General features: G+C 41.0%; 2 protein-coding genes across 3 annotated transcripts; both read left to right on the forward strand.

Annotated features, from left to right (window-relative positions):
* The first annotated feature begins 2,819 nt into the window (after nt 1–2,819).
* Nucleotides 2,820–184,697, forward strand: afap1l1a (actin filament associated protein 1-like 1a). 2 transcript variants are annotated; one of them, XM_069898821.1, is made up of 21 exons: nt 2,820–2,882; nt 3,001–3,347; nt 86,777–86,905; nt 90,226–90,309; nt 98,473–98,567; nt 100,209–100,320; nt 103,848–103,946; nt 112,417–112,628; nt 114,594–114,773; nt 117,270–117,353; nt 119,056–119,149; nt 121,378–121,527; nt 136,636–136,847; nt 145,137–145,282; nt 145,809–145,890; nt 159,306–159,417; nt 162,705–162,869; nt 172,699–172,752; nt 176,981–177,171; nt 181,649–181,762; nt 182,474–184,697. In XM_069898821.1, exons 2-21 carry the CDS (start codon nt 3,332–3,334, stop codon nt 182,498–182,500), a joined length of 2,358 nt encoding a protein of 785 aa, XP_069754922.1. In that variant the 5' UTR covers nt 2,820–2,882; nt 3,001–3,331; the 3' UTR covers nt 182,501–184,697. The 2 variants fall into 2 exon arrangements, with proteins under 2 accessions (XP_069754922.1, XP_069754923.1); XM_069898822.1 differs by lacking the exon at nt 2,820–2,882 and having other exon boundaries at nt 2,960–3,347.
* A 43,879-nt stretch (nt 184,698–228,576) lies between these two features.
* Nucleotides 228,577–239,176, forward strand: LOC138743435 (grpE protein homolog 2, mitochondrial-like). The gene is made up of 4 exons (XM_069898824.1): nt 228,577–228,717; nt 231,729–231,924; nt 236,632–236,713; nt 237,512–239,176. Exons 1-4 carry the CDS (start codon nt 228,644–228,646, stop codon nt 237,889–237,891), a joined length of 732 nt encoding a protein of 243 aa, XP_069754925.1. The 5' UTR covers nt 228,577–228,643; the 3' UTR covers nt 237,892–239,176.
* The last annotated feature ends 2,041 nt before the right edge of the window (nt 239,177–241,217 follow it).

Genomic DNA, 241,217 nt, shown 5'->3' on the forward strand with positions numbered 1-241,217 from the left:
CCATTTACTCAACATTTGGAAGAAGATTCATGTAGAAAGGAAAAAAACAAATTACCAACCACCAAAATTATTGACACAAAATCAACTAATCCCTTTCACAATAGACAATCTTTCCTGAGAGAATGGGAGAGAAAAGGAATTAAAAGAATAGAAAATAGTTTTTTGGGAAATAATTTATTATCATTTGGAATGCAAAGTACATAAAACAATATGGAATAACTCACGGTACAATGTTTGCATACCACCAACTGAAAACCTACTTAAAGGACAAATTGGGAAGCAGACTGAGATTACCAGAAGGAAGCAGCTTTGAATATGTGATTACAGACACAATGATAATTAAAAGATTTATAACAAACATGTACATCAAGCTGCAAAAGAAAGAAAATGATGGAATAAGCTATAAACCCAAACAAAAGTGGGAACAACATAAAGATAAAAAATGAAATAAGGGAAAAGTTATGCTCCGGAACTATGAGAAATATAATAAACACGAGGTTATGCATGATAGAATATAATTGGTTACACAGGCTATATATCACGCCCCAAAAGTTAAATAAATGGGATCCAACAGTATTAGATTGATGTTTTGCTGGAAGAAGGAAACGGGAACAACAGTATATGCAATTTGGGCATGTGAGAAAGTGAAAAAGTTTTGGGAAGATCTAAATCAGGTATTAAATAAAATCACAAAAAGCAACATATCAAAAAATCCAGAGATCTTTCTTCTAAGTAATATGAGAAGTAAAGAATTAGGCCTCAAACTGGACAAAGTGCAAAAAAGATTTATTATGATAGCCTTAGCTGTAGCAAAAAAAATGTATAATGTCAACTTGGAAATCAGAAGAGAGCCTGAGAGTACAGCAATGGTACATGGAAATGAATAAATGTATTCCATTGGAAAAAAATAACATATAATGTAAAAAATAAAGTCACATTATTTGAACAAATTTGGGAACCGTACATGGAACATAACAGAGAGGGCTAGCCTCGGACCTCCACCCCCTAAAATTATAGAGGGAGAAGAAGACAAAATGAACTGACCCACTGGGTAAAAGTAGATGACACAATTTTCTTGTTTATTTTCATTGTGTGATGACATTGTTTAATGGGTTTATTGTATTGTATATGTTGAACGTTTAATGGGTTTGGAGGGAGGTGGGAAGGAGGGAGGGAAGGGAGAGGGAAAAAAGGGGAGAAATGACACTGTGTATATTCAAGAGGGAAATGTTTGTGTGTATTTTGATTAATATGGTTCATAGTGTGAAAAATAAAAAAAATTAAAAATATATATTTTTTTGCCGCTAATAGTGGCAGCAACCTCCTTTGAAGAAGACCGCAGAGCCCACCTCACTGACAAAAGGCAAAGGAGGAAAAACCCAACACCCAACCCCAACCCACCAATTTTCCCCTGCAACCGCTGCAACCGTGTCTGCCTGTCCCGCATCGGACTTGTCAGTCACCAACGAGCCTGCAGCAGACGTGGACTTTTTACCCCCTCCATAAATCTTCGTCCGCGAAGCCAAGCCAAAGAAGAAAAAAAGAAAGAAGAAATAGTGGATTATCATTCCTGTTGAGAATCAGTTGCAGAATGGCCTTACTGTTAACATTGTTCTTCTGGAAGGATTGTTAACCGCTTTTAGGTGTTCCGAGGAAGATTATGCGCCTGCAGGCGCGACTAGCGGAGTTCAACTGGCACATTTAGGTGGCTACAGAATGGACAGCTTTCTAGCACTTAAACGTGCCAGCTGACTGCTAGCTGTCTCTCAGCGAAAGCCGGCTACTCTAATCAGTGGCCTAGTCCCGCCCACACTGCCTTGACGTTATTTACAGCACATCAAGGCATGCTGACAAACAACTCAGGCATGACTTGACTCTCGTTGCCAGTCTCCCCCCCCCCCCACCCCCACCGCTCAGCTGACTCCTACTGCCGGTCTCTCCCCCCTCTTTTGCCTGATTCCAACTGCCGGTTTCTCTCCCCCCCCGCTCACCTGACTACCGGTCTCTCACTCCTCGCTCACCTGATTCCCGCTGCTGGCCTTCCCGTCGCCTGACTCCCGCTGCCGGTCTCTCCCCCCCACTCGCCTGATTCCCACTGCCAGTCTCCTGCCCGCCTGTCTCCCGCTGCCGGTCTCTTCTCCCCACCGCTTGCCCAACTCACCATTCGAATCAGGATTCAATGGCTGACGACGTCACCGCGATGTCATCAGTACGCCCTCTGGCAGCCCAACCGCTTTCAGCCGCAACAGACGATACTCAAAGCAGGATATTATACCTCCTGGAGAAGGGTTAGGTAAGTAGACCTCCTGGCCGGCTTTTCCAGTTTCAGATGGCCACCTGACAGCCGCACAGGAGTATAATGTACGCCTTTACAGTAGGGTACTGTGGCCATCTGAAAACTGCTATTGGGTGAACAGGGGTCACAGGCAGCCATCAACTTGGAAAGGGAGGTTTGGGTAGGGGACTATTCACACTCGCTCAGATAGGCATGGCACTGCCCAGTCCAATACATCCATCATTGGTCCTCTGACTCCATTAAATCAATTAAATTTTACAGCAAGGAAAACAGGCCATTTTGGCCCACGAACCTGTGCTGTCCAATTGAGCTACCCCGCGGACACGGGGAAGAGCGTACACACAGACAGTGCCGGATTCGAACCCAGGTCCCAGCAACTGGTGCTGTCACAGCGTCGCACTAACCGTGCCGCCCCTTTCTCTGACAGTCCATGGAGCAGCATCACACACCCCGGTCCCTTCATCGGCTCCTCCATATACTGCAACTGCTTTGACTCCATCATTTTTCTGGTTGTCGTGTCTGGGTCAGTCTGAACAGAGTCCGGATGCGAGACGGCGAACAGGGCAAAACTCGGCATTCAGCCCAGGTGTAAACTGCAATAAATCCCTTATTGCAAATTCAGAATCTTTGTAATTTCCAATTTGGTGGCAGTGGAGAAAGTGGAATGTTAATGCAATTCCTTTTTTTTTGGTTCTTTAATACAGCTTCCAGAATTTGTCAAACAATGAAGGGGGAGAGAGAAATACGCCCAATCTGAAACAAAAAGTAAATCCCCCCAGAAGTCACAACTTAATTATGAGTTGCAGTGGTCAGAAGCTGTCCATTTGATGGGTAGAGGGCGCTAGGACCCTGGGCGGCTGATTCTCTCCAACCGTGACAACTTGGGAGACCAGAGAAAGTTCAGGAGGATGCTGGCTGTCCTGGAGTCTGAGCAAGCGGGTGTCCCTGGTAGGACAGGCTCGGCGCGGCTCTGTGCTCTGCCCTTGTAACTCTGCCGTGTCTACGGGCTCTTTCGTCTGTGACCGTAAACGAACCATGGAGAAAAGCAGTGGTAAGTTTAACTTTTCAGAACTCGCGTTTTGTCACAGTTGCTGGATCTACAGTAACGTGAAGCCTTTAACTTTAATTCAAAGCACATGTGCACCATTTGTAACTAATTGCCTTTCAGTGTTACTGAAACTGCAGTGATTTCGTGGAAGAGAAGTTGGCTCTGTTATTTGTCTTCCCCAACCTACTAACCGTGTGCACCTGGATATGGGGCGTGTGTGCAGTTTCGTCCCAACATCTTACTCCGATTCTTTCTACATCGGATGTATAGCATGGAAATCAATTTGATTCCAGCTGCAAAAAGGCCAGGTTAACACCTGGGTTACATCTGAAATCTATTCCTCTCGCATCCTCTCCCGAGACTTATTTTTTAGATTAAAGTCAATGATGTATAATTTTTTTGTTTAAAAATCATCCCCCTCTGGTCTCCTTGCAGATTATCTTGATTCTATACCCGGTTCCTGCAAACTAAAATGGAAATAATAAAGTCCAGAAAGTGCATTCGGTGCGCATTTAATGACTGATGTATGGTTTGCAGAGCAGCACTGTGTTCTGCCTTTCCCACATGCCATGTTGCAATTCGTTGACGAACCAAAGCCCCCTCTGTTAACTTGGCCTGGAAAGTCATTTGGGGTAGATCTGACACATTGAGGTCTCATTGCAGTGACAAGTACTGTTAACTTGGCCTGGAAAGTCATTTGGGGTAGATCTGACACATTGAGGTCTCATTGCAGTGACAAGTACTTCAACTCTGGTGGGATATCACTGCGGTTGTCTTGCCCTCGCTGATCTCTTCCTTGCTGACCTGACCGACCCCCCCCCCCCCCCCCAGGTGCGATAGCAGCGCATCTCCGGCCAGCTGGACCTGCTCCCATTTGCAAAGGGTTTGCCCACCCACCCAGCTGTTCCGGTGGAACAAGCATGTGTGCATTCTCATTAAATTAAATCATGCCGTTTGCTTTTTTGGCTTCTTCTGAATTTTTCAGAGCCTCAGAAAAATATCCTCAGCAGAATTTCAGAGATCAAACCTAACACTATCAATGTCAGATTGTTTTAATTCATTGCAGATGAGCCCAACGTTTCTTATTCATCCCAAATTGCTTGTGCATCTGACAACTGGGCTTGGGGGGTGGGGGGTCACACATCTAATAGAACAACTAAGGATGGGTACTATGGTAGCATTTAAGGGGCTTTAGATGGGCAAGTGAATGTGCAGGGGTGGAAGGGTGTGGATCATGTGCAAATGGAAGCGATTTTGTTGAATTTGATATCTGGTGTAGTGCAGGCATTGTGGGCTGAAGGGCCTGTTCCTCCTCTGTTTTATAGCGTTTTTTTATAAATCCCTTTCCTGGAGGATATTAATGGATCAAATGGGTCTTTACAATACACTAGTAGTTTTGTGTCATCCTAAATGCTAACTAGTTTTTGTGATCGATTTTGTATTATGAATTAATTTAAATTCCATCGCTGCTGTAATGGGTTTTTCATTTTGTTACTCCAGTGACTTGATTGCTGCACCGGTGCCTTGCCCTAAGGCTCCAAGAGTAAAAATTCATGATGGTCATTTTGAGAACATCAATGAATGCAGAGGAAATGCTGGAAGTAGGCTCTTGTGGTGACCTTTTGCAAGAAAATGTATGCAACTAGAGCAAAAATGAAGATCAGGCTGTTATGTTGGGCAAAGAAAGGCATCTGGAAGAAATGGGTTCCACCATACCTTCTGCTGGGGAAGTAACTAACAATGCACAGAGATGATGGAGCTTTGCCAAGAAAATGCAACTCCTCATTGTACTGGATTGAGCCCCACCTTAAATGTTACATTCATTTGTACTCACCTAATAGTCAAACCATTTTTGATGCAGAGTAAAGCAAAAATGCTAACATCTCATTCAAGAAATATCTAAATATCAAAGTTCCTTAAAAATATGACCTATTGAGCCTTGAAAAGGGGTACATAAAATGGGATCCTATAAAGCATTTAAAAATAACAATAAAACATTAATTTAATTGAACAGCTGTCTGAATTAATTGATAAGAAAAATCTAGAAATTGTCAATAAACAATGAAATTTTTGGTACAGATCAGTTATGTCTCAGGTGTTTTGGAATTTTTTTTTAAACTTTGTCTTCTTGCCTCTATCATAACACAATATGTTGACTGGAAGCTTCCTGAAGAAGCAATCATAATGGATTCTCAGAAATATTAACTGTATTTAGGAGAAATAATTGCATTGAAACTTGTGGGTTTTTTTTATTTTTTGGCTTATCATTCAATATTTCTAGCTGTCAGTTGATACAACCTTGCCATGAAATATGCTGTATTTTTTATCTGCATAACATCGAGGAGGATGAATCAGTAATGTAGGTGAGCATGTCAACAATTATGTTCTCAATGTACCTGACTCAGTTCAGAGCTAGCTTTGGTTTCCTTGACAGCTTTGCCTGAAACCTTTGAGCAGGAAAGAACATCATTTGCTGGCTATGGATTTCTTTGATGGACAGTTCTATAGCCAAGAGTCTCAGGTTCCTAGTTTATATTGATGAGTAATTCAAGTGTCAGATTATTATGTGTTTGAATCTTACAGCTGGCAAGTTGCGGTCTGGAGTTGTCTTTCCTTGAGCTTGATGTGGGTGAGTGAGATGGGGTGGAGGGTGTGTTTGCATTTTTCTCCTGTAACTGTGACAGGAGATTGGCAGGAAATCTGCATTAACAGCAAAAACAGCTGTTAATTTCTCCAGGGATACCAAAGACCTACTACCATGCATACAGCAGGAGATCAGGAAATTGATTTGGAGCTTCAAACCATTTATCTTTAATATGCGTCAACGTGAGCGATGCTTTTGTTTTAAGTCTGATTTAACTGTTGAATAGGAAAATAAATGGCTTCTATTATTTAGTCATAATCATAGCACAGAAACTGGATTTTCAGTCCACATTAACTATTGAGCACAATTCCTACACTTTCTTTCCACATTTGGGGCAATTTACAGTGAGAATTAACCACCAACCTGCACAATTTTGGGTCGTGGGAGGAAACCAAAACATCCATGTGTTCGCAGTGAGAATGTACAAATTCCAACCAGAAGGCACCAGGGATCAGGATTAAACCGAAAACCCCTGCCTTCCAGCTGTATTACTATGCCACTTTGTGTACGTAGAGGTGGTATTAATGGTGGTGCTTTGAGAACAGGCTGGAAGAATGAAAGGAAAATACAGTACAGTAATGGATTTTGATCTGTTTTGAAATGACCATTGCTCGAAGATAAATTTTGGAATCCTTTAATGTCGTTATTAATGATGTACTTAATGGGTCATTGAATGGATCAATCAACATCTAGAGTAGAAATGGTCAGTGTTTTTGGATTAAGATTATTTATTGAGGTATGGGTTCTGGCCTGAAATGTTGATTGACCATATTTACCCCGGTTGCTACCTGGCAGGTTGAGTTCCTCCAGCTTCTCATTGTTTGCTCAAGATGGCCCTGAATTTGGAAGTTTGGCTCATGACCAGTAAAATGATATTTAATTTGATATTATGCACTGTCTATGGGTAGGACAAATCCAGAACAATGCATACCCTACATTATCAAAGGCATGGATAAAGGTACCGTGAAACAACACGCAGAATGAATTGAGGGTACACATTGTACATTTTATACGACAAAATCAGAATTTATTGTCACGAGCAAGTCATGAAATTCAGTGTTTGCTGCAGCATCATATTATAACCATCTTGCAACATTATTATAAATTTTAAAAATTAAAATAATAGTGACTTTAGGCTCCTGTACCTTTTTCCCGATGGTAGCAGAGTGAAGAGGGCATGGCATGGGGGGGGTGGGGGGTCATTGAGGATAGAGGCTGCTTTTTTTTAAGACACCACCTCGTGTAGATGTCCTCGATGAAGTGAACTCTGGTGCCTGTGATGTTGCAGGCTGAGTTGGCAAACCTCTGTAGTTTATTGTTGTCCTGAGAGTTGGCGTCTCCAAACCAGGTAGTGATGCAACCAGCCAGAATGCTCTCCATGGTACACTTTTTAAAGATTACGAGAGTTTTTGGTGGCATACCAAATCTCCTCAGACCCCTCACAAAGTATAGCCACTGGCGAGCATTTTTTTTTTGTGATTGCATCAATGAGGAGGCTCCAGGACAGATCCTTCTGAGATGTTGACACCAGGAATTTGAAGTTCTTGTCCCTCTCCACTACTGAGCCCTCAATGAGGACTGGGTTGTGTTCTTTTGACTTCCTCCTGAAGTTCACAATCATCTTGGTTTTGCTGATGTTGAGCACAAGATTGTTGTCATTACACCATTCAACGAGTTGATCTATCTCCCTCCTATACACTTCCTCATTGCCACTTGTGATTCTGCTGAGTGCTGACAACTGTAGTAAAACACAGAATTCTGTGGACACCATGGTTGAAGTAAAAACGCACAATGCTTTTGAGACTCAGCAGGTCAAACAGTGTCCTTTATGTAGAGATGCATAACTGATGTTTCGGGCTTGGGCTGACAACTTTGGTGTCATTGGCAAACTTGTAGATGGCATTGGAATTGTGCCTGGCCACACAGTTATGGGTGTATAATGAGTAGAGCAATGGGCTAAGCACACATTCTTGGGGTGCGCCTGTGTTGATGATTAGTGAGGAGGAGACGTTGTTTCCAATTTGTACTGACTGTGGTCTTCAAATGAGAAAGTCAAGGATCCAGTTGTAAAGGGCGGTACAGAGGCCTAGAGTTTGTAGCTTCTTGACCAGCACTGAGGGAATAATGACGTACTTGTACCTGTTCAATATCTGAGTCAGACCTCGCTCAGAATGTGATGTCTTGTTTTAGGCTAATTACACAATGGATGATGTTGGGTCTATGGGAGAGAAACAGAGGAGGGTAGCCAGTCTAATTTCCAGTACAAACATCTTGCCAATCACAAGATGTTAGGAGTTTAGTTGTATATGTGGAAGGTGTCCATTTTGGGATGCTCTCATTTGTGCACAGCCTTCCTGATAATCGACTAAAAACATGAGGTTATTTGTGAATGTGTTTGCCTGTGACACTATAGATATGTGCATATGTACCTGGTAGTTATTGGGTTGATAAAGTTGAATAAACTATTTTCCTTTTGAAAATGTTCTGATTGGTGATCCCTGATCTCCTGCTAACCTGTTCCCAATTTAAATTGTGTTAGACCATGATTAGGTTGAATCTTGGAGCTGAAACTGTTCCCAATGAATTGTGGATCTCTAGGACAATGGTGATTTCCAAAGCTCCCAGTTGCATGCCATTTCAATTTCCCTTCCCATGCCCACACTGCTCTGTTGGTTCTCTGCCTTCTCCACTGATGGCTGGGGTGAAGCCCAATGCCTATCAGAGATACAACACCTTATATTCTGCCTGGGTATTTTCCAATCCATTGGTTTGAACATTGATGATCTGAAATTGGACAATTCAATATGACTTCAGTTAGAACCATAGAAAGCTGCAGCGCAGAAAACAGGCCATTTGGCCCTTCCATTTGGTGCTGACCATAATTCCACTAGTCCTATTGTCCTGCTCCCATTCTATAACCCTCCAGAGCTCTCCCATCCATGTATCTAACCAATCTATTCTTAAAACGATTGACCCCACATTCACCACGTCAGATGGCAGCTCCCACCACTCTCTTAATATTCCCCCTAAACCTTTCCCCTTTCAGCTTAAAACTATGACCTCCCATATTTATCTTCCCCAATCTAAGTGGAAAAAGCTGACTTGTATCCATTCTGTCTATACCTCTCATAATCTTCAAAACCTCTATCAAATCTTCCCTCATTCTTCTTTGCTCCAAGGAATAAAGTCCTAACCTGTTTAATCTTTCCCTGTAACTCAACTCCTAAAGATCTGCCATGTTATTGATATCCTTCCTGTTCTTCTCTTTCCTAGTGGTACAAAAATACCCTATGACCACACTTAGCAACAGTTGTTGTAAGACTGCGGCTGCAAAGAGGTAAAATGTTTACAAACAAATTTTAAAAAGTTTTATTTTCCCTTTTAAAGGACCCCTTGAATAAATTTGTACAACCTTCATAATTTATTATCAATGAACTAACAGCTGCAGCTTTTGAAATGAACAATCTTTCTGCCAAAATTCAACATAATCCTCGTATTTTGTCTTCCCTCCAACCCTATCGCCCAATAACCTGTCTTATCCCTCTCTCCCTCTTGGTTCCATTCACTTACTACCCACGCATTTTTCCAAACAGATCCCATCCCCCATCTGTTTCCATCTGCCTTCGCCTCTTCCCTTAATGGTTCACATTATCACCTTTCTCACATCAGATTTCAGCCCTGGTAGCACTGTGCTCTTGTTCATCACCCTGTTGCCCGTGGTTTTACCTCCCCCCTCCCCGGCCCCCCTGTTGCCCATGTTTTCCTCCCCTGGCCCTCCTGTCACCCATGTTTTCCCCCCACCTCCCCTGGCCCTCCTGTCACCGATGTATTCTCCCCCTCCCCTGGCCTGCCTGTCATCTTCTAGCTCCTGTTTCTTCCTTCCCCTCTATACTGACTACCTTCCCCTCCATTTTTTAGGGTACTGTCCTTGAATGTCAACTATTCCTTTCCCTGCACAGATGCTGCTCAACCACTGAGTTGCTTCAGCATTGTTTTTGCTTCACATTCCAGCATCCAGTCTTTTGTCTGTGGAACAGACCTTTATGGTCAATCCCTATTCACTGAATTCCTTCAAATAAGAACTGCAAGAAACTTGGGATCAGGGGTACAGTATTTAACAGTTGTGTTGTAGAGGAATTTGTCAGTTTCTCTAGATTTATCTTGTTTTATCCTCTCTTGGGAGATCATAAAGTTTCTGGTGGATGTAAATAATTGTGATGTCCAACAACGTGGAGCAGATTGGATAGGGTAGGAAGAAATTCATCAGTGTTACAAATTTGTACACTATAACTAAGAATAAAAATGTACAGTTTTTGTTCTGCTCCATTAGTATGCCTGCCACATATGAATATAAACACTGTTAGGTTCAAATCTGTGATTTATTCTGGTTCAAAAAAATCTTTTCAATCTAATTTCCAAGGAAAGGGAAAACAGTCTCCAGCCTACTAAGGGAGCTCTGAAACCGTGCACATGATGAGTCAATGAGGGATGAATAAAGCAGTGGTCTTCAAACTTTTTCTTTCCACCCACAGACCACCTTAAGCAGTCCCTTACTAATCACAGAGCACCAATGGCACAGGGACGCGAGTGGAAAGAAAAAGGTTGAGAACGGTTGTATTGTGGTAACTCCACATCTGTAGACTACTACAACAGCTCTGTGAAAACTCTTCAAGGGATATCTACCCTGAAAACGTTTGCCCTTGCTCTCCAAAGGGAGCTCTGTGCGATTCACTCTCTCACTGCTCCCCATCTGTAAGCCCTGCTGCTCTCAAGCTCTATGACCGTGTACTCACCCAGACTCAGAATCAGAATTTATTGTCATGAACAAGTCATGAAATTCGGTGTTTTGTGGCAGCGTCACAGTGTAAACATTCATATTATAACCATCTTACATTACTATATATATTTTTTAAAAAGTTAAAATATTAGTGCATGAAAAGTAAGGCAGTGTCTATGGTTCATTGATTATTCAGCTATTGAATGACAGTGGGGAAGAAGCTGTCTTGTGCCATTGAGTGAGCATCTTTAGACTTCTGTTCCTTTTCATCAAATGGTAGCAGAGTGAAGAGGGCATGGCTTGATTCCACAGCCATGATGGTGTCTGCAGTGAATGTTGATTTGCTTAGAGTTCTACAGCACAGTAGCGAGCCCACTGACCCAACTCAATCAAGCTGTCTATTTGTTAGTCCCATTTGGCTTCATGTGACCCCTATCACTCTAAACCAGAGGTGTCAAACTCAAATTCACGGAGGGCCAAAATTAAAAACTTGGACTAAGTCGAGGGCCGAATTAAATATTTATTGAAAATTTTCAACAACATCTGCATGTTTTCTCTTCTTTCAACATATGTAATGTTAAACTTTTTCTTATTAAAATAAATGTTTAATAATAATTTTGGATAAACTCTTTCATTGTCATTGTCACTGGCCCATTTCCTTTGGAGCTCTGAAACCGTGCACATGACGAGTCAATGAGGGATGAATAAAGCAGAGGTCTTCAAACTTTTTCTTTCCACCCACAGACCACCTTAAGCAGTCCCTTACTAATCACAGAGCACCAATGGCACAGGGACGCGAGTGGAAAGAAAAAGGTTGAGAACGGTTGTATTGTGGTAACTCCACATCTGATTATGTTAATTGTTAGGCAAGTGGTCAGAGAAGGACCCCCCCACCCCAAGAAAGGCTTAAATCACAGGAACAAAATAAGCTTCCGTCTCACTGCTCCCAATCTTACACACAGTCCTGATGTGGAATGTGGGGTCGCAGTTCCACGTTCACCCGAGTTCAGGTGCTGTCTGTGTGGAGTTTGTACGCTCTCCCCTTGTCTTGGACCAACAGGTCGGTCGCCTGACGAAGGCACCCGAACCCCCCGTTGAAACGCCGCCGTCCGGGGCGGTGGAGGAATTGGCTGAGAAGAGCGCGTTGCTCCAACCCCCCTCCCATGGTTGGAGAGGGATTAAAATGCGATCTCACGGCGCCGGGCTCGTCTCCAACAAAAGGAGCGGGAGGCAGGGTACGCCGCGCACGGAGCGAGGGGGAAGGCATCGCCAACGAGACGTTCGGTCCGGCGCCGCCGCTGAAGCGCAGACCCAGCGAGGATGGTCCCCAACTCCAACCGCATCTGTGTGTCCGGGAGCCGGGCGGGCTGAGTGCGGCGCTCCGATCCCCGGGATTCGGGACTCTGAGATCCCTCCATACTTCCTGCGTCTTCATTTTCACCTTCAGTGTGCATGCGCTATACTGGCGCGGCGGCCAGCGGGCCAACTCTAATATATATTTAATATGATCTTGCGGGCCAAATATAATTATATCGCGGGCCAAATTTGGCCCGCGGGCCAGAGTTTGACATGTGTGCTCTAAACCTTATGATCATGTACCCGTCAAAACTCGTTTTAAACAGAATTACACCCACTTTTACTATTTCCTCTGGCAGGTCCTTCTGCATACCTCCAACGTTCTGTCTCAAGAAGTTGCCCATTGGGTTCCTGTTTAAATATTTTCCATCTCACCTTCACCTCTGTTTTTGTTTTATTTTCCCTCTCAGGAGGATGTCTGACTATTTGCCTTGTGCCTTCCATGATGCATTAGATACTTCTTTAAGGTCATCCCTTAGCCTGGGGGGGAATAAGTCCCAGCCTCCTTTATATAACTTAAGTGCTCTAGTCCTGATAACATCCTCATTCATCTTTTCTTCCCCCCCCCCCCCACCCTCCCCTTTCCAGCTTAATGACATGCTTCCTGTAGCTTGGTGACCAGACTGCACATAATGCCTCAAGTGTGGTTTTGCCACCAATGTCTTGTACAATTGTAACATGGCATCACATCTACAGTTACTAAACTGTCTAGAATGAAATCTCTTTTCAAAAGTAAATAATGGAGACAAAAAAAAATCTGAAATTATTACATTAGGCATTCAAAGTTATTATGCAAGGATTATGTGAATGGGCTGTTTGTTCTTGAACCAAACAGCGACTGGGTCACGAAGAAATACATTTGTGTCCATCTTGTCTGTGTCTGCTGTTACCCAAAATAATGAACAAAAATTCCAAGAAAACTACTCAGTGGTTTAATAGTATCTGTGGAAAGGGAGATAGTGAAGATTTCAAAACCATGACCTTCCATCTGTTCTGATGCAAGGTCATTGATGTAAAGCATCATCTATGTTCCTCTCTTTAAATATGCTGAATCCTTTGAGCATTTTCTACTTTTTAAAAAATGTTAAGATTTGCATCAATTGCTGTATTTTTTGTTCTTTGCCTAAACTAATTGCGTTGCCTCATATGTATGGTTTATCAGTTTGCAGGATACAAGTTGATGGCAAGGTCAGCATTCACTGTCCATCCCAAGTTGCGCCTGAAGGTGCAGGCAAATGACCTGCTTGATTCCATTGTAGCCTTTATGGTAAAGAGCTCCAGTGATGGCTGTATGTTTCCAGGTCAGGAAAGAATTTCAATTAGAGATCAATTCGCAGGTTGTGGCATTCCCTTGGAACTTCTCCCCTTTAAATCAAATGGTCGAGTGGTGCTTTGGAAGAAGTCTTTTGTGTCACTGCAGTGCAATTCATCAATGGTACACAGAACAGCCATGGTGTTGTGTATTTGAAGAAGAAAACATTTAGTATGGGAAAATGTGGTAACAATCCAGTGGTCCTTCATGCCCTGAATAATGTCAAACATTGATTATTAATGGAGATGATCATTTCCAGGCTGCGATTAGCCCACACCAGAAAAATGTCCAGGTCAGGCTGTCTGTGGCCATATACGACTTCAATATCTGAAGAGTTATGTATGAAATTGAATATTTAAGTCATCACTGAGCATCTCTGCTTGTGATCTTATGAAGTAAAAAAAAAAGGTGGCACTCGTAGAGGTACTGTAATGGCACCTCTGCTGCTGGACTGGACCTAAGAGAGTGGGGAGCAAAGATGAGCCACAAGGTCCTACCACCTGGTCCTCCGATCCATACAGCTTTTCAATGGCCCGTGTAGAACCCAACTGTTTTAATATATCCCACAACTGTGGGGCCTGTACAAGTGGCCCAGCAGCTGAAGGACTCACACAGGCAGTGGGCTGCAGGTGACTTGCAGTTGAAAGACCCAGTGAAACACGAAAGTCTGCAGATGCTGTGATTGTAGTCAAAACACAGAAAAGCTGGAGGAACTCAGCCGGAATAGCAGCAGTCACAGGAGGTAAAGAGATATTATCGGCATTTTGAGAAGACACTGGCTGTGAGCTGCTGGAGACTGGCTCACAGAAACCAGGTACTTGAACTGCGATTTGAGAGGGAAAGACTGGCTCCCAAAGAGTCTCGGGTACTGGCGGTTTTCTGATCGTATCAGAGAATTGGATCTGGAATTTGGGTCGCTGATGGTCTGAACTGGAATCTGTGTGGCTGCGGGAGCCCGAGAGGGGAATGTATGGACATGGTGTCTCTGAAAGGACTCTTGCTTCCCTTTCTCCTATCACTGGGAGTGATGGGCAAGGCTCATGGCAACTCTTAAGGCAGACACAAGTTGAAGAATCTCATGTATACTACATTTTTAATATTACGACAATAAAAGGTACCTCAAACCTTGTTAAGTATGAAGTAGCTGATTATAACCTATCTAGAAGCTTCTTTGATGTGACTTCATAATGGGGAGATCAATGACTGGAGGAAAAGAAATGGCCGAAAACAAAGGAGAGGAAAGACAATTGGGTATTATATCTTCTGAGAATGCAATCTCAACGTGTCAAAAGCAAATGTTGTTCTTTAGCCCAAGGATGAAGTGACTTGAAACAAATGTAAACTCAAAGAATAACTAACTTTGAAAACTGATCCAAGATAATGAAGTATAACATTTATGAGTTGGTTTTGTTTGTGGGTCACTTTCTAACAGCAACTTCCTTTTCAGTGTAAAATCCCTGAGATCCTCGTACAAAGGATATGAATCTAGTGAATGAATTGTGTGCATCTTCTGCTCTTCCTGCTGTCACTTATCTAACTCTTCCACCTATTGTGTTGTGCCATGGCAGGTAGGAAAACTTCCATGGAGAAATCTCCATACTCGGTTATAAATGGAATAAGTATTTGTAATGGTATGTATTGTGTTTTTTTTTTTACGTATTGGTTATGCAAATATGGCTGGTCACTCGTTTAATTTTCCCTCTTTTTCTGGAACCTCTTCTTGCATTGGAAAAAAGAATGAGACAAGAAATTGCACAGGTGCCATGTGGCCAACACCGTGGTTCTCAGACAAATTTTGAAGTTTCTCTGCTCCTTGTTTTCCAGTTCATGCTTCCAAAATGCCAGAAGGGTATACTACTGGTGGTTCAGACAAATTAATAGTTACTGCTGGTCATCCCAATGCTGTGAGATTAGCTGAATATCACCCAAAAATATCCAGGTCTTTTTTTTCCTATGTGGCATCACGAGTCTGGCCCTAATGCCTTGCTCAAGTCAGATGGTAATTATGTAGACCTACACTACTATTGGATTAATTAATGTAGCTGTTGCACAGTTGCAAGGTTAGCAGGGCTGTTAAACCACTTCTGGATAATTTCAACTTGGTCTGTTGTATTCAATATTTGTGATGTGGCCTCGTCTACATCAGCATGGCCAAGAATGTATCAGATAACTATTTTGTAGAGCACCTGTGCTTTTTCTGCATCTGCCATGTTTAGGTTCTGGTGGCAAATCATCTAAAGTCTTGTCTGGTTCCCACACTGACCTGTCAGTCCTTTGCCTTCTCCAAGGCTAATCACAAATTGGAAGAACCTCATTCTCTGCTTGGATAGCCCACAGCTCAATGATAGGAATGTTCAATTTTCCAATTTCAGTTAACCCATGCCCCTGGGTTTCTATCCCAATCCACCCAGAGTCTCTCCCTTTGTTTGGCTTTCTCGTCCCTCTCTTTTCCCTCCCCTATTACTCAGACTCACCCAAAAGAAAATCTAGTTCCATCTGGCCATCATCCATATACCTCCTCTACCTGGATTTCTTTAGATCAGCTTTCATAGCTTTTCCCCCACCTGCTTCCATCTGCCCATCATATTCCCCTGACCTGTTTATACCTGTAACCTACCAGTCCCACCTCACCCCTCCCTCTTACTTCTATATACCAACTGTTTTGCCCTCTACACTCTGTCCCATCGACTGCTCCTTTCCTCTTCCAGTGGATGCTACTAGACCCATCAAATTATTTCAGCAGTTTACTTTCTGGCTGCCTCCTCTAGGTTAAGGAGATAGAAGTCATTCCCTCCAAAATGTTTACAGAAGCATGTAGGTTTTGTCCCTCAAATGCCCGCTTTGAAGAAGAACCAAGCAATACCTACTAGAATTCCTGAAACTGCTGAGGACCCTGTGATATCTGTTTCTGAGAGCAACATCAGAACATTATTCAAGAGGATGAACCCTCTCAAGGCATCAGGCCCTGACGGCGTACCTGGCAAGGTACTGAAAATCTGCACCAACCAACTCGCCAGAGTGTTCACTGACATCTTCAGCCTTTCATTACTGCAGTTAGAGGTTCCCACTAGCTTCAAAAGGGCATCAATTATCCCGGTACCCAAGAAGAGTAGCGTGGGCTGCCTCAATGACTATCGCCCAGTAGCACTAACTTCTACTGTGATGAAATGCTTTGAGAGGCTGGTCATGGCCAGAATTAACATGTACCTAAGCAAAGATCTGGACCCAGTGTAATTTGGCTATATCCACAATTGCTCCAAGGCAGATGCAATACCGCTGGCTTTCCACCCAGCTCTGGATCACCTCGAAAACAGCAATTCATACATATGACCCTCTTCATCGACAACAGCTCAACCTTCAATATCATTATTCCCTCGATGCTGATCAAGAAGCTACAAACTCCATGAAACTGTTCAAATTCCAAATCCAATTTGTAATGATCCCAGTGGCCAGGAAATGCATAATGGTTACCTGGTAATCTGACTCTCATTTGGGGGGTATTGTGTGCTGTCATACGTAAATGCAAAGCTGTGTTTCCTTGGAGAAAATTGCCTTTAACTTGAGGAAAAAATGTAACATTTTTCAAAAAGTTTGGCAACTATATTTAAATTTCATAGGAGCACAGTTATAGTGTGGCTCTCCATATCTTGCCACCATGCATTCCCTGTCTATCCTTTTACTGAGGGAGGGGTGGGGTGGGGTGGAGGAGGTCCATTCCATCGCAATCAAGTAAAGTCAAGAAAAATGTAACAGCCTAGGTGCCGGCGCCAGGCTGACAAATCCCTGATGTGCTCCTATTGCTTGGATGCAACAGTGAATTTTGTATATAATGGCTAACTGTAATTTGTGATTGATTACTGGAAATTGAGTGAGAAAATTTATAAATAAAATAGTCAAAAAAAAGCTACAAACTCTAGGCCTTTGTACCCCCTCTGCAACTGGATCCTTGACTTTGGCAGTCACTCTGAATTAGAAGCAACTTCTCACCCTCTCTGATCATCCACGCAGGTGCACCCCAAGGATATGTGCTTAGCCCACTGCTCTACTCATGTCTGTGTGACCAAACACCATTCCAATGCCATCTACAAGTTTGCTGATGACATAACAGTATCGGCAGAATCACAAACGGCAATGAGGAGAGAAATAGATCCGCTCAATGAATGGTTTAACAACAAAAACTTTGCACTCAATGTGACATCATAGGGACCAGACTTCACTCCATCGAGGACCTCTACATGAGGTGATGTCTTTCTTTTTAAAAAGTAGCCTCTATCCACAAAGAACCCCATGCCCTCTTCACTCTGCTACCATTGGAGCCTGAAAATGAGCACTCAGCAGATCAAGGACAACTTCTTTCCCCGCTGTCATCAGATTCCTGAATGATCAATGAACCAAAGACACTGCCTTACTTTTCATGCACTTATTATTATTCTTTTCTTTTTATAGTAACATCATAAGGTGGTTATCATATGAAGGTTTCCACTATGACACTGCAGCAAAACATTGAATTTCATGACTTGTTCGTGACAATAAATCCTGATTCAAATTTGAAAGCATTACTGTAGTAATCACATTAATACTCATTTGATCTTACTGTAACACCCTATCCTCAGAGATTCCAACCTAGTTCCAATTAAGTTCAACATAGACTTCCAGAATACCCTCTCTATCTTTTAATGGATTGGATTGCAGCATTCCAAAATCAACATATTCAATCGTTTCAGGTGAGCAGAAAGTTATTCCACTGTTTCCATTTCTGCTCCCTCTGGAGCTATAGTTTCTTTCAGTTTTTATTATTCACTGCAATGTTTTTGGCAAGTAATTCTCCTATCTTTTATGGACCTTTCCTCTTGTTCTTTGCTTGCACCATTTTCATCTGACTGACTGGCACATTGAATGCTTCTAGCATTTATTTGTTTGTGGGTGTTCCATAGTACCTCATTATGTTTTTTTTAAAGCAAAAATGGGACAATTAACTTGGGGTGGTAGGTGTGTATTTGTTGATTTTTGTATACGTGATCTGATGGCACAAATTGCATCTCACCACATGAGGCAGGAAGTGGCCAAGACAGCAATAGCACAGGAATGATTGCTTCTATTGTGGGATGTTCATTTAAAGCATAAGCATTTTGGAGAGCATGCAAGCATTCTTAGTACAGCAAAATTATTAATCAGTGCCATATATGTAAAGGACTAGAAGCTCAACTGATTGTGATGTTGGAAAATGCAAATTTGCTTTATCTTAGTAAATCAAGCCCGTGATCACGTGAGTAGAGTTTGCAGAAAGAAAAAATGGAGAACAAAGAAGCACTTTGACCTAAGGAATACAAAGCTATATTGTGTGTAACTGGATAATGACCCAAATCCCTAAAATTATTATGGATTCAGTTGAAGAATTCAAGGAAACTATCTTGCATGGAGCAGATTTTTGCTTGTGTGAATAGTCTCAGGTTGATACTTTTCCATCATGTACTTGAGAAAATATTGAAGGAGATGAAGGGTGACCTGATAGAGGTACATAAAATTATAAGAGGCATTGGTAGGGTAGATAGTGGGTTTTCTTTTCCCCCTTGTGGTAGAGATAACAAAAAGAAGGCATAGGTTTGAGGAAGGAGTTGTAAAGGGGGGTTTGAGGGACAGGTTTTTCGCAGATACAGTGAGTGGTTGCTATCTGGAACACACTATGAGATGAAGTGATGAAGTCAGATACAATAGATGCAATCACTGCATTTAAGAGTGATTTAGACATGAACTTAAATAGGCAAGTCATAGGATGCAGGCCTAATGGGATTAGTTGTGGATAGGCACAAAGGAGGTGGGAAACTGAAAAGTGTTTTTGCTCTGTGCATTATTTTGACTCTGTGGCCAAATTACTGCTTGTTTTTGTCTTTATTTGAAACATTATTAATGTAATACTTGAGTAATTGTGGAATGACTTGCAATAATTTGACAAGCTTTTCGCAAGTTGTTAAAGGGCCTTTAAGAAATTGAAATGAACAGAGCAGACGAGCAAAGGTTTTAAAACTGAGAAGGGTTTTATTGAACTGGATTTTCTGTAAATTTAGGAAGAAGGCTGGATTTTGCCAAGGTGTGCAGAACGCTGACATTTTGCTTCATTCTGTATGTTTATGAATGCAGAATGCAGCCCTTTTCCTTTATTCTGGCTAACTGCTCAACCTGAAATGTCAGGCCTTGTTTGTTTGTAGTTAATTTGGCTGAGCTTACAGGTGACACTGAATTAGGAGGATAGAAAGCCTGTGGATGGAAATGGGAGGTTGAAAAGGAACATCAACAGATAAAATGCATGGTTGAAAATTGTAGGAGGTGACCAGCATGAAAGCAGGTGTGGGGTCACCCACTTCCCACCACTACAGGAGGGTTGTTTGTTTTCAAAATAGTGAAAGGCCAGAGGCTACAAAATAGTAAGAGTATCAAGGAATCTTATCGAATTCAAAGTTGTATTAGTTGGAATGCAGCACAGATGGACCACCTCGGCGTTAAGGGTTGCATTGCAAATGTCAGGTTTTGTTCCCCTAAATAAAGCTGAGTAAGAGGTGATCTGGTCAAAATGATAAAGCATTAAAACAATCCCTTTGATTGAACTTGGTGAGGCTATTTCCTCTGAGACAGAAAAATGGGACAGTGTGTCATCATCTTCAAACAGAAGCTCATTAAGGAATGGAAGATGACTGTTTTGCATAGCTTGATTGGAAGTTTAGATTGCCTTAGTCCAAAAGGACAGAGGATGTGAGAACATCAGAGGTTATCAAGGCTAAAGTAAATAGATTTGTTGTTGGGGTAGGGTATCAACCAGGAATATGAAACAGAACTATCCTTATTGGTCATGATTGAATTGAAAACCAGGCCAAGCCTGACTTGAACCTTTCCTGCTTGCAGTTTTCTTTTTCCCAATCTATGTGGATCACACTGCAGCAATTAACAATCATTAATGTTGTTCTGCAATTACTGATGGAGATTTTAACCAGCAGTTTGAGTTGATTCTACATTTTGACTTTGAGGAAACCTCCTCCTTCCTCCATCTGGTGCTTTTTCTATGTCAGTAATCCTTAATTTCTTATTCTGTAACATGTGCTACAGACCATATTTGGTGCTCCTAAAACAACATGTTGTTTGTAGCTGAAATACCTAATATTTTCTGAAACACAGAGGTACATTAGAGGCTTATTAAGCAATATATTCATTACAAATTCTTGCTAAAGCACTTGAAAGTCTAGAGTCATGAATCTCCTCCTCTTGCTTTATCCGTGACCTTGCTTTGGGTGCTATCCCTTTAAGAATTATGTGCACAAGGACATGAAACCTTCTTTAATATAGATGGAAGACCCAGCAGATGTGGGTGTGACCGAATATTGAATTGCTTCCTTTGCGAGGATCCAGAGCACAGCAACTTCCCCAGGATTCTTTACAGAAGCATCTGTGTCGTGAGATTGACATCATCTCGGTTCCTTCCTCACAGTGCACGTATGTGCATATTTTCCTTCTCAAGATGCGGGTGAAGGACAGGCCTTGGGATCATTTGGTTTGCTAAATATGTGCTTCCTGTTCTGCGGAAGCAGGACCTGCATTGTCACGTCAGCTTCAGAATGAGAACCAATGCATCATTAGGCAAACTAATAGTGACTCCAGTGTGTCATTTCATCTATGAAGGACAAAATGTGTGAGACGAAGAAAGGGGAAAGGTAGTAACTTCACCAGTTTAACGTGATGTGTGTCACTCTCTGGTGTAATTTTTTGGAAAGCAAAATACATACAAATTGATCCCATTTGGTTGCCTAGGAGACCTAATTTACACATGGCTGTTTCTACATTACCAGATTGTCATGCCATGATAAAAATAATAATTTTACAGACAATGATTCTGCTGGTTTGATAAGTACTAGAATTTGGAGATAAAACGAGATGAGAAGGATAAAGATTAGGGGGGAAAAAAAATCACTGAAAGATCATTCCATTTTCAGCCATTCAATATTATGCAGCAATGAATTTTAATACTACAGATTGTGAACAGAATTAATGGATTTCATTAAACAATTTGTTCTTGATGCCAAGTTATGTTAAAAATGTACACACTTCTGTAATAAGTCTGCTTTCGCGAATTTAAGTTGTGGAATAGGCAGACAATAAATTCAAATGTATCTTAATCACCTGTAGCAGGATATTTCACAACAAGAGAAGGAAGAAATATTGAACATGTAACATGATTTATATTGGAATAGTATCAAACCTGCTGAAGAAAAGTCTTGCTTCATTTCAGATAAAATTCCGAGCCATCAGTAAATACCTCAACTGCAGACCCAACTGCTGCCCTTCCTCTACTGCCAGAACTTGCCCTCCCCCTCAATAACTACTCCTTTGACTCCTCTCACTTTCTCCTGGTCAAAGGGGTAGCCATGGATATCTGCATGGGCCCCAGCCATGCTTGCCTTTTTATTGGCAAAATGGAGCAATCGATGCTGCAAGCATACTCAGGCAAGGCTCCTCAACTCTTCCTCTGCTTCATTGATTCACGCACCCATGATGAACTGGGTGACTCTTCACTTCACTGCCAACTTCCTCCCCAACCACAAATTCATTTGGTCCATCTCTAGCAACACTCTCACTTGACTCGATCTCTGTTTCCATCCTGGGAGACCAACTTTTGACAGATATTTTCTACAGACTCACCACCTACCTTGACTACCCTTCTTCACATTTTATCCCCTGTGAGGATTCTATGCTCTTCTCACATTTTCTCCATTGCATCTGCTCCCAGGATGATGTCTTCCATGCAAAATCATGCGAGATGCCCTCTTTCTTCCAGAAACATTGTTTCCCCTCTACTACCATCAACTCAGCCCTCACCCACATATCCTTAATTACTTGCACATCTGCTTTTCCCAGCTCTACCCCCACGTGCATCAATGGCAGGATTCCCCTTCCACAGGGACCAGCCTGTCTGTAACTCCATCGTCCACTCTTCCTTTGCAACTAATTGCCCTCTTGGCATCTACACCATGACCACGGGAGAGTCCAGACTTCCTCCCTCGCCATCATTCGGAGCCACAAACAGTCCTTCCAAGTGAAGTAACACTTCATTTGTGGATTGGCAGGGGTCATCTACTGCATCCAATGCTCTATTTGTGGTCTCCTCTTCATTGGAGAGACTAGACACAGACTTGGAGATCGCCTCATTGGCAATTTTCACTCTATTTGCTACAATAGTATGGATCTCCCATTTCAGTTCCCATGCTGACATGTCTGTCCACAGTCTTGTGCACTGCAAACTGAGACCACCCACAAATTGGAGGAACAACACCTCCTATTTTGTCTGGGCACCCTCCAATCTGATGGCATTAACATTGACCTCCAATTTCTGTTAATGCTGCCCTCATCCCTGTCGTTCCCTATGTCCTCCAACTCTCATCCTCCTATCCATGTCGAATTATTGCCTGTGATCCTCCCCCTGCTCTTTCTTCCCTCCTCCCCCAGCCTTTTCATTCAAGCACCTACCTGCTTTTTGCTTGTCGCTTGACCTTGGGCTTGGCCCGAAATGTTAGATAATGTTAACTCCTACCTCCTATGGATGCTGTGAGACTTGCTGAGCTCCTCCAGCATGTTTGTGCTTTTACGTCAGTGAATATGTTTTATTACTCCATACATTTTAAAATCAAACCACAAACCAGACTGTAAGCAAGCACTGCAGTGGAAATGGAGGAGGTGCCTCCACAGATACTGCAGTACATGTTAAAGAATGCTAGAAGGCAATGTGTTGTGCAATAGATTGGGCCAGGAACAGGCCCTTCAGCCCACCATGACCATAATCACATCTGCCCAGACGTGGTCAATATTCCTCTTTTCCTTTCCTCTTCATGTATCTAAATCCTGCTGAAACCTTGGCCATTGTATTTGCTTCAACTGCCTTCCCTGTCTGCATGTTCCTCACAAATCTCCCTTAAACACCACCCCCCCCCCCCCTCACCTTAAAGAGACCCTCCAGTATGTGAAATTTCCACCCAGGTCCAAAGACTCTAACCTGTCTATATCTCAGCCTCCAATGCCTCAGTGAATACAATCCAAGCTTGTCTAGCTTCTCCATGCAGCTAATGTTCCCAATGCAAGCAATATCCTGGGAAATCTCTTCTGCAGCCTCTCAAAACCTTTCTACTTCTGGTCACATGGTGACCAGAACTATGCACATTATTCCAAATGTGGCCAAATTGAAGTTGTTTTTATTGTTGCAACATAACTTCCTGTCTTTTGTATTCAATGTCCCAACTGATAAAGGCAAGCATACCTTCTTCTTTCTTTACCACCCTATCCACTTGTATTGCCACCTTAGGGAGCTATGGACTTGCACCCCAAGATCCTCCAGTATAATCAAGAATCCAAAGGATCCTTCACTTGCTATTTGACTTGACAAAATGCAATATCTTTCATGGCTGGATTATACATGCTTGCCATTTTTCCAGATAAATTTCCAACTGATCTTTATCTTGCCATATCCTTCGAAAAATTTCCTCACTATCCATTTCTATCAGTTTTCATGGTTGATGATCAATTACTCAAGATTTCTCAACTGAGTATGCTTCAGCAAACTTGATGGCAACAGACTGAAATCCAAAAGGCAAAGGTGGAATTGGATTAATTGAATCCGTGAATTTTGAAACCATGACTTTTTAAAAGGAGAGACAAAATTGGCTGATAACTAAGCAGAGGTTGCAGATTCCATTTTATCTGAACAAAAAATTGTAGGAGGTCTAAATGTGTGTTTCTTTACAATCAAATTTTACAAGAGTTTTTATTTGGGAACTTTAAAGAGTTGTTTGTTGAAATTATTTCTCCCTGGTGGATCAAAAAGATTCTACAATTTGATTCCTAAATAATTAATCTTTTTGAAGAATATCTGGATTTCAGGCTCTCTGAATTTCAGGAATAATCCGAACACAAATTTGAACCCTTGGAACAACTGGGCCGTCTTGAACCCATTGCTTCTCTCCCACTCAATTCCACTGGATGCTGATTGCCAAGTAACACTGTTGACAAAACATAGAAAGAGTGATACTTTTGTTTTGTAAACTAGCTCCCAAAGGGATCTAAGTTTGCAAAAAAAAATCTCAAGAGTAGTTACAATATTGCATGAGAATGTTCAAAATTCTCTTTTCCCGCCACCACCCCAAAAAAAAATGAATGATGGTGGTCCTGGCGCTGTTTTCTTAAGTCTGTAATTCTAATCAATTCAATGGGTTTTCTGGAAAATGTTTTTCCTTGGAGAAATTTATGTTCAAATAATTCAAAAACAGATAAATGCATTTACAGCACAACTCTGATTATCCGAAATGGTCGGGACCGGGCCTATGTCGGATAAACAGATTTTTTTTGGACTAATGTTCTTTTTTTTAACAAAACAGCCCAGTAGCAACAGAATATCACTTGTAACAGTGTTTAAACAACAGCAGACAACAAGGGAAGGCTTTTTAAGCATTAAAATAATGTTTAGTTTTCACCAAAAAAATGCTAGCCACCGCTGATCACCGACACCTCCCCACCAAGGTCCATGCTGCTGCCGGCAGCCCAAGATCCCCAGTCAGTTTGGCTCTGGAAAAAAATTTTGGATAAATGAAGTTTTTTGGAGAATCCATTTTCGGATCATCAAAACTGTTCTTATCATGCACAAATAGATTCTGACTTCAGTACAAATGTCATGCACATCTATTGAACAAGAAGTTTTCATTTTAACTCTCTGCTGATATAAAAACAGTTGTGATGTAATTCTGAACCCTATGGATTTTATCATGAAATTAAAGTTTAATGGTCTGTAGAGCTCGTCGAAAGAACCAAAGACTTGTTGATCTAAACCAAGGTTTTTATTAGCAAAAGACAGGAGCTCTTCACAGGTGGCCGACCAGTCCGGAATGATCCGACCTCGCTAGGGACACAACCCTTTAAGGCCCAGACAATAGGCGTGGCTTAGCTCTCAGCCAATCGCTGTAAGCACAGTCTAGATACTGTAACTATATACACTATATACATTGGTGATAGATCTGTACTATCACATGGTCATTTCCTGTCTTTTAGAGTCAAATAGCTGAAAGATGATGTCAACCATTTTAAATTGCATCAGACCAAACTTTCATTTCCAATTTGCATTTTCTTTGATCTTCATTTCAAATTCCACAAATCTGTGGTGAGATAATTGAAGAATCTTTCCTGAAGATTCATAATTAGCATTATTATAAATAAGCAGGTATGCAACCAGAATCAGAATCTATTGTCCTGAAATACATTGTTTTGTGGTAGCATTTTAGATGGTCACATTATGACCATCTTACAACATTACATTTTTTTTTTAAGTTTTAAAATGCACGGAAAGTAAAACGGTGATTTTTGGTTGATTCATGAATCTGATGGCACCAACTAAACTTGACTGTTTCTCCATAAACTGCAGTCTCCTAAGGGGGCCATAGCCCAATAAAGGTTGAGAATGGCTGGTGTGGACTGCACTCAAGAAAAGATAAATATACAAAAGTGAGAAATGCAAACAAAGAAAAATATTTAAACAAACTGGGCAAATACAGAAAAACATTTCAGTAATAAATAATGTGCCAAGTAAGAGTTCTTGAATGAGTCTCTGAGATTTTACTTGAACAAAAATATACAATGATTGGGTGATCCTTATTTTTAAACAGTTTGCAGCTCTGTTCATTACTTCTATAATACTTGGAATTATGCAATGCCAGTAATTTTAGTCATCCATAGCATTTCTAAAAATATATTTATAGTGTTTCTATCTTTAGTTTTTGTAGCCTATGTCTGCATTAGTGTTTCTGTTAATAGCTCACTCAAAAACTTGGTATCCTGCTTGTTGCGTAAGACTTTCTAAAATCTGAACTGTGAGGTTCTCGGTTGTCCTGAATATTATAACATTATAACTATTGTATCAATTGGATTTATTATTATTCCTTATTATAACAACACCATTACCTTTATGAAATTGTCTGATTCTCTGAGACCAGATTCGCTTAATTTTCCATAAATTGTTCTCTGCTCTTCAGCCTTGATTTTTCCTCTTTAGGGTTGTAAATTTACCCTGGCTTGATCCTCTACTCTAATTTTTCACATCACTTTGAATCCCTGTGGTATGATAATACTGCAAAGAGAAGATTTGTTACAGACTTGATAATAATTTTGATAGGCATTGGGGAGAAATGTTGAAAATGAGCAAAGTTCGCACATTTCCTCGAAGCTGTGCTTTATCATGAACCACTGAAGAAACATGACACTTTCATTTCCCATTCATGGCCCTTTGAGGAAGAATCCCCAGTTAGTACTGAATTACATGAATTTTTCTACAATGGTTTCATCTTCTGGGAACTGGGATGCGATTGTCCAAACTTATTGATAACAGAACAGCCATCAAAGTAAAATTTTTAAGTTAGCCATGTGGGGATTCACCCTTGAAGCTTGGGAGTGAAATAATTGTACTTTGATTGTTACAACAACTGGCTCCTTCACAGTTTGAAGATGTAGGAAATTTGCATTCATCATGTGATGTCCCTCCATATTTATAGATTTATTGAGAAATGATAACCAGATGACATGTGGAGAAGTCTTGCTAATTCTGATGTCGTATTTCATGGGTTGAAGGAACTTTTTGTGTGGAAATTGGAATAGCTTTTCTGGAGGCAATATGAACTCATTGTAGCAATTTAGTAATGGGGAGACCAATGCCAAATCACAACCTCTAGTTTCAAAACTAAATTTCTGGATATCATTTTGAAATTGCCTCAAAACAGGCAAAAAAAAAAGCAAAGAAAATCTAGTATATATAAGGAGCTGCATAAAATATTTAAATCCTGAAGACTAATAACTTGAATATGCATGAAATTGCCTGATCTCGGGACTAGTCAGTACTTGGAGGGGAGACTACGTAGGAACACCAGGTGCTGTGGGTTTCTGTGAGGGGCACTGGACAAAGTGGCGACTCTAGGTTTGACTTGCAGTGGACAAAAGTTAAAGAATTTCAGGTTGCATTCCAAATGTAGTATTATGTGACAATAATGGAACCATTACCTTTAATCGATGTGCTCTATAGAATACACCATACTACGTGCCCTATTGCAATTCTTTAATCAAACTAACAGATGATAGTAATGTAGTTTACTTGAGTATTCAAAAGTAGTTCAGTAAATAGGGGAAATTTAGTCTTTTGGAATAGGTGATATATTCACTGAATTTGATTTGGCTTTACACAAGAAACAAAGAGAAGGTGATGAATAGGTATCTTGGAGAAGCACTGATCTGTGATACAGTATTAATTTCTTCCACTTGGAACAGGTGCCTGCTGCTGGAATTCCATATCCTTCTTGCCAGGGAGAAAATCTCGAAACAGAAGATAAAAATAATGTTGAAACTCTGCCAAAACTATTAAAATGAAATTGATCAAGCATCAGAGTGCATCAGTGTGGTGCCTGTGGTCCACCCGATGTACAGTCAATCCATCATTAGACAGACTTTTATCTGGAAACTTAATGATGAAGCTCTATTGGCAAGTTCACTTTCTTTACAAGGACGGAATCCTACCTCTATTGTTATACCTGTTGTTGCAGAGGGCCATGGGAATTTTTTTTTTAAAACAAGCCATGTCTGCTGCACAGTAGCAGCTACAATTACGTCTGGGCCTTTTGGCAATGAAATACTCATTAAATGTGCATCACAACAGTCCTCAGTTCTGAAAAGGAGACAGATACCACTGTGTGTACAGTTACAGCTTGTATTTGTGCAATCTGCAAACACAAGTTCACTATTGTCTTACAACCCACAGGCTGAATAAATGAGGGGCAGCACAGAGTTTAGAGAAGGAATGTTCAGCAAGCTATAATCTTTGTTTGACGAAATGCTTCACTAATGATATCATAGATCTAAACTGGCCATTTTTGAGTAATGTACTGGATGTATGTGGAAAGTATTTATTGGAAGACTAAGGAGATCTTTGTTTTGATCTACCCGTGCCCGAAGTTGGAACTAACTTTCAAAGTCAAAAATCAAAGAAACTTTGTACAAGCTGGTCAGATATTGCTAATGGATGATTTCACATCCTCTGTCTGTTCTGTCTAATGGTTAATATTGGTCCAGTGGAATCTATCTTGTTTGTAGAGGGAGTATTCGGGTTTTCCAGATCCATCTTCTAAATTTTCAATACTAGAGCTTGGTTTGTAAAGAATAAAATTGTCCATTAGTGATGCCCCTGAAGCCTTTACCAGATAACCCAGAAAAGGGATAAAAACTGCCACGACTGGTTGTGAAATAATCACCACGCTACTTTTATTCCTGAAAAGCTGTAGCTACGGATATTGCACAATGCCAGGTACTTCATTACATTCAGTATAAAAATGTCTTAGCGGGATGTAATATTTACTCTCTGTGCAAACACTTCATTAATCTGTAGACCCAATAAGTGTTTTGGAATGTTGCTTCAGCAGAAGGCAGTTCAATTATATGTCAAGCAAACCACAACAATGATTTTCATCTATGTAGAAACTTGATCATTATAATGTAGGATCAAGGTTATCAAACATAAATTGGCTCTCCACTGTGTTAGGTGGGAGAAGAACACAAGTTTCATGAAAGAGAGAACATTTAAGGTGAAAACTGAGTTTTTTTTTTAAATGTAAAGTTTTATAAAGGAATTCCAGAAACTTTTCACCGAAAGTGAAAGACTCAGGAAGCACAAGGGATCTGATTTTTTTTTTAAGTTCCATTCTTCTCCATTTTGTGCTGTTCCCTGGTAATTTCACGAGTGTCTTTTACTTGGAATTTACTGGTAAATCTTGTACATGTCCGAATTAAATTACCAAAATGCTTTTAAACATATTAACAAATCATGTTCATTAATTTTTTTCACCTAAGTTCGGTGTCCACTTGGTACTGTGTAATGAGTACTCTCTAGGTAACTTAGCAGTACCCCTGTATTTATATATTCGTTGGGTGGGTGTGGACCAGAGTTGATGAAAATCCAATGTTTTTGAAAAGGGCAGCATATTAAGTAAATTTAATTGTATTAATATTATAAACCACGTGTGCAAGTAATTTTAAAAAATGACGACAGAATGTCAGTATCCATTCAATGTGAGTGGGATAAGTAAAAAATAATTTGCTATAAATATGCATGGTGAAATGGTGTAATGAATTATGGTCTGATTGACTTCCCAAGGATGTTTATCAAAAATACTCCAGATCTTTCAAGAGAATACAAGTAAAGGAAGAATGATCCTTGAAACTTTGGCTGAATTTCTGTTGGTACATGATAACATTTGTCTGTAAGCAACTCTAGTGGAGTAGAGCAGCCCAGGCAATGCAATTAGATTTGGCTATAAATCTCATGACCTTGAAATCTAAACCCAGCTGAACATCAAAGCTTGGATCCCCTTGGGTGGAAAGGCGAATCTACATCAAAGCAATTAAGTTACTGAGCAGGTGAATCTCAGTTTAGCCTCCAGTTTCATACGTAATATAACTAATCCCAAGGGGTCATGGCATAATGATGCTATTTCTTTGTACAGTGGTTCAAATAAAACCGGGTGCTTTATTTCTGACTTGGGAGGGGGGGCGGTGAAATGTTCTAGTGTAGTCTAAGACTGTTAAAATGTCTAATTTCATGTTATTGTGGTAACTATACACTCTTCCTTCCAAGGAATAGCATGTCCACATCAGGGTTATTTGTGGGTGATCGTGCAGGCAGATGTTTGCCTGGAGCCACTCAAGGTAGAGGTAGCCATTGCCGGAATCTAAGCAGATTTCCATCTTGAGTTACAGAGCAATTTGACATGTCCATTTAAAATTGTATTAAACAGAAATTACCAACAAATAATTATGACATTTATATACTTCCCACTTTTTAATCCATAAAAAAAGCATTTGTGGTGTTCCTACTTTCTGTAAAGTTATTAAATTGCCTCGCCAATGCACAAAAATCATAAATGACAGAAATGCTAATGGTTCCAACCTGTGGAATGGTTCCAACCTGTGGAATGGTTCCAACCTGTGGAATAGTTCCAACCTGTGGAATGGTTCCAACCTGTGGAATGGTTCCAACCTGTGGAATGGTTCCAACCTGTGGAATGGTTCCAACCTGTGGAATGGTTCCAACCTGTGGAATGGTTCCAACCTGTGGAATGGTTCCATCCTGTGGAATAGTTCCATTGTCTCCTATTCTTCCAGAATCTGCAGTTTCTTGCTTTTCAATGCATTCCTGTTGTGAGTGACTGTAAGGGACTTTATCTTCCAACTGGGCACCTTCCAACCAGATAGCATTAATCAACTTCTCCAGTTTCAATGAACACCCCAGCCCTTCTTTCCCCTTTCTCCTTTCTCCCAGTTCTGTCTCCTCTCCTGTTCCCTTTTCCCTCTGTCTCTTTTCACAGAGCTAAAATGAATTCTCACTTCTCCCCTTATCACATTCAATTGACACCTTTTGCTGGTCTGGACTCCTTCCCCTGCACGTCTTTATTCTGCTGCCTTCCTGTTCTTTGCTTATTCCTTGAAGGGCTCAGGCCCAAAATGCCAGTAATATACCTCCTACCAACACTATGACTCCGCTAAGTTCCTCCAGGATTTTTGTGTTTTGGTTTTTACTACAAGCACAGCATCTGCAGACTTTCGTGTTTCACCAGGTTCGGTATTAGAAACTCAGCTGCTTTTTATTAATCTAGTTATTCTTCAAGTATGAGTGGAGATAGCTGGGCGGTCTGTTCAATTATAAAGGTTGATCAGATTCTTGGCAAAAGCCCACACAAAGGGAGTTTCTAACAATTTTAGTGATGCAATACTGATTACTGTAAATCTTGACCGATTCCAATCCATTGAAACTCTCCAGCTGCTGAGATTGATCCTGCAATCTTCAGATTGATAAAGCTCATTGAAGCATGTTGTTAAATGGACTTTGTTAAATAAGTCATACCATTTCCTTTTTTTAATAGAATAATTGTTGGCCTGAAATTCGAGCAAAACGGCTACTGGTTCTGCATGGAACTGCCAGCATTAGCACCATGACGGTAAACAAATTTAGGACTTCTGCACTGTTGTACACAAACGTGGATGCCCTGAACTTCTACACAGCTGATGGCTACTGGGCCTGCGGTAGCACAAATTCTTTATAGTTTTGCAGCTGTTAATCGGGGAAAATCTGCCTGTTGAATCTGTGCCAGGCTGCAAAAGAGAGATTTTAGATAACTGGACAACCTTGCAATGATTGAGTTTCTGCTTTGTTCAATGTTATTTAACTTTTTTAAAAATTTATTGTTCATTGTATTCTGATGCTCTGAAGATTATTCATGAGGCATGTTAAGCCTAGAGCATAGTGAAAAGATTTTTGAATGTTTGTAAAGTAAAAGATATTGAATTATTTGACAGAATTAACATTCTGTTCTGCTTGGGTGTGTGGCTTTATCAGATGTCAGAATATTTTGGTGGAATTTGCAATATAATCAGATACACCTGTAAGGAATCTGGTGGTGGTAGTGGTTGTGGTGAGGGTGGTGTGTGGTGCCTGTTGCAGGTAGCAGCATGCTTGGAAAAATTAGCAAGCAATGATTTCAGGTGGATTACTTCTCTGAATAAATTCCAGGCCTAAGCCTAGCGATGTCAGCTCCTGTCTATTCAGGAAAATTGAGCCCCTGAGAAACCAGGGGTGCATTCTATCTGTGGAGCCACATGATGTGGCCAAAGGCCTAAATGAATACTTTACATCTGTATTCACCCAAGGAGAAGAATAATGTGGAAGAGAATGAGTTCTGGGAGAGTTATGTGATTAATCTGGTGCAGGCCAGTCTTAAAAAGGGTGTTGTTAGCTATAATGCTAGATACAAAGAGCCTGATCAATAAAAAATCCAGAGTTAAAAATTTGCTCCAATTTTAAGACAAAAAAAAGTTCTTTTAAGAGTGGTTGTGTTTAATGCATACAAAATGGCCAATTCTGGATCAAAGTGCTATTTTATAGAAGGTGCAAAATTAAATCCTACTGTTCAATTTCAATGAATTAAGTGAAAGCTCATGTGCTGCAACATTGCATCCTTGAAGTTTTCTATTTCATTAATTTCTACAATGCAATTTCTGAAGGGAGTTCCAACATAATTGATGTAATTGACAGCAAGGTTATTAATATTGTCAGACTCCCACCAGCAAACCCCCATTTGGGGATAAAAATGTAATTAAAATGCAATAATTCAAGCTGGAATAATTTGGGGATGGAGGAAGCAACTGCAAATGTAGGTGGGCTGAGTATTCTGCAGCTGTGCTGTGTAGTCCCACCCACTAGAATGTCTAATCTCTCCCAGTGAGAAGTGATGACAACTCTAACTGCAATTCACACATGATCAACACCCACACTGGCTTCATTGAGCAAAGGCAGGTTAGCACTATACCAAATTATGTCCAAAAAAAGTTCTTCTGTTCAAACAAAACAACCCTGGACATTAGTTTGAGAAGATTTAGAAAAATTCTTCAAAAACTCCTGGAAGTTTTTTTTAAACTAGAACTTTCAATCCTTTAAACACTTTTATTTTTCTCTCTAAATCCTTTGCAGACCATTCTTAAATCTTGTCCTACACCGGCCCACAATTTCTATTGATCCTAGTGTAATTAAGGACCACTTCTATACAAGCAGAGTATCAAGGTATTCTCTTCTGCTAAGTTGACAAACTTACCAGCAGCCTAATGTCACAATGCCTCTACAGTCTGAGACACTTGAGATAGATGAGGCATTGGTGGAGCTGGTTGAACTGTGATCTCACAGCTCTAGTGACCTGGGATTGATGATGACCACCGACTGTGTGTGTGTGTGTGTGTGTGTGTGTGTGTGTGTGTGTGTGTGTGTGTGTGTGTGTGTGTGTGTGTGTGTGTGTGTGTGTGTGTGTGTGTGTGTGTGTGTGTGTGTGTGTGTGTGTGTGTGTGTGTGTGTGTGTGTGTGTGTGTGTGTGTGTGTGTGTGGTTTGCATGTTGTTCTTGGATGGGTTTTCACTGCATGCTGATGTTTCCTCTCGCATCTTGAGATATTGCAGGCTGCTAGTCTATATAGATCAATATATAGTGTCTCTAATGTGCATGTGATTTTACAATGGGGGAAGACAGCAGAGTTGATGGGCATGATTTGGAAAATAAAATTCAAGTAGTGTGAGTAGATGGGCGAAGACTTGATGGGCATATTTCTATGCTTTTTTTTTCATAACACAACCACTAAATAACTGCATTCACTCCAGTTCCATTGGAGAAACAGGATGAAGAAATAAAGAACATGCATTGGAAGTTGGCTCCAATCCACCACAACCTAAGAAATCGATTCCTTTTAATGTTATTGTTGTTTACAGTGCATAGGTGTCTTGATTAACTTGATCAATATAAATTAAGATGATGGATAAATGAATATAATGGAAATGTCATTAGGATTATTTTATAATCTTGGTAGATTGGACGAATATCTCGGGAAGCAACTTCATTAATTCACTCATTTCCTTCACTCCAGCATATCTTTAAAGCCTGTCCCAACAAATGGAACACAGAAGAGCATAATCCTTTTGTAAAATGCGCCTAGTGTACAAGAATAAACAACTGCATTCATGAAGAATTGAAATTGCACAAAGATTAAAGTCAAATAGCTGTCTGAGGCAAAGCTTTCAACAATGTTCTCAACTGGAAAATATAATAATTTTTATAACTTGTGTAGTTAAACCATCTTCATAAATAATAAGTAGATCGACTATAAATTGAATCTCTTTGTTAAGCAATTGTAAGAATGTAATTTTGGATTGTAATTGATGTGATTGTACTATCCTTTTTTGAAAAGTAACATTGATCAGTTACTGAAGACCTAAACCAGGAGCAGGCAATCTGTTAGCATGTGTGGGCTGGATGGTGTGTCAGTGATTGAATGGTGGGTTGCACTGATGCTACCCTAAGTTAATTAGATAAATAAATGAATGGAATGAATATGCTGATGAATTTCAGGTCAGGGAAGGTATCTTCAAATCCAGAAATTCACCAAAAATCACGAGTTCGTCATTAAAATGACACAATAGGAAAAAAAAGTCAAAAAGGAGAAATATTGGTCACAATGAAAACAAAATAACTAACCCCAAAACAGACAGCAGTGAGAGGGGAAGAATGTCACAGAGAGAGCATGAGTCACATACAGAGAGGAAGTGGCCGAGAGAGGAAGTGGCCGAGAGAGGAAGTGGCCGAGAGAGGAAGTGGCCGAGAGAGGAAGTGGCCGAGAGAGGAAGTGGCCGAGAGAGGAAGTGGCCGAGAGAGGAAGTGGCCGAGAGAGGAAGTGGCCGAGAGAGGAAGTGGCCGAGAGAGGAAGTGGCCGAGAGAGGAAGTGGCCGAGAGAGGAAGTGGCCGAGAGAGGAAGTGGCCGAGAGAGGAAGTGGCCGAGAGAGGAAGTGGCCGAGAGAGGAAGTGGCCGAGAGAGGAAGTGGCCGAGAGAGGAAGTGGCCGAGAGAGGAAGTGGCCGAGAGAGGAAGTGGCCGAGAGAGGAAGTGGCCGAGAGAGGAAGTGGCCGAGAGAGGAAGTGGCCGAGAGAGGAAGTGGCCGAGAGAGGAAGTGGCCGAGAGAGGAAGTGGCCGAGAGAGGAAGTGGCCGAGAGAGGAAGTGGCCGAGAGAGGAAGTGGCCGAGAGAGGAAGTGGCCGAGAGAGGAAGTGGCCGAGAGAGGAAGTGGCCGAGAGAGGAAGTGGCCGAGAGAGGAAGTGGCCGAGAGAGGGATTTACTCACAGATGGGGGGGAGTCCTACCCAGGGAGAGGAAGTGCAACACTCTGAGAGGGAGTCCAACACACATGGTGTTTTATATGCACACACATGGAAAAAGTCTCACATACAGAAATGGCAGGGAGGAGGTGGGGGGAAGAGAGAGGGGTATACTACACACACAAGTTGAAAGGGCGTTACAGAAAAAGGTTGTGTTGCAAAGAGAGAGGTGGATTCTCACAGACATGGTCTCTCACAGAAGAGATGGCTCTCACGCAGAGGTGAAGGCTCTCACAGAAAGCGGGATAATACACTGTGGGGGTAGCCATGCACAGAGTGGGAACCTCCAACACGGAGAGCATGGGAGGCACTCACTGAGGTGGAGCTTGCACGGGGGGTGGGGGGGAGTGCAGCTGCACACCAGGCCAGATCCATCGTAGGTTACCCACCCCTACCTAAGCAATCCTCAGAAAAATACAGCAGGCTTTGGACAAAACTGTTTGTTCAGCAACTAATCCCTCGTTTTTCACTACAGATTTATTAAATGCTAAACTCTTGGGGATGAATTGAGGTTGTGAAGTATGCTATCTAAGCATAAATTCATTTCCCTCTAAGTGGTTTTGGTTCTGGGGGCTTTCAATGTTTGATGATAAGACACCATTTACTTAAAGTCCATTGAAATACAAAAGCTTGGGGGTGGGAGAGAAGGATTGGTGAGGGTGTGATTTGTTGATCTTCCTGCCAGAGGAAGTGCCCAGCAATTCACTGCAATGCAGAGAAATAATGAAAAAGGAAAATTCATTTCAGCCAGACATTTTCCTTCTGCATAGTTCTGAATTTTAACAAATGTGAATAATTTAAAATCCACTGGCTTCTGTGAACTTGGATCCAATCAATTAGATTAACTGGCCTAGCTTTTACAGTGGCATGTGTCAAATAGGACATTAGTAACTAGAAATTGGCCCACAGTTTCTGCAGATTTGTTTGACATGAGTGAACCAACTTGATTGGCCTTGTTGACAGATGAAGATGTGCTGTCAAAGAAGCATTCAAAGCTTCGAAAATACCCTAATATTAAATGTACCGGTGTGTGGGGGGGGGTGGGGGGGGAATTTAAATGCACAAAAACATTGAAGTACAAGTAGTTAACTCGTATGAATTTTAAGAGTCGAGCACGACCTTTGAACCTTCTCTGCCACTGAGTAAGATAATAGCTGATCTAATAGTAACATTTAGCCTGCATTCATGTCAACTTTTCATCCCCTTGCTTACCAATGTCCATCAGAAGTTCGTGCATTCTCCTTGTCACAGTGAGGGGTTCCTCCGAGTTCTCAGGTTTCCTCCCATGCTCCAAAAGGGTTATGAAGTTTACGCATCCCCGTGATTCCTGATGGTCCTCTCCTGTCCATATCCAAGGATCCATCTGGGCTGCCCTCAGGAGAGTAAATCCGAGGAAAGCATCTGGACCAGAGGGAGTACCAGGCCAAGTATTACAAATCTGTGCTGATCCACTTACAAGCCTTCAACATCTCACTCTGCCAGGTTGTGGTAGCCACCTGTTTGAATCATTATCAGCTCCCAAGAAGAGTGCCTGCGTAAATGACGATCGACCAGTAGCACCTACATCAACAGCGATCAAGTGTTTTGAAAGGCTGGTATTGAAGCATATCAGCTCGTGGCTGAGTGGCGACCTAGATTTATTCCAATTTGCTTATTGTAGCAACAGGTTTACGGCAGATGCCATCTCACTGGCTCTACACAAAGCTCTGGAAGACCTGAACAGCATAGATGGGTACATCAGGATGCTCTTTATCAATTACAGTTTGACATTTAACACTGTTATCCCCCATCTTCTCCCCCCGACCCCCCCCCCCCAATCTCTGTGGATTGCTACCTTGTTGTGGTGGAGAACCTTGTGTGGTCCTGAGATCCCAAAGTGATGCTCCTAGTAGGGCAGTAAGGTCGAAGGTGAGGTCCTTGACAAAGAGCCATCTAGTCAAGACCTCAACAGTGGAACAAGCAGATGAAGTTGCTCTGAACTAGATGGCTGGAAGGCTGCATTAAGTCCATCAGCTCCAATCATTGTGGTTTTCATACCATTGGAACTAGTGGGTTAATTTGTGAAGTAGCATCTACTTCTTCTAGCGCATGTTAAATAAATGCATGTACAGGCATCTTCGCTCTGTATAAAATGGAATGAAGGCCATCATCCTTGATTACGAGGGATAGCCATAATTGACTGAACCCCCTCCCCAAAAGAAATAACTGGTCAGCAAACTCCCAAGACCTGGGACTCAGCGCGCCACTATGTAATTAGATTCTAGATGTCCTTGCTCCAGACCACAATTAGTGAGGATTGGTAAGAATACCTCCTCAGTCAGTACCAGAGCACCACAGAGATGTGCTCTTAGCCCTTTGCTCTACTCGCTTTACAGCTATAACTCAGTAGGACAATAACACTATCTACAAATTCACTGATGATAACATGGTAGTGGGTTGTATAAAAACTGGGGATGAGTCATCATACGGGAGGGAGATTGAAAACTTGTCTGAATGTTGCACCTTGTACTCAATGTCACCAAAGTCAAGGAGATTATTATTGACTTCATTGTGTACAATCCAGCGATCATTGGGGGATGAGAGGGTGAGCATATTTTAGTTGGGATTCACTAACTTGGAGGATATTTCCGGAGCTAACACATGAATATCATTGTGAAAAAGCACGTCAGTGCCTCCACTTCCTCAGGAGTTTTCAGAGGTTTGGTATGACATCGGAAACTCTGGCAAATTTCCACGGATCTGTGGTGGAAAGTGTGCTGTCTGGCTGCATCATGATCTGGTAATGAGGACATCATTACCCCTAAGTGTAAAGCCCTGCAAAAGCCCAGGACATCACAGGCAGAACCTCCCCACCATCAAGGACATCTACGAGGAACACTGCCATTGCAGAGCAGCAGCAATTTTCAAGGATCCACACCACCCAGCACATGCTCTGTTCTCTCTGCTGCCAAAGGGAAAGAGGTCTAGGTGCCACAAGACTCTCATGCCACCAGGTTCAGGAACAGTTGCTACCCCTCCACCATCAGACTTTACAACAACAAACTCAATCAGGAATTTATTTAAGGACTCTTGCATTTCATTGTTTTACTTTCCTCTCTGTCTTGCACAGTCCATTTGTTTACATTTCTTTGTTTGTTTAGATGTTCATTGTGTAGTTTTTTTTGCACAACCAATAAGTGGTAATTTTGCCTCACCCAAAGGAAAAAGAATCTCAGGGTTGTATGTGATATCACGTATGTACTCTGACAATAAATATGAAATCTAATATTCTGAACAGCAGGGCAGGCTCAAGGTGTTCATGTGAGTTAATTTAAATGCATGTAATTGTTTTGAATGCTTTTATGGTGTGCGTTTAAAATTTACCTCCTCCTGCATTATAACTGTTCAAAAACTTTTCCTCAGTAAAGTTCAAAATGGTCCTAACACCTAAGAGAGAAAATTTTCATCTCATCTGCCTTAAATATCAGTCTAACATTATTTTTAAATTGTAACTTGGAGTTGAGATTCTCCCACAAAGAAAATCTCTGCATCTGCTCTGTTAAGATCTTGTTTCAATAGAGTTCCCTCTTGTATATTTCAGAGGATACAAACCCATTCCTCATCAGACAACTCATCCATTAAATAATGTGTAATAAACTCTGAACTGTTTCCACGCATTACAGTCCTTCTCTAAATAAGGAAACTAACATTGTACACCATGTTCAATATAATTGAAGCATCACCTCCTTTCTTTTGCATTCATTTCCCACAGCGATAAATGATAACATCCTGTTTGCTCTTCTAATTATATATTGCATCCCTATGCCAGCCTTCTGCAAATTTTGTGCAAGGACAGGTCCAAGATCTGCAGTTACTTGGCAGAATGATGTGTGCACCATTCCCTATTTCACAGCTTCAAGGAACCAAATTCAATGCTGACTTTGAGTGCTATCTGCATGGAGTTTGCATGTTTCCTCTTTGACCATGTGATGATCTCCATGTTCCCTCCTGCCTCTCAAAGATGTTCTGGTAGGTTAACTGACCACTAAGTTGCTGCTGCTGTGTTGGTGAGCGGTAGGATCTGTAGAGAATGGATGAGATTATTGGGAGAATAAGGTGTGATGGACATGGATACCAGATTGAAAGGCCCGTTTCTGTGTTGTATATTCAACTTAACTAAAATTATTTTTTTTCAAAGGTTCCTTTTATTGTCCAGTAATGATGCATTAAAAATAGAATATACATGATATACCTCTATATATACTTCCACCAAATAAAAAGATAAGAAATCTCTGCCCCCCAAAAATAAGAAACTAAATAAAAATAGAAAGATATCTCTTAGATCTATCATCCAAACTAGAAGAATCTATTTTTCTTTACCAGGTCCAGGGAGCATCAGTATGAATTCCATAAATACAAAATAAGTTAAAATTACAACATTATGTTGTCAGATTATATTATATCTCATCATCACTGTACTTTATTTTACAATAGGGAATCGCATATTAATCATTATATTTCATCATCATCTTTATATTAAACATCTAAAAACCATTTCACAAATATAGGCTCATTTTTTCAGATATTTACAAATTAGACGTTTTGTTTGATCTCCAATTTCTGATTTTCCTTGAATCACTGAGGTGAATGTTCGTGATACCTGTTTTGAATTATAACCTCCTCATAAAAGCTGAATATGTCTTATCTGTGACAAAGTGGTTAACTTAAGACAAGCCTCATTAATTAAAATCAAGAATGCCTGGGAGCAGGATTTGAACCTTTTGGTCTCCAATCTGGTTTGGGATACTACTTTTAATTTGATTAACACTACTTTCTTTTGTACATGACCTTATTTTCTTCAATTTAAAATGGTCCATAGAGCACGTATGTCTAAAGTTAAGCTGTCCCATTTTTATTCGGCTACAAATCCTTTATTCAAGATTCAATTTATTATCACAGTAATAAAGTAGTGTCACATTACATGAAATTTCTTTTTGCCTGCTGCAAAGCAGACAGATTTGTCACTGACATAAGCACCTTTATATGACAGATGTCAAACAGGTGATGCCTCTTTAGTTCATATGTTCTGGACGTGCCGTAGCTTAGAAAAAGTTTTGGAAGGATGTTTTTCAAACATTGTAGGTGATTTTAAATTTAAAATTGGATCCTTGTCCTTTAATTGCTCTTTTTGGAATATCTCAAGATGTGACTTCCGCTTAGAACTGAATTTTACCTTTTATTTCGTTGATAGAATGGAAGGATAATGCCCCATCTACACATGCAGAGTGGCTAAATGATACTATATCTTGCTTAAAGTTAGAGAAAAATAGATATGCTAGCAAGGATTCAAATATCAAATTCCAAAAGGCATGGGGCTCGTTTATGGACTACTTTCATAAGAATTAGTGTTGTTCAGAATTTTTGGTGCTGCATTGTCCTACTCCAGGAATGTGTTACTTGATTCATACATGTCAATTTTCAACCTTACTTAGAGAAACGGGTTTGGCATTTTTAAATCTTTCTTTCTTTCCTTTGTTTTTTTTTTGTTGTTATGCTTTATTTCATCATTCAGAATGTGCTCTGGATTCCTTAATTTTGATCAAATTTGAAATCTTTTTTTCTAATTTTGTTGTATAATTTATTATTTAAATATCAAAAAAATATATTTTAAAAAGGAAAATGTAAAACATTTTTCATGAATTTTTAGTACTTTGGAAATACTTAGTTTCAGGTTGTAAAGCAATGAGAGCCTTGTTGAATCTCGTAGAACACTGTTTTTCCAGTGCAATGGTGCATGAAGCTAATGTTATTGGTTTCAGCAGGCAATTGCCCATTAATGTTTTGCAAGTTTTTGCATTACCTGTATATAGCACACCATATGTCTGCAGTCCCACAGTTACTCGACTATTTTATTCAGGCACCTGCTTAATGAAAGGCTCAAAATGTTAATTCTATATCTTTGCATCCTATGGATGCTAAGAGACCTGCTGAGTTTCTCCAGCACTTTTCCTGTTTTAAGTACACATGAGTTTGTGTTGTCACAGGAGGTTGAAAACATCAGAAATTCCTAAATGTGAATTTTGATTTTTTGAATAGCACAGTTTTAGAGGAAATGAGGTCAGTAGGCACTTTTACACAGATGCTGAAGAGCAGAAATTTCAGGAAATTTTCTGCTTCAGTAACAGAGTAAAAATGTCGAGACAATTTATTATGTAAATTTCACCCCGTAATTTTTCCACTAGGACCCCTACAAATTTTTACAGAGTGTCTGCAATGTAAAATAACTGCAGCCACTCTGTAAGAAACCGGCCCAACACGATGGAGGTAGCCCCTACACGATGGAGCTAGCCCCTACACGATGGAGCTAGCCCCTACACGATGGAGCTAGCCCCTACACGATGGAGCTAGCCCCTACACGATGGAGCTAGCCCCTACACGATGGAGCTAGCCCCTACACGATGGAGCTAGCCCCTACACGATGGAGCTAGCCCCTACACGATGGAGCTAGCCCCTACACGATGGAGCTAGCCCCTACACGATGGAGCTAGCCCCTACACGATGGAGCTAGCCCCTACACGATGGAGCTAGCCCCTACACGATGGAGCTAGCCCCTACACGATGGAGCTAGCCCCTACACGATGGAGCTAGCCCCTACACGATGGAGCTAGCCCCTACACGATGGAGCTAGCCCCTACACGATGGAGCTAGCCCCTACACGATGGAGCTAGCCCCTACACGATGGAGCTAGCCCCTACACGATGGAGCTAGCTCCTACACGATGGAGCTAGCCCCTACACGATGGAGCTAGCCCCTACACGATGGAGCTAGCCCCTACACGATGGAGCTAGCCCCTACACGATGGAGCTAGCCCCTACACGATGGAGCTAGCCCCTACACGATGGAGCTAGCCCCTACACGATGGAGCTAGCCCCTACACGATGGAGCTAGCCCCTACACGATGGAGCTAGCCCCTACACGATGGAGCTAGCCCCTACACGATGGAGCTAGCCCCTACACGATGGAGCTAGCCCCTACACGATGGAGCTAGCCCCTACACGATGGAGCTAGCCCCTACACGATGGAGCTAGCCCCTACACGATGGAGCTAGCCCCTACACGATGGAGCTAGCCCCTACACGATGGAGCTAGCCCAATCTAATTCAATTTCCTTGTGTTTCCTTAGAGCATTCATAAATTTGACCTCAGCAAGAAAACGGTGCGATTTTATTTTTTTAACATCATGAATATTAACGATAGGAGCCCCTCTCATGCTACTAGAATGAATGCCTGATAAATAAAATCATGAAATCTAACCACAATTACAACATAATAATGAAAACTTTATGATGAATGCCAAATTATGAAATGTATAATAATCACTGGTAAGAATTATCCTGCACTATTCTTGCACGTTCATATTGCAAATGATTTTGAAGCCATTTACTCTGCAGTGGTTTATGTATTATTGTTAACTACCCCACACGGGCCACTAAATCAGCAAGTTGAAAGTACAGAGGCAGCCTATTTTGCTCCATAACCTCTGATGATTGCAACTTTTTTTAAAGTTTTTATAGATTTCTGCCTTTGTAAAAAGTGAAAGAACATTACTAATATTCACTTCAATCAAAAGAGCAAACTAAAAGCATGAAACTTTTGGGCTAAATTCTACGACTGTTTCCATATAAAAAAAAATGCTCAAAATTATGAGCATAAGTGTATGAATGATATGTTCATAAATGTGCACTACTGTACGAAAGTTGAAAGAATGTATTTCATAGGTGCCTGGAATCAACAAAATTAGGTGGTTCCAATTGGTCCCTCATCCATTTGAGGTTGACTCCTTCAGTACTGCAACAACACAGCTGGGCTGACAATTTTACATGATCTCTTTTATTTTTAAATCTTGCATTGTTCATCAGTGACAATATTAAAGTAGTGCATTCAAGGTTCTTTTATTGTCATGTAATATTACACAAATTGCATTTAGTCTGTTGAAGGGCAAAGATTCACTATCAGCAGAAATTGCCTGGCACCCCATACTGTAAGAGAAAGAAAAGCAAACGGGAGCCCCTTCAGAGTCACCTGAGTGTCCATGCTTTCGCCTGCAGTTCTCCCATAGCTTCTGCAGCCATGCAGACTTCAGTCCAAACCATTGGCAACCTGAGCTCCAAATCCAAACCTATGACACGATCATGAAGCCTTCAGCATCCAAGGCCCTTTGGGAAACCCTCCTGCCCTCCACTCCACGACCTAGTACCCCATAGCAAATTCTTCTCTTTCTTTGGCTTGGCTTCGCGGACAAAGATTTATGGAGGGGGTAAAAGTCCATGTCAGCTGCAGGCTCGATTGTGGCTGACAAGTCCGATGCAGGACAGGCAGACACGGTTGCAGGGGAAAATTGGTTGGTTGGGGTTGGATGTTGGGTTTTTCCTCCTTTGTCTTTTGTCAGTGAGGTGGGCTCTGCGGTCTTCTTCAAAGGAGGTTGCTGCCCGCCGAACTGTGAGACGCCAAGATGCACGGTTTGAGGCGATATCAGCCCACTGGCTGTGGTCAATGTGGCAGGCACCAAGAGATTTCTTTAGGCAGTCCTTGTACCTCTTCTTTGGTGCACCTCTGTCACGGTGGCCAGTGGAGAGCTCGCCATATATCACGATCTTGGGAAGGCGATGGTCCTCCATTCTGGAGACGTGACCTACCCAGCGCAGCTGGATCTTCAGCAGCGTGGACTCGATGCTGTCAGCCTCTGCCATCTCGAGTACTTCGATGTTAAGGATGAAGTCGCTCCAATGAATTTTGAGGATGGAGCGGAGACAACGCTGGTGGAAGTGTTCTAGGAGCCGTAGGTGATGCCGGTAGAGGACCCATGATTCGGAGCCGAACAGGAGTGTGGGTATGACAACGGCTCTGTATACGCTAATCTTTGTGAGGTTTTTCAGTTGGTTGTTTTTCCAGACTCTTTTGTGTAGACTTCCAAAGGCGCTATTTGCCTTGGAGAGTCTGTTGTCTATCTCGTTGTTGATCCTTGCATCTGATGAAATGGTGCAACCGAGATAGGTAAACTGGTTGACCGTTTTGAGTTTTGTGTGCCCAATGGAGATGTGGGGGGGCTGGTAGTCATGGTGGGGAGCTGGCTGATGGAGGACCTCCGTTTTCTTCAGGCTGACTTCCAAGCCAAACATTTTGGCAGTTTCCGCAAAACAGGACGTCAAGCGCTGAAGAGCTGGCTCTGAATGGGCAACTAAAGCGGCATCGTCTGCAAAGAGTAGTTCACGGACAAGTTTCTCTTGTGTCTTGGTGTGAGCTTGCAGGCGCCTCAGATCGAAGAGACTGCCATCCGTGCGGTACCGGATGTAAACAGCGTCTTCATTGTTGAGGTCTTTCATGGCTTGGTTCAGCATCATGCTGAAGAAGATTGAAAAGAGGGTTGGTGCGAGAACACAGCCTTGCTTCACACCATTGTTAATGGAGAAGGGTTCAGAGAGCTCATTGCTGTATCTGATCCGACCTTGTTGGTTTTCGTGCAGTTGGATAATCATGTTGAGGAACTTTGGGGGGCATCCGATGCGCTCTAGTATTTGCCAAAGCCCTTTCCTGCTCACGGTGTCGAAGGCTTTGGTGAGGTCAACAAAGGTGATGTAGAGTCCTTTGTTTTGTTCTCTGCACTTTTCTTGGAGCTGTCTGAGGGCAAAGACCATGTCAGTAGTTCCTCTCTTTGCGCAAAAGCCGCACTGTGATTCTAGGAGAATATTCTCGGCGACACTAGGTATTATTCTATTTAGGAGAATCCTAGCGAAGATTTTGCCTGCAATGGAGAGCAGCGTGATTCCCCTGTAGTTTGAGCAGTCTGATTTCTCACCTTTGTTTTTGTACAGGGTGATGATGATGGCATCACGAAGGTCCTGAGGCAGTTTTCCTTGGTCCCAACAAAGCTTGAAAAACTCATGCAGTTTGACATGCAGAGTTTTGCCGCCAGCCTTCCAGACCTCTGGGGGGATTCCATCCATACCTGCTGCTTTGCCACTTTTCAGTTTTTCAATTGCCTTATATGTCTCATCCTGGGTGAGGACCTCATCCAGCTCTAGCCTTAGGGGCTGTTGAGGGAGCTGGAGCAGGGCGGAATCTTGGATTTTTGATTTTTTGATTTTCTGTGTGTTATTTGTTGACTGAGGCAGGCGGAGGCCCCGGTCCGGGCAGAAAGTTGGTGGCGGCGGGTCCGGGCACAGGGAAAGCAGCAGCGGCCCCGGCCCCGGTCCGGGCAGAGGGTAGGTGGCGGCGGCCCCGATCCGGACAGGAGCAAGGGGGAGACGGCGGCCCCGGCCTTGGTCGAGTGAGGCAGGCGGAGGCCCTGGTCCAGGCAGAAAGTTGGAGGCGGCAGCCCGGTCCGGGCACAGGGAGAGCAGCGGCGGCCCCGGCCCCGGTCCGGGCAGAGGGTAGGCGGCGGCGGCTCCGGCCCCGGTCCGGGCAGAGGGTAGGCGGCGGCGGCCCCAATCCGGGCAGGAGCAAGGGGGAGACGACGGCCCCGGCCTCGGTCGAGTGAGGCAGGCGGAGGCCCCGGTCCATAGCAAATTAATCTCAGTGCATTTAGTGTTCCTGTGTTCCTTTATTATCATTCCTCTAATCTAGCCTAATATTCTGTCATGATTTCTGAATCATTTACTAACACTGGAAGTGAATTCAGTGGCTGACCAATGTTTCTCCTGCCCACTGTTCTAAATGTGTTACTGTGAATTCTAACTCCCTGGTCATCTCTTTTTGACTGGTCCATGACTGAAACTATCTAATTTCATAACCCTTCATAATTTTCCATATTTTATTTTAATACAGTGAAGAAATTAACCTGTGCCTGTGAAGTTGAATTAATTAGTTGGTTTGTGTTGGTCACTGAACATTTTGCCTCCTGTTCAATTTGGTTGAGGTGTTGCAAATGGAAGATCTTTTGTTTGTGTGCTCTGCCAATGTAGAACACACAATGGAAATTGAAAGTTCAGGACGGCCTGAATTCAGAAAGCCATACTTGGAAGGAATAGAGTAATTCAACTTAAAGTGGGAGTGTGAGGATCTCAGGAATAATCATTAGGAAAGTGGGTGAGGGGGAGTCTGGTTAACAGGTCCAGTAGATTGTTTGATGAGGGCAAGCCATTTGAGGGGAGATGGGCCTCCTTCTTAAATCAGGTGAATTATTTTTAAGTTGGAAAAGTATGTTTTTAATTTGAAGGACATGAACTACATTTGTGGCCTTGTTCCTTGAGCACATCCTCTGCTACGTAAGCTGCTTGTACATTGAAGCTTTTTTCACAAATATGGTATGTTTTGCCAGCTCAACAATATGCTCAAAGGATTCATTGTTTGCCTTTTATGGGTGTAAAACCTATCAGTGCATAAACATCAAATTGGTTGTTCTCTGTGATTTACCGTTCCACTTCATGACGAACTCCTTTTTTCAACAAAGCTGACACATTAGGTGCCACTGCCTTAAATAGTCAGGCCTCTGATGCTTCACCATTTTAATGAAGGACATGTTTGGATTGTTTGTGTCAATATTAAAAAAAACTAATGTTAAATAAATCCCTCATTATATTGCCCAGATCAGTGGTTTTCAAATTGCACCCCCCCCCACCCCCCACTGAACTCACATTCCACCTTTAACAATCCCTAGCTTTAAGTGCTCTGTGATTAGTAAGGGATTGCTTGAGGCGGTATGTGAGTGGAAAGAAAAAAAATTGAAAACCACTGTTTTAATCGTACCTAATTGACTTGTTATGTGCACAGATTCATAACTCCAAAAGTAAAGGGCCAATGACAATTTTTCTCGAGCAAAATATTTCAGAAACAGTTGGGTCTAGAGAAGTGGTTCTCAACCTTCCCTTCCCATTAGGGATTGCTTAAGGTAGAATGTGAGTTGGGGGGCAACCTGAAAGCCACTGTCCCAGATGATTCATTTGAATTTGTGGGGTTTTTTTAATTGACCAGAGGATTTGGTATTATTTTTTAAAAATCTGCCACTGATACTAGCATGTAAAATATTATTTCATAGAGAGATGGGTTCTCTTTATGCATGAAGTCATCTGCACAAGGTTATCTTTTAAAATGCTCATGTCACAAAAGTAGTATTGGACAGAGCTTTGAAGATAACCTCCCAGCTAACAAGATCTATAGGGTTTAGACTCTTGGAGTGCACTGAGGTCTTCCATGTTTAGCACTTGGTTTCTCTACCTTGATGAACAGGATCAATTTGAGAATGACTGGGAAATCCAAGCTAATTAACCATAAATGCAGGGTGATCCTGAATTGTATCTCTTCTGCCTCCAGTGATAAATATGTAACTGTCAGACCTGAATCCTTCAGTTGGATGATTATCCCTTATTTAGTGATTCCAGGAGATAGGCCATTTAAATTAAACTATTCTGTAAGCAAATTCTGAGCTTAACTCTGATATAAGTGTATTACTACCAATACATCTTTTATCATTTTTTTTAAATTCCAAGTTCTGTTTGCACATTTCCCTCATCCAATCCCACTTTATGATCCAGTCTTACTCCAAATGATCAGTTATTGAACAATTGTCAATTATATTCTTTCCTCATAAAGCACAGGGGCAACTTTCATTGATGTTGCGATCTTCATGGAGAGCATTTGGGTATGCAACCTTTAATGGACTGTGGTGATATGTAATTACACCACTAGGTCACCAGAGGTCATCCCAGTGACCTTGTATATTAAGCAGTCCAGAGCTACAGTCTAGCCTTCCAGGTTCATCCTGCAGAGAGACAAGACCTCTTAGTGTACATATTAGTTTATTAAAGCTGTCTTATACTTGCACTGCTGGTGTGATTATTGTCAGTACAATTTAATAAACTAATATGTACACTAAGAAGTCTTGTCTCTCTGCAAGACGAACCTGGAAGGCTAGACTGTAGCTCTGGATTGCTTTATATACAAGGTCACCAAGATGATCCCTGGTGACCTAGTGGTGTAATTACATATCACCACAGACTGAATGAGAAAGAGTAGGAAATTTGTAAGAAGGATTTTGATCAATTGACGTTAATACTCCATTCCTGTGTGACTGGCACTCCCACTTGACTCGACTTTGAGGCTGATGCTGCAGATCACTCACAAATGCTGAAGGCATGTACATATGGCTGTCAGTGGAGAAGTGCCAGAAGATGGAGTTGCAGAGGACAGAGTGAGAGGAATAAATTCTTGTGGTTGTGAGATGAGAAGAAGCCAATCCACAAATGGGTTTGGACATGAGGGATTGACACTAGTTGGACCTTATCTCTCAGGATACTCTGAAGCTTCTGTTGGTTTAGCTACACTATTGCATTCTAGATACTTTCTGAATTTCTTTGCTAATAACCAAAGCAAAAAGTTGCTAAATTCTATGATATAAAAATCTTAAGACCTTATGAGTGAGCTGCATCAGTATTCCAATTAAAATGTGTTAATCAAATGTAAAATTTAAATGCGACTGAATATCAGTACATCTCCAATCAGTTAACGTGAAGTTTTAGATCAATAGTAAGTGTACGTTTTGATTTTTTAGCTCTGTTCTCCGAGAAATAAACACCAGTTGTGTTTGGTCCTGGTCTGATGGTTTTCAATCATGTTCTGCACTTAATGCAAATACTCAAAAAAATTTTTTTTAGGAAGTACTGCCTTCAGAATGAAGCTTTTCATAGTTTGTCACTTTTGGCCGACTGGGTTCTTGTGCATGATTGAGAAAGGTTTCGAATCCTAGGATGTTTATAAGGAATAAAATAGAAAGTGGAAGAAGCGTGTGCCTTCCTGCAGCAAACGTCAAGGTATAAAATAATAAAATACAAAATTAGCACTGTATTTCCTGTTGTTTCCTCAAGCAGACAAAATACTTTAATTTTGCTGCAAATTGTGATTTTTTTGGCACGGGAAGGATCTGGCTAAAAACGATGCTTACAAGGGGGAAATAAGTCTATTATATTTCTGCATTATGCTTTGGAACTAGTTGATCAGTAGAAAGCTGCAGTTGTGAACGGATATTAGAAATTTGTTGTGTTCAGTTTCCCAACCATTAATTTAATGGTCCCCACGAGGACTGCAAAATCAAAGAAAATCCCTTCTCTGCTTTGCATCTCAAAAAAAATTCTAAAATCTCATTCTAGTCATAGAATTGTACAGCATGGGAACAGGCCATTTGGCCAATTGCTTCTATGCCACCATCATATAAATTTGTACTAAACCCAGATGACTGAATTAATTCCATAAATCTCCATGCCCTGCTCATTGCAGTTCTTGCCTCCATCAGAGCTTCTCTCTCTCTCTCTCTCTTGCTATCACATGTCATCATTTTATATACTTTCATCATGTCACCTCTTGATCTCCACTCCAAGAAAAAAGACCTGCCTACCCAATCTCTCCGGATAATTCAAGCACTCCAATCCAAGGTAACATCCTTGTGAATTTTGTCCATTATCATGGTTAACATTGGTAACCTCTCGACCAATACGCAGACACTTCAATTATTTTGAAGAAAGCTGCAACTATTCAAATAGATTCTATATGTAAAGTGTCAAGCAAAAGCTGTTAAGACTTCTAAGTGGATTTTAAAATACTAAGATACATATGGAATTGCTTTATCCATTATTTCTTTGCATTTATACAATGCCTGAGATGTAATTCCATTCATTGCATCAGAGGCTCTAGATGTCATGAAGATTCTATTCTGTTGTTGAATCATTCCATCCACTATTCAAACATGCAAGTTGAAGTACAAAATTTTTATCTGTGTTGAACTAACCAAATGAGAAGCTATTAGTGTTCATTCCAATTTGTACCTTTCTCCTGAGCTCTTCCGATTTTGTTTTCTGAAAGTATTACGTTTACTGTTGTACATTTTCTCCTAAAACTAATGGTCCATTCTATGCATGTGAAGTAGGGTTAACAGATTATTTCTTCATGTAGAGAAGACAACATTATCTGACCCAATATAGTGATGAAGAGAGTGAATTATCACCTGGTTTTCATTTCATTTACTAATTCCGAGGTTTATAATTTCATTTGCGTTGAGGGAGGTAAATCTGGAAAATTCCTGTTCTCTTGTTATTTTGTGATAGAACCAACATCAGTTCCTATCCCAACAACAGTTGCTAACTACACGTGTTTTGTATATGCATCTCTTCTTGTAGAGAATGGGTCATGTTACCTACAATATGGTGCAGATTATTCCCTCTGTTGCATTTTTTAAATAAATAAATAAATACTTAGTTTGGCTAATAAAGATGTTCCACTGGTGGAAATATGTTGCCTGAAACTCCTGCTTAAAAAGCCAGCTCTTCCACCACTGTCATTCCGATTGGGCTCTGATGCTGAACTCAGTGCTGAGGCATCTACCTGCTGAACCCACGTCTGTCACCGTTCCCAGAGTCCGGTCTTTTCACTGAAAAAGAATGCCTGCAATGGAAGTAGGAAAGTTATTGGCAATGTAGACCTTTTAATTTAATTGAGTTAATTCAAAATAATTGATTATTTTTGTATTGTAATCGTGTTATTTTAAAATGTTTAAACATTGTTCAAACATTTAATTTATTGTGTTCTCATTTTTTTTATAGCTTTTGATTCTTTTCAAATCTTTTGTGAATGTCAAATTTAAATTTAAACATACAGCACAGTAAAAAGCAGTGTTCTCTCTAAAAGCTGTGTGTGCGTGAGCACAAATGGTGCGCATGCATAAAGGAAATCGGTGAACACATTTGCGCGCATATGCACATGCACACGGTCTGTTTTGTTCGAACATGCAAGTGCATAGCTTAGAGGAACCATTTTCAGCCCACGAGCCCATCCCACCAAAATGACCTATAATCTCTGGTACTTTTTGAATGGTGGATGGAAACCAGAGCACCAAGAGGAAACCCACAGGAACAGGTGGTACTGGGTTCGAACCAAGATCGTTGGTGCTGGTACTACTGTGCTAATTGTCCTGTACCTTTGGAATGCATTGATTTGGTTTGGGATCAGGCTTTGCCATCTGTCAACACCCTGCATTACTCAGGGCTTTGCTAACTGGTCTTCAGCCAGATTCAGAGGTCGTTTGTGCCAAGAAACCCACTGAACAAAATGGCCAGCTTAGTAGGAAGGCAAATGGAGAACTCGACAGTGGACAGCTCTATAGAAGTTCTGCGTCTCTGAAGAGCAGGCAAAACATAAACTTCAGAGGTTTCGTTAGAATACCTTTTACTAAATAATTGGATATTTAATTATGATGATTTAAATGGTTTTCATGTAGCATACGCAAGCACACCAAAGCCTTGGAAAATTAGACTGATTTATTGCTGTGGCCGTCACGCTTATATAGGCCCCTGGTGCTGATGTCAGGGCCACATGTCATCGGAGCATCGGCCTCGGATTGGCTGGCATTCCTGCCAGAGTTCCCCATCTTCCTGCTGTGCGGTGGTCACCCCCAGGTCCACGCAGTTTCCGTGTTCGTCAGCCATTTTGTGGGCTGGTCCGTGTCTCCATGAGTGGGCCGCTACATTCAATATTTTTGGTTGTAGAGTGTTGAAATGACCATTATCAGTGTCATCTAGGCTGTAAGTGGATTCATACATTTTTCTTCAATCAAACTGTTCATATATTCATGGTTATGTACTAATGGCTAGTGTGAAATTTCCTATCCAAAACAATGAACAGTATAAAATAAAATATTTGGATCCAAAGATGTACATGAAGATAAAATTTATCAAGATTATGACTAATCTATCTCTGCTTCACATCCCTGTGTCATTCCCATGTCGATCACATCAGAAAATCTGTTGTTCCCTGTTTTGATTGAAGGCTGTTTTTGCATCATTTGCACTCTGAGGTAGAGAATTCCAAATACTTCCAGCCCCATTCAGTATTGAATACATATGAATATCAGAGGATTGTCCATTTTATCACTGGGGCAAAGGGATGATAGAAGGCATGAACCAAACCACCCAGGAGGCGCAAGGAAGTCTGAACTATTTCACCAAGCATCAGTGAAAGGGAGTTGGTAGATTAATTAATTATTAAATTTATTCTGCAAGTGAAGGGAGGTTGTGTTAAATCCACATTACAAAAATAAACTTTAAAATGGAGCCCTCTTTTTTTCTAAAATGTTATGGTAATTTAACCAACCAATTTTCCCCTGCAACCGCTGCAACCATGTCTGCCTGTCCCGCATCGAACTTGTCAGCCACAAACGAGCCTGCAGCTGACGTGGACATTTACCCCCTCCATAAATCTTCGTCCGCGAAGCCAAGCCAAAGAGAAAGAAAGGTGCTAAGTGTAGGATCATCCGAATGATGCAGTGTATTATTAACCAGACTCCCCATTAATTGCATCTGATTCCAACACAGTGTTCTGATAGTCATTACCTTAGGAATATCTTATGGATTCTCACAGATGCATCTACTTGGCTTTGAAGGTTTTTCCAAAAGGAAGTTCTCCTTCCTATGTTACGTCAACGGAAATGCTACAAAGGGATTAGAAAAAAAACCAGAGAAAAATTAACTTTCTGCAATGGCTGGTACAAATAGATTTGGAATTATAAAATACTGTGCTGTGTAACATTATTGCCAATGTTACTGTTTGAGTTTTTTTTGTGATCTTTCCTACATCAGGATAAACTGGAAGATATCAGACTTCAATGGATAGTTTGTTATCCTGACTTTGATCAATTTTTAAAGCATACAGCTAATTAAATGTTTACAAATCTGAGTTCATTGAACTTTGTGGACATATTCCCAAAATAAACCAGTCTGTTTTTAAAGGAATGGGCATAGCTTGCAAAATTGGTTGTTGATCAATAATAATATATCTTGCTAACAGACAACAATTTGCTCTCGTCATTGAACGCAAAGGCCTTGAGTTGTTTGTCGAGGTTAAACCTGCCTTTTGGCAGTTCTTGCCACGTTTTCACATTTATTTTGGGGAAAGGCAGTGAATAATTAACTGTGCTGAGTTGAAAATGGAATTTAACACAAATAAATAATTGTTGCTCCAACTGAATTGTGAGAAATTAAACTAACAATGTAGAATTTAGGCTTGTTTTTCACAGTTGCTTTGCGCCATGGCTAAGCTAGTGTTAAAGAAGTACTTTCCAAAGTAAAAATAAACTCTCTGTATTCTAAGCACCTTATCTCCTTGAAAGTGTAGTTTATCTACACAGTGTACACTTGTACTGTAAGTGGAAGTACAGAGAGCGGCACAAAATGAAAGAGAGACATAACTGCAATCACGAAACTCAATATCCTTTGACAATGTTAATTCTGTGAATGGAACTGAGAAATGAAAAAAGTTGATATTTCTTAGAAACATTTGTGTGTAAAATACCTAAATGCAGGACATGGTGTTAATTATATAACACGAGTGAGCAAACTGTTGAAATATTAGTTCGATCTCTGCATTGCATTTTGAACTTCTCCCAAACTGTGCTACGCATTGGAAAGACGAGTTCCTGACAAGGTCATGTGTCAAGGACTCCACAATGTGTTTTGGACCAGTTGTGGCTCCAGTCACTCTGAATTGTGTCCTAAATTTGGCTCCCATATTTTTCTCTTTAAAACGTAAACCAGACAATATCATGAATGGTGGAACCATTTAATGGGAGGTTCAGGAGTTACTAATCGAAACAGACAACAGGAAAGCAGTCTCAATTGAAAGCTTAATGTTACTGAACATTTTTCTTTTCCACTCATTCTGGTGTATGCAAGTAATTAAGTGTCAGTGAACAATGAGGATATTTCAGATTCTGTCAAACCTTCCCATTCTCCCAGAAACTAGGGCTTAATCCCCAATACTTATTGCTCAGTAAATTTTTCTGCAGAGATTATATCAATCTTTTCTTAATGTTTCCCATTCTTTTGCTCTAATTGTTGATTTGTTAAATTCTTAACTAAACCTGAAAGACAACATTTTTAGGGTTTTGGACAATCTGAGGGCCTCTCAAAGAACCATTAAAGAAAGAACAGGCTGGATGACCTTCCACAGAGGCAGGTTCTGATTTATTTTGAGCCAAATGCTACTAAGGTTGAATTCCACCAATACCTACCAACCTCCAGTTTTCTTCATCCTTCCTGGACTGTGGAGTAGGCACTAATTTCAACTCTCCACTAAAAGGAGCTTTAACAATGATTTTTCCTGACAATTCCAACTCTTGAATCAAAATGATCAATGTGTTAATTCACTTATGATCTCTGTGGGACTGTCTTTTTCAGGAGAAAAAACCTAATAGTTTGATAAATAGCATGGTTTATTTTAAATGGTTAATATTTTAAATTTCTCCTAATTTGAATCCTGATTTCAGAATTAATAAAATAGAATTCTCCACATCCTTGGAGTGGAACATGCTTATTGCAGAACTTCATTATTCTGCAGATGACCACAGAAATGTTAAATAAAAACATTTGCTATGAATGAGTCTTGATACCTCTGATCAAGGCCAAGACCCTGGGATACAGTTCCTTTAAACTAGCTATTTGGGTGCTCCGCTGCCAAATGAATGTGAATACAGGATGAAAAGGAAACAGAAGGTACTAAAGATACAGCAACATCCAAGGTTTACAGGAAAGGCCATCTGTGAACGAGCAATGAAATGTTAAACAATTTGAAAGTGTTGCAAATCCAATCCATTCACAGAATATGGAACAGCACAGACTATATTATGAACTTCTTAAGCTGTGTTTAAATTTTGATTTTAACAGTACAGAGAAATTGAAATAATAGACATTGTAAGTAAACCTTGATAGAAATGCATTAAAATTATTTAACCTTCTGAATTTGCTGTGAATTTGGACAGGAACATACATTTCACTTTGACCACAGGGTGTTTTTGAAAGGAAATAAATTCCCGATGCAGGACGTGCAACTTGATTGATTGTAAAAGATGAAAATTAACCCTTCTTATTCCAAATTAGAGACACAGGAGTTCTACAGAAGCAGGCCCTTCGGCCTAGTTTGTCCATGCTGACCAAGCTAGTCATGTTTGCCTATGTTCGGCCCTTCTAAAACTTTCCTCTCCGTCTATGTCAAAATACCATGTACATCAAATGTTACAATTGTCCCTTCCTCCATTTTCTGTGCTAGCTTGTTACATGAACCCACCATCCTCTTTTTGAAGAAGACATTCCTTGGGCCCCTTTCAAATCTTCCCCTCCTACCTTAAATCTATGCCCTCTAGTTTTAGATTTCCCTACCTTGGGAAAAGGATTGACTATTATTCGATGCCTCTCAGCAGTTTATAAACCTTTATAATGTCCCCTCTTATCCTCCTGGGATCAATGTCCTCCCTAATCTAGCCATATAATTCAAGCCTTCTAATAACAGTCTTGTGAAACTTTTCTGGGCCTTTTCCAGCTTAATGAATCTTTCTCTGAGGTGACCAGAACACAATATTTCCAAGCACAGTCTCACCAACAGCTTGTACAATTCTATCACGATATCCCTGCTCTTTTACTTAATGCCTTGATTGATGAAGGCAAGCTTGCCAAACACCACTTTCTCTACTCTATCTAACTGTGTTGCCATTTTTATGGAAAAAATATCTGTATCCCTCTCTGTTCCACATCCCTCTCCATTCACTGTGAAAGTCCTGCCCTGGTTTAACCTCCTGAAGTGCAATACTGTACCTCACACCTATCTGAGGTAAATTCCATTTCTTGGCCCACTTTCCCAGTTCCTCTAGATCCTGTTAAAATCTTATAAAATGCCTTTAAAAAATACAAAATGAAATTAAAATACCTGCTAATATCTCAAATTAAAGTTCTGAGTGCTTTATTTTAACCCTCATCCTTTTATTATGGATAAAGATTTGGCCAATAATTTCCCATATTATGGAATACAGAGAAATAACTCATTGCTTTAGATATGTATGGAGCACAAAGCCTCCAATAAATTATTTTAGATTTTCTCCACTGAAAGATTTTTTTCCCCCATTTTCCCTCAATCATGCCATCTGGCACAAACATTCTGTTCACACCTTGCCTAAGAAACTTGATCACCTAGATTTTTAATAATCCATTCAACAATGGAGAACTGCACAACTAAGACCAATTCTGTAATTGTCCTACATCCTGTACCCTTTTGAAATTGGAGGATAGTAATTGGTTTCAAGAATTATGGGTGTCTTCTTGTATCATTTGGTTCAGAACTAGGATAATTTTACTGTCCGAAAGTGCTTCTGGTTATTTTTTTTATGAGAGTCAATGCAGTGTACTATTACTTTGTAGCTGTCGACATGTGTCATTTTGTTTAATGCTCCCTCCTCCTGTGATGATGTATTTCTCATTCATCTCACCAAGGTCCATCGTTGGCAAGATCTCCACAAACTAGTTTGGGAAGGGGGTGGGAATCAGAATGTGAGTGCAGAGATTAGGATAGAAAGATAAAAGCATGATACTATGCACTCTGAGTTAGTAAGGATGGACAAGCAGAGGGCAAAACATAAAGATAGCCAGTTAGATATGTGTCTATTTCAATGCTAGGAGTATTAGGAATAAAGGGGATGAACTTGGAGCATGGCTCAGTACATGGAACGACAATGTTGTGGCCATTACTGAAACCTGGCTGGAGGAAGGGCAAAATTGGGTGATGCAGGTACCTGGGTTTAAGTGTTTTTAAAAAGAATAGGATGGGAAGTAGAAAAGGTGGGGGGTGTTGGGGGGAAGGAGGAAGGGAAAGAGTAGTATGGTATCATAGCTATTCAAAGGAAGTATGCTGCAGATGGAGTGTCCACTGAATCTGTGTGGGTGAAAGTCATAAAGAGTAAGGGAGCTATCTACCACTGTGCTGGATGTAGTCTATAGGCCCCCAAATAGCCCTCGAGACACCGAGGAGCAGATAAGCAGGCAGATTTTGGAATGGTGCGGGAAATTCAGGGTTGTAGTTATGTGTGATTTCAACTTCCCTAATATTGACTGGCACCTACTGACTGCAAGAGGGACAGATGGGGCTGAATTTGTCAGGAGTGTTCAAGGAAGATTCCTGACATAGTATGTGGACTGGCCGACTAGAGGAGAGACCAGCCTGGATCTGGTTCTGGGGGATGAACCTGGTCAGGTGGCAGGCTTTTCCGTAGGGGAGCATTTTGGTGAGAGTGACCAAAACTCCCTTAGCTTCAACATGGCTATGGAAAAGAATATGAACAGTCAAACTGGGGTAAGTGCTTAACTGGGGAAAGGCCAATTATGAAGGGATGAAGCAGGAACTAGTGAGGATAAATTGGAAACAGATGTTTAAGGGTGAAAGCACAGAAATAATGTGGAGGAAGTTTAGGGGCCACTTGTGCAGGATTCAAGATAGGTTTGTTCCACTGGGACAAAGAAATGATGGTAGGAAAAGGGATCCGTGGCTGACGAAACAGGTCAGGCATCTAATCAAGAGGAAGAAGGAAGCATACAATAGATTTAGGAAGGCCTCATGACAAGTATATGGTAGCCAGGAACGTGCTTAAAAAGGGACTTAGGAGAGCTGGAAGGGGGCATGAGAAGTCCTTTGCATGTAGAATTAAGGAGAATCCCAAGGCATGGAATACATATCTGAAGAGCAGAAGGATGGTGAGAATGAAGGTTGGGCTGCTAAAGGATAAGGAAAGCAATGTGCCTGAAGGCAAAGGAGGTTGGGGAGGTCTTAAATTAATATTTTGCGTCAGTGTTCACAAGAGATAAAGACCTTGATCACTGTTTATGCTGGATAGTGTGGAGATTAAGAAAGCAGATGTGTTGGACCTTCTTTAAAAACCAAGATTGATAAGTCCCCGCGGCTGAATGCGATATATCCCAGGCTGCTGTGGGAAGTGAGGGAAGTGATGGCTGGGGTAGCAGCTATGACCTTTGTATCCTTTTTGACTGCAGGGGAGGTGCCAGATGATTGGAGAATGGCAAATGTAGTCCTCTTGGGTTTTTTTTTAAAGTAATAGAACCCTGGGAATTATAGACTGGTGAGTCTTGTGTCAATGGTGTGCAAACATGTGGAGAAGAGTTTTAAGGATACGATCTATGAGATTTTGGAGGTACAATCTACGCAAGGATAGTCAGCATGGTTTTGTGAAGGAAAAATCATGCTTCACATGTCAAATTGAGTTTTTTGAGGAGGTAACAGAGAAATTGATGAAGGTAGGGCAATAGATATGGTCTATGTGGATTTTAGCAAAGGATTTGACAAATTCCCCCACAAGAGACTCATCCAAAAAGTCAGGAGTCATGGGATCATTGGAACTTTGGCTGTTTGGATAAAAAGTTGGCTTGTAGGAAAAAAGCAGAGAGTAGTAGTGGAAGGAAAATATTCTGCCTGGAGGACAGTGACTAGTGGAATGCTGCAAGGATCTCTCTGGGACCCCTGCTCTTTGTGATTTTTTTTAAAATAAATGATTTGGATGAAGAGGCAGAAGATTAGGTCAGTAAGTTTGTGGATGACACAAAGTTTGGAGGAGTTGTGGATGGAGCAGAAGGCTGTCAAAGGTTACAAGAGGTTATAGATAGGATGCAGAGTTGGGCAGAAAAGTGGCAGATGGATTTCAATCTGTATAAGTGTGAGGTGATGCACTATGACAGGACTAACCAGATGGCTGAGAACAGGGTTAATGGTTGATTGCTTAAAAGTGTGGATAAATAGTGGAACCTTGGGGTCCAAATCCATGCATCCTTCAAGGACACTGCACAGGATTGTTAAGAAAGCATATAGGATGCTGGGATTCATTAATGGGGAGTTGAATTCAGGAGTAGAGAGGTCATGTTACAATTTTGGTAAGACCACACTTAGAGTATTGTGTTCAGTTCTGGTCACCTCATTATAGGAAGGATGTGGAAACCCTGGAGAGGGTGCAGAGGAGATTTACCAGGAAGTTGCCTGGATTGGGAAATAGTCTTGTAAGGCAAGGTTAGCAGAGCTGGGACTTTTCTCTTTGGAGCATATAAAGATGAGAGGAGACTTGATAGAGGTCTACAAGATTATGAAAAGCACAGATAGGGTGGTCAGCCAGCACCTGTTTCCTAGGGCAGGATCAGCAAACACCAAAGGGCATATGTACAAAATGAAGGAAGGGAAGTTTATGGGAGACATCAGGGGTAAGTTTGCCTTTCTGGGGATGGTGAAGGCTGAAACATTGGGGGCATTTAAGAGACTCTTAGACAGACACATGGATGAAAGGAAAATAGAGGATTATTGGGTAGGGAGGTTATAGTATTTTTTTTGGAAGGAATATATGGGTTGGAACAACATCGAGGGCCGAAGAGCCTGCTGTATTGTTCTGTGTTCTAATCCTACATGAACCACATTGGTCCCACTCTACTGTTCCACTGAATAAAGCTTTCTTTCTCATTATGAGCAGAGTTGCCATAGGAGAACCTTAGGAGCTGTCAGAATTGATTTTGAGAACCAGCTCATGTTCCTGTCACAATAAGATCAAATCAGGGGGGAAAAAAACATATTTTTCTACCAGCTCACATTTCTGTGATGAAATGATGTATATTTGCCTTCTTGAGTATAGAATTGCCAGGAAATTTAACTGTAGGGCACAAGGTTTTTTTTTGTGACCTCAATGACTACATTTTAATGGAGGTAAATTGTGAATAAAAATTGGGTGGACATTAGCTTTATGCAACCCATACATTTTATTTTGAGTTCCTTTGTGCATTCTATGCATCATACATGAAGAACCAGGTCATTATTATAGAACTGTACAACACAACAGACCCTTCAGCCCAACTACTCCATGCTGGCCAAGTTAACATTCTGAGTTTGTCCCATTCACCAGCATTTGATCTGTATCCTTCTAAGCCCTTAATCATATATTGCTCCAAATATCTTTGGAATATTCTAATTGTACCTGTTTTATAGCTTCCTCTAGCTTCTTGTTCCAGATAAAGACTGTGCTCTGATTTATATCCAATAATGTACAAAGCATTTTTGATGGACACTTCACAACTTTCCTTCACTTGATCCATAGCCAAGACCAGCAGAATCAGGCTACCAGCTCTCCTCTAACCTGTGATTCACTTCACCAACCACTCCACAGTAAAGCTGACACCGTGTCAGGTGTGACTCTGCAGATGCTGAATAAATTCTACCACAAATCTTTTGGAGCCTGCACGTTAATTAAAATAACTTGGCATGAATATTGCAAGCCAATTTTCGATGGCGTCTTGGTGCTTAGCAGGTCACGTATAGACTTTTAAATTCAGAACATGGGTTGTCAATTAATCACTTTTACAAAGGAATTTATTCATTCACAGAAAAATGGTCATGTTGGGACCCTTTATCAAACCGAAACACTGACCATTTCTCTCCATGGATGTCGCCTGACCTGTTGATTCTCACCAGTTTCTCTTTATCCTCTGAAGATTCCAGCATCTGCAAGAAAATCTGCAGATTCTGATTGTAGTGCAGAACACAAAAAATTCTGGAGAAACTCAGCAGATCGTACAGCATCTAGAGGAAGCAAAAACTTGATAGAGGTCTACAAGACTATGAGAGGCATAGATAGTGTGGACAGCCAGCACCTGTTTCCCAGGGCAAGATCAGTAAACACCAGAGGACATGCGAACAAGGTTAAGAGAGGGAAGTTTAGGGGAGACATTAGGAGTAAGTTTTTAAACACAGCGTTGTGATTGACTAGAATGCCTTGCTGGGGATGGTGGTGGGGGCTGAAACATTGGGGGCATTTAAGAGACTCTTAGACATACACATGGATGAAAGAAAAATAGAGGGTTATGGGGTTGGGAGGGCTTAGTACTTTTCTTAAGGGAGGGTTGAATGGCCTGTGCTGTGTTGTTTTATGTTCTATTAGCTCAAGAATTTCACCTTCCGGTAATTAGCTGGAGGAAATAATGGCTCATGTCAAATCCAAATGCTGAAAAGGATGTCAAATAGCACAAAGATTTTTTTTTAAGTGGTCACTTAAAGTGGACAGCTGAGGTACATATGTGGAAGCATCTTGCATGTCTGGATATTCTATCAACCTGGAAGAGTGTGCATTGAAGAATGTGGCTGAAAACAGACCCTCAAGGGCTCTTGAAGTGTGGGTGTGGAGCAGGAGAGAAAGTCTTGTTTCTCGATGTGATCTACCATCCTCTAGATCAGCCATTGTCTCCCTTTGTTTTGGTTATGCTCTCATTAGGACAGTTCAAGTTGATGGACCCCTTCCCTGTGAAGCAGTCGAGTTGTTTTCTTCCTTACTTTGGATGATACGAAAGGAGGTGGAGGAGCAGATATTGCTAAGGAAATGGGGTGGCTGTAAACAGACTTGCACCAATTTAGGAGAATGGGCAGAGAAGTGGCAAATTAAATACATTGTTGGAAAGTGTTCGGCTGTGCACCTGGGTAGAAAAAATAAACAGGCAGACTTTTTTAAATGGGGTGAAAATTGAAACTACCTGCACGCAAAGGGACCTGGGAGTTCACATGCAGGGTAGTCTGAAGGTTAACTTGCATGTCGAGTCGGTGGTGGAGAAGGCAAATGCAATCTGGCATTCATTACAAAGGAATAGACTTTAAAAGGCACTGGTGAGACCTCACAGCATTATGAGCAATTTTGGGCTCCTCATTTAATAAAGGAAGTGCTGATGTTGGAGGGGGTTCAGCAGAGGAAGGTTCCCAGAATGAAGGAGTTATCATATGAAGAGCATTTGACAGCTTTTGGCCTGTACTTGGTGGAATTTAGGAGAATTAAGAGGGATCTCATTGGAACATTTCCAATATGGAAAGGCATGGACAGAGTAGATGTAGAAAGTTTCCGGTGGTGGGAGAGTCTAGGACAAGAGTGCACAACTTCAGGCTTAGAACAGAGATGTGGAGGAATTTCTTCAGTCAGGGAGTGGTAAATCTGTGGAATTTGTTGACACTGGCAGTTGTGGAGGCCAAGTCATTAAGGCAGAGATTAACAGATTTTTGACTAGCCAGGGCATCAAAGGTTATGGGGAGGCCAGGTTGTGGGAAAAATGGATCAGCTCATGATTAAATGGCAGGGCAGACTTGATGGGCTGAATGGCCTATTTCTGCTCTTGTGTCCTATGGTCTTCTGGGCACAGGCACCAGTATCTCGGGCTCAGAATCTGTTGTCGCGGGATTTAAAATAAAAACACCATCGGCTCTTTTAAAAGCTGCTTAAAGCCTGGCTGGGGTCGTAAGTAGTTGGACTGGGCAGTGAAACCCTCGCAGGGTTACTGTATCTCTGCAGCCCTGCTCTCCTTTAGTCCACACCAGCGGCCCTGCTGCCTTTGCAGCAGTTCCAGCAAGGCCATAATGTTTTTGATGGTTAAAAAAAACTCAGTTGAAATAATATTCTGTAAGACTGGCTGAATTCGCAGAGCAGCTGAAGTGTTAAAAAAATTCTCCAAGGTTTCAAATCTCATTACCTAGGCCAATGAAGTCAATTTGATTTTTTTTTTAAATTAAATTAAGCCTCTACTATCAGACTTAAAAATGGGATAAAATTCTACTGGGTTGAAGGGTTTTGCAGATCATTGATGATGCTAGCCTGTACCTCTCCTTGGCAACAAAACCCCACTGAAATACTCTTATTTTGATCCAAATTCTGAAAGTCATTAACATGAATCTTAAAGCATTTCCATTTGGGTTTAAATTGTATATTTGGTCAATATTAAATTCTGAAATAGTACATCAGAATTTTATCACTTTCAAATTCCATGTCCTGTCTTGCTACATCAGAAAAATATCTTGATACCCAATGCCTTTGGTTCCATTGGAAGTAACTATCTGGGGAGGGAAAAAATCAGCAAGAATAAACCTTGGTTCTGCAGTCCATGTATGCTACTTCCTATCCCTTGTTATTTTAGTCCAAGGCAGGAGAATAGGATTGAGAGGAAAAATAGATCAACTGTGATTCAAATGGTGAGGTTGACTCATTAAGCTGAATGGTCTAATTCTGCTCCTGTGTTTAGTGGAGGTGATGAGGCATATTGAACAGCCTTTACATTATTTTATGATTCTACCCTTTGGAGGATTGCTCTCTGGATGTACTGTAGGTGGGAGGGTAAAGTGACATAATGAGGTGAATGTGAGGGTGGGGCTTTCAAGGGTGCGTGAGTGTGAGAGAAAGAGAGAAGGTGGAACTTTTTTGTGGCCTGTAGCCCTACTTTATCCATGTGAGGTCGTGAAATTACTTATGATGCTATAGTGTTGTGCTGGGACTCACCTCTCTGGAGGAGATAAAGCCACCTCCTATACAATCTTGTGGTGCCTCATTACAGATTCCCCAGCCCCATCTAAGACCAGCATGCAGGTGTGTCCTCTTGGTGCTACATCTGAGTGCTTCAATGTCCCTCTTGCGTATCCTGAATCCCTCTTCTCTCTACCTTGCAACCTCTAACATGGTGCACATGGTGAGTGTACCTTACAGGCTGATGCCCTCCTCAGATTAATGTGTGATAGAAGTGGCAGCTACTGCCTTAAATTTAGGATGATCCAGTCGGGAGCACAGTGGGCTTTGTTTTATCACCTATTTGTATGTGGAAACATCAAAACACATTTGCTCATGACCAATTTCATAATTTCTTGTGGGAGAGCTCAAATTGGGACAACTTAATGTTTGCATGTGCTAAAAAGAACAAAGCAATTATTCCCTCAAAAGATAAAGAGCTTTCTCTTTTATTATTAGTAGAGAATTAAGGGACAGGGTTTTTATCTGTTAACAGTGGCATTATGTTTACATAAGGATTTGAGTATAGTTAATACAGTTTAAAACAGAAATAAGAAGACAACTAATTATTCTGCTGCTAGAATCTTTAGGGTTTAGGAGAAGAGCTGTACAGTATCTTTGCAGTTGTATTGTGAACCTTGAGACCAGTCTGATGTCGGTTCCATTGTATCAAATACTAAACATCATTATTCAGTCTACAGGAGGTGCTCAATGTAATGCTTTTTCATTCAAATTGAAATAAATATTGGGTGATATAATGATACTGTAGTCACATCAAAAGTGATTGGGTGACTAATTCAATAAAACAATGAAGGTACTTTGACCCTGTTGAAGCAGCTCTTATTTTTTCTATAGAATTAAAGATTGCTTAATAGTCAGCACATGTGCTTGGCAGGGGAGTAAACTGTTGAGTGTGAAGGATGGGAGATCAAGGCTAACATGGTTACCTTGAAGGTGGATTTGAGATTACATTAAGATGGGATTAATACTGCTAGGGAAGTCTCAAATTCTTCTGAAGCCATTCCAGTGTCTTCCCTGGATGTAATAGTTCTGCCTTTAGGTACATTAAATAAGAAACATGTAAAGGTCAATTTACTGTTGCAAAGCATTATGGAGAATTTAGAAAGATATGTGTACCCCTTGAGAAATAATCATAAATTTTAATTTATAAAACTCACTTTTCTGTGCGTCAATGACTGTAAACATTGCTTCAAAAAAAAGTGACCTTCAAAAGAACTATTAAAGAATTAATCTGGGCAAAGAAGGAGTAGGAATCATTGAGAACATTATTTCCATGGATCAGGAACAGCACAGCTAGCGTAGCCGTTAACGAAATACTATTAAAAGTGCCAGTGACCCAGGTTCAAATCCGGCAGTGCCTGTAAGCAGTCTTCTCCCTGTGACTATGTGTTTCCTCCAGTTGCTCCAGTTTCCTCACACTTTCCAAAGATGGATGGGTTAGCAGGTTAATTGGTCACACGGGTGTAAATGGTGGCATGGAATGAAAGGGCCCTGTTACTGTGCTGTATCTCTAAATTTAAAAATTATACTTGAGGGGTGGTCACATACCTTGAGGTAATCTCTTCATAGAAACTGGAAATAAAAATAGAAACAATGATGAGTATTATGATGGCCGATTGATAGGTGTTGGCCAGGACAGCAGAAGGACTTTTAGCTGTACTTCTAATGTACCCATGAGATTTTTAATGGCTATTTGAATAAAAAGGAGGAATTAAGTTAGTTTGTACTATAACAAAAAACAGCAATGTGGCTGCAGGTTAAGTTTCCTGTTGTATGTTAAATATATCAAAGTCATGGGAAATTGATGTTTAGTATACAGCACAGGTTAGAAATGGATACCTTGTAGAAAGCAGAAAACACTGCAATAGGTTGAAAAGGCTGCCCATTTCATCAGTCACTGTTGGGCTTCAGGGCACGCTTCAGCAAACACTGAATCAGTAGGTGATTGTCTTTCCTTTGTCTCTTTAATTCTCCAAGATCTTGGAATTAGAAGAATGAGCCTGAAAAAGTCAGGCCCAAATAAAAGTGGCAGTAGTCGAGGGTGGTCCTTGGGAACAAAAACTTGTGGGGTCTGGAGGTGACACACTCAGCGGAGGAAAAAATAATGTGGCTCTATCCACATGGTTGGCATTAAAGTACAAATATCTTCAGGAATATACAAATATATTCCAATAATTGTTCTTTTTCATTTCAAAAACTAAAGTCATATTATTTGAACAAATTTGGGAACCGTACATGGAACACAACAGAGAGGGCCTACCGCGGACCTCCACCCCCTAAAATGTAGAATGAGAAGAAGATGAAATGAACTGACCCAGTGTGTAAAAGTAGATGACACCATTTTCTTGTTTATTTTCATTGTGTGATGACATTGTTTAATAGGTTTATTGTTTTGTATATGTTGAACGTTTAATGGGTTTGGAGGAGGGAGGGAAGGGAGGGGAAAAAAAGGGGAGAAAATTACACTGTGTGTATTCAAGAGGGAAATGTTTGTGTGTATTTTGATTAATATGGTTCATAGTGTGAAAAAGTTTTTAAAATTTAGAAAAAAATGTTCATGTATATTTGATTGAGTCTTTTTGAATTCAGATCAAAATTTCAGATGGGTTCAGCTTTGATTATTTGATTAAGTTTACCTGCACCAATGATTTGACGTTTTGAATAATTTTCAGCCATTTTGAGTTTCTTATCAACTATTTGAACATAAGCAAAATCATTGTTTTTGAGGTGTATGTTATGATCTGCATTTTGAATGACTGCATTGTTTTAATGCTTGCAAAATAGTTTCTAGTAAATATGAAAATATCCACAGTAAAACCGACAGATCCAAACAAGGTGATAAACATTGTTGAGTGTTAGAAAAGTTTGATGCCTGGAATGCACTCACATGTGAATTTCAAAACGAGCCTCCTTTGTGCATTCCAGACTTCATCTGTGGAAAAAGGGTACCTGATTGATATAATAAATGAGAGAAAATTAATACCAGTTTGAGCCCTAATCACAGTTTTACAGTTCATTACTGAGAGTCTAAGAACACTAATGTAATCCCATTAGAGCATGATTTAAAAGAAAGTAAACAATTGAGATTTGGTTTTAATGCTTTCATTTTATTTAATGCAATTTTTCAGATGCAACCATTTTGCATGACCCTCAAAATCTTCTTAATTTTGTAATTGACTGATCAGAGTGGTATACTAAGCAGAAATGGGAGCTCACAATCCAGTACATTGCAGATTCAATTATGAATCTAGCTTAATTACTGAATCTTGTACAACAGTTATTATCATTACCTGGAATTATTTAAGTGTTATAATTTAATTGTGGGATTGGTCAAAGTACATTTTGTTCAAGGGGTTCTTTGCTGGTAAGTTCAGTTGTGCTTGACATTTAGTTAACCAGGATGTAAGCAGTGGAGGTTGGACGAGATCCTGATGAAAAGACCAGGAGGCTTTTGAGAGAGGGATTGCGTCATTGGGTTAATAGGAATTTCAACGAGAACAGGTGAGATGTTTGTGCAAGCTAGAGAAACTCAGCAGGTCACACAGCATCTATAGGTATTAAAGGGTAACCAATGTTTCAGGCTACAGCCTTTTCTTACAGTACGAGCAAGGCAGGTGCTTGAAAGAAAAGGTAGAGAAGCAGAGGAGAGGTGTAAGGACAGGGTAGGGAGAGAAGCACAGATAAGAATGCAAGCTTGACATATACTCACATGTCCATGAAAATGGACATTCTGCAATTAAAGAGCAAAGTTCCGATATATTGTTACATACAACCCTTAGATTTTTTTTTTAAACTGTGTCCTATGGTCTTGTGTCCTATGGTCTTAAGCAGAATTTCTACTTAATGGTAGTTCAAAAACAAACTGTCCACAAGAAAAGATACGAATACAAAAGAGAGAAATGTAAGCATAGAAGTAGAAACAAACTGACTGCAGTACAGAAAATAAATATTCAATGATAAATAATAATATGCAAAGTAAAAGCCTTTGAATGAGTCTTTGATTTTGTTGTTTGAGAGTCTGAAGTTGGAAGGGTAGCAACTGTTCCTGAACCTGGTGGTATGAGTTTCCTGATTACGCCAGCGAAAATAGAATGTGCCCTGGGTGGTTGCTGCTGCTCTCCTTCGGCAGCGCTCCATGTAGATTTTCTTGATGGTGGGGAGAGTTTTGCCTCTGATGTACTAAGGCTACCATTTGCAGGGCTTTCTGCTCAGTTATTGGTGCCCCCATACCAGGCCATGATGCAGCCGGTCAGCACATTTCCCACTATACATCTGTAGGAGCTTGCAAAGGTTACCAAACCTCAGCAAACTTCTGGAAAAAATAGAGACACTTGACATGCTTTGTGCAGGATGACATTCGATTATTGTGATCAGAATATATCCAAATAAATCCTGCTCTGAAAGTATATCAACAGTGCAACTTAAATAAAACTTGCAAACTGCAAAACGAGCAACAAATTGTGAGGATACATTGGGGATAAAAGGATGAATGTGATTTGCATGTTTTGATGAAAAATTATTCTGATAAATTAGCAATGTGTAGTTCAAATATCTAAAACACTAAATCAATGCAAAAACAAATTTCTAACCTTTCTGTAGTCCTGCCTTTTTTGCATCCTCTAGTGAGCCTGATTGTTTTCATCCAAAGTTTATACATGTCCTTCCCAATAAGAGTCACTGGTTAGCAGTCAGGATAGGAAACCCTGGATGATTTTTTTTTTCCTGTGACCAATGCCATGGAGGGTCATTGAAATAACTCATATGCAGCTCCAACTTGAAGCAGCTGGCTTAGCACAGAGCTCTGATGTGTCTGTCCATGGCCTCGTGTACTGTCGAACCAAGACCACCTGTAAATTGGAGGAGCAACACCTAATTTTGCATCTGGATACTCTCCAACTGGACGGCATTAACATCGGCTTTTTTCAGTTTCTGCTGGTTCACTCCCAGGTCTCCCTCTCTTCCCCATTCCTTTGTTTTTCCTTCAGTTCCTTCTGCATTCACAGAGCTATTTCCACCCCCCCCCCCCCTAGTTTGCTGGTGTGCCCTCCCTCCCTTATCCACCTATTAGGGTGGCACAGTTGGCGTAGCAGTTAGCACAATGCTTCTACAGGACCAGCAATCGGGACCAGGGTTCGAATCTCACGGAGTTTGTATGGTCTCCCCATGTCTGTGTGGGTCTTCCCTGGGTCTCTGGTTTCCTCTCACCATTCGAAATGTACCGGGGATTTAGGTTAGTGGGTGTAAATTGGGTGGCATGGATGCGTGGGTCAAAATGGCCTATTACCGTGATGTAAATTTTTTTTTTAAATTGCCTCCTGCCTATGGGACTGTGCTCCTGCCTGCTTTTAAACCCCCCCCCCCCCCCACCTCACCATTTTGTTTTGGCCTTGATCAAGGGGTCTAGTATGAAACATTGGTTATGTATCTTTATCCTTGTGAGACAAAGTACACTGCTGAGTTTCTCCAGCATTGTGCTTTTACTTTAATCACGGTGTTTCACTTGTTAAAAATATTTTGGTTGGAAGTCAGAAGTGAGAGTTAGTGACCTCAAATTTCTGAATTGGTGAGGTTGATAGTGGAGAAGGAGTGGCAAAATTTCAGATGCCTGGAACTTTTTTGTTCATGTGCATGGTTTAAGTGGATTCCCCTCCCAAATCTTATAGCATTGGGGTACTACCCAGTAGTAAATGAATTAAATGGCTGTGGGGGCCTAAGGTACAGGAGAGGGGTTGTTGGGTGGCAGAAATAGTTGGGAACAGTCAGTCATGAACCTGGTTGGGTCTTGTGGAGAGATTAGGAAATGGGGAGGAGAGGCATTGGATTTTGACAGGAAGCAGTCAACATGAAGTTGGATGCCTTTTAGCAGAATTTATTGTTTTATTTCAGAGAATATCATGTTTCCAGTCAGTGCTAAGCCAGCTGATCTTAGTTGGAGCAACAAATCAGTTATTTCACAGCCCTAGGCATAGGAGGGGCCAACACATTTTGTTCATTGAAAACAAATTTTAATCCCATTTGAATTGTTTGAGATATTTTTAAAAATTGGATGCACAAATAAAATACAGCACAAGGGTGTGTTGAATTTTTTTTTTCTCTCTGTTGTGGATGGATGTTATTTTCACAGTACTCTTAATTGATATCAACACTGATATCCTGTTCATTTTATTGGAAATAAGACAGGTGTTGTTTACTGTTCCATCACAAGCAGGGTGGGTAGTGTCATACCTGAGTCCTTTAAGAAGTCAGGCATTTTGATGGAAAAACTGGAGAATCTCATTTTCAAATACTTTAGAAATGTGTCCTTTATGAAGTGTATATTAGATGGTAGGAATCTTATGGGATCATATTATGGATAGCAATCAGATACAATGGTGCCAGTGTAGGAGAGTAATCCTTTTGATTAGCTGAAATTGTGGTAACAATCATAAAAGAGAGTGGCATTGACCCAGTGAAATGGAGCAGGTTACTGGTAGAATGTTTGTGGCAGGGCACATCCCAGAGGGAGGGTTCAGGGAGGGCTGCTTGAACACCAACAGCAGAAATCCTTAAACCAAGTGGGAGTTTTGATTGCTATAGCTGCACTCAGGCTGAAGAGGAAAATCTAACAAATTGGATAGAAAACATTTGTTGGAACTACTTGGAGATTTGGTGAAGTATGTGGTCTGATCCATATAAAGCAGCTGAAAATGGTAAGTTCTAACTTGTATTATTGCAAATTCATTCAACTCACCAACGACTTTCAATTTTATTTTCTTTTTGCAATTGGATAACTATTTAAAAAGCAAAATTGAGATAGAAAAATTATTTTGCTTAAATCTAGAGTGTGTCAGAATTTATCTGCATTGCGCTTTGTATACATGGATGTGATGAAGTTTGTAAAACAGTAAAATAATGGTTATCCATACCACTGCACTATATTTATACAGTAAACCTCCAAGTCTCAAAGTTTTGGAATTCATCAGTGGGATTAACTAATTCATGCAATGGTTTGAATATAATGAGGATAGCTGCTGCACTTATTAAATGTTTATGCAGGCTGAAGTGAATGCTTAATTCAAAATTACAGTTATCACGAATATGGCTTGAATCTGTTCAGTGATCTAATGCAGCAATGAAGAGGATTAAAACACCAGAAGGGAAGTTATTCCATCTTGCTTCAAAGTTCAGTTTAGTCTTGAAGCTGGATTTATATTCTGAGAGTTCAGGGGTTTCTGCTGTATTTTGCGGCTGGCAACTGGGCACATGTCAAGTGTGGCTTTAAAATCTGAAGAATTTTACATATAAGTAACTTGTGCAAACACGGCCCACCACAATATCCTCATCAGTTACAGCTGGTGGTTGGTCCTGCTCTCTTTCCATCGGGAAAACCTTGCCACCATTTGGAGAGCCTTGCACGTGTGCTTCTTGCAACGGCATTTGCTCGGAGCCACTCCTCAAATTACAGACTGATCTTCAGGTACAGCAGAAAACAAAATAATTTTCTTGGCCTTCATTTAAACACTTCTACTGGTGTATCCTCATTGATCTCCGACTGGTATTTGTAGTTGCTATGACTGTATTTTTTAATGATCTTAGTATAGGTTACATTAAAAATTGAAAGTTCTGCTTAGTTGCAGATTCTTAAGGTTATTGATAATTCTGAAATTTTCTTTGAGCCCGATTAAAAACGTTTATTTTATATTTGCCCATGCTCCTAATGGAAGCCACGGTGATTCTGAGCTCAATTGGCATCTGTAAGTGTGAGACTATTTCAGGTTTTATACCCTATACTCCTCGTGCCAAAGAAAGTAATTCTCAATCTCATTTGGAAAATGGTGCCAAAATAACTTTAGTGAGAAAGAAAGAAACAAAATTCTTGCATTTATATGGGCAAACCAAAAATGTTTTACATCCAGACTAAATTTGTGTCAAAACACTACCAATATGTGGCTATTTTTTAAAGAGAACTGGCCTTGACAAATCATTCCATTAATCTGCAAATCTGAAGTCAACAAATATTTCAAAGAATTCTAAGGAAGACAACCCTTAGTTGATTAGTGAGGCCTCTGAAGAATAAGGACAATTCCACCTGCATTGAATTCGCCCATCGTTATTGAATGAAGATCTACCAGGAGCAATGCCTGAAGAGGGCGCACAAAATCAGTGAACCGGTGTGGACTCGAAAGGCCAACATGGCCTGTTTCCGCTCCGTATATGGTTATATGGTAGTGCTTTGCTTTTAAAGCTGAATCATCTCCATCAGTCAATAATTTCTGAATGTCAATGCCATTTAAAACTTATTGCAAATTAATACCAATCTTGTGCTTCTATCAAATGGAGCAGTCACCCTGGGTGAATAAATTAAACTGGAATTTTACTTGTGGCACTTGCAAAACTCAGTAATAAATCCAAAAAGCTATATTTTTTTAAATGAAAAAGCTCCAAAGCATTTCCTTTAATAATTAGTATGAGCAGATCTCTTTGCTTCACAGATTTCAGATTTATTATCAGAATACATAACATCACATACAGCCCTGAGATTCCTTTTACCTGTGGACACATCAGAATTACCACTTTTTGGCAGTACAAAAAAAAAATTGTGCACAGTGGAAACATCTAAACAAACAAAGAACTGTAAACAGATAATGAATATAAATAGTATGCCACAAGAGAAATCAGAAATCTGGTGGAAGTAGTTTTTCCCTGCATTGTTACTCCAGGTTGTCTGCAGTTACGACCTCCCCCGCCCCCCCCCCCCAAAAACATATGGACACCCTTAATTATTCAGTTCTAAACTCTGATGTACAGTCATGCATTCGTCCCTATGAACAGCAGAACAAATTTCCTGTTTCTTCACTTTAATTGTTAGTATAGGTCCTGTGTGCTTTTGATGCTGTTCTTTACTGTGAAGATAGAATTACCAGATTGAGTGTTTTTTTTAATGTTTTTCAAAAAAGTAACAAAATCTACTTATAGCCTCCGCATGTGGAAACTGCCTCTGCAGTATTAGAGGCTAAAACATGCCATCTTTGTGTTGTTGCTTTCATTTCTGCTCCAGCTAAAATTAAAACAAGTTAGTATTTCAAAACTTTATCTTCCTTGCTTTTGATTTTTCTGGCTTTCTTCCAGTCCTCTGTGCTCTCTTCAGTCCTATCCATTGACTTTGCAAGAACAAGGAGTTTCTGAAAATACAATTTATCTCCTGCTCTTAGCACTCCTCAAAATCTGAGGGATGATTACAGGGAGAAACGTGAAATCTCAGAGATACTGACATCTTACAGCACCTCCCTGCTAGATCACCCAATAACATTTGGAGGGGGGCATCATGTCACCAGTAACTTTCCACAGTTGCTGCTCTGTGGAATGCTGACGTTTCCCTTTCCACTTTGGCAGAAAAGGGAAATTGAAGATAGATGTTTTGATTATTATATTCCCATAATTAGGTGGGGAGAGAAGGATACAAGAGTCATGCAATCAACATGACTGTTCAGCCAAATGGGAAAATTAATGTGGTTCAAGTGACTGTGTCACTGTTACCAATCCTTCATCCTTTAAGTGGGGGTCTACCTGTTGTAGGAGGTTGTGTCTGAGCTCTTTGGCTGGGATGGATCCAATTAGGTCTCTGTAAAATGGAAACCTGGTTCTGATGAATGGTCTGCAATTGAAGGGGACTTTGGACAAGGAAAGTTGGAGATTGAGGGCAAGTGTGTGTGTGAGACTCATGGTAGAGATGTCAGACCCTGCTTTGTTGGATGGGCAGGAAAAGGAGAGAGATGGATCAGAGAGCTTCATGAATGGTTGTGGAGAAGATATTGGGTCCTGTGCTGTTTTTTGGTCAGAGTTTCGGATCCTGGGCTTCAGGAGATCATGACAGCAGGTTAAGGTAGTGTAATGCACGTTGAAAGAACCAAAGACTTGTTGATCCAAACCAAGGCTTTTATTAACTAAAAGACTGGAGCATATCAAAAGTAGGTCGACCATGCCAGAATGATCTGGTCTGGCTAGGAGCAATCCTTTAAGACATGCCTGTAGGTGTGGCTACACTTTCAGCCAATCACAGTCATCCTACACTACCATCGGTACATATACACATTGGTGATAGAATCTGTACTATCACAGGTAGGTCATGATCATGGTTGGGTACAAGGGGAGAGCTGAAAGGATTATGGTGGATAAAGGATTTGATTTAGAGTAAGCTTTGTTGTTCTTCACTATAAGACCACAGTGAGTCCAAAAATGTTTGTACCTTGGAAAAGTTTTCTGACAATATTCGTAAAGGAGCTGCGCATGGGGATAAACTTTGTCCCTAATAGCCCATGAAGCAAAATTCATGTCAAGGGCACAAGGCTTGCAACACATCATGAAGAAGACCATAAGTGGAAAGAGTTGTGATTATTTTTTCAGAAAGAAAATCCATTTTAAATCACGTCACCGCCCCCCCCCCCCCCCACCCCCACAACATGAAAAGCCACCATATGCAATTGAATTGTTAGGCAATAGGACTATGCTACTGAAGTATTTTCCATAGTATTTCTGAATAAAGAAGCATTTATAAATCTAAATGCAGAGAACTAGTCTTAAGCAATCCATGATCTCAAACTTTTCAGCTCTCTGGAAGCGGCAGGGCTCGGCAGAACCAGCTGCGTTGTCTTAACTTAAAGCAGCATATCTTTTAAATGTCAGCACTGATTGCTGAAAATCTCTGATAAGTCATGACAGCCAAGATAAAAGGCATTTGTTAACTTAAATTGCTTTAAATCCACTGTGACCTAATTCCTTCAACAGGTTTGAATTCCAGTGTTACAAGTAACCTATTACCCTGCTCCTATGAATCATCCAACACTGAGCCTTAGATTGACTTTTTGCTACTTTAAACTCATGAGCTCAGTTTGTACTCAAATAGTAGAAGCCGTAAAGTGGCCCGTTTACGGTTACAGCTTGTGGTTATAGTTCATTTCTAAATCAATAAAGCTGAAGCATGCTTTGACAGTGTTATAACCTTGGTTGTCAGCAGTTCAGAATCTATTGAGTACTTGTAGCAACCATCAATAAAAGCCTTCATATGAGCATATATTCAGAAACTAATGCAAAGCCTTGAAGCATTCTTCAAATATGCAAATAAAAATCTTGCACATTTTTAAGGAATATAAGTTGGAGTGGTCCATTTCACCCCTCAAGCCTACTTCAACATACATATATTCTACCTCTGGGCTGCTTTCCTGCAGTAAACCAATGTTCCCTTAATATCCAAAATTGTAGTAGTTTTTATCATGGGATATGCTTTGTCACTGTTGAGGACTAAATTCCAAAGATTTGGTTACTCTCTGGATGAAGAAATTTCTTTTAAATTCACCCCTGAATAGCCAACCCCTTATTTTGAGCCTCATCCAGGAGGAAAATCCGATCTCATCAGATGGGATAAATTCTTCCATCCCACATGTTATATAGTCTCGATAATGTGAACTATTTTGTAACTGCATAATAATACACCCTTCTCATTGTGGTAACTGTAGTGAACCACCGTGGGGGGGGGGGGGGGGTGGGGGTGGGGGGGGTGAAGGCGTCAGTAAGTAAAGTCTCTTTTGTTATTTGAATCATTTTGCATCTCTAAATTATTTAAGATGCCTCCCAAGTAACTCCAGAGAAATAACATGGTGGCAGTGGTATAGAGAACAAGAATAAAGTCATACAATTGATTGTAAGTCACTGAGATACGAAGGGGAAGAAGAGAAAAAACATTACTGGAAAAAAAATGGCTGGAACAACAACGGTTCACCCAGTGATGGACTGGGAGGCTGAAGACATTGTTGAATCGTTTTAAAAGTTTCAGCAGAAGTGCAATTTAGCATTCAAAAGCTGAACAACAGAGGAGAAGGTCAGTTATATACTTTTCTGGACAGGCGAGCAAGGCCTTGACTTATTTAATAGCTGGGAATTTAGAAGTGGAGAAAAATGATCCAGGGCAAATATTTGCAAAGTTTGCTTCTCACCTTGAACCCAGGTCTAATCATAGAATTAAATGCTATGAATTTCAAGATTTAATGCAAGAGTCTGATGAAACTTGATAACTTCCTCACTAGACTAAAAATTATTGCTGCAAAAAACAGATTTAAGGAAATAGAGGAAAGATTAGTTGATCATCTAATATGGGAGAGTGCCCATCCTGAAGGGCAAAAGTCTCTCATAAGGAAGGATAGCTTGAAGCTGGCCAAAGCTGTAGACCCAGCCAGAGCCTTCAAAGCCACAAGGATGTAAATTAAATCCGTATCTATGCAGACCCACCCACAGCAAAGAGAAGGAAGAGTTGATGGTATAAAGAACACAATCAGAAAAATGCAAGCCCCCAAGACCTGCAGCAATTGCAGCAGGCAACACCCCTTCGATGACTGAAACAAATGCCCTGCAGACAGTTCTGAATGTAGAGTCTGTGGTAAAGCAAATCATTGGGCAAAGATGTGCCAGTCTGGTATGAAGAAAACAGTAATAGTAAACAGTAACATGAAGAGGAAGATCTACCACATAAAAGGAAACAACAATGAGGACTCAAACACCCAGATACTGGACATAAAATCCATACACCTTCACAAGATGTCAGGTGAGATGAAAAAAGGAAGCGAATTGCACACAAGGACCCAAATACAGAGGACAATCCAGAACAAACCTACGATATTTAACCTGAAGGTGAAGCTGGATACTGGATCACAAAGCAACGTCCTCCCATTCAGACTCTACCGCCAGATATTCCCAGAGAACATAATAAGAGGGTATCCAAAAGATAGTGCATTGGTAACAGCAAATATCACATTAACGGCCTGTGGTGGACCCATGATCAAGCAACTAGGGAGAGCTAAGATCAATGGCTACCATAAGGAAAGGAACATCCTCTGTACTTTCTACATGGTAGATGCAGACGGACCAGCAATTCTAGGTCTGGATAGCTGCCGGGAGTTGCAATTGATTTCTGTCAATTATGAGATCAAGACTAAGAAAATATCCAAAAGGGTCATCAGAAACACACAACAAAAAGAGGGAATGATTCCACAGAAGTACCTGCCAGGCCATGGCACACAGTGGGAGCAGACTTGTTCACCATGAATCAAGAGTGATATTTAATAGTAGCCTGTTACTACTCTAAGTTTCCATTTGTCAAAAGGGTAAAAGACCTGAGAATGTCAACTATCACCTCAGAAATGAGAGCGCTCCTTGCTGAACAAGGAATACCCGAGCAAGTAATATGTGACAATGGAACACAGTTCATGTCACAAGAATTCAGAAATCTGACTGCAGAGTATGGTTTTGTTATCATTACATCATCCCCACACTACCCCAAAGGACATGGTTAATTGAAAGACAAGTGCAAACTGTGAAACACACACTAGTTAAGTGTTGCAATACAAAAGAAGACCCATACCTCGGTCTTCTAACATTGCGAGCAACACCTTTCAGGGCTGACCTGAAGTCCCCGGCAAAACCTGTAAATGGCAGGAGATATAAAACAACTCTGTCAAGCAAAATACACCCCCCCCCCCCCCACAGAAGACTAGGAGGAAAAGCAGAAGAAGATGGCTGACACGCAAGAAGAAGGACACCAACATTATAACAAACATTTTCAAACTTTGCCAGAACTCTTCAGAGGGCAGCATGTGCATATTCAAGAGTCAATGTTGAAAACATGGATCCCAGCAAAAGTCATCAGAGGAGCTGAGACACCAAGAACATACATTGTCGAGACAAACTCTGGCAATCAGCTGAAGAGGAACAGAATTCACATCCAGCCGACACAAAATTTGATGAAGCAGAAAGCTTCAATACCAGCAAAGCCTGCAACATCAATATCAAGTGAAGAGACCACAACCACTAATACTGAAACATCAACACAGCAGTTGTCAGGTAAAGTACAAGCTACATCACCTACATGTGTACCAGCAACACAGAGCCCAATGGTCACAGCCAAATCTACAAGATGGCAAAGCAGCATACTGCCACTAGTGCGATATCAATAAAAACTATTTAAAAATAGTCATGTAAATAAACTAGTGGACAAGTTCAGTTACTTAAGTTGCATTGGAAAGAAAGTGATAACACTAAATTTTTTTTGAGAAGGAGGGATGTTATATAGTCTGGATAATGTGAACTATTTTGTAACAGAGTAAGAATATATCCTTCTCACTATAGTAACTGTAGTGCACCACTGTGGGGTGTATGTATATATGTGCGTGTGTGTGAACAGTTTCCTCAGATGGTGAAAGGCATCAGTAAGCAAAGTCTCTTATTATTTGAATCTTGCATCTCTAAGTTATTTAAGAAGCCTCACAAGTAACTCAAGAGACATAACACCACAAATCAATTTAATTAACCATTTTGCAAATATATCCTGCATTATCCAGAAAGAACTGACCTGTGCACAATATTCTAGGTGTGGTCTTACAGGAACCTGTAAGAAACCTGACAGGCTTAGAATAACATGTCATCTTTTAACCATAAAAATAGCTTTCGTTCTGATTTTATGACCATTTTAATCCACAATATATTCCTGCCGCCCGGGGGGCCCGAGATCCTGTTGCTGCCATGCCGGAGGACCGAGGTCCTGTTGCTGCCGCCCGGGGGGGGCCCCGAGGTCCTGTCTGAGATAACAGCCGCATCGCGGGGAGAGACAGCCAGCCGAGACCAGGCCTGCCTGCACCGCTGCCCGAGCACCGAACACAGGCCGCCGTCGCCAGGCAAACCCCAGCAGCCCACACAACCCGACCATTGGCAGCCGAGCCCTGGGCCGGGAGCAGTCAATGAGAACTGTTTAATGTATTTGAAAGTTTAATACACACCTCAAAAACCAATAGTCTAAACACTAACAACTGTGAACTCCATTGCAGAGTTCTCTCCAATCTTAAAAAAATTTTCTATTAGAACTTTTCTTTCTGATCCTCAACCAATGCTGCATCCCCTTTACTCGGCCGCGGCAGGAGTAAACGCACGCAGGCCGATTCCAGGGCGCACCACTCCATAACTGTGGACAGCAGTCGTAGATCTCCAGAAATGGTTTGACCTAAAAGGGGAGGCAGGCCTCTTCAGCCCGATAAAGCAACCTGCAAAGGAGAAGGTCACTCCGATATAAAACCTACGACCCAAGGACCTCGCTGCCACGTCCCAGCTTGCTTGGCCACAGCACACGAACCATGGGTGTAAAGGGTGGGGACAGTACTGCGCACACTGCACTCCACCTAAAAGCTCCTTTGCGCAGGCCCAAGGACAGGTCCACGTCCTCTCCCTCAAAAGATGCACACAAACTCAAGCTAGCATGCTGGAACATCAGAACCATGCTAGACAAGGCTGACAGCCACCGACCTGAACGTCGGTCTGCCCTCATCGCACATGAAGTCCTCAGACTCGACATCGACATAGCCGCTCTCAGCGAAGTCCGCCTTGCAGATGTAGGCAGCCTCCAAGAACACAGCGCGGGCTACACACTCTACTGGTCTGGCAAGCCTCAGGCTGAACGACGCCTATCTGGTGTTGGCTTCATGGTCAAGAACTCCATTGCCTCCAAATTCGAAAACCTCCCGACAGGCCACTCTGACCGGATCATGTCCATGTGACTCCCCCTTCAAAACAAGCGACGCATCACCCTCATCAGTGTCTATGCTCCAACCCTTCAGGCGGAACCAGCAGAAAAGGACAAGTTCTACACTGATCTGCGCAACCTCATCTAATGCACCCCTACAGCTGACAAGGTTGTCATCCTTGGCGACTTCAACACTCATGTCGGCAAAGACTCAGAAACCTGGCCAGGAATCCTTGGCAAGCATGGTGCCGGCAAGTGCAATGACAACGGGCGCCTCCTGTTGGAACTCTGCGCAGAACACCGACTTGTCATTACTAACACACTTTTCCAGCAGAGAGACAGCCTGAAGACTACAGGAAAATGGAGTCTGGGGAAATATATTGGCCTGGATTGAAAATTGGTTGTCTGACAGGAGGCAGAGAGTCGGGATAAATGGGAGTTTTTCAGGTTGGCAGAGAGTGGTAAGTGGGGTGCCGCAGGGGTCAGTGTTAGGCCCACAACTGTTCATCATTTACATTGATGACTTGGAGAACGGACAAAATATGGTGTAGCCAAGTTTGCGGATGACACCAAATTGAGTGGAAGAGCAAATTGTAATGAGGATGTGGAGAGTCTGCAGAGGGATATAGTTAAGCTGGATGAGTGGGCAAAGGACTGGCAGATGGAGTACAATGTTAGTAAATGTGAGGTTATCCACTTTGGCAGGAAAAATAAAAGAGCTGAATATTATTTAAATGGTGAAAAACTACAGCATGCTGTTGTGCAGAGGGACTTGGGAGTGCTTGTGCATGAATCGCAAAAGGTTAGGTTGCAGGTGCAGCAGGTTATTAAGAAGGCAAATGGAATGTTGGCCTTCATCGCTAGAGGAATTGAATTCAGGAGTAGGGAGGTAATGTTGCAACTGTATAAGGTACTGGTGAGATCGCACCTGGAGTACTGTGTCCAGTTCTGGTCTCCATATTTGAGGAAGGATATACTGGCTTTGGAGACGGTCCAGAGGAGGCTTACTAGGTTGATCCCTGGGATGAAGGGGTTGACTTATGATGAAAGATTAAATCATCTAGGATTGTATTCGCTCGAGTTCAGAAGAATGAGAGGAGATCTTATAGAAAATATGTAGGATTATGAAGGGTATGGATAGGATAGATGTAGGAAGGTTTTTTGAGCTGGCCGGGGAAACTAAAATGAGAGGACACAGTCTCAAGATTCAGAGGAGTAGATTTAGGACAGAGATGAGGAAACATAGTTTTTCCCAGAGAGTAGTGAATGTTTGGAATTCTCTAACCAGGGAAGTGGTTGAGGCTGCCTCATTAAACATATTTAAAATTCAGTTAGATAAATTTCTACATGATAGAGGAATTAGGGGATATGGGGAGAAGGCAGGTAGGTGGAGTTAGGTCATAAATTAGATCAGCCATGATCGTATTGAATGGTGGAGCAGGCTCGATGGGCCATTTTTGGCCTACTCCTGTTCCTACTTCCTATGTTCCTATGTTCCTATGTACCTGGATGTATCCCCGATCCAAACACTGGCACCTCCTGGACTACATTCTGGTGCGAGGAAGAGACAAACGAGATGTGCTCCACACCAGGGTCATGCCCGGCGCGGAATGCCACACTGACCACCAACTTGTTCACTGCAAGCTCAATCTTCACTTCAAGCCAAAGTTCAAGAACAGTGGAGCCCCCAGAAAGAGGTTCAATGTTGGAAACTTGCAGTCAGACGTAGTGAGAGGAAACTTCCAGGCAAACCTCCAAGCAAAGCTCGAGGATGCAAACTGCCTCATGGACACGTCTCCTGAAACTCTATGGGATCAGCTGAAAATGGTCATACTGCAATCCACTGAAGAGGTACTGGGCTTCTCCTCCAGGAAAAACAAGGACTGGTTTGATGAAAACAACCAGGAAATCCAGGAGCTGTGGCAAAGAACCGATCTCCCCACCAGGCTCACATTGCAAAGCCATCCTGGCCAGAGAAAAAACGAGCGTTCCGTCTCGCATGCAGCCATCTTCAGCGCAAACTCCGGGAGATCCAAAATGAATGGTGGACTAGCCTCGCCAAACGAACCCAGCTTAGCGCCGACATTGGCGACTTCAGGGGTTTCCATGAGACACTAAAGGCTGTGTACGGCCCCTTACCCCAAGTCCAAAGCCCTCTGCGCAGCTCAGACGGCGAAGTTCTCCTCAGCGACAAGATCTCCATCCTCAATTGATGGTCAGAACACTTCCAATCCCTTTTCAGTGCCAACTGCTCAGTCCAAGAATCTGCCCTGCTCCAGCTCCCTCAACAACCGTTGAGTCTAGAGCTGGATGAGGTCCTTACACGAGAAGAGACATATAAGGCAATTGAACAACTGAAACGTGGCAAAGCAGCAGGTATGGATCCCCCCAGAGGTCTGGAAGGCTGACGGCAAAGCTCTGCATTCCAAACTGCATGAGTTTTTCATGGTCTGCTGGGACCAAGGAAAGCTGCCTCAGGTCCTTTGTGATGCCATCATCATCACCCTTTACAAACACAAAGGTGAGAAATCAGACTGCTCAAACTACAAGGGAATCACGCTGCTCTCCATTGCAGGCAAAATCATTGCTAGGATTCTCCTTAATAGAATAATACCTAGAGTCGCCAAAAATGTTCTCCCAGAATCACAGTGTGGCTTTCGTGCAAACAGAGGAACTACTGGCATGGTCTTTGCCCTCAGACAGATCCAAGAAAAGTGCAGAGAACAAAACAAAGGACTCTACATTACCTTTATTGACCTCACCAAAGCCTTTGACACCGTGAGCAGGAAAGGGCTTTGGCAAATACTAGAGCACCTCGGATGCCCCCCCAAGTTCCTCAACATGGTTATCCAACTGCACGAAAACCAACAAGGTCGGGTCAGATGCAGCAATGTGCTCTCCGAACCCTTCTCCATTGACAACGGCATGAAGCAAGGCTGCGTCCTCGCACCAACCCTCTTTACTATCTTCTTCAGCATGATGCTGAAACAAGCCATGAAAGACCTCAACAATGAAGACACTGTTTACATCCGGTACCGCACAGATGGCAGTCTCTTCAATCTGAGGCGCCTGCAAGCTCACACCAAGGCACAAGAACAACTTGTCTGTGAACAACTCTTTGCAGACGATGCCGCTTTAGTTGCCCATTCAGAGCCAGCTCTCCAGCGCATGACGTCCTCTTTTGCGGAAACTGCTAAAATGTTTGGCCTGGAAGTCAGCCTGAAGAAAACTGAGGTCCTCCATCAGCCAGCTCGCCACCATGACTACCAGCCCCCCCACATCTCCACTGGGCTCACAGAACTCAAAACGGTCAACCAGTTTACCTACCTCAGCTGCACCATTTCATCTGATGCAAGGATCGACAAAGAGATAGACAACAGACTCGCCAAGGCAATAGCGCCTTTGGAAGACTACACAAAAGAGTCTGGAAAAACAACCACCTGAAGAAACACACAAAGATCACCATGTACAGAGCCGCTGTCATACCCACGCTCTTGTTTGGCTCCGAATCATGGGTCCTCTACCGGCATCACCTATGGCTCCTAGAATGCTTCCATCAGCGCTGTCTCTGCTCCATCCTCAACATTCATTGGAATGACTTCATCACCAACATTGAAGTACTCGAGCTGGCAGAGTCCGCAAGCATCGAATCCATGCTGCTGAAGACCCAACTGCGCTGGGTGGGTCACGTCTCCAGAATGGAGGACCATCGCCTTCCCAAGATTGTGTTCTATGGTGAGCTCTCCACTGGCCACCAAGACAGAGGTGCACCAAAGAAGAGGTACAAGGACTGCTTAAAGAAATCTCTTGGTGCCTGCCACATTGACCACCGCCAGTGGGCTGATATCGCCTCTAACCGTGCATCTTGGCACCTCACAGTTCGGCGGACAGCAACCTCCTTTGAATAAGACCGCAGAGCCCACCTCACTGGCAAAAGACAAAGGAGGAAAAACCCAACACCCAACCCCAACCAACCAATTTTCCATTGCAACCGCTGCAACCGTGCCTGCCTGTCCCGCATCGGACTTGTCAGTCACCAACGAGCCTGCAGCAGACGTGGACATACCCCTCCATAAATCTTCATCCGCAAAGCCAAGCGAAAGAAGAAAGATATTCCTGGAACTTTTCAACTTCAAAATTATCTGGCTGCAGATTACAACCAAATAAAACATGAAAAATTATCACATATATACATAAAGATAGATATATAAAGATTCCATTTGATCCTGGAATTCATTAATTTTGTATAATAAGAATTTAAGAAATTGGATCAGGAGTAGGCTATCTAGCCTGTTTCACCATTCAACAAGGTCATGGCTGATATGGCTGTGGACTCAACTCCGCCTACCTGCTTTTTTTTCCCAGAATCCTTAATTCTCCTATTATGCGAAAATCTATTCAACTCTATCTTAAATGTACATAATGTTGCAGCCTATACTACCTCCTCGGGCAGGGAAATCCACTGATTCATGACTCTCTGGGAGAAGCAGTTTCTCCTTGTCTTTGTCCTAAATCCAATCCTGTGAATCTTGAGGTTATGTACTTTAATTCTGTCTCACCTACCAGTGGGAACAACTTTCTTGCCTCTATCTCATCCATCCCTTTTCATGATTTTCTTATGTTTCTTAAAGATCATCTCTCATTTTTCTTAATTCGAACAAGTATAATGCTGGGCAACTCTCTCTCTCTCTCTCTCTCTCTCTCTCTCTCTCTCTCTCTCTCTCTCTCTCTCTCACTCTCCTCTCTCTCTCTCTCTCTCTCTCTCTCTCTCTCTCACTCTCCTCTCTCTCTCTCTCTCTCTCTCTCTCTCTCTCTCTCTCTCTCTCTCAATCAATAATGCTGAAATAATAATAGTCAAAATATCCTTGAAGACCTCTAAATAAAGGGATTTTTAAAAGAACCAATGGTTGCAGTGAAAGTAAATTGAACTTTGTTTTCAGTATCCTGCACTGAAATCAGAGTAGCAGGTAAAAGATAATTGTTTCATTCAGCAAATACAAATTTTGGTGAAAATATGTTTGGGGCAAGTTAGTAAATCAGCTCCTGTTAAAATACTGAGTCTCTCTGAAATAAGTCTTCAGCTTTCATTGTTAATCACATGTGTGAGGAATATCCTGAGTGGTTTGAAGAGAGGAATTTTGGGTAAACAAAAGCTGGAGGGAGTTGACGGGTAAGGGTAAAACCCAGTGAGAGAAATGATCAATAAATATTTCTAGTTGACACTTTTTCTGGAGATTGTAAAGAGTTGTGTGCATATGTTTTAATTCAGTTGGTTGTCTACGGATTTTGTAGGTGGTTTGGAGTTCAATATGCTCTCTGTGTCATAAATCTTCCCAGTATTACAGCGTTATTTTAGTAGCCATCATTGACCAGAAACCAACAACTCAATGGACACTGAAATGAAACATTTGTGATAAAACTATCATTGTCCTTCTCAGTTTTATTTGTTTTTCTAATGTCAGTAGTCACAGGAATTTAAAATGTAAGCTTATTGTTTAAATCCTATATAAAGTCGCATTGAGTGAATGAGCTTGATTTTGACTTGGCTGTGTGTAATTTCGTGGATCTTGTGCTGTTCCAGTTCAAGGGAAGTTGTGGTTAGAAAGTATGCGAATGCTTTCTGTGGGAGCAGTGTTATTTATTGACAAAGAAAATATCCCCTGCTGATGGTTTGACTTATTTATCTTTGAGTTTGCTTTGGCCTCCGATCTAGCCATGAGGTATGATAAGCCCCCAAGAGGGAGGGGAAAAGGGTAGGGAAAGGGAAGGGGCACAGTGCTTGTGGGGGCTGAAGGTAGTGTGGATGGAAAAGCCTACGATATGAATGTCATGGAAATATTCCATAATTGGCCGAATCACAACATTTAGATAATTTCGGCAAGAGCTGCTTCAGACAAACAAAAAGGTGAAATACATTATTTAGGGCTGGCAACAAAAAAAAATAGTAAATGAACATTGGATTAAAATACGAAACAGTAAAACATTACCTGGTTTATTGTAATGAAGTCGGTGTTAGTACTAATGTTAAACAGTGGAGATTAAACATTAAATTATTCTATAAACAAAGGGATCAGATTAAAATAGTCCTGTCGCCTTAGTTCCTAAATGCAGAGGGACAATTAACAGCAATCAGAACGAGAGTCCATCCCTTAAGAAGGTGGCATGGGAATGCAAAATTCGACCTACACCTTTGGATGGAAATGATAAATGGATGATCTACCTCTGTCATCATTTCAAATCCCATAAGCACAAATAGCTGTCTTCATCCCATTCACGTCACTCAATGGGATCTCAAAAAGAATGAGCATATGCACAATACCTTGGCCACGGTGTAAAAGAATGAACAATGTACATGGTGAAATTATTTAGTATGTCCACAAAACTGGTATCTAAACAGCATTTTTTTTTAAAGCCAAGCCAAATGTAGAGCAAATGCAATGTTGCTGGGTGCTACCCTATCCTCAAACATCATCAAGGTAGTGGTGTGTTAATGCTGCTAACAAGCTGCATTTAAACCTCAACTATCTCCTAAGCAGGGTTCCACTGGATCACTTGGCTCCAGACATCAAAAGAGCTGAATTCCACAGGTGAGGTGAGAGTGACAATGGCCTTTTTGGCCACCCCCCAGTGGCACTTCTTTAACTCTGAGTCTGCCACCATGAAAGCCTCCGGGGACCACTGCTGTCAAGAAGTTTCAAGCTTAGCATCCTGCAGTGAATCGCTTTCCTTCAGAGCTCCCAAAAGCTTCACTACAATTTACAAGCCTCAAGTGAGGATTTTAGTGGACCATTTGCCATTTGTCTGAATTAACAAATACACTGAAAGTAGCACAACACGATGCACCTTAAACAGCTTTCACTCCCTCCCACGTCATCTTTAGGAAATGCACTACGGCCTCTTTGTAGATACTGGATCAAGAGTTCTGTGCTCAATAGCATTTTGGAAGTATTCACATTGGATCTGAAGTAATTTTTTTGCCATTCTTTCAAGGGAAATTAGAGTACAAGAACATGAGAAAATAAGAAGAGTAGGAATTGACTCAAATCTGCTCTATTGGTTGATAGGAGACGGCTGATGTGATCATTAGGCTCAACGTTACTTTTGCTGAGCCTGTAGTCCTCATGGATTCAAAGAAATGATCAAATTTTCATCTCTCTTTAATTCTTCCAAATTAGCTGGAAGTTCAGTTAAATTTGACATCTCAAAATTGGTGCGTGATTGCAAATAACACTCTGTTCATCTATAATAGTTACAAATCTCTCATTCAGAATTGGTGGTAGAAGGAATTAAGAATTGAAGAATTGTAATTGTTCCTTTGTTGAATGTGCTGTAATTTAAAAATACACCTTGTTCTTCTGTTGATTTCGTCTTAAACCTGTGTGAACTGGTGTCTCCTGACCACTTCATCTCTCTTCATTATTTCAGCTGCTCCTCCAGTTATCTGTTCCAGGAGTTTGGTTTTTTTTCTTTCCTCAAGATTCGAATCAATTGTCAACCTTGTTGTAGAGAGCTACAAGGCACCTTTCTGCATCTGAGAAACTTTGAAATGTTACTACACTTTTAAACTTTATTACCAACCCACCGACTTCCACAGCTATCTGTACCTCTTCCTACCCTGCCTTTGTAAGGACTCTACCTGTTCTCCCAACTGGTCTGCCTCACTGCATACATTCTGAGATGAACCCTTCCACTCCTGAACACTCCATGGAATCCCTCTGACTTCTCTTTATTTACTCTGCAGTACTTGTGTTTCTCAACTACCAAATGTTGTTGATTTAGTCTCTGATATATCACTTGCTATGCTTGCTCATACCATTTCCACAACAGGATATTTGCACAACTTGTTTCTTTAATTTCTCTAGTGGTGGAGCAGCTTATTCCAGAACTGAATCTCTTACTAAAGTTACTGGACCACGAATACCTGAGTGCCACCACCAGGGAGAAGACCGTGACGGTGAGCAGCATGCTGCAACGGCTGCAGCCAACCTCTGGTGAGTGATAGGCTCCTACTCCAATTCACTGAATTTGTAGTAGAACAGAGTCAAGTTGTAAGCCTGGTTTCCACTTACAAAACATTGAGTTTTATCCTTGTGGGTATTTAACCAGGTTTAGTCGATCACTCATCATCTTATTTCTTCCTTCAAGTGGTGAACGTGATGGAGTAGGGACATAACCTACAGCTCTCCACAGTTGGGATTCGTGCCTCTTCATTGCTAGTTAACTGACAGGTTCAAAGATTCCATTTGTTGTCACGAACAGAAAATATTTCCTTTTCTTTGTTCTGCAGAGGCACATAAAGAGGGACTACTACCCCAAAGCCACTACCTATTTTTAGACATTCAGCACAGTAACAGGCCATTTCGGCCCATGAGCCTGTGCCGCCCAATTTACCTACAATATCCGTTATGTTTCAAATGGTGGGAGGAAATCGGAGCTCCCGGGGAAAACCCATGCAGACACAGGGAGAACGCACAGCATGGGACTCAAGCCTGGGTTCCAATCGTTGGCGCTGTAACAGTGTGGCACTAATCACAATGTCTAACTCTGCTGCTCAGGACCAGAAAGAGAAGCAAATGAGAGTCATTCCAATATAAAGAGTGTCCATGGATCCCACTACCAATTTCTGCACCCCTGTAATATCTTCAGCCATGCAGCCTCCTGTCCGGTCCAGCAGGGAAATAGAGCTTGAAGCTCTCTATGTATGTTATTTTGCAATTAAAAAAATCTTGATCTGAATTTTCAAGCTCATTCAGATGCAAGATGTTTTTAAAAATGGTGAACTACCAATTCATTAAAGGTTGGAGCTGGATCCTGTGTGTGGAGAAGATATTCTGGTATAGCAAAAACCATTCTTCCTGCACATCTAGGTCCAACCTTTGCATCCTCAGGATGACTTTGAATCTGTGTTAGTCCCTTCACTAGATCATTCCTCATTTTATTAAAGCCCAACAAGTTGTATTCAATGTTACTGTAGAAATACAATATTGTTGCACTGTTTATTTTGGAACTATGCCATTTAAAATGGATATTTCCCAATGTGAAGTAGGGTGATAAATATTTTAAGGTAGTTCCACATAACTCCAGACATTCAACCAGGCACTTACCAGCTCAAGTCGTGCTAACAAGATGTGATTTCTCCATTGTGACCACACGGAACTTTTCTTTTGAAGAATTGTAATGGAAATTAGATCACCTACCCCAGGGAACAACCATGATTACTCTTGGGACAACTATGTGTTATAAGTGTTTCTCAGGGCTGAGTTCGCATTACTTTTGTCCACTGGGCTGACCCATTACTGTGCACTCCCACCCCATCACCAATTGTCCTTTGCACCAACATCCTGCCTTCCTGTCCTAAATGTGTGTTCATTGGTAAAGTCAGAACCATCACTCTCCACACCATCACCATAGACTCTAGTCCTCCTGTGGATGAACCATGTATCCCCAGGCCGAGAAACTTGAATAGATCTTCCAAATCTCAGTTGGATCTCTGACCACCAGCCTCCCTCCTCCCTCCATCTCAGAATTCAGCCTTTGATCCATATGCCTAGTTTACCTTTACTCTTCTTCTGTGCATGAAGAATTTATCATAATTACTTGGCATCTCTCCATCCCATTGTCGCTTACAATGGAAGACTCACAAATAAGATCATCAAAGGGGCTCTACAGTGATGTTCCCATTCCTTAAAATGTTCCTTCCATACATTTTCATGTGTTTCCCTTTTACCAAATGTGATACCATTTAAATATGAAAATCATAAAATTTTTAAATGTTAAAGTTAGAGAATGGCAATAGGCCCTTCTAGCCTACGAGCCACACTGCCCAAATTCACCTACGTGACTTATCAACTTTTCAACCCTGTATGTCTTTGGAATGTGGGGGTGGGGTGGGGGGGGGGGTGGAATGAAACCAGAGCACCCAGAAGAAACCCAAGCACATTTGTCCATCTTTATCATGCCAACTAGTTAACTCATTTTGTCATCCATCAAGATTTCTTGATGATAAGTTATGGTGATAAGGCCAGCAATTTCTCGTTGTCTCTGGCTGTGCCTGTTCCCACATGATAAAGCATAGCAATTAGCATTTTTCCTTTCATCATATGTAGATGTATAAAAAGAGCAATCAGTTGCTTCAGTTCTTTGATGTGATTAGAACACATTTTTTTCTGTCTAACAATTTCCAGGACCAGTGAGCCAAATTGTTACTGGCTTTGAAGTTTCACAGCCCAGCTGTGACTTGACAACATGCATGTTCCTTTAGGGCTATTGTCAAATATTGAAAGGGGGCTGCATTTAATTTGTCACTATTTCATCTTAGAAGTGTTTTCAAGGTACGTTTCATCACTCTGCAGGTTTTCAATAAACCCATTGGCACATAGAATTTAATAATGCCCAGCACCATGCAGATAACTATTCCATATGCCTCCAGTGCAGTTCCATGTTTTGTATTTTAACTTCTCAATTTGAATTAGGATTTCTAAAGGGCAATTTGAACTTTGTGGCATTACAGTAAAGTCTGTCACTTCATATATAATCAATTTGGGTGATAAATTCAATGCAGTATATGAAGCATAGAGGAACTTTAAGTGGGTTTTTTTCTTCTGACGAGTTGCTACTAAACACACTTAAAATAACAAATCATAGGCACAACATTGAATCTGAAATTGTGACAATTTCTGGGTTCCAAATCCTCATTGAGAGGAGATTTTAAAGTTATAGGGTTTCAAAAATTACAAGAAACAGATGTAACATTTTCCCTAATTCTATAAGACCAAATTATTGCAAACCTGAGCCTGTCACTGGCTTGGAACGAGCTTCTTTGGGGATTCTGTTGATGCTAACTTGATTGGAAGCAGGAAGAACATGAAAGACATATTAATTATTAAGGGGTTGCTATTCCATGAACAAGGGAAAAGTCATAAGTGGACTAAAATTAAAGGACCTTAAATCACTGTTAATACCTTGAATGTTTTTGTCCTTTTCTATCAAGGTGCCTATATGATTTTAATTATTTTCACCAGGAATTTGGGGCCGCTTTATGTGGCAGATGCTTCAATTACAAATTTCTATCTCACGAAGCAAAGCTACACAGAAAATTGTTGGAATTTGACTTAATGGTAAATAAACAATGCAATGGTGATAATTCATAAACAGTATGGCTTCAAGTTGGAAACTAATACTGCAGTTGCTTCAAACCAGTATTTGTAATAGTTAATCCGTGGAAAAATATCAGAGTTGAAATGTAACATGTGTAAGTATTAATGTTCAGTGTTTTTGTTATAATTAGATCTTTCTGTGTCTCTTTCTTTAGTTCCTGAGAAAAACTATATTTACATGAATACCTCAGACTGTCGGAATGGCACTAGTTTTGTGGAATCCTTGTTCGAGGAGTTTGGTGCGTAATGCAATATGTTTGCCTGAATATTAAACTTGTGTAAGTTCAAGACTGATAATGACTTTTAGGAACCGCAAGAGCCCAGATTTACAGTTTTACTAGCAAGCATAATTGTCAGTACTCACGATAATTGCCATGCAAAATTGACAGAAATGTTTGTGTTTGTTTGCACAGTGCAGTGAAATATAGCAATCCAGTTGCCAAAGATATTCTTGTCCAGGAGTGAGTTATTGCAACTTATTTGTGGAATCTGACATGAATTCAACCTTTATGTATTATTCCACTTTGAAAACATTGAGCATTATTGAATGTGGTGTAACTGTGTTCCTAGAAGCAGAGTATCTTTAAGTTCCAGAAGGTGGCCTTTTGTTCAATGTGCCAGATCCTTGTACACCAATCTACTTATTTTGCTCAATGTCCCCAAAATTATTTTCCCTCATTTCTAACCAAGTTCCTATAAAGGGATACAATGTATTTACTGCTGAATCTCTGCGTTGGGTCTTTTCAAGAAAAAAATAATTGAACAAGTGCAGAAAGGAACAAATACAGTAAAACCCCTGTTATCTGGAATTCAAGCAACCAGCATCCACAAGCATCCGGCAAAAATATCACGGAAAATAAATAGGTAAAAAGTACGGAAGTTTAACATTTGCCTCAGCGTGCCTCGTCTCGCCATTAGTTTGCCAATCGCGCCACGTTCAATCTCAAGCAAGCAAAAAATTAATTTATACCAGTCCCTATAGGTGCTGGATACCAGGGTTTTACTGTTATTGGGCAATTTGTTGAGGATGAGTGTTATGATATTAAGATAGAAGAAGCTGTAAATGAAAGAATCTGGAACAAAATCTGAATGCTGGGAGAACTCAATATTTCAGGTCGAGACCCTGTGTCGATCCTGAGGGGGGTCATAGTGAGGGTGGATGCAGTCTGATAAGTAATGGTTGGAACCAGTTGGGGAAGGGATAATGAGCAGATTGTATCAGGGCATTTGACCACTCTCTATGATAATGGACAGATAAGTTAGTGTGGGAGTGGGAAGGAAAGATAAAATGACATGTATCCATTGTGGACTGTTGCTTTGCCAAACAGTTTCCTGCTCTGTATTAATTTAATCAATGTAGAGAAGGTCACATTGTGAGCATTAGAAGCAGTGAACCATGTTGGAAGAGCTTCAGGTGGAATAATTAATAGCACAAAATGAGGCAGAGGTTCAACTATATCTTCCAATTAGAGCTCATGGTGAAGCCAAACAAAGAGCTGGCAATCATTTTGCAGAACACCTGCACTCCGTCCACAGCATCCATTATGAACTTCTGGTTAGATTATTTTAGCTTTCCTCCACTCCCACATTGACCTATCTGTCCTCTGCCTTTACAATGAAGAGGACAAGTACAAATTGGAAGAATACATCAATTAATTACAAGTATATCGAATTTGAAATTCATTATTAACTCACTTGTTAGTGCCTTGTATGGGAAAGGATAACCAAATTGAAAGTGAATCTTTTCTTAACCTGGTATAAGAGGTACTCAAATACAATAGAAAAAGCAATTCTTCATCACTTCATATTTATTCTTGACTGAGATAAATACACCAAATTACAATTTAGTTAGGGTAGGGAGCAATTGGCAAATGCAAGTATTTGGTACTATTAATAGTTTAATATGGGTGTCTTCTGTAGTTTTCTAATTCTCTAACCATTGCAAATCTATGCAACAATAATATTTTTAAAACCTGAATCATATGATGTATTTGAAGTATAGCAGTCTTCTCGGACATTTTATTTCAACAATGCAAAAGAACTATTTGGAAGGTGAAGCCAAAGGAAAAATTTCAGTTAAATGTAAGTCTCATGTCTTACAATTCAGATTTCTGCTAAAATCCAGGAGTGCAATTTTTTTAATGTTTAAAAATAATATCCGTGATCTTAAACCAACACATACGGGCACATTTATTTCATCTGACAGATTAATCTATTGACAATACTGAATTTACTTGACTTTAATCAGTATCTTGGTACACTGGTTTAAATAAGCAAATATCTAAGCATGAAGATTCAAGTTTGTTTTATTGTCATGTAATATTACACGAAATTTCCTTTAATCTACCGAAAGGCAGGCAAAGATTCGCTATCAGCAGAAATTGCTCAGTGATCCTTGCAGCCAGAGAAAGAGAAGCAAAAGAGAGTCCCCCAGAGTCGCTGAATGTCCATGGATTCTCCCTTCAGCTCTCCCGCAGCCTCCGCAGCCACCCTGCCTTCTGTCCAAAGCATTGGCAACCCGAGCTCCGAATCCAAATCTCCATCACAGGAAGCCTTCAGCGTCCGTGGCACCGTATTGCATCTCAGTTCTGATACCTGGTACCCCTTCAGCCGATATTGAGCCAGTCTCCAGCTGTTTACAGCCTGGTTCGAGTACCTTGACTGAGTCACTAGCAGGCCCACAGCCTACGTGGTGATGATTTGTATATGCTGTTCTATGCTGCTCTGTGTATAAGTGGCTGACCCGCTCACTGATGACTCAATCCCCTCTGACCCCTACCCCCGAGACCTGGCCATAAAGGTTGACCTCCCTGCCCCCTTCCATTCGTTGGAGCACGTGGAGTTGGGCCAGCTGAAATCTAATATGTATTAAAGCCTATCGTTCCTCACTCAGTCTTTGGAGTCATTGACAGAGGGTATCAGAGGATTCCTTGCCTGGAGTGACCATCAGCCCATCACCTGCATTTCTTCAGCATTAGAACATAGGTGGGGTCATCTTGGGCCAAGGACGCAGGATTACTGTGGCTCCTTTAATGGGCTGTTAAAAGCTGTAAAGATCTGACAGGAGTCGAACTGAGTGGTTGGACTGCGCGGGGGAAGTGTCGATGCAGGCCTGCACCAGTGGCAGTGCAGCCTTTGCAGCTAGCAACATCATTTTTTTCCATGAAATGGAATAGGTCTGATTTGATGCTAAACGTGCTTAGATTAGCTAGTAGGCAAAGAATAGACTGGAGGAATAACCAAGCCATTCATGACCTTTTAAATCCAAGTCCAAACCAACAGCTGAACGTTGTGAATGAAGTAGCTCTAGTAATATTTTAACCCAACATCATTTTGGCAAGGTGTTGCACATAAAATCCACGATGCCCATTGTAGAGCGCGTCGAAAGAACCAAAGACTTGTTGATTCAAACCAAGGTTTTTATTAACTAGAAGACTGGAGCATATCACAAGGAGGTTGACCGTTCCAGAATGACCTGGTCTGGGTAGGAGCAATCCTTTAAGACCTGCCAGTAGGTGTGGCTATGCTCTCAGCCAATCACAGTCATTCCAACGCTACAATCTGCACATCGACACATTGGTGATAGAATCTATACTATCACACCCATCCAGTTGAAAGATTGATGAAAAATAAAAGCAAGTTCTCTAGGGTTTGGTCCAAGTGACAAACTTGTATTTTGGTTACATCCAGCCACCTTGTACCCAATTAGTTTTTTTTTTTAATTTTTTTTATTTTTCACACTATGAACCATATTAATCAAAATACACACAAACATTTCCCTCTTGAGTATACACAGTGTCATTTTCTTCCCTTTCTTTCATCCTCCCTTCCCCCCTCCTTCCCACCCCTCTCCAAACCCAATAATATCTGTGATCTTAAACCAACACGTACGATAAACTTAAGATACAATAAACCCATTAAACAATGACATCACACAATGAAAATAAACAAGAAAATTGTGTCATCTACTTTTACACACTGGATCAGTTCATTTCGTCATCTTCTCATTCTATCCTCGTACCCAATTAGTTGAAGATTGCCTGCAATTAATCATTTGTTGCTCAAATAGTAGCTTGAAATATCACCTCCATTAAACTGAGATGGATAGAGACTGTCTGAGGACAGATCTGAATATACTGTAGTGATGCTATACAATTCCACATCTGAGAAGCAGAGCATTAAAACTTTATAATGTAGAAGGTTCCTATCAGTAGCAGCAAATGGATTTAACCAAGATTTAACCCTTCCTATTAACAAGAACTTTTAAAAAATTCTAACCCCTCATTTTCTAGCTATTTTTTTTTCCTTCCTTTTCATATAGTTTGCTCTGGAAACTGGAATAGGTTTACTTCAATTTTGCAATCAGTTTGATTAAAACATAAGGCACCTAAGAAAATAGCTGAGTTTAACAGTTTGATAGCAAGGATTAGAGAGAAATCCACTTGATGTGTCAGAATTGATCCAGAACATAGCCATGCCCTTTCACATCTGGCCCCTTCCATAATTTGTGTTCGGCAATAATGAGAAGTCACTGAAATGTTCTATTTCATTATCATTGCTCTAAAATACAGGAGCCCAAAGCAGAGGCCAAGGAATTGTGATGGTGCAGGAGTCTAAAAGAATAACCGATAAATCTTCATCATTTCAAAACGTCAGCAACTAAGCCATCAGAAAAAGAAACCCTCATTGATCAGTAAAACTACCAGATAAATTTGCATTTGATAGGTTTAAGAAAAAAGAGATGGCAATCAAATATTATCCACAGCAGAAGTAAATGTCTGTTTGCTTCTCAATTTTTAGTCCAAAATTATGTTAATTTAAACAAAATACATTGCAGTAGCTCACAGTTGGTTTAAATCTACCTGTCAAAATTGTCTTTCCAATTCTAATTTAAACAAGTTCAAGTTGCCGCAGAAGAGATCAATTTCAGTATTACGTGCTTTGTGTATTCTTCCCTCTGATGACTGCTCTTTTGCCTTGTCTTCCTTATAGTCACGGAACACACAGGAAAAGCAGAGGTAAATGGTATAGATACCCAAACCAAGTTTCAAAGAAACAGGTTCATGTTTGTGCTGTTCCATGACTCAGCTGTGCTCACAATATCTGCCTTCTAGAATTCCATGTGGTGAGAATGGGTGTTGTAATTTAAAATGTTGTTTGTGTTATTAATGAGATTTCTACGTCTAACACACATTTCCCATATTGGAATCCATACATATTTAACGGACAGCCCATGGCTCCTCAGGTGATGATATTCACAGAAAAGTATTTGCAAGTGGGATTTTTCTTCAGGACTATTCTTTCTTTTAATGTTACCACTTAATTCTTTATACTTGAACCTACTTTGGCTGAAATTTCTCTGGAACCCAAATTAGACCTGCTCAGATAATTTTGCTTTTTTTATTAAAAAAATTATTTCAACATAACAGGCCCTTTCAGCTCATGCTGCCCAATTACACCCAACTGGTCTACAACCACCGGTAGGTTTTTGAATAGCTGTAGGAAACTGGAGCACCTGGAGGAAACCCACACAGACACTGAAAAAAAGTGTACATACTCCTTACAGACAGCACGGGATTTGAACCCCAGTTGCTGGCGCTATAATAGCAATGTGTTAACCATAGCACTCTGGGAAACCTCAGGCATTCAGGATTTTTATCAGGTTAAATGATGGAAATGCCTCTGCTCTGTGTGTGCGTGTGCATGCATGTGTGTCTTTAGATCGACAAACTCTTCTAAATAATTTGGAGAGGACCCTGGTGATGGAAGTCGGTGGGTCTTATTCGCTGCACCATTTTCAACAGCAGTGAATTTAATTTTTGTTCTTGGTTGTCAAACCTTGAGATCTGATATTTAATCAAGTGACAGATCAAATTGGATTTCACATGGAATCCAACAGCTCAGTCCAGTGTTTCCGGGAGTACCAGTTTACTGCAGGATTATCTTTCAGGCACCAGAGGTACCATTGTTTTCATTGAGGAATTCTAGGCCTATAAATTTGAAAATGTAGGGAAAGAAAGTATATTTTTTAAATTATTTACTTTTAATTTATTCTTAGTGTTTAAGTGTTCATAATTGATCATTTGGTTTTTTTTAAATCCCAGCTGTACCTGCCTTTCTATTGATCAGGTAGAACATTCCCTGTTCCAACCCTATTCAGGTCTACTCCCCAACTCTTTCTCTGCACCTGTACCATGCAGAACTCAGTGATTTCATTAATTTCATTGCTAATTTCCATCCTGCCCTTAAATTTACTTAGACTGTTTCAGATACTTCCCTCCCCTTCCTGGAGACAAATTATCTGTAGATATCTAATACAAATCCACTGACTGCCACAGAAACCTAGATTATCTCTACACCCCCTCAGTCTCTTATAAGAGCTATCCCTTTGTTCCAATTTCTCCACCTCAACTATATCTGTTCATGGAATAAAGTCTTTTACTCCAGTATATCCGAAATGTCCTCTATCCTCAAGAAACATGACCACCCCACAGCTGTCATTGAAAAAGTCCTTACCTGAATCTTATCCCTTTCTTACACTTCCACTCTCACCAATTCCCCCCCCAAGAAAACAGGGATTGAGTTCCTATGATCCTCACCTTCCACCCCACCAGCCATTGCATATTATTCTCTAACACTGCTGCCATATTCAACGAGATCCAACCAGAACCCACATAAGGTTTCCCTTCTCATCCACTTTTCACAAGGATAAGTTTCCCCAAGTCTCCTTACTCCTCTGCTCCCTCTCAATCCATCCCTCCACTCCCTTAGACATTTCCAGCTGTATCCACAGAGGATGTAAAGCTTGTCCCTGCATCTTCCCCCATCACTTCCATCTGGTGCAATAAACAAACCTTACAGATGAGACACCTTGTCCAATATTATTTGCTGCTTTCAATGAAAGTTCAAAGACAATACCCATAGATTGGAAGATGATTTTGCCAAACACCTGTGCTCTGTCTGCAGGTCCAAGCCAGTACTCCCAGTTGCCAGCCATTTTAAGTCTCTTCACCATTCCCAAATGAACATATCTGTCCTTAGCCTCTTCCATTGTCAGGGTGAGGCCAGATGTAAATTTGAGGAACAACCTGTTCCTCTTGAACAGCCTTAAACACGATGGCATGAACATTGAATTTTCAATTTTAGGTAACTCTCACCTGTATCTGGTTCCACTGTTTCCATCTCTACTTTGCCTGATTCTGTACTGACATTTCTCTCTCACAATTCCCCGCTTCCCCAGGGGCCACTCCCACCTTCTTCTGTCCAATCTCTTCTTAGCCCTTTCACCCCTTGATATCTCCTCTTCCCATTTTATTGTAAATAAAGCATCACAAGCTCTTCTCTCCATGGATGCTGCCTGACCTGCTGAGTCCATCCAGCTTCTCCTTGTTCATTCAAGATTTCAGCAGTTTTTGTGTTTCGCTTTTAAAAATCTTCACATATCCAGCCTGTCAAGCCTCTTAAGAATTGTACTGTCATCAGATAGGTCACTAAGCACTCGTCTAAACTGTAAATAATAGACCTTGATCTGATCAATCTCTCCTCGTATAACAGACCAACCATCCAAGGTATTATTCAAGTGAACCTTCACTGTACTCCTTTTAGTAATTGTAACATTGTTTCAGGCAACAAAATGGAAATTGTACTTCACATTACAGATAGGGTCTTGCCAAAACACTATGTAATTGTACGTTCAGTCTTGTGTGATGGTTAGTTTACGCACGCAATGTGACCAAGATCAAATGTCTTGATTGGTTTTCTTAATAATCATTATGGATAATTATTCAGACAATGTTAGTTAATTGAGCCAGAAACCTGTTTTATATTCCCTATCACAGCATCAAAACCCTGTTCTCTTTTGAAAGATTTCAGAGTTTCTCCGACAGTCCTGCATCAAGAAGTCCACCCCACAAACACTGCAAAAAAGAATTTTCCAGATATTTGTACAAAGATTGCTGTGGTTTATTCTGTTGTTTGGCCTTTTCAAAATCAAACATTTCAAATTTCCCTCTGGTGTACTGTTATGACAAAACTGTATATGGCTCTGATGCACGTCCTACAGATACTGCACATGGGACCACATACAGAGAAATAAATGTGGGGAAGGAAGTCATAAAGTACGACAGAAAAGGATGCTTGTCACCATCAGTGAATAAGTGTTCCAAAGGGAACACAATTTTAAAAAAAACAAGTGTGGGAGGTGAAATTTATTACAACTTTTCAACTGCGCCACAGTTAGGAAATTATCACACCAGGTATATCTTTGCAGTTACCCCCTGCTTCATTACGTCCTCTAACACGTGCTCTATCAAGTATATTTAAATTAAGGTTTTTTTTAAAAAATCATGCACACTGTGTAATTTTATCTATTTTAAGTATAAATCTTGTTCATGTAACTGTAGATTGTGAACTACGTGACCTTAAAGATATGCCAGAAGAATGCAAGGATGGAAACCATATTGAGTTGCCACTTCCAGAAACACCCCATTCCAAATCGGTGAGTTTTGGGTACCTGGGCATTTCATTTCTTCTGTAGAAATCCTTCCTGCACTCAATGTCGGATATGGTTTGCTTCTCATCTGGTTTTATGGGTTCAAAGGTGAACGATAATGTCAATGTGGAAACCACAGACTCTTCCACAGATAGGGCAGGAGGATCCTGAGATAACAGATAGAGGTGGGTAGTTTGTGAACTGGTGTGTTCATTCTGTGATGTGCGTAGAAAGTATTATTTTATATGTATTAAATTACATCAAGTGTTTCTAGGCCAACTCTGGAAATTCCAGTGATGTCAACTACTACAGGTCTTTTTAATAAATGAACAACATTTTTTGTTCATTACAAACTGTAAAAATTTCTGCTGATAGTTTTTTTTTATTCAGGCAGGAGAAACTAATCAAAACATGAGACACCAGATGGTTGAGTGTTGAAGAATTTGCAACATGATTTGACCCCCTCAGTTGGCTCATTTTCCTATGACTGAGTCCTGTAAACATGGTAACCGCAAAACACACCCTTGAGCAGCTGAGAACTCAAAAAGAAATGTAGAACTGAAAAACAACAGCTACTTGAAAACAGAGCGATGTAATAAGTTGCATTAAATTTACATTAAATTTTGGATTCAGTTGTACTCATTGGGTACTTTATATGGTCATTGACTTTTGACTGAATGTCAATGGGCTTTTGGATAAGTCCCAAACTGCCAGCATAAAATGCCCTCTGTTCATATTCCCTTATTCCCTTGCATAATATTTATCCATCTACCAACATCATTTTTAAAAATTGATTTTTTTTTTTTAAATCAACTGCAGCCGCCGAAAATCTGAAATAAAAACATATTTTTTGGAAGCGCTCAGAATGGTCGTGCTGGGTCATTTAACCTGAAACATTATCGCTGTTTCTCCTTCCACAGACGCTGCCCTGTTGGCTGATTATATTCAACATTTTCTGTTTTTGTTTCACTTTAACAGATTACACCAAAGAACAATTTTTTTTTCAAAAGGTTTGCTTCCTGAAATAAAAATTGGGGATTACAATAGACAACTTCAAACTAAATACAAAGTTAATTTCAGATTTGCTGTATTTCATAGGAAGTTGGAAAAACATTAAATTAACCTTCATTGAATTTAGCATGTTTAATCCAACCCCTAACCTTATCCCTTTATTGAAGACAATAAATGCTATTGTTAAATACATTCACTATGCTATTGGCTGAAATTTGTTCAATCTGTATCGATGTAATGCACATATGTGAACTGCTTTCATAGTCTGTCTGCATCTATCATGGCTAAGCATACCCAAGCCTAAGATATCATTTGCATAACACCTGCACTGAGTACATGTCCAGCATGCTTGGACTGACCAAAACAGCTTGCTTTGTGGGAAATATACTAGTAGACTTAAAATGTGACTGGAAATCACAACAGTGTTTTATCTAAAATATAATATGTGATAGAAAAATGTCAAGGTGATTTTCATGATTCAAAATCCATAAAATACACCCAAAAGTGTTCAGGAAGCAAAATTTTTATTGTCCAGTGTTATCTGGTCATTATCTAATTAGTGTTTTTGTGACATTCCTGTATTGAAATTCAATAAAGAAGATTGTAATATCTAATGCAAGTTTCTCTCATTTTCAGGGAGTATCTGACACACCACCCCCTCTCCCCACAACACCCCCACCTGAGGATTACTATGAAGAAGCTGTACCTTTAAGCCCAGGGAAAACTCCAGAGTATATCACCTCTCGCAGTATGTGGCTTAGCCTTGTAAAGAGAGCACTTCTAAATATTTTAGTGTTTTAAAAATATGAGCAATAAAGCTGTCAATTATTGTTCTATGAGGTAAATTTGTATGTAAAGCTCGTTATATAAGCTTAATGAACCAGACCGTCTAAGCTTCAAATTGTAAACTGCATATAACATTGTTGGCCTGTTCTTGTGATTTCAACTGTAGGTCAAGTAGAGTATTTGCTTTATTAGTGCAGTCTCACTGATACATGTGTATTTTGAGCTAAGCACATTCCACAGTTGTCCAAGATTCAGTGATACTTATCCCATGCCAGTAGATAAGATCCAAAAGTGAAGAATTGTAGATGCTAGAAATCTGAAGCACTGGAAATGTTCAGTTAGTCAGGCAGCATCTTAAAAGAAAGAAACCAAACTAATGTTTCAATTAATGATCTCTCATCACAACTTCTTTCCTAACATTTTCAGTGCATCTTAGGAGAATAATTCAAACAAATAAACAATACTAAACTCAGGAGGAATTAATTTACATTTTAAGTTTGAATCTTTGTTCCAAATAAGATTAAATAGTGTGTGTTATCTTTAATGATCTAAGTGGTACTGGTGGCAGCCTGGAAGAATTGTTCATCGACTTCTGATATCAGTTCATGTTTGAGTCCAATTTTCCTTTCTGTATATCATTCATATTATATCAAATATGTTCTGATTAATAGAATAAGTCCACTCAGCCCATCAGGTCCCTTCCCACTCCAACACACTTCACTGGAACCTATTTGCTCTGATTCTGCTGTAACACACCTATGCTAGGAGTGATTTACAGCAGCCAGATAACCTATTATTTGGCTCGTGAGAGGAAACTGAAGCACCTTGGAGAAATCGAGATGGCCCGTGAAGAACTGCCAACTCCATGCAGGCAATACTCAAGATCAAACTAACTGCTTTGCCACCAGGCCATGAAAATGAACTTTTTCAGATTAATCCAATTTTCCATTTCAAATTTATTCATTTCAAATTTCTTGTGGAATGAACACTTGTAATCCTTGAATTTCTGATACTACCATCAAAACAAAGCATCTATTTGGAATCCTTTTTTTAAAAATCTATATGTTTATGGATCCCTTTAGCTTTGATATTTTTGCACCTGGGTAACTGCTGCACTGCCCATGGAGCTGACAAACCAAGCACTTTCTGAAGGAAATATGAGCTAACTTCTGCTCAGTAATGTGATCAGGCTACCTTGATTTGTTCTTGCCACTGCATCAAATCTGATGGTGGAAAATTGAGGTCTGGCTTCATTTCGCTGTCAGTTTCTGAAATTTAACAGAATGTCTCCACACAGATGGTAAAACACTAAAACTAACCAGCGATTCGGATTTCTGTTCAGAGTAGGCCACTGACCAGTGGCAAATGAACACATTGAAAATCCAGACTATACCTATGTGACCTGCTTAAAAATTAATTCCATAAAACTTTAATATGATATTTGAGGTTTTGGGCCAATTAATCTACTGAATAATTTTAAATATGATGGCTTGGAAATCCAAGACCTATAACATATTCAAATGTTGCAGCACATTTTAACCTATTTTCCATTATGGGAAAGAATAACTGTAATAGGAATGCTTAGGAAAATGAATATTAGTGAAGAAAAATTGATGATAACAGAGCCCATGCCCTCTGGATCTTTGTGTATTGTTCATTCTTGACAATATTGGATAGAAATGCAACTCTGGTTAGAAATCAGAGATATTGAATTTAGATGATTTATGTGCCCTTCATCTCAAATACCAAATCTTCAAGCTTACTTGCTTAACATCTAAGAAATACCTAAATACGTTCTCTGCATAGAAGCCAGAGTGAAAAAGTCATGGCTTAATTTATTTCTGTTGGTGACAGCTTTATAAATTTGGGATGCGACATCAATTTTTTTGTAAGGTACCGTGGCTGCAAATATCACAATGGCAATGCAGTATTGTCTTCAAATGAGTTCAAATCAGAACATAAAGTATTAGCATTTTAATTTCTGTTGCTCATGGAGAGAAGGAATAAGAATTGTCTTTTACACGGGTTCATTTAAAAATGCTTTGCTTATTCTCAAGAGAATTCTTTTGTTACGTTGGCATAAAAGCATCTCTAAATCTACAAATTTGAATTATTTGTCTGCCTTAAAAATAATGCTTCACGGTGTTGTTAGTGGGAAAATCTCATATATTTACAGTACTGTAATTTATAAATGATGTACTTCGAACACTGAAGCTTAAAAGGATGATGAACAGCACCCAAATGAGATCTGAGATTAGAGATTAATAGCAAGTTACTATGGTAACACTATTGGTGCTGATTTTAGACTTGTTACTACATTGTGTTTCCACTGGCAAAATGTGCCAAGCCGTAAAGGGGATCTTTTTGCTTGCATCTGTTTAAAGAACGGGATAATAGAATTGTTCCTAAGTACTGTAGCTATGTAGGGAATCATCACACAAAAATTGAGAGTGGTATCAACTAACCCTTGCAGACCCTCTGTTTAACACAGGAATTCCATTGTTTGCTCGCCAGGATTCTTCAGTAAAAGCTTTTGTGAACTCGCACCTATATCCAATATTCCCTGAAGTTCCAATTTTTCAATATCCCACACTGGTTTTTAGAAGTGATATTTAGGGGAAGCAACTGTTGCTAAGTCCAACCAGAGCTCTGTAAATTAGAATTATTAAGGGCAGCAAAAGAAAAGGTATTTCCTTTTCAGGCATAATGTCCATTAATGCACAAATTGGATAGAAATATTAACAGAAGGGTTGTCCTGATTAATTCAATTACTTATATGTTGTGTTGGAACCCCGACAGGTTGATGAGCATTTGATTTCCAGGCGGTGCTAATTAATTAATCACATCTGGAGTAAAACAACTGGTCTTTACTGAGGCGAGGGAGACAAATACTTCCTGCTTTCGATTATTAACCAATGATAAGCATGTGGATCTAGATATCAGTTCAGGAAATGAACTGGCTGTGCTGTGATTTTTTTTTTAAACAACCTCACCTCCAGTGGTATTGAAATAACTACCTGCTACATACCTGTGGAAGTACACACCAGCAAATGGTCAGCTTGTTCTGAGGAGGGGCAGAGAATGAGTAATGATGGAAGAAAATATTGAAATGTTCCCTTTGGAAATGATGTTGAGGGAATCAGAAAGACACAATGCATTTAATGAATTACTTGAACTGGCATTTTGAAATAAAGATTGCAGACAAATTTTAAGCCAGTTAAATTTGGTGTTGGAGTTTGTAACACTACAGTTTGAGGGAGTTTTATGCACATTTTTATTCTACGGCATTTCTGACATTGCAGAAAGGCCTGCAGTTCAGAAATACTTAATTAGCTGTCAAAATCCTTTGGCACATCGTGCAGTTGGAAAGGGTACTTTATAACAATATGGCGTATTCTCCTTTGCTTAATCTCCTGTCATTTTGGTTGATAAACTTTATTTAAATCAATTGTCTTTTCCTAACTTGCTGTATTTTCCTTTTTTTTCCAGACAGTTCCAGTCCACCAAATTCCATTGAGGACGGCTACTATGAAGATGCTGACAGTAATTACCCTGTCACCAGGATTATGGGGGAACACAAGCATTCATGTAATTAGATAATGGTTCCTTGTTTATTGAAAAGCAAATAAAACAGCAAATGCTGGAATCGGAAACAAAAACAGAAATGCTGGAAGAGCATAGCCAGTCGGGCAGTATCTGGGGAAGAAGAAGCCAGTTAAAGTCTTGGCTCACAAACTCTTCCTTCTCTTTCTACAGATATTGTTTGGCTGGGTGAGTTCTTCAAGCATTTCTATTTTAACTCCTTCTTTATTGTTCAAATTGCATGATGTATAACATAGAACATTTGAGTGCAGTACAGGCTATTCAACCCACAATGTTGTGCTGACCTATATATACATACCCCAAAAAAACTAAACCCCTCTACCTCATAACCCTCTGTTTTTCTCTCATTCATGTGATTATCTAAGAGATTCATACATCTCCCTATTGTTCCAGCCTCCACTGCCACCCTGGCAATGCATTCCAATCACTTACAATTCTCTGTGTGAATGAAAAAAACTTACCCCTGATGTCTCCCCTAAACCTTCCTTCCTACACTTTGTACAGATGTCTTCTGGTATTTACTGGAGGGAGAAAAATGTACTGGCTGTCTCTCATAATCTTGTAGACTTCTATTAAGTCATCTCCATCCTTCGTTCCAAAGAAAAAGCCCTAGCTCTGCAAATCTTGCCTATAAGACATATTTTCAATCTCGTCAACAACCTCATAAGTCTCGTCTGCACCAACTCCATAGCTTTTACATCCTTCCTGTAATGAGGTGACCAGAACTGAACACTATAGTCTAAGTATGGTCTCACCAAAGATTTATAGAGCTGCAACATCACCTCACGACTCCTCAGTCTCCTGACTAATGAAGCCCTGCATACAATCAGTCTTCTTAATTATCCTATCAACCTGCATAGCAACTTTAAGAGCACAATGGATTATAACCCGATATGAGCAATAATGTGCACCCTGAATGCACAGTTTTAAAATTTTTGTGACTCATTTTGTTTGTTTTGGAAGGAAATCTTCATTTCATTGACTAACATTAATCTCCATCAACAGCTCAAACTTAACTTAGCTTTCTCACCTCTGTGCTGACAAGTCTAAGGAACTTATACATTTTCAGTGAGAGATGTGTATTAATGAAAAGAAAATGTTCATTTCAAAAGAAACTCATGACATGCACATTGTAAATGTTCAAATGTTCGTATTCTGTTAATGGAAAGCTTAAATTGAGATTTTACTGATTGTGGAGAATTATAAAATTAATTCTTAAATTAGCTGCCACGAAAGTCTGCAAGGAAACCATTCTCTAAATGACAGAAATTTTATTTGATAGAAATGTGCTGGCTTTTACAATTCAGCTCCATCGCTCTCCCTCGTTCACTCTCGTTCGCTCACTCACTTGCTCTCTTGCTCGCTTGCTCTCTTTCTCAGTCTTGCTCTCTATCAAACTTGTTGGTTCAGAGCCATTGTTGATGAACAGTCGTCTAGGGAACTTTGGTCCTTCCTAAAATCTGAGCAATGTTGCAAACCAACAGCATCCAAACAGGAACATGACAGGGAGGGAGGAAGTGTGGAAATGGATGTGAAGGGGATATTACAGTAAAATAAATGGAGTGATCTTTGGCTTGGCTTCGCGGACGAAGATTTATGGAGAGGGTAAAAGTCCACGTCAGCTGCAGGCTCGTTTGTGGCTAACAAGTCCGATGCGGGACAGGCAGACACGGTTGCAGCGGCTGCAGGGGAAAATTGGTTGGTTGGGGTTGGGTGTTGGGTTTTTCCTCCTTTGCCTTTTGTCAGTGAGGTGGGCTCTGCGGTCTTCTTCAAAGGAGGTTGCTGCCCGCCAAACTGTGAGGCGCCAAGATGCACGGTTTGAGGCGATATCAGCCCACTGGCGGTGGTCAATGTGGCAGGCACCAAGAGATTTCTTTAGGCAGTCCTTGTACCTTTTCTTTGGTGCACCTCTGTCACGGTGGCCAGTGGAGAGCTCGCCATATAACACGATCTTGGGAAGGCGATGGTCCTCCATTCTGGAGATGTGACCCACCCAGCGCAGCTGGATCTTCAGCAGCGTGGACTCGATGCTGTCGACCTCTGCCATCTCGAGTACTTCGACGTTAGGGATGAAAGCGCTCCAATGGATGTTGAGGATGGAGCGGAGACAACGCTGGTGGAAGCGTTCTAGGAGCCGTAGGTGATGCCGGTAGAGGACCCATGATTCGGAGCCGAACAGGAGTGTGGGTATGACAACGGCTCTGTATACGCTTATCTTTGTGAGGTTTTTCAGTTGGTTGTTTTTCCAGACTCTTTTGTGTAGTCTTCCAAAGGCACTATTTGCCTTGGTGAGTCTGTTGTCTATCTCATTGTCGATCCTTGCATCTGATGAAATGGTGCAGCCGAGATAGGTAAACTGGTTGACCGTTTTGAGTTTTGTGTGCCCGATGGAGATGTGGGGGGGCTGGTAGTCATGGTGGGGAGCTGGCTGATGGAGGACCTCAGTTTTCTTCAGGCTGACTTCCAGGCCAAACATTTTGGCAGTTTCCGCAAAGCAGGACGTCAAGCGCTGAAGAGCTGGCTCTGAATGGGCAACTAAAGCGGCATCGTCTGCAAAGAGTAGTTCACGGACAAGTTTCTCTTGTGTCTTGGTGTGAGCTTGCAGGCGCCTCAGATTGAAGAGACTGCCATCCGTGCGGTACCGGATGTAAACAGCGTCTTCATTGTTGGGGTCTTTCATGGCTTGGTTCAGCATCATGCTGAAGAAGATTGAAAAGAGGGTTGGTGCGAGAACACAGCCTTGCTTCACGCCATTTTTAATGGAGAAGGGTTCAGAGAGCTCATTGCTGTATCTGACCCGACCTTGTTGGTTTTCGTGCAGTTGGATAATCATGTTGAGGAACTTTGGGGGACATCCGATGCGCTCTAGTATTTGCCAAAGCCCTTTCCTGCTCACGGTGTCGAAGGCTTTGGTGAGGTCAACAAAGGTGATGTAGAGTCCTTTGTTTTGTTCTCTGCACTTTTCTTGGAGCTGTCTGAGGGCAAAGACCATGTCAGTAGTTCCTCTGTTTGCGCGAAAGCCGCACTGTGATTCTGGGAGAATATTCTCGGCGACACTAGGTATTATTCTATTTAGTAGAATCCTAGCGAAGATTTTGCCTGCAATGGAGAGCAACGTGATTCCCCTGTAGTTTGAGCAGTCTGATTTCTCGCTTATAACTATTTGGGGAAAAAGGAAGGAATTGATTAATATTTAACAGGAAATGGAATAAGATAAGTGAAAGAGACAAAAAAAATTAGGAAAAGATCAGAATAGCAAGAAAGGAAAGCATGCAATCTCTTTTTTTTTAAAGAGTATGTTCAGTTATCCTAAGAGTCTGGTGAAGAAAGGGAAAAAAAAAATCTCTGAATAATGCATGTTAACTGAGCAGTGATGGCTCAACAGTATGTCCATCTAAAGTACCAGTAACCCTAATTTCTGAAAATACTAGCATAGCAAAATTGGTCTTCAACTCAAAAGTTCAGGCTCCCCATTTGCTTTAGTTTCAACTTCACAAAAATTCTTACCACATCAAATGTCAGCTGGACTGACCAGATTAAATTTAAAATTTAGACATGTAAATTTTGGCCCATGTACCGGTGCTGTCTAATTTACACCCAATTAACCCACAACCCCAGTACAATTCAAATGATGGGAGGAAACCAGAGCCCCCAGGGGGAAACCCACACAGACACAGAAGAACGTACAAACTCCTTACAGACAACGTGGGATTCGAACTCTGGTCCCAATTGCTGGCTTTGTAAAGGTTTTGCACTAACCAATATGCCAACCATGCTCCCAAAATGCATCTCAAATGGCTAGGAAGGGAATGAGACATGGGAGCTGGCAAACAACCTATAGAAGAGATTCATTGACAGTCCATTCGGAAGTCAGCCCATTTAACCAGCACATATTAACTCCAGTGAGTCAGGCTACGTACAGATATGAGCTGTAAATTTAATGCACTAGTCAGTTCCAACTGTTTTTTTACTGGTTTTATTATGTCATGAGGATATGAAAGACATTATATATATATATATTTATTTATATATATATATATATATATATATTTATTTCTATATATATATATATATTTATTTATATATATATATATATATATATATTTATATATATATATATATATTTCTCCTTTTCTTTACCAATTAATGAGAAAGAGCTTGTTTGGCATAGTTTTGTTGATAGGCTGTTTTCCAAAACTGAATAGAGCACCTCTCTTTGCTTCAGGCCATTCCACAGTGTTTTAATGCCCATTACGGATAGAACATCTGGATAACATTTAATTAGAAATGCATTGCTAAGACAATAATGCAAGTTATTATAAGGAGGTTGCTATTTCATGTAGAATCCCACGTGACATGTGGAGTGGAGTTCATTCAAATGTGTTGCCAGTGACTAGAAATTCCACATTTCCAATATTGCAGGATGTGTTGAACTCGATACCTCCTTCTCTCTGCTTGTCACTTGCAGAGGTAGGGTGAATTCTTCTGTTTCTTTCCTTTGCCTCATTGTTCTGTGCTCTTTTCTATAAGGAAGGAAGAAGGGGATGAGTGTGTGCAGAAGGCATGTGTTCCTTCAAGGGCATTTGATGGGAATGACTGAAAGAGAGAGAGATATTTCAAAGCTCAGTGTGGGTGTGAGGCAGTGGTAGATGAATAGGAAATGCGAGTAAATACATGGACAATACAGCATGGTTTCTTTGTGTATCAGCTGAATATGGGGAGTGATGTTCAAGGGTAGTGGACGATGGGTGATGCTGCAGGTACTTTTTTTCCCCCAATCAGCTAAGCTCAATAGGATCTTCATTGTATTGAATGTGACACCAAGCTCCGGGCTTGCAACTTTCTTCACGTCCTCCCACCACACCTCATTGGTCACTGTTGCAAACATTTTTCCCCTTTATTAAGGAAGACTAACTTCAGCACACAAATTTGGACTATCACTTTGAATGCAGAAGTTCACTGGGTGGGTTGAAATCTCTCTGATAAACTGAACACAGCAAAGAGAAAAAATATATATATTCTAGACTTTGGTCTATTTTCTGTGGCTTTAAGAACCTGCTGGTTTTTTTTCAAAATAATGGTGGAATTTTCAAAGTTCAGATTTATTGTCAGAGTACAGATATGACATCACATGCATCCTTGATTCTTTTCTGCAGACCAGGCAGATTTTTTTACATATCTGTGGCCCAAAACACTGCCCTTAAGAAAAGATGCATATATAAAAGAAAAAATGTAAAGAAACTGAAATATACAAAAAAAATTCATTCATAAGGGTTCTCAAATGAGTCCCTCTGATTGAGTTTGTTGTTGGGGGTCTGATGGTGAGAGGTAGCAACTGTTCCTGAACCTGGTGGTACACGTCTTGTGATACCTATACCTCAGTTGATGGCAGCAACGAGAGCAGATAATGTCCTGGGTAGAGTGGATCCTTCATGATTGCTATTGGTCTCTGATGGCAGCGTTCTTTGTTGATTTTTTTTTTCAATGGTGGGGAGAGTTTTGCCTGTGACATATTGGATTGAGTCCATGACCCTTTCGTGAGGCTTTCTGCTTGGGGTATTGTTGCCCCCCCCTACCCAAACCAGGTTGTGATGCAGCCAGTCAGCACACTTTCCACTACACATCTATAGATATTTGCAAAGTTTTCCAATGTCATTCCAAACCTCCACAAACTCCTGAGGAAGTAGAGGTGGTGATGTGCTGTCTTCATTATGACATTGGTGTATTGAGTCCAGGAAAGTCCTCCTAGCTAGTGATTCCCAGGAACGTAAATGTTCTCACCCTCTCCAAGACCTAGGCATTTCCATTCTGATTTCCCCCACCCCCACAAATAATCTTTGGATCATACACCTCTGGTTTTCCCTTTCTGAAGTCCACAATCAGCTCCTTAGTTTTTGGTGACAATAAGTACGAGGTTGTCGTTGGTACACCAGTCAGCCAAGTTTTCAATTTCCCTCTTGTATGCTGGCTCATTCCCGCCTCTCCTTTTATACAATCCACTACAACGCGATCATCAGCAAGTTTATACATTATGTTGTTGTTGTACCGCGCTACACCGACGCAGGTCTAAAGCAAAAATTGCAGAGGACTGAGAACGCAGCCTTGTGGTGCTTCTGTACTGATGGAGATTGTGGAGGAGATGTTCTTACCAATCCTCACTAATTGGGGTCTGGAGGCGAGGAAATCCAGGATCCAATTACACAGTGGGGTATTGATGCCCAGGTTTTGGAGTTTGCTCATCAGTTTTGAAAGCATAATGGTGCTGCATGCCAAACTGCGGTCAATAGTGTATGTGTCTTTACTGTCGAGGAATTTTGTGTCATTGTTTGAAAGTATTTCTAATCAGTAATGTTAAATTTATTAAGACTGTTTATCAGCATGCTACATTTATCCACACAGACGTTCAAGCTAATTGTTTGGTGTAAAATGTTTACTATTGAGTTGCTTCTAATATTATAAACCACAGATGAGTCTGTATTTTAAGACCCTTCTTCAACAATGATTTCAAAAAAAATAAATTGTCCTAAAGTAATTTCAGGATTCATCTTACTGAAGGTCAAAGGGTCAAAACATTCACTATTCCCAACAGCAAACAAATTTCCAACAATTTTTGATTATTTTACAAAATCATAGCAGAAATGCTTCAAAGCCATGTGAAAATGATTCATGCCAACAAATCAAGCAATAAAAATCTTTTAAATGCTACTTGATGTGGGAAGCTGGTGGATCGTTGTCATGGTAACTGCACCCAATCATAGCGAATCTTCTGATTTCAATCCTAGCTTTGAATGTCATTCAAACTGGGGAGCCTTCCGCTACCTGCCCAGCTCTCCACTGGGCAATTACCTTTGATAATAGCTGAGTATTCCAGTGGGAGAGTCAAAAGACGTGTGAGTGGACAGGTTTGCATGATTGCGGAATGCATTGATGATACGAGCGGAGAAGTCCACAGCAGAGGCAATTGTGTAAAAAGACAAGTTGTTTCCATTCAAATTCACATCACATTTTTCTAGCTTTTCATTCTAATTGTTTTTCAGAATCATGGAATCATAATTTATTTCCCCTCAAGTACCTACCCAAATCTCTTTCAAAAGCTCTGACTGTTTCTGTCACCTTTACAGGTAAACTGTTCTTGCACCTGAAGTCCCTCATCTCCAGAACTACCCCAGTAAAGCTGTTATGCAACCACTTCACATCCCTTTGTTGCAGCCTAACCAATCATTATATCAGTAGATTTACTGCCTAAGTGGCTAATGGATAAAAGGCACTGGAAATACTAATTGGTGTTAATATTTCTAAAACTAACTCTTTTAAAAAAAAAATCACTGCAGTTTTACCAAACATAAATTATAGAAATTGCTGAGAATTATGCAGCAGAATATTTTTATCTGGATGGATTATTCTAAAGATGGATTAATAGTGTGGGCATGGACGCTGAATAGTTTATTTTCTCTCTCCACTGGCATGTGCTGCCATTTTGTGCAGGACAGTTATGGCTATGGTTTGTAGATTATGAGCACATGCCAGGATATTCTATGCAGCCAAGAATTTGTTTTGAAATGTTGCTAATTTTTCTAAAAGCTCTCTTCTGGGATATGGTTCAGTCTATGTCCGTCCCAGTATATTGCCCCAATGGACATTAATCATGTGCAAACTTTGAAAGACTATTTGCTTTAGCAGTCGCGCTTGATGCTATCTGTTAATGACATTCCCAGATGTATATTTCAATTCATTTGGTTGCCTTGACAATTCAGTTGCTTTTTCTAATGCCAGCAAGATCTTTCTCTCAGGGTTTTTATTGGCATATTTTTATAGTATTCTTTCATTCTAAGCAAAGGGAATAAATGAAGTTAAGAAAATGATTGAATGTAATTAATACCAACACCCATTCAATTTGAAGCAGGCCTCTTGTTTCATTGTATGATAATAATGTTGAATGAATACAGAATATAATATGGTGCGGATCAGAGGGGTGATTCCAGTAAAGGGGCAAGGGTCCCAAATGCAACAAGAGTAAAATTGAACAAAAGACTAGTACTGCTCCTCTCTTCCAATGGATTTGTATTAGTTTCCTTCACTTTGAACCCTTCAGTTCTGTTTTCCTTCAGTTTTTTTTTTATGTTTTCCACCACTTTTGTCACTCATTCTCTACTGGTCTCCAGCCTATCAAAGGCCTTCTGTTTTGTTCTCTCTGCCCCAATGCCCTTCTGTGACACTTAGTTTGAATCTAACCTTTCCCACTACTGAAGAATAGTCTCAATGAGAAATTTTAAACTATCTCGCTTTCTCCACTGGTATTGTCTGACCTGGGCAATTCCAACATCTTCAGTTTTATTTAAAAAGAAGAGGTTATATTTTGCTGTTCATTAAATTGTAGAATATGAACTGCTTCCTGTCATGCCGGTGTGACTGAGCTCGATGCTTCATTGACAAATGTACTAATTACTTTATGTAGACAATGACTCGGATGTGATGAGCAGTTCATATGAATCTTACGATGAGGAGGAGGAAGATGGAAAAGGTCAACAGCTGACCCACCAGTGGCCATCAGAGGAAGCTTCCATGGACTTGGTGAAAGATTGCAGGATCTGTGCCTTCCTGCTGAGGAAGAAGCGCTTTGGGCAGTGGGCCAAGCAACTCTGTGTCATTAAGGAAAACCGACTACTGGTAAGCTGATAGCTATAAATTTAAGAAGCCAGTTTGTACTTTAACCACTTAACTACTAGGTCTTAATCAAATGCTGTTTTGGAAGTTAAAGCAGCCTTTCTTGCTGGAGTGGGTGGTGGGATGGACATTGAAATATCATTTAAAGTGCAGTCTATTCTTCTTAAGGGGTAGATTGTTAACATCAGGAATTGTTCTGTGGGTTAATGCTCCAAGTTCAATTTTCAACACTGCTTTCCAAAAAGATGTATTTTTTTTCAATTAATAAGTTTTGAACAAGTATCAAAGATCATGTAACTGTAAAAACGCACACTTCCTAAACATATGATTTTTATCAGAGGTGGTGCTCCATCAGTTAATTAGGATGCAGATGTCACCATGAATCAGCCCCACTGTTGGACCTGTCATTAGTGCCACAGGAGAGCTATGTGGTTGTGCTCAGGAGGAAACAGGCCAAGGCATTAGGCAGCAATGGTTCTGAATATCACTCCCAAATTGTGAACTCATACAGGAACTTCATATTCAAAATAAAACTCAAATTTTATTAATGTTGCCTACATCCAATTCTGGATATGCTACCTTGTGAAAGATCCATTTCTGAATAAAGTTAATGAATGAGTTATAAAGAAATATAAAACAATGTGACTTCATAATAGTGGTGTTAATAATAAAATTTAATTAGTGTGAGTATTTATCAGAATTCCTTTTGGAATGCATTAACAAATGTGACTACTATATAACCATTAGAAGAGCGGTTAGTACCACACTGCCACAACACCAGTGAACCAGTGCAGTCTGTAAGGAATTTGTGCGTTCTCCCCATGATCTCTGTGGTTTTCTCTGGGTACTCCGGTTTCCTTCCACTCCCCAAAATGTATGGGGTTGGGAGGCTAATTGGGTGGCACAGATTTTATGGGCTGAAAGGGCCTTCTGCCACGCCATAATGTTAAAATTTAAAAAATTAAATATATTTAGTAGTTGGGTTCAGGACTAACATTTTAGTTATCTTGGTTCAGACTTTTAAAAGTTGCAACTCAACTCCACTTGTTCCTCCAAAACCACTCCACCATTTTTTCACTTGGTCAACAAAGAGGCAGCGAAAAGAGTACTTATTTATCAGGTTGCGTCCTGCACAGCTCCAAGGCGGAATATTATCCAAACTGATAATAAAATAGCCTCACCTGGTGTGGTTCATCTGAGCAGGAAGACAATGGAAGCAAATGAGATATAAAAGTTGTAACCATATAACAGGGTCAAAGAATTTATCGTTGCCAAAGGTTGAAAGTAGACACATCAAGAATTAATATTTAAATGAAATTAACCTGAAAAGCTAAGACACTTTGAATTTTTAGTTTACAATTTTTGCTGGTGTATGTTCCATTCTACATCTGCTGAATAATGCCTTATTTTGTCTACAGTCCCAATTTCTGTTAAATAATAACGGCAAAGTTCGGATTACAGTATTTGTTCTGTTCTACCCCTAAATAGAAGCTTCAATAAGTTTAAATTTACTGTAATTAAAGTGAAGACTGTTTTCTTTTGAATATATGTATAAAGTAATATTACTTCTGTTTCCATCAGTGTTAATTACAAAGCTTTTAATATTTGGACTAATGTTAAAAATCACATTGATAGTCACACAGGGCATTGTCTCCATGTTTTAAACAAATAGTTTTGTTACAAATTGAGTCCAAAGGATATAAATTGGTCTCTGAAGATTATGTGCTGCAGAAAATTCTTTTCAATGCAAGTCTGCAAATGGGGAAACTTCCTACAAATTTTTCCAGACATCCGTTTGGAAAAACTAATGGGATGTAAAAGCATGTAAGGCAAACTTGATTATTACATTCAATAACTAATGAGCAACACTATCAAGTCAAAATTTTCACTAACAGTTTGCATGTTGATTTTTTTTTTGCCTTCATACTGAAAGATTATCCCCAAATAAGAAATGTACATTTCTCTTAGTGTTACAAAAGTTCCAAAGACCATCAACCTCACATGGAGCTGCCAGTGAACATGTTCAATGTTATTTACGTGCCAAAAGATGGTCGACGCAAGAAGCACGAACTAAGATTCTCCCAGCCAGGAACTGAAGCCCTTGTATTAGCAGTACAAAGCAAAGAACAAGCAGAAGAGTGGTTAAAGGTACTTCCAACAATTTATAGTAGTTCCAATACACATCAGGACTATCGAATGTTTGACTATCAATATGCTCTCATGTTGTCCATAGATTTGGAATCATTGCAGGATGTCTTTATAGTCACATTTGCTATTGTATTTCCGTTTATCATGTCAAACAGTGATTTCCACAGAAGTCTTCAAATACCAAATTGCATCCATCTGTTAATGTTCAGTGTTTAAGAACCGCAGGTACAGTTTGGAAATGAACAACTGAAAACATTTCTCGTCCAAAAGATAGTGAATGAAACTGTTACTTCTTTTCCTCCTTCATTTCCTAATGCATGCAACTCCAAATAATCTTCAGGGGTCAATGGGGTATTTTACATTCCTGCTATTTCAGCTAATTTCAAAAGTTCAAAGTGCCATCTTATTAAGACAATCAATTCCGAGTACAAAATGAAGTTAAGTCCATTAACACACCACTAAAAATCCCACAGGCAAATAAAATTCATCTCACCTTAATGAGCTTAGATGACTATAACTAAAATTGTAAGCCAAATGCTCTTGGCATTTGTTCAGTATTCTGCAGTCAGCTATTTTAATAGAAATGTGAACTGCGTCCTTTTAAAATGAATTGGTTAATATTTTTTAAAAGAGATGGAGGAGATGAACCTTATTCACACTCATAGTGGTAGGATTACCACTATGCCCCATATTAAAACTTGGAAATATAGAAAAGACTAAAACAAAAGATATACCTACATTAAACATGTACAGTATGAGTGAAATCTCCAATGAGGTTTAATTCTTTTATGTTATACTGTTGCTATATTGTGTGATTAAATTGCCTATTTGGAGTGTTTAATTGCTGTGACATATTAGATCAAAGGCCCTTTTTTGATTTTAAATATTAAATGGATCAAGATGTTCCAAAGCATTGACAACCACTGAGTTTGTTTTAAAAGCAGACACTATTCTGAGGTAGAGCATTGATGAACCATTTCACACAGTCCACGCTCAAAATAACAAGGTGCTAATGACCAAATGATCTTTTTTGGCCATTATCGCATTGCTTCAAAAAGGTTGAAACATTGGCCTGAACTCTGGAGATAATTTCCATGCCCATGGTGGAAATGGTGCCAAAGCATTTATCTCACCAAAAACACCAGACTCCTGGATTTACTGTACATCTCATCTGAAAGGCACCAATGCCACTGACGGGCTAGCATTCCTTCAGGTACACACTGCAGCATCAGTCTCGATAAGCGAGGTCAAGCTTCCAGACTGTGGCATGACATAACAAGAGACTATCTATTTGTGACATCCAAGTCCAAAACTTCCAAATCGGCGGCAACTTTGCCAAAGTGAGCAAAGGTTTGATTCTGTCAGCTTGTCACTGCAGTATTTAATGTTCAATACAAAAAAAAATCCTTTTATTAGAATTATAAGTGACAAATTAAACTCAAATTAAACTATTTTACTTAAGATTGTTTGATGAAAATATATACTTCCTTATTGCATTACAAAGTTAAGAGAGCAGCAAAAGAAATACTCACAAGAATAACAACATTAAATAGGTTTGCCTGTTAAAAATGGTCTGTTATATTCTGATTAAATGTGCTGGTATTTCCATTTGTCATGAGATTTCATATCTGTCAGTCTGAACCAGAACTTAGGGAAAATTGAGAAAGAAAATAGACACCCTTTCTGGTGCGAATCATGTTTTTATTGGTGTGGATCATAATTTTGATTATTTTTTTTGTGATATCTGATCTGTTTGAATTTTCCACCCTGGTTTTCCTCTGATTGTTCACAGCTTCTCTGAGAGAATCAGAGTAAAGGATTGTTTAGTTAGGAAAGTCCTACCTCCCCACTGGCCTTTCGGATGGTGTGATCCCCCAGCAGGACTGAGCGCTGTTGTGAAATATTTCTACGGTTTCCTTCCATTGTTTCACACATGGATGTCTGCATTACATCTTTTGAGAAATGTATAAAGCAGAACGATAGATCCAGACATAACCTCAGCAGATTGGACCACAGAGAGGCCCTCGGTCAGCAAAGGAAGATAAAAAGTGAAACCCTACTTTACCATACTGTTACACAGAATGGAAACTTATACACAAGCATAATTAAAGCAAATCAAATCTGCTTAACTGTAAACTCTCCATAATCTGATGTTCCAACCCACAACATTAATCATTGGTCACCATTTTTGCTGTCCCTGATCCTGGCTATTATCTCTCTCCAATGTCTTTACTCTTCACATGCACTGACTATTGCCCTATTTTAATGAAGTTTTGTTCTCCATATGAATCCTTGGTGTTCTCGGTCTACGTGCGCTATCAAAATGTAAGCAGCAAAATAAGTTGCATTTTGTTATGTATTATTTTTATTTGAAGATTCTACCAGTGGGAGCCCCAACTCTCTCAAAAGTAGTTAAGGGTACAGTATATTTCTGATGGACGTCAGTGGGTGAGCTTCCAATTTGCTGACTCCTGTGTGTTTTATTTATTTACTTAGGTAATTAGGGAGATATGCAGCCAATGCAACGGACTTGAGGGATCAACATCACCACTTTTCCTCCCAAAATTGGAACTAGAGAAGGTAAATTAGGTGTGGGATGCAATCACGCTGGAACAAATGCACACAAAAAAAACCTGATATTCAGACCACTTCTCTTCAAAAACATGATTTAAAATGAAAGTACAAATAAAATCTTATTTCCAAAATTATCTTTACTCCAACCTACACCTTTCAGTTAGTTTGTTTTACTTTTAGTTTTGGTTCCAAAATGTTGGTTTTTAAAGTAGTTGTCACCTTGACCGCTTTGGTCTGCACCTCAGGGTTGGTGCCAGATTGAGTATTAGAAGAGGGCATAGTGCAATGCTCGTAAACTCATTCAATGGGGAGGGTGGGGGGCGGTGCATGTGGATGCTCTGCCAACGAGCGTTATAGTCCTCTGTCCCTCCGATGCAGCAGACGAAAGCACTGCTATTATTGTTGGGAGAGTCACTAGCACGTGTCAAGCTAGACGCTAGTGACCCTTGACGCATGATAGTGGCGGGGACGGATCTGACGGCTGTGAGCATATGGGGGGGGGTACAGCACCTCACTTGGAGGGGGCAATGTGCACAGATGTCCTCCCCCTCACTTGGCACTGACCCTGAAAACACTTCTGATGAAGGGTTCTAACCCAAAATTAACTGATTCTTTCTCTGCTGGTGCTGCCTGACCTTGTTTGTTATTTTATTTCCTTTGAGAGTGAAGATCGTGCCCCTTCTGACCTACTGGGCAGGTCTCCCTGGTCTTTCTTTCGCAACTCGTACATTCTTTAGTCTATGTCTCTCCTCTGATTGATCCCATTCACCTAATGACCACATAACATTTTTTTACATAGAACTTGCGTGATTTTTCCATTCTGAAGTGTCTCCCTGCCTTCTGGGAGTGGCTGTTCACACAAGAATGACCAAAACTCCAAATATCTGTATCACACAGCAAGTTTAGACAGAATACCTGAAGTAGTATTTAAGGAGGCTGGGCGTCCTATTCATTAGCCCATTGTTCACGGATCATCTGCAGTTCAGTTTAGACTGCAGGTGATCCATGAAAATAACTAGGGGCCGAGGATGTAAAATGTCGGAACGGGAATCAGGTCTTATTCCCACTCCAATCTTTTTACACAGACTGTGTTCTGGAAAATTGGGAATAATTTCCTGGAATGCAGCGGCTGTGTATTTATTTAAAAAAAAACAAACACACATTTGTTTCCTTCGGTCACTCCAGTTTTACCCCATCAGAGAATCTCCCCACTCCCCATCCTCCCTGCAAGCTGCTTTGGTCTCCTTCCCAGTTATTATAAATGGCCTTCAACCTGAAACATTAACTGTTTCTCTTCCTATAGATGCAGCCTGACCTGCGAAGTGCTTCTATTTTTTTTTGTTTTATTTTAGTTTTCCAGTATCTCGAGCTATTTTAACTTTCCATTTTTTCTGTGCTCAAGACTTCAGAGTAATTAGCAAGATCACATATTATAAGAAATTAGATACAATTCTCAGCAATTAATGTAGAAAATGCCTGTTTAGACGAAAAGGCAAGCAAGACTAAACAGCTAAAATGTATATAATCACTGCTTTCATGAAGCAAATTTTTAAAAATCTCAGCCACATTACAGATATTTTTTTAATATTTTTGCTGTTACCCCATTTTCATTAAAAATCATTGAGATAAATGTGTGGGAAAATGAGAGTAAGACTTCCTCATATTGTGAAAAAAGAAAGACTCATCTTTGTTCTGACTTTTTCTACAGAGATTATCAAATGAAAAACAGGCTTCAGACGCTGAGAGTGTAGTAACAGGAGAAAATGGGTCTCCAGTTAATGGCAGAGAAAGTCGAGAACATGGTGAGCTATTACAGATACATTAACAAGACTCTTACACGCCACACTTTACAGATCCATTAGATATTTATCAAGCAAGCTCTGAAAGGCACTATTTTTATTCTGGCTCTAATGCAAGTGAAGTATCTTGAAACTAAGAGTTAAATATTGTTTGCATGGGTTCTCATTTTTATCCTAAATTGATCTCTGATTTTTTTTGTCCTTGTTCTTTTCATATTGGAATGAATGGGGGAGATGGATATTAGTGCTGCTCCACAGTTACACCTCCCCATTACAGGACAGGCCAGTTGGTTACTAGTTTGGACATAGTTGTTTGTCCTACCTTTCTGGATATTCCTGTATTTAAACCAACAAAGTTCCATTTTTATTACTTTCGAGTCGCATAATTTATACAGAAGAATTTCTAAATTAAACCTGCTCTTTTCCAATAAAATAAAATGTACAGAACAAATAAAAATCAAAATTTCAAGGTGATTTTTTTAATTGTCTTTTGACTAAACATAAAGCAGTAAGAGATAAAAATATTGAATCTGGTTAAAAAAATTAAGATGACATTGTATGCAAACTAACTGCTTGCTAAAATAGAATTTTCTATGTTGATTAGATTCAAACCTGATCTCCAATAATTTTCAAAACTGGATAATATATTCATCAATACAATGCTAGTTTCAAGAGAGGACCACTCCAGGGACTAGCTTTCATGAAAGCAAAAGCTGCATACTATTAGAATTTGAGGATGAAAAGATTTCAACATCAATGCTATCATCAGGTTTCCTTGCTGCATTAATAATGTTAGCAGTTTGACATTCGAGTATCAGTTACTGAGGATTCCAATGACATGCTGGCATCAGGGATGCATTACTGATAAGCTACGTTGAAAAAAATGTGGCTGCTTTTGGGATCACACCTGGAAATTCAGTCATGTAGAATATGATTTTTTTTAAGTGTAAAATTAATCAAGAAATGGAATTGGATGCTTTTGTGACTTTTGCTTGGATGCTTCCGTGAGTACACCGTGCCAACTTGTGAACTATCTGCGACTAATGTCAAACCACATTCAAGGACCAATTATTGATTCCTTAAACCACAAATGCTCTGCTTGCACCTTACACAGGAGAGTAAGGCTAAACAGAAGACAAATTCTACACTTATGCACTTACAATAACATTTTGTGTAGATTCTTCGTCATTTTCAGTGGACTTCATTGCACTTCAAAGGGGAAAAGGTTGCATTTTGAAGCTGTGTGGCTTGCTTGCCGTCTTGAAATGTTGCATCCAGGTCCTTAAGACACATCACCTCACATTAACTCTCTGGGCACAGCTTTGCATGTAAAAGATAAATGGCTCCTAACATGGATAGGATTTGTCTCCTACTTCTCCACTCCTCCTTCATCGAGACTTCCAGTGCAGTCCAATTTCTCTTAGGTTCATCTATAAAACATTTGCTAATACTGTATCTGCTCTTGCTATAGCACACTTCCCATTAAAGATATGCAGGCCAACATTAAATTAGTGTGTCCAGCTTTAACTAGTGCTAGCTACTCAGCTGCCTCCTGAACTATGCAGCATATGTAGTTACCTTTGGGTGGATGCATATTCAAAACAGACACGATAGATTTTTGGACACCAAGGGAATTGAAAGATTTTGGCTTTAAACAGGAAAGTGGAGCTGAGTTCAAGGTTTTGGTATGGGCATCTTGAATGGCAACATGTTATTTTTTTGCTCTTGTTTTTATTTTAAAAACACTGCAGGCAGCATGAAGTTGTCTGAACTAGCATGTATTAATCACCCACCTTGACCCCTCAACCCATTTTAGGAGTCAATTGCATTGATGTCTGTCCATGTCCTCCTTATGCTATAATGTTCATTAAAATCCTTTACCATGTTGTCCTCTCCCTAATTGTGTTGATAAATTATAAATGCTTTGCTACAAACTTTTCCCTATTTATGTGAAAATATTAACCAGATAAACGATTTTTTGACTTTAAAAGGAATACCATTTGTTTGACACAATCCAGACACTGCTAGAGACATATGGGATGTTTTCATGAAGTTCTCCAAATGTGTATCATGTTCTGAAGGGCGAGATGGGAATGATATGTTCAACAGTCGCTCCTCAACTTGCAAATAACCCTCCCTTGCATTCCGCAAAGAGTCGTGTCATATTCCCTTTGCATCGTGCTGGGCACATCATTGTAGCGTAATCTAATTTATTGTTTACAATCAAATAGTGAAAGGAAAGAAAAGTGGATTGGCTGAACTGAAAGGCACAATGAGCAAGGCTGCAGGGAGGAAGATTACCCGCATCATGAGTTTGGCAAAGAAGAAACAGTCGACAGAAGAGCAGACTTCTTCCACTGAAGAGGACATCCCATGCTGTGGTTAGCATTGATCTACTTTTCATTACTTTGATTGAAAAACATTTCTAATGGGTCACTATGATGGATTGATCAGACTGAGGATATTCTGGACCTGGAGTATGTCCAATGCAAATCCACTAATCATGCTTAAACAAAATAGAAAAATGTTCAGATAATATCTCTTTTTTAAAAGCATATATCTTTATGAATATGGATATTAATTTTTTTCAGTATATATCAGGGAACCAACCAAAGGACTTATCTTTTCCATTTGGTATTAATGAATGGGGACAGGGTGAGGTAAGCCAGCAATGCCTGCATGAACCTGAAGGGCCAGATGGGAAGCGAATCCAAACCATCAATTAAGTCCAGGCATCTTCTCAGCCTTTTAGCTTAGATCAACTGTAGTTCTAATAAGAACTGATCAACTAAATCTGTGAGAAGCTTTAGCCACATCGCGAAAGGAGAAGGAAGACGATGACATCTGAAAGGACATTTTGGAGCAGGAGCTCATCTCATGTGAGCTGGCTTACACAGAGGTGGATCCATGCTGATTAGGGGACCAATCTAACACCCTTTCCAGCTGTAAGCCACCTCCACAGGATGGCTGCAGCTGGAAGTATGAAGGGCTCAAGCCTAAAAAGTCGGTTATGTATTTTTGTCTTTGCTGCATAAAGGACACTGACCTGCTGAACTTCTCCAGCATTTTGTGTTTTTACTACCACTGCCCTCAGCGAGGTCAACTTCAACTGTGACCGAAACGCACTGTGTCACAGACCCAGATCAGGGGTGGAGAGGAATCCCTTAAGCGCATCCAACCTTCAAACCCCAGCCACAAATCTGGAGGCCCTTCCTGAGGAGGCAGAGGTGATGGAGAAAGGAGCTCTGGGGGTAAAATGGCAGATGGTGGGGAAAAGAAAAAACCCAAGAAGGAAACCAGCAACAGATGCTGCATGCAGGGAGAAGAAGAGTCAAGGTTGTTGTGAGTACGGTAACAGGTTTGGTAAATCTCGAAGGCAAGGACTTGGAACACAGTTTTGGAACTCACTCTGAACTGATATGTACAATGATCAAGGAAAAATCACTACAATGCCCCACCACCCCTCGACTCAGTGCAAGCACAGCTCTATGCTACAAGGGACACTAATTAAATGCTCCCAACCCTTTCAACTGTGCACACTTTATCAACAGTTTCTCCAGCACCCTTCTACATTTCTAGGCCTAGAGTGAAGCAGGGTGGTCCCAAGCTGGCAAAGAGAAGGCACTTTCAGGTGGTCAAAATCCCCCGATGTAAAGCCGCATATTATACCCCTATGCAGCTGTCGGGAGGCCACTTGAAAGTGCAGGAGATGCCTGCGAGGTGAACTTTGTAACCCTCCTTCAGGAGGGATAATTGCCGCAGCTCAGTGGTCTCCCCAGCACCTGAATGCAGCCGCCTGAAAGCGGCTGCTGAGGGCGTGACAATCAGTTGGCGAGCACCTGACAGCCCCCCTCCTCATTGCTGATGCCCCCTGGCACGGGCTGCCAGGGGTTGGGGTGGGAACTAACACAAGGCTATGGGGAGAGAGCAGAGCAGTGGGATCAGTGTAGGGACCGACATGGGGATAGTTTAATTGGGGGATAATGTTTGGTGCAGACATTGTGGGCAAACGGGCTGTTCCTCTGCTGTACTGTTCTTCATCTTAGATATTCATTATATTTGGTGTTTGCATTTCCCTCTGACAAACTCCCTGGGTTTTTATTTGCCACCCTGATGTCTTTTGCTAACTGATTCATATGTAAATTGTTCTACACCACTGAGACCTGTGTTGTTATATATTTCTCCCGTTGCCTCTGCTAGTTCAAACCCTCTGCTGGTCTGATTCCTCTCTGAGCACTCAAGATTTGGCGTGGCTATGGGCAGATTATCAACAGACATTTGGTGCTCGGTTTATTGGAAAGCAACAAATTAACCTGTCCCTCATTAGTGGGATCAGTATGGGGACAGCCCGCGCCGGCCGCCCCAGCCCTGACAGCCCGCCGCCCCAACCCTGACATCCCGAAGGGACAGGAGCCGGAGTGAACTCTGAGGCGCCTTCCATGTAGCTGTCCCTTTCAGGTGGCCAGTGCTGTGCTTTTTGCGCTACCACCTGAATGGCAATTCACAGGTCTGCTTCCGCTTCTGCAGGTGCATTCTTAGTGGAAAATGCACCTGAAGAAGCCTAGAGAGAACAAAGAACACATGGCATCTTTATAGTGCTGGCGAGTCCAGCCTAGGTTGTTAGTAGAGACCAATGGCTCGGTGCCAGGAGGGTTAATCCAATGATAACAGCCAATGGCCCAAGGCTAAGTACAGGCAGGCTGGAGAGTGCAGTCCAGGTAATTTACATGGATCCAACAGCAAGGTGTGCACTGATGGGTGAGGCAGAACCAAACCTTGATTGGCAGCTGCTGTGTCCTCCAACTAGTTAGGGGGCAGTGCGGTCACAGGACAGCCACAACCCTTCCCAATACAAAGGTGCAAGCTAAAACCAGCAGCCTCTCGGCATCTGAGGAGGAACTCAGCACATGTACCAGACAGAGAAAGTGGAAGGACAGAAAAATGAAAGAATGGAAGAAAGTGAATTAAAATCAAGCCTTACGGTGGGAAGTAGAACAGTGACCACCTCCCCCCCCCCCACCCCACCCCAGCTCTGGAAGGCTATAAGTAAGGCAGGAGCCAGTGGCCCCTGGCTCCAGGAGATCGGGTGCAATGGATAGGCTGTCACTACCCTCCAACCCCAGATCCGGGAGATTGAGAGCAGTGCAAAGGCAGCCGGCCCCCATCTCTGGGAGACCGGGAGCAGTCCATATGCTGTGGCTCCCCAGCTACGGGAGAAGAATAAAAACCAGCCAGGAGACAGAGAAGCAGGAGTACAGGCCAATCTCTTCCACCAACCTCCCCTCCCCCCAGTGAAACCACCAGGATTGCCCCAGGGGAAGATCGCACCCTGTTCCTAAGCCCGCAGTCAGTACTGAAGCCCACCAAAGGGTTGGGCATGTGGGCTCAGGCTGATGAACACCAACCACACTGTAAAGATTGTTAACTGTGAACTCTTATGAACAAAAAATGGAAATTAAATTCACAACTCTAAACATGCACAGTGTTAAACACACTACACAATGTGTTAATGCTTTACCATACCTTGGTAAAGTCTAGATATGCGATTTTCCTACAGGAGTGCGGGTTGCCACACCTCAAACTACGGAAGGAGGTTGCAATGGTAGTTCCGTGGGTTGTCTGTGTGATTGGGGGGAGAGGAATTAATTGTTGCACATAGGAACTTTGCTGCGGTATAGCAACTTTGCAGTCACCGAGGTTAAGGAGGTCCTCATGGTGGACCTGAAGAACCACAACACCCCACTCCTGCTGCTCAACGTGTATGCCTCAACATGCGGAGTGAAAGGTTGGCTGTTTTCCACCAGCTTCTACCATTCCTGGCAACGTTCAGGTCGGTCGTACTGAAAGGTGACTTCAGCTGCAACATCAGTGCAGCTGGGCGATCTGGCAGTGCTGACAGCAGACTGGACAGCCGCTCCAGACTCCTGATGGAGACAGTAAAGAATGCCATCAGGTGGAGCACAACCGCAGCCCATCTGGTGAAGATCAGATAGCTCAACCATGACACTGATAGACTTTGTCTTCGTGTCAAAGGCTGAAATGGTCAGAACCATCGATGTTACGCCAGTGTTCTTTGGCCACTGCCTCCTTTGCGCCACTTGTCACCTACAGGAGGACCAGAAGGTGGGCAGGGGAATGTAGAAGTTGAACATGAAGTTGCTGACTCCAGAGAAACTAAAGAAGGAGTATGCTGGTTGGAGAACTGTGAAACCCTTCTTCGACTACGTGACCAGGTGGGAACTGACCAAGGAGAACATCCAGAGGTTATTTATCCTCAAAGATGTTCAAAGGGAAAGACAGAGACAACGGGAACTGAGCCAACTCCAGACTGGCCTGCAGCAACTCCTCCTTCTACAGTCAAGAGGGATGGTTGTGAGGGAAGAACTCAAAGAGATGAAGAGCCAGCAAGACTTCCTATTCGCCACAGAGTCCTCCAAGATCATCTTCTGATCCAGAGTCCACACAGTGAAGCAGGATGAGGATGGCTCAGCCACATCCTCTAAGAAGGGCATTCAAAGGATCGGCAGATCTTTTTATGCTGGATCTTTCAACATGAGGGCTACAGACAGAATGGCCTCCCAGAGCTTCCTATCCTCTATCACGGAGGTCTTCGACGACAGCAAGCGGGAATGTCTGGATCAGTCAATTACTCTGGGGAGCTCACGGAATCCATCCACTCCTTTGGGTTGAGAAAGACTCCCAGAAGCAATAGCCTACCAGCTGAGTGGTACCGGACCTGCAGGAAGTATACAGCGCTATGCAACCCTCCCAGTGGGATCCTCCTTGTATAACCGGAACATCACTCTCCATGCACAATGGCTGCGGTGGAATTCGCAAAGTGTGTGGAGAAGGATGCAGGGGTCCTTGTCACGGTTCATTCCCGAGGACATGTTCTGAGTCCAAAATCCAGAAATGCTGGAAGACCATCAACTGGGTAAAATATGTTCTTTAGTCTACATGAAACCTGTTGGTCTTTCAACAAACTGAGATGTCAGTCAGGGAATGCTGCCAACTGGTGCCTTCCAGGCTGCAGTAGTACACTCTGAGGGACGGACCGAGGCTTAGATCAGCCAACACGAGGGCACAATGGGGAAGGATCACAGTTTAGATCATCATATTGCCGGGCAGTGGGGGGCTGAAACTGAGGGAAAGCTCCTCAACCAAAGGAGGGGTGGGGGAAATGGCAAGGTGCCACAAGGGCATTGAGAGAACAATGTACATTTATGAGAATATTTAGATATGGCTAACAATATGAATGTAAAAAGTCTTGAATAGTTTTGTTGTTTGTAAATAACTTATTGTGAATAAAGTATATTTGGGGGGAGGAAGAAAAGTGCAGGGAGGAACTGCTCCTTTTAATGTAGTGCTGGGGCGTGGTGATATTACAACTACTATGTATTCCAATGGAAGGAAAAATTCCAAGTGGATCCACCCTCAGTGATTAATGATTGCATCAAACTGAAAGAAAAAGCATGCAATTCCACAAAGGTTTACAAATTGTATCATTTACTTTAATGTTATTGAACCAATCCACTTTCTCGGGGAGGGTTTAGTTATAGTTTAAAACCAATCATGGTTTACCAGCTGACTTAACCACACTTTTATAACTTAGAATGAGATTTTTCCTTAGTGTTCTAATTTGTTTTATCACTTCAATGTTCATCCTACATTTTTAAATCATGTGTTTGGCAGAAAAACTTTCCTGATTAAAAATTATTGATGTCCACAAAAAAAATTAAGATCTCTATCAATACCTTCTTTGATTATTTCTCTGGAGAGTCAAGACACAGACTCAATATTGTTGAGAGCAACCAGTTCAAGAACCAAATGTTCAGTTCTCCTCCTGACTCCAGCCAGAAATGCAACAACTTGCCGGCTGTATCATGACCAACATTGAACAAAGTGCTCCAGATGTGACCTCCCTCCCTTTGATTTCAGCCACATCCTTATTTTTTTACATCTCTGTGTTTATGATACAGAACCAAAACAAAATCCCCTCGTTGCATGACTGTAAATGGTCAAAGTGTCTAAAGTTCAGAAGAGTGTGTTTATTAGCAAACAATATTCTACAACGGTATTACCTTGGGAATAGTAAAATAACACACCCATGTAACCAAGATTTCCTTCTTTTCTGCATGTGTGGACATGCATGCTTTTCCAACCTTATGGAAGATAAACAAAGAATCATTTCAGACAAACAAAAATGGAAAATGTAGAACCACTCTGACAAAGGATCTTTAGTCTGAAACATTAATTTCATTCCTCTCTCCACAGATGCTGCATGACCTCCGGGTGTGAAACATGAAAGTCTGCAGTTGCTGTGACTGTAGTAAAAATACAAGACTGGGGGAACTCAGCCAGTCTCACCACATCCATAGGAGGTAAAGATATATTACTATTGGGATGAAGATGATAACTTGAAGGGCTCAGGCCTAAAATTTGGTGATATATCTTTACCTCCTATGGACGCTGCGAGACTGGCTGAGTTCCTCCAGCATTTGTGTCTTTTTACTGCACAACCTACTGAAGTGTTTCCACCACTATCTGTGTTTCAGATTTCCAGCATCTGTCATGTTTAATTTCAGACATTTTAGTGAGATGAGACCAGATAAGAATTATTACTGTATAGAAAGCCAACGATCATAAAGAAGAATAATTATAAACATCTTATTTGCTGTTCTGACTTTACACTTCTCACCTTGATAAAGGAGCGTAGTAGATTCTACACCACACTCCATTCATCTTAGTCCTACAGTTATAGGACTTGTAAGACCAGTTCAGACAATCCCACAGTCATCATACCTGGACACCTCTGGCGATGTTTTCAGATCATAAGCTCTCACTGGAGGCATATGCAGTATCAGGTCATCAGCTGGGATATGTGCAGCTCAGATGACGGAGATACTGGGAGCCCTGGCAGTCTTCAGTGACCCTGAGTTCACTCAAAACCTCATTAATAATTGTAAATAGCCAAGAACTCTCAAGACCAGGGAATTCTTGGAAGCGTTGCCTGAAGTACCACAACTGGATATTTCCAGCATATCCAAACAATCATTGTTTCCACAGAAAAGAGAAATTAAACAAAGAAAAGCTACCAGCGACTTGCAAGCAGATGATTATTAAGAAGATGGAGGATTTGAGACTGGGAAATTTATAACATTGGCATGTGAAGAATAAATTTAATGTGCCTAATAATATTTTTTTCAGTTACTCTCAAGTTGAAGCCTTTTTTGTCTGGTAAAATGGGTCCGAGTTTGATGTTACCTAGTCAGAGTGAATTGGAGTTATTGATTTGTAAATAAATTTACTTCTGTAATATATAATTTATTTCAAAGGAAAGCCCCCAAAATAGGGGTGCATAAATCAAGATTAAGATGGGAAGTAGATCTAAATAGACAAATAATTGAGAAAGATTGGATGGAACTATATAAGAATAATATAACAAAAATTATAAATGTAAGATACTGTTTAGTTCAATATGATTTTTTGCATCAGTTCTATTTGACTCCACAAAAATTAAATGGACTAAATCCTGCTACATTAGACATGTTTTAAGAGAGGACATGAGATTGGAAGTTTTTTGCCTTCTACTTAGCAGTGTCCTAACGTCAGATATTTTTGGTTGGAAGTCAGTAATTTTTTGGAATGGATTACGGGGGTTAAGTTCCCACAGGATCTGATGTTATTCTTATTGAGTAATATTAAGGTTATAAGACTTAAATTAAAATGAACTATGTATCATACTGAATTTGTACAAATTGCTTTAGCAATTTTTAGGAAATGTATTGCAATACCATGGAAGTCTGATATAGATTTAGGTATGGAAATATGGCATGTAGAATTTTGTAGCTGTATACCATAGAGAAGATTACATATAGTTTACAAAATAAATATCATTTGTTTTAGAAAATATGCCACCCATATTTACAGAATGTGGGTTTGTATGTTTAAAAAACTCTCTGAAGACCTCACTTCTTGGTAACCTCCAATATTAGACTTTATGATATAAATGCTCTATTCCCTTGGCATTCTCCTGTCCTTCTTTCTTTACTCTTTTTTCTTACTTTTTCGTTTTAGGGGTTTTGAGAGGAGGGAGAGGAAGTGGGTTTCCTTGTATACCACAATTATAACTTTCTGAAATAATTTTTTGAATTTTGACTACCATCACAGGGTCAGCAGACTTTTGTGCTTCACTCTCGCAGCTCCAGAGTACTGGGTTCAATCCTGACCTCTGGTGCTGCCTGTGAGAAGTTTGTGTGTGGTCCCTGTGGCCACATGAGATTCCTCTGGTGCTAAAGTTTGCCCCCACATCCCAAAGATGCTCAGTTTGGAAAGGTTAATTTAGCCACTAAGTTGCCCCTAGTGTGTAAGTGTGTGGTAGAATCAAGAAAGTGTATATGAGTATGTGGAGAGGAAAGAAGAGATTCGTGTAAATAATATTCCATTTACCAAGCAACTTCTCAAGGTTGATGTTAATGCTCTTGCAGATGGCAATATTCTAATGGAATTTTAAGACTTTAATTACCTCAGCTGAAGTTTGAAACAATAATTTTTTGGTTATATTGCATATACATTTTTAACCAATGACTTAAAATTTAAGTTTCAATCTAATGTACAATTTAATAAAGTTCATTCAGGGTATTTTTTATATTGATTCTTCCATCAACTTAAAAATGGAGCATAGACTGGAGGATTAATTCAATTGAAGACCCAAATCCTAAAATATTTTGCAGAAGTTCTTGCCAGCATACAAACCAGTGGTTCTCAACCTTTATCTTTCCACTCACATATCATGTTAAGTATTCCCTATGCCATAGGTGTTCTGTGATGAGTTAGGGATGTGGATGGAAAGAAAAAGTTTGAAAACCACTGTTTGAATCATACCTAATTGACTCGTTATGTGGACGGTTTCATAACTCCAAAGGAAATGGGCCAATGACAATTTTTCTCAAGCAAAATATTTCTGTAGCAATTGGGTCCAGAGCAGTGATTCCCTTCCCATTCACATATCACAATAAGCAATCCCTTACTGATCACAGAGCACCAATGACACAGGAATTACTTAAAGTGGTATGTAAGTGGAAAGAAAAAGGTTGAAAACTACTGATACAAATCTTTCAATTTTATTCTGAGCTGAAGGTCCTGAGGTAACAAAATCAGTTAATAAATGCAATATGGAGGATATGTAAAACCTATAGAACAATATGCAGGGTGGCAAGGTTGGCATAGAAGTTGTTACAGCGCCAGTGATCTGGATCAGGGTTCGAATCCTGCACTGTCTGTAAGGAGCTTGTGCGTTCTCCTTGTGTCTGTGTGAGTTTTCCCCACGGTCTCTGGTTTCCTCCCACCATTCGAAACATACTGGGGGTGTAGGCTAATTGGGTGTAATTGGCGGCACAGGCTCATGGGCCAAAATGGCCTGTTACCATAATGTATGTCTAAAATATGTTCACACTTGCATTTTGGAATATTAATTTGGGTGTTCTAGTTCATGACTAACACCAATTTGAATGCACATAGGCACTTCAGGCAGTTTTGATTTTTTTTACATAAACGATTGGAGGATCTTTAAACATTGTGTTCATGAATAAATTGGATTTACAAGTCATAGGATGCTGACATTGAGATCAAGTGTTTATTTTTAAATAAGCCAGGGACTGAGGATGTGTACTCAGTCTTTGTGAGGCAAGTTGTGGATTGATGTGATTTATTACTTCACTTCCATCTGAGACAGAGGGTCAATTGACTTATCTTGGGATTACTGAAACAGTTCTCATTCATTTTGAGAGTGGTAGGGAAATGAAAAACTTTTACATGTATAAGGCATTTCACATTATCCCAAGTACAGCCAGTGAAATACTTTCTTTCAAATGATGCTGTACTATTGAAGGAAATGTGGGAGGCAATTTGCCTACAGCAAGTTTTCACAGCATGACATTGACCAAATAATCTTTTTTATAGGATAATTGAGGGATAATTATTTGCCTTAAAACCTGGGTCAACTCCCCAGTCTGTCTCATTCAAAAGACAGCACCTCCAAGGAATGCAATATAGTATAGCCCTAATCTTTTTTCTTCTTTCTTCTTCTTCTTTGGCTTGGCTTCACAGACGAAGATTTATGGAGGGATATGTCCACGTCTGCTGCAGGCTCCTTGGTGACTGACAAGTCCGATGCGGGACAGGCAGGCACGGTTGCAGCGGTTGCAAGGGAAAATTGGTTGGTTGGGGTTGGGTGTTGGGTTTTTCCTCCTTTGTCTTTTGTCAGTGAGGTGGGCTCTGCGGTCTTCTTCAAAGGAGGTTGCTGCCCGCCAAACTGTGAGGCGCCAAGATGCACGGTTGGAGGCGATATCAGCCCACTGGCAGTGGTCAATGTGGCAGGCACCAAGAGATTTCTTTAAGCAGTCCTTGTACCTCTTCTTTGGTGCACCTCTGTCTCGGTGGCCAGTGGAGAGCTCACCATAGAACACGATCTTGGGAAGGCGATGGTCCTCCATTCTGGAGACGTGACCCACCCAGCGCAGTTGGGTCTTCAGCAGCGTGGATTCGCTGCTTGCGGACTCTGCCAGCTCGAGTACTTCGATGTTGGTGATGAAGTCATTCCAATGAATGTTGAGGATGGAGCGGAGACAGCGTTGATGGAAGCGTTCTAGGAGCTGTAGGTGATGCCGGTAGAGGACCCATGATTCGGAGCCGAACAGGAGCGTGGATATGACAACGGCTCTGTACACGCTGATCTTTGTGTGTACAATCAATGAAAATGTTTGCCTGTCTATCTTGAACCCAGAATCTTCCAATTCAGAAGTATAAAGTCAAGCAACCATTCGTATTTGAAGCCGTAGAAGTTGTTTTTATGGACCTGCATATTATGCAGGGCAAAGAGCTACTAAGTGTTGAATGTTGATCTACAATTGAGTAGTTACCTGTGAGGAATTGAATTACACAACAATGAAAATAGGCCTTTCAACCCACAGAATCTGTACAACGATGGCTGTAATGAAAGTGGAGCATTTATAAAGGTATGGAACAGTGAAGCAAGGGTTCAGAAAAATGTTTAGTGTTCCAATTAAAATAGGAATATCTGTTGCAGATTCATTCATCAAATTTATTAATTCATTGACGATTTGCCATTGCTTATGTTTGTTGCTGAGATTTAAAAGCTTCTGACTTAACTAAATCAGGCTTAGTATTAAATATTAGAAAATAAAATTATACCATGAGAAATATCCTATATAAATTCAGCTAAGTAGATGACATTGGCAATTCCCATTATAGGGCATTTTTTTATTGAAAATCTTCATATGAATAATGAAGAGAAGGGAAAATAGTTTCAGCCGAAGCATTGAGTAAAGAGAAGGCACAATTATCGGAGTTAGAAGGTTTTGGCGTCTACATGTCATGGATTGGTTGTTTTGCAGCAGGGTCAGAGTGCAAATATTGGCTATAAATTACGTTTAAAAATAAATTAGTGCAAAAATAAGAGAAAGTGATGTATGGTCTGTGGTTCATTGTCCATTCAGAAATCTGATGGTAGAAGGGAAGAACCTGTTCCTGTGCCACTGGAGGTGTCTTCAAGCTCCTGTACCTCTTTTCCAATTGTTGCAGTGTGAAGAGGGCATGAGCTGGGTGGTGGAGGGTTCTTGAGGATAGAGGCTACTTTTTTAAGACACCGCCTCTTATGGATGTCCTCGATGGAGAGGAGACCGATACCCATGATGCCTCTGGCTGAGTACACACTCTGGGGTTTTTTTATTGTCCTGTGCATTGGCCAGTGCATTCGAGACCACAGACAGAATGCTCTCCATTGTTCACCTTTTGAAATTTGTAAGAGCCTTTGGTGACATACCAAATCTCCTCAAACTCCTCCCAAAGAATAGCTGCTGGCAAGGCTTCTTCATGATTGCATCAGCATGTAGACCCCAGGACAGAGTAGTGCATTGACACAGCTAGTGAGCTGTCATTCTGCAGTGCCAGGGATCTGGCTGGGCACAGTCTGATTTGGGATGATGTCTGTGTGGAGTTTGTGCATTCTCCCTGGGCTTGCACGGGCTTCTTTTGGGAGCTCTAGTTTTTTTTTCCTACATCCTGATCAGGTTGGATCAATTAAGTGGCCATTTAACCAATAGATAACTTTTCCATAGCGTTGAGTTGGGAGGTTGAGTTTGGGAGAAGTTGAGAACATGGGGAGATCATTTTTCAATAGGATTAGTATAAATAAGAGATTGATGGTTGGCAAGAGCTCAGTGGGCTGAATGGCCTTCTCTGTGCTATATCTCCCTCTGACTCTACCTCTCAAAAACAGGAATTTAGAAAAGAAATATTGATAGAAATATTTGTGTTTTACAGAATGAAGAGACTGATAATCCTACAATCTATTCAGAAATATGAGCAGATTTGCATTAATTTGTTAACACTCCAAAAAGGAACATTTGATTTCTGGCTATGGTTCCAATTCCACTGATACAATTACTATTAAATCCATCAGCACCCATCGGGCGGGTTAGGAGGGGGTTGAAATTACACCCCAGTAACATGTCAATAAACACTTGATCACAGGCCAGTACTGATTTTTGAGTTCCTGCGAAGGTTAGAATTTTGTCTGCCTGCCACATGTCTGGTCTGTTTCATGTATCCCCATCAGCAGACACTTATCAAGGGCATCTGCACCAGATTGTGTGTTTCTCCTTTGCTCTTGTGATGTGTATAATGTTACATGGATTTGTGAACAATTAAGTCAAATAACCTTCTCGTCATGTTATATAGACTGGTTTACTGGGTGTCAGGACTGTTTTTACACACAAGTAGGCAAGATTCAGGTAACTGATCGTTGGGGATTTGTGAGCTAAACTCTCATAAAACTTACATCTTAAAAAACCCCCCACAACAAGTGACTCTCTATAAATAATACTGATATGCAAGCTTGCTTTTCAACTTAATAATAATGGTAGATTTGGTATGGAGGCGTAGAATTGTTGTCAGATGTTAAAGCACCTCAGATACAGCCAAAATAAACACTGGTGTGGATTTTTTTTCAAAACAATGTTTATTTCTTCTTCTAACCACCACACACATTTTGTTATCTTTTAGTTTGCCACAAGAATAGTTCCATGGTATGACCTCTTGTTGAGCATTTCCTTTTAAGTTGCCATGATGAGTATGTCCTTATGCAGTTTTGTTCAGTTCTCTGAAGGTTCACATTTGGGCTTGTTCTCATTCACGCCCACACTTTTACAATTTCTGATCTGGGACTCTGATGGATGAGAGATATCCATTGGTGTTTTCATTCCATAGATATTCTGTAAGGTCCACCCCATCCCAACTGACACCAGCAACAGGCAGAGAGTTTTACCAAATATTGAATGAAAGCCCAAGAAATTGGATGAGGATTAAATGAAATGATTTGTGCCTGTTTTTATCCATAAATTCCGTGTGTGTGCATGTGTATGTTTTTTTTTAAAGTCTTTGCACACTTATCTCACAGAATTCCTGCCTATCAGGAAATTGTTCCACTTGTCAAAATTCACATAGTGCAGGTGTCATTTCCATAATTCCCATGCATTGATTTCCACAAGCTGCTCTTCTTTTAGGACATTCTTTCAGAACAATGTCATGGGGTCATGAAAAAGAGAGCAAATGTCACCTTGTTTTAAAATCTTATTCAGAGACAGTAGTTCCATTAGTGCAGAATTATGGCCATCCCATACAGGACTGTCAGCCAAGAATTTTGAAATTATATTTCTCGAATGCATCATGAACATACAACCTCCTAACAATAAGGCGAACCATGAATCCTGGACTGGTAATGGGCAATTTGTAAAATAATGAGATTAATTTTGGTTGTACTACAGAAGGAAATATTGTATGTGTTGCACATCAATATGAATATTGGTATCAGAAATTAGATCTGTGTGTAACTCACAAGAACTGATCAGATACATTCAATTATTCTTTGCAATTTTGCTTTTTGTCTCCAAGTAAAACAGAAACATTAGGTGTTGATAATTTGGATCTCAGCATTTCTATTTGCTTTGAAATGATGGCGGTTTAGCCAGCTGTACACTTCATGGCTATTTACTGTTTTTCACAGCCTTTTAAGTCTAGAATTTTCTGTTTGGAACCTTGGGAGCTCTGAGATTTTGATTTGAATCAAAAAAATTAATCTGGGACAATTCAATTAATACTGACTTGGCTGCTACCCACATTTGATAAGATTTCTCAAAAAGACCACAATGTGGTTGATGTGGGGATTACACCTTGCAACTACTCAGCATCTGAGATCGGGCCAGCGATAAATTCTGGGGAAATGTGGATCTCGGAATCTTCCTCGGGTGATGCTTTTCGATCATCGTTGTTGCATGGACTGACGGAAAAGCGTTTTGCGGCTCCGCAGAGAGCTGCAAGTTGGCCCTACATGCATGGCGTCTCTGGGAAGGAAAACAGGATTCATGTTTTGGGTCAAGACCCTGACAAAGGATCTTCAAGCCAAAATGTTAACTGTTTCTCTTCCCACAGATGCAGCCTGACCTGCTGAGTATCTGCAACACTTTGTGCTTTTATTTTGGATTTCCAGCATCTACATTTTTAAAAATATGTCAGCTGTATCCTAGTGGAAAGTGAAGGATGAGTGTGTTCTTTCATAGTGGAATACAGTTACCAGGTTGATCTTTATTAATTCTTCATGGGTGCTTCAAAGCAACAGCAGTGCGAGTCTGTAAACTGATTCCCACTCCTGTTCGTTAAAAGTAGCTATGACTTTTTAGTTTTTTTTTCCTTTATTTTATACTTTATTTCAACAAAGGGGTTTAACGTGGTTGCATAGATCATTTTCAATTATTGAAATAATCCCTCAAATATTTGAGGGATTATAAGCAATTATTGGTGTAGTTTTATCTACTTATTTTTCATTGGCTTTTTTGTGCATGCTTACTTTATACAAATAAATTGTTATGTAATTGTCAATTCTGTATTTATCCTTATATGTTAAACTCAATAAAAATATTTTAAAAGAAAGGAGCTATGACTTGGAGGTACAAGAAAGAGCAATGTAGGATGTATAGGGTTCGTATCAAAACGGGAGGGTTATGGTCAGCATGGTATTTGGCAAGCCAAAGGGCGTGTTTCTGTGATGTATCACTCTGATTACATGACTTAATAATAAAAATTTGTCACACTATTTTGTTCACTTTTGCTATTATTAAGAAGAGTGAATATTGATATGTTTTAATGTAGGCCAATTTCTGCTGCCAGTTTGCTTTGAGTTCAGTCTTGTAGTCAGAAATGTAGCTACTGTTGAGAACAGTGACCGATGAGATTAAGTTTATGTGGTTTGGTGTATGTTGAGGTTGCATGCACTGCCAGTCAAAACGCTTGAATCTCAAAACATGTATGTTCCTCTTACTCTCTCTACAATCATAGCTGTGTTCAAACTGATGTGACAGGTAAAATGTTTACAGTAGACTAACTCATGCCTTTTACCCTTAAACCCTTTCTAGGTTATCTCAATGTAATGGTCAACAACTGCTGGAGAGAACGTTGGTGTCGATTGAAAGTAAACACTCTGTACTTCCACAAGGACAGGACAGATTTACGCACACACGTAAACTCTATTGTGCTACACGATTGTGAGGTTATTCCAGGATTTGGTCCAAAGCATCCCTTCGCTTTCCGGATTCTTCGAAATGGGCAAAACATTTGTGTTCTGGAGGTACATTTTTATTTTATGAATTACAATTCATTGTTTATTTCTGAAGTTTTTAAGAGGTTCAAAATAAGTTGAGCTGCAGAGCACATTGTACCTCTTGTGATTATTACAATGCACTTCAGTTCACCTGAGCACCTTTGTTATCGTGATGAGTTCAACGAGTTAACGCAATGAATGCATGAGGAGGTCACACAGTTCAGGTGAGCTGGACAGACGAGGAAGCTTTTAGGCTTGATTAGAAGACCAGAGACTGCAGATGCTGGAATTTAGAGAAAAAGCAGAACACTGGAAGAACTAAGCAGCATCTGTGGAGATAAAAGTGCCAGTAATGGTTTGAGGTGGAGATGAGGTTCAGAGAAAGCATTCCTATAAAGCAGCGAATAGAGGAGTAGGAGCGAGGCTGGTAGTCATTGGTGGAACCAGTTGAGGAGATAATGATGGTCAGATGGAACAAGGTGGGGGTGGGGGAGGCAGTAGATGAATAATGAAAGAGGTAAACTAGGTGGACAGGCAAGCACGTGAGAGGACGGCACCAGGATGTTGGTTACGCTAAACTGGAGAATTTTATGTTTCTACCACTAATTTTAAGCTATCCAAACTGAACAAATGTGGTTCTAAAATTTGCATTTGGCTTCTCTATAGAGATAGAGAGGGCAGAGAACAGACCAGTTCTTGTAGGAGTAGGAAGGAAAGTTAAAATTACATGTAACCAGATGCTTGAGATAGCTTCTGCAGACGGTGTGCAGGTGTTCTGCAAAATGGTCACATCTTCACCTAGTTTCACCAAGCACCAAATTAGATCAGGTTGGAGAAAATGCAGGAGAACCTCTACTTTATTTAGAAGGGCTGTTTAGGGTATTTCTTTGGCAGTGAGGAGAGAGATAAAGGGACAGGTGACAAAACGCACTTGTGGTTGCAAGGAAAAATGATGGATAGATGAAGGGTTGAGTGGACCAGAGATTTCTGGAGAGAGTGGTCACTACAGAAAGGGGTAGATGTGACTGGTGTGGGAGCCTGGAGATGACTGAAATGGCCGTGGATGAGGTGTTGGTTGTAGAGATTGGTGGGGTAGAAGGTGTAGCATAAATAAAAGCTCACTGGAGGGAGTACTAACGCTTTTATTAGCTTAGAACATGGGTAGTGTTCATGAACAAGCTTCAGAGGGGTTCTGGGTTTAGGCAGGAAACTAGGGTTATATATGGGCCACTGGGGGAGGAGGTGGGACCAGATATCAGTGCAGGACACTTCTACTGAATCCCAGTTCACTACATTCACCCCTTCCTTCAGAATTATGGATCTGTGGATGAAGAGGACAAGGAACAGAAGCCAGTAATGGACACAGAAGATAAATATTTACAATACTACTACAATAGAGGGGGGTTCACTCTCCTCCTGAACTGGGTCCCCTGAGGCCCTGGGCGGGGGTGGGGGGGGGAATCTCCCGGGACACCTGAGGCAACGGATCCACTATTCCGGCAGGTGCCAGGTCCCTGATGGAGACGGTGTCCTCCCTGCCATCAAGGTACTGCACGTAGACGTACTTGGGGTTGGCATGGAGCAATTACACCCTTTCCACCAGGGGGTCTGTCTTGCTTCTGCTTGCGTGTTTCTTGAGAAGGACTGGACCAGGACTAGTGAGCCAGGCTGGGAGTGTAGTCTCTGATGCTGTCCTTCTGTTGAATGTAAACATGAGCTTATGAGGAGTAGCATTGGTCGCAGTGCAGAGTAGCAACTGAATTGAGTAGAGCGCAATGGGAAGGACATCCTGCCTGTGTGAGTCTGGAAGGCCTCTTTGCTTCAGGGCAGGTTTGACAGCCTTCCAGATCGAGGCATTCTCTTTTTCAACCTGCCCGCTCCCCCGGGGGTTGTAACTGGTAATCTTGCTGGAGACTATGTCCCTCACCAACAGGTACTGACAAAGCTCATCATTCATGAAGGCTGTGGCCCGGTCGCTATGAATGTAGCCGGGATACCCAAACAGGGTAAAAATAGAGTCTAGGGCCTTCACAATGGATGTGTCTAGGCACGGATTGGCGAACAGGAAGCGGGAGTACTCATCAATGACTGAGGGAAAGTAAATGTTCCCGTTTGTGGAGGGGAGAGGTCCCTTAAAATCAACACTGAGCCATTCAAAGGGCCTAGATGATTTAATCAGGTGCGCTTTCGCGGGGCGAAAAAAGTGCAGCTTGCACTCAGCGCAGACCTGCCATGACTTGGACATTTCCCTGACTTCTTCTATTAAGTAGGGCAAATTGCGGGACAACAAAATACGCCATGTGGTGACCCCTGGATTGTAGAGCTCATTGCGTATGGTCCATACATCTCTTCACGCGGCAGACCCTCGTCCAATGTTCTTCCCACAGCAAGAACATGCTAAGTCTTTGGCCAGGCAGCAGGCATGGGGGTGCTGTCCCTGGCTGCAGAAAAAGCACTCCCATGCTTAGGAAGCAACAACCATTAGAGCAGGGGCCGCTGTAGTGGGAGTAGCTGGTCCTTGGAGGTGCTCACCCGAGAGCGTGAGTTCGGTGGCCTCAAGGTGGTCATTCACAAGACTGGCCTGTTCCAGTGATTTTGCCAGCTCAGCGTGGCTAGCGAGGTCCTTCCTTCCAAACTCGAGCAGTCGCTGCCTCACTTACCTCGAGTGGACCCCTGCAACCCGGGTGTCCCAGATCTATTCATCTTCCCTGACACGGCCTGAAGCAGCCTCATACCTGCACTTCTTAGCCAACATCCGTAGATCCAGTAAGTAGTCGTCAATCAACTCTCTGGGCCGTTGGTGGCATAGTGCGAGCCGGTGCCTTGCTACGACCTCGTTCAGGGCCTTCATGTAGCGGGCCTTCAGTACCTTGATGGCAGCCTCATATGTCGGACAGTCTCGGACAACAGTGTACCCCTTCATCCTCTGTATGGAAGACGACCTTGGTCACATTCAGATAGGTATGGAAGCATTCTAGCCAGTATGTAAACTCCTCAGCTGCATCGGGGGACTGGGGGTCTATTAACAACATACTGGGCTTGAGTAATGCCTCCATCCTTGTTAGTAAGCCAATAAAATTGTATCATAGATAAAAGCTCACACTCGAATGAGGGGGAGAACTAGCGCTTTTATTAGCTTACAACACAGGTAGGGTTCATGAACAGCTTCAGAGGGGTTCTGGGCTTAGGTGGGAAACCAGGGTTATTTACGGGCCCTTGGGGTGGAGCCGGGAGGCGGGACCAGTCATTATTACAGGACATTTCTAGTGAATCCCAGTTCACTACAGAAGGGGAGAACCAAAGGAATTCCTTTCTTATTGTTGTTGTATCTGGGGTGAGGGATGATCATTCAGAGCAAATGTAGGGTAAATGGAAGGAACATGTCCAAGGGCTTCCCCAACTACTTCCTGAAGAGGAAGGGGGTTTCAGAAGCTCTGGAACAGAAGGTCCAGCTTTAGAACAGATGCAGCAGAGATGGTGAAACTGAGAAAAAGGGATGGCATCCTTACAAGAGGTGGGATGGGGGGGTGCAAAATTTTTTTTTTTAGAATTACAGCGCAGTAACAGGCCCTTTCAGCCCATGAACTTGTGCTGCCCAAATGTCCTGAATATTTTTGGAAGGTGGGAGGAGTCCCACGCAGGTCACGGGGAGAACAGAAAATGTCCTTACAGACAGCTATGGATGCGAACCATAATAGCATTGCACTGACTGCTGTAGTTGAAGAAGTAGAGGGTGCTGGTGGGTTTCTAGAAAAATCAGGGGAAAGTCTACCTCCTGTGATGGGGATCCAGAAAAGGAAGAGAAGTGTGAGAAGGTTCCAGGGGAATTTGAGTGCAGGGTGGAGTTAGATGGCAAAGGTGATGAAATTGATTAATTCTTCCCAAATGCAGAAAGCAGCACAGTGGCAGGAAAATAACTGTGGGGGGTGGGGGAGGGGGACGTCAAAATTGGCTTAGGTCAAGGACTATTCCATGAAGACAACAAGACATAGATAGGGCCCATGTGTGCCAGTCGCAGCCCTTCGAATCTGTACAAGGTGGGAGTAATTAAAAGAAAAGTTGTTGATGAGGGTGAGAATATTAGCAGAGTGGAACTGCTTGGGTCTTTGTTCAAAAAGAACAAATTTAGATTTGATTATATGTTTTTACATTAGCTGAGATCAGTCAAGTGATACTCCAATTGACTTCCGCATCTTCTAATTACAATGGATCATCCGCTCCTAATTACTATCCTTAATGGAAATGCAGAGGTGAGGAATGACTCAGACTGCAGAGAATTAAAATAACTGGACATTAAAGCACAAAAATTGTCTGTTCAGCCTAGCAGATTTACCTCTGGGTGGACAGCACTTTGTGCTCAACCAATTCACTTTCTTCAATTCCACTTCAGGCTAATAGTACAATGCATCCATGTTATGTGCCTGACTCACTTTACCTGTAAGAAGTTTGCACTTTTTTTTCTCTTTGGGTTAATTTATCCCTACATTTTATTGGTTTTCTGATTTAATGTTATTGAGTTAAGCATGGTCCATCATCTACAGGATGATCCCATCACAAGGCAAATCTTCCCCTCTTCTCCTTCCACCAGGATCACTCCCTCTGTAACTTCCTCGTCCACTCATCCCTACCCACTAATCATCCCCTTGTTACCTAACCCTGTGGCCATAGGAAGTGCTACACTTGCGCCCATACCTCCTCTCTCACCATCGTACGGAGGCCCAAAACAGTCCTCCCAAAAGAAACAGCGCTTCACTTGTGAATCTGCAGAGGTCATCTACTGCATCTGTAGCCTTCTCTTTATCAGACACTGGACACAGACTAGGAGATCATTTCACTGAGCAGCTTTGCTCAGTCCGCTGGAATGGCAGAGGATATCCCATTGGAAAGCACATCAATTCTGCGTCACACTGCCACAGCAACATGTCTGTCCACGGCCTCGTGCAATGCCAAACAGAGGCCACCTGTGAATTGGAAGAGCAACACCTAATATTCTGTTTGGGCCATTTCCAACCAGATGGCATTAATATCGACCTCTCTTGTTTAGGTTAGGCCACTCCTCTGCCTCTCTCTCTTCCCCACCCTTCTGTCTCTTTCCTCCAGTTCTCCATCCATTGATCTATCCCTTTCCCTAACACTCTAAACTTTTTTCTTCTGTGCCTGCCCGCCCATATTCACCTATTACCTCTTGCCTGAGGGCCTGTGCTCCTCCCCTACCCCCCCCCCACCATTTTATTCAGACACTTGCCTGCTTTTTGCTCATACCTTGTTGAAGGCTCATTCCAAAATATTGGTGATGTACCTTTTTCTTTGCTCCATCCAGCACTTTTTGCATAAACTTCTATTACTGACCTCAGTTTTTTTTTCTTTTCCTTTACATTTGGATGTGTAAATATTTTTCAGTGCAACATCTCTGGGGGGAAAAAATCGTATTTGCAAAGAGGAAAGTAATGGTGGCCATTTCTGGATCACCATCATTCTCCACCAAAGAGTTGAGCAGGCATTTCCAGCCATGTGGCCAAGGAAACTGGGTAACATTGCTCCAAGATGTGTCCACCATTGGTCAGTCTTGCAATAGTCACAATTTAAAATGTAGTAAAACATGAAAATCTGCAGACACAGTGATTGAAGGAAAAACACAATGCTGGAGAAAGTTAGCAGGTACTTTATCTTTTTTCTTCTTTGGCTTGGCTTCGCGGACGAAGATTTATGGAGGGGGTAAATAACCAACATTTTGGGCTTGAGCCCTTCATCACTGTATGTTTAAAATTAAAGTGTGAGAGGACTCAACCCAGAGAAGTCCCACTCAATCTTTTTTAAAGCATTCCTTCCTTCCACGGAGCATCACCACTATCCTCACTCTAACCCCTCCCTTAAATACCCCCGGACTCCCCAGTACAATCTTGTGGCCCAGTTATAACTTCCCACTTCAAAAGTCCATCCTATTCCTCTCAGGGTGCAATCTTCAGCTATTTCACTATTCCCCTGATCCTGATCACTGGACCCTGATGCTGATCTCTATACTGAAGAATCATTGCCCTCAGAACGCCATATTGAGCAACAAATATCACCCTCGTGGATGTATGCTTCCAAGGCTCTGAAATCGCATTGTCCATCCTGCCTAACTCAAACTTCCATCTTTGGGCACCCTTCTTTGCAAGTTCTGATCTCCAGCGACCCAACTCTTCAAACTTTGAGCATCAACCTCCAAGGTCCAACTTGCCATTATCCTCGCCCAAGTGCGAATCCCCAAGTAAAATATGTCCCAGGCTCTGACCTTAAATCACTGTACACCTCACCAATTTCCCACAGTCCTGAAGCACTGAGTCCACTCATGCCCTTGGGCCTCAGATGCCACAAATTAGCCATAGCATATCAACGGTCAAGATGATCATTGCCTCACTACACAATGTAACCTTGGAGAACATTTGAAAGGTGCAAATCAATTTCATGGTTCTTTCCATATAGGTTAAGTGAGTGGGCAAGTGTCAGGCAGATAGAGTACAATGTTGGTAAATGTCAGGTTGTCCACTTTGGAAGAAAAAAATGGAAAATCAAATTGTTATTTAAATGGAAAGTGATTACAATATGATGCTATGCAGAAGAACCTGGGAGTGCTTGTGCATGAATTTCAAAAGGTTGGGTTACAGGTGCAGCAGGCTATCAAGAAAGCAAATGGAATGTTGGCCTTCATTACTAGAGGGATATAATTTAGGTCCATGGAAGTTATGCTGCAACAGGGAGCAGGTGGAGGTGGTGCAGAGGAGGTTCACCAGGTTGATTCCAGAGATGAGGGGAGTTAGCCTATGAGGAGAGATTACGTGGTCTAGGACTATACTTGCTGGAATTTAGAAGAACGAGAGGGAATCTTATAGAAACGTTCAAAATTTTGAAAGGCATAGATAAAGATATGTAAGGTGTTTCCATTGGTGGGGATGACTAGAACAAGGGGACATAGCCTCAAGATTAAGGGTAGCAGAATACAGACAGAGAAGAGCAACTACTTTTCCAAGATGGTGGTCAATCTATGGAATTTACTGCCCATTGAAGCAGTGGAGGCTACCCTGGTAAGTATGTTTAAGGCAAGGTTGGATACATTTTTACATAGATGGGGAATTAAGGGTTATGGGGTGTAGAGCGCGATTAACTAGAAGACTGGAGTGTATCACATGTAGGTCGACCAGTCCAGAATGACCTGGTCTGGCTAGGAGCAACCCTTTAAGACCTGCCAGTAGGTGTGGCTACACTCTCAGCCAATCACAGTCATCCTACACTACAATCTGTACCTATACACATTGGTAATAAAATCTGTACTATCACATGGGGAAAAGACAGGTCGGTGGAGATGAGTGAAACACGAGAGGCTGCAGGCGCTGTGATTGTAGTAAACACACTGAAATGCTGAAGGAACTCATCTGGACTTTTCAGAAGTGAAAGGAGACAAAGATGTATTGCTGACATTTTTTGGCCTGAGCCCTCTTCAAGGAAAAAAATCCGAAAAAAAGCAGAAGCAGGATATTTCAGAAAGACTCAGAATTCAAACAATGGGGGAGGAATCCAGACCAATGAAAGGTGTTAATTGGATAAGATAAGGGACTAGGTGAAATTTATCAGATCTATGCGAAAGGAGACAGGGAATGGAGAGTCGACGGGGCAAGTCAGCCATGAACTCTTTGAATGGCAGAGTAGGCTCAATGGGTCAGATGGCCTATTCCCGCTCTTATTTCTTATGTTCTTAAATCTCTTAACAACAAAGGTCTTTCAATATTGGTTTTCCTTTGCCAAATATGCATAACAAAAAAAAGGAAAAATGCAAACTGATGGAGGAGCAATGCACAACCAAGTGACTGCACTTGGACTATGAGAGCACCCGTGATTGAATAACCTCTGATGCTTAACATCAGGGCTCACTCATGGGCAAAATCTCATCAATAGTCAATTTCTTCAGAAAAGTAAGGAAGTCCAAAATTGTCAAAATAAAATGGAGTCAATCTTAATATTAATGATTGTCATCCAAAGGTAATTTTCAATTTACGGTTTTTAACTCTTTCACATTTTGTGATTTAAAAAATAATTTAATTGCATGAATTTGATGAGTCTGAGGGTGCATTATAAAAGTACATGTACATCAGCACAATGGGACTAAATATTTTCTTGAAAAGAATTTCCAACAGAAAGTTAAAATCTATGTGAAATAAACATTCCACTGGTAGTTCATTTGATATATATGAAGTTTCCAAATGATATTCCATTTTGCCTTACGAACTGTGTGATTTATGCTGAGGTATTGCTCATATATTTGTCTTGTGGCTTATACAGACGAGTTCCTCTGAGGAGATGGGTAGGTGGCTCGGACTTCTGCTTGCCGAGACGGGCTCTACCACAAAGCCAGAGGCTTTGCACTATGATTATGTGGATGTGGAAACGATAGCCAACATTGTAGATGCCGTCAGACATTCCTTCTGGTGAGAGCACTATCCATTATACAAAGTGAAATGGAAAACTCCTGACTGTTCTTTTGTTGTTGTTGGCAGATTATTTTTAATTCTTAGAAGGACAAATCAAATGACAAATCCAGCTCCAAATGGAAGCGGGATTAAAATAGAAAACGCATTAAAATACCAAAGCCATAAAAAGATCAGCCCCATTTTACGAGGTGTTTTTAGCATCTTTCCTATAACCTCCTGAATGATCTTCGTTTGTGTCATGGCAGTTTGTGTTGCGACTTGAATAAGAAATGCAGTAATCAACAGAAATCCTTTGTTGAAGGCAGTAATTCTCAGCTCACAGCAGCAGCTTAGACAACAATGTATCAAAATCATACCACGTGGTGCACTCACTTCACAGAGACACCCTTGCATACAGGCAATAATTATAGGCAGAAATGTTCTCATCCTTAGCCTTTGGATACTAAAATTAACTGGTGCAGTGTTCCTCAAAGTGGAATGTGATCATGTTTATTAAATTAATTTGGTTTGTTTCATTGGACAGGTGGGCAACCTCCTCAAACAATTCAGCACTTTATCTGTACGAATCCAGAACATATGATGACGTCCCATATGAAAAAGTACAGGTGAGGTCTTCGATGGTAAGCAATTCTCTGTTGAAGCAATGAAATAAAAATCAAATGTATGAAGCAGAGTAGCATTTCAGAGATTTAAACTACCATTATTACAGACTTGGTTGTTTTTCCAGACTCTTTTGTGTAGTCTTCCAAAGGCGCTATTTGCCTTGGCGAGTCTGTTGTCTATCTCATTGTCGATCCTTGCATCTGATGAAATGGTGCAGCCGAGATAGGTAAACTGGTTGACCGTTTTGAGTTTTGTGTGCCCGATGGAGATGTGGGGGTGCTGGTAGTCATGGTGGGGAGCTGGCTGATGGAGGACCTCAGTTTTCTTCAGGCTGGAAAAACAACCAACTGAAAAACCTCACAAAGATAAGCGTATACAGAGCCGTTGTCATACCCACACTCCTGTTCGGCTCCGAATCATGGGTCCTCTACCGGCACCACCTACGGCTCCTAGAACGCTTCCACCAGCGTTGTCTCCGCTCCATCCTCAACATCCATTGGAGCGCTCACACCCCTAACGTCGAGGTACTCGAGATGGCAGAGGTCGACAGCATCGAGTCCACGCTGCTGAAGATCCAGCTGCGCTGGATGGGTCACGTCTCCAGAATGGAGGACCATCGCCTTCCCAAGATCGTATTATATGGCGAGCTCTCCACTGGCCACCGTGACAGAGGTGCACCAAAGAAAAGGTACAAGGACTGCCTAAAGAAATCTCTTGGTGCCTGCCACATTGACCACCGCCAGTGGGCTGATAACGCCTCAAACCGTGCATCTTGGCGCCTCACAGTTTGGCGGGCAGCAGCCTCCTTTGAAGAAGACCGCAGAGCCCACCTCACTGACAAAAGGCAAAGGAGGAAAAACCCAACACCCAACCCCAACCAACCAATTTTCCCTTGCAACCGCTGCAATCGTGTCTGCCTGTCCCGCATCGGACTGGTCAGCCACAAACGAGCCTGCAGCTGACGTGGACTTTTTACCCCCTCCATAAATCTTCGCCCGCGAAGCCAAGCCAAAGAAAAAGAAAGATTACAGACTGAATTTTGTGCCGAGTTTTGATGATAAATTGGATTGCAACTTCTGAAGCATGTAAATGCAGTTAATGTACAAATGCAGAAGTTGCCGGCAGATATCCTGCTCCTCCACAGTGCTGTCAATAGGCCACATTGAATTGAATGTAACAGTGTTCAACATTCCAGCTCCATACTAAAACAAAACAGCTAAAAAAGGTTAGATCTCTCACATTCTAAAGAGTTCATTTCTCACGTTTAGAACTCAATGACCTCAGCCCTTAGAATTCACTTTTATAGGAAGAATTTTCATTTGCTCAGAAGAAGGTCAGTGGTGGTGAATTTTATTAAATCCAGTGCAACTTTTTATGTCCATTCATTTTTTTCTTCCTGCCTTAGTCACGTCTCTAGTTCCCAACCTTTGTATTACTTTATCTACATTATTTACAAAAAAAATCTGCTTTGTACTTTGATCTTAAAAGAGTACCACAGGATTACATTATTGTGTACAATCTGTCTGCCAACGAGTTGAAACCCTTTCAGCATATGTTTGGTGAATCCAAACGTTCATTCGTGAAGATCTGCATAAACAGGATGCTTAAGTTGAAACAGATTGGCCACACGGCAGTCAAATCTGTCATGGTGCAGTCATCATTTAGGGACATCTGAGCTGCAATAGATTTCTATTCAATATTTCCACTCCTGTCATTGTCAAGTCATTCTTCCAAACGACTCAACTAATCTAAACAGTTTTATAGCCACAGTTGTAGCTAAGCATTGTGTTTTAAGAGGTCCAGTCGTTATCTAAATTGTGCAAGTTTATGCGGTGTTTTGCAAATGGCTTCTTAAAGTCTAGAAGTGAATAAGAAATTGTACGTCTCATGAAAGATTGTAAATAGTGTTGTTTGTGCACAAGATCTTGGCATGTGTTGTGCCAAGGCCACTGGAGCCAACTATGTCATGCTATTTTAAGCACGCATTTTCATGATTGGATGCACTTCCACCCCACCTGTTTCTTACGTTGCTAACTCATGTCTTGTATCACACACCTGATTAGAGCATGTTTATATTTTAAATTTGTGGCCTGCTATCAGTGAAGATTTCATTATGATACAACATGGAAACTGACCATGTCCCATTTGTATTAATCACATTTTCTGACTCTTAGCTCCTAGACTTCCATGCCAGGGTATTAGAGTGGGCATCAGTGATTCTACTTCCATTACTCCTTCAGGCATTGTATCCCAAACATTGAACACTGTTTGATTATAAAAAGGTCCCCTTCATATCCTCTCTTAAATCAACATGCTCTAGCTTTATTTATATATGCGTTCTCAACCCTGCCCTGCCATTTTCAAAGACTTGTGCATCATACAAACAATGTGCTGTTTAGTTATTCATTCATAAAATATCAGGCCTTCTATATATTTGTAGCTTCTGAAGAACTCCCTTCTTAGTTTTAACTGCTTACCTTCTAACATTTAAAATGTGGCTTGGATTCATCCCATTTTCTAAGTTCCCCTCTACATTCCTCCATGCAAACAATCCACCTTTCATTTGCTATGAGCACACTCTCCCAAAATTTCACATGCTTGCATGCCTAATCCCAAATGTCTTCTTTTAAATCAAGATTTCTGTTCGCTCATCAGTTCTACCTTCACGTATAAGGCACTGCTATTACCTCCCTTCCAAACTGGCAAGCACAGAAATGAATTGCACAGACGATGTGCGAATTAAAATCAAATTAGGTTCATCTTATCTGATGGTTTAAAAAAAAAGACATGTCCACACCTGGCAGGAATTATATCAAGCTTCTGCCTCCTAATGCAATCAAAATAAAATTAGGGCCTCGAGCCATGTTGTCGTTGGGCATTTGCTTTGTGCTAAAGTTCATAAAGTCATGATTACTATTAGGTTACAAAATATCAGGTGATCAATGGTGCATTAAATTTCATTTGATTTCCATGAGAGTTTGTGATTTTTTTTGGGGGGGGGGGTTTATATCGATGGTGAGCTGTCACTGGAATAAATTGTTGACTTTGTTGGCATCTGTGAGCAGAGAAAGATTTGGAAAAAAAATGTAATTGAGCCAAATGCAGGGTCCAGTAATGCTGGTGCAGAACAGGATGTGTAATTTTCCATTTAAGTCTCCATATCAACAGAGCATTATTCCAGATGACAAAACTGTATAAGAAAGACTAAGTTACTGCATTAGTGTGGCTTTTTATTAATTGCCACAGAATATTGGACCTGCAGGTGCATTGACTTGTGGAAGTTGCTTGCGGCACGTATGATACTGCTCTTTATAATCAATGTAGAGTACTCAGTTCAGACAGTTGACTGTAATGAAGGAAGCAAACTGGACAAAAGCAAACCAGCTGGTGCACTGTACAGGTTTTGAGAAGACATTTGATAAAATGCCACAACGATTATTGTAGAAAATGGAAATGTAAAATGTAAAAGGCAACAATTTAGCATGGATAGAAGATGGCCAACAGGCACTAATGGGTCTTTTGGTTTGGTAAGATGCAATAAGTGGGATCAGTGCTGAGGGCACGCCTTCTTCTTGTTACAATTTATGGATGAAGGCACTAAAAAGTATGGCTGCTAAATGTATTGATGATATAGTGATGGAGTAGAGAAAATATTGTAAAAGAGCTCCAAAGTATCATCAATTAGCTAAGTAAGTGGGCAAAGATATGGCACATGGGGTGAAAATGTGAAATTGTCCAGTTTTGCAGGAAAAAAATAGCACCATATTTAAAATGGTGCAAATTTGAAAAGCTCACATACAAAGAGATCTGGGTATCTTCTTCATGATACACAATGGGCTAACATGCAGCTAGAGCAAGTAATTAGCAAGACTAACAGAATGGTACCATTTATTGCTGGTAGAATGGAATTTAATACAAAAACAGGCAAGTTATGTTTCTATCGAACAAAATATAAGTAAGGCCTTAGCTGGAGTACTGTGAATAGATTTGATCTCCTTATTTCATAGAGGGATGTGAATACATTGGAAGCAGTTCAGAAAACATTTACTACACTAATAATATCTGGAATGGAAAGTTGGCTTTCAGTAAAGATTGGACAAACTCGGTTGGTTAAGATATTTAGAAAGGTGACGGAGGCCTTGATTGAAACATAAGGTCCAGAGGATTCTTGGCAAAAAGGATAAGCACAAAATATGGAAGCACAATTAAACCATTTGGCCCTTCATTCCTGATCTGCCTTTATTAAGATCATGCCTGATCTTCTTCCTCAATGCCATTATCTTGAAATGAATCTGGTTTAAATGAACTCAATAACTTGGTCCCCACCACTCACTGGGGTAGTTATGTTCATAGATTCACCACCCTCCATGAAATTCTCTTCATTTCACTCATAAATAATCACCCCTTTATAGTCCTTGGTTCTAGACTCCGCAGCAAGTTTGTTGAGTGTTAAGAATTTTGCGTTTCAATAATATTTCCTTTTATTTTTCTAAACTCCAGTTCTCAATCTCTCATCAAAAAACTCCTTCCCTGCAATTAGTTCAGCACATTTTCACCACATTCCTTCCATGACAAGTGCATCCTTAGAGTAAGACACCAAAACTGGTCACAATCTCATTAAAAACCTCTGCCTTCACAATCACTTTCTGTAGCAACATGCACTGCTCAGCCTTTTGGTTAAGATCAAGTATCGATCATCCACTGAGAGCTGACCAACTGGATCTGTGGGAAGTTGCAGTGTCAAGAAGGAAGAGGAAGACACCCAAGACAACAATTGGGGCACAAGAGATAGTCTGGCGTGAGCTAGCCGGCTGACGCAGGGTGGGTCCATGCTGATTTGGGGGCCAATCTAACACCCTTACCACCAGCAAGCCCACGGCCTCCAGTTTCACGAGGAAACTCTTCAGCAGCACAAAGTATTTTCAAAACTGTCAAGCGAAGGTTCCCCATTTTCACAGGACTTTTTTGTCCAGAGGGTCTTGATGGAATACTGCAAATTTGAGGAGAAGGACATTGATGGCCTCCAAGGCTTTTCTGGTAACAATCACTTCAATGTGACATTCAAGACTCCTGCAGGATGGCAGAGGATGCTCCAAGACTTTGAGGAGGAGGGGAACATGGCTCAACTCTCATTATTCAAAGCGCAGCCACTTTTCACCCTTCCTATGCAAAAGGAACGAGTGATAACAGGTACATGTTCAACCCACATGTTCCAGATATGGACATGCTTACATTCCTGGGCCATTAGGTTGAGGAAATAGTGACCTGCGTGGATATCAAAGACACATTTGGAATCTGGCCCAGCAAACATCAAGTGAGAGTGAAGCTGAGAGAGGACAGCAAAGGTGCCATCATTAATAACCCTCCCCTCCTTCAGTGTTTGCCATTGGGGAGAACTGTGGATACCTTGTCTACGCTGGACAACCCAGGATATCCAGCAACTGCAACAACCTGGATATGTGGTGGCCTTCTGCAGCACAGTCATCTGTAAGAACTGCAAGCAGGAAGGCAACCAGATCAAGGACTGTGAAGAGAGCGAGTGCTGCAACTTGTGTGTGGAAGCAGGCCACTTCCACAGAGCCTGCCCAAAATGTGCAGCCACCCACAAATAGGCAATAAAAGGGCAAACAGCCAACATCACCACCACCAGTGAGGTCAACAACCCCCTCAACCTCAGTGTGATCGAGACTGCGACAGAGGCCGAGACTAGGGGGAGGAGGAGACCCCAAGCACAGCCGCCTCCAACCTTCAAACCCCAGCCACAAGGCCGGAGCTCCTTTCTGAAGAGGCAGTGTTGATGGAGGAGGGAGCTGCAGAGGAAAAATGGCAAGAAAATTAAAGAAAACTCAAAAAGCCCCAAGAAAGAAACTGGAACTGATGCTACAAGCAGTGAGGGGTATAAAAAGGGTGAAGCTTCAAACAGAAGCCACTTCTCATCAGCTGAGGATGGAGCTATCAGAAGTGCCAGACAAAGAAGTGCAAAGACAGAGAGGAATAAAAGGAGGAAAAGGGTTACAATTAAGCCCAACAATGCAAGGTACAGCATCCAGAGAATCCCAGCTCTGGGAGGCTTGGAGCTATGCAGAGGCCATTGCCCCACCCCACTCCCCCGCACCCCCCTCCACCCAATGCAGAGCCTGTCACTCCCCAGCACTGGGAAATTAGGAGCAGTGTAGTGGCAATTGCCCCCCAGGCTACAGGAGAAGAGTACAAGCCAGCCAGGAGATGGAGGTGTAGGAGCACAGCCTGATCTCACCCCAGTGACACCACCAGCTTTGCCTGAGGAGACCCTGCTTCCAGAGGAAGATCACCCCCTGTTCCTGAGCTCAAAAAAATTTAAATGTTTTAGATTCAGACATACAGCACAGTAACAAGCCATTTTGGCCCACAAGTCCGTGCCATCCAATTAACCTACACCGCGGTACGTTTTGAAAGGTGGAAGGAAACCAGAAGCACCACTCTCCCCCCGCACACAGGGAAAACCCAATCAGACGCAAGGAGAACGTACAAACTCCTTACAGACAGTGCGGAATTTGAACTATGGTCCCAATTGCGGGCGCTGTAAAGGTGTTGTGCTAACCGCTACACCAAAAGTGCTGTAGTTCACCAAAATGGTGGGCATGAGAGCTCAACCTGATTGACACTGAAATAAATCGGGGTTCTGTGGAAACTAAGTAATGAAAAATTGATTATTCTTTGAAAAAGATAACTGACCACTTTCAAATGATTTAAATTACATTAATTGTTCTCGAAACCTCTCTGCTTTTAATTGTCATGTAAGTATTTATGTGATCATTTGCCTAACACATACCTCTGTTTAATTCTTGTATTCAATTTTTTCTGTTCTGTAAATTTGTAATGTTAATATTGAAGTTTTTTTATTAATTGGTTGTTTATCTTTAGAACTTCTCCTTTGAAGATCTTTTTCCAAAGCCATTATTTCTTGTTCTAATTGATCTATCTCTTTCATATATTCCTTATTAATTTTAAAAGTAAAACTTATAATTTCCCTCTCAAATATGCTTTTAAAGCATACCATATTACAAACTTATCATTCACAGAGAACAAAATTGTATCATGAAATAGCTGAATTTGTCTCCTAATAAAATCACGAAAATACATTCTTTTTAATAATAATGAATTCAATCACCATCTATAAATCAATTTCTCTTTATCGGCATTACAATCATCAATAATAAAGGTGAATGATCCGACAAATTTCTCACTTTATATTCTGCTTCTAAAATCCTGCTGAATTTAAAAATAAATCAATTCTAAGAATCATGCCTATTTGAATAAAAAGAATGATCCCTTTCTCTATGATGAATGCTCCATGCATCTATTAAGTTCAAATCTCTCATTAATATCAATGTAGTCTTTGCTACTTCAGCTCTTGGCTTTCCTCTAGTAGATCTATCTAAGAATGGATCTAAACAAAAATTAAAATCTTCTCCTATTAAAATATTCTCATGTGCCTCTGCTAAATTAAGAAATGTTTCTTGTATAAATTTCTCATCATCTACATTTGATGCATATGCATTCAGATAAGTCCATAATTCTGAATACATTTGACAACGTACCATCACATATCTCCCAGCAGAGTCTGTTACTACATTTCAAATTTTAATTGAAAGATTTTTTTCTTCAAGACTCCCATACCTCTTGCCTTAGAATTAAACAAAGAGGCTGCTATTTACCCCACCCAGTCTCTTTTTAATTTCAAATGTTCTCTTTCAATTAAATGAGTTTCTTGCAAGAAAAAAGCCAAGTCAGTTCCCATTTTCTTAATATATATTAATATCCTCTTCCTCTTCACCAGACTGTTTAACCCATTAACATTAAAATTTACAAATTTCACTGCATTACGCATCTTAATAAACCATCGCTTCCTCCACCTCTGCCTGTGAACCCTCCTCCTTCAACTCCATTACTCATATCCAAAGTAATGTTTTGGCACACACTTCCTCTGGCAAACTAGATAGATAAAAGAAAACCGATTTACAATGAAAGCAAATACGTTTTAAAAGTATATATAAACAAAAATATGCGCGCGCGCGCGCACACACACGCACGCCCACGCACACACACACACAATAACTTTCTCCATTTTACAGGCCGCGACCAAGGTCACAAGTGTCCACAGGATCCAGTAGGAGTTAAAAACTCAACTACCCTCCCCAATCCACCTGGTACATTTACCATTTAATCATTGATCATTTTTAAAAATTCCCCCAAAAAACCAGAAAAATAAATAGGCATTATTCTGAATTGTTCAGTCCTATGGAAACTTAAATAAATTTAGTCCATCTAGGACACAGTGGCAACAGCTGATTTTCTAATTCTTCATTCCACCTGGACTCCTGGAAGATGTTGGACAAACTCTGTGATTGGACAATACTTGAGAAGAACTTATTTTCACCTCCAGGCAAGAAAATCTTCAAAGTTGCAGGGTGATGCAAATCTTTTTCCCCAAAGAATCTTCTTAACAGAGTTGAATTCTCCTCTTTTTAATAAATCTGCACTCCTGTCTGAGTAAAATAAAGCTTTACCCCCTGTATACTCAAGCGGGCCTTTCCTCGCTCTTGCTCCTTCTGCCACCACAGCCAAGATCTTCTCTCTGTTTTAATCTCGAAGAAACTTTATTAGCACAGAGCGTGGTTTCTGATTTGGAAATGGTTTTTCTCTAAAGGCTGTGTGTTCTTTCAATCTCAATAGGGTGTTCAAAATTCTCACCTCCCATTACTTCAGGAATCCATTTCCTAAATAATCCAATTGGATTGTGCTCCTCCACTCCTTCCTTAAAACCCACTATTTAACTATTATTTCTCCTACTGAAATTTTCCAGAATATCTACTTTCTGCTGGAGCTTTTGATTTTCCACAGTTAAAACAGTAGTGGTGTCTTCCACTCTTGTTACTCTATCATCAACATGCACCATTTCTTCCTGCATTTTCTTCATTTTCCCATCTAACTTATCTAATTTTCTCTTCATTTTATTAACAGCATTCAACAGTATTTATTTCCCCTTTCACTTCCCTATTCATTCCATTAAATTCTCTTAATCACAAATCAATAGTGGTTATATCTTTTTGCATTTACTTTTAAAAGTTTTAACCTCTTTCAGTACTTCCTCTTCTTGTTGCTGGTCTTCCTCCCCTTCTTCTTCTTCTTCCTCTTCGCTGCTAATCCCTTACGAGCCCGACTCTACTTCTTCTGACTGTTGCTGAAGGTGGCTTTTCACACATGCACAGGTCACTTCCGAGTTCTTCCCCATCAGCAGATTCACAGGCTCACTCACCCCGGGAGCATCTTAAACACTAGCTCCCTACTTCAAGTTTGCTGTTGGCCTCAGATCTCTTCAGGTCGGGCTCCAGGTAGGGCTGCAGCAGTTTTTTTTTTCTTCTGAGGCATTTTTAAGATGTTGTTCTAGCGTTTAAATATACTTCAAAAATTTTAATTCGTTTAAAACTAATATTTTTTTATTAGTTTACCAGGAGGGTCAAGTTCCTATGGCATCACTTGACCCCTGCCCCCTTCTAGAATTTCATAGCCATCCCAAAGATTCTTGTGTACACACACAAATTTTGATGGAACAACGAGAAGCTAAACTATAATCTTATGTAATACCAATGAATGATTGTCAGCAAAAATACAAATTAACCCAAAACCCTTTTGAATTTAAAATTGTTGCTTTCAGAGCCATTTCAACACAAGTCTCAGTCATCCCCAAACCCATTATGGCAAATGCAATTTCCCTTTAGTTTGAAACAACTTCACATTAGTTTTGTGGTGAGTGAAAAAGTGCTCTACTGCTGAAAACTTTTACAGATGTTTCCTCCATCAGTCAGTGGACAAACTCTATCCTGCACCTCAACACAATGGCCATTAACAACTGACAGACCATTGTTTTCGATATTGATAATGCAAACTCATGGAGCATGATTAAGGGGTCACCTTGGCTAATGATTACATTTTAACACATTCCTCTCTGAAGGGAGGAAAGCCAAGAATTTCTCAATTGTACTTCTGTTGCTTTGCATTATGTCGCAGAACTCCATCTTCCATTCGGCTCCCTTTCAGAAGCATGAATGAATAAGTACTGCTTATTCAAATACTGCTCTGAAATTGGCTTTGAGGTGCTAATAATATCCACAGGTCACAGTTACCACAGGGCATGGAACCAACTTGAAAAGGTGATAAATGTTGGGGAGCAGAGAGGTTGTGCTGGAAGGGCATTATCCTCTCCAACGCACAATGTTATTGGATGGGGTGATTTACATACTCCCCAAGGGATTGAAGAAAGAAAAAAATTGTTAACAATTTCAGAAATAGAACTTAAATCACAATAATCTTCACCTTTTGGGAATGGCAAAGAAACTATGCTCAACTGATCTTCAAAACTACTTCCGATCTGGAATTGGCAGTTCTCACTGTTAATTTGTTTCCCTATGCACATTTTAACAATGGTGTTTTTCCAACAAATTTTAAACATTAGCATAGAAGTTCTTGACAGGTGTGACATAAAAGTCAGACTATTTAACCTCTGCAGGCCTCTGATTTCCTACAGCCTCATATAATTTATGACTATCACAGCCCCAACTCTGATCTGAGAAGCTTCTCCCATAAACTTTCACAAGAACAAAAGTTTTTTTCCCACTTTTGTCTCCAGGGAGTACTTCCTGGACTGTAGGAGGGTGGGGGGGGGGGGGGGGGGGAGGGAAACAATGCAGTGGGAATTGAGGCTTACTAAAAAGAAAACAGCTGCTTTCAATGCCTTTCCTCCCATTATCTGAGATCTTGTTGCATTACACCAGCACGAACTTGCTTTGCCTTTGTTAATCTGTCACAATCAAGAAAAACAAGGGTGCAATGGCTTGACTCTTACAACAACAGGAGTCCCCACCCCAACATGCATGTATTCAATAAGCTCTTGGATCTGGAAAGTCCAAATGCCCAATTGGCTCAGAAATACACAGTAGATTCTAATTACATAACTTGGACAAGAAAATCACTTTTTTGGACAATGTGGCCATATCCTTAAAGGAGGAAATCTCAAATTAAGCCTCTGTCTCTTGCTGGTGAAATGAGTTTTCTTTATCCAAGCATAAAACATTGTGTTTTCACATTCCTTTAGCTTTTTGTCATTAGTAGACCATGTGCAGACATGTGTTCAAACAGATGGAAAGAATTTTGAAAAGTTAATATATAACAAATGGATGTTTGCATGGTTTCCCCACACAGACAGTTCCCAAAAGGAAGACCAATATATTGCATCCCTAAATGTTCCACCCAAAGAAGTAACTTCAGAAGTGCAGCCACAATTGCAATTTGCAGGAAATATGGTTGCCAATTTGTGCATGGGAGGTTCCACAAGTGCAGCAGAACATGCGAGTTAGCCTATGAGGAGAGATTGAGTCATCGGGAACTCCACTCTCTGGAACTTGGAAGAATGAGAGGGGATCTTATATAAACGTATAAAATGATGAAAGGCATAGATAAGATAGAGGTAGATAAGTTGTTTCTATTGGTGGGGGAAGAACAGAACTAGGGGTCATAGCCTCATTGTTCAGGGTAGTCGATTTAGGACAGACATTAAAAGGAACTGCTTTTCCCAGAGAGTGTGCATCTGTGGAATTTTCTGCGTATTTGAAGGAATGGAGTAAATATATTTAAGACAAGGTAGGATAGATTTTTAATTCGTTGGGGAATTAAGGGATATGGGGAAAAGACAGGAAGGCAGAGGTGAGCCTATCGCCAGATCAGCCATAATCTAATTGAATGCCAGATGGCCTACACTTGCATATATTTATTATGTTCTTATATCACACTTATGGTTTCCTTCTCTTCAAGACAATGACAAGTAATAGGGCAATAGATATTTAACAGACCCTCCACCATCCATTTCCCTCCCTCATGTTGAAAATACTGTTCTGGCATTCCCAACATCATGAAACAGTCATGAAAGTTGGCAAATGGCACATTTCTTTTCAAATTAAAATCCTGCAGATGGTGCAAATTAGAATTATTGAAAATGCAGAACGTTCAGATCAGATACTATTTAATGTCATGAAATAAAACAGAAAAATAATATTACATGAAATTACTTTTAGTCTGCCGTTAAAGTGGTCAAATATTCATCATTAGGATTTTCATTGCCTGGTACTCCTTACAGTTAGAGAAAGAGAAGCAAAAGAGAGACCCCCCACCCCTAGAGTCACTGCCCCTTTTCCCAATGGCATCCCAGTTAATTGGCCGTGCACTGTCCTGGGATAGGAAGCCATTTGTGCTCTTTCCACTGGGCCAGGACACTGTTTTTCAACTGAACACACTCATCCCCAGGTCGAGGAGAGTCTACTTTCAACTGGAAACGGGTGACTTCCTGCTGTCCTTTTTCCACTGGTTTAACCGGCATCAGCTGACTCTGGGAATATGAGTAAGGGTCGAGTCCATCAATCCCCAGCGTGATTTCACGTCATTTGACACCAGGGTGCTAATTGTTTACTTTCTTCACTGGACCCTGTCCCTGTTGATTCCTGGGACGAGGTGCCAATGGAAAAGTGGCTACTGAGTGTCTGTGAATTCACCTCTGGTGCTTCTGCAGCCGCACAAAACTCTGGTTCAGTTCAAACCATCGGCGACCTGAGCCCAGCTCCAAACCTCTGACATGATGAGGAAGCCTTCAGCAACCAGGGCCCTTCGGAAGTCCTCCATGCCCTCAGCATCCTCTTGAATGTAAACATTCAGCAGATTAGGCAACATAAAGTGTTAATTGGTTCTTGTGGCATCTTTGACTTGGAATGTTTAACTTTCCTACATTCTGCGTGACCTGCAGATCAGTTGTGGCAAATTTCGTTTGATGGCAATCATGTTAGGTACAAAGATCTTTACTCTACACAATCCCAAAGAATTTGACTTCCTTTCCCCAGATTTCCATCTAATTTCAGTGATGTCTGAGGACCCACTGGGACACGATGCCAAAATCAAATTCTCCCCGATTATTTTTTTTTCTATTTTTCATTTGGTCGATGCTGGCTCTAAGCAATTTGCATAAATTCCATTCTGCCACTTATTTCCTTATAACCTCTGCTTTTTCGCACATCCATCAATCCTTACCCAAGTTGTGCAAGGGTCAGTTAACCTTCTGACCAACACATCTTTGGGACACTGGAGGAAACTGGAGCACGTGGAGCAAGTCCAGAAAGTGACAGGGAGATTTTACCAACTGCATTCCTGTCCCACTGGAGATCAAACTGGATCGTTTTGCGTCCTCTTCAACCTGGTGCTTCATGGCCATTCATTTCATGGATCCTGATGAAACCAATAAGAAAATTTGTAATAACCTCACTAATGCCTCATTGCCTGTCAAATGTCAAACCTGCAGGGGATTGTTGTCTCACACTTGTGTCTTGTTATGCAGATTGAAGAACCGAAGAAATCAGTCAGCTCACAAGTAATACACCAAGCCTCCACATCAAATGATGCTTCAAGTAGAGCTAATTCTCAAAACAAAATTAAACGGCAGGGCTCAAGTAAGCACACTTTTATTCTCAATTTATTCTTTTACAATATCGCTGCATTTAGAAAATAATTTCTATCGAGTATAGAACTTGGAGAATCAATCATTCCAAGAGCCATTCATTCTATTGTGCCTATGCTAGCATTACAGAAGAGCTAGCCAATAATTATGGTACTCATCCCCATTTCCACTGTTAGCTGGTGAGGATGCCTGCAGTAAGCCCTGTCCAAGTTTCCTCCTTTCTGCACCCAAAAAGCTATATAACACCCGTTTTATATGTCTTGCATGTCTCAGAGGGTATCGTGGTAATATGCACTCACAATTGAATCAGCTGAGCTACAAGATACAAAAAAAAGCAAATCCTTACAGAAATAGACTGTTTCATTATAAATAAAACCATTTGTGTAAACATGAAAGCCAAGTCCAGATTATGTTTGCACTCATCACTCAGTCCCAACAGTGATCGAGACAAAGTCAGTGTTTACGACAGGACTTAAACATTTGAGCCTACAGATGACCTTGGCCATGTTCATGTTCTCTGGCCACACTGTCGTCATCACATAGTGGCAAGGTGCTGAGATCAAAGATTGATTAACACAATGTGAATATCCATGTCCCTGTGGTAGCTCGCAAAACAGCTGGTGAGCTTCCTTTCTTGGTGGGGGGGGGGCACCACCAAACGTGTCTTCAAAAATTCAAAGCCCCTGATGTAATGCAGGAAGAAATCCTTTTTCAAGATCATAGAGGATCGTTTTCTCCCTTGCTAGAAAGACCATCAAAATGAATACAAAATGACCAATACCACTGTACAAAGGGGAATTTCACTTCTAAACTGTTAATAACTATTTAAAAGCAAAACACCAGTAAACAGCTCGATGTTGTATTTATAGCCTATGTAAGCTCTGGTGTGCCATATGAGACATTACTTCAAGGCTTGCCATATACCCAGACACACCAGCTCCCAAATTATTATGTAATTTGTTGCTTTCCATGAAAGCAATGGCAATATATTTCACAAGAAAGTTATACTCAAACTTAGTTAATCCCTGTTCTTGATTTCTGCAAAATTTAGCAATGTAAATAATATTTGCTTCAAATTGCTCTCATTTGAAGTCTATCCTATTACAGAAGTGAGGCCACGCGCTGCTCAAAAGACACACATGCGTAGTGTAGTCAGGTTAAGTTCTGAGTTTTATTAGGGCTCAGGCCTAACTTTTATACTTGCACTGTTCCCGCAGTGGCCCACCTTGGCTGACATCACAGCCTGCATAACAAAAGTGCGTTACCCACGCATGGTACTTTCCTGCATAACAATGCCCTTCTTCTCCACCCAGTATCCCTGTCTGTTGGCTGTGCAGCAAGGCCAGCACCATTTTGGGGTTGCTGGCCTTTAAGCTGCCCTTGCCATTCACCTGCCGATTCGCTTGTTGGGGCTAGTGTCGCTGGCCTTTGGTTGCGTTTGTTGCCGGCTCAACCACCGCAGTGGCGAGCCACCGCACTAGCATGGATAAATGATTGGCTGATTAACTGAAGGCAAAGAATGGGAATAAAGGGGCCTTTTATGGCTGGCTGCCAGTGACTAGTGGTGTTCCATAGGAGTCGATGTTGGGCCCACCATGTTTCATGTCACATTGTATTGTAAATGATTTCGATGATGGAGTTGATGATGGCTTTGTGGCCAGGTTTGCAGATGATACAAAGATAGGTGGAGGGGTTGGTAGTGTTGTGGAAGCAGGGACTTGAATAGATTGGGAGAATGATCAAAAAAAAGTGGCAGATGGAATACAGAATAGAGAAGTGCATAGTCATGCACTTTGGTGGAAGCAATAAAGGTGCAGACTAATTTCTAAATGGAAAGAAAATTTAGAAAACAGTGGTCCAAAGAGACTTGAGGGACCTAGTGCAAGATTCCCTAAAGGTTAACTTGCTGGTTGATTCAGCGGTAAGGAAGCCAAATGCAATGTTAGCATTCATTTTGAGAGGGTTGGAGTATAAAAGGCAAAGTTATAATCCTGAGGATTTTAAAACCATTGGACAGACCATTTGGAGTATTGAGAGTAGTTTGAGGCCTCATATCTAGAAGAGAATGCACTGGCATTGAATAGGGTCAAGAGGAGGTTTACGAGAATGATCCTGGGGATGAGAGAGTTATGAGAACTCTGGGCCTGTGCTCGTTGGAGTTTAGGATAAGAGGAATCTCATTAAAACGTACTGAATAATGAAAGGGCTGGATAGAGTGGGCATGGAGAAGATGCTTCCAGCAGTGGGACACTTTAGGACCAGAGAGCAAAGTCTCAGAATAAAAGGATGCTTCTTCAGATCAACAATGAGGATACATTTCTTCAGCCGGAAGGTGATGTTTCTGAGGAATTTTCATTTCCACAGGTAGCTTTGGAGGCCGTCACTGGGTGTGTTTGGAGCAGAAGTTGATAGGTACTTGATCAGTAAGGTTATGGGAGGAATGCAGATGAAAGAAAAAAAATACATAGGCTTTATATGAATGGCGGAGAAAATCTGATGGGCTCAGTGACCTAATTCTGCTCCAAAGTTTTTGCTCCTTTCACTTTTCCTAAATTAATTCTGATTTGTGGATGAATGGGATTGTTATTTATTTGAGAAAAATATATTATTTTGCATATAATTTGCCACATGACAGAGTTAAACTCTCAGGATAAGGTTTAAGAATAGAATATTGCAAATGAATGAAAAATATCATGTGGAATTTGAGAGTTGAGGTAATGGTTATGTTGATCATTAAAAAAACAAAACAGCAAGTTCCACTGATTAATATCGAATGTCAGCAGACGTTCAATGTATACCTCTTAGCTATTACTCTATTTTGTTAATGGCTCATTAAACATAGGAATTAATTTGCTCATTTACCACTTTGTTAGAATGTGAACTATTCTGCTTTTTCATACCTGACTAACTGAAATGGCAGCTTTATCTAATTTCTTCCTTTTTTATGAACTGCTGTTTTATTATGTATCTACGTGAAGAAACTTCAGAGTGGACTTTTCTTGGTTTGGATGGAGATTTTGTTTTCTCTAATTTTTTTTCTCTCTATTCCTTTCCTGTTGATGCGCATCTCCATACACTCCTCCCCCAAATCTATGCAGTATTTTAAAAGTAGTCACTCAATTAGCTAATCCTAATGTGCACTCACCAGGGATCAGAATAAAAGTGCTGGAACTGAATCCTTGTCAAGTGGGAATCACATTACACTTAAACAATATTCTTTTACTGAAAACTAGCAGTCAGATGACCCATCTGTCACTTTATTCCATTCTTAATTCTCAGGTGCAAATCAGTCTAAATACGGGAAGACTCGAGCCGAAGAAGAAGCGAAGAGATGGTTGTCTGAGCAGGAATCACTCGAGAGTCAGAAGGATTCAATTCGTAAAGAACTGATGCAGCTCCGAAAAGAGAAAAAAGAGTTCCGCAGAGCTCTGAAAGAATGCATAGGTAAGTGCTCTTCTTTCTCAAAGGTGTAATTCTGGTGTGTGCATCCTTCTCATTGTTAGCTGGGAGACGATATCCTTAACGTAAATCAATTACATTTTTTAAACATGGAAGGTGGCCATTTGGCCCATTGAGTTTATACACAGACCCATTTTCCCCCACTTGCATCCCAGTGACATGTACTCTCTCATATGCCCATCAACTGTTCTTTGATTCTTCCTCACCCACCTACTCTAGAGAGTTAATTGGTACCTACAGAGACCAATTAACCTAACAACCATTGTATCTTTTGAGTGGTGGGGGGGGGGGGGGGGAGAGAAGGTATTGTTACACCCAGGCCTGGGGGTGAAACTAACACCATTAATAAGGAGATCTTGCTAACTCCACTCATTCAGTACCAAGGTCAAGATCAAATTTGGGTTGTGAAGCTGTGAGGTAGCAGTAAGACTTAGCTCCCCAAAGATGGTCACTGTCGAAGAATAGTGGACTTTCTTCTTTGGATATTATGACATTGAGATAAGAGTAGGCTTACATACAAACATTTTTTGTCATTGTTTTCTCTGTGTTCAGCTACTGGTTGACATGGGGGATGTGGGTTTGAGATGCTTGGATCAGAATCAGAATTTATCAGCATGAACAAGTCATGAAATTTGGTGTTTGCTGCAGCATCATAGAGCAAACATTCATATTATAACCATCTTATGACATTACTAAAAAAAAATTAAAATAATAGTGCAGGAAAGTCAGGCAGGGTCTTTGGTTCAATGATCATTCATAAATCTGATGGCAGAGAGGAAGAAGCTGTTTCTGTGCCGCTGAGTGCTTGACTTTTGGCACCTTTACCTTTTTCGCGATGGTAGCAGAGTGAAAGGGCATAGCCTGGGTGCTGGGGGTCTTTGAGGATAAAGGCTGCTTTTTATAAGACACCGCCTCATGTAGATGCCTTTGACAGAGTGAATTCTGGTGCTTATGATGTGCAGGCCAAATTAACAACCCTCTGGAGTTTATTCTTGTTGCCTCTATACCAGGCGGTTATGTAACCAGCCAGAATGCTCTCCACGGAACACCTGTAGAAGTTGACAAGATTGGTGCATGCATGGTAGGGGTATGGAGGACAATGGCCCAGGTTCAGGTTAATGGGACTAGGTGGACAAATAGTTTGGCATGGACTAGGTTTCTGTGCCATGGTGTTCTATTCCAAGAAGGTAGCAGACTCAAAGCAAAGTTAAAATATCATACGTCCTCCAATAGCTCAGTTAACAAATTGCCCTGCAGAGAAGCTGGATGGAAGAGAGGCAAGAAAGACCCACATTCAGTCTTTCTTATGTTTTCAGTTAACTGGTCTCCCGTAATCTCATCCCATCATCACCACCAATCATTTGCAATGTCCACCAGATTTGTAAATGGAAACATCATTGTCTCCACAACTGAGATTGGAAATGCACACTTGGGCACTGGTGAAGATGGGAGGCTTGACATGATTCAGATATTGCCTAGCATTCAATGTCATGCACGTGAAGCAAGGTATCAAGGAGTGAACCTTACCAATACAGGCAGTCCCTGGGTTACGAATGAGATCTGTTTCTAGATCTGTCTTCAAGTCGAATTTGTAGGTAAGTCGGAACTTGCTGCATGTGTAGTTTTTAAATCATGGAGAAGGATTTGAGCCTTTTCTCGCAGTGAAGTATGCACTAACAGGCATATTATGCTGATTTTGATCGTCAATGGTAACGTTAATGGCAATGTGATGTGACTCAAAATGGCGGATCCCATTTTCCTTCCTCGAACCGATGAACCGCTGAAGCCACGCATAGTCCATTTGTAAGTACAAGTTGTCTGTAGGTCAGACATTTGTAATCCAGGGACTGCTGTACTGTATATTTTCCTCCGACCTGCCAGTGGAAAATGGTATCTTTTGTTCTTGACTCTTCCTTCCTATTTCTTCCTTACTTTCTTGCTGGATCATGGGTGGTTTTATATTGCTTTATATCCAAAATTGCATTCATCATTTGTGTAAGTAGGTGGCACAGTTGAGGATATTTTTTTCAAATACACGTGGAGATCTAATGCAAATGCAACCACTTGACAGGAAAAAGTTTATTGTAATCGGGCACACGTATTTGTATTTTTCCCCTTTAGAATAGGCACAATGAGAGTGACTGGGGAACCTTTACTGCTACAATACTGGAGATTATCTATATTAGTATTGTTTCATTAAATTTAGCTTGGATCACACTTGCTAAGCCAGACTTCAATGGAGCTGAATTTTTTTTTGGATGCAAATTTCAACTGGAATGCATGATTTTGTGATCAAAGACAAACTTTTACTTTAATTCATTTCTATTGCTCCACCTTTCTTAAATAGCATTTTCATACACCATTAATCTTTGAATAAATGTAAGGAGTTTTTTTTAAATATATTGGGCTATAATTTCCTTTCAAACTTACTGAGGTTAATGGCTGTACATGTGGGCAAATGGTGCAGCAACTCCAGCCGATGATCTATGCACAAGTGGCTAACCAGCTGAACCACTCTGACATCCTGCTGTCCAGCTAGCTTCTGAAATACTTTGTGTTGAGCAGAGCTCCTGTGTTGTATTTTAATGTGAACTACAATGACCACTGAAAAGGTTTTTGATCTTTTTCCAGACCTTTCCCAATACTCACTAATCTTAGGTGGAGATTTTAATTGTTGTTTGAACACAATTTTAGACCGTTCTTCAAAACAAAGACTATTCCCTCAAAATCAGCTTCAACAGTACACGCCTTCTTATCTAATATGGGAGTGTCCGAGGTATGGAGATTTTTGAATTCTATTTCTAGGGATTACTCTTTTTTCAACCATTCATAAAGCCCATACCATGATTGATCAATTTTTAATTGACAACCAGCTAATTAACTTGTGAGTTAATTGTGAGATCACCTTCCGGTCTCTAAGTTTGAATTCCCAAATACACTGAGTATTTTAAAAAACCAATGATTGAACAAACAGTGTCTTCAGAACACTAGAAATAATGGGGGATTAGCCCTACCCAAATTTCATTTTTACTATTGGGCTATAAACATAAGAAATATGTTACAACTGTTGTAATGTGAAAGGACAGATGAATATCCTAATTGGATTGAGATGGAGTTGAAATCCCTCAGAAATACCTCCCCATGGGTGGTATTGGATCATCTTTCCCTATCTCTATTCAAAAATTGACAAAGAACTTAATAATGACACATAGATTGAAGATTTGGAATCAATTCAGAAAATATTTTGGGCTTGCGGGATTTATAGTTATAAGTCCTATAATATCTGATTGTTTATTTCAACCAGCTAGTTCAGATGTCAGCTTTCAAGAATGGAATTTTTAAGGATTAATAGTTTTAAATATCTTTTTATACAATATTTTATATCCCTTCAACAATTGGGGGCGATATTTAACCTATCAAATAGACATTATTTCAGATATTGTCAAATTCAACATTTTGTTTGCTCTAAGCTTTTTAACATTTCCTGACCCAAATTTTATCGATGAACTCTCCGAGTTACAATTTACTTATAAAGGCATGATATCTGCTTTATATTATAAACTATTAAATATGAAGGTGATTTCTTTAAGTGGAATTAAAACTGAATGGGAGAATTATCTGAATATCTCCTTCTCAGAAGAAGAATTGACTTCAATTTTGGGCCTGATTTACGATTCATCATTGTGCTACACAATTGTGCTACATTGTGTGCATTTCTTCAAAGTCAATCATGCTCGAATTTATTCTGATATGAGTCTACTTTGTGACACGTGAAATATTTGAAGTCTCTTTGTTGCATATATTTTGGACTTGTCCTGATTTTCAAAATTATTGAACTGTGATTTTTTTTTCTTTTAGAATGTTTTCAATCATATTTAGGATCACTCCACTTCCGGTAATTGCGCTATTTGGTTTCTCTAAAGATATAAATGTTATCTTCTAATCAAAGACAAGTTAGAACGTTCTCCACTTTATTAGCAAGAAGTGCAATTCTTTTAAAATGGAAAGATGATTTCCAACCGACACGTAATCAATGGCTATTAGATATCATGTCACGAAAATCAAGATTTCTTTCGATAAGACTTGGGACCCATTTATAGCTCACTGCCATCATTTGACTAATTAGGTCTGATGATGAATGTCGCTGGGCCTGCTTGTTTGGATCCCCTGAGGCTGCCTGTTCGGATTTAACACTACACACAATATGTATGAACTGTGGGTTTGAATTTTTTTCTTTTCATTTTTCCTTACTTATAATATTGTATTATTAGATTTAGAATTAAGTCGTATTGCTACTGTACCATATGTTATTATTTGTAAATCTGCAAAGGTTTCATTGCAATTGATTTACTGTTTTTTGTTCGTTTTTCTGATAAATCTCAATAAAAATGATTTTAAAAGAAAGATCAAGTACAGTTGAGCTAAATCTGACAGTCAGCAGATTTTTCCATAGCTGTTGTTTCCGATGTAATTGAATACTTCAACACTCTTTGATTCCTTTTTAAAGAACATGTGTAGTAGTTTCCCCCCACCCCCCCCCCCCCGAGTGAACCAAGGAAGTTGAAAGGGAGCACTGAAACTGGGACGCAGGATGGGAGGGAAGGGAGCACAGCAGATGATCTGGATCAACTATTCTCAAAGGGGGCGGTATGGTCTCCCCTGGGGCCCATAGCATATTTAAAGGGTGGGGGGGGGGTCCGTGGACTGAAATCATAAATATTCATTCCGCTTTTTATGTAGTCAGCAGAAGTATGGAAGAAAGCAACTGCTTCACAGGGAAAGGTGCTCATAAATTTTATGCAGAGTCCTAAGAGGACCAAAGCCTCAAAAAAAAGGTTGAGAATGGCTGATCTAGATGCTAAAGCATCAAGATTTCAGAGGCAAACAAATCTCCAGATGCTGGGATCTAGTGCAGTACACAAATACGCTGGGGAAAGTGCTGGACAGCGCAGTTGGCATAGCGGTTAGCGCAACACTGTTACAGCGCCTGCGATCAGCACCGGGGTCTGATCCCGTGCTGTCTGTAAGGAGTTTGTATGTTCTCCCCAAGTCCGTGTGGGTCACCACCCACCGTCCAAAACGTACTAGGGGTTATAGGTCAATTGGGTGTAATTGGACAGCGCAGGCTCATGGGTTGTAAAGGCCTGTTGCTGTGATGTATGGTCTAAATATAAAGATCAGCAAAAGGCACTTGATGATTTGGGCCTAAATGTTGATTGCCTTTTGCTTCCCTACAGATCCTGCATAAACCTGCTGAGTTTCTCCAGGCCTTTTTCATATTGCATCAGGATTTCCAAGGGTTTGGGTAGCAGGATTTTCCTGTATGAGCATGAAGTGTTATATAGTCAGTTGGCTCCTCTGTCATTGAAAGCATTTGTTGGAGGTTCAATCATTGGGGGCTTTAATTGTTCTTGAGGATTTTAGAAATTTTAAAATTCTGTCCATCATGCCCACTAATTTGCATGTCTTTCTCAGGTCCTTACCCTATTTGTCATATTTCTTCCAGTGGATTGACTAAGTGATTCCTTCTGATGCCAATGTCACAGCCCTCGATTTCAGTAATTTGGGCAACAAAAGGACAAAAGTTAATTGGGGCAAATCTCTTCACTCGATCAGGTTTTTTTTTTGGCTAAACCCTCTATTGCCATCTAGTGGTGAAATACAAGACTGGCCTAATTTATCAATTTCGGGGGGCTACAACAGATTCCGTGATACTGCTGGTAGACATTTATCCTCATATCAAGGTGGGAACAGAACAAATATGTACAGTCAAAAATTAATCAGTTTAGCATCAGTGATAATAGAAACACATCAAGAGAAGGCAAGCGTCTAGAAATAAAATGCACCGACCATAGAGGGTTCAAGGTTTAACATTCCATGTAATAATTATCAAAAAAATTGGTATAAATATTTGCATCTTTGTTGAAAGTGACTCTACATTTGTTTTTAACTTTGTTGTAAACCACTGTTATGCCATGATTGGCTGATGCCGGCTGGACATGCCTCCCGAGACCAATCCTACCCATAGCATGTTCCCCTTTCTCTTTGCTTCGATCAGTCAATGAGGTTGATGGTAGTTCTAGTCTTTTGCAACAGCTGCCTTTTATGAATATTGATGGTACATCAATTTTATTTACTAATTTTTTTTTAAAAAGCATGGAACAATACCTGAAACCTGAGAAGCGTGACGCAAACTCCTGACCACCAGATGACCCGAACACATTCGAACTTTGGCTACACTGCTTTGAAAATTTCCTGCCGGCAGCTGCAGATGCCTTCACCATGGATAATAACTGACTGAGACTACTCCTCTTGCATGTTGGGCCCCAGACTCCCCCCACCATCTCCAATGAACAGTTCACAGAAGGTCCCCTACAGGCAACATGTGGTCTCTCGACCCCCAAGGTTGACCCGCCCCCCCCACTGTTTGCCAACCTCATCCCCGATTACAAGCAGGTGTAGACGATACTGTAAGACTTGTTGGGCAAGGACATCGAGACCAGTAATAGCCCTTGGAGGTCCCAGGTGGTCGTGGTGAAGAATAGGATGATCATAGACTAGAGCCAGACCATAAACAGGTAGACGCAACTTGATGCTTACCCCCTTCCCCACATATCCGATATGGTCAACCAGATTGCACAATATCAGGTATTCTCCACGATTGACCTGAAGTCGGCGTATCACCAGCTCCCGATCCATCCAGAGGACTGCCAGTATATGGCATTCGATGCAGATGGCCACTTCTACCAATTCCCCTGGGTCCCTTTCAGTGTCACAAACAGGGTCTCCATCTTCCAGCTGGAGATGGACCACATGGTGGATGGCTATGATCTACAGGCCCCCTTCCCATATCTAGATAACTATCTGTGGCCACAACCTGCAGGATTATGATGCAAACCTCCGCAAGTTCCTCCAGGCAGCCAAATGCATGATCCTCACTTATAACGAGGATAAGTGTGTATTCCAGACTGTACAGCTAGCCATACTTGGCTGTGTAGTCAAAAATGGTGTCATTGGCCCTGAACTGGACCGCATGTGTCCGCTGATGGAGCTACCCCTCCCATGTACCCTCAAATCACTGAAGAGGTGCCTTGGGTTCTTCTCATACTATGCTCAATGGGTCCCCAACTATGCAGACAAGATTTGCCTATTGGTCAAGCCTACCATGCTTCCCGTGCCAGCAGAAGCCCAAGCCACTTTCAACAGTATCAAAAACATCACCAAGGCAACCATGCATGCCAGAGATGAGTCCACAACATTCCAAGTGGAGAGCGATGCGCCTGATTTGGCCCTGGCTGCCACACTCAGTCAAGCAGGAAAACCCATTTCTGCCTTCTCACGACCCCTCCAAGGCCCTAAAATTCACCACTCCTCCATCGAGAAGGAGGCCCAGGCCAACATGGAGGATGTACGTCACTGGAGGCACTATCTCGCAGGGAAACGGTTCATCCTCCTCACAGATCAGCAAGCGGTAGCTTTCATGTTTAATAATAAGCAAAGGGGTAAAATCAAGAATGAAAAGATTCTCGGGTGGAGAATCAAGCTGTCCATTTACAATTATGGCATTCTCTAATGGCCCAGTAAACTTAACGAACCCCCGGATGCTCTTTCCCGAAGAACTTGCGCTAGTCTTCAAATGGACAGACTGCAGGCTCTCCACAATGACCTTTGCCACCCCAGAGTTACTTTTTTTTTCATTTTATCAAATCTCAGACTCTACCATACTCCGTTGAGGAAGTCCAGGCTATGACTAAAAACTGTCAGGTCTGTGCCAAATGCAAGCCTCAATTCTATCGGCCGGACAAAGCGCAATTGATCAAGGCTACCCACCCCTTCGAGCACCTCAGCATTGATTTCAAGAGACCCCTCCCCTCCTCCAACTGGAATGTCTACTTCCTTACAATCATCAATGAATACTCCCATTTCCCCTTCACCATACTTCATCCGGATATGACCACGGGCATAGTTATCAAGGCCTTCAGGAATATCTTCATGCTCTTTGGGCACCCTGGTTCATCCACATCATTCATGAGAGTACCTGCTGACCAGGGCATCACCATGAGAAGGACTACCAGCTACTTTCTTAGGGGTAACAGACAAATATAAAGGGAGAACACCACAGTATGGAAGTCATGGGGTCGCCCTGTCTCGCAATGGCAGGAAGTCCTCTCAGATGCTCTCAACTCCATCTGGTCAATTTTATGTACGGCCACCAACAACATTCCTCAAGAACAGATGTTTGCTTTCCCAAGGAAGATGGTGTCAAGGACTACGCTGTCCACCTGGCTTACCTCCCCAGGACCAGTCCTGCTTCGGAAGCACGTCAGGCAATCTAAGATTGACCCACTGGTCAAAATAGTCCGCCTTCTCCACGCAAATCCACAGTATGCCTACATTGCCTTCCCTGATGGGTGAGAAGACACAATCTCAATCCGGACTTTGCTCCATCAGGGGTCTCCCTGACCACCACTGACTTTCAACAGACACCTCCAACCTTAGGAGTCCTGGAACCTGCAGCTGACCACCCCCCTACCCTGGCCACTCTTGTCGCCAATGATGTACCAGCTCCATGCACCACCACCTCCCCACCCCTCAACCAACTGTTATCAGGCCAACCTTACAAGCTGGTCCCAACCATTGCTGCATTGCTTGCTGTGGCAGAAGAGACCCCCTGATAGACTTTAACCTGTAAAAGCTATACGTGTTTAGTTGTTTCACCTTCTCCTTTATCAGCTCACCCCGCAGCACTATTCTTAAAAAGGAGGGGTGAAGGTGGTAAACCATTGTTGTGCCATGATTAGCTGCTGCCAGCTGGTAATGCCTTCTGATACCGATCCTGCCCATAGCCCCTTGTATGCTCCCATATCTCTTTGCTTCGACCAGTCAATGAGGTTAATGGTAGTTCCTGACTTTAGTTAATAAAAGCCTGATAGTTCCACAACATTTTCAACCAATAAAAGCATTTATATTAAGATTGTGTGTGAAAAGCACTAGAGGAGAAAAAGTAGATGTGGTTTTGAAAGAAAATAGGAAGAACATAAGATGAATTCAAACAGTTCCTTGTTAATCGGCAGCTTGAAGCAAAACAAATTAATTACTCTGGCAAGGTCTGCCCCATGAAAACTCATTACTGCCTGCTGTCAAGTTTCAAGTATATTGGTATATTATCATTATTAATTTGAAGAAACTGTGCCCACAAGTCATTTACATTATTTGGACCAAGAAAAAATCCCAGCTGCTGTAAGTCTGAAACAAAGATGGAGGAAAGCATTCAGCACCTCCCATCTCAGTGAAGAAAGAAATAGAATCGACGTTTTGGGTTCAAGGACTCTCCGTCAGAACTGGAGAAGTGTGTTAGTTGCAGAGGGAGACCTGAAGTACACCAAAGGAGTGTCTATGATAGTCCAGGCCAATGTTGTCAAGGTAACAATGACTTTAAAAATTAACAAAGACAGAACAAGGGAAAGAGAAACAAATTGAAATGGAATGGTACAACCACATCTGCAGAGGGAAGGGGAGCCATTATCTGAAATTGATAAATGCAAGGTGAGTCTCTGTGGATTGTTAAATAAAACATTGAGTCCTGAGGACTGCAGTGTATTTATGTGGAAAATAGAGGGTACCTCAAAATGCAGAGGGATCACACATGTGTGAGATGGAGAATTAAATTGATGGGTAACTGAAAGCGCAGGGTCGACCTTGAGGACTGGATGAATATTTTGCATTATTGTTTTGTTATTCCAATACAACACTGGACGATGTTCCATATTTATCAGAATCTAATTTAAGCACAAAATTGTCTTGTGTGTTTCAGCTAATGAAGATGCAGCTCCATCAACATGTACAGCACTGGAAAGAAACAAAAAAGGTAAAAAAAAAATTTTTAATCTCATTTTAAAAATGATAGTGAGACGTTCATACAGCATTGAAACAGGCCCTTCAGCCCACCAGGTCTACTCAGACCGTCATGCCTATCCATACTAATTTCTCTTCCATATCCATCTCTACTGTGCTTGTTGAAGTGCCTGCCTCTTAAATGGCATTACTGTTCCCATCTCCATCTCTGACACTTTATTCCAGATACCAAGTACTCAGCACGTGATCAATGTGCTCCTTGGGTCCTCTTTAAACTTCCTGCCTGTTTCTTTAACCTTTAATATTAGACACCCCGATCTTGGGAAACCAGCACTAGCGATCTACCCAATCTCATCATTTTGTCAGCATCTATCAGGTCACCTCTCAACCTCTTTCATTCAACAAGAAACTTATAAATACAATTAATACAAATATTTATTCTTGAAAAATATGAATACTTATCAATCACATCCAAGTGTAAAATATTAGTTCATGCAAAGATGTAACTGATATTGATGAGGGCCCCCAGAGCTCCAATCCATTGCAGCAACAGTGTGTTCATTGTCAGTAAATGACAGGATAAATGAATTTCTGTCCATTTCACCAAGTTCTTCATCTCTCTCTCAGACACTCTCTCACTCTCTCACTCAGTGGTGTACATTTCCAGGCAATCTGCTGACAGGTGATATTGGCAGAAGCCAAGAGCATGCTGTCTGCTAGCCCTGCCAATAGCAGCTGAGGATAGAACTGTATTAACACTTGAATAACAACTGGAGGAGAGCATGAGAACTAGACAAGATGCAATCATGAGCAAGACATTTATTTAAGCAAAGTGGAATACTTTTCCCAACTGATGGTGAAATTAATCCAATTAGAAGGTGAACCACATATTTACATTAACCTTAATCTCTGGAGTTTGTAGATAGCATTTGGAATGATGGATAAAAGAAATTATCTTGCTTGATTACCCTGACATGAAGAAATTCAAAGTAGAAAAAAATGGACACTTACAGTTCAGAAAAGTTTATAATAAAATGTGGCAATAATAATTATAGCCTTATTTTCTGAAAGTGAGATTACAAATACACCCTTAGAACATTGCAGCAAAGAAAACAGGCCCTTTAGCCCTTCTAGTCTGTGCAGATCTATTATTCTGCATAGTTCCACTGATCTGTACCCAGTCCACAGCCCTCCCATCCATGGACCTGTCCAAATTTTTCTTAAATGTTAAAATTAAGCTCAAATTCATTACTTCAACTGGCAGCTTGTTTCACACTCCCACTACTCTCTGTGTGAAGTTGTTTCCCCTAAACATTTCCCCTTTCACCCTTAACCCATGTCCTCTGGTTTGTCTCTCAACTAACTTCAGTGAAAAAAGCAGTTGCATTTATCCCACATCATTTTGTATACCTCTACCAAATCTCCCCTCATTCTTCCACGCTCCAGGGAATAAAGTCCAGGGACAAACCAGAAGGCTGAGTACTGGGTTAATGGTTGGGTACTTAAAAATGTGGATGAACAGAGGTCCTTGGAGTTCAAATTCATACATCCCTCAAGGTGGCCACACAGGTTGATAGGATATTTAAGAAGGCCAGTGAGATGCAGGGATTCATTAAAAGGGGGATTGAATTCAGGAGTGGAGAGATGATGTTAAAACTCTACAAATCTCTGGTGAGACCACACTTAGAGTATTGTGTTCAGTTCTGGTCATCTCATTATAGGAAGGATGTGGAAGCTACGCAGAGGGTGCAGAGGAGATTTACGAAGATGTTGCCTGGATTGGAAAATTAGTCTTATGGGGCGAGGTTAGAAGTGTTGGACTTTTCTCTTTGGAGTATGGAAGGATGAGAGGAGAATTAATAATGGTCTACAAGATTATGTGAAGCAGAGATATGGCAGACAGCCAAGACCTTTTTCCCTAGGGAAGGAATTGCAAACACCAGAAGACATTTGTACAAAGTGAAGGGAGGTAAATTTAGGGGAGACATCAGGGGTATTTTTTTTTACACAGAGAGTTGTAGGGATTGCCAGGGATGGTGGTGGAGGCTGAAACATTAGGGGCATTGAAGAGACTCTTAGAAAGGTACGTAGATTGAAGAAAAATAGAGGGTTACAAGGTGAGAAGGGTTTAGTATTTTTCTAAGGAATATATGGGTCGGCACAACATTGAGGGCTAAAAGGCTTGTATTGTGCTGTAGTGTTCTATATTCTATGGAACAACATGAGCAGGTTAGCATAATTAGGTCATAATTTAGGTATAAGGTAATATCCAGTGTTGTTTATACAATTAATCTATTTTATTTTCTTTTTCTGATTTTATTTGTGCTTTTCTTGGGGGGTTTTCTCTGAGGGAGTGAGTGGGTGGAGGGGGGAGAAAAAATTATAGAACAGCATGTATTGATTTTGATCTATGTACTTTTTACATGTGCTAATAAAATAAAATTTGAAAAAAAAAGAAACAACATGAGCTTCTCTCCAAAATGGCTAAGGTCATTTTAAATATTTCTGCCAGGGCTCCTGCAATTTCTACACTATCTTCCCTCAAGGTCCGATGGAACATCTTGCCAGGTCCTGGGGATTTATCCAGCCTTATTTGCTTTAAGACAGGAAGCATCTCCTCGTCTTTAATCTGTACAGGTTCAATGACCTCACTGCTTGTTCTCCTTACTTCCCCCAGTTTCCTGAGTAAATACTGATACAAAAACCCCATTTAAGGTGTCCCCCATCTCTTCTGGCTTCAAACATAGACAGCCACTCTGGTCTTCAAGGGGATCAATTTTGTCCCTTAGTATCCCTTAAATTTGTTGATATAATTTTCATCTTGTTTGGCATAATACAACTTCTGCATCTCAGGTATTGACCTATGTCTGTCAGGGGAGGTGATAATATATAGTAATTAGTACTATTCATACTCGATTCCAATTAAGATTTTGTTGGAAGAAGGAAGAGTTACAATAGAATAATAGAAAACAATGCATTAACTTTGAACTGACACAGTATTTAAAGCCAGGCATTCCTATTTTTAATTTCTGTGACCAAGCCAAATATCAATCTTTTGTGTAAATTATAACATCCAATTTGGTGCATTTTAGCTTCAGCTAAATTTTAACAATAAGTAAATCTCTGATAATCCCCCATCAGATTTGGCTTGTTCATTAGTCCAGCGTGCTTTGACAAGCTGAAACTTAGCAAATGAATCTCAACAGATTCAATTTCCCAATTCAATTCACCTCACAGGAGAACAGTGTCTTCATTAATCTACATCAAATTCACCTTATAATTTATGATACTACTATGTAACGCTTTTTTTAAAAAACATGTTTGGGCATTTATCTAACAGTCCAAAAAGAGTGTGCTGGTCCAGCACCAAGGTCCTAAGAATATTTACTCTTTTGTCATTAGGTGCAGATGCAAGGAATGCTAAGGATGGGGGAGGGGGTGGGACCAATCATTGGTTTTTCCTTGCACTAAACAATTGAATCTCAGCAAAACATTTGTGAAACATGTTTGGGTACTCTGTGAACTTGGCACATTTCCAGAGATATATACCCACCGTCCATGCTGGTAATGCACTTAGGTGATATCAACCAGAGATGATCAGCATCACTCCCTTGAACTTCTTTCATAAATGTGTGGTATCGAGATAGCACAGATCTTGACTGTCGGTACCAGAGGACAAAGGCCTCTCAATGTAAGATCCTAAAAACCTATCAGTGAAGAAACCAACAGAATAGAGCAAGTTACTTCAAATTCGTGTTGTGTTTTAACCTGGGATTCTGAAGGTTCAAACACCATGCCCAGGATGCCCACTTAACTATTTGATGAAACTTGCCTTCTCTCTTTTGATGATGATGCCATACAATCTATTATGTCCAAGCAATTACAATCATCCCATTTCCCCTTATTTCTCTGTACCCTGTAACGTGTTCTTTTTCACACATAAATTGTGCCAATACACTGCCAACCACTCTCTCCCTTCCCCCACCTTGAAGATCCACCACCAAGATGATGAAGCACTAATTATTTACAGACTCCGTGTGAAGGGTATTAGAGTCTTTTAAAGCTTGTGCACTTCAGAAATGGCCTCACCTCAAACTGGCGTAGATCCACATTGTAACATTTGCTTCAATGTGTATTTTCACGTATCGAGGATCTCTAGGCCCAAGTGTTTGGGAAGAATTTCAACCCCATCTATTCAACAGAAAAATGCATGAATTAATGAATCTAAAAATGTTTCACAGGTAAAAAATCCCAAATTGTCCTGGAGGAAAAAGTACGAACGCTGGAAGAAAAATGTAAAATTAAAGAGGTAGAGCGGGTGGAATTGGAACTGAAGTTAACACAAGTGAAGGAGAACCTGAAGAAAGCAATTGCAAGGGGAGCAGAAATTTGTTTATCTGTTGACTCTAAAACCCTGCCTGCTGCTCCACAGGTACTTGAGAAGCATTAGTTCTCCCGACTTAACCTTCTGTTATACCTGGTTTACTTTCACAATCTTTCATTTTGGATCTTCGTTGAACTCTTAAAATCGATTTGACAAATTTCCTGTTAGTTAACTCTCGCGTTGTTTTTTTCAACCACCTCTCCTTGTCCTTTTGTTTGTTATCCTCTGATAGATTCTGTAATACATACCATATATACTCGTGTAAAAGTCAAATTTTCCAAACAATTTTTACTGTTAAATTTAAGGGGTCAACTATTACATGGATGCAACTTTTGAGAGGCTGAAATTCACACTAGAATCCAAAATATTCACAGGCAAATACTAATATCGGTAGCAACATCAGAATTTATTGCATGAACAAGTCACAAAATTTGGTGTTTTGCACCAGACCCTCATATTATGAGCCATCTTACATCACTAATATATATTTTTTTAAAAGTTAAAATCATAGGGCACAAAAAAGTAAGGCAGTGATTTTGGATCATTGATTATTCAGGAATCTGATGGCAGTGGGGAAGAAGCTGTCCTTGTGCCGCTGAGTGTTCATCTTTAGTCTCCTGTACCTTTTCCCCAATGGTAGCAGAATGAAGAGGACGTGGACTGGGTGGTGGGGGGGGGTCTTTGAGGATAGAGGCTGCTTTTTTAAGACACCACCTCATGTAGATGTTCTCGATGGAGTAAGTCTGGTGCCTGTGATGCCACAGGCTGAGGTAACAACCCTTTTGGAGTTTATTCTTGTCCTGAGAGTTGGTGCATCCATACCAGGAAGTGATACAACCAGCCAGAATGTTCTCCACAATATGCCTGTAGAAGTTTTCGCCAGTCTCCGAATGTATCGAATCTCCTTATGCACCTCACGAAGTATAGCCGCTGGTGAGCCGCCTTTGTAATTGCATCAACATGCAGGCTCCAGGACAGATCCTTGGAGATGTTGACACCCAGAAATTTGAAGTCCTTGACCCTCTCCAAAGTCCAAATAATCTCCAAATAAATAAACAAAAACAAAATGAATTAAAGTAATAATTCGGAGTCTGCACATCAAAATGCACATCTTACCAAGAAGTAAAAACCATAACAGTAAAACACAAAAGTCTGCAGACTCTGTGATTGAAGTAAAAACACTAAGGGTGGGTGGGGATGGGAAGAGGGAGAGCTCAAAGGAGGAGATAAGGTTGAGAAGGGAGAGAGATAGGGAAGAATGAGAAGTGGTGGTGGGGGGGAGAGGTGAATGAGCCTGTGGGATTCAGCAGTGCAGGTATCCAAGGTGTCAGCCCGGAGAGGCTGAGGTTGGTGTGGGAACTGGCAAGTTAGTAGTCGTGGATGCCGGAATGGAAGCAACTGAAACCGGGTGTGAAATCTGCGTCAAAGACGTTAGGAGCTGTGGGCGGCCAGGGCTGAGGGGTGAGTTCATTACCAAGGTGACAGGAGTTCTGGTCTGTGGATGGCCATGACTGAGGTGAGAGACCAGGTTTGAATTTTACATGAGATGTATGGAAAATTTCTGATTTATTTTCGCCAAAAATAGGGGGTCAACTTTCACAAGAGATCAACTTTTACACGAGTATGTAATCCTTAGACATTACTCTTTTTGCAACATATAAAATGTTTTATTAATCATTCTCAACCCTAAACACATTCCTTTCCCCTCCAGTTAATTTTGTAACCTGACTTCTATATCCAACTGAGTTTTTATTCTGTGAATCAGTGGATCTCTTATAAGATGAAAATGTAAAACTTACTGTTTAAAACATTCTCCTATAGCCTGGTTGCTGAGATCTGTTCTGTAAATGAGCCCCATTTGTCCTCCATTGTAACTTAGACGGTCTTAACTGGAACCAAGATAAGGCACTGCAGTGAGTTAAAGCCCCTGGATAAAACCTGGGAACAAGTCCAATTACTAATTAGCAAATTGGATAGTAAAAATGTCTGTCTGAATTTTGGATGATGACTGTTTCAGGTTTAGCTGCAATGCCTCTCAATGGGATCTCTTAAAACCACAAATACATGACCTGATCTCACACCTTGCCTCATATAAGGTCCCAGAAAACCTGGCAAAACTTGTACCATGAAAGTCAGCACATCCACATTGCAAAATGTTATACTGCAGCAAATGTCAGGTGCTGTAGAGTCACCCTCGGCTTCCTTCAGTTCTGCACATCACACTAATCCCATTTACCAGCCTTCTGCACAGTAACATTTCAAGTGTTCATCCAGCTACTAAAATGTTGCGAGAGGAACAATTTCCATCACTCTCAGACAATGTGTTCCAGATTCCAGCCACCCGAAAAGAAAATCTTTCCTCAAATCCATTCTAAACCCTTCTCTACATCTCTGTGCACTAGCTTTCACTTCCTGTTACAAAGGAAAACCTTCTTACGATCTCCCCTATCCATGCCCCTCGTAGTTTTCACATCTCAAATTAGGATTAAGATCTACCTCCCCTACCCGCCCCCCCCCCCCTCTCCCCCGTGCCCCAAGCATTCTCCACTCTACAATGACAAACCCAGCCTTTCTCGTCTCTCCTCAGAAATGTAACAGTTCTTTCCAGCTGAATTTCCTCTGGTCTCTCTACAATTTAATCTGAAAGTGCGCACAATGCTTTTTATATTTAGAAAAAAAAATTCTGCACCATAATCTCCCTTATTAATGGGAGGTTTAAACAGAGTGATTACGCTACAGCAGTTTTTTTTTATTTTTAAAAATGTAGCATAAGTAGGGATTAGTGCAACAGTGTCAGTGATCGAGGTTCGAAGCAGGCGCTGTCTGTGTGGTTTTCCTCCGGGTGCTCCGGTTTCCTCCCACCATTCAAAACGTAGCAAAGTTGTTGGCCAAAATGGGTGGAGTTGGGTGGCATGGGCTGAAAAAGCCCTGATTTTAAATTTAAATCAGGAAAAAAATGATATTGAGTGTTTCAGCGTGAAAAGTAAATAGAATAGATTAGATTCAATTTTATTGTCATTGTGCCAAGTAAAACACAAAGCCAATGAAATACAATTAGCATCCAAACAGAAGTTTTAAAAAAAGAGTCTGAGTTAAAACAAACAACTATTAAATTAATTCTTGCAAATATACAATCAGTTCCAGATTTGTATATGAAGTGAGCAGGCTGCAGCCCCCGGGACCTCATAATCAAGGGGAGCCTTGGCCTCATGCCAAAAATAATTTAAAATTTACCATTAATTTTATTTCATTTTTAACGATAAAAGTCAGGAGTGTACCTAGGCCCAAATAATGTGTAAGCACAAATCCAAAATTCAGGAACATATTGCTGAGCGTGCCGAATGCATAGCCCTTGATTTTATTATCTGGACCCAGTTGCTTAGTAATATTAAACACATATATATATAACAGTTGCACAGTTTTCAAGCAGGATTTTCTCACATGGCTAATTCTCACCTTGTGGGAATTCTGAATTCTGATTCCTGCAATCCCGCATACTGGCGAGAGCTCTGAGATCACTGTCTATCATTATAGCGTGCACCTTGAGAGCAAGTGAAGATTCTTTTTACATCATTGTGAATCACAATAATATTTAATTTTGACTTTTTGTGAAAATAATAATGAGTAAGCAATATGAAAGTGGCACTAGTAAATGAAAGCAACAAAAAGAACAGAAGGCAATACTGAAGCGTTTAAAGCCAATCACACCATATGACTTTTTACAGCAGGTAGAAACAGCCCTATATAATCCCTCAGATACAGAATGTTCATGATTACAAACAGAAGAAAGTCAAGTTGACTACACTGAGGATATAGAGGTAAACCACAGGATTCTGTTGACACTGTGGTTAAGTGAAAGAACACACAAATGCTGGAGAAACTCAGCAGGTCAAACAGTGCCTTTATGTAGCAAAGGTGAAGATACATCACCAACGTTTTGGGCTTGATATAGTGTAATTTTGAAACATAGCTATGAATGTTCTGTGTGAACATCTTCATTAATTCCATATTTTTGTAAAATTATTAAAGGTTATAAATTTATAAACAATTTATTTTATAAAAGCTAAAATTTCAGCAATGTTCTACTTTCATTGAGTAGATAAAGAAGAGAACAATGTTTTGTTTCTCATGATCAAATGCTATTAAGTTTGGGCTTCCCAAGGTCTCCTAACCCAGGGCCTCTAGTTGGTTAATCTGGCACTGTATACAATGTATAAATTTATGGAGGCTATTTCTAATATTTGTGATTTTTTTTTAATCATTTGTGGCAGTGAATAAACAGATGTTGAATGAATGGCCCCAAGTTCTGGAATTCCTCCCCTTAAGTACTCTACACTTTTTTTGCGGAGATTTTAAATGCCTGATCAATCTTTTTGTCATCCTACATTTGACTCAGTATCAAATTCCAATAATGCACCTGAAAAGCTACCTTAAAATGTAAAATAAATCTAGTTTAAGCCAATAAGGAGGTCTGCCCTTGGATGACTGGTTCAATCAATAAAACATTGTTCCGCATTTTTCATAGACTGAAAACAATTACACAGAGCATCATTTCATTCCATTGAACTGCGCTTCAGAAAAGAGGAGAACTCCCACCACAATAGCCTCCAGTAAAGTGTGCGTTTTACAGAAAGCCAAGGTATCAACTTTGTTTTCATAACCTGTTCCTCGTGCAAAACAAATTGAAGCTTGAAAGCATCCTAATGTGATACCCTGATTTTTTTTAAATTCAAGTTTTCAGTCGGGTTTGATGCTCTTTGTGGAAAATATGCACACAACAGGCTGAGCTACAAAACATGAATATTTATTTTTAAAAACGAGTTCTGCTTCTTAAGTGCAGTACAAGTTTAAATCTATTATACATTTTTTTTCTGTAATGGAAAAGACAACTGCAGTGTTAACATCACAATGTTGTTTCTATCAATTCCAAGAGTTAATACTAATATTAACTGAGAGCTAACTGTGAATCAAATATCTTGAAAATATTTTCATTCAGCACAGAAAACAGAAATGGTGAACTTTTAAATGTTCCCCTAATTGTTTTGAGTACTGTTGTGCATTTTTTCTGCTCTTCCGCTCCCTGTTGTTTAAATTCATTTTTAATGGTTCCTGTTGTGCACAAGCATGTAACTTGTTAATCTATTGCATGCAGGATGAAAGAAAATACTTCCTGAACCAATCATTATTAAAGCAAAGTGGAACCCTGGAGGGATATCTAAAAGTGCAGAATTACTCTGTTTAAAACTACAGAAACCAGTCAGCTATAAAGACTGATGAAATAAACGAATGTTTCTTCATCGTGTGACTGAAAAACCAAACTAACATTAAGATTTCCTTGTTTCATCCATAGGAATGGGAGAAAAAGACAGGAACATGAAATGATCCAAGGAAGATGAAACATGATAATTATTTATTAAGTTGGAAAATGTGCGATAAGTTCAGAATTTTCAAAGCACGTCGGTTTTCAGAAAAGGGAAATTGCAGAATCCGCCTGTTCAAGCTGAAGTGTCGGAGGGATGTGCAAGGAAAGTAAAATACTATAGGATGTTGGGTCATAATGATTTGTCATAATTTCTTGGTTATTATGCTTCAAATCTATCTTGTGTTTCACCAATTTGGATTTCTTTAGTTTCTCAAAACTATTATAAAGACCATCAGAGTTTAATTTTCTAACAATAGCATTTGAGAGATTCATCTTTATACCAGATTGCAGAAATACTGATTTTTTATGATTTAAAAGCTGTGATTTCACTTACATTTGCCTTCTCAGGGCAGGATCTCTCAACTTGGTGGTCAAACCAATACCCCTAAACACATCTTGGACCGAGTAAAAGCCACTTGCCATTACCAAAGCACAGTAATGTACCACCATCCCTTCACAACTTCACCAAGCCCACTCAATCAACATCTCTGCAAACCTTGTCTCTGACCTGGCAGCTACTCACTGAGGGGATAAAACATCTTTTTTTTTCCCCATGATCTGTGCACAACTGGGAAAGAAACTTCCAATTTAATTTTTGTTCAAGACTATTGAATATGTTGCATCGTACTCTGAGCTTACTGACCAAGTTGTCCCTGTTTACTTACACTTTACTAATACAGTTACATGTTTCTGCATTTACTTCACTCTGAAATATAAAAAGTACAGGAACATTTGCTTAAGTCAATGTAACTAATTTACATCACTATAAAACAATAAGCTGCCTGGGTCACTAAAAAAATCAATTGTGAGGCAATATCTTGATATTGCAGTTCATCAATAATGTAATATTGATGCTAGGTAGTCATGTGATGGAACTATATGGTTAAGCCTTTCCAAGGAAAAGCAAAGTCTCAGAGAGACCTCAAGTTCCATGCTACATTGCATAATGGCCATGTTGCTGCCAGGATTTGAACACTTTCCAATACTGTTAGATTACAGTTTGCACTTTGCACAAAATTGGATGAAGAAGGAAAGGCTTGCTTTAAATCCACAGTTCAACACAAGTTAGAAGGTAAGGAGTCATTTTGAGCTAAGAATTATGATCATTTACAAATTAGAAAATGTCAAAATGAGAATGAATTTAACAAAATCCAACTGTTAATATTCAATCCCAAAATGTTAGCTTTTATTCTTATCAAATAGATAAATGCTGAATGTTATCAGATGCCGCTGCACTCGGGATTAAAAACACATCCTTCAAATAAATGACTAATTGCATAATTACTGACAATTGTAATTTTTTTTTAAATGAATGATGACTTGCTACAAAGTATTGTTGAACAAATTTTAAAACTTGCATATTTCAGTGCTGATTACACTGGACAAAAAAAATATTTTTCTTCCTGAACATTTTTTGGGTGTATATTATGGATTTTGGACTGTTGATCAGGAAAATTGCCTTCAAACTTTCCTATCACACACTGTTGGTGATTTCCTGTCATATTTTAAGTCAATTGTATATTGCCACAAAACAAGCCGTTTGGGTCAGTCCATGGGCATGCACACAGTGCAGGTGCTATGCAAATGTGTTAGGCCTGGGCAAGCTTAGTCAGGACAGATGCAGACAGCCTATAAAAGCACCTCATATGTACAGATGCTGTACATTATATTGATATAGAATGAATGCTGCTGATACACATGTTCTTCAGGCAATAGCATAGTGAGTGTTCTTAACAACAGCATTTATTGTCTTCAGGAAGATTCAATACAGCAGAAATAGCTCATCAATGTCAAAACAGCTGCGACACATTCTGTTACATTTGTGGCAATTCCACGCTTAAGGCTCAAAAACACAGCATGACTGCATTTATTAAAAAAGCCTATGAGCTCTCCTTCATTTGTAAAATTGGTTACCAAGACCGGCACTGGGCTCCTCACATTTATTGGGCAACATGTGCAATAAAAACCTGAGAGCTTGGTGTCAGCATCATTATGCAATTAAACATGCTAAATTCAATAAAAGTGAATTTCATGTTTCTCCAACCTCTTGCATTATACAGCAAACCTGAAATTATATTTGTGTTCAGCTTGAAGATAGCTATCATATCCCCATTTTTTTCAGGAAGTAAACCTTTTGGGGGGGGGGGGGGGGGTTTGTTGTCCAGTATTAGTGAATTAAATGTTTTCTTAAAATAATTCAAAAACAGCTCACAAATAAGTGGAATTCATCTGTATTTTTGATAATGTTTCAAATGATTAATGTATTTCTCCTTCTGATTCATCTTCCTTACTTAAGGGAATCTTAAAGTTTTCTGTTTTTTAGATTCCTTCTGTTAAATCCATTTTATGAAAAACTTTTTTTATTGTGCACATGTATATAGTTAAAGGCAATGCGACAGAAATGTTGTTGTCCAATTTAGGATAATTGAATCATGTATAATTTGATTGACACCAATTTTTGTCTTGCAACAAAACTGTTTAATTTGTAAGCACTTTAAGGGATAAGATTCCACATGTATTTAAGGACTAATGAACATTTTTCATATCTCATAACAATGATGTCTACCCAAATGATAATTATGTACAATCCCTTCTCAATCCATAAAAATAAAAGATTTTGTATCAAGGAATGTCAAAATTGAATGTACACATTCCCCGTTTGAAGTTTAACTCATCAAAGACCTGTCTTGCTAATTTGACTGGAATCAGATCTGCCATGTGTATTGCACATTTTATTTATGGACAGGTTATTCAGGATCCGGATTTATTGTCATCAACAATCAAGAAACTCAGTGCTTTGTGACAGCATCACTGTGCAAACATACATATTATAACCATCTTACGACATTACTATAAATATAAATAAAATAATATAACAATAATAGGGCACAAAAAGTAAGGCAGTGTCTTTGGTTGATTGACTCCTCAGGAATCTGATGGCAGCGGGGAAAAAGCTGTCCTTGTGCCGCTGAGTGTTCGTCATTAGGCTCCTGTATCTTTTCCCCGACGGTAGCAGAGTGATTGTTGCATGGGTATTGCTTCATAGAATGTTTTCCTCACAAAGGACAAGTGAGAAAAGGAGAAGTGAGGTGGGGAATACATAAAAGAAATTGGATGGTCCGTTTAAAAAGGTAAAATGAACAGAGATTACGTTGCACAAAAATTATACTTTAGAAAACTAAACGACATAGAGTATAGCACTAATGCCCACTCAGAGCTCCAAAAAAAAAGTGAGGACTTGGGCAAAAAAATTAAAAACCAACACTGCAGCATTTTGCAGAAAATCACACACTTAAACAGGGCACGGACAGCTCTCTTCCAGTGCTGCCTGAGGAGCTTGCTGTTGTCACCTCATTGCCAATAGGAAGCAGAGTCAGGGCTTTGAAGGATTGTTTAGCACAGCTGCAAAACAGGCTATCTTAGAGGTAAGGGCAGGGATGGTGCTTTCCTGCTTATCATGGAGGCTACCCTGCCCCCACCCCCAACGATACCCGGCCACTGTTTGTCCCTATCAACCTCCATCATTGATGGTTCATGCTACAGCAAAGTGTTGGTGATCAACAGGCATGCGACTCCAAATTTAGTTGCATTGGAGGCTGCAATTAGTGAAGAAGTACAATCATTTCTCATAATACTGAATACCAAATTGTGGGTTGGGTGCCAGACATTACTGTCCCAGTAAAAGCCTTATAAAATGGTAGGGGATGGATGGACACTTGATATTCAAGGAGGTGAAAAGTCATTGGGTAGATGGGAATACAGAGCTGAGAATATGGAAATTAGTCAGGTAGGCTAAGTGGCCCACTCTTACACCCAGTTAGTATGTTTGTATTGCCTTTCCCTAAACAAAGTACTTCTAGATCTCCAGCAAGTAAAGTTCATGGGTTGCCTCTCGAAGCCTCAGTTTCTGCAGAAACAAGCACTGCACCACCCATGACATTAACTGACACCCAGCAAGCTTCTGCTGCATGAACTTAAATCCCATGTGGAAGTGCCCAGGCTAATTTCCTGGTAGGTGCGATTTCAGCCAGAACCAATCAGCACATTCTAACCTACATGAAATGTCTCATTGCAGGCTCAATGTCCACGCCGTGTGATTTTTGACATCAATGTGATACTAAGTCATCTGATAATGTAATACCCAATATTTGACTTGAAAATTAGATATCAAAAAATGAAAACAGAAGTTATTCACATTGGTCATTCAAAAAATCAGTATCTCGGGATGAGTGCACATATAAACAAACACAAGTTCTGTAATTTGTAATCTTAATTTACCAGATTAACTTTGCATATTTAAAAAGTAACCTGTATTTTATGATCATAAAATGTTCTGCCAAAACTAACAAGGTTTCAAAGAAGCCAAGCTATCAGGATTGATCCATAAAACTTCAGTTTAAACATCCTTCCTTTGGTTATACCGATATTAATTAATTAATTTTAGCAGTCAGTTTTACATGCGATTTTCACTACAGAGGCCTGGATTTTAATCCAAAAAAAAGAGAGAATTTAAATGGAGAGGCAAGAGCAAAAAATAAATTTAAAATGCATGATGTGTCTGACAACCAGTCACCAGAACAATTTTTTTTTTCCCTGAATGAAAACTCAATCATTTAATTCACTGATTTTAAGAACCCAATATTTTATAAGCACACCTTGCAAGATCACATATTTTACATTTGCGTTCTAAAGTTAGGAAAGGTATTTAAAAGGTTTTGTTAAAGTTAGCAGAAACTATTCACTAGTATTTGGGAAAAAATTCCAAAAAATGTTAACTATTGCCCACAAGTACCTCAACTCTATTTTTGATTTCCAAGTTATATTGCTCAAAATGATTAATGGACTTTGCAAGATTAGAAATCCAAACCAACCAACCTGAGTGTCTGTGTCATTATCAGGATGTTCCTCCCTTGCTGGCATTTGATGGGTTAAGCCTGATCAAAAGAGCAGAAGGGACTGAAAAAAAGGTGGCCTGAACACTTTTCCAATCCACTTAATAGGCCATCCACGGTTGATCCTGAGGTCTTGCAGCAGACCCCTCAGCATCCAGACCTGCACCACCTAGACCTGTTGCCCTTTAATGATGAGATCAAGAAAGCAATCTCGCAGATGAATTCAAATAAATAACCAGGCAGGATGGTATTTCTGCCGAGATCTCAAAGCTGTAGGTCCGAAAGCATTACAGGCGTTCCAAGACCTCCTGGAAGATATCTGGATCACAGAGAAGATGCCTGGCAACTTCTGCAATGCCCTCATCGTGGCTCTCTACAAAAATAAGGGAAGCAAATCAAACTGTGGAAACTACAGGGGTGTCTCACTGCTATCCATCGCAGCCAAGATTTTCGCTCTCATGCTCCTGAATCGATTTGTCACTGACTCAGAAAGGAATCACCTTGAGGTGCAGCGCAGAGTACAGAATGGAGTACAGTGGACATGGTATTTGCCTTGAGACAAGTTCAGGAGAAGTGCACCGAGCAGAACAATCCACTTTACTCTGTCTTTATTGACGTGACAAAGGCATTTGACACTGTAAACAAGGAGGCTCTCTGGATTATCCTGAGGGATGCCCTAAAAAAATTCATAAAGATTATTCAGCTGCTCCATGATGGAATGATAGGACAGATACTTTGCAGTGGTGATACATCAGCTGCATTTGGCATTTCTAATGGGGTAAAAAGATGGGGTAATGCGGTGTACTAGCCCCAGTCTTGTTCAATCTGTTGTTCATTTGCATGTTGTCACTTGCTGTTCAAGGTCTGGAGGAGGGAGTGTAAATCAGGTACTGACTGGACGGCTCTCTCTTTGACCTTCGCCGCATGAAAGCATGGACAAAGTGCCTCTGAATAGTCATTCCAAAAACCCTTTTTTCTGATGACTGTGCACTCTTGGCGCACCAAGATAGTGACCTACAGTTAATGCTGAACAAATTTTCAGCTGCTGCTAACCTCCTCGGCCTGGCCATAAACCAGAACAAGACTGAGTACTCCATCAGTCAGTGCCAAACACCAACAACATAGAACCAAAAATCACTGTTGTCGACACCTAGCTGACAAATGTAAATAGCTTCAGATACTTGGGGAGCATCATTTTGAGTGATGGGTCTTTGGACAAAATAAATTGACTCCAGGATCAGCAAAGCCCCCAGACTCTGGGGAGGCTGCGTACCAGAGTGCTCAATCAACACAACGACCGCATCTCCACAAAACTGAAAGTCTACAGAGCTTTGCTCATCCCTTCTCTACTATATGGATTTGAGACCTGGATTCTGTACCGAACAACTGGAGAAATTTCACATGCACACCCTCAGTTCCATCCTTGGCTTCCGTTGGCAAGACCGTGTCTCCAACCTGAAGGTCTTGGGTCACGCAAAGTCCACCATCATTGAGTCTTTGATGATCAGAACCCAGATGCAGTGGGTGGGACACGTCATCAGAATGGATGACCACCATATGCCTCGCCAGCTGCTCTATGGTGAACTGGAGACCAGAAGGAGACCTCAAGGTCATTCACGCAAGTGCTATAAAGACACTGTGAAGGAAACCCCATGCTACTGTGACATCCATCTAAGAGAACTAGAATCTGTGGCTGCAGAGAGAACCTGCTGGCAAGCCCTGTGCTATGAAGCCTGCACCAGTTTTGAAGACAGGCGCTGGCAAAAACTGATGGAAAACCACGAGTGGCGTCACAAAGCAGCAGCCACAGTTATTACACCAAAGGACTTCCAATGCCCCCATTGTATTAGACTCTGCACTTCCAAACTGCGACTGCAGAGTCACCTTCATGTCCACAAATGAACTGCAGAAACAATGTGTCTTCTTCAAATTGAAAGACTACCATGTATTATAAGGATAGCAGACACCTAATTCTATTTTCTCATAACTAAAATATTTTCAAAGCATCATTAACTTGACAAATTAAACTGAAGTCTTCACCTTAAGAAGGTGAGACTGCAGATGCTGGAATGTATATTTTAAAAACCAATTGCTGGAGGAACTCAGGAGGTCAGCCAGCATCCATCGAGGGAAGGGACAGTCAATTTGCTTCAGGAAGGAGGAAAAGATTTTGAGGAAGAATTGTTTTTCTCCACCCCTAGGGGTGGTTGCAGTTCATCTCAACAGTTTTTAAATTCTGTTTTGCCATAAAAGTGAAGAAGTGTTGCTGTTAACATTACAAATGAGAATGTTTTGCTCATTGGTTAAAACAACGTTAAGTCAATGAGATGTTTGAACAATTTCCAGGACCACCCACTGTCTGATCAAAAACGGAACTTCTACCTTGCATCACAAGCATTATCACAAGAGACAGGAGCAAAAGTAGGCCTATCAACCCATTAAGTTTGTTCTGCTATTTTATCATGACCTGATCCATCCTCCTATTCAGCCCCACTCCCTGGCTTTCTTCCCATAACCCTTGATGCACTGACTAATCAAATACCTGTCAATCTCTGCCTTAAATACTCTCAACAACTTCACTTCCACAGCCATCTGTTCCAACGAGTTCCAGACTCACGATCTTCTGACTAAATTTTTTTTTAATGGGTTGATAGGCCTACTTTTGCTCCTGTCTCTTGTGATAATGCTTGTGATGCAAGGTAAAAGTTCCTTTTATCCTGAAATTATCCATTTTTGTCCTAGACTCCCTACCATGGGAAACAACCTTGTCACATCTACTCTATCCAAGCCTTTCAGCATTTGAAATGAAATGTCTCTATGAGACATGCTTCTGTACACCAACGAGTTAAATCCAAGAGCTGACAAATGTTCCTCACATGCTAACCCTTTTGTTCCTGGAATCATTCAAGTAAATCTTCTCTGAACCCTCTCCAATGCCACCACATTTTTTCTCCAATAAGGCACCCAAAACTGTACACAATACTCCAAGTGAGATCTCACTGGTGCCTTATGGAGGCTCAATATTACATCCCTGTTCTTGTAAGCTATTCCTCTAGAAATGAATCCCAGCATTGCATTTGCTTTCTTCACCACTGACTCAACCTGGAGGTTAACTTTTGGGTATCCTGCACGAGGGCTCCCAAGGCCCTTTGTATCTCTGAATTTTGATTTTTCTCCCCATCTAAGTAATAGCCTGCCCATCTATTTCTTCTTCCAAGTTGTATGACCATACACTTTCCAGTATTGTATTTCATCTGCTGCCTTTTTGCCCATTCTCCTAATCTATCAAAGAGACGACATTGTTTGCTTGGCAGTTAGTGCAATGCTGTTACAGTGCAGCGATCTGGACCAGGGTTCAAATCCTGCCCTATCCGTAAGGAGTTTCTACATTCCCCCCCATGTCTGTGTTGGTTTTTCCTGGGGGTTCCAGTTTACTCCCATCATTCAAAAAGAATACCGGGGGTTGTAGTTCAATTGCGTGTAATTGGGCATCACATGCTTGTGGGCCGAAATGGCCCATTTCCGTCTTGTATGTCTAAATGTAATTGAATTAAAGTCTCTCTGTGGCCTTTCCATTTCTTCAGCGCCACCTACCCTACCACCTTTTTTGGTATCATCTGCAATTTCAGTGATTGGATCCAAAATTTTCATGGAATGTTGAGAGATTGTTGCCTATACAGTATAGTCTTTTAAATTAGTCTTTAAATTTCATCCTGCCAATCTTTTCTAATGGAGGCAAAAGATGCTATGACTTTTTATTATTCAAAGTAATGAAGCACAGTAAAAGGAAGGCCCTTTGCCCCACCATTTTCTACTGACCCTCAAGTATCTATCTACAATACCAGAGCTCCCAATGCCCCAACCAACATCACTTGCCTGGGCCCTGGCTGCTTGTCCATCCAAGCTCCCATTGACCCAACCACCATCCCTCAGCCAGGTCCTGGCTGCTCACGTGTCCAAGCACCCAATGCCCAGCCACTCACCCTCTGAACTCCCAACAACCTGACCGCAGACTCTCACCTCTGCCCCAGCAGCCCATCCGAGTACCCAATGCCCAAAATGCAGACTTACCTGCCAGTCCCTGCTGCCTATCCGCCCATCTGAGCTCCCGGTGGTCAAAGTAGTATTCATATAATAGTTGACCACCCCCCAAAAAAATTTTCACCCTAAAAATTAATCCACAAAATTTGACTATTACTGGCATATATACAGTAATCTCCTTTCTCAGCATTTGGTACATGTCTCACTACACCATGGCAATTAAAATTACCAGATGCTGTTAAAATGTTGTAAGACTACTTGTCTCTAGCACCTTCTTAGACAGTGTGTTCCAGATTGCAACCACGCTATGACTGAAAAGAAATCCTCAAATCGCCTCTGAACCTTTTATTCCCAACCTTAAACCTTTGCCCTCTTTTCTTAGACAACTCTGCAATGGAAAGAAGTGTCTTACTATCTTATCTACACCTCTTCAATGTATGTACTTTTATCAGGATCTCCTCAAACTCTTCTTCTCCAAGGAAAAGAAACATATCCTATCCAGTCCCACTTCATAACTGAAATGCTGCTTCCTTGGCAACATCCGTTTTGAATAAGTGAATTCTACTGCACTCTTAAGTCTCCATTCTACACAAAAATAGCTTCTCTGGTATTTCAGACAATGCTGCTTATGGGCTCTGCCATACTCCTCTTATTATACCAACAAGTAAATTTTAGAACTACTTCCTTGGTCACCATGTGCTTAGGGCACACGTGCCAAACTCTGGCCTGCGGGCCAAATTTGGCCCGCGATATAATTATATTTGGCCCGCAAGATCATTTCAAAAATGTATTAGAGGTGGCCCGCTGGCCGCCGCGCCAGTATAGCGCATGCACAGCTAATACTATAAATCCCAGAATGCATTGGCGTCAGCCCGCTAATCACCCCCACCTCCTCTGTTTACGTTGCAGGGTCTAACCGTGGACTCTGGTTTTGGGGCCTGGCCGGTGTCAGGGGAAGCCAAGGCCGCTTCCCAGCACCAGGAACCGGAGGCCTCGGGCCTGACCTCGCCAGGACTGTTGCCCACTCCCCCTCCCTGCCGCAGGCCGACCCGCGACTCACGGTGACGGGGCCGCTGATCCGCCGAGATGCCGCCCTGCAGCGAGAGCCGATGCCCCCGCACTGTCGTTGTCCAACCCGATCGCCCATAAAACTTGAAAAGTGTGTAAATCAAAGGATATCTGTACCAATGGAAAAAGGGCATGGCAAATAATCCTGCTAGAGTTCATGCCCACAATCAGTCACCCATTTGATTGTTTCAGGAATCATGTTATTCTCCCACATTCTCAATAGCCCTCAGATTTTACTATTCGACAGCACGCTAGCAACATTTGACAAATCCTCTATAGAGAAATATTATTTATTGAATATTTTATTTCTATTTGTTAATGCTTCTGGAAAGAGTTTTTCCAAAACTATTATTAAACCTTTATTTTAATAAGAAAAAGTTTAACATTACATATGTTGAAAGAAGAGAAAACATGCAGATGTTGTTGAAAATTTTCAATAAATATTTATTTCGGCCCTCGACTTAGTCCAAGTTTTTAATTTTGGCCCTCCGTGAATTTGAGTTTGACACCCCTGGCTTAGGGGGATCCTGAACTAGAGACCATGTTGTCTAAATCTTGGCAGAGTAGGTCATAAAACAATGTGACTTTGGAAGATATAGATCAGGTGCCGGTAACCTACAGCCTGCAACCCAATACAAAAGTACCATGTGCACCCAGCCCACTGATACAAATACAGGTGTGCGCTGCTTAATGTCCGATCAGGGAACATCCAACTGCATATACGTCTGTCATCTGTGGTCTGATAGGGTTATAATGGAGTTCAGTCAGAAATCCTGATCAGAGGACACGAGAACGGGATGTAGGGGACAGAACCGGAACTGAAGAAATATGGTAAAAGTGTTTGCTGCATATAAAGGAATTTATGAAGAAAAGATGATTGTTTGCATGCAAGTAACTTCAAGCTGTTTGCAACCCCATTCAGTGTGAATGTGGAAACTGTATCAGAAATTTTTCAAATGGAACTTATTGAGTTGAAGTGCAATGATCAGTTGAAATCCAAATTTAATGCAGATGATGTGCCTTTGATTGACTTCTCAAAAAAATATCTTCTTCCATATGAGAATTATTAAAACTTGGTGGAGCACGCAAAAAAGATGGCATCACTGTTTGGCAGTACATACGTTCTTAAAAATGAAGTAAAGTAAGAACCACTTGAGAACAAATATGACTAAAGCCCATTTAGATGATGTCTTGCTATTTGCATCAACAACTCTGTCACCCAATATCAAAATGCTTTCAAACAACAAACAAAATCAAGTTTCCCACTGATTGAGCTGCTCCCTGTTTTGGAGTTAGTTTTTTCATTGTGACTAATTTTTTTCTCTTTTTTTGACTTTTATGTTTTTATTGTGTCATTTTATTGATTAACTCATGATCTTTGGTACATTCCCAGATTTGAAGATCCCTCCCTTGACTTCAAATGCATCATTGTGGGGTTTTTTTTGGAAGGAATACAGTTGATCTTGTTGCTTGAACATTTTCTGTGGGGATTTTTTATAAATTATCGTCAGTTATGTTCATACTTCAAGCAGAGGCAATCAAAAACTTAAATTACATAATGTCTGCTTCAGTATTTATTTCATTTATGAAATATCAGTGTGGCCTGCCATCCAACCGCTGACACACCATCCGGCCTACGCATGGTAAAAAGTTACCTTCCCCGATACAGATAATGGAAACTGCTCAAGTCCAACTTTAACTTGTACTAAATTTACTACCTTCATACTGGGAGAACTGTAATTTCCTTCTGAAACAACAAATATAGTAGACTGCGTGAAGATTTGCATCTTCTTTCAGCCAAGTCTGAACAAAGGTCATTTGTGGAATGTCAGATTTCTCTTTCAGCATTTGCAATTCATTACACTTCAACCATATGATGGGTAGCAGGTAATATCTCCACCTTGAACACAAGTGTAAAAGTTCTAAATTAGAGGGACAAACAAAAAGGAGCACAGGACCAAATTATAATATTAAAATACACAAACCAAAAGGAAAACATTATCCTTGCATTGTTCCTGCATTTACTGCTATCTAATTGCACAATCCATCAAAATGACAACCCAATAGCTGTTCCTTGGATCTATGTGGTGTAAATAGTAAATAACCAAGTATTTCTATGCTCATTAACACATACAGGGTTAAGGTTTTAGCCAATTTCTTTTTTTTTCAATTAATGCAATTTCCCTGGCTCAGCCTTTAACAGCAATGTTCATTTACAACTGTAACTCAAAATCTAAAACCAGCTCCCAAGAATTTTTATTTGTTTGTGGTTAATCTGTATTCTGTGAGAAATGAACAGGCCCTGTTATCTTGCAAGATGGGGAAAAAACATTGAAATATAAACAAAATTTGATGGAAACAGCAGGTCAGACAGCATTTGTGGAATAAGAAATAGTTAAAATTTCAGGTCGAAAATGAAGGTCTTTAATGCAAAAGGATAACAGGCACCGACTGTTCCCAGCATTTTTTGAGTTACCTTACACTTCCTGGGATGATGATCACGTCCACGATCTGGCCTCAGTATGTACTCAGAACAAAAGAGAAAGAAAATCTTTCTTTCTTTCCAGAAGTCACATTGAATAAATGAGACAATCAGGCTTGACCTCTATTTTGACACCAATTCCTGTCACCTCTAATCATGTGGTTACCATCCCACAATTATTATACAGCACTGTGTGGTGATATGTAATTACACCACTAGGTCACCAGGGGTCATCCCGGTGACCTTGTATATAAAGCAGTCGAGTGCTGCAGTCTACCCTTCCAGGTTCGTCTTGCAGAGAGATAAGACCTTTTAGTGTACATATTAGTTTATTAAAGCTGTCTTATACTCACACTGCTGGTGTGGTTATTGTCAGTACACACTGATAAACCATTCTACACATAACAATTACCACAATGTTGTAAACTTTCTCGTCTTCCTGCAGATCAACTACCAAAACATTCCTTCACAACATCCTATATATATGGTATTTGTCCCGGGGTGGAACAAGATGAATCTTTTCACCTTCACCCTGCCAGTTTTCCACCAACCCAGCCAGATGCTAAGGGTATTACACATATATACTGTACATACATACTGCACAATAACAAGTCCATTCAGCCCACGAGCATGTGCCACCCAATTTACAACAAATTCACCTACCACCCTGCTACAGTTTAAATGGTGGGAAGAAACTGGAGCACCCAAAGGAAATCCGTGCCTTCGCGGGGAGAAGGTACAAACTCCCTACAGGCAGCGCCAGATCTGAACCCTGGTCACTGGCGTTGTAACAGTATTGCACTAACCGCGAGGCTAACCGTGCCACCCATATCAAAACTGGTCATTTCCAAAAGTGAAAATTAATGAGGTAAGTCAGCAAAATCACATCATTGCATTTACAAAAAAAAAGCATTTTAGTGCTTTACAAGCATTTTTTTTTTTTAATTGATGCAAGACAGCTGTTTTATTGCTTAAGGACAAAAATTGGGCCAACATACAAAAATTTGAACTACATTTTTTTTTTGCAGAGTCAATGATCTAATCAGCCCTTTTATAGGGTTCAAAGTCAGTTCAGGGAAGGGTGATTAAACTTTCCTGCCACGGAAATCTGTTATAATTCAGGAGTTTGTCAAAACTTCAGCCAGCAGTAGATCCACGGCTTATTTCAACAACTGCTCTACCAAGTCAAAGAGAAAACTTAACAACTGCTAATCTCTTACACTGCAATTTGAAGGGATTCCAGCTGCATTAGAATTAAGCTAAGATTTTTATTAAATCTGCAAATCTATTTTTTTGAATCATGTATGAACTTAAAGTGAGAAGGCTATTGTTTTAAGCTTTAGTGTAGCTATCAATTTGGTCGGCTTCAATATCACTGAAAATGCGATGCATAGGAGATTGCCTTTTGATTTGCAGAATAGTCGAAGAACACTGAATCTGGCTGCTCCACCCATAGATTCTGGGCCATCCATCATTTACATTAATCTCTCATTCCCACACAGTACCAGTGAGAAGGGGCGAACTCCAGATGGCACTGGAAGTCAGGTCTCTGATGTTGTGAGGCAGTACCTCTACTGGCAATGTCACTGTGCCACCTAATCTGCAAGATTTAAAAATCACTGCTAGTTTAAAAAGGAGCAAAATTCTAACTGTTTTACCTATACGGCACAAGATTGGGACTACTTAAGGATGATCCCAGTCAGGGCAGAGCCTTGACCTCAAAATGTTAACTCTGTTTTTCTTTTCACTGATGTTGTCTGAGCTGCTGAGCATTTTCTGTCATTTTATATAGGACACCAAAAGCTGTCACCACTAATCTTGCATCCACACCTGTGAGACCCAAGCCTTGATCCCAATAAGCCTCTGATGGTTCCCCTTCTTGTCTTGATGTTTCAATGTCTAATGGTCCTGATCATCTAAAGGCCAAGCCCCTTCCCCAGCAATCCTCCAATGGAAGCTGTGAACTTTTCACTACATGTATCCTATTGACTCAATCACAGCCTCCATCCCTTTGCTAATTCTCATACCCAATTCCTTACTCTTGTCCCTGATCACCCAATAGCCATGGTTGTGGTTTGATCGTGGATTCCTACTACAAATAACATCCTGATTCCAAAACTAGTAGCTCAGTTAGAAGGTGCCTACATGGCATGCTGATTACAGGGCACAAGGATTTCTAGAGAAATATGTTTTGGAGCATGTTTGGCTTTTGATTGACAAAGAGAAAGAACAGTAATATCTGGAATCTCTGGCCAGAACAGACAATGTCTGCACATGATAGCTACAAAGCCAGCAAAGGCTGTTTTGATGAGAGAACTGACTGCAGCTGATACATCTTGTGATGGTTGCAATGGCTGGGGAAGTGAGGAGTGAAAGGGGAGAGAGAAAGACTATCCAAAGGTCAATGGCTTTTATGCATTAATAACATTCATTTATTCCCCCCATCATTCAAATCAATAGGTCTACAACAGATCTAACTGCCATCTCAACACTTTACTCAGTGCTGCACCATGCTTCCAACAAACTTCCCCTCAGCAACAGAATTAATCTGCAGGATTAATGAAACACACACATTGCCTCCACATCAGAACCACTATTGAGAACACACACACACACACACACAAAGAATTGTTTGCTAACCTCTAATTCAGTGATTCTCAACCTTTCTCTTTCTACTCAAATACCACTTTAAGTATTCCTTATGTCATAGATGCTCTGTGATTAGAAAGGGATTGCTTAAGGTGGTATGTGGGTAGAAAGAAAAAGTTTGAAAACCACTGTTTTAATCATACCTAATTGACTTGTTATGTGCACGGTTTCATAACTCCAAAGAAATGAGCTAATTATAATTTTTCTCAAGCAAAATATTTCAGTAACAATTGGGTCTACAGCAGTGATTCTCAGCCTTACCTTCACACTCACAAACCACCTTAAACAATCCCTTACTAATCACAGAAATCCAATAGCATAGGGATAACTTAAAGTGGAATGTGAATGGAAAGAAAAAGGTTGAGAGCCACTGTTCTAATTCATACTGGTTCATACACACGTTATATTCAACCATAAAACAAAGGTCATCTACCGACCTGCCTGCATGGCATTATACAACTCCTTAATAATTAAGATCTATGACAAGGGCCTGGAAATTCAGCCACTTCATATATTACAGGAGCCACCTTAGAGAGAAGGCATACATTGAAGATGAGATTCACTATTAACAGCCTTGGCTAATTTGGGGAAAATAGTGTTTGTAGATCAAGACTTCAAACTAGCACAAAATTCCATGGTTTATGTGTAGCAGTGATCTAACTCTCCTGCATCCAGAAAGGTGGGCTGCATAGATCAGGTATCTTATATAATTGGAGAGATATATGGTCTCTGCAAAATCCTCTACCAGTAAGCCCCTTTTCCACTGGCATCCCAGTTAACTGGCTGTGTAGTGTCCCAGGATAGGAAGCCCTTTGTGCCATTTCCACTGGGCCACCCTTAACTGGTTCTTCCTTAAACTGAAAATGTGTGACTTTCTGCTGTCCCCTTTTCTCTGGTTTTCTCAGCATGCTGGCATCAGCTGATGCCAGGGATATGAGTAGGGGTCGAGGTGGTTAATCCCCGGCATTTGAGCCAGCGTGCTGACAGTTTTCTTTCTCCACTGTATCTTTGTCCCAGTTAATTCCTGGGACAAGATGCCAGAGGAACAGGGGCTGTAGTTTTGTAGGAGTTCATTCATACTTCACGCCCATTGAAACCAATAGAGATACATGTTCCTGTCCATGGCCAGCATAGGTAGTTTTTGAGCACTCAAGATACCTACCCAGAAACAGAGATCTCATTTCATTCAGTGATTGCTATAGACCAAGCATAATTACATGTGACTTGGATCATCTGGTTCTAAAGTTGCACATCGTATATGACCATTTTCTTGGCCAAAGTGCAAATATTTATCAATCACTTGGAGGCCAACCTGAGAAAATACGTGAGTCAGTATGTGAACATAACAAAATATCCTTTTGATTGAAATATCCAATGTCGCATTTCTTCAAAAGTAATTTGTACCCAACAGGAATGTTATTAGGAGCCATATTTCCTTTGCTGACCATTTATATTCACAAACCAATCACTTCTCCCCGCATCCCTACAGGTATTGATTTTTTAAAGAACCAACTCTGGCTCCTTTGTCTCTGTTACCTCCATAACTGGTCCATCTATCAAATCTTTTCTATATACAGTAAAATCCCCGTTATCTGGAATTCAAGCAACTTGCAGCCTCAAGCAACCAGCAAAAAAAATTGCAAAAACATAAGTAGGAAAAAAATACAAAAGTTTAAAATATGCTCCCCCTAGCGGTTACCAGTAGTTTGCTAATCACGCAACAAGCCATCTCAAGCAACTGGAAAATTCACTTATCCGGCATCTACCAATCCCCATAGGTGCCAGATACCAGGGTGTTTTTATTGTAATTGCTATCTGTATTGTCATAGACATTTCAACATAAACCCCTACAATTCAGTGTTAAAATGTTACCTTCAAGGGGACATTGCCACAAACTGTTGGATATTATTTGCACTCCCATCTGTTTAATAGGGTAGGGTCATTTATTCGGCTAGAACTAGTTTTTTATCAGCTGTGTCAACATCTCAAATGCCATAAAAAGATTCCAGAATCCTACCATCAGGATAAGTGAACCAATATCCCACCCTCATTTGGTTTTGTTGGCCAAGTCACATCATTAGCATGCCTGACACCAAACTCCCAAAACAGACACTTTATTCAAAGCTCCATCACACCAGGAGGTCAGAACACATGCTTCAAGGATCTTCTCAAAGCTTTGGGAAGAAATCCAACATTCCCACAGTTTTCTGGGAATTCCAACCCATGTCGGATGAAAACAGAGGACTGTTCAGGATGCCAGAGTGAACCTGGAGCTTCTTCACAAGGATCATATGGAATCCCAATAAAAACAAAGGAAGGACCAATCACTTTCCAAACACCTCATGATCGGCAATTCATTAGGGTTAAAGATAACTTGCTTCTATTCCATTCCTGAAGAGTGGAAGGATTTGTTTTAGCATGGGTTCTGTGTATTCAAACATTTTTCCTTGGACCTTATCCCTCACAAAGTCCAACTATCATTCCCTCTTTACTCTCCCAACTCATTCCCTACCTGCTACCTCCCTTCCTCCTCCTTCTCATCCTCCTGGCCTCTTCACAGTCCTCCCTCACTTTTAGATCCCTTCAATTTCCCACCAATTCTCCAGTTGCCAGCAACTCTCTCTCGCTCTCTCTCTCTCTCTCTCTCTCTCTCTCTCTCTCTCCCTCTGGCACCTGTGGGGATTGGTAGATGCCAGATAAGTGTATTTTCCAGTTGCTTAGCATTACAAGGCCTAACTAATACACCTGCATTAAGATTAAACAGTTTAAAAGACAAAAATACTATCCTGTACTTACACTGAACAATCTTCATTTGCATGGATAGATAAACCTGAAAGCATTTTACTTTATTTTCAGTCACATTCTTTGAAAACATTTAAGCTTTTCTGTATCTGCAGGTTCCTCCACCTCCACGGAGCCCCCGAAAGACAAATAATAACATTATAGATAATTAAATCCCCTTCCCCAAGGTTACAATAAAGCCTCTGACTGGGGCAGCTCTTAGTAAGCAGGGATAAAGGAGACACTTTAAGAGAGAACCCCAATGGCATGCAGCATCAACCAGTTAATCATCCTGGGCGACACAAGTTTATTCAAACAGCTGCTCGGAGCAAAGCACGACTAAGGCTGAATATTTGCTCCAATCTTCACCAAAGGTTTTTGTGTTACTTCAGAGAACATTTACTGTACTTTTACAATTTTAAACTTAAGTATTCAAGGCTGTCAGTTGCTTGAATTCTAAATACCAGGGGTTTTAAATGTTTAATTTTTAAAAATTTTAAATTTAAACATATAGCATGGTTACAGGTCCACGAGCCCATGCCGCCCAATTACACCCTTTTGACCTATACCCCCAGTTTGTTTTGAAGGGTGGAGGAAAGCGAAGCTACAGGTTCAGCCAGTGTTCTTGAATTGTACGGAAAAGGATACAGAATGCTGTCTTGGTCAGTCAGTAGAGCAAATTAAGTTGGCATCATGACAGTAAATGTAATGGTTTAAAGAATGCAATCTTTATACAATGAAGCGCACATTTTCAAATGACTGAACCTTCAAGACAACTGCCTCTCAATAGAATGGCACAATGTTGTTTGTTGTTTATAGAGGAAAATGAGAGATGTTCTTGCTCAGATTATTTTGTGCATCCACAAAACCTTTTTACTTTTGTTCCTGTGTTTGGACTCAAATAGAATCACTTAATTTAAAAAGATAATATTGATGTTGGCTGTCAAAGGCAACGGATTTTTGTAGATGGAGATATGGCTGCTTGTCAGCATGAGGCATGCAGTACCACACAGTCCTATACTCCATTTTAAATCAATAACGTAGGCCTCATCCCGAGACAACCTTCTATACGGTATTGTCGCAGGAAAAGGGACATCAAAAGAAGTTAGTGCTCCTTCCTGTGAGACAGTGGCTAACATGGCTGCAAGTTCTGAAGGGATTCTTTTGACAGAACCCCAGGGATTCTCCAGTCGGCCTTTGTCAATTACAACACAATATGAACTGCTAAAACCAGCTCTGTGCACCGTTCCTGTACCTGCCACTAGGTGGAGCCTAGAGGCCATCAATGTTTTGAATGGTGGGAGGAAACCCGAGGCCCCAGGGAAAATCCACGCAGAAACCAGGAGAACGTAATACCTCCTTACAGACAACGCAGGATTTGAACCCCAGTCCCGATCACTGGCGCTGTAACAATGTTACACTAACCGTGCCACCCTTGTTTTATTTAATCAGTCATCCATATTTGAAAGAATTCAAAACTTCTTAAGACAACTACATTCTATTATATGTAAATGAATATATCATCCAGCAAAATTGATCATTAATGCTTACCAATTAAATGTATCAACCTGATAATGCAAAACTAGCTGGTGTAGTAGCTTTGGAAGTTTCAAAATTTAAAAAAGTAAACTCCATGATACAAAAATCAGTGTTACAGTAACAGCAAGACTTGATAAACAATAAATGTAAAGGATAGTTAAAATTATGAATGAAAGGAATAACTCCTGCCATAAAGGAATACTCTTAAACAAATACTAATGCCGGACAATGGGGTCTGCAGAATTGTTAAACATGGTTCAGATGCTTGTCACCATCTTCTGCTCAGACCCATGGTCTGTCTTCTGATTGATAAGTATTTGTGAACAGTTTGAACTGGCTTCAGTGCCCAAAGTCAACCACAGGACAAGTTCTTTGGAACTTCTCACATCCAATCACCCATTCATTCCCTTCACTGTCAAGTCTGACTACCCGAAGCTCTGGTTTGGAGGAATTGGAGCATGTGGGGAAAATGGTGCAGAGGTCCAACAAAAACTGGAAATAAGACTTTGGTGAAGCTCCAAAACAAAATAGAGCTTTTGACCCAGGGCAGGTTATCCAAAGAACTAAAAGCAATCTACTCTTTCAACTTCAGTGTCAGTAACAGGGGAGTGGATTCTACTCTCTCTGCTGAAGTCAACAATCATCTCCTTTCATCGTATTGATGTTAAGAAAGAGGTTGTTATCTTAACACCATTCTACTGGACATTCAACCTCTTTCCTGCAATCTGTCTCATCATTATATGATGCTTGACATACTACCAATGTATTGTCAGCAAAGATGGTGTTGGAATGGTATTAAGCTATACTGTTGTGGGTGTAGAGGGAGCTTAGGAGGGCATTGAGTACACATCCTTGAGGAGCACAGTATTGAGAGTGATCGAGGAGTTTTCCATCTTCATTGATTGCGGCCTATTAGATGGGAAGTCAAAGATCCAATTGCAAAGGGGAGCTCTGAGGCCTAGTCTTGAAGTTTGGGAATGAGTTTATTGGGGACAATGGTAGTGAGGGCAGAGCTGGTGACTGTGTATTCACTGCAGGCATGAGAATCTGAATTTGAAAGAAATATTTCAGCTTTTATTTTGAAGTCTTAGTTTGATATTAGAGCCATAGAATACAACAGCACAGAAAACAGGCCATTCAGACCTTCTAATCTGAGCTGACCACTGTTCTGCTAGCCCTATTGACCTGCTCCCATTCCATAACACTCCAGATCTCTCATATCCATGTACCTATCCAATCTATTCTTAAAACTCAAGATTGAGCCCGCATTCACCACATCAGATGGCATCCCCACCACCCTCTGAGTGAAGAAATTTCCTCTAATGTTCCTCCTAAACCATTTCCCTTTCAGCTTAAAACTGTGACCTCATATATTTATCTCCCCCAATCTGTGGAAAAAGCTTACTTGCATCCATTCTATCTATACCTCTAATAACCTTGCAAATATCCCCTCATTCTTCTTCATTCCAAGAAATAAATTCCTAAACTGTTTAATCTTTCCCTATAACTCAACTCCTGAAGACCCTGCAACATCCTAGTAAATCTTCCCTGCACTCTTTCAATCTTATTGATATCCCTCCTGTAGTTAGGCGACCAGAACTGCCCACAATATTCCATATTTTGCCTCACCAATGTCTTAAACAACTTCAACAAAACATCCCAACTCCTATACTCAATAGTTTGATTTATAAATGCTAAGATGCTAAAAAGCTTTCTTTACAATCCTGTCCACAGGGAAAAATGTATCTGCATTCCAAGATTTCTTTGCTCCTCTACACTCCTCAGTGACCTACCATTTACTGTGTATGTCCTACCTTGGTTTGCCCTTCCAAAATCCATCACCTCACACTTGTCTGCATTAAACTCCATCTGCCATTTTTTGGCCCATTCTCCCAGTTGGTCCAGATACCTCTGCAAGCTTTGAAAATTTTCCTCTTTATTCTCTCTGTCCACAAGGCCGTCTTTCTTTGTCTCATCAGCAAACTTCAAGTGAAGTTTTTTTTTTGTTTAATTGGCTATGCCCAAAGATGTTCTATTCATTAATTATTCCTTTAGGTGAGGCTGTGCAGAAAGCTAAAAAAAGTTCTGCCAACCTTGATCTAAATTCAGTACCATCACATCAATTCAGTGGTGTGTCCCTGTGTAATAAATGTAATACCTGTATCCTAAGGTAATAAAATCATAGGCTTACAAAGATATCTAATCAACTATAGATATTTTACATCACTATTGACTTCAATGATGAACCACTAATCTGATGCAGAACTGTGTTGCTATTGTATAAATGAAGGAGAAAGCTACTCTGAAAAAGTACTTTTAAATATAGTAATTTTAAATAGTTGACCATTTCCCTCCTTGTTCGATCTCCAGAGAAAATATACTGATTGACTGATACAGGTAATGGGGTTTAGATGTTTTAAAAGGGATAGGGTGGGAGGTTAAAGAGAGGGAGAGTAGCATTACTAATCAGGAAATAGCCCTTGGGAAGCTGAAGAGCAGATATTGCATGTAGGCAGATTTTGGAGTGGAGCAGACATAACAGGGTTGTTGTTATGGGAGACTTCAACTTCCTAAATAATAACTGACATCTCCTTCCTGCAAGAGGGATAGATGGGGCAGAATTTGTCAGGAGTAAATCACAAAAATCTGTTAACATCGTGGTTGAAGTAAAAATACAAAATTGCTGAAGAAACTCAGCTGGTTAAAGTGTCCTTTATGTAGCAAAGGTTAAAATATATAATCAATGTTTCAGGCTTGAACCTTTCATCAAGGTATGGAAGAATGTCTGCAGGTGTCTGAACAAAAGGATGGGGTAGGAGAAGGGGGGGTGCAAAAGCAAGAGATGATAGGTGGAAAAGGGAGGGAGGGGACATCAACGATCAAGGGGAGGAGGGATAGCTGGGTGGGAGGAGGGGGAAGGGAGGGGGAGAAATGGAAAAACTGGAAAGGGGGAGGGGTAAAAAGGTGAGCAGGTTAGCAGAAGGCAGAGAAGTCAATGTTAAAGCCACCTGGCTGGAGAGTGCCCAGACGGAAAATAAGATGTGGTTCCAGAATTGTCAGGTGTGTCCAAGAAAGACTCCTGATACAGTAAGTGGACCAGCCAACTAGAGGACCTAGTGCTGGGTAATGAATCTGGTCAAGCAACAGACCTTTCATTGGGGGAGCATTTCGGTGATAGTGACCACAACTTCCTGTCCTTTACCAAAGCTATCGATAAGGATAGGAGTAGACAAACTAATAAAGTGTTTCATATGGGAAGGAATAATTACAATGGGATTAGGCAGGAACTGGGGAGAGTAAATTGGGAATAGATGATCTTGGTGAAAAGCACTGAAGCAATATAGAGGATGTTTAGGGACCACTTGTGTGGGTTTCTGTATAGGTTTGCCCCACTGAGACTGTGTGGATTCAGAATTGGCTTGCCTGCAGAAAGCAGAGGGTGTTAGTAGATGGAATGTACACTGCCTGAAGATCAGTGGCTAGTGGAGTTCCACAGGGTTCTGTTCTGCTCTTTGAGATTTTTATAAATGACATGGACAAATAAGTAGAGGGATGGGTCAATAAGTCTGCAGATGACATGAAGGTTGGAAGTGTTGTGGTGTTGTAAGTATTCATGTTGATCCCACAGGTTAAGAACCAGACCAAGGTCAAGGTACAAAGCACAAGTTTATTTTGGGGATGCAAATTGGGCAACAGGGTCGAAATGCCAAATGAACCTATACACACACACACACAATATGCAAGGGTTAAGTGTACACTTCAGATAATGAGGGAAAACCGACAGAAACGGGGGAAATTATTTAAGTTCATACAATCAACAGTCAGAGTCAAAGTGATACTATGTGCTCCCACCCTTGACCAGTACAGACACACCTCTCACTACCTAACCTTGGGACTCACCCAAATCCAGTGTGAAAGGTGATACTTACATGCCACAGGGAGTCAAAAAAGAGGCAGAACAAAGAGGCACATGGGCCTTTAGAGTTCTGCATCTGGTATTGGGTGGGGGGGCAATCACTCAGGGCAGGCTGGGCCCCTTTAGCTAATGGCTGGAAGCCAAATGCAGGGGCTCAGCAGGGGTCAGCGCAGGTGATTCACCTGGGCCAATTGGGTGAAGGGCAGGGATGAGTCCACGCGGGCTGTCTGAACTCCAACATCTGACAATTTAGGTAGGCCAATTGCAAGGGTCGCCTTGGGGTGAGACTTAACCTTGATTGGCATGTAATGTGTCCTCCAAATAGGAGTGCAGCAGCGCCACCCTGTGGTGGCTGCAGCCTCTCCATTACATGTGGATAGTATTAAAAAATTGTTGCTGGTTACAACAGGATCTAGACAGGATGCAGTGTTGGATGGAAAAGTTGCATATGGAATTCAATCTGGGTAAGTGTGAAGTGATCCATTTTGGAACTTGAAGGCAGGGTACATGGCTAATGGCAGGCACAACAGCATGGGAGAACAGAAGGACTTGGGGTCCAAATCCAAAAATCTCTCTTGCTGTGCAGCTTGGTAGGGTAGTTAAGAGCCATATGGCATGCTGGCTTTCATTAGCCAGACGATTGAGTTGAAGAGTCGTGAGGCTATTTAAAACTCTGGTTAGGGAACACTTGGAATGTGGGGTTCAGTTCTGGTCACCTCATTACAGGAAGGATGTGGAAGCTATGGAGGAGGTACAGATGAGATTTACCTGAATGTTGCCTGGATTGGAGAATGTGTCTTATGAGGCAACATTAACAGAGCTAGGGCTTTTCTCTTTTGAGTGAAGAAGGATGATAGGTAACTTAATAAAGGTCCACAAATTTATGAGAAACATAGCCAAAACCTTTTTCCTGGGGCAAGACTGAAGAACATCTCTAATGTAAGGGGAAGAAAGGTTAGTGGAGACGTCGGGGTGTTTTTTTTTAAATAGAGAGTACTGGGTGTCTGGAATATATTGCAAGGGATGATGGTGGAGGCTGGTACAATCAGGACATTTACAAGACTCTTAGACTGACACATGAATGCAAGAAAAATAGAGGGTAGAGATGGTTTAGTTTGTAGAGTAGGTTTACATAGGTCAATACAACATTGTAGCCTGATGGGCCTCTACTGTGCTGCAATGTTTCAACTTAGGTAACTTAAAGGTAAACATTGAATATTCAGTGATTTAAGGTATGCTGAAGAGTTACTGACAATGGTAGCATCAAAAGTATGATAAATTTATTGGAAAGAAATAAGGTAATTCACAAATCAATAATCAACCCATGTTCTGAATCAAAGAGAATATGATGATAAACCTTTAAGGAAGACCTTTTAGATCGGTTCACAGCACAAGACCTAGATGCAGTCACTGGAAGAGGAATGCAGAATTCTCATCAAGCAGTCAAGCAAGACTTTAGAAGCAGTCAAAATAAGGAATATCTCTATGAAAGTTTCCAACACAGGCCAAGAGGCAGTGAATTATGAAGGAAGTGGATGATCTGACATCTAAAAAGGGTGGAAGACTAACCAAAGAGCAATGATCAAAACTGGACAAGTCAAAATACTGTGGTAGGTACATTGGTGGAAGTACAGTACCTCTGAGAGAAGGTGCTTGGGTCAAGAAAGGTTCCCAAAGGGACTCAGGCACTGAGAGCTTCCTGATCATGTCAGAGTTTTGGATCTGGAGCTCTGGATGCCGGAGAATATGCAACTGGCAAATTCACGAAGAGATTCTCCCTTGCTTCCCTTTCTCTCGTACTGTAAGGGTGTGGGGGGGGGGGGGTGGGGGGGTGGCCAGGCGACACTAATGGTGTCTCTTTGTCTGTCTTACAGCAGACAGAAGACAATTTTGTGTAAAATTACATGTTCTGTATTACATGACAATAAAGGAATCTTGAATCTTGGATTTACAAGTCACCAACTGTCCGCAGCTTGTGTGGGTCTTGTAGCCTTAGGGCTGCTACATAAATGGCAATGGTGCTATAAATGGTTAAAAGCTACAATGTTCAACAGAATGTACAAGTATGACACTTTGAACATGGAAAGACTTTGCACTGTTTTCACACGTGAAAAGACCTTGTACTGTGTTTATATGTTTAATTGTGTTTAACATTTAGTTTGAAACTGAAAAAGATCATTTCATCCTTTGGACACTCCAGTGATTCTTTCTCCAAGTTCCAACAAATGCAACTTTTGTTTCTTCCAAGTACTATTTTCTACTTTGGTCTGAGCAAATATGCAGTAGTTTTGCAATTTACATACAACTGACATTTACTGAAGGGATAAAACGTGAAAGTCTGCAGACATGGTGGTTGAAGTAAAAACTCAATGCTAGAGAAACTCAGCATATCAAACAGCGTCCTCTTTATAACAAAGATACTGTGATGAAGGTCTTAAGCCCGAAACATTTGTTATGTATCTTTATCCTTGCTATATAAAGAACATTTGACATTTGACGTGGACTTTTTACCCCCTCCATAGATCTTCGTCCGCGAAGCCAAGCCAAAGAAGATAAAGAACATTTATTGAAGTGTTGTTTTCCCATGAAAGTATTAGCATGCAAATCATTATATTCCAGCGCTGACTGCTAAAATTGATATTTAAATTAAAAAGATGCTATTTTTCTCAAGATTATATAAACTTGCGTGATCTGGTCACTGAAGAAAACACAATACCCGCTGTTATCTCTGATCATATGGTAACATACCTCCAATGTGTGAAATTCCTTCTCTTGTGTTGGGTCAGCTCTGGGAAGGGTGGCCATCACAGAACAAATGTGCAGCTAATGTAATCTTTTGATTTGTGTTTCCTCAGCTCTTATTGTAACCGCACACCTTCTTTGCCCACTTACCTCTCAAAATTGGCACTATTAACATTTCCTTTTCATGCATTGAAATCCATTCCTTTTTGTTTTAAATCGGCCAGAGAAAAAAAACTACTCTGAAGGGGAAAAGCACTAACTGTGCCAATTAATTATAGCTAACCAACAAAAGCAGAGATAAACCATACTGAATAAATATACTGAATAAATCACAGGCCAAATTTTAGAAAATGCAGTTCCTCATATATACTTTTTTACACGGCTACTACGTTCCAGGAAATTATTCCCTTTTTTCCAGAATGTATGCTGTGCAAAAAGCATGGAACCGGAATGGGGGTGCCGTTTCAGAACTGACTTTTTTGTGTTTTAGATAGACTTTGCGTGATTTTACCGGTTTGAAGAATGTCTGACATCTCGGCAGTGGTCATTCATACACGAACAACCAAAGCTCCAAATCTCCGTTTCTTTGCTTGAGTTTAGACAGCATACGTCACAATCGACGTCAACACAGTGGTGTTGCATGTCCCACCTGTTTACATAACACAATGCTGATATGCTGTATAAATTTGAGAACTGAATCAGAGATTTGCAGGTTTTGGTTATTCCAGTGTGAATGACCAATACAGGGATATCGGAGTCTATTCATAACAGTAAAATTGCTCGAAGACTGTGTAAAAATCATAACTGATTAAAGCAACAGTAAAAGTTATTCGTAAAACAATTGTGTGAGGAAGCATTTTCTCCACGGTGGTTGGCTTATTAGTGTTAATGATGAAATAATGACCTAACTTTAACAGAGTAAGGGCAAAACACAGTGTGGATTTTTTGCTCACACCTTGACAAAGGGTTCAGGCCCAAAACATTGGTTATGGATTTTTGCTATATAAAAAGCACTGTGTGACATGTTGAGTTTCTCCAGCAGTTCCGTGAGTTAACAATGTGAACTTATTTGTGTATGATTAACTTTGGTGATAGAACCAGTCCCAGAAGTAACTCTTCAGATGAAAAATAGGGGAGTGCATGGAAGCAATTTTCAGAGTTGTGAGGGAGAGAAGGAATAGCTAGGTCAAGAAGCTGAAAACGTATAACAGATCAAATCACTTGAAGTTTTAACCTGTAAGTTTAACTCCAGATTACAGTGCCTTCTTTGGACATGGGAACAGAAGAACATAAGAAATTGGTGCAAGGGTAGACCATCCCTGCCTGACAAGCCTGCTCTTCCATTCAATGAGATCATGGCTGATCTGATGGTAGGTTCAGCTCCACCTACCTGCCTTTTCCTCATATCCCTTAATTCCCCTGCTGTGTAAAAATCTATCCAACCTTGTCTTAAATATATTTACTGAGGTAGCCTCCCCTGCTTCAATGGTCAGTGAATTCCTTATAGTCACCACCCTCTAGGAAAAGCAATTCCTCCTCATCTCCATTCTAAATCTACTACCCTGAATCTTGACGCTATGTCCCCTAGTTCTAGTCTCCCCCGCCAATGGAAACAACTTACTGTCTCCATCTTACCTCTGCCTTTCATAATTTTATATGTCTGAATTTGTCATCTCTGAAATCAACTTGGTGTCCCTCCTCTGCACCAGCTCCAGTGCCAGTACATCCTTCCTCAAGTAAAGAGACCAGAACTATATGTAATACTCCAGATGCAGCCTTATCAGTACCCTGTACAGTGCAGCATAACCTCACTGCCTTCTTGATAACCTACTGCACCTGCTAACCAACATTTTGCAATTCATGCACAAGTTCTCGCAAGTCCTTCTGCACGTCAGCATGCTTCAACCACTTGCAGTTGAACTAATTATCTGATCTTCCATTTTTCCTTCCAAAGGGATAACCACACATTTACCAACATTTGCCAGACCATTGCCCACTCACATACCCTATCTATATCTCTCTGTAAGTTCTCTGTATAGTCTGCACAATTTGTTTTCCACTCAATATAGTGTCATCAGCAAACTTGGATACATTACCCTCTGTCCCTATTAATTAATCCAGTTTCATTAGATCATTAATGAACATAATGAACAGTTGTGGGCCCAAAACCAATTCCTGTGGCACACTACTCACCACTTAATGCCAACTAGAAAAACACCAATCCCAACTCTCTGCTTTCTATTGGTTAACCAATCCTCTATCCATGTGAATACATCACCCCTAGCTTAATGCATCCTCATCTTATGGATGAGCCTTTTATGTCAGATTCCAATTTCAGATTTATTGTCAGAGTACATATATGACATCATATATAACCCTGAGATTCTTTTTCCTGTGGGTGAGGCAGAATTACCTCTTGTTGGTAGTGCAAAAAAAAACTGTACACAAATAGACAAAGAGAGAAGTGTTTATTACACTATCTGTGGAATACAGAAAGAAAAAAAACAATCAATAAAGTGCAAAAGTAAGAGTCCTTAACATAAGTCCCTGATTGAGTTTGTTGTTGAGGAGTTTGATGGTGGAGGGGTAGCAGCTGTTCCTGAACCTGGTGGTGCGAGTCTCGTGACATCTATACCTCTTTATTGATGGTAGCAGAGAGAACAGAACGTGTGCTGGGTGGTGGCAGCATTCCACATAGATGTTCTCAATGGTGGGGAGGGTTTTGCCTGTGATGTTCCGGGCTGTATCCATTACCTTTTGCATGACTTTACATTCTGGGGTATTGGTGTCCCCATACCAGACCATAAACACACTTTCCACCACACACCTGCAGAAATTTGCCTTGATTTCTGGTGTCATACCAAACCTCCGCAAACTCCTGAGGAAGTAGAGATGTTGATGTGTTTCCTTCACAGGACATTTCAGCTCACATGTCCATGCCATCCAATTTACACCCAATTAACTTACAACCCCCAGTACATTTTGAATGGCAGGAGAAAACCAGAGCCCCAGGGAAAACCAACACAGACACGGGGAGAATGTACAAACTTCTTACGGACAGCACGGGATTCAAACCCCAGTCCTGAATGCTGGCACTGTAAAGGTGTTGTGCTAACCACTATGCCAACCGTGCTGCCCCAAAAACTTAAATTTCTCACCTTCCCAGCTCTGGTCTCCCAATGATTCATTGGATTGTATAATCATATAACTATTTCACCATATACAGCACAGAACAGGCCAGTTTGGCCTTACTAGTCCATGCCGGAACAAATCCCCACCCTCCTAGTCCCACTGATCAGCACCTGGTCCATACCCCTCCAATCCTCTCCCCTCCATGTAATTATCCAGTCTTTCCTTAAATGTAAATAACGTCCTTGCTTCAACCACCTCTGCCGGAAGCTTATTCCACATCCCAACCACCCATTGCGTGAAGAAATTTCCCCTCATGTTCCCCTTATAATTTTCCCCCTGCAATCTCAAACCACGGCCTCTGGTTTGAATATCCCCCACTCTTAATTGAAAAAGCCTATCCACGTTGACTTTCTCTGTCCCTTTTAAAATCTTGAACACCTCCATCAAATCCCCCCTCAATCTTCTATGCTCCAGAGAAAAAAGCCCCAGGCTGCTCAGCCTTTCTCTGTAACTCAAACCCTGACATCCTGTCAACATTCTCGTGAACCTTCTCTGCACTCTCTCTATTTTGTTTATATCCTTCCTATAATTCGGAGACCAAAACTGCATACAGTATTCCAAACTGTTTTTTCTTCCTGAAGTCAACAATTAGTTCTTTGGTTTTGGTGACATTCAGTGCAAGCTTGTTGTTAGTGCATTATTCGGCTAAGTTTTCCATTTCCTTCCTGTATGCTGACTTATCCCCTTTTTATACAACCCAATACCGTGTTATCCTCAGCAGATTTGTAGATGGTGTTGTTGTACTGAGCCACACATTCATAGGTGTAAAACGAGTAGAGCAGGAGACTAAGAATGCAGCCCTGCAGTGTTCCAACATTGGTGGAGATTGTGGAGGGGATATTCTTACCAATCCTCACTGATTGTGGTCTGTAAGTGAGGAAATCAAGGATCCAATTACTCAGTGGGATGTTGAATCCAAGGTCTTGGAGTTTGTTATCAGTTTTGAGGGGATGATGGTGTTAAATGCTGAACTGTAGTTGATAAAGAGCATCCTGATGAATGCATCTTTGCTATCCAAGTGTTCCAGGGCTTTTTGTAGAGCCAGTTAAATGGCATCCACCAAAAACCAGTTGCTATGATAGGCGAACTAGAATGGATCCATGTCGCTGTTCAGACAGGAGCTGATATGCTTCAACACCAGCCTTTCAAAACACTTCATCATTGTTGATGTGCGTGTTACTGGTCGATAGTCATTTAGGCAGATTATTTCACTCTTCATCTGTTAGAAACAGATGGCACCTTATTGAATGCCTTCTGGAAATCCAAGTAATTAACACACACCTTACCCCTTCTGGCTACTGCACTCAATATATCCTCAAAGAGCCGCAGTAAATTTGCCAAACAATACCTGCCTCTGTTGAATCCATACTGTATGAAACACAAAAGTCTGCAGATGCTGTGATTGTTGTAAAAGCACAAAGAAATGTGGGAGGAACTCAGCAGGTCTTGCAGCGTCCATAGGAAGTAAAGATATATAGCTGATGTTTCTGGCCTGAGCCCTTCTTCAAGGTATAAGCAAAGAATTGGAAGACATCAGAATAAAGACTGAAGAATGGCAGGGGGAAGAGTTCATACCAACAAAAGATGTTTATTGGATATGATAAGAGGAGAGGTGATGTGAAAGGAGTCATAAAGGGGAGAGAGAGAGAAGAGAGCTGATCCATCCTCCCATTCACCCTCACTCCCCAGCTTTCTCCCCGTAACCCTTGATGCCCAACTAATCAAATACCTATCAATCTCTGCCTTCAATAAACCCAACAACCTCACTTCCACAACTGCCTGTGACAACAAATTTCACAATCTCACGACCCTTTGACGAAAGAAATTTTTCCGCTTCTCTGTTTTAAATTGACATTCTTTTATCCTGAAGTTGTGCTCTCTTGTCCTAGAACCCCTTACCTTTGGAAAACATCCTTGCCACATCTTCTCTGTCCAGGCCTTTCAGCTTTCGAAATGCTTCAAGGAGGTTCTCCCCCCCTCTTCATTCTGCACTCCAATGAATATAGTCCAAGAGCCGACAATCTTTCCACATACATTCCTGGTATCATTCTGGCAAATTTTCTACAACGTCAGCACATCTTTTCTCAAATAAGGCACCCAAAACTGTACAAAATTATCTAGGTGGGTCTCACCAGCATTTTATAGAGTCTGAATATTACATCCCTGCTCCTATGTGCTATTTCTCTAGAAATGAATGCTAACATTGCATTTATTTGTTTACTCAATATTTCAGTTGCCCAGCCTCACAGATACTGACAATGCATCATATCTTTTCATTTCATCTTGTAAAAGGAACTATGTGTGTGGAAGCCAGCACCATTCCCTTTCATTATTAACCCAGAGATCACAATATATTTGAAGGGTTTGCCCAGTTTTGTGAGCAAGCTTAAGACATAATTCTTCCACACTAATTCTCACTGATTTACTCTGCTTAGCTGTTATGCATAAAGAGAAACAGGAAACTCAGCAGACGCTGTGATTGCAGTTAAGACACAGAAATGCCGGAGGAACTCAGCGTCCACAGGAGGTAAAGATAAATAACCGACGTTTTGGGCCCAAACCCTTCTCCAAGGTATGAGTAAACAACAGGCATGCACCTCATTTAAGAGACTGAGGAGAATGAAAGAAAGAGCAGCGGGAGGAGCACGGACCAACAAACAAAGAGAAATCATTGGATGTGGATAGCAGGACAGGAGGGGAAAGGTGATAATTGATCAGGGAGGGGGTGGCACTATGAATGCAGTGTTGGAGCAAAGGAGATCAGAGGGAAAAGTAATGAGAAAGAGAGACAGGGCTAGATGAAAGGTGAAATTGGGATAAATGGGGGGAAGGGATGTAATGGAAACTGTAGGTCAATGTTAATACCATCTAGTTGGAGGGTGCCCAGACAGAATATGAGGTGGTGTTCCTCCAATTTCTGGGTAGTCTCAGTCTGGCAGTGCATGAGACATGGACAGACATGTTAGCATGGGAATGGGGTGGGGCATTGAAATGGGTTGTCACTGGGAGAACCACGCTATTGCATCAGGCAAAGCTGAGATGCTCAACAAAGCGATCACCCAGTCTGAGTCCAGTGGAGGACTTCACAGTGGGAGGACAGGATGCAGTGGATGACCCCTGCAGATTCACAAGTGAAGTGTTGCTTCACTTGGAAGGACTGTTTGGGGTCCCAAATGCTGGTGAGGGAGGAGGTGTTGGCACTTGGAGCACCTATTGCAATCACAGGGTTAGGTGCCAAGGGGGTGAGGGAGAGGAGTAGACGAGGGATTAGTGGAGGGAGCGGTCCCTGTGGAAGGTGGAGAGGGGAGTGGAGGGAAAGACATGTCAGGTGGTGGGATCATGTGGTAGGTGGCGGAAGTGGTAGAGGATAATATGTTGATTGTGGAGGCTGGTAGAATGGGAGGTTAGGGCAAGAGAAATCCTGTCCTTGTTGCACATAGGGGCAAAGGGGGCCAGGGCAGATGTGCAAGAAATGGAGGATATGTGGGTGAGGGTCGATTTGATGACCATAGATAGGAAGCATGTAGTTTGAAGAGGAAAACAACTTGAATGATCTGACATGGAAGACCTTGTCCTGGGAGCAGATGCGACAGAGACAGAGGAATTGAGAGAAAGGAATGGGATGCTTACATGGGACAGGGTATGAAGAGGCATCTCCAAATCTGCTTACAGGCTCTCACCTGCATATCCTCCATTACCCGTATATCTGCCCTGGCCTCCTCCACCCCCATGTCCAACAAGGACAAGATTCCTCTTGTCTTCACCTACCACCCCACCAAAATCCACATCCAACATAATCTTCTCTGCCATTTCTACCACTTACTACATAATCCACCACATTCTCCTCTCCTCCCCTCTCCAACTTCTTCAGGGACTGCTTCCTCTGTGAAACTCTTGTCCACTCCTCCCTCCCCAACAATCCTCCTCTTGGCACCTACCCCTGTGACCATAGGAGATATTCCACTTGCACCCACACCTCTTCCCTCACCACCACTTGGGCCCTAAACTGTCCCTCCAAGTGAAGCTACACTTCATGTGAATCTGCAGGGGCTATCTACAGTATCTGGTGCTCCCATTGTAGCCTCAGAGACACTGGACACAGACTGGGAGATTACTTCATTGAGAACTTGGCTCCATCTGTTGCAATAGTGTGCATCACCTGATGGCCACTCATTTTAATTCCCCACCCCATTCCCTTGTTTTTTTTGTGGAAAATTTTATTTATCATTTGTATCAATACAGACAGAAAAAAATATTCAATGAATATAACATTAATCGTTTAACCATACATAATGATTCAAAAAAAGAACATTTACATTTTCTCCCCAACCCCCCTCCCTCACAAAAGTAAGACAAAAGAGAAAAAAAGGTAAGAAACACCAACTACTAGTATTAGTATATATATAATCATAAACTATTATTATAATTTTTAATTGAGAGGAGTGAATAAGGTAGAAGAGGTGGAAGGAAATTTATTCATAAAGTCCACATATGGTTTCCAAATATTATAAACATTTTCAATTCGATTCCTTAAACATTATGTATTTTTTCTTAAAGGTATACAATTTGCATTTCACTACGTCATCTACTTAATAATACTTCATTATCAGCTTTCCATGTAATCGCTATACATTTCTTTGCAATCGCCATTGCAATACTTAAACATTTTTCTTGGCATTTATCCAATTTCAATTTTATATCCTTTTCATATATAATCCCCAAGTTAAAAAAATTCTTGGATCCTTTTGTATCTTTATCTTCATAATTGTCCTAACAATAGACTCAAATCATTCCAAAACCATTCCACTCTTTCACAAGACCACAGTGAATGTAAAAATGTCCCTATTTCTTTTGTAAACACTTATTTGAATAATTAAGTCCACTTAATTTACATATATGGAGTATAATATAATTGATGGAGAAAATTATATTGAACCATTTGATATCTAGAATTAAATGTATTCTTAACACTTTCTTGACACAATTTTGACCATATTTCCTCTTGAATTTGTATATTTAAATCTTTCTCCCATCGCATTTTTGATTTATATAAAGCTTTTTTCTTTGTAGTTTCTTGCAACTTTATATACATATTAGTAATAAATTTCTTGACCATGAATGCATCTGTTATTATATCTTCAAATTTGACTTTGTTTTTGGAAGTCTCAAATCTGTTCCAAATTTCTTATTTTAAATACGATTTTAATTGATAGTATGCAAAAATTGTATGATTGTGTACATTGTATTTATCTTTTAATTGGTTAAAAGTTGACATATTGGAGGAACAATATGTCTAGGCATCCTCCAACTGATGTCATTAACATCAACTTCTCTGATTTCCAATTAAAACCCTCTCCCCCCACCCCCCCATCTTCTTCCCCTTGTCTCTTTTCCTCTAGTTCTGATCCTTTCTCTCCTCCCTTTTCCCTCTGTCTCCTTTCACAGAGCTAAAAATCAATTTTCACATTTCCATTTATCATATCCAATTTTGTCTATTGGTCTGTATGCCTACCCCTCCCATTCTTACCCCTTTCTTTCCATAGCCTTTAATTCAGATACATCTTTTTCACTCATATCTTGAGGAAGAGCTCAAGACTGAAATGTTGGTAATAATATCTGGACGCTGCGAGGCTGGCTGAGTTGCTCCATCATTTCTGTGTTTGGACTGTAATCACAGCATCTGCAGACTTCTGTGATTCACAAAAGATCTGGCTGGTATCCAATCAATACTGCCATCCACAGAGAGCCAAATAAAAATTCAATCCACCCAGCATGCCTGGCAGCATTAATGGAGCAATACCTTTCAAAAACCCAGGAAAGAAAAATCTATTTTAAGTCTGTCCATTATCATTATCAACGATGTGAGCTATGCCATCAGAACATTTTATCAGGCTGGTTTATGTACCAGGCAGATTTCATAAAAGCAAAATCTGAAGACCATAATTCTCAAATTTCTGAAGTAAAATAAAGAAATAGAATTTAATTTTTATCATTAAAATGGTCCAAGGAAGATTTATTGTTTGAGTAAGGTAGGTAGGAAGGATGGGTGCCATCAATATAAGTTATGAAAAAATTGTTAGCTAAAGATTGAGAAAGCATTCTCTTTAAAATATAAGAGCATAAGAAATAGAACTAAGAGAAGGCCATGGGCAATTTGAACTGACAGGCTGCATTGTTATTTTTCCCTTTTCCTGACCTATTCAAATACCTGTGCAAACAAAGCAAGGCATTGTTAATGGAGAATTACTAGTGACATTTTATAACAATGGAATTCCCTACTTTACTGATGTTAATTTCTGCTGTGTCCACAGAACCTCTTGAATCATCCACACAGACCCAGTTCTGAAATGTCAGATCAACTTGAAAGGTAACAGCTGTCACTGGCACCCATCACTTCATGAAATCTTCCAAATTGCATTTTGGCACCACTATTTATTTTACAGATTGACTCTGATTAATTTAAGCTTAATTTAAGGAGGAAACAATCTATTTACATTTCCTTGATTTTAAATTCCATTTCATCCTGGAAGACTTTGAGGGTAGTTATCTGGAAATTCTGAAGTGCAGATAGAGTTCTCCTGCTCTTTCCCTGCCCATTTTTTGTTCTGTAAATATTTCCTTCAGTCTAACTGCATCAGTTTGGTTTGATTTGTGCAGTTAAATAGACTATTTTTGGGGGCAGCATGGTTAGCTTTCTGGTTAGCACAATGCTATTAGAACGCCAGTGACGAGGACTGGGGTTGAAATCCTGTACTGTCTGTAAGGAGTTTGTACATTCTCCCTGTGTCTGCGTGGGTTTTCCCTGGGTGCTCCAGTTTACTCCCACCGTTCATTGGTCAATTGGCTGTATTTGGGCTCATGGGCCAAAAATGCCTGTACTGATGCTGTTTGTCTAAATTTAAATTAAAAATGTATTCCTCTCGAACACTTCCTTCATGGCTCAGCCAAATGAAAATAATTTTACCTGGTTCTGTTATCCCATACAAAGTCATAGGACTAGCTTCTGTTTCCACAACTGGAAACCCCAAGAACATATCCTTGACCATGGTTATTTTCTTTTCCACCTGCTCCTCCTTTATAGTATAATTACAAATAAGATATCAGGTTCCACATTTTTTACATAGCACAAGAATAAAGCTTAACAGAGCTCTGGTTCAGTCGTTAGTTCATAGGTCACCTGCTCAGTGAGCTATTCCCCAAGACTGACCCCTATTGTCTAGTCTCTTCTGTTTATATAGATCAACCTTATTACATTGACGAGAAATCAGACTGCTCAAACTACAGGGGAATCACGCTGCTCTCCATTGCAGGCAAAATCTTCGCTAGGATTCTACTAAACAGAATAATACCTAGTGTCGCCGAGAATATTCTCCCAGAATCACAGTGCGGCTTTCGCGCAAACAGAGGAACTACTGACATGGTCTTTGCCCTCAGACAGCTCCAAGAAAAGTGCAGAGAACAAAACAAAGGACTCTACATCACCTTTGTTGACGTCACCAAAGCCTTCGACACCGTGAGCAGGAAAGGGCTTTGGCAAATACTAGAGCGCATCGGATGTCCCCCAAAGTTCCTCAACATGATTATCCAACTGCACAAAAACCAACAAGGTCGGGTCAGATACAGCAATGAGCTCTCTGAACCCTTCTCCATTAACAATGGCGTGAAGCAAGGCTGTGTTCTCGCACCAACCATCTTTTCAATCTACTTCAGCATGATGCTGAACCAAGCCATGAAAGACCCCAACAATGTAGACGCTGTTTACATCCGGTACCGCACGGATGGCAGTCTCTTCAATCTGAGGCGCCTGCAAGCTCACACCAAGACACAAGAGAAACTTGTCCGTGAACTACTCTTTGCAGACAATGCCGCTTTAGTTGCCCATTCATAGCCAGCTCTCCGGCGCTTGACGTCCTGTTTTGCGGAAACTTCCAAAATGTTTGGCCTGGAAGTCAGCCTGAAGAAAACGGAGGTCCTCCATCAGCCAGCTCCCCACCATGACTACCAGCCCCCCCACATCTCCATCGGGCACACAAAACTCAAAACGGTCAACCAGTTTACCTATCTCGGCTGCACCATTTCATCAGATGCAAGGATCGACAATGAGATAGACAACAGAATCACCAAGGCAAATAGCGCCTTTGGAATACTACACAAAAGAGTCTGGAAAAACAACCAACTGAAAAACCTCACAAAGATAAGCGTATACAGAGCCGTTGTCATACCCACACTCCTGTTCGGCTCCGAATCATGGGTCCTCTACCGGCATCACCTACGGCTCCTAGAACGTTTCCACCAGCGTTGTCTCCGCTCCATCCTCAACATCCATTGGAGCGCTTTCATCCCTAACGTCGAAGTACTCGAGATGGCAGAGGTTGACAGCATCGAGTCCACGCTGCTGAAGATCCAGCTGCGCTGGGTGGGTCACGTCTCCAGAATGGAGGACCATGGCCTTCCCAAGATCGTGTTATATGGCGAGCTCTCCACTGGCCACCGTGACAGAGGTGCACCAAAGAAGAGGTACAAGGACTGCCTAAAGAAATCTCTTGGTGCCTGCCACATTGACCACCGCCAGTGGGCTGATATCGCCTCAAACCGTGCATCTTGGCGCCTCACAGTTCGGCGGGCAGCAACCTCCTTTGAAGAAGACCGCAGAGCCCACCTCACTGACAAAAGGCAAAGGAGGAAAAACGCAACACCCAACCCCAACCAACCAATTTTCCCCTGCAGCCGCTGCAACCGTGTCTGCCTGTCCCGCATCGGACTTGTCAGCCACAAACGAGCCTGCAGCTGACGTGGACTTTTACCCCCTCCATAAATCTTCGTCCGCCAAGCCAAAGAAGAAGATTACATTGACCAAGAGTTGTCTTTCTTTGCTAGCAATTTCCTGCTCTGCAGTTATCTAGGGTGTAGACCTCCTATCTTAATCCTCAAGGCCAGAACATCCTGTTGTCTTGATCAGAAATCAATTCATACCCCAGATATTTCTAATTATTTCTTTGTTCTCGTCTGGCCAGTCTTCTGTTCTACTCAACACCTCCTTATGGCTTAGCATTCTAAATTGGTTTATCCATTTTCTTTGTCTCTGACATTCTCAGTCATGGTACTCTTTGTTCTCGTCTGGCCATAGTCTTCTGTTCTACTCAACACCTCCTTATGACTTAGCATTCCTACTAAATTGGTTTATACTTTTTCTCTCTTTTGTATTTGGAGGCAGCAAATTCTACACATACTATAATCAGCCAACTTTTCTACATACTGTGTCTGTTACTTAATTGCATTACTATTTCCCTTAAACCATATAATTGAAGTAAATAGTAAATTGTTACATAGTAATGGATTAATGAATACACAATGAATATTACATAGGCATATTTTCTATGATTACTTAACCCCTTGGTTCCAACAAGTATCAGAATCAGGTTTATTGTCATGAACCTGTGTCATGAAATTTGTTGCTTTTCAACTGCAGTATTATGCATTACAGTTGCAAAATTGCTATAAATACAAGATTTAAAAATAATTAACGCAAAAAATAAGTGAGATGGAGTCTATAGGTTCATTGACTGTTTAGAAAAATCTGATGGCGGAGGGGAAGAAGCTGTTTTTGTAATGTTGGGTGTGTATCTTCAGGCTCCTGAACCTCCTTGGTTCTCGATCCTCCAAAATATTCTGTATGGAATTTAAACTGGAGGTGGGGGAGGGTGTGCTTAAGGAGGAGATTTTTGAAAAAGAGCTTAAATATAATTGGGTCTGGTTGTGTGAGTATGGTAGGGTGAAGATTATTCCATGCTTTAATTGTGTGGAGGAATAATTAATTTCTGCACACATCTGTCTTGGAAGACAGATTGGGTTGTGCGCCCTTGCCTGCTCCCAGCAGGCATGGGTTTGGTGCAAGATTGGTAGTCTACATCGAACTGGCATCTTCCTGATGGTAGCAGCGAGAAAAGGGCATGGCCTGTGTGGTGGCTTTCTCATTCAAAGCAAGTGCAGAAGCTGTTGAGCTTGACCAGAAGTGATGCAAAATAATCACAAATGCTATTTGATTTTACCTTGTAGAAGCCGCAGCTTCTGAGCATCTCAGAATTGTCTTTTTACGTTGGTGATGGCCTTCCAGAGGTAGTAGCTGGAATTCTGTATGACTTTGAATTACCCAATTTGAACATCACAGATCTAGCTTTCAGTAGGTTGCTGATCTCCTGATTCATTTACAACTTCTAATTAGGGTACACCCGTACAAAGATGAGATGATGATGAGTTGAGAATTTGTTGTCATATACATGTATAATGTACAGATACATAAAAATTCTTTCTTGCTGCATTCATAAGATACATCAACAATTGTATAAATTAAATCTCCACAATATAGCAAGACAGAGAAAGAAATAATAAATATAAAAATTTAGTTAAGTATTCAGAGTTGCAGTTATTGCAGGAAAAAAATGGTAATGATTTAATGCTTCAGTCAGATCTTTTGGTGATCCCTGATTATCATTTTTAATGGCATAAAAGACCCAATTTTTTCCCTAAAATATAATAGTGTTGTAAGATGGTTATAACATTTATGTTTACACTATGACGCCACTGTGAAACACCAAATTTCATGACTTGTTCATGACAATAAATTCTGATTCAGATTCTGATCATTCCATTTCCAAAGAGGGCAACAGTAACAGGCCTCAACAACTGCTGCCCAGTGACACTGACCTCCACTATTATGAAATGCTTCAAGCTTCTGGTGATGGAATGTATCAAAGCACACTTTCCAGAGACACTGGACCCATTTCAATTCACCTACAGACAGAAAATGTTCCACTGACGATGTTATAGCCTTGTCCCTCCACTACATCCAGACCCACCTGAAGAACCACACATTATATGGCAGACTGCTGTTCATTAACTTGAGAAATGGCATACCCCAAGGCTGATGGAGAAGCTGTCCCCACTGGGACTCAACACCCCTCTGTGTAGCTGCATTCTGGACTTTCTAATGGAATGACTATTGTCTGTTTGGGTTGGCAGCAGAGGCTGGCCTTTTCTCCATAACCTCTGATGCCATAGCTAATCAAGAACCTACCAATATCTGCCTTAAATATATCTATCACCTGGCCTCCAAAGTGGCTATGGCAACAACTTCCACAGATCTACCACCCTCTAGCTAAAGAAATTACTATGCATCTCTGTTCTAAGCTGACACCATTCAATCCTGAAGTTCTCCCTCTCCCACCATGGGAAATAACCTTTCTACTCTGTCATGCCTTTTAACATTCAAAATGTTTCAATGAGATCTCCCATCATTCTCCTAAATTCCAATGAGTATAGGCCAGGAGCTGTCAAATGCTCCTCATATGATAAGCCTTTCATTTCTGGAATCATCCTTGTGAACCTCCTCTGAACCCTCTCCAACATCAGCGCGTCCTTTCTTAAATGAGCCCAAAACTGCTCACAATACTCCAAGTGAGATCTCACCAGTGCCATATAATCCCTGCTCTTATATTCTATTCCTCTTGAAATGAATGCCAGCATTACATTTGCCTTCTTCACCACCAACTCAATAGGCAAGTTGACTTTCAAGCTATCCTGCTTGAGGATCCCCAGGTCCCTTTGCATTGGATATATTCAGTTTTCTCCCCATTTGTTTTTTTTCTACCAATGAGCATGACTGTACACTTTCCAACATTGTATTTCATTTGCCACTTCGCTGCCGATTTTCCTTCTGCAGTCTCCCTGTATCCTCAACACTATCTGCTCCTCTGCCTGCCTTTGTATCATCTGCAAACTAGGCCACAAAGCCATTCATTCCATAATCCAAATCATTAATATTCAACATAAAAAGAAACAGCCCCAAAACCGTGGAGCATCACCAGCAACCAGAATATGATCCCTGTATTCTGACTCTCTGCTTCCTACCAATCAACCAATGCTCTATGCCCGCTTGTATGTTTCCTGTTATACTGTGGGCTCTTAACTTGTTAAGTGGCTTCATGTGCAGCACCTTATCAAATATACAACATCCACTGCATCTCCTTTATCTAGCCTGCTTGTCAATTCTTCAAAGGTTTGTCTAGCAGGATTCTTCTTTCTTCTTTGGCTTGGCTTCGCGGACGAAGATTTATGGAGGGGGTAAAAAGTCCACGTCAGCTGCAGGCTCGTTTGTGGCTGACCAGTCCGATGCGGGACAGGCAGACACGATTGCAGCGGTTGCAAGGGAAAATTGGTTGGTTGGGGTTGGGTGTTGGGTTTTTCCTCCTTTGCCTTTTGTCAGTGAGGTGGGCTCTGCGGTCTTCTTCAAAGGAGGCTGCTGCCCGCCAAACTGTGAGGCGCCAAGATGCACGGTTTGAGGCGTTATCAGCCCACTGGCGGTGGTCAATGTGGCAGGCACCAAGAGATTTCTTTAGGCAGTCCTTGTACCTTTTCTTTGGTGCACCTCTGTCACGGTGGCCAGTGGAGAGCTCGCCATATAATACGATCTTGGGAAGGCGATGGTCCTCCATTCTGGCAAATACTAGAGCGCATCGGATGTCCCCCAAAGTTCCTCAACATGATTATCCAACTGCACGAAAACCAACAAGGTCGGGTCAGATACAGCAATGAGCTCTCTGAACCCTTCTCCATTAACAATGGCGTGAAGCAAGGCTGTGTTCTCGCACCAACCCTCTTTTCAATCTTCTTCAGCATGATGCTGAACCAAGCCATGAAAGACCCCAACAATGAAGACGCTGTTTACATCCGGTACCGCACGGATGGCAGTCTCTTCAATCTGAGGCGCCTGCAAGCTCACACCAAGACACAAGAGAAACTTGTCCGTGAACTACTCTTTGCAGATGATGCCGCTTTAGTTGCCCATTCAGAGCCAGCTCTTCAGCGCTTGACGTCCTGCTTTGCGGAAACTGCCAAAATGTTTGGCCTGGAAGTCTAGCAGGATTATCCCTTAAAGAAACCACAATGGCTTTGGCCTATTGTGTCATGTGCCTCCAAGTACTCTGTAACCTCATCCTTGAAAATGGACTCAAACATCTCCCTGACAGTGATGTCAGGCTAACCCGTTTATAATTTCCTTTCAGCTGCATCCCTCCCTTTTTGAATAGAGGAGTAACATTTGACATTTTCCCTTCAGCCAGGACCATACCTATTGATTCTTGAAAGATCATCACCGTCATCATTTCTACCTTTATTTATTTCAGAATCTGAGGCTGCAATCCATCTGGTCCAAGAGACGTATCCATTCTTAGTCCATTCAGCTTTATGACCACATTCTCCCTTGAAACAGTAACTGCACTTACTTCCCTTCCCTGATACCATTCCACATCTGGCATTCTACTAACCTCTTTCACAGTGAAGACTGATGCAAAATACTTATTTAATTCCTCTGCCATCACCTTGATTCCCATTATATTTCTCCAGCATCATTTTTAGTGGTGCTGTATCTACTACTCTTGAAGGTCTTCTTGTATCTTCTTTGATATTATTTACTACCCTACTTTCATATGTCATCTTTTCTCTCCTTATCACTTTTCCTCCCATTCATGTGATTTATCAGGATCATTGCTTAAAGAGGATTTGCAGAATCAGGGAGTGTCTTGGGTAACCTTATACCTCTCATTTTGTTCGTTTTAGATTGGTCACAGTGTTTGAGCTACCGAAAAAAAATAGACACACACACACACCGAGAGCAGTTCAGTTTATACAAGTCTTTATTCCTAAATCTAATGCTGAATTCACACTACAATATGCAAGCCCTACCCAATTATACTTATCAACGCCTGGACTGGTCCCAACCGCCGAAGCAAGGCAACGACTGCACACTTGTAGTAGGTTGTCGGGGTGCCAGTAGCAGCTTCTCCACCTCCCTAGACCGGGACGTTAGCTGGACTCTTGAAGTTCTTCTTGCTGAGAGATGTTGCCACCTCTTGGAGAGTCTCAAACTTCAGCAGTGTGGGACCATTTATATTACCCCCCCCCCCCCCAAAAGTTGTTTACTTCAGATCTTATCTCTTTGAACAAATTATTTCTCTTTGGCTTGGCTTCGCCGACGAAGATTTATGGAGGGGGTAAATGTCCACGTCAGCTGCAGGCTCGTTTGTGGCTGACAAGTCCGATGCGGGACAGGCAGACACGGTTGCAGCGGTAAAATTGGTTGGTTGGGGTTGGGTGTTGGGTTTTTCCTCCTTTGCCTTTTGGCAGTGAGGTGGGCTCTGCGGTCTTTTTTAAAAACTATCTAATTATTTAATTATTTCATTATCTTCAAAGTCTCCTGACAGTCTGCGACCAACAAAAGACAACTGTCTGGGCCTCATGGTGGAAATTAGATAATAATGTCTACTCATTCATATGCATCCCTGGGCCTCAGTAAATTAGATAAATGTCTTCTGATTCATATGCATTGGGCCCCATGGTGGAATTTTGATGCTACTAATTCATATGCATTCCTGGGCCCCATGGTGTAAATTAGATTATGTCTGTGATTCTAAAAACAAGCAGGTTCCTTCCTTGCAGAAGGAAAACTGCAAAAGTAAAAAACAGTTTAAATCTTCCATTACAGGGAGAACCCCAGCCGCAATGCACTCAGCATCTTCCAGCTATTCCAGTGAGGAGATGCAGAAGTATTAGAGCCAGAACCACCAGGCTGAGGATCAGCTTCTTCCCCTGAGAAAAGAGACTGTTGATTGGATGATTGTTGAACTGCTCAAACTCTCCAAGTCTCTACCACTGTATTTATTAAATAAGATTTATTTTAATATAAATATGTACTTTGTTTATGTATCATATGTCTGTATGTGTGTTTGCACTGTTTTGCTCTATGGATCAGAAAACACTGCTTTGTCGGGTTGCACTGGTACATTCAGATGATAAATAAACTTGATCTTGAACTTAAAGGACTTCTGGATTTGACTGTTGAGAAGGGGGCATTGGGGGTGAATGAAATGTTTATATTTCAGGTTTTAATGGAGGTAAATTAAAATTTCACTGAAGGCTAGCATGCAGGTTCAGAAAGCTGTGAAGAAGGCAAATGGCATGTTGGCTTTCATAAAGAGGGGATTGGAGTATAGGAACAGATACGCCCTTCTGCAGTTGTACAGGGCACTGGTGAGACCCCACCTGGAGTATTGCGTCCAGTTCTGGTCTCCAATTTTGAGGAAGGACATACTAGCTATAGAGGGTGTGCAGCGCAGATTTACGAGGTTAGCTCCAGGGATGGCGGGGTTGACATATGCTGAAAGGCTAGAAAAACTGGACTTGTATCCGATGGAGTTTAGAAGGATGAGGGGGGACATGATTGAGGTATACAAAATCATCAGGGGGATAGACAGGGTGAAGTCGGATTACTTGTTCCCAATGATGGGGGAGATGAGGACTAGAGGGCATAGTTTAAGAATACAGGGTAGGCCCTTTAGGACGGAGATGAGAAAACATTTTTTTTACCCAGAGAAGTGTGAATCTGTGGAATGCTCTGCCACAGAGGGTGCTAGAGGCAGATTCGCTGATTATGTTCAAAAGAGAGTTAGATAAGACTCTAGTGGGCAAAGGAGTTAAGGGTTATGGGGATAAGGCTGGAAAGGAGTACTGATGGTAGTGATCAGCCATGATCTGTAAAATGGCGGTGCTGGCTCAATGGGCCGAAGGGCCTACTCCAGCTCCTATTGTCTATTGTATCTGTGTGGATTTCCTCTCACCATTCAGAACGTAACAGAGGTGTAGGTTAATGGGGTGCAAATTTGGCAGCATGGACTTCTGGGCCAAAATGGCCTGTAACCATGCTGTATGTCTACATTTTAAACTAGAATATGAATGTACTGCCAGAGCTGCTGTAATGGCAGCATTGCCGCTGGTGTGGACACGGGAGAGTGGGGAGTGGAGGCACAGAACACTCCTCTGCAGTCCAACCACCAACAGCTCTATACAGTATTTAAATGGTCTGTCAAAGGAGCAGATGGTGATTCATTTTTAAAATCCTGTGACTGCAGGGACTGGGAACAAGAATGAGGTGTCTACGTTTGGCAGCAATCATGAGGTTGCAGTCTCCAGGGGAGCAGAGGACTGGCGAAGGGCACCAGAAAACAGTGAGACCAACTCCTGTTTGAGAAGGAGAAGCAGAGATGACCCACGGGACAGTGACCCTGGTGGCAGCCCACTGAGGGGCTCTGTGGCTGAAGAACACCAAGACGGCAAGCTTTTGGCGAGGAACCCATGCAGTCTGCAGCCGACTGTGCTCAAAGGGCTCACACCAGGCTGTGGACTGCTGGAGACTGGCTGAAAGGGTCCCAGGTATCGGAATTGGGATGCGAGAGGGCGCTGAGGGATTCCTGATGGTGATGGAGTACTGGTTTCCTTTGGACTGAAATCTGAGCGTCCGTGGAAGCTACGGGAACACTGGAGGCGAATGCATGGACACTCAGTGATCTGGAGATCTCCCTTTTCCAATTGTAAGGGGTGGCAGGAATTTTCTATTGATGGCGAATCTTTGACTACCTGCTGGAAGACTCAAGGACACCATGTAATTTTACTTTCTGCCTTAATGACATTTAAAAAATCTTGAATAACAAGAGGAATACTTTGCAATGCAAGACCTACAACGGGATAAGAATCTTAAAATAAATGGAGTAGACCAGCACCAGAGTTGCTCCCCTCCAGCTTGCACCATTGTCTGTGTTGAAGCAGCAACACCCTGTGCAGACACATCGGTCACGAGACAGCAGAGCGATCACGTGGTGGTGCAGCAGCGGCCGGGGGGCGGGGTGAGAGGTGGGAGCGGCCGCTCGGGGTTTAAGCGGGGACGCAGCGCTGGTTTCCGAGAAGTCATGGTGATCATGTACTTGACGGTGGTGCGGATGGGCTGGAACGTGGCAAATTTGAGCCGGTGGAAGGGCGGGAGGTGAGTGAGGGGAGGCCGGACCCACAGCGCTCCGTCCGCCGGTGTGAGGGCGGCCGATTTCCGCCTCTCTGGGGCTTCCGCACCGCATTCAGCCACCATCCCGGCCCCCTCCCCAACCATCCCGGCCGTTCTCCCCCCACCCCCTCCCCAACCGTCCCGGCCTGTTCCTCGTCTCCCCCCTCCCCAACCATCCCGGCCGTTCTCCCCCCCCCCTCCCCAACCATCCCGGCCGTTCTCCCCCCCCCTCCCCAACCATCCCGGCCGTTCTTCCCCCCCTCCCCAACCATCCCGGCCGTTCTTCCCCCCCCTCCCCAACCATCCCGGCCGTTCTTCCCCCCCTCCCCAACCATCCCGGCCGTTCTTCCCCCCCTCCCCAACCATCCCGGCCGTTCTTCCCCCCCCCCTCCCCAACCATCCCGGCCGTTCTTCCCCCCCTCCCCAACCATCCCGGCCGTTCTTCCCCCCCTCCCCAACCATCCCGGCCGTTCTTCCCCCCCTCCCCAACCATCCCGGCCGTTCTTCCCCCCCTCCCCAACCATCCCGGCCGTTCTTCCCCCCCTCCCCAACCATCCCGGCCGTTCTTCCCCCCCCTCCCCAACCATCCCGGCCGTTCTTCCCCCCCCCTCCCCAACCATCCCGGCCGTTCTTCCCCCCCCCTCCCCAACCATCCCGGCCGTTCTTCCCCCCCCCTCCCCAACCATCCCGGCCGTTCTTCCCCCCCCCCTCCCCAACCATCCCGGCCGTTCTCCCCCCCCACCCCCTCCCCAACCATCCCGGCCGTTCTCCCCCCCCCTCCCCAACCATCCCGGCCGTTCTTCCCCCCCTCCCCAACCATCCCGGCCGTTCTTCCCCCCCCTCCCCAACCATCCCGGCCGTTCTTCCCCCCCCCTCCCCAACCATCCCGGCCGTTCTTCCCCCCCCTCCCCAACCATCCCGGCCGTTCTTCCCCCCCTCCCCAACCATCCCGGCCGTTCTTCCCCCCCCTCCCCAACCATCCCGGCCGTTCTTCCCCCCCCCCTCCTCAACCATCCCGGCCGTTCTTCCCCCCCCCTCCCCAACCATCCCGGCCGTTCTTCCCCCCCCTCCCCAACCATCCCGGCCGTTCTTCCCCCCCCTCCCCAACCATCCCGGCCGTTCTTCCCCCCCCTCCCCAACCATCCCGGCCGTTCTTCCCCCCCTCCCCAACCATCCCGGCCGTTCTTCCCCCCCTCCCCAACCATCCCGGCCGTTCTTCCCCCCCTCCCCAACCATCCCGGCCGTTCTTCCCCCCCTCCCCAACCATCCCGGCCGTTCTTCCCCCCCTCCCCAACCATCCCGGCCGTTCTTCCCCCCCTCCCCAACCATCCCGGCCGTTCTTCCCCCCTCCCCAACCATCCCGGCCGTTCTTCCCCCCCTCCCCAACCATCCCGGCCGTTCTTCCCCCCCCCCTCCTCAACCATCCCGGCCGTTCTTCCCCCCCCCTCCCCAACCATCCCGGCCGTTCTTTCCCCCCCCTCCCCAACCATCCCGGCCGTTCTTTCCCCCCCCCTCCCCAACCATCCCGGCCGTTCTTTCCCCCCCCCTCCCCAACCATCCCGGCCGTTCTTTCCCCCCCCCTCCCCAACCATCCCGGCCTGTTCCTCGTCTCCCCCCTCCCCAACCATTCCGGCCGGTTGCCCCCCGGCCCCCCCATTGCTCCATCTCCCGGTGCAGCCAGCAACAGGCGCGACTGCTTCCTGGGAGTCCGCATTCCCTTCGGGGATTGATGCAGTGCTGTTGATCCGCATGCTGATTACGGAGAGGCGGGGAGACGGTGAGCTGGAGATATTTTGGCAATCAATGGTGCTCTCGCTTCACGCCAGAAATCAATAAGTGCAAGCGTCAACCCCGTGTTCGATATTGGCCAGGTTGCAGCTGGTTCCCGGATCGTGCTGTTCCTCACGTAGGCACTTGCTTATGGAGCAGAAATCCAAACCTCGGCATCATTGGTTATAACAAGTGATGTGCGATTTCACTGGACTCTCATTCTTCAAGACAATCCAATTCAGAAGTTCCTTTGTGCTGTCATGTAAATGAGCTTATTAGCATGTTCATCATTAAATACAATTTACAGTTATATTTTCATATAAACAGACATGGGGTGGTGAAGAAAGGTTGGATTCTTTTTGTGTGAATAGGTGGTTTGATTGCTGGAACGCTGTCATTTCTGGACATGTGGATAGCAGGACAGATACTCTTGTTGGGATCAGTTGGGCATTTGTGTCTTCCCTCACATCATCAGGTTGAAATTTTACAAATAACACTTGAGAATCAAACAGCAGTAATTTAAAATAGTTTCGTAGTAACCACTTATTAAAAGATTATTTTGGTGGTAAGTTTGCTTCATCTGCCTGATGTAAACTATGATAACTCGTGTGGTTAATTACACGTGGAGAATATGATTAGGCTCTCTAATTCATGGAATAGTAAAAGTCCCATGAATGCTATTTGCAGTTTGACTTTTTTAATGCCTTATAAGGAATTGTGTCTAGAATTACAGGGTGTCAGACATGCTGCATGCCCTCTCCTGCACGTACAAAATACACAGCGGGCTGAAGACTTGAACAATTGAAGTTGTCTGTTATATCTTGTTGGAAGGTGTCCCAGATGTAATAGGTTCTGACCACTATTTTTCCTTGACGTGTGAAAATTTGTAATTATCTTTTTTACTTTGTCAGAACTGTTGTGAATTGTATAGAATATGGTTTCCTCCGACTTGTTTGGGACAGACTTGTCAGTTTTAAACTGTATAACTTCTTCCCCGCCCCCCTGTGAGATTGGAATTTTTTTGCTGATCATTTTGTTGAATTACATGATCCCTTATAACTATGCAAATTAGAAAGAGTAGTCCCTCAAGTGTGTACTGCCTGGCTGATTTGATTGTAATTATTTGAAGTAGAACTGCTAGAATATGTAAGTGCCGAGAAGAATAAGTTTGCATATTTACAAAGCTGTATGAAATTATTTCTAAGTCACGTATTATTGTTTTCTAGGAGTTTTTTGACCCTCTGTGCCTCTCCTATCCAAAGCAAAAATGAAGAAAATCAAAGTTCATTATCCACTGCAAAGACTACTAAGTGCCCTGCTGAGAACACCATGCAACAAAAGATGAATTCCCATCCCTGTGCCAGTCAAAAAATGTTACAACTCAAAATTGATGAGTTGGATAAAGAATGTCGGACCTTGCAGGTAAGTTTTATTTTGTCAGCAATTGCAACAAAAGTAGAATATGCAGCCAAGCCTCTATTTGCTACCATGTTTGTCACCCATTAGTGCACACTTCTCACTCGTGCTCGTTGCTCACCTGGTGAAATTGCAGGGCTTTATAGCAATTTGTAAATGGGAGCAGTTATTTGCTTTGGAATTGTCAAAAGTGGTGCCACATGTAAGCTTTAGTGCAATTTTTGTAGCAATGTTTAGCTTAATAAGAGTAGTTTACAATTCTTCTAAAGTGTTTAACATCAGAGAATAACTCGAGATCCAACTGTTGTAATTTATTAATGACCAAAGTTAGTGAATGCGGACAGTGGAACATTTTCTAAATTAGCATCAGGGTTAAGCACTGCCAGATATTCTGGTTAGATGAAAGAAAAGAACCTTGTACATTTGTAATTAAGAGTATCAAAATTGGAGTGGGCCACTTAGCTCCTGTTGCCTGCTCCATGATTCAGCAAGATCAGGGGTAAACTTTTATCTTGGTGCCACTTTCCCTCTCTAACCCAGAAAACCATAATTCCTTCAATCTTGTAAAATCTATCAAGATTCTTTCAGTGACTGAACCTCCATTACTTCTTGAGGAGGGAATTCCTAAGATTCAGTGCCCCCCTGAGTGAAATAATCTCTCTTTTATGAATGGCTGACATCTTATTTTGAAACTGTGCTGGTTTCAGATATTCTACCCAGGAGAATCGTTATTTCTGCATCTGCCCTGTCAAACCTTGTAAGCAATTGGTATGTTTCAATGAGACTGCCTCTCATCCTTCCAAACTTAATCTCTCCAAGAATGACAAAGCAACCATCCAACAAATAAGTCTGGTGATTATTGCACTTCATCTATTGCAGCATATTCTTCTTTAGGTAGGGAGAGCAAATCTCTGCACATATGTGTTCTTAATTGTGCCTTGTATGATCATAGCAAGACTCTTTGACTTTGAACCCATAAGTCTCTGCAGCAACTTGCCAGTAAAAATTCACCAATTCCTATTCATGCTAATATTTCCCCCCGCCACACCATATGTTCTAATTTTATTTAATAGTTACTTGTTGGGTAGTTTATTGAAGGTCTCAATGTCCAAATAAACCAGTTCTACTGGTATCTATTTTGGTAGTTTGAATCTCAAAAAACATGAATTGATATGCAAACATTATTTCTCTTTTATAAATCCATTCTTATTATTATTTTCCAAAAAGTCCCTTTGCTGCTTCCATAATAAGAGTTCAATGTTTTCCCTTTTACTGATGACAGGCAGATTGGTCATTTTAAATCTGGAATTTTGGAGGAGGTTGACAACCAATGCATCCAATCAAATCCAATCAGCTTGTTTCCTGCCAGTTTGAATGTGACATTTTTATGGATTCCTGCTTGATGCATTGTTCTGATAATTGTATAAAATTGGTAGTTTAACATTTATCGCTTTAGTACTCTGTGAACTAGTACCTGCTGGAATATTAATGTCTGGGAATATATAAAAGAGCAGTGTTAATGATTAATTGTCTCGTTTGGGAATGAACATGAAAACTTTGTAGCCTTCGCTGACCAACAGGAGTGCCTCTTTATTTGCTGAGCCAAATAATGTTGCTCTTCCAATTAGAAGCTGCAATCCAATTCTGAAACTTCATCTCAAAATTCCAGTGTAGTTCACTGGGCAATCAACTGAGTCATTCTCAATTGATAAATGGTTGAATGATGCAGGAATTTATAAAATCTCTGCTTGGATACTAGAGTCAATGCATTACTCAAGAACAACTTTTGGAATGTGCCTGAAAAGTTGTGCTGAGGAATTTATTGCTTAAAGCAAATCCAATGAGAAGAAAATTTAACTTGTTGGAGCAGGTGAATTCATGGCTGAATAATGAAGGATTGGGGGGAAAAAATTAGCAAAATGTGCTACTTTTTCTTGCTACTAATACTTTTTACAATTTTGCTAGCAACTTCAAATAACCTCACTTGTCACAGAAACTAACCTCCATTGAATATTTGACTGCCTTTTGGTGCGACTGATTTGACCAGCACTCGCATATCAACATTTTAATTTTTAAAATTTAGACATAGAGCACAATAACAGGCCATTTCAGCCCACATGTCCGTGCCGCCCAATTTGCACCCCATTAACCTACCCCCCCCCAGTACTTTTTGAATAGTGGGAGGAAACCGGATCTCTCTTTCCCCCCCCCCCCCAAGAAAATGCACACAGACATGGGAAGAACGTACAAACTCCTTACAGACAGTGTGGGAATGGAACCCTGGTTTGGTCCTGATTGCTGGTGCTGTGAAGGCATTGATCTAACTGGTATGCAAACTGTGCCGCCCTTTTAATCTGGTACATTTTGAACGGTGGTAGGAAACCAAAGCCCCCGGGAAAACCCACGCAGACACTGAGTGAATGTGCAAACTCCTTGTAGAGTGCGGGATTCAAACCCTGGTCCCGATCACTGGCACTGTAAATGAAATTCAAAATGCTGCAGATGCTGGGAATATGAAATAAAAACAAAATTCCTCAAACATACTTGGAATGTGATAAGAAACTATGCATGTACAACAATATTCAAGGTGCTGGAAATAATTAGCCATAACAGAAACAGCAAAGGTGATTGACTTGAAGTGTTAACAAAGATGTTTTCCACTTCTGAGGAAAGAACACTGAGCTAAAACATTAGCTGTTTCCCTTTTTAATGCATCTAGTTGACCTGCTGGGTATTCCTAGCATTTATTTTGTTACGTGCACATAGTCTTCAATGGAACTGACCGTTTGTGTTACCTATAATGTCCATCTCTTTTGCCATTTAAGAATTAGAAAATAAGAATTCTTTAAATTTAAAAGTTCAAAGATCATTGACTGTTGGCCAGTGGGAAATATCCGAAGAACTGCAATTACTACTAAGGTTGCTCAATGGAGCCATGTTATTTTTTAATGTAGATTTTGATTTGCCTTATTGATTAAAAAATGATCACATGTATTTTGATACAGAGTGAACAATTTAGAATAGTCTTTTAAGGCACTGACCAACATTACTTTTTTGTTTGAATTATTTCTGTACATTGTCCATTTGCAATTAGCTCCCAATATAGAAATATGTATTAACACTGGTGTGAGCAAATATACTTGAAAGTGATATTGACAGTGTGCTGGATTATAACCTTGCATTCTAATAATTGAATTGTATTCCTGAAGCCAAATTTTAGGCCTGTGTGGAACAGCAGAAGTTTGGATTCTCCACCGGACCATCCGAAATCTCTCTGCAGGTGACTTGCAGCGTCAAGGTGGATGAGCGATTTGTTGAGAAATGGATTTGCAGGGGCTCTGATTCTTGAAGTTGAAGGTGTGTTGTCAGGAGTTTGTTGAGAACAAGCTCTTGATTCTAAACAAAGCAAGCCAACTTCATGTGGGGGAAAATGGTGGCAAACTGGGAATTGGTTGCAAGTTATTTTAAGTACAGTACTGACGATGAATAACAAGTTTATCTTTGTCAGTGGCATAAATATTGGTATGTTAATACAAATATAATTATCAGCTTTAATATGTTCCCGAACTGCCTCAGCATATATTGCAATTGGCCTTTTAGCATTCTGCAGCCAGATTGTCAACCTCAACTGGTGGCTTTGATGAATCCAATAAGATACCAAATAACATCTCAACAAATTGCTGTTGGCGTGGGTGTAGGCATCTGGGCTGGTTTCCCCAGAATACACAGGCTGCATCTTGTGTTGGGTAAACAAGAAAATCTGCAGATGCTCTGGTTTAGTGCAGTACATAAAAGTGCTGGAGAAACTCAGCAGGTCACACAGGCATGCATAGAAAGCAAGAGGCAGTTGTTGTTTCTCACCTGAACCATTCTTCAGGGGTTGACTGCCTTTTACTTTCTATGGATGCCGCATGACCTGCTGAGTTTCCTCAGCACTTCTGAATACTCCATATAGTGTACATCCTCTTGCTATGATGAGTTCACACAGGACAATATAAAACTTGTTAATCCTGTCTTTCAACTGATCAGTCACGAAGTCGGGGATGCATAGCAGAGGAACATGACCCTGAGCCCACCACATCCATTTTTCTCATTTACATTGTCCATATTAAGGATGTATCCTCCTTTGCCTTGTCTATATAAGTGTACATTTAAATGCCTCTTAAACATAGTAATTGTATTTGTTGCCACTATCTTTATTGGCTTTGTTCCAGATATAAACTCCTCCCAGTATATACTTACCTCTGGGATTTTGCTACCTCTGAAAACTATGTCCTCTATATGGGGAGGGGGTGGTGTAGGAGGAATCGTAACTATCCTATCTACACCTCTGCACAACTTGAGTTCTTTAAAATTTGTAACACCAGATCCAAACTCTTGCATTCTTTGCCACAGTCCATGAACCAAGCATACCATTCTATCTGCCTGTAGTGGCTAACTGAATTTTTTCAGCTGGTCATTAAGTATCAGGAAATTTTATTAAACTCACTTTTCCAATTCAATAGTTTTGTTTTGAAAGGCTGAAGAATGAACATTTTGCAGAAGTTCGGTGAACAATTTTATAAGGTAGAAGACATTAACCAGGGTGCTTAACACAAGATAAATACAATTGCCTTGAAATGAGCCGTATTTATTTTTTGAAATTGAAGTGGTGAAGTTTTTCTTCAAATATACATTTTACCTATTTATTTCATCTCGTGTTTGATGTTGTAGGATAACTATAGAAGGGTTTTGGCACATGCTGAAGACACCAATAGAAGAATTCGAAAATGTGTAGAAGATGGCAGGATATATGGTGAGAAGAATTTCTGGAATAAATTGTTGTAAAGTTGAAGAGTTCATGTAAAACCTGATACCTTCAACAGATTTTTAAAAATTGGATATCGATAATCTTATTGTACACATAATGAGCTGAAAGTGATCTTGACAAGTCTTTGCAGTGGATTATAGTATCATAGTGTATAACTTAACGGTAATTAAAATTCACAAAAAATGTCGTTGACGCAAATCTGAAATAAAAACAAATGTTGCAAACAACAACTAAACAAATTGAAATGTTCAATTTGTTTAACTTTTTATTATAGTGTCTAACTTGCTGGACTAGACACTTGCACTGGAAAATTTAAATATGCTTTTTATTCCAATTTAATTTACCAAGTTTCATAATGTTAAGCATGAGCTACTAGGTGGCTATTTTTTAAAAAAAAATATCATTCAACAATGTTACTCAGGGAGTGGCTTGACTCTTAATTGTTGTCTGCCACTTGCTTGATATTTAGACAATTAAAGATTGAACTTAATTCCTGGTTTCAATTAAAGTCATCTTACTAATGCCCCTGGCACAACCTGATTAATAATTTAATGAAGATTATTTTGAACTGACACTACTAAATTTCCTACTCCCTGCGGTAAATCAGCAGGAATATGGTTGCTACAAGCCTAAACTTTTTTTAAGAATGTTATTGTGAAAGACTCCAAAAAATTGAAATATTGGTTTGTGTTAATCTAGCTCCCACTTTCAATAAGTAAGTGCTGAATTAAAGATTCAGCTGTTCAAATATGATTTAACAGAAGCTTATTTTTGCCTTGCTAGGTATCCATAGTTTTTGTAAAGATATCCTGGCAGTAGCTGATTTGCTGGAGAAGACCACACAGAGTATAAATGAGGAGGAGCTTGACCATTCCAATCCAGCAGTTAAGAATCTCCACGAAGGATTATGCTTGATAAATGAGAAACTGTGCAAAATATTTGCTAAGCATGGGTTGGAGAAAATGAACTCCATTGGGCTCAAGTACAGTTCAGTGGAACATGAAATTGCTTTGCGTGTTCCATCTGTGGAAGCTTTACCTGGTACTGTGGTAAAAATAGTACAAGAAGGTTATAAGCTTCATGGGAGAATCTTAAGAACTGCACAGGTTGGGCTGGCTATTGAGGCTCAACCAAATTTAAAAAAAGGCAGAGGAAGGTCTTGACAATTGAATGGGGGTCAAAATGTGGTCAGTGATATTTTGAACTATAATTTATGAAAAGCATTTTGAGTTTTTATTCATACTTCACATGGTTAACTATAGTATTTTGCTTTAAAATAGTTAAGATTTAACTTTGTAACAAGGAGGGAGAAAGTATAACATTTTACAGGTTCATAAGTGCTTTACATGCAAGTGGCTAGTTCACTTCGATGTCTGCAAGGAAATCAAATCCAGGTTACCTTAAAGTTAAAGGTCTTGAAATTGCTTTCACCCTGTTGATGCCAAAGACTGCCAGATGTGAAATGAAAATGGAAAAGGAGGATCCCTGAAGAAATCAGCAGCCAAGCCCTAAAAATTGGTGGATTGTCCTGTTAATTGAAGTGATTGTAAGAATGGCACAATTTGCCTCAGTGCCCCAAATTGCAGAAGATGACAACAAAATTATTCTTTCTCACTTCTGATGACAGCCTTGTGGGGATAACATTTATTAGCACAGCGAAAAGATGAACATTTCCGTAATCAGTTGAGTACAGTGCAAGGGAGACTTGAAATTATCCCAATGGGAAAATGAAATGAGGTAAAATGGTAAAGGGGGAACTTTTAACATGGATGTACTTTATATGGAGTTCTTTTGGAAATGTGATTGGGGCTAAATTTGTCACTGAGGGAAACTCCAAGATAGAATGTGGAGAAACACCATATCTGAAGGAGAGAGCAGCAAAATTCTTCAATGGAAAAATTCTTAAGCTTACTCTTGAATTTGGTCTGCAGCTCTTGGCTTCTTGTGCCCTTACTCTTAAGTGAAGCAGTTTGATTATGGGTTGGTTTATTTTAAACTGCTATTGCATTCTTTCCCTTATTTCAGAAGTGCAGATTTGGTTTGTCATGTTTTTGAGTGTTTCACTTGAATTTTGACTTTGGGTTTTATGGGGGCCTACATTGTTCTTCCATGTTAATTTGCCTTTACCTGATCTGTGGACAATATAGTATGTTATTTATTACAGTGATGTTAAACTATACATATATTTGTAACATGGATGAAATGCAAAATTTTATTTTTTTGTAATCAAATCGTAAAAGTATACAAGTGAAAATTGTAATATATTTGTACAATATATCTGGTTTATTTTGTTGCTTTTGTGAAGATTAAAACTTGTGGTGCAAAAAACCTATTTTATATTGAGCCAATGAGTGTGTGCTATTGTAAGTTATGGAAAACCAGTTAAAACAAAAATCACATTGTTGACCAGAAAATATTTCTAATAATAAAAAGTTTCAAAAGACTAAACTCTTTGAAATTAAATTCTCATCCTGTCCTGCTTTCTGTATTTTTGAGTTGTGCCACCATTGGGTATATCATGCTATTGTTGCAAGTGTGAAAATACTTTTGTTTATTTGGCGCAAAATACTTTGTCTGCTTGCAGAAGAACCTCTCTCTCTGTCCAAACAGACTATTTCTAACATTAATACAGTTGCGCAGAGAGCAAAATTAGAGTATACGATTGAAGTGAAAGATCAGTTAGCACCAGGGAAGGGCAGCATGTTCATTCAGGAGCTTGGTGGCTATAGGGAAGAAACTGTCTAAGCTCATTGATGCATGCCTTTGCACTTTAAATCCTTTTCCAAGTGAGAGGAGGGGGGAAGAGAGTGTCCAGAGTATGATGGGGCTTTCAGTATATTGGCTGCTTTTCGTAGGCAGATGGAGAAGGATCCCTGGAGGGGAGGGAATTTTGTTCTGAAGCGCATTCAGTTTTCTGAAGCTTCATAGAATTTGATCAGAGCAACACCGACAGTAAGTTGTGATGCCTCCAGCAATTATGATTTTGATTGTGCACCTGTGGAAGTTGAGGGATGAAATGCTGAACTTGGCTAATCTAAGAAAATGAATAGAGCACTTTCATGACCATTGTATCAACATGTTTGTCCTAGGTCAGGGCACTGGAGATGTTTATACCCAATAAGTTACCTATCCATTCAACTTTTCACCCCTCTCCTGAAGTTGTTGGTCATTTCTTTGTCTTATTTACATTGAGAGAGGTTGTAATCTTAATTTTCTTTCCTGTATTCTGCCATGTTATTTGCTATCCACCTTTAAGGTCATTAAGATATTGTTTTCTTCCTTTAATTTTGGAGACATACCAAAATTTCTCCTTCCCCTCCAACCACAAATTGCATTTCCCTTGAGTACTAGAAGTATTCATGTAAGATATCACTTATACCTTCTGACTCTATGCACAAATTGCTCCTGTTGTCCCTAATGGGTTGTACTTTTTTTCCTGTTTTTTTGTCCTTAATATATTCAAAGTGCATTCTGATTTACTTTAATCCTGTTAGCTAGTGATATCTTGTAGCCCTTCTTTGCCTTCCTAATTTTCATTGTAAGAGTTGGTTAGCACTAGCTAAATGTGAGGTGATGCATTTTGGGAGTAGTGTGATTAGGACAAACTGAATAGCAAGTTCTCAGAGAGCATTGATGAACTTTGGCATGCAAGTCCAATTTTTTTTTAAGGTGATGACGTGAGTAGGTAATGTGGGTACAAAGGCAATTTGGATGCTGGCCTTCGTGTATTGAAAACAGGAGGGAGGTAATCCAATTGTAAACAAAATCCTGCTGCAGATGGAATGTTCAGCAAAGAATGATCATGTGCTTTCATCCCTGTGGTCTAAAAGTGCCCATTCAACCACAAATCAACACTCACTTGGAAAATAGGTTTTCTCAATATTCCCCAATACTACCTGTGCCTTATCTCTTCTGATGCTTTCATCGTTTTCAATTATTTTGATATTTCTAGACTTAACCAGTCCAACACAGTCTTTCCAGCCTCTAATACTCCATTTTTTAAAAATAAGATTATTTCAAACACTGCAGCAAATGTCCTGGCTCATACAAAGCTCTGTTAATATACCAGCATTATGCCTGCCAACTTGCATTGACTTATGGTTACCCACACCTTGTTTGATTTCAAATCCCTCCATGGCCTAATCACTTATCTAGTTCTGTAACGTCTATAGACTACAGATTTTGGAATCCCCTGCTTTTGCCATCCTAGCCCCTCGCACTAAGCAGACCAACAAATGTAAGACAAAACACTGGTTTGGACCCTAGCCAAAGATGTGTGATGCTGCAAAATCTAGTATGCATTATTTTAAAACTTACACATCTAATAACTAATCTTTTGAACTTGCAAATCACAAAAATGGAAACTGACATACCCAACAGCTTTGGCAGGGCTTAAATGGCATAACCTACTACAAAACCAAATCTGGTGGTGTAAGAGATGGCAAAGCTTCATGCCCAGATGAACTCAATGTCTTCTATGCCTGATTTG

Source organism: Narcine bancroftii, chromosome 9 (genome assembly GCF_036971445.1).
Source record: "Narcine bancroftii isolate sNarBan1 chromosome 9, sNarBan1.hap1, whole genome shotgun sequence".
NCBI lineage: Eukaryota > Metazoa > Chordata > Chondrichthyes > Torpediniformes > Narcinidae > Narcine > Narcine bancroftii.

What these genes read in the sequence shown, in the direction of transcription:
- afap1l1a (XM_069898821.1), top strand. An exon ending in GGGGGAACACAAGCATTCAT is followed by an intron (nt 103,947 to 112,416) that starts GTAATTAGATAA and finishes TACTTTATGTAG; the next exon opens with ACAATGACTCGGATGTGATG. An exon ending in CAAAATTGGAACTAGAGAAG is followed by an intron (nt 117,354 to 119,055) that starts GTAAATTAGGTG and finishes CTTTTTCTACAG; the next exon opens with AGATTATCAAATGAAAAACA.
- LOC138743435 (XM_069898824.1), top strand. Translation starts at nt 228,644, where the DNA reads ATGGTGATCATGTACTTGACGGTGGTGCGGATGGGCTGGAACGTGGCA. An exon ending in AGCCGGTGGAAGGGCGGGAG is followed by an intron (nt 228,718 to 231,728) that starts GTGAGTGAGGGG and finishes ATTGTTTTCTAG; the next exon opens with GAGTTTTTTGACCCTCTGTG. An exon ending in AGAAGATGGCAGGATATATG is followed by an intron (nt 236,714 to 237,511) that starts GTGAGAAGAATT and finishes TTGCCTTGCTAG; the next exon opens with GTATCCATAGTTTTTGTAAA.